The sequence below is a fragment of the Furipterus horrens genome, unplaced genomic scaffold (genome assembly GCF_987537825.1).
Source record: "Furipterus horrens unplaced genomic scaffold, mFurHor1.1.pri manual_scaffold_1, whole genome shotgun sequence".
NCBI classification, from domain to species: domain Eukaryota; kingdom Metazoa; phylum Chordata; class Mammalia; order Chiroptera; family Furipteridae; genus Furipterus; species Furipterus horrens.
Genome location: NW_028327171.1, coordinates 113,470,920 through 113,747,511, shown reverse-complemented (window position 1 = coordinate 113,747,511; position 276,592 = coordinate 113,470,920). Strand labels below are relative to the sequence as shown.

At 46.3% G+C, this 276,592-nt stretch overlaps 1 protein-coding gene and 1 non-coding gene across 4 annotated transcripts; both read left to right on the top strand.

Moving 5' to 3' along the window:
- The first annotated feature begins 33,290 nt into the window (after window positions 1-33,290).
- LOC150021760 (U6 spliceosomal RNA) lies at window positions 33,291-33,397 on the top strand. The gene has a single exon (XR_016513920.1). It is a non-coding gene; the product is annotated as a U6 spliceosomal RNA (small nuclear RNA).
- A 15,921-nt stretch (window positions 33,398-49,318) lies between these two features.
- On the top strand, window positions 49,319-154,047 carry FBLN2 (fibulin 2). 3 transcript variants are annotated; one of them, XM_090278718.1, is made up of 18 exons: window positions 49,319-49,383; window positions 80,319-81,667; window positions 123,260-123,371; window positions 124,496-124,625; window positions 127,432-127,612; window positions 130,995-131,204; window positions 131,785-131,898; window positions 132,500-132,601; window positions 134,639-134,779; window positions 138,900-139,034; window positions 141,075-141,212; window positions 143,011-143,154; window positions 143,266-143,394; window positions 143,845-143,970; window positions 146,022-146,138; window positions 146,634-146,762; window positions 151,341-151,464; window positions 153,179-154,047. In XM_090278718.1, the coding sequence occupies exons 2-18, from the start codon at window positions 80,377-80,379 to the stop codon at window positions 153,534-153,536; spliced, it is 3,681 nt and encodes a 1,226-aa protein (XP_090134844.1). In that variant the 5' UTR covers window positions 49,319-49,383; window positions 80,319-80,376; the 3' UTR covers window positions 153,537-154,047. The 3 variants fall into 3 exon arrangements, with proteins under 3 accessions (XP_090134844.1, XP_090134860.1, XP_090134853.1); XM_090278734.1 differs by lacking the exon at window positions 134,639-134,779; XM_090278727.1 differs by lacking the exon at window positions 143,845-143,970.
- Window positions 154,048-276,592: the final 122,545 nt, after the last annotated feature.

Sequence of the window (276,592 nt, the reverse complement as noted above, 5' to 3'; positions counted from 1 at the left end):
TCCCCAGTTGGGGGCATGTGAGAGGCAACCACACAATGATGTTTCTCTCCCTCTCTTCCTCCCTAACCCACTCCCTAAAGAAAAAAAAAAAAAAAGATCTGTGTGTGCTGCTGTTTGTAAATTACACTCCAAGTTATAAAAACCCAAGGGAAACACGCCAACTTTGTGAGGTGGCTGAGGGACCAGCCCTGACTGATTGATATGTTGGGTGCTGCAGCCCAGGCTGAGAGTGGGGACAGGCTAGGAGAGGTCTGGGGTCAGATATATGCTATGGTGAGAACTTGGGGGCAGACAAGCTTGGGAAAACACTGTCAAATAGGAGCCCACCGTGGACTAGCCCTGATGCCTGGTGGGTGTGGGGTTTCTGCAAGAGGCCCCTGCCAGAGCATAAACATTTGACCTGGGAGGTGGAGTCCTCCTGTGCGCTGGGAGTGGGCAGACCTTGGAGCCTGAGCCCACCACATGGGGAGCCCTGGGCAAATGACAGCCTGTCAGAGCCTGCCTCCTCAGCCACCCTAGGGGGTCATAGTCTGAGCTTTGGGGGCTGAGGCAGGTATGTAGTGTGTGACACTGGTAGCAGCTCAGAGTCTGGCACAAAGTAGGTGCTATATGAAGCCAGCCACCCTTCACCCTCCTCATAGACCCTAGCACACGCCTGGCTGATGGGCCGACTGAGGCCAGGGGAAAGGAGGTTCTTCTCCCAGTTACAGTTCTGCTCTCTACTTGCTACCAGTAGAGGGCTTCTCAGGCAATAGTGGGAAGCAGCAGCCATCCTCCCAGGCCCACGGAGACCATGCCTGAGGCCAGGCTGAGGGCTTGGTGGGCAACAGAGGCAAGAAAGGAGGTTCCCAGCCTGCTGCCTTTGTTATGAACAAAGGCAGCTTTTGGCATGGGCCCTCCCAGCCAAGAGGACTCCTTGAAAGATAGAAAGGAGACTTTTGTGACACTTCCCTGGCTTCTCAGAGAAATGCTTGGGATTTAGGGCCAGGAAGGGCAGTCTACCCTTGAGTTGGTTTCATTTAGCTCAGCCAACACTGGCTGGGGACATCACGCTCCAGGCCCAGGGCTGAAGTGCGGAGGCTCGATGCTGCCCTGTGAGCAATATTGGCCTGTGGTTTTTGTGAGGCTGTAGGATACAGTCCCTTGCCAGCCTGGCTTTGAGCACCACCTCCTTCCCTTGTTAGTGGGCTACTCTCTGCCTTAGTTTACTTATCTGTAAATGCGGATGACAGAACCTACCTCTTAGGGTTCTCATAAGAATGAAGTGAGGTAATGTGTAAAGTGCTTAAAGTAGTGCCCAGCACTCAATATGTGTTAACCATCGTCATCATCACCTTTCTACAGAAGGGGACACAGACTCAGAGAGATAAGTGACTTGCACAGGCAATGGAAAGGCTAGGGAATAGATCCAAATCCATCTAACTCCAAAACAGGCACACTCTCCCCACAGACAGACCCTCTCTGCAAAGGTTTGAAATAAGAGTGTCTTGGAGAGGATTATGTCTCACAACCCACCAGGACCTCTCAGCCCCTCCCAGGTGCACACCTTAACCAGCAATCCTGGGCGAGGCAGGTGTCAGCACCCAATGTCTAGATGAGATGGACCCAGAGGCAAAAGGTAGCTGTTCTCAGTCCCTCAGCGGTGGTGGCAGGGCCAGGTGGAGGTAAGTGTGGCAGTTTCAAATGGGTGAGTGACTATCTGCTTGAGCTGGGGCCTCCAGAGACAGGGAGCTTCCATGTCCTGCCCTTGAAACACTTCAGCTGGAAGACACACTGGGCTTTCTGAAGGGCCATCCAACTTGCAGCCTGAATTTTGTAAGTGCAAAGTGAATTTTTGACAATAAAACAGAGCAGGCAGCTGAGAAGCGCTTTAAGGATTGGCATATGAACAGTCAGAGCTGAGGGCCAATGTCACATAGAGGCCCGGCCTCCTGGCACTGCAGCTGGATGGGGCTGCTGAGGTGGAGAGAGAAGGCCATCTTTCTCACAGGGCCTGCTAAGACCCTGGCTCAGTGTGCTGGTGGTCACCAGTGTCGGTTTATAAAAAGTAGGACCCAGGGAGGGCTGTAAAGGAAACTTATACCTCTGGCAAGCCAGGCCTCCTGGCTTTGTCCCCTAGCAGCCTTCATATTGAGGTAGTGGTACGGGGAGGGGTCATGGTGGCATGTACTGCCATGGCATCAGCAAGAGGACCTCAGAAAGCCCTCCCCATCAGCAGTCACACTACCCTTCATGCTGCCTTTTCTTGACCCTTACGGCAGGCTCCCTGGGCAGGGACCTGAAGCCTCACTTTACAGACTGGAAAACAAGGCTCAGAGAAGCACACAGCACTCACCCAAGGCTATATCTGGCTCAGTGGCAGAGCATTGCCTCTGAGTTTCCTTGTTGCTGTTAGGTGAAGGCACGATTGACAGGGCCAGTAGGAGCCATCATTTCTGCTGGGGGACAGGGGCTCTTGGAATTGGCCAGCCTGAGTTTAAACCTGCCTTTGTCACTGGCCTGAGGAGTGATCCTAGGCAGATGGCATCCCTTCTCTGAGGCTTGCTGCTCTCTCTACAGAGGACTGTGTGAGTCAGTGGAAGTGGGGCTGCCATGTGGTCTCAGAGTCACTTGAGGACAGAATTAGGTCCAGAGAGTGAGTGACCACCATGGCTCACCATCCAATCTCTTATTGCACAGGCAGGGAAACAGAGGTCCGGACAGACAGGGGCCATTGCTCCATGCAGGAGCTAGACCCATAGGGAGGCAGTGTCTCACAGTGGTTAGAGCTTGGATTTTCTGGGAGGCCTTTAGTGATGCCGTGAACCTCAGTTTTCCCTCCATAAGATGCCCTGGCATAGGCAAGTATTCAATTAGTATGAGGTGGGATTGAGACAGGGCATTCTCATCATAATGGCAACTAACGCAGCACAGGGCTCCTGGGTTCAGGCCCAGTTCAAGCACCAGAAATATAAAATGGCTTCATTCTCATACAACTGTGTTTGCAGACAAGGACAGGGGGCACAAGGAAGGTGCCCATGGGTGTCACCTCCCCCTAAGGACGGTTTGTGCATCAAGCGGCAATCGGGCCAGGTAGCTTCTGGGACCTCCCATCCCTTCCTGAGTTTCTTGGTGTCTGCCTCGGCCTTGGAACTCTGGGAAAGGTGTCACAAGTGAGGGAGGTTCCTGCTTGGATAGGGAGTGTGGCCAGGGGCCTAGCTAGAGGCCCACTCCCTTCTGAGATCCCCGCAGCCAAGTCTTTATAGCCCACCGGTTGTCTCGGTAACTGATACCCAGGCGGCCAAAGTTATGGTGTGTGTGGCTGGGAGGTTATTTTGTCTAATACACTAAAAGGGCTTTGGAAATTCCTGAAGCCCATCTGGTCCTTGTTATACCACAATATTGCTGTCTCTTTAGCTCGCAGACAAGGGAACACTTTTATTTCTCCTTTCGAAGCTCAGGAATGTGCCTGAAACGCAGTCCTCCAGACACCCATGTGGTTCCCCGGGTTCCTGGGTTACATGCTGGAACCATCATACTTTTAAATGCCCACTGCTCCTTCCCCTTGGCTCCCCTACCCCAGACCACCCCCAGGACTCCTGAGGGTGCCAGAGGGGAGGCTGAGGCTTTGGAGCTGGGCCTGCCTGGCTTTGCAATGTGCCCCGACCTCTGTGCTTCCTTACTCCTGCAACAGAGACAGGAACTCCTGAGAAGTGAAAACAGGCTTGGCATGTAATAAGTCCTTAGTAAATGCAGGTTTCCCAATTAGCTCCATGAATTTGAGAAAATTCCTCAACCAATCCAAGTACCGATAGCCCCTGTAAAATGGGGTCTAAAACTGTTAAGGGATGCTGATAATCATTCCTTATTCATTTGGCACCTCTGCCCACCCACAGCCACACAAGAACCAGAAAGTGAAACAAATACAGAGGCTCCATGTCTAAAACATCTCTGTGGAGTCCAGGCTGGGTCCCTCATGCCTTATTCCCTGAGCTCGAATATGTGTGTGTTTCTTCCCTGAAGTTCTGGTCCCTGTGGGTCCCTCGGGGCCCCTTCTGACTGCAGTGTTCAGAGGCTGGGTGTCGCTGCTCTGTGCTGTCTTGCTCACATGTGGCCCTCCCATCCTGGGCTGGCTGACTCTTGGCTACTTATCTGGACAGTTATTTGGGGCAGCTGGTACCCTCCTCTCTTCCTTGAGGAACTCTTATCCCTCAATCCCAAACTGTAATAGTCATGATCCCCTGCCCACCCGCAGCTCATTCCCCAATGCCCCAAGAGTAGAATGTGATTCAAGTTCAGATCAGTATAGTCCAGAGCCTCTTTCCAGGCCAGGCCAGGGCCGCACCTAACTGCCCTCTGAAGTTAGATGTGGCCGCAGACTTGCTTTATGAACTATGAGCTCAGCGGCTTGTGTACCTCCCAAGTGGGTGCTTTTGAAGCCAGTGCCCCCACCCCCACCCCCACTTTGCCACAGTAATGGCAGGAGCTCATTTTGACCCATAGCATTTGTTAGTCTAAATCTCTGTTAAGTCCAAGGTGGGCAGAGTCCCCGGACACACTGGAGTGGACATTCAGTGTAAATAAGAAATATACCTTTGCTTTTTAAGCTACTGAGGTTTTAAATGGCTTGTTGCACACATCAACCCTGAGAAAGAAAATACCTACCAAGGAGGGCTCCTGATGGCTAACTGGACTAGAAAATTAAAAAATAATAATAATAAAAATAAACAGAGCCTAGAAGCCATTGCTAAATAGGTATGTACCTCTCATGCAAGCTGTGGTCCAGGGAAAAGCCTGCACAAAATTTCCTGCTATCTGCACTGAACTGCCTGCCTGTACTTTGTTCTTTCCATCTGAGACAGCCTTAATAAAAGAGTTCCTTGAATCCCTTTTCAATGACTAGGACTGAGACTTTCCCCATCCAATTGCAGCTACACAGCTAGATCCTTGTTAGGATCTCCACTGACCAATCAGAGCAGCTCCATTCCAACCAATCAAGGCAGTGCTTTTGGACTGATCAAACAGTGAGGATTTGGAGTCCTCATCTGTAAGAGAATGGACCAATCAAGGACCAGGGGCAAGGATTTCTCTATAATAAGTCACCTGACCTTTGACTTGGAAAGTGCACTTACCCTTTCCATGGAAAACTGTCTTTCCCAGGCTGGAGCTGTAACATGGAGGAGCTGAGCAGTGGAACTTAGCAGAGCTGTCTTGGTGGACCAGAACAGAGAAGTGTTAGCTGCTAACATTGGGGCCAGGGCCACCTCGTGTCTATAGCGACCTCACAGCCTTGCTGCTCCACGGTGGTGCTGTTTCATAACTGAGTTGTAACACTATTGAGCTGTTCCACAACTGTGCTGTTCTGCAGTCCTACTATATCACAACTGAGCTCTTTGCACTGAATAGTCTCCTACACTGCACCCAAACTTGGAGATTCTGATGGGCATTGAATTGGCACCAATCACCATCAGTTGACACGCAGCATAATCTTGCCTATTCTGACTAATACACATCGTTTTTCCCTGATCACAGATGGTTTAGTGATGCAACATGACTCAAGTTTGGCCAAAGTTCTTATTTTGGGGTGGGTGGGGAAGTGACCTTATCTCATGAGCTATAGAGCCATATTTCGATCACAAAGATAAAGCCTGAATAAGATATGAAATAGTAAAATGGAGGGGAAAAAGAAAGCATGATGGAGAAAGATGGAGTTCTGGTGACATCAAGAACTGATGTGTGAGGCTCCACCCCTTACATCATAACAGGAGTGACAGCTCTACCTAAGACACAGAGGCAAACACACACAGGAGACTTCCGTCCAAGATGGAGGCCTAGACTGACACACTCCACCTCCCTCCACTACGAAGAAGGAATATAACTACTGCAAAACCAGAAATAGCCAGAAGTTCCAGAAAATAAATGGAAGTCCAACGTATGAAGTTATAAAAAAGTGGTGCTCATGTGGATGAGCAGGCGGGGTGAAGCCAGGACGGTCAAGCTGTGCTGGCGGCGGCAGCAGCGGGGGAGGGACGGCAGTAAGCACAGACACCCGTATTTAAGGGGAGGCAAGAAGCACCTGGGAAGGACCCCTGGCTGCAGACCAGACCCATCAGCTTGTGTTTCCAATGCCGGGGAAGGCAGACCCCCATTGCCTTGGACTGTGAGGCCCAGAGGAGGTGGGGACGGAGGAGGAGGCTCCTGGTCTCAGCAGAGAGTGAATGGCAGGAATCCGTCTTGGATCCCCACAGCCACAGAAAATGCCACAGCGTGGTGAGAAAGGTCACCTGGTTGTGACAAGTGCATGGGGCTCCACCCCCTATAACATAGGAGGTGTGACAGCCCCACCCAGGAAGCAAAGGTAAACACAAAATTGTCAGGATGGCACAGATCATGATAGAGATCACGGTGATGCAGCTGACCAGACAGCAAATATCTAATCTAACACCTCAGCAGATAGAAAATCTTTCTGAGGCACAGTTCAGAACTTTGGTTATAAGAATGCTTACAGACCTAACAGCAGATCTTAAACAAGACGGGGAAGGAATGAAGGCTAGTCCTGCTGAAATGAACAAAAACACACATACGAAACTAGTGGTGAGGGAAAGGAAACTAGGGATCAAATCAACAAATCAGAACATCGGGAGGGAGCAAACAGTCAACCAGTGCAGAAAGAGGAAACAAAAAGTGAACCTATGGGTCAGCTATAAGCGGGTCAACACTCAAATCATAGGGTTGACAAAAGGTGAAGAAAAAGAACTAGAAATTGAAAAATTATATGAAACAATAATGAAGCAGCAGAACTTCCCTAACTTGGGAAAGGAAATAGACTTACAGGTCCAGGAAGCACAGAGAATTAAAAAAACAAAAAACAAAACTGGACCCAGGGAGAACCACACCAAGGCACATGATAATCAAAATGTCAAAAATTAAGGATAAAGAGAGAATCTTAAAAGCAGCAAGAGAGAAGAGAATTACATACAAAGGGGCCCCAATAAGACTATCAGCTGATTTCTCAAAAGAAACTCTGCAGACAAGAAGAGGCAGGCAAGAAATATTCAAAGTAATGAAAAGCAAAAACCTACAATCATGATTACTCTATCCAGTGAAGATGTCATTCAGAATAGAAGGGCAGAGAAAGTGCTTCCAGGACAAAGTAATACTGAAGGAGTTCATCAGATCCAAACCACTGTTATATGAAATGTTAAAGGGACTTATTTAGGAGAAAGAGGGTCAAAACTATGAACATTAAAATGAAAACTGTATCACAACAACCAACAACATAAGCTAGGGAACCAAAACAAAGGCAAACTAAGTAGACAACGAGACTGGGAAAAGAATTATAGGTATGAGGATCATTATGGGGGGAGGTCCATGAGAGGGGGAAGTGGGGAAAGGGAGGGAGATGGTACAGGAATTAAGAAGCATAGTAGGAGGGAGTGAGGTAGGCAGGAAGATGTTGAGAAGAACTATATACACAACCAATGGGCATGGACTAAGGGGAGGGGCAACTGGAGGGAGGGGGGTCACTAGGTGGAGAGGAGCAAAGGAATAAGAAATTGGGACAACTGTAACAGCATAATCAATAAAACATATTTAAAAAAAACAGACTGATGTGAACAGCTGTATAAGTTGTGCACACACAATTCTAAAGAGTGCTACTCACACAGTAAACACTGTAGATTTTTGTGTTTATCGGGATGGTTTTCCAGCAGACATTAGTCAAGTGTATTTTTTAAAAAGAGATTTTATTTATTTACTTTTAGAGAGAGGGGAAGGAAGGGAGAGAAACATCAATGTGTGGTTCTCTCGCACACCCCCAGCTGGGGACCTGGCCACAACCTAGGCATGTGCCCTGACTGGGAAATGAACCAGCGGCCCTTTGGATTGCAGGCTTGTGCTCAATCCACTGAGTCACACCAGCCAGGGCAGTCAAGTGTCTTGAGGAAAGGGAGCCTTTCTCTACTTGGCAAAAAATTGCTGTACAGGCTAACAACCATGCTGTGTAGTCCCTGAGTTCAGTTCTGGAGTTCCCAGAGCTCCCTGAACTCCAGTAGTACTTGGTGGAATTTATTCTTGTGGTAAAATCTCTTTGTTGTTAAGTGTCCTCAATCTTGGTTGCCACTTTCCAAAGCAAACCCTAGGTGTTTTTAGAATAATAGTCTGACTGTAAGAGAAGAGGTAGAACAACAATTAATAACTGACACAAGAACAACAAAATATCATTTTGGGACCATTTGTTCAGGTGCAATTAACTTTTCTTATCTCAATAAGCACCTATATTCTTACTTTACTGTGCTGTGCCCTGAAAATGGTTGGTGGTTATAGTTTTTCTTTAGGAACACAAAGAAGACATTGTGTGGACTTCATTTCCTCTTACATGGTTAAATTATAACTGTGTTGTTGCTTAAAAGAATAGACCAAAATTATCAAGGGAGTTCACATAGGTGGGGCTGAAGCTAGATAAATAATGTGTCGTTGTGAAAGAAAGGATGGTGTCAGCTGAGGTTCATCCCCACAGCTGTCTCCAGGGCAGGAGTCTGCCTGCTGACTTGGGTCCTGACTCTACTTTGCTTTGCTCAGGATAGCTCCCTCCCTTGACTCCAAACATCAGTAGTTCCCAAGAGAGGATTAAGGGAGGCTGTGAGCTCTGGTGTCAATGATCTAGGGTGGGCACTTGGTGCTACCTTTTCCAACTAGATGACCCTGGACAAGTGCTCCCCATTCAGAGCCTCAATTGCCACTTCTGGAAAATGGGAATGCTGACATCCACCTGAGGGGGTTATTGAGAGGGTCACATGGGCATGGGAATAACCCATCACAGAGTAGGTACTCAATGTACTGAGGCTGGCTGGGTCCGGAGCACTGTCACAAAGGCTCAGGCCCCCTCAATTGTGAATCTCATCACAGTCTTTGACAGGTCACTCCATCTCTTCCTAGAGTGCTGGGAAACAGGTACTTTCCTTGTTACTGCTCATTTTATTGTATGTTCTCCCTGCCAGACAGTAAGAGGCAGGGATTGGGTCTACTCCCCCTACATTATCCCCAAGGCAGGGGCTTTTGGCACTCAGTAGGTGCTCCATAAATATTCCATTGTTGTTCCACTTGCAAGGGAAATTGGCCAGTGCCTGTTGGGGCTGTCCTGCCTTCCAGGGTCTGGGGGACCAGGCCAGAAACAGTCTTCATCAGGCCAGGGTGGAGACCACTTCCTCCATCCTACTTCTGGGAGGGGTGGGCCCCCGCTTGCCCTCTGCATCTATGGAGGCCCAATCCCACTCCTGAGCATGTGCCCTCCCATTCCCCATCTCCACCAGGCCCTTCCCAGTTCTCTCCGTCAGAGCTGCAGGACAGAAGTGAGGCCCTGGCCCCTCCAGCAGCCCTGGGCTGACACTACAATTGTTTTTCCACCTAGAGCTTCCAAGGAGCTGCTGGCAGCCAACTTGGGGGCATGGGTGAGACTCTAGTGATGTGAGAGGAATCAAGTTTCACCCTTTCCATCCACTAAATGAGCTTCGGAGTAAACTGGGTGGTGTTAGCTGCTGTTCACTTTCCTTTGATGTTAGGTGAGTGACTTAACCTCCTTGGTCTCAATTTCTTCATCTGTAAAATGGGCATGTAATAATAGTACCTACCTCTATGCTGTACCCCTGAAACTAATATAGAATGGTATTGAATGTAAATCTGTAATTGAAAACAATAAAATATATAAAAACAATTTTTTATTGAGGCATGAATAAGTCAGCCCATGCAAAGCATTTAGAATAATGCCTGGCACATAGTGGATGCTCCAGAAATGAGTTGCCAGGTTAGGATTCTAATCTTCACTTTCACAGTTGCAGCTGTAATGAAGCAGGTCTGTCACTTCCTGTCTCCCAGTCTCAGTGCACCTACGTGTATGGGAAGCTGAGATGGACTGCCAGAAGGAGACTCTGCATAGGGAGACATTTCCTCCTTCTTCCAGTGCTGCTCTTTCTCCCCTCTTTCTTTCTCCAGCCTGGCAATTGGCCCCAGAGGCAGGGGCCATCACTGGATTTCTGGGAGGAGCTGCCAGCTCCATGAGACACAGAAACAGTGGACCGATAGGTCCCATGATATTGCCATGTCCCATCTGCTTTGCACAGAAATAAAATTAAGGACTGAGCAGGGACAAGGCCAGCTGCTGAGCAGATGTCAGGTCCATCATAGCTGAGTCATGGTCAGCCAGGTTCCCTTGGGTCCAGATGTGGTAACAAGTTGTCCTGACCCATCTGGCTGCCATCACTTGCTATTCTTTGGAAGATAAGTAGTCATTAGCCTAAGCCCAATAACCCCACCCACCGATCAGCTCCACTGGCTCCTTGGCCTGCGACAGCCCATGGGGTAGGCCCTGATGCGCTATGGCCTCCATCCATTGTCTCCACCTGAAAACCAGAGGATGCAGCTGTTTTCTTTGAGTGCCATTCTGATTCTAGGCCTCCAAGAAGGAGGATAGGAGACACAACAGTGGTGGACACGGGCAGGGGACTAACACTTAATGAGCACCCACTGGGTACCAGGAGTCACTCAGGACTTTGCATTCCTTTCTATTTCAGGGAAGAAGATGCCCAGGAGAGTGTATGCATGCAGTGGAGGGAGGGCCTCCCCCAAGTCCCTGCCTTCCTACCTTTTTACCACTACCCCCTACCACCCACCCAGGAGGGGTCTGTGCTGACAGGAGCAGCTTCTGAGTTATGGATGGACCATGTTCTCCCGAGTGGGACAGGAGCCTTAGGAAAGGGAGGGTTACACTGGCTTGGGGAGCTTGTCCCGGGCTAGGCAGATCTTGGAGAGGATGAGGCCCAAGTGAGGAGCCGCAGGGCCCAGCCTTCTAGGCAGCAAGGGCAACTGATCCAGGGTCCCAGTTATAGGGACTGATAAACATGACCCAGGTGGGACGTGGCAACTGTGTGGACACTTGGGCCCCAGAGTCATTGCCAGCCATCGACCTCTAGCCCTACCTGCTGATGGGAAGGAAGCTGCTGCTGCTCCTTCCACTCTCAAGTCAGGCCCAGGCTCCAAGAAGAGGCCAGTTTTGGGGGTAATGGAGACTGAATCCTGGGTTCAAATCCTGACTGTGCCATTCCCTGTCTGTGTGACCTTGGGCAAGGCAATTCTCCTATCTGAGTCCCCACTTCCTCTTCTACAAAGCAGGAGAGTAATGCCCCCAACATGTGAAATTTAGCCTTAGGTACGTCAATGGCATGATGTGCAGTCACTGCTCCGTGCCTCTGTAATCTGCCACCATTCTTTCTTTGACCAGGGGCCCCACGGAAGCAGGCATGGGCAGTGTTTACTCTGGCACTGGTTTCCAAGCCCCTAGCAACCTCCAGACCAGAACTCTGCTGCCTCTCTCAGATGATGCCAGCCCAGGGACAGATTCTCTGCTCATGGGAACATCAGTTTATCCCAGCTATGTAAGGAGAAGAGAGGGCAGGGTGGAGACCTGGCCAGACCTCTGCCAAATTCTCCTGGATCTGAGACGGAGAGTGGGCACTGCCTGCAGAGCCCAGTGCCAGGGGCTGGCTGCCACGGTCCAGTGCAAACAGTGGTGCTCCCCACTAAGGACTGGAAACAGAAGCTCAGGGAGGCCTGCAAACAGTGAGCAAATATTTCCCCAAAGGGTGCCTGGAGCAAAGCTAGCATAGGGGGCGCTCTGTGGCAGCAGACACGTGGTCTGCTGGGTTGGGACAGGGAGGCAGCACCTGCTGAGCCAGAGGTCTGAAACGGGGTATCAGGGCCAGGGCCAAGGTTTCAGGGGCCAGAGCTCTGACCTGGGGACAGCTGGCCAAACTCAGCAAGCCCCCACCCATGGCCTCACAGACCAAGGCTAGAGCTCAGCATGCCTTTAAGCCTGTTAGACACAGCTGGCACACTCAGCCTTGCTGAGGGGCATCAGCTCCCCACACCCAGGTGTACTCCCGTCACTAGACATGACAGCTCTAAGTCATCCTCAGGAGTGGTGCTTACCTTTCTCACACTGGTCCTGGACGGATAGCCTTCTTGGTGGGGAAGCTGGATCACAGTGCCTCCAATGACCTTGACCCCAAGTCCCGTCATCCCTTCACTAGTAACTTTAGGGTTTGGGGTGGGGTTTTAGGGGGCCCGGTGACCTTTCTCTCTCTGACACCCTGGCCCCAGCATGCAGGGGGTCCTGACCTAGGGTCCTATAGTACCAGGGTTGGCCTGTTTAGAAAATCTTCTGAAGCCCTGACTGGTGTAGCTCAGTTGATTGGAGCGTCATCCCATAACCAAAAGTTTGTAGGTTAGATTTCAGGTCAGTGCACCTGCCTAGGTTATGTGTTTGATCCCTGCTCTGGGCACGTACGATCCTCCATCCAGGAGCATACAGGAGGCAACCAATTGATGCTTCTCTCTTGCATCAATATTTCTCTCTCTCTCTTCCCCTCTCCCTTCCTCTCTCTCTAAAAGCAATAAAAAAAAAAAGTCCTTGGTGAGGAAAGAAATAGATAAAAAAAGAAAGAAAACAAAAGGAAAGGAAAAGAAAGGGAAGGAAGGGAAAGGAAAGAAAAAAGAAAATCTTGTGAAGACTTAGGGGCAAGTGGGAAGTACACATGAAGAGTCAGAGTCATGGGAGTGAGGTTATGGGAGCTCCCTGGGATGAACTTCAGGCTCCCCACTCCCGCTGCAACCCCAATACCTTCAGGCTAGGGCTCAGGCTGCATTCCTCCTGCAGTCTGATTATTTGCCCACCTCTCTCCAGTACGCTCATCTTAGGCAGTGGCTCTGAGATGGTCAGTCTGCCCTCTTTGGCCTCTCTCAGGAGCCAGCAGAGTCTCTGAGAGGCATCTGCCCCCTGTGCAGCCTGAGCTTTGTGGAGGTGTAGATGACATCCCCCGTCCTCTGGTCCTCCTTTCCCCCAGATCTAGTTCTTTCCAGGCTGGTCTTGGAACTTCTTATGAATGGAGGGGCTCACGGGACAAGGGCAGGGAAGGCTGAGTGCAAGGAAGTGTGGCCAGCTGCCTCTGTGGGGACAGTTTTACCTCAGGGAGGCCCTGCCTGCAGAGCATTCCTTCCCGCAGAGACAGCTCCACAGGGAAGGTATCTGGAGACAATGCTGACTGATCTCAGCCAAAATCCTTAAGGAATTGGGGCAGGGGGTAGAGCTGACAGTCGGCCAGGGGCATCTGGGTGGTAGGCCAGCTGGCTGGGTCCCTCAGCTGGGCCTAGTGCCAGCACCCCATCCTGACAGCCCCACAAGACACTGAGCAGTGGGCTCTAAGGGTGGGAGAGTTGTGGTGTACACTTGGTGGGAGCATTATACTTGTTCTCTTGTGCTGAGAATTTTCTGTAATAAAAGGTCACCAAACATATATTAAAGAATATGCCCTGACCAGTGTGGTCCAGTGGGTTGGGTGTCATCCCACACACTGAAAGGTTGCCAATTCAAGTCCCAGTCAGAGTACATGTCTGGGCTGTAGGCCAGGTTCCCCATTAGGGGTGTGCAAGAGGCAGCCGATTTATGTTTCTCTTACACATTGATGGTTCTCCCCCGCCTCTTTCTCCTTCCCTTTCCCTCTTTCTAGAAATACATAAATAAAATCTTTTAAAAATCTTAATAAAGAATAATAAAATTATTTGTTGACTGTGGCATGAAATCTCTCACTTTAAGGCCTCAGGTCAGCCCTGGCTGGTGTGGCTTATGGATTGAGTACTGGCCTGTGACCCAAAAGATTTCGGGTTTGATTCCCGGTCAGGGCATGTGCCTGGGTTGCCAGCCAGGTCCCCAGTTGGGGGTGTGCAAGAGGCAACCAATTAATGTATCTCTCACACATCTATGTTTCTCTCCTTCTCTTTCTTCCTCCTTTCTCCTCATTCTAAAAAATAAATAAATAAAACTTAAAAAAAAAAAAAAAACCCAGTTCAGGCCTATTTTATTTATGACTATAATAAGGAATTTATCTGCTTTCACATGGGCGAGAATGTGGCATGGTTTGCAGTTTTGTGCAAATAAATGTGTGCCCAAAAGTGGAAACAGCTCAAATGACCATCGAATAAATGGATAAACAAAATGTGGTCTATCCATACAATGGAACTTTATTCAGCCATAAAAAGAATGAAGTATTACTTCCAGCCAAGATAAAGGCATAGACAGATACACTGCATCTCCCTCCACAACTAAGGACGATTACAACTACCTCTAAACTAGAAACAACCAAAGTTCCAGAAAATCAAACTGCATGGAAGTCCAGCAAACAAAGATATAAAAAAGAAATATTCATCCAGACAGGCAGGAGGGGCGGAGAGGACACAGTGTGGTGGTGGCAGGAGCAGCAGCAGCGGCAGGCCAGTGGAAAGTGCAGTCACATGTTTTAAAAATCAGGAGGGACATCTGGGGAGTGTTCCCAGCTCCTGACTAGACCTCGCAGCTTACGGTCCCAGCACTGGGGAAAATCAAGCCTCATTGCTCCTGACTGTGCAGACCAGTAGGGGTTGGGGAAGAGGCAGAAACTGCTGGTCTCCAGGCAGAGTCCGCTTGTTTAAAGGGCCCCCATGGTCCTAGAATGTCCGCAGACCCACCCACTCTGAGAACGACAGCCAGGGCGGCAGCTAGAGGGATGCTAGTCCAGTGTGGAAGTGGGAGAAGTGCCTGGAAAGGGGGCGAGTGCTGGGCAGGTGGCATTGTTTCCTCTCAGACCCTCCCCCACATACAGTGCCACACGTGGTGAAACAGGTCACCCTGTACTGATGAATCCCTAAGGCTCCTCCCCTTACAATGTAACAGGAGCGACAACCCTACCTGGGATGTGGAGGCAAACAAACACAGGAGCCTGTCAAAATGAGGAGACAGAGAAATATGGCCCAAAAGGAAGAATGGATCAAGGTTCCAGTAGGAGAACTAAGCGACGAGGACATAGCCAACCTGACAGATGAGGAGACAGACAACCTTACAGATGCAGAGTTCAACACACTGGTGATAAAAATGCTCACAGGCTTGACAGGTATGCTTGAGCATGGCAAACGCATAAGGGAAGAACTGAAGGCTATACTAAGTGAAACAAAGGGAAGTCCACACAAAACCAATGGTGAAGAGAAAGAAACCGGAGTTCAAATCAATGATTTGGAACATAAGGAAGAAAAAACAGTCAACAAGTGCAGAATGAGGAAGCAAGAATTGAAAAAAATGAGGAAAACTTCCCAAATTTTGCGAAGGAGATGGACATACAGGTCCGGGAAGCACGGAGGGTCCCGGGCGAGCTGGACCCAGAGGGGACCACACCAGGATGTGTTGTTATTGAGATGCCAAAGGTGAAAGATAAAGAGAGAGTCCTGGGGACAGCAAGAGAGAGGGAGAGAGTTGCCTACAGGGGGGTGCCTATAGGACTATCAGCTGATTTCTCAGAGGGCACTTTGCAGGCAGGAAGGGACTGGCAAGCAGTATTCAATGTGATAAAAGGCAACCTGCAACCAGGATTACTCTATCCAGCAAGCTATCATTTAGAACGGAAGGGCAGAAGAAGTGCTTCCCAGACAAGGTGAAGCTAAAGGAGTTCATCTTCACCAAGCCATTATTATATGAAATGTCAAAGGGACTTACTTAAGAAAACGAAGATCAAAACTATGAACACTAAAATGACAGCCAACTCACAACTATCAACAACTGAATCTATAAAATAAAAACAAAATCCAACTAAGCAAACCAGAATAGGAACAGAATCATAGATATGGGGATCATTTGGAGGGTTATCAGCTCGGAGCGTGGAGGGGGAGAAATGGGGAAATGGTACCGGGACTAAGAAGCATAATTGGTTGGTACAAAATACACAGGGGGATGTTAAGAATAATATAGGAAAGGGTGAAGCCCAAGAACTTATATGCATGACCCATGGACATGAACTAAGGGGGGTGGGATTGCTGGAGGGAAAGGGGATACTGGGCAGAGGGGAGCAAAGGGGAAAAAACTGAGACTACTGTAACATCATAATCAATAAAGTGTACTTAAAAAAAAACAAAATAAAAAAGAATGAAGCACTGACACATGCTACTACATGGATAAAATCGAAAACATGATGCTCATTGAAAGAAGCCACAGAAAGGACCACATATTGTATGATTTCATGTACACAAAATGTCCAGAATAGGAAAATCTGCAGCGACAGAAAGTAGATTAGTGGTTGTCATGGACTGGAGAGGAGGAAATGGGTATTGACTACTAGTGGGCATGGGACTTTGTTTCTTGCAAGCTGATAAAAATGTTTTAAAATTACGGTAATTGTCATGGTTGTATAACTTTGTAAATATATTAACAAATGAATTGTATACTTTAAGTGGATAAATTATATGGTATATGAGTTAAATTTCAATAAAGATATTAAAATTACCTGTATTGACCTTGACCCTTGAGCACACATCATTTTAATGTTGTATGTGATGAAATGGAAGTGCACATAACACATCCCCACACACACTGGTTGTTGCAGGGAAAAGCATATGTATGAGTTGTTAGCTCAACTAGCTCCTTTATATGGAACTCCACTTTTTACTTGAAGGACAACTGGCAGTAGTATTTTAACAATTTTTCCATTTTGGTTTCTAATACAATAAATATCATCATTTACAATCCACATAAGCTAAAGTTCTTTGAGGTTCTCAATAATTTTTAAGAGTGTAAAAGATAAGGTTGTCAGATAAAATATATGTATGTCCCATGCATTATTTGGAACATACTTAGACTAAAATAATTATTTCTTATTTATATGAAATTCAAATTGAACTAGTTGTTCTCTACTTTACTTATGTATAAAACCTGACATTCCTAGTAAAGAATCCTGAGAACAAAATATTTGAGGACCGCTGGTGTAGTACACCAGTAAGTGTCACACTGGGGAAGAATTCAGAGAGTAAGGGAGATTGCTGCTTGTTCAGAGTAATCAGGGACATGGTGACGCTGGGGCAAGCCTTGTGGAGAAGGACGTCTCAGACAGAGGGCTCTGTGAGCACCAGGGCCTGGTGTCCAGAGTTGGCTTAGGGTTTGGAGACCTAGGAAGGAGAGAGGGGCACATGATCTTCATTGCCTTCAGATCCACTCTGTAAGGTAGAACATCTCTATGACCAATGAGTGCAGCTCAGAGAGACCCAAGATCAAGCCCAGATTGTATAGCTGGTGTATGGCCATTAGGAGCAAACCCCCTTGGGCATGACAATTAAGCCCACACTTGACCTTTCTAGTATCTTCCCCAGCTGCAGGTCATGGACAGGCAGCACAAGGCCTGGAAGTGGTAGATGCTGGACAGAAAGCCTCCTTCCTCCCTGGCTAGGAGAAGGCCTTCCTGCTGATGGAGGGCCAGGGGTGAGCAGCAGCAGAACAAAAACATTTCGGGAGAGGGAGGCTTGCCTTGTCTGTATATGAGATTAGGGACAGCAGTCTGGCAGAGCAAGGCTGGGATTGGAAGGGGTGTGCTGAGGCACAGTTGAAGTGGAGGAAGGTCAGAGGTCCCAAACTAAGACTGTAGATGGCCCAGCTCCAGGTGGTACCCAGACAGGGCAGCGGCAGGTGTGGCTGGGAGGAAAAGTTTGCCAAAAACCACCTAATACTCCTACTCCCAGTACATTGTATCTTTGTTAACATAATCGTTTGCTGCTTCTGCTTGGTGGACAGCCATGCTACTCTGGTGCTGCAGATGGTGACTATTCTACCCAGACCCCATCTTCTTCTTCTTTGTCTGCAAGCATTTGTCTGACTCAAAAGACCAGACAGCATGAAGGAGGAACCTAAGGACAGGGAACAAACCCTAGCTGAATACCCACCATGCTCCCTCTTTGCTGCCCGCTGTGCACTGGGCTTCTCTGGGGCTTCCCTCCAACCTCTTACCTCTGGTTCATTCCTGTTTAGCTTCACTCTCCTGTTCCCAAGGCTCTGCTTCCATCCTCTCACTTTTTCCACCAAGATTTTCTGAAAAGTTCTCTCCGTCCCATATGCTCCTTTAACCTGTCTCTGTTAGAAACCCCAAACCGAGTTCTGGTCAAAAGGACTCTCTTGATCTCCATACCTGCCCCTAGACAGATTCTTAATGTATTATCCTTACTTTCAGCACATTCAACCCTGGTCAGCACCGCTTCCCACTACAGGGGTATAAACCTCTCTTCCCCTCCTTAATGTCCCTGGTCACCAAGCCCAGCTAATTCTGCCTCCATCACACCTGTGCAGTATCTCACTTCTCTCAGCCCCCACCCCTGCCTTGGGCCTGACACCATTTTCACTCAGGACTGCCCCATCCGCTGCACCCACCAGCCCCATTTCTCACCCTAAACACCACTTCCATGCATTCCATATTTGGCTCCTTGTTAGTTGACTGAGCTCCTGCTGCACACTCACCCTTTTGCTGGGCTCTGTGGAGGACCAACAGGGCAAATAAAGATCCCCCTCACCTCCCTGAGGGCCCCCCTCCAACCCTTCCTTCTCTCCACCAGTACCCACACCCTTCCCTTGTTCCACCCATCTCTCCATCCCTCTTTGTATCCATTCCTTTGTCCCTCTGCCTTTTCCCCTCCCTCCATCTATCTTCCCCCTATCCACCCATCCCTCTCTCTTTCCCTCCATCCAACCCTTCATCTTTCCACCCATTCCTCACTCCATCTTTCCCTCCATTTATGTATGTACATATGTATGTATGTAGGTATGTATTGCTTCACTTTGTGCCAGGCCCTAGGCTGGGTGTGGGGGCTCAACCATGACTCAGATGTGGTCTCAGTCTAATTGGGAGAGGGACAGTGGAAATATATGGTGACCAGAGCTATAATGGCGGAAGCACAGGGGCAGGGGTCGGTGCCTGATCCAGGTTCTGGACGGTGCATAGGGGTGAACTAGGAGAAAAAGCGAGGAAAAGGCATTGAGGCAGAGGAGCCAGTATCTGCAAAGGCACAGAGACATGAGTGGTGTGGTGTGCCCATCAGCTCAGTCTGGCTGGAGGGGCAGGTGTATGGGAGGTCAGGCAGGGGGTGTGGGACAGCTGAGCTGGCTCACAGTGGTCTTGACACATTCAGATCCCATCCTGAAGGCACTGGGGCTGAGGAGGGCTTCTAGGTAGGGGAGTACCACCGGCAGGTGCATGTTTCCAGAACAGCCTTCCTGCAGCTAGTGTTCTAGGCAGATTACAGGGGCACCTGGTAGTGGCAAGATAAAATGAGGGCAGGCACAGGTAGGAAAGAGGTGGCAGGATAGAAGAGTGGAGAGACAGACAGAAGAGCTGCAGTCTTTCCATTGGGAAAGGATATGTGGAGCTGGACAGACAGTGATGGGGTCCTGAGAGCACAGGGATGGGAGTGGGGTGTTTGAGTGAGCCACCACGTTGCTCTTGAAGCATCCAGTCCCCACCTACACAGTCAAGTTTCCATTCAGTGTCTCTTTTGTAGCTCAGGAGTCCTGGGTTTAAGTTAGAGCTCAGCCACTTCATCTTTCTGCCTTACTTTCCTCAGCTGCAAAATGGGAAGATTTATTCCCAGCTAAGGGCTCACAGACTCAAGTACCTATGAGGGCTGTAGAAAGCTGTGGAGACCTGGAGAGTCCAGGCTCTGTCTGAGGGTGCCAAGCATACCAAGGGTGCCACTTGGGGATCCAGCTATGGGAATGCAGACCAAACTAGACTCTTTGACTTTGCAAGAGAAACCAGAAATAGAGATCTTGAAATATCCTGAATTTTAAAACTATCCTAGGAAAGCAAAAGGTATTTGTGGCCCACATCTGGATTACTGTGAGGATTAGTTGAGATGGCATAGGTGGGTAATGTCAACAAATGAATCCCCTGTGCCTCTTTTGCCCACCCCAAGTCCTCCCCCTTCTGGAATAAATGTGTCAGTTCTTCAGCAAGTCTTCTCCCCCATCCCAGCATCTGAGTTGGGAGGTGAAGTCTTCAAATTCCAAGGTTTGAGGCAGTGTTTCTTTGTGCACAAAGTAGGAAAGATATTAATACCCAAAAGAATTGAAAGCAGGGCTTCAAGCAAATGTTTTCACACCCATGTTCAGACTAGTACCATTCACAACAACCAAGGGGTGGAAATAACTTAAATGTCCATCCATGCACAAATGGATAAGCAAAATGTACTTTATTCATACAATGGAATACTGTTCAACCTTAAAAAGAAGGAAATTCTGACACATGTGGATGAAACTTGAGGACTTGCTCAGTGAAACAAGCCTGTGACAATAGAACAAGTATTGTAAGATACCACTCATATGAGGTCCCTGGAGTAGTCAAAGTGCCAGGCACTGGAAGGGGAACAAAATGAGTGGGTGTTTAATGGTGACAGAGTTTCAGTTTAGAAAGACGAAAAAGTTGTGGAAATATATATTGGTGATGGGTGCACAACGATGTGAGTATACTTAATGGCACTGAACTGTACAGTTAAAAATGGTTAACACAGTAAATTCTGTGATGTGAATTTTACTACATTTTTTTTCAAAAGTTGAGAAAAGATGCTTATGATGAAGCTACCTAGAATGGATCTCCTCATGTCATGATCCTTAATCACATCTTTCTTTTTTTTTTTTAAGTATATTTTATTGATTATGATGTTACACTAGTTCCAATTTTTTCCCCTTTGCTCCCCTCTGCCCAGTATCCCCTTTCCCTCCAGCAATCCCACCCCCCTTAGTTCATGTCCATGGGTCATGCATATAAGTTCTTGGGCTTCACCCTTTCCTATATTATTCTTAACATCCCCCTGTGTATTTTGTACCAACCAATTATGCTTCTTAGTCCCGGTACCATTTCCCCATTTCTCCCCCTCCACGCTCCGAGCTGATAACCCTCCAAATGATCCCCATATCTATGATTCTGTTCCTATTCTGGTTTGCTTAGTTGGATTTTGTTTTTATTTTATAGATTCAGTTGTTGATAGTTGTGAGTTGGCTGTCATTTTAGTGTTCATAGTTTTGATCTTCGTTTTCTTAAGTAAGTCCCTTTGACATTTCATATAATAATGGCTTGGTGAAGATGAACTCCTTTAGCTTCACCTTGTCTGGGAAGCACTTCTTCTGCCCTTCCGTTCTAAATGATAGCTTGCTGGATAGAGTAATCCTGGTTGCAGGTTGCCTTTTATCACATTGAATACTGCTTGCCAGTCCCTTCCTGCCTGCAAAGTGCCCTCTGAGAAATCAGCTGATAGTCCTATAGGCACCCCCCTGTAGGCAACTCTCTCCCTCTCTCTTGCTGTCCCCAGGACTCTCTCTTTATCTTTCACCTTTGGCATCTCAATAACAACACATCCTGGTGTGGTCCCCTCTGGGTCCAGCTCGCCCGGGACCCTCCGTGCTTCCCGGACCTGTATGTCCATCTCCTTCGCAAAATTTGGGAAGTTTTCCTCATTTTTTTCAATTCTTGCTTCCTCATTCTGCACTTGTTGACTGTTTTTTCTTCTTTATGTTCCAAATCATTGATTTGAACCCCGGTTTCTTTCCCTTCACCATTGGTTTTGTGTGGATTTCCCTTTGTTTCACTTAGTATAGCCTTCAGTTCTTCCCTTATGCGTTTGCCATGCTCAAGCATATCTGTCAAGCCTGTGATCATCTTTATCACCAGTGTATTGAACTCTGCATCTGTTAGGTTGTCTATCTCCTCTTCTGTTAGGCTGGCTATCTCCTTGTCGCTTAGTTCTCCCACTGCAACCTTGATCTGTTCCCCTTTTTGGGCATATTTCTCTGTCTCCTCATTCTGACAGGCTCCTGTGTTTGTTTGCCTCCACATCCCAGGTAGGGTTGTCGCTCCTGTTACATTGTAAGGGGAGGAGCCTTAGGGATTCATCAGTACAGGGTGACCTGTTTCACCACGTGTGGTACTGTATGTGGGGGAGGGTCTGGGAGGGAACAATGCCACCTGTCCAGCACTCACCCCTTTTCCAGGCACCTCTCCCACTTCCACAGTGGACTGGTGCCTCTCTAGCTGTTGCCGTAGCTGTCGTTCCCAGAGTGGGTGGGTCTGCGGACATTCTAGGACCATGAGGGCCCTTTAAACAAGCGGACTCTGCTGAGACTTGCAGCTTACTCCTTCCCAACCCCCACTATTCTGCACAGTCTGAAGCAATGAGGCTTGATTTTCCCCAGTGTTGGGACCGTGAGCTGCGTGGTCTAATCAGGAGCTGGGAACACTTCCCAGGTGTCCCTCCTGCCTTTTTAAAAACATATGACTGCACTTTCCACTGCCTGCTACTGCTGCTGCTGCTGCTGCTGCCACTACCACCACACCGTACCCCCTCAGCCCTGGCTCCACCCCTCCTGCCTGTCTGGTTGAGTATTTCTTCTTTATATCTTTGTTTGCTGGACTTCCATGCAGTTTGATTTTCTGGAACTTCTGGTTGTTTCTAGTTTTGAGGTAGTTGTAATCCTTCTTAGTTGTGGAGGGAGATGCAGCGTGTCTGTCTACACTTCCATCTTGGCCGAAAGTTCTAGGGCTTTCTTTCCTTATAAGCTTAATTGTTACTTTTTTTCTGAGAAATCTCTGATCCATTAAACCAAGAGTTTTAGTCAAGATGGTGGAGTAGGTGAATGCTATGCTCACCTCCCTTCTGACCACATCAAAATTACAACAAAATTATAGAACAGTTGACCTGGAGAACCATCTGAAGACTAGTTGACCAGAACACCTATAACCAAGGATATACAGAAGATGCTACATCAAGACTGGTAGGAAGAGGTGGTGATGCAAAATGGGCTGGTCCCAGAATCACATGTGACCATTGAGAAATGGGAGGGATATCTAAGCTGCAAAGTTCTCCCCTGAGGATAGAGGGGTCCCTGCCCCACAATGGACTCTACAGCCCAGAGTTTCAGTGCTGGGAAGAGGAGCTCACATGACATCAGTGGGAATTTTGTCCATCCAGGAGGAGAGAGAGGACTACTAGAAAACCAAGTGTTCTTTTAAAGGGCCCAGACTCTTACTTGCAGGCTGTCTCTCTCTCTGAACTCTGGCTCTGAAGGCCCCAGAGACATACAGAAAGTAACTGAGTGGATGGCTTCAGGGCAAGGGCTGGAGAAAGATGCCATTGTCCCTGGGTTGAGCCCTGGTGCCTCAATGTAACTGGCAGGTGAGCGCCATCGTTCTGTGTTAAGCTCTCCCCCAACATGACCAAATCTGAAGCTGCGTTAACCTGGTGACACTACCTGCCCCACCATGATGATTGTCTGAGGCCCTTCCCCACCCAACTTGAGCACCCCCAGAGGCTCTTTCAGTGGCAGGCAGCTAGCTGTGGCCCACAATGCAGTTTTTCTCTAAAATTCTCAAAGGCTTAAAGGCCCCAGGAAGATGGACTTTGGCCTCAGTGTGCCCTGTGCCATCTGCTGAGTCTCCCTAGGCTTTGAACTGACAATAAATATGAATTTGCAATAACCCAGTGAACACCATTCACCCCACCCTCGTGATTCCCTGAGACCCCGCCCAAACCAACTCACATAGCACCCAAGGCTCTTTCAGTGACTGAGCCTTATGGGTAGCCCACAGGCAGCAGCAGACTTTGGTGTGCCCTGTGTCTTCTGCTGAGCAGCCCCAGGCCCATTACTGGTGGCAGTCAGCCTCAACTTGCAGTACAGCATCTTCCACATCCCTCCAGGCCCAGAGCAGGCAGCTAACACCCACAGCTCATTTACAGCTCTTACCAGTTAGCCCCAGGCCTGTCATAGGCAGCAGCTCACCTTGGCCAGCACAGAAGACCCCCTCCCCAAGAGTCCCCAGAACCAACACATCTTCTGGCCAGCTTCACACCACAACAGAGCACCATTCAATTAGCTCCATAAGTGGTACACCTAAAGGGGTATCTCAGCAGGCACCAGAGCCCACTGGGGTGAATCCTGTTCCATGGGGTCATCCCCTGCAGAATAGCTTTTATGCTGTGGTCCTGGCCAAATCTCACAGTCAGCCTGAGTGTCAACATCACCCAGTAAAATACCAACAGCAATCAATGCCCAATTACAAGAGGAAGGCACATACAACACACACAAGGAAACTCCTGGAGTGCTCAGCTCAGGTGACAAGGGAGGCTGTGGCACAGGGACCCACAAGTCACCTACTACATAAGGTCACTCTACCAAGACTGGGAGACAAAGCAGTTCTATCTAATATATAGAAACAAACACAGTGAGGCTGCCAAAATGAGGAGACAAAGAAACATGGCCCAAATGAAAGAAGAGAACAAAACTCTAGAAAAGGAACTAAATGAAATGGAGGCAAACAGTCTTTCAGATACAGAGTTCAAAACATTGGTTTTAAGGATGTTCAAGGAACTTAGTAAGAACTTAAAGATATTAAGCATAGAAAAAGGACATAGAAACCATAAAAAGTAACAGATCAGAAATGAAGAACACAATAACTTAAATGAAGACTATAGTAGAAGGAATAACCAAGAGATTAGGTGAAGCAGAAGATCAAATCACTGGTTTGGAAGACAAGTAGAAAAAAATACTCAGTTGGAGCAGCAAAAAGAACATAGCATTTTAAAAGTGAGGATAGTTTAGGAGACCGCTGAAACAACATCAAGTATAACAACATTTTCATTAGTGGTATCAGAAGGAAAAGAGAGAGCACAAGGGGTTGAGAACATATTTGAAGACATAATAAATGAAAACTTTCCTAAACTGGCCAAGGAAATAGATATACAAGTCCAAGAAGTGCAGAGAGTTCCAAACAAGATAAACCCAAAGAGATCTACACCAAGACACATCATAATCAAAATACTAAAGGTTAAAGACAGGATAGAATCTTAAAAGCAGCAAGAGAAAAGCAGTTAGTTACATAAAAGTGAGCTCCCATAAGACTTTCAACTAATTTCTCAACAGAAACTTTTCAGAACAAAAGGGATTGGCACTAAATATCCAGAGTGATGAAAAGCAAGAAACTACAACCAAGACTACTCTACCAAGTAGGTCATCATTTAGAATCAAAGGACAGGTGAAAATCTAAAGGAGTTCATGACCAACAAACCAGTATGTCAAGAAATGTTAAGGGACTTTTTTAAGAAGGAGGGGAAAAAAAGAACATAAATGTAAGTAATAAAATGGCAATAACTATGTATCTATTAAGAATCACTTTAAATGTAAATGGATTAAATGCTCCAAGCAAAAGACATAGGGTAGCTGAATGGATAAGAAAACAAGACCCGCCCTGGCTGGTGTGACTTTGAGCGCCGGCCTGTGAACCAAAAAGTTTTCAGTTTGATGCCTGGGTTGTGGGCCAGACCCCCTGTTGGGGGGCATGTAAGAGGCAATTGATCAATGTATCTCTCACATATCAATGTCTCTCTCCCTCTCTTGCTTCCTCCCTTCTCCTCTCTCTAAAAATAAATAAATAAAATCTTTAAACAAAAAACAAACAAGACCCATACATCTACTATAGATTGAAAGACACACACACGCACTGAGAGTAAAGGGACAAAAAAAGATAGTTTATGCAAATGGAAACAAAAAAAGCTGGGTAGCCATACTTATATCAGACAAAATAGACTTCAAAACAAGGGCTATAATAAGAGATAAAGAGGAACTTTCATAATGATAAAGGGATCAATCCAGCAAGAGGCCATGACTCTTATAAATATTTATCCACGTAAATACATACACCAAGTAGCAATGGACATAAAGATAGAGAATGACAGGAATATAGTTATAGTAGAGGACTTACACTCCATTGACATCAGTGGATAGATGATCCAGACAGAAAAATCAATAAGGAAACAGTGGTCTTAAGTGATATATTAGACCAGGTTGATTTAATTAATTTTTAGAGCATTTTGCCCAAAAGCAGCAAAATAGACATTCTTTTCAAGTACACATGAAGCATTTTTCAAGATAGGCCACAAAACAAGTCTCAACAAATTTAAGAAGATCAAAATCATATCAAGCATCTTCTCCAACCACAGTGGAATGAAGCTAAAAATAAATTACAAGAAGTAAACAGAAAACACAAACACATGGAGGCTAAATAACATGCTACTAAATGGATTATCAATGAGATGGAGGAGGAAATCAAAAGATTCCTAGACACAAATGAAAATGAAAACACAGTGACCCAAAAACTATAGCATACAGCAAAAGCAGCCTTAAGAGGGAAATTAATAGCAATACAAGCCTACCTAAAAATTAAAACTAAAATTAAAAAAAAACAAGAAAAATTTCAAATAAATGATCTAACTTTACACCTGAAGGATTTAGGAAAAAATAGAACAAGCAAAGCCCAAAGTGAGTAGAAAGAAGGATATAATGAAGATCAGAGTGGAAATAAATGAAATAGAGTCTTTAAAAACTATGCAAAAGATCAATGATACTAAGAGCTGGTTCTTTGAAAAGATAAACAAAATCAATAAACTTGTAACCAGACTCATTGAGAAAAAGAAAAAGAGAGAGAGAGAGGGAGAATCCAAATAAATAAAACCAGAAATGAAAGAGAATTGACAACTGATACCACAGAAATACAAAGGACTATAAGAAAATACTGTGAATAGTTATATGCCAACAAATTGGGCAATCCAGAAGAAATGAATAAATGCCTAGAAAAATACAAACTTTCAAGATTGAATCAAGAAGAAACATAAAATCTGAAGAGACCTATTACTACTAGCAGAATCAAATCAGTAATCAAAATCTCCTAACAAACAAAAGTCCTAGATAAGATGGCTTCTCAAGTAAATTTTACTCAACATTCAAAGAAAAATTAACACCTGTTCTTCTCAAGCTATTCCAAAAAGTTGAAGAGGAGAGAAGGCTCCAAAGCTCATTTTACAAAGCTAGCATTACCCTCATTCCAAAACCAAAGATACTAAAAAACAGTATAAGTTGCTATGCCTAATGAACATAGATGCAAAAATTCTTAACAAAACACTAACAACCTGCCCTGGCTACCGTGGCTCAGTGGATTGAGTGTTTGGCTTATGAGCCAAAGGGTCACTGGTTCAGTTCCCAGTCACAGCACCTGCCTGGGTTGTGGGCTAGGTACGCAGTTGGGGGCATGCAAGAGGCAACCTGATGTTTCTCTTCCTCTCTTTTTCCATTCCTTCCCCTCTCTAAATATAAATAAATAAAATCTCTTAGAAAACTACTAGCAAACTGAATTCAGCAATACATTAAAAAGATCATATACCATGATCAAGTGGTATTTGTTTCTCAGATGCAAGGTTATAGTGTCTGCAAATCAATTAAAGTGATACACCACATGAACAAAATGAAGGACAAAAAACATATGATCATATCAACAGATATAGAAAAAGCAGTTGAGAAAATCCAGCCTCCATTTATGACAAAAAAATAAAAAACAACTCTGAGCAAAGTAGAAGAGAGGGAACATGCGTCAACATAATAAAAGTGATATATGACAAATCCACAGCTAACATTATACTTTACCAGTGAAAATATAAAAGTGTTTTCCCCTAGGACAAGCATGTCCACTTTTACCACACTTATTCAACATAGTACTGAAAGTCCTAGTTACAGTAGGCAGAAAAGGCAAAGAAATAAATGGCATCCAAAATAGAAAGGAGTAAAAGTGCCATTATTTGCAGATGACATGATAGTAAATATAGATAACCCTAAAGATCCACACACACAAAAAAATTAGAACTGTTAAATTAATTCAGTTAAACAACAGGATACAAAATTAATATTCAGAAATCAGTTACATTTTTATATACTTAATGAACCATCAGAGAGAAAAATTAAGAAAACAATTCTATTTACAATTCGTCGTCGGCAGCCGTCCGTCTCGAGAGACGATGGTGTAGCTTCTTAAGAGTCTATCTGCACCGCCGAGAATGGCTGTGCAGTCCGACTCGGGAGTGACATGGTAGTATCTGTCTCCTCCCGTGTTGAATCGACATCTTGCAATGACGCTGAAGCTACAGAGCCTGGGCAGGGTAATATGGAGGGTCTGCTGTTGCCCATGCAGCAGACCCCCCCTCTCTTCACAGCTGAAGGATCCAAGGGAAAGACGGAGTCAATACAGCTTGGGTTCAGGTGCGCCGCAGGAGTTGCCGGTGTTGACTATAACGTCAAACCGCCTTAGGGACTCCGGCTCCGGATTTTCTGTCGGGGTTTACTCCCTTAGCCTTTCCCCTGAAGAGGTATGCCGCAAGGCAGCGGAGGTTTTTTGGAGTCAGAGTTTTCCTTCTCTGATGTACCCTGACTGGAAGATCGAACCAGCGACACTTAGCTCGCAGGCCGACGCTCAATCCACTGAGCTAAACCAGCCAGGGCATTATTTACAATTACATCAAAAATAAAATACCTAAAATAAATTTAACCAAGGAGGAAAAAGATTTGTACTTGCAAAATTAAAGACGTTGAAGAGAGAAATTGAAAAAGATACAAATAAATGCAAGCGTAAACTGTGCTCATGAATAAGAAGAATTAACATTGTTAAAATGTCCATACTACCCAAAGCAATCTATAAATTTAATGCAATCCCTATCAGAATACCAAAGACATTTTTCACAGAACTGTATCATATAATTCTAAAGTTTCTATAGAACCACAAAAGACCCAAATAGACACTGCGGTCTTGAGAAAGAAGAACAAAGTTGGCTATATCATGGTACCTGATATCAAACTATATTACAAGGCCACAGAAATCCAACCAACACAGTACTGGCATAAAAACAGACACTTAAGTCAATAGAAGAGGATAGACAGCTCAGAAATAAATGCAGATATATATGGTTAATTAATCTATGACAAAGGAGGGAACAATGTATGGTGGGGTAAAGACAGTCTATTCAGTAAATGGTGTTGAAAAAACTGCACAGTTACATGAAAAAAACAAACAAACAACAAATGAAACTAGACCACCTTCTTATTTCATAAGCAAGAGTAAACTCAAATGGATTAAAGACTTAAATGTAAGACCTGAAACCACAAAACTCCTAGAAGAAAACATAAGCAGTAAACTCTCTGACATTGCTCTTAGTGCTATGTTTTCTGGTATTTCTCCTCAGGCAAGGGAAACAAAACAAAAAATAAATAAATGGGACCACTGTACATCAAACTAAAATGTTTTGTTTTTTTTTTCAAAGCAAAAGAAACTGTCAACAAAACCAACAGACAACCTACTGATTGGAAGAAGATATTCACCAATGATAGATCCTATAAGGGGTTAATACCCAAAATTTATAAAGAACTCATGCCTGAACATTATGTAGCTGAACTCCATAAAAACAAACAATCCAATTAAAAAATGGGTAGAGGATGTGAATAGACATTTCTTCAAAGAGGACATACTGATGACCAATTGACACGTGAAAAGATGCTCAGTGTCACTAATCATTAGAGAAATGCAAATTAAAACCACAATGAGATACCACCACAACCAAGTGTTGGCATGGATGTGAAGAAAAGGGAACTTTTGTACATTGTTGGTGGGAATATAAATTGATACAGCCATTATGAAAAACAGTATGGCGTTTCCTCAATAAATTAAAAATACGACTACCATATGTCCCAGCAATTCCTCTTCTGGGTATTTATCCGAAGAAGTCCAAACCATTAATTTGAAAAGATATATACACCCTTATATTTATTGCAGCATTATTTACAATAGCCAAGCTGTGAAAGCAGTCTGTGTCCATTGACAGACAATTGGATAAGAAGAGGTGATACATGTATACAATAAAATATTACTCAGTCATAAAAATAGGATAAAATCTTACTATTTATGCAACATGGATGGACCTAGAGGGTATTTTTCCAAGTGACATGTCACACATAGAAAGACAAATATCATGTTGTATGATTTCACTTATATGTGGAATCTAAAAAATAAAATAAACCAACAAATAAAAAAGAAACTGACGCATAGATACAGAGAACAAAGTGATGGTTGCCAGATGGGTGCATTATGGGGGGTTGGGTGCAAAAGCACTAATTGGCAGTTACAGAATAGTCACGAGATGTAAAGTTCAGCATAGGGAATATAGTCAGTGATATTGTAATTACTAAGAATGGTGCCAGGTGGGTACTAGACTCATCAAGGGAATCACTTTGTAAATTATGTAAAAACCTAACCAGTATGTTGTACACCTGAAACTATTATAAAATAATATTGAATGTCAACTGTAACTGAAAAAATTTTTTTAGTTGCAAAGCTATTCACATAGGGAGGGGAAAGGCAGGCTGTGGAGGTTGGTGTGATGGCACTGGGGCCAATCCTGCCTGTTCTATAACCTCTGGGAAAGCTATCTCTGCAATAAGATGATGATTTGCACATTTGGTTCCATGAGGGCAAGGACCCTGTACTATTCTGTGAGCTCAGTGCTCAGTGGGTCTGGTGTGGGAGGTGCTGAGGAACGATTGTTTAGAAGAGAAAACTGGTATTGAAATGAGATGTTGGCTTTATCAAACATTTTTTTTTTGATACCTATTGAGATGATTGAATGGTTTTTCTCCCTTCATTTGCTAATGTGGTGAACCAAATGACTTGCTCTTCCAGGGTTAAGCCAAAGGCACATTTCTGGATAAATTGTGTTTAAATTGTATTTACATGAGATGCATTGTCTTTTACAGATGGCTGGGTTTGGTTTGTTCATATTTGTTTAGGATGTTTGCATCTGTGCCTCTGGATGAGATTGGCTTGTGCTTTTCCTTTCTCATAGGGAAAACATTGAGAGAAATGTTCTGTTTCTCAGCCTCACCCCCATCCCCACCCAGTACCCTGGCCTGTGCTCACCAGCTCAGCCATCTAAGCTATCCAGGGCTGGGGGAAGACCTCCTTGGGCCCTGATTGGACATGGGCTGACCTATGTAGACTGAGAGGACCTGGAGGTTGATGTCTGCTGGCAAAGTCATGGAATAGGTAGTCTGCATGGTGGGTGGGGCCCTGGTGTGATGGATGGGGCTGGGAGCCCTTGAACCTGAATTCTTCCTTCATGCAGCACAGTTTCCCAATTCCAGGGCTATCTGAGCAGCCTGGTCTTGCTGGGAGGACAAAGGGTAAAGGGTTTTCTTCTTCTATCAGTGCTATCCCTCGGGCTCTATGGACCCCACTATTCCCTGATGGCCATCTCTGGCAAATTCTAAAGTGTTGGGACCACTGAGGACTATGAATTCTCTCTCCTTTGCCTCCAGGCTTGGATGTGGCCCATGGCCCAGGGACTGGGCAGAGAGGGTGTAGCTTGTTTTATCCTGCTGTCTGTGCCTCTTTTGCATCCAGTATGTGGAAGGAGGAGGTTACAGGGAAGAGGCCAGCATCCGATTCTACTGCCTTCTCTCTATCAGTCTCTATAGCCTCCTGGGCTGGACTGACATGCCATCAATAGCAGCAGTGTCCTTGGTGTGACCTCCATCCCTACCTGCCCCATTTGTGGGCAGGTGTGATTCTTCAGGAAACGCTACTAGGAGAGGCCACTTTGCAGTGGGCCCTGCAGGACCTGGGACACTTGGCCCCAGCTGGACGGACCCCTTTGCATCTTTTCAGTTCCTGCTACTATGATCTTGGGCAAGGAGTGTCCTGATAAGATCAGGAATTGGTTTCATGGCCTGATGATTCCCAGATAAGAAAAATCCCCCTCACCCCAGCATTTCCTCTTATTCAGATATTTAGGGACACAAAAGTCAACCTAGGGCAAGTATTTGGGTGCAAAGACTATTTGGGAGGTGATGCAAGATAGCACAGAGTGGGTGAGGCAGAAGAAATGTGTGTTCACTGAGTCACCAGTGGGGACATATAGGTAGTTCACATGCATCGTGTTCTTCTGTCCTACCCATAGGCCTCTTGCACAGTTCACAGACAGCTCTAAGAGGAGAGTTGATTGCCCTACGGCAAGCAGCTTGCAGGCGGCAGGATGGGGACCGAAGCCAGATTCTCTGCAGGACATCTTCTGCTGCTGGCACACAGTGAGTGGACAGCAGATTTCCTGATGAAAAGTGGAGAGGAAGTTGAGGCTGGCTCTCCTCTTGAAGCTGTCCAGCAGGCCAGGTGATGACATCTGTCCCTGTCCAGTTTCTGATTTGCTGAGGACAGGCTGCACTGAGCCCTGTCTTCTTATGGGAAAGCCAGGGTGAAGTTTCGTGAAGAGGGACTCCTAGCCCCAGCTATTGAGAATTCTGGAGGCACTGTGGTATGGTCCCGGGCAAAGAGGCTCAGGGCTGCGCAGTAGTGGAGTTAGGTTGCCCATGTGTGGTCCAGGCTCTGACCCTCCTGGCTGAGCCTGAGGGCTCATGACCATTACCTCTAAATCTCTCAAGTTTCTCATCTGTTAAATGGGCCTGGTGGCAATGCTTGCCTAGAGGGTGACATGAGCCTTGCATGAGGCAAGAGGGGAACATGTTTCGATTGGCTCCCCCAGCCCCATGAGAAACTCAGATGTGAGCCTGGTGCAGTTGGGGGAGGGAGAGCAGAGAGCAGGGACAGTAGCAGAACATTCCTCAGAGTGAGTCCCTGGCATCTGGCATTTGGGTGCAGCCTGGATGTTGAGAGGGGTACTGGGATGCTGCCTGCCCACCCACCCCCTCTTTCTATGTGTTGGCATATTGTTTTGTTCAGCTGGAGCCAAGCTGTTGCAGGAGACGTTTCCATGAAAGAATCCTGGGAACAAAGCACCTTTGTTTGATTAAGGGTCTGCCTGCTCCCTGGGCCTGAATTGTGGTCAGACATCAGGCCAGCCTTATAGGGCACTATCTGTAATGGGAAGAAGGCCAGGGCTCCCTTCTGTTAGATGGGGGAAACTGACGCAGAGCAGACAAGAGACTTGTCCAGAGATCTTAGTCTGTCAGCAGTGAAGGAAGGACTAGAACCTAGCTCCCTGACACCCAGTGCAATCCTCCTCCACACTAATGTCAGTTCCTAGTGATCCTAGGGTCCCTCCCAGGGTCTGTGTTAGTCAAAGAGTTAATTTGGGAGTTGATCCCAGAAAGCATATTGTGTGCTTTAACAGCCCCACATGGCCTCTGTCCATCTGCCTGTCCTTCCCACCCTTCTATAGAGTTTTGGAGAGCTGGTTGTATAGCCACATTCCCAGTTACAAGGAATATACAATAAGTATGAACAAAACATTCATGGTCTTGTCCCTCATGGACTTTACTGTCCAGTGGCAAAGACTTGATGAGCCTGCTGACAATTATGGCACAGAAGCAATGCCCTGAGACAGAGTGCACAGGCACTATGGCCCTACAGTCTGGGTGGGGAGAAGCCAGGAGGTCTCCCTGGAGGAAGTGACATTTTAGCTGCGATCTGAAGGATGAGAAAGAAGCAGCCCAGATGATGTATTATAGAATTGCACCCCTGAAACTTACATAATTTTAATAACCAATGTCACCCCAATAAATTTAATAAAATAAAATAAAGAGAAAGAAAGAAAGAAAAAGAAAGAAAGAAAGAGTGCTTGCTTCAGCAGCACATATACTAAAATTGGAACGATACAGAGAAGATTAGTATGGCCCCTGCACAAGGATGACATGCAAATTCGTGAAGCGTTCCACATTTTTACTACTCGATATAATAAGTGAATTTGGCAAAATAGCAGGGTACAAAATAAATATACAGAAATCTAAGGCATTTCTGTACACCAACAATAAAATATCAGAGACAGAGGCAAAAAAGAAAATACCATTTACTATAGCAACAAGAAAAATAAAGTACCTAGGAATAAACTTAACCAAAGAGATAAAAGACCTGTACACTGAAAATTATGCAACATTGAAGAAAGAAATTAAGGAAGATACAAATAAATGGAAGCAAATACCATGTTCTTGGATGGGAAGAATCAGCATCATCAAAATGGCCATACTACCCAAAGCAATTTACAGATTCAATGCAATCCCTATTAAAATACCAATGACATATTTCACTGACCTAGAACAAATCCTCCAAAACTTCATATGGAACCAAAAAAGACCCCGAATAGCAAAAGCAATCTTGAAACAGAAGAACACAGCAGGAGGAATCACGATACCAGACATCAAACAATACTACAAAGCCACTGTGATCAAAACAGTCTGGTACCGGCATAAGAACAGACATATAGATCAGTGGAACAGAACAGAGAGTCCAGAAATAAACCCAGGCCTCTATGGTCAACTAATATTTGATAAAGGAGGAAGGAACATAAAATGGAGTGAGAAGAGCCTCTTTAACAAATGGTGCTGGGAGAATTGGACAGGGACATGCAAAAAAATGAAACTAGATCACCAACTTACACCACACACAAGAATAAACTCAAGATGGATTAAAGACTTAAATGTAAGCTGTGACACCATAAAAGTCCTAGAGGAAAACATAGGCAGGAAAATTTCAGATGTCTCACGTAACAATATCTTCACGGATACATCTCCTAAGGCAAGAGAAATAAAGGAAAAAATAAACAAATGGGACTACATCAAACTAAAGAGTTTCTGCTCAGCAAAAGAAAACATCAGCAAGATGAAAAGGAAACCAACCATACGGGAAAACATATTTGCCAATGATATCACAGACAGAGGACTGATCTCCAAAATATATGAAGAGCTTATACGACTCAACATCAAGAAAACAAACAACCCAATTAAAAAAGGGGCAAAGGACCTGAACAAACACTTCTCCGAAGAGGACCTACAGAAGGTCCATAGGCACATGAAAAAATGCTCAACATCATTGGCCATCAGAGAGATGCAAGTAAAAACCACAATGAGATACCACTTTACACCTGTCAGAATGGCCATCATCAACAAATCAACAAAAAACAAATGCTGGCGAGGATGTGGAGAAAGGGGAACCCTACTATTGGTGGGAGTGCAGACTAGTGCAGCCACCATGGAAAACAGTATGGAATTACCTCAAAAAACTAAAAATGGAACTGCCTTTTGAACCAGCAATTCCACTGCTAGGATTATACCCGAAAAATCCTAAAACCCTAATTCAAAAAAACCTATGCACCCCTATGTTCATAGCAGCTCTGTTTACAATAGCTAAGTGCTGGAAACAGCCTAAGTGCCCATCTGTAGATGAGTGGATCAAAAAACTGTGGTACACCTACACAATGGAATACTATGTAGCAGAAAGAAAGAAGGAACTCCTGCCATTTGCAACAACATGGATGGAACTAGACAGAATTATGCTTAGTGAAATAAGCCAGGCAAAGAAAGCAGAATACCATATGATATCACCTAATACAGGCAACTAAAGAGCAACACAAACAAACGAACTAAATAGGCAAAGACTAGAATAGTAGTCAGTAGGGAAAAGGGGGGAGGGAGAGAAGGGGAATAAGTAAGGGAAGGGTCTAGTCAAGGAATGTGTATGAATGACTCATGGACATGGACAATGGGGAGGGATATAATTGTGGGAGAAGGGATGGGCTGGGAGGGGGGAGCAATGGGGGAAAAATAGGACAACTGTAATTGAAAAACCAAAAAATAAAAAAAATAAAATAAAAAAAAAGAAAGAAAGAAAGAAAGAGAAAGAAAGAGAAAAGAAAGAAGGAAGAAGCCAGACAAGGATGTAGGGTCAATGGGGAGAAAGAGGGTTTTGCTAGTAGAGGCCACAGCACAGGCAGGAGTTGGAAGGCTTCCCAGAGCACGATGTAAGCAAGCAAGTGGAGGAAAGCCCTATAGGAGCTGAGGGGAGGGGAGAATTGATATAGACCAGAGCACAACCTCTGTAGAGCCTTGCTGGCCAGGCCAATGGGTGTGGGCTTTGCTCTGAGGCCCCCAGAGAGCCATGAAGTGGCTTAAAGGCAGAGAGACACATGGCCAGACTGTGCTTTAGAGATCAGTGATTGTGCCCTGACTGGTGTGGCTCAGTGGGTTGGATGTCATGCTGCAAATTGGAAGGTTGCTAGTTAGATCTGATCCATGTTTGTCTCACACATTGATGTTTCTCTCCCTCTCTTTGTCCCTCCCTTCCCCTATCTCTAAAGATAAATAAATAAAATCTTAAAAAAAAAAAAAAAGAAGAAATCAGTGATTGCGAATTAAAAAACAAGGGGCAAAAAGCCATGAGCAGAAATTTCACAAAAGAGAAATGTAGATGACTGATAAACATATGTCCAGCTTATCCTCATTAGTGACAAAGGACATGTAAATTGAAACCACACAAACACACTGGTTCACATCTACGAAGTGCCTTAACAAGGTTAGTGAGAGGTGCAGCCTTCACCAGCAGCTGGAGAGAATGCACACTGCTACAAAAACTGAAATAACAATTTGGCATGAGCTGGTCAACTTGAATGTGTGCACACCCCATGACTCAGCATTCCCACTCCTGGATGCTCATCTTAGAGGACTAGTACAAATGGTGTTTATTCTGAGGGCTAGGGGAGCTATTGTAGGATTCTTATAAAGGAGGCTGGTATAAGGATAGTTATAGCAGCATCATTTGTAATAGAAAAAAAGAACAGCAACCTAAATATCTATAGACAGGAGAATCGATCAGTGTGTTCAAGTTAGTGCTAGAGATATAAGAGCAGCTTCAGGGACTGACATATGTGCACTCACCAATGCAGTAGGAATGTTTAGAGGATGTCTGTTTATATCAAGGTCAAAAACAGCCCAAATTAAATAACAGTTTCGGGATGTATGCAGAGGTGGTCATGCTTTTAAGGAAACTGTGGACTTCTAGATCTGTCTTTCACAGACTCACTTTCTGGTATTTTCACATAACTGGAATCAACCACTGGGCTCCTGTCACATTCTCTCCTCTGGCTTAACATTTTTGCAATGGGTGTAACCTACTTGTTTTATTAGTCACTAACCCCAGGCAACAACTTTCCCATCAGACCCACATTTGTTTGCCTGGCCTCTGTGAGGTCTGGGGATTTTGGGGTTCTCACTGGCTGCACTGGCTGGGGCTTCTTCAGCTGAGAGTCAATCACTGACAAGGTTGATGAAGTCCCCTTGTGCCTGTTGGGGACTTCACAGAGAACATGTTTTTTAAAGGTGTGCTATGATCTGGCAGTGTCTGAATCTAGTGTGGAAGAAATTTGACTTCAAACCCAGGGCTGCTAACTTACTTCTTCAGGGACATGCACAGATTCCTCTCCAGCATCTGGCAACAGTCCCCAGTTGGCATTTAGAGGTTTACCCCACCCCCTCAGGCTTTCAGAAGAGTATATGACCTGGGCTAAGCCTATCAGCCAGTCCATTCCCCTAGCTGCAATAACTTAAGCCCTTCCAATGGGAGAGAACCTTAAGATTAGTGGACTAGTGCTTCATTTTGTTTCGACCTGAAGGGTTGTGGGCTGGAGCTGCTGAGAATTTTGGTCACAAAAAGAGGTGCTTTTGATGGAAAATGGAGAAGCGGGAAAGAGCGCTGAGGAACAAGGGGAGAGAAACTTGTTCCTGGAGACATTTGAGCACCTAGATGCAACTATACTTGTAGTCCACCTCTCTTCTCTATTCACATTATGGAATTCAAATTTCTCTTTTTTTTTGACGTAAGCCTCTTTGAGTCAAGTTTACTGTGGCTTGCAGCAGAAAGTCCAGACCAGCTCTCATTCTCAACTCATCAGAAACGCCTCCTGAACCAGACACCAGGGAGTCATCCTTGCCCCTCTCTCTCCCTGGCTACCAACATTACACCAGTCTACATAGCCTCCCTACTCAGTATCTCTCCAATTCTATCACTTCCCCATGCAGCTACCCTTGTCAGAACTCCATTAGCTCCACCTGAACTCTAGTACCAGCTTCGCCTGTTAAAATCCTACAATAGCTCCTCTAGCTCTCAGAATAAACACCAAATTCTTCCTGCAGCCCACCAGGGCCCCCAAGTCCTCTTCTCTCTTAAATTCCCCTTCAAAGGACTTCTTAGCTTCCATATCACTAATTTAACTTTCCTTGAGAACTTACTGTGTGTCTGGCACTACACAATTTTTTGCCATCTGTTACTCATTTACCCCTCATGAAACCCAATTAGATAAGCACTATCATCCCTATTTATAGAGGGGAAATGAGACCCAGAGAGGTTAGGAGTCTTCCTGAGTCATGATGCAGCTAGAACTTGGGCATTCCGGCCCTAGCCCCCACAGGCTAACCACTGCACCATATTGCATCCCTGCGCCTTCTCCTTAGTGCAGGTCTTACTGTTTGCTTTCCATTTCTATCTGCCTCCTGTTAGAGTGTGGGCTCCCTGTGGGCAGGAGTGACTCTGCCCTCCTTCTGGATCCCCACTGGGATGCTCAGTGCTTGGCGTAGTTTGGGTGCGAAGAAAATATTTGTTGAGTGAGTAATATTAGCTAAAATTTGTTGAGAACTTAGCCTGTACAAGCAGCTCCCTAAGCACTTTCTATACAGTAGCTCACTTAGCCCTCAGAATTGCATGTTGAGGTTGGCAGTTATTTTATAGCTGGGAACCTGAAACACAAAGAGGGGACACTTTCCTCAAGTCACATGGCTAGTAGGTGGCAGAGCTACCATACAGACCCAGGCAGCTTGGCTCCAGAGTCTATACTTGTCACTGCATCATCCCTGCATGAATGAGTGGATCATGGATGGGCACGGAAGTCATGTTCCAACAAAGGTCAGGGTGAGTGGAGATCAAGGGGATGGAGCTCAGACTGAACCCATATTCTGAGCATGTCAGGAGACTGAGGCTGAACAGACGGTGATGTAGGGTAAGGACACACTTCATTGGAGAATGTCTCTGCTTTCTGGGGCTGACGCCTGCTGACTGGTGTGCTGCAGAGGGTGTGGGTTTCCCATCAGCTGCCTTTGGCAGGGCTCTGGTGAAGAGACTAGAAGGAAGAAGAGGCTGAAGCAAGCTCCAGGGAGAGCTGGATGAGCTAGAAAGAGACCAGAGTGTAACTCAGTGCAAATGCCCAAGACAGATGGGCCAGCCTACCTATGGGTTCCCAAGCCCAGGTGTGTTAACACAGAGAAGCAGCTCTGCATGTTCAGTGGACAGCTGAGGGACCCTCGAGTCAGTATGTGTTGGCACTTTAATATAGTCACCCCAAAGAACTACCTCCGGCTTGGGTCGTATTACCCGAAGTTAAGGTTGAAATGTGGAAAGTGAAACTTTTCTCTGGACTATGCACGCTGCCCCAAGGTCATGTGCTCAGTCCTGGGTAAGCCCTAAGAGAGTGACAGGTTGAGTTGATTATAGGGCAGTGGAGGAGCTGGGGTGAAACAGCCTGGAAAATAGCAACTTTGGGGCCCCTGATTGAGAAGGAACATGATGGTCTGGAGGACCAGCAGGCAGGGCCGGAACCAAAGAAGAATCACCTTTCTGTGTGAAGAGGACTTTTCTCTCAACGTATAAAGTTGCCCAAGAATGGAAGGTTCTGTCTGCCCACCCCAAAGCTGAGTACCTGGCTCCTTGCTCTGAGTTCAGGTGTGGGAGAAGGACCTGTGCTCCCTCCATGAAGGAAAAGGGGTTCTGGGCTCCCTCCCCTGTTATTGGTATAGCCCAGTGGGGCTCAAGGGTCTCAGAGTTTGATGACAAAACACACCCTACTGAGCTGTGGCCCAGGGTCAAATGCTTTGGATTGGAGGCCTATGCTGAAGAGTTGGGGGTAGGGAAGGGTAGGGGACAAGGAACTCACACAAGCTGCCTAGTGAAGCAAAGAGAGCCTGGATTTGGACCTAAGCTCAGCTCAGTTTTCTCATCTGTAAAGTGGGACACACAGTATTGAACCTCCATTATGGTGGATAGGGATGCAAGAGAGATGGTTGTATCATAGCTTTACAAACAGTATACCATAGTGACTATTTTAGTTACGTTCTTTTAATTTCTTTTTATTGATTGATTTTTTTTTTTAAGAGAGATGGGAGAGCAAGACTTCTTGTTCCACTTATTTATGCATTCATTGGTTGATTCTTATATGTGCCCTGACCAGGGATTGAACCTGCAACCTTTGGCATATTAAGATGACTTTACCAACTGAGCTACCCACCAGAGCTTTAGTTAATATCTTTATCATTGCATTAGTTTGGGTCTTGCCCCTGGCTGGTTTGGCTCAGTGGATTGAGCGTCGGCCTGCGAGCTAAGTGTCGCTGGTTCGATCTTCCAGTCAGGGCACATCAGAGAAGGAAAACTCTGACTTCAAAAAACCTCCACTGCCTTGCGGCATACCTCTTCAGGGGAAAGGCTAAGGGAGTAAACCCCGACAGAAAATCCGGAGCCAGAGTCCCTAAGGCGGTTTGACGTTGTAGTCAACACCGGCAACTCCTGCGGCGCACCTGAAGCCAAGCTGGATTGACTCCGTCTTTCCCTTGGACCCTTCAGCTGCGAAGAGAGGGGGGGTCTGCTGCATGGGCAACAGCAGACCCTCCATATCACCCTGCCCAGGCTCTGTAGCTTCAGCTTCACTGGAGAGGACACTCCAGCGTCATCACAAGATGTCGATTCAACACGGGAGGAGACAGATACCGTGTCCCTCCCGAGTCGGACTGCACAGCCATTCTCGGCGGTGCAGATAGACTCTTAAGAAGCTACACCATCGTCTCTCGAGATGGACGGCTGCCGACGGAGTTTGGGTCTGTCAAGAAACCCAAACTAATTTTGCTAAGATGGGATTAGATATGCAAGGAAATCCTTGGGGAAGGGCATGGGAGAAGTCAAGGATAAACTCAGAGCAGTGCAGCTCAGACACTTGTGATAGGAGAGGATGAAGGAAGGAGCATTGTGGAGGAAGAGTCTTAGAATGTGGCACAATCCAAAAACCTTCAGCCAAGACTACAGGGAGCTCTCAGCCACATTTCTGCTGAAGAATCCTGGGGCTCTCTGTAATGGCGTTAACAGTGTGGATGGAAGAAAAGAAAAGAATGTCCTATGGAAAGTAACCTCATAGGGTGATCTGATCATAAATTCCTAACTTGGCAGGTCATGGTGGGTAGTCACACCCCAGGCATATAACTTCTTTACTAAAAAGCTTATCTTTGCTTTAAGCTAAGCCCTGTCCATTGTTTCTGTGCATCTAGGTTAACACATGTTTGAAATGTTCTCTTTCAGATCCCTCCTTCTAATAACACCCTTAAAGTGTGTAAGACAAGTATTTAATACATAATCTTAAGTATCCTGTAATCTGATCTTGGCTTCTCCCACCCTCATGCAATCTTTCTTAGGGTCCCTCCTTAATTCCAAATGCATAAAATAAGCTGCAAATTTTATTCTCCAGAGCATTTGAGATCTTGCTCCTCAGCATATGTCTTCAGTTTGGCTCAAATAAACTCAAAAATTCTCTGCAGGTTTGGATGTTTCTTATGACGACAGCAGCCATTGTGGTCTGTTCTTGGATGGTGGGGGGTGGATGGGAGGAGACTGAGTTTAAGGTGGCAGATCTAGAGGGGAGGACAGTCACACATGCTGCTTGGAGCAGATCTGAGTGATGCATTATTCTCATGCCACCATAATCATCATTATCCTAAAATCCTCAATACTCAAGGACTGGTTGGGTGTAGCCGTGCCAGGTAACCAAAGGTTTTGGAGCCTCAGAGGCCAAAGTTTGTTATTTAAACAAGGATGTGTTTTCCCTTCCCACATTCCTAGAAGAGGAACCTTCCAGAAATTAGTGTAGATTCCTGCCCCATAACAAGGTAATGTGCTGAAGACCCAGCCACCAAATGTGTGGGATGGGGTAGCCAGAGGATTTGGGGTTGAATTCAAGAGCAACAATGAATGAAGGATGGATAAATGAATGAAAGAATGAACTAATGAAAAAAAAGCTGGAAGAAAATATACATGTTGCTTACTATGTCTATTGTAGAATGGGGAAAGTCTAAGCTGAAAGAAAAAAAAAACATAAGTTTTTCTACATCAGATTTTATAAGTTTTATGTAAAAAATACATAATCAAAATTAAAACAGAGGCATCTGCAGCAAGTACTTTGTAGACAAAGGCCAACAGTCCTACTATACAAAAATTATTTAAAATTATTAAAAGAAAGATGAATACCTCAATAGTAAAAATGAATGAAGACTATGTACACCGAGTTCTTAGGAGAAACACAGATGGCCAACACTTAAAAAGACAATCAACTTCAAATAATGGACAACATCTTTACCTAACAGATTGACTACAACTAAGAAGGCTGATGGCACCTGGGTGTGTGGTCACCATGTGAGAAACACGCCCTCTCATTCATTCTTGATGGGATGCGATTTGTACAACTTTCGGGAGACCCTGCTAAAAAGTATTTAAAAATGTACAAGGGCCCTTTGCCCTTGCAATTTCTTGGAAGTAGACAGGTACCTAAAAATATAGATTCAAAGATATTCTTTTATACTATAGAAAATAGAAAATGATCAATGGAAGATCAGAGAAATATACTGCTGTTATAGCAGACAGTGAGATAGATACTGGCCAATATATATCTCATAAAAATGTAGCAGAAAAATGTTCATTAGAATTTTATTGTGAGCATACATAAATGCATTCATACATCTATAAATACATATAGGACAAAAGTGGTTGTAAGAGACTCTTGTGAAGGTACATTTGAGCATGTTGAATGTTTTATTATTGTATTTCCTAACTTATTTATTAAAATCAGCGATACCCTCTCCCATTTCACAGATAAGGAGTTGAGGCTCAGAGTAGGCTAGAGGCTTACTGGTACCAGGCCTCCTGTCTCTGGGCTGCCTTTGCTGTCCTGGGGACACCTTTAAGCCCCTTAGGGCTTTAATGTGTGGCCATAAACAAATCCTTTCCCACTCTGGAATGTTCAGTAAGGGAAGGAGCTCTGAGACGCTTCAGCCTAGTTTTCAAGCCCACTAGGGAGGTTCCAGCCCATCAGCTTAGCACCCCTGGCCCCCTTGCTTTCCCCCTGCCAGGAAAGCTGGACTGAGCAGTAAGGCTGGGCCAAATCTTATCCAGGGTGACCAGAACTTTTCTGAACTGCCAGAAATTTCATCACACCAGGCAAGGGATAGGCCAGGAGTGAGTCATGAATGTGCTAGGCCATGGGAGGTAGGAGGAGCTAATCACTCCCAGATGGGAGGCAGTGGGCTGGGCAGCTCTCCCAGAATAAGTAGATAGCTTGGGAAAGTGCAGAGAAAGCCCAGTGTGAAAAACATTGTATGGTTCTCTCCTACCTCCTCTCTCCACAGATCCCATTCAATGTACTTCAGCCCCTCCAACCATCTGCCAAGGGATTTCCCAGTCCCTGTTCCCAAACCCTGGGGATGGGAACGCACTGTCTACTACAGTGTGCTCCACTCCTTCCTCTGCAAGGGCAGGGAAAAGCATGCAGACTCTGCAGTCACACTGCTCTGGGCTGGGACCCTCTATCCCACAGAACCTCAGTTTCTTTGGGTGTAAAATGGGGTAATAATATCTAGCACCTTCCAGGATTATTTTTAGAATTAAATGGATTAATCAATGCAGGGTGCCTACTAAAATGCTTGGCACACAGTGTATGGCTAACAAACAGGAGTTTATTTTTCATTTCCATCACTGCCCCATTTAGTTAAGCCAAAGCACTCTTGGGGAGAGCCTGAGCATCATAAAATATTGATCCCTCATAGCTAACCTCAGTGTCCAAAGAGGGCCTGGGAAGTACAGGCCAGACTTGGTAGGTGATGTTGCATCAATGAAACAAATTAGCAAAGGCTCTTGAGTGTGAATTAAAAAACGAGCTCAAATTGGCTGAAGCCCCAAAGGGAATTTAGTGACCTTTGTAACTGAAAAATACGGCGATGGGGTGGCTTCCAGCCAAGCTATAATCAGGTGCTTAAATGTTGTGTCCTCAAAAAGCTCTCTCTCGATCTCTCTGCCTCCTCATTCTCCTCTTCCTCCTCTCCTCTCAGCCCTGCTTTCCTTTGAGTTGGTTTCATTCTCAGCAAGTTTCCCTAAGTGTGGCCTACATGCCACAGCCTCATACCCACAGCTGGGCAATGCAGTAAGAAGAGTGGTCCTTAAATAAAGAGGTCCCCTCCCTTGAGTCACAAGCCCTTCCCTGTACGGAATACTCTAGCAGGCCACACCTGGCCCAGTGCCCACAGGAGGAAGAGAGAATAAGCTCCAATGAAGGAACCACATGGAACCAGAATGGAGAGAAGAGGGTTCTACAGAGGAGTCACAGGGGCTGGTAGCCGCAGCAGGGCACAGGGGTTAGTAGAAGTCACAGGTGTAGACTGCACCAGTCTTCTTGAGGGCTCCAAACCACGAGTTCCTGCGCAGAGGGGTGCACACAGTGTGCTACGGCTTCTTAGAACATTTGAGCTAGCTACTGAAGTGGGATAGTAGTCAGCAGTTAGGTATAGTTTAAGCTGCTATAACGAAGAGACTCTAAAAGGAGATGGCTTAGCATATTTGAAAGCTTCTTTCTCTTTTGTGTGTAGGTCCAGGTGAGGTATGATGGTTCCAGGATGATCAGGGACTCCTTCCACCCAAGTATATACAAGGTGGCTACTCCAGCTCCATGTCCACTACCAGGTCCTTGCTTTAGTCAGTTGGAAGGGGAAAGGGAAGAGCAGAGTACATCACTTCTGTTCCCATTCAATGGCCTTAAACCTTCATGGCCTTACCTGGCTGCCAGGGAGACTGGGAATGTAGTCTTTAGCTAGGGAGTCATGGGTCTGTGTAGTTTCTTTAGTTGTGTTTCAGACATGAAGAGTGGAAGTGACTAGTAATTTCTGCCCCAGGTGGAACAGCATTCAGGGTGGGTGGAAAGGCAGGGAGGTGGGGAAGTTCCTGGTATATAATCAGCTTCTCATTGGGTTGGAGAGTAGGATGGTGGGAGGTAAGAACAGGAGTGTGTGTGGATAAAGAGGCTGGAGAGGCAGGTGGGGTTCAGACCAGAAAGGGCCAGAACTGGGTTCCAAGGACTGTGTGCCCACACGTCTGAGCTCCATTCATGCCACTTGTCAGCAGCTGTCCTTAGCCACCCCTCAGGCCTGGGGTTTGTCCACTGGTGGTGCAGCCCATTCCTAAGGGGAGAGGTGAAAGAAAGAAAGAGGATCAGATAGACCCTGGGGCTCAGGGCAGTTTGAGCAGTGTCAATGTAAGAAACATAAGAAATGTTCAAACCTGTAGAAAATTTTTGTGAGTTTATTTGAGCTAAACTGATGACATATGCAGGGTAGCAAGGTCTCAAATGTTTCTCACAATGACAGTTTGAAGTTTCTTTCATGCATTCGAAATTTAGGAGGTAACTAAGTAAGACTACATGGAGGCAGGAGAAAGCAAAAATGGGCTTACAGGATAGTTAACAAGACTATGCTCTTTTGGGGGTGATTATGCTTGTGAGGGATCTGAAAAAGAGGCATTTCAAGTGTGTGTTAACCTAGACCCACAGGAACAATGGACAAGGCTCGCTTAAGGCAAAGATAAGCTTTTTACTAAAGAAGTTATATGCCTGGGGGGTGACTCCCCACCATGACTCTCCCAATTGGGAATTTATGATCAGACTACCTTGTGAGGTTGCTTTCAGGCATTCAACTTGCCATGTTTATTATAGACCCCTTCTTTCTTCCATAGTAGGGAATTTCAGGGACTGGCATGGGCATCATGAGCTCAAGGTAGGCACATGGTCTTGGTCTCACAGACTCCTCACTCCTTGGGAGGGACACAGTTGGAAGGACAAAGGGAGGACCTTGAAAAAGTGTTTTCCAAAATTGGCAGCACCTTACAGTCAACCGGGGTTTTAAAAAAATATTAACGCCTACCTGCACCCTTTGGAGACTCAGCTTTAATTGTTCTGAAGTAAAGTGTGGATGTTGGTGTTTCAAAACAAAAACAAAACCAAAGTACCAGATGATTCTAAAGGACTGCCACATTCTAGAGCTTGTGCCTGGGCTTTTGTTGAGCAGCAGAATGGCAGGTAGTGCCATGCCTCTGCCTGAAAATCACTGCCCATCATCTTGGAGTATCTTTTCCATATTTGTGGAATATTCTGTAGTCTTGCTGGGTCCAGACGCTCACTTTCCTAGATTCTTTTGCAGCTGGGGACAGACAGCTTCCCCATGCTGCCTAGTCATTGTGCCAGCAACAGATGCTCAATGGGAAGCAAGAGCTATGAGGAAGCAGGCCCCAGTGCAGAGCCCACTCTTGGAGGAAGGGTTGTCATGTCAGCACTCAGAGGAAGCAGCAGGAGAAGTTCTGGTGGGGAGTTCAGGACCACCATTCAAGGAGTGGGCAGCCCCCATGCTGTCTGCACCCAGGTGTGCAGGGAGATTTGGGGTGCTTTTGCTGGCTCAGCTTGGTTTAGTATATGTGCAGTTAACAACAACAACATACATACATACATTTAATCAAGGGCTTATCATGTGCCAGACTCTGCTCTAAACATCTTCAAAAGAATCCTATGAGTCAGAAACTATTTTATTAGAGAAAGCCATTGAGGCCAGAGAACTGAAGCCACCTGCTGAATGTCACCAAGGGGGGATGTGGCTTTAAACCAAGGCCATCTGGCTACAGAGTCCCTGCTTCAGAAACCCATGTCATTGTTGTGTCAGGTTATTACTATTGTTACTGTCATTTCTCAGATGCCAGGGGTGGTACAGTGACCTCCCCAAGGCTACCCAGCAGTGATGAAGACCCGAGAAGCTCCGTGAGCCTTCTCTTCCCCATCTGGGCTTCCAGGTGGTGCAGGTGAGCCTCATGCCTGCCAGCCCTGGCGCCACAATGCCCAGGAGGCTGGTGAGATTGTCACTGATGTGAATAACTTTGCTGCACACTCTGAGCTTTCTGACTGAAACTTATCAGCCTGGAACTTCCTCCAACTGTGTTTCAGCCATATCTGGGTCCCAAATTCCTGGGGGAGATGCGTGCTCTGTCTGCGATAACAGCCTTGGTGGGGCTGACTTTGCTGCATCTCTGCTCAGATAACAGAAGTCTGGCAAAGTGTCTCCACTTTATCTCCTGGAAAGCTGGCTTGGCTTTACTCAGCAGGCTGCAAGGTGGGGCCAAATTTCCACCTATTGCCTCTTCTCCTGGCTCAAGGAACCTGCTGCAGGGAAGAGAGCCACATCAGAGTGCAGTAAGTTGCCCAGGTGAGTGAGGCAGGTGTCTTGTATTATGCCAGCCTGCCTGCTGTTGACAGAAGAAGGAGTCACTCTGTCACCCACTCATCAGATATTTACTGAGCACTCCCCTTGGGTCAAGCCATGTTCAAATTACTTATATATTTGAATTCATTTAATCTTCCCAACAAGCCCATTAGATAGGCCCTGACGTCCTTATATTCATTTTACAGCTGAGAAAATCAAGATCCAGAAGTAACTTGCCCCACACAGCTGGTGTGTGGCAGAGTTCTTAACACAGGCTATCCTACCTATAGTTATTTACAAATGAATAAAAAAGTCAGCCAGTGACAAATACACTGAAGAGCAGAGAGGATAGAGCAGTTGCTACCTCTGCTGGAGTCTCAGGGTTCTCTGGGGTTTCAACTATATCTCAATACAAGGATGAGTTATCCATGAGGGTCTAGGGGAAGGGCATTCCAGGCAGAGGGCACAATAAGTAGATAGGTCTTGAGGGAACATAAGCTCCAGTGGGGAAAAGGACCCATGGAGCAAAGGGCCAGGGTTAGACAGAAAGCCAGAGCAGGCTGAACCCAAGTTCCCTGTCCAGGCTTTGGCTCCTCAACCCCTACTGGCTCTCCTGTGACCAGCCCTGTCTGAGCTCCTGGGCATTTCCCGGCTTCAACCCCTCCCAGCTGTGTGATCCTGGGCAAGTGGCTTCCTTTCTCTCTGCCTTTGTTGGGTGCCTCACACTTGTCTGCGGCAACATGCTGGGCCTATTGCTGCTGTCCAGATATGAGATGGTAACCACTGGGCCATGTGTCCTCTTGCCGGGATGGCAAGTGGTCCTGGAGGTGGTTCTGGAGGTCCCGATTTCCTTGAGGACTTGGTCTGGGTCTTAGGTCTTAGAGAATGTAGACCTAGAACTGAGAGACCAAGAAACAGAGTCAGAAGGAGATGCAGAGACCAAGAAGGACAGAGTAAGATGGAGAGACAGGTCAACATAAAAACTGAAAGAGAGACACACAGAGAGACAGGATGAGGGAAGAGTAAGAAACACTGGGGGTGGGAGGGAGAGAAAGAGACATTATGAATGTTTTATACACCACTGAATTGTATACTTTCAGATGATGGAAATGCTGAATTTTATGCTATGTGAATTTCACTACAATAAAAAGAGACAGCTCTGGATGGTGTAGCTTGGTGGATTGAGCGCCAGTCTATGAACCAAAGGGTCGCCTGTTTGATAGGGCACATGCCTGTGTTGTGGGCCAGTTGGGGGTGTGCAAGAGGCAACCACACATTGATGTTTCTCTACCTCTTTTTCTCTTTCCCTTCCCCTCTCTCTAAAAAAATAAATAAAATGAAATTCTTAAAAAAAAAAAATAAAAGAATAAGAAAAGACAAAGACAGAAGATGGCAAACGGAGTAGGGCTCTTCTAAGTTGATGGTGGGGGAGGGACTTGGGGTTCCTGTGCCAGAGTCCAGTCCTGCAGGGCCCAGTGGGTTTGGACCAGACACCTTTTGCCTGGACTGCTGTGGTGACAGCATGTTTGCTTATGTGGGTTTGGGGGTGGGGTTTTGGGTCCCTAGTCAGGGGAAAGGGCCTGGGACGTAGTCCCTTGCCCATGTCCTGCTCCCCAGAGGGTCTCTTACCAGGCACAGGCTCCTAGTCTGCCAAAGGGGGTGAGTGGGTACCAGACCATGGGATGTCCATCCTGCCTGGATTGTGGGGGTCAGAGTTACAATAATTAACGTTTTGAGCTTGCAACTTGCAAGGTGTTCACTACCTGTTGAGTGGGCCCTGTGCTGAGAGCATGATATGGGTTCTCTATGTCTACCCATTAACAGCCAAGCGTTAAGCCTTTCAAGAGATGAGGAAGCTGGATTCAGAGAGGTCAAGGCCTTGGTTGAGGTCACACAGTGGTCACAAGAAGCTGCGTGGGCTGAGAACAAACCTAAACGTTCTCAAAGCTGGGGGCTGAGAACCCTGTGCCCAAAGACCTGTAGCAGCAGTGTCGAGTACCAGCAGGTCCGGAATGTGGGAACCCCCAGGGATCTGAAGGCTGAGGCCAAACATGGCATGTCCTGGACCGTTTCACGCTGGCCTGCCTCTTTGAAGAGTTGTACCCAAGCCCCCGAGGCCCTCCCAAGGTGCCCAGAATTTCTGAGCCCATCTTCCGTGTGAGGACCTGAGGGTCATACTAGCTGAGGTAGCCAGAACAAAGCTCCCTCGCTGAGCGCACCAGTGCTAAACCTGGAACTCAGAGTTTAGAATGGTTGGGGTAAAGGGGGGGGGGGATGTAGGGAAGGGGCCGAGGTGCTTGGCGAAGCGCGGCGTATGCATCTCTAGGCCTGGCTTTGCACATCTCCGCTTGAAGGGAGACGCACCGGGTTGCCCACCCACTACCCACGCCGGGCCTAGACCCCGCCCCGGAGGCGGAGGCAGAGGAGGGGGCTGAGATCCGACTCCGGCCCGCCCCTCTGTGCCTCCGCCCCGCCTCACGCCGTGCACAACCCGGGGCGCACGAGCTCTGGAGGCGCCGACGGCCCAGCGGACGGACGCACCGACGGACGGACTTGCGTAGCACCCCGCGGTGAGTGCTCACGGACCCCTGCCCGGGCCTCCCTCTCACCACTGCCCCGCACCCCCGTCAGCCTTCGATCAATGCTCCGATGCCCCGACGGCTCGGCGGCCCCACGGCCGCGCGCCCCGCGTCCGGGTCCTAGCCACAGGGACGGCCCCTCAGCGAGCCGGGCCCATTGGATAGGTGGCGGGCGCCGAGACTGTCCCCTTGTAGCGGGCTAAGGTTCCGCAGGCCGGTCCCCTACCCACCAGGTCCCGTTGGTCACCGCCCCCCTAACCCCCCCACCCCCGCCACCCCCGCTATCCCGCTGCTTTCCAACCCCTTCTCAAGTCGAGAGGCCCAGTGCTCATCATTCCTTCCTACCCAGGGGAAGACCCGAATCCTGGGTCGGGCACCACCCCTTCCTTCACACATCCTCAGTCACCCCTCCCCCAGTCACGCTCACTGCCACACATGCATTCACACCAGTAGGCAGCAGAGGCTCTTGCACGCTGTTCCTGGGTGCGCCCACCCCCATCTCTGTCACTCTGTTCCCCTGGTCTCTTAGTTTAACGTCAGAGCACCCCCCTCGCCCCAGATTTCTCTCAGACATGTTTGGGCTCCTCACAGTCACATCTCACACTGCTCTTTTGTGCACACGTGCTTCATACACACATGCCTCTTGCACAAGAGCGTCTCTCAGACATATGTGCTTCTGTATAAAACAGTTGTGTGTCTGTTAAACGTGTGTGCGTCTCACAGACTCATGTTTGCCACACGTGACTCACTCATCTCACATGTTACACATGTGTCTCACATAGCTGGAGTCACAAACAGTTCCACACACATCATGAATCTTGCTCACAGAGTCACATGCCCCCACAACTTCATAACCCAGATACCCCCACATTCCACCTCCGTGGGCACAGTGCTCTGGCTGTCCTGAGTGGGTGGGAGTTGAGATGGGGGAGGCTTTTGTCTGATGCTCCCTCACAGTGGGGCCTGGATGGCTTTGGGAAGTACAGGCAGGGGCCTCAGCCTGCAGGGTGCCCCTGACTCTGTCACCTTCCCCACTTCTCATCACCCCCTGCATCCTTTCCCCTTCCCCGCTCTCCCAAGAAAGGGTGCTCCCCTTCTTTGCTCTCACAAGGTCTTGCCCTCACTTGGACTGGGCCGGCAGGTGTCACATGACAGGCCAAAAAAAGAAAAAAAACTTGAGTGTTGGTCATCGTCTTGAGCACCTGGACTAAGGAAGCTTTGATGTGTGGGCCTGCACTGGCACATGTTTGTGGCTGAATGATTGGGACTCTGGGCCTCATCTTCCCTACATGCAGTTGGGGGTGAAGATCCCCACCAGGAGGAGCAGAGGGATCTGAAGCTCTTGCTTTCGGTGCTTCCTCAACTTCCCACCCTCCCTTTTGTGTTCAGAGTGGTGTGATGGGGCAGGGGGCAGGGTATGGATTAAGTCAAAGAATCTTAATGCTGTGGCATGAAAATCAGCCAGCTCTCATTGTGGCTCTCCCTGCCTGTTTTACTTGGCTCTTACCACGTTGTTATTATTTTTTAAAATTTAATTAGCTGGCAGCATTTACAAATTGTCAGGTTTCATATAGAAGTCTGGATTTCTATCTTCTGAAAAATCACAGGGTCTGGCAGCTCAAGGTCTACATCTCTACATGATGCTTATTGACTGGTGCTGCCTGTCTGCTGCCACTGAGGTGGGGCAGGAGTATCATTTGGTCACAGTCCCCACCAGGCCTGCCTGTATATTCTTGGCTCCTGCATGGCCTGCCTAGGCCTCCATATTGGCTGAGCCTGCTGTATAAGTGGCACTATTTTTATTGCATTGCCCGCCCCAAAGTAGTTGTAGGCTAGTCCTCTCCCCGATGGCTAGGGAAGCCTTCAGTGAGCCTCTGATCTTTCAAGGCTTTAGTCATCAGAGCACCGAGGGGCATGCCAGGGGCCTGAACCACAGGACATCTTGTAATGGTGGCAGGCACTTTCTGCTAGACTATGGGAAACAGTGACCTAGATGCCGCATCAGAGAAAGGTGGTGATTTCAGAACCAGGCCTCAGATGTTGGTTTTCTTTCCAGATCTTATCAGTGACTCTGCAGGTCACATTCTTACCCCTACATGCCAGATGGGGGAACTGAGACTCAGAAAGGGTCTTCCAGCAAGCAGAGGGTCAAGCTGAGATTTCACCCCAGGTTTTTTTTACCCTAAAGCCAAGCTCTTTGCCCCCATCTCAGTGCATCCATGAGATGAAGGACTTGGTATCATTGACCCTGGGCAAAGTTCCTGAGCCCGATCCATGTCTGACATACAGTAGGTACTTAATAAGCTTGTGGAACAACCGAGAGAAGTGAAGCTGTGTTCTCTGCAGAGGTCAAGGTAGAACTAAATTCAGGGCCTAAGATGAAGATCTCACATAGCCTAAGTGACCACTAAGTTTCTTTTTAATTGTCCTGAAAGCCCAGCGCAGTTTTCTGCTCCGGTCTTGACGGCCATGTTCATTGTGATCCATGACTACCAGGGTGAAGACCTCCAAGTCTCTCGAGTCTGCATGGCCTCAACGGCATTGTGGTGTGTCCTGCTGGACATTAGATTCGATGTTTGCCTTGCATCTGGGGACTGTGGGTGTGAGCATTTTCCCTTTAAACTACTTTTAGGCCATGGTGGACAACATGCCTTACAAGGAGGAACCAGGCAGAGGAGGGAGGGCTGGCTCCAACTTCAATAGGTGGCATTGGGTGGGGCAGCCACTGAGTTATCTTAAGTCCTAATTCCCATGACCCTTTGGTCTTTTTTGTTTGCCACCTGCATGTGTCTGAATTCACTTAAGCTTAGGGCCCCCATGATGTGTGGCATCCTGGAAGTTTGTTGACTGACTGAAGACCAGCTCTCTCAGTGGCACCCAGGACTTGGGGATAATGAGCAGCATCTGGCCTCTTCCTTGTACCTTGTGGAGGTTTTCTTTCCTGCTGGGGAGGAAGGTGCTGGGCCTGGCTGCAGAAGGTGGTACAGAGGGCCTATTCTACCCTTTTCTGGGCCTCAGTCTTCCCTTCTTTAAAGTTTTGGGTTGGCCAAGAAGTCCATTTAGTTTATTCTGTAAAATAGAAGACAGTTTTCATTTTCACCAAACATTATTGATTTGGATATATCAAGTATGTCGGCTCTCTCCTGCTATTGGCTTCTAGTAGGTAGAGGCCAGGGGTGCTGCTAAACATCCCTGCGAAAGGGAGCCCCACAGCAAAGAACTATGTGGTCATAATGTCAGTAGTACCAAGAAACTTCACAAACCACTTTTGACACGTTCGATCAGTCACAGCACCTTCTCCATACACTGCACAAACCTTTTGTTGCATTTTTATCTTTCTTGAAATAATAGAGCATGATATGCCGAGAATGTTGTGTATTTTGCCATCTTTAATATTAAAATGGCTGCACAAAAATTCACCAATTTTGATAAGTTTTTTAAAAATAATGCACACTGATATGAGAGCTGTCATAATACAGTCTACAAAATTTGTTTCAAATGAGGTTAAAGACAACTAAGCACTACTAGAGCCATCATATGGAAAAACTAAATGAACTTTTTGGCCACCCCAGCAGATGCTGTCCAATGGTTTTCCAGTGCTCATGGTCTTGAAGCAGGGTTGTGAGCATAGAATCCTGGGGTCTGCTGTCCAGGGGGCAGCTGGGTGTAGCCCTCCTCTCTGGCTTTCTGAACTCTCTCTGCCCACACTCACTCTGCAGCTGAAGACCTTGCCCGGGGATGCTGTTCCAGCCTGTGACAGGACCCAGCGCTGTGCTCTGCCAGCTCATGGGCTTCCTGAGGGCCGTCATTTCTAATTCTGTCGGGCAGGGGCTGCTGCAGGAGCCTGGCTCTTCTGTGCTGAGGGTGGTCAGGCAGGAATGGCCCAGGTAGGGAGCTCATGGTGAGCAGTGCAGAGACTGCTTTGCTCCCATGCTGTTTATATTCCAGTTGCAGGGGCGTAGTGGGGTAAGTTGGTTAACAGAGAAATGAATTCGGTTGATTTCCTAGAGGTATAGATGCTGTAAAGTAGCTATAAGGAAGGCAGCAGGACAACCAAATCCAGGTGGGCAGGGAAGGTCCCTTTGAGGAGAGGATTTCTGAACTGGGACTGGAGTGGTGAGGCCCTAAGGTGGGACCCTGCTTGGTATGTGTGAGGGACACAAAGGGAGGAAGCTGGAATGAGCAAGGGACAGCAGAGGGTCAGGGCAGGGAGACTGAAAGCTGCTGGAGAATTCTGAGCCAGGGAGTGATGAGAATTGATTCCTATTTTAAGACGCCCTCCCTAGCTGCAAGAACAAGAAGAGGTTTTGCTCCTCAGCAGAGAGGAGGTAGCTGGGAGTGCTGAGCTGCCTGATGATCACTCATTTGAGCGAGCTTTGAGCTGGGGGGAGTTTTTACTCTTAAGAAGCTATAGACAGGTTAGGGAGACAGCCCTGGGAACAGACATTTGAGATCCAGAGTAGCACATCCTGGTTAAATAGATGCTGCCATGGCCTTACAAGGAAATAATACGCAGCTGTAAAAATGGGATGCTTTCTATGGTAAGAATTTTTGGATCTACTAAGAGAAGAAAACAGCGTGCTGAGTGGTGTGTAAAGCATGCTAGCTACCTGTTGTATAAAGAAGGAAATACAAATACACGTTTGCTTGGCTGTACATAAACAAACTTGGAGGAGACACCAGGAGCAAGTTGTGGTGGTTCCTGTGGTTACCTGGGGAGGTGGGGCCAGATGGGGGACAAAGGTGCAAGGGTGAGGTGACACTTCCCACTGTGTGTCTTTTATATTTTCAGGTTTTTGAGCCATGTGACTGTATTGCCTGTTAAAAACATTACATGAAATTCAAAAGCAGCTAGGCAGTTGGTGGGTGACTGTTCATTTGTGAGTTGTAAGTGGAAGTGTTTAAAGATGGTTTTTAAATTCCCTTCTTTACTGGCCTTGTGGTGGAACAGACTGACTTCTTCCTGGCTTGGTATACAAAAGTTTCCAGTGTGATTAAAATTAGGTGGTAACAAAGTCACTTTTTGCAAGGGTTGGCAAATGGACAAAAAGAAAAACCCACCCTTTCCCTCTCCCCCTTTTCCTGTGGTTGTATTTCCTCCGGTGATTTGACTGTTGGCTCTTCCTGGGGTGGGCACTCCAACACTTACCATTGTGTGCTGAGCCTCTGTCCACAGCTAGAGACAGACCCAGACTCCAGCGGGGCTGGAGCAGGGGGCAGTGGTGCAGGGACGTCCCTGCTTTGGCACCCTCAAGGTTCAGATCCCAGCTCTGCTATTCACAGAATGTGCTCCCTTCGCACTAGTTTCTAACCCTCTGCGCCTCAGTTCCCTCATCTGTAAAATGCTTGCCATATCTGTGTCTCTCAGGGTTGTTGGAAGGAGGAAATGAGACCACTGATTTCTTTATTCAGCAGGTATTTATTGAGCATCTACTGGGTGTTGAGTGTTGGGGATAAAGCAGTGACCAAGGCAACACTTCTGCCCCCACAGAGCTTCTTTTCTGATTGGGCGAAGCATATGGGAGACGAGTGGATGCTCTTTGTGGCGTCCAGTGCTGTGCATGCCTGCGAGGAAGAGTAGACAAGCTGGTCTGGGGGCTTGGAGTGGAGAGTGGGGCTCATTTGGGGAAAGTGTCAGAGAAGGCCAGCAGAGAAGGTCCTGGGTGCAGTGGGATGTTCAGGCAGAGGGCATAGCAGGTGCAATGACTGGGAGCAGCTGGAGGTCAGAACCTCCATGAGCAATGAGGGCGGTCAGGGAACGGGCCCGGTCTGGTGTTTTGATTTTATTCTGGGTGTGATAGGATTCAGTTCCCATAGAAGTGAGGTCTGAATGAAATTTTAAAGCTCCCCCTCCCCAGCCCCTGCTGGGGAGGGGGAGCAAGGTGGGACCTACAACCAGGCCTTATGGGGTAGTGTGTAGTTGTGGAGTTGTGGTCTTTCTCCCAAGGGGTTAGCAACCCGGACCAGGCCTTATTGGGAGCAGCCAGGGAAGGCTTGTGGAATTGGGGTTCCTGGTTAGTGGCTTCCTGGACACCTATGCCAGGGACATGTGACCAAGGCCTTGGGTTCTCTCACACACACACAGCTCTAGCAGTAGCCTGTGGTGTGGGTAAGCCCATGGTCCCTCCCACTGCCATTCCGAGAGCCCCAGGGACTTACACAGGTAGTTCTGAAATGCTCTTTGGTCAGGGCTGTCATGGAGGAGAGCACAGAGGCCCTGGATAGGGGAAACATTCAGCCAAACCTGGGATTGGTCAACAGGGAGTGCTTCCTGGAAGAGGTGTTATTGGCACTGTAATGTGAAAAGTAGAGGGGTGAGGGAAACACAGGGGCAGGAGAAAACCTGGCTTCTTTTGGAGACATGGGGTGGAGGGGAGGTGGGAGGAGGAAGAACTGGAGTGGGAGCCAGGTCTGTCCACCTCCAGATTCTGCCTTAGGCAGGCCACCCCTTGATTACAAGGTTCCACTATCATGCACACACCACTAAGTCACCTACTCCAGGCTGGCCCCTTCCCAGGGTCACTCTTGGGTCAGGCCATATGTCATTTTACTTCATTGTCCTCACAGTTATTGCAATTTGGAAACATTGCAAAAATGCCTCTGCCTTCTCATGTATGGAGATTTTTGTAATGAAAGTACTAGTTTGAGGAAAGGTTATTTCCTTCCTTGAGGGTGGGGAGCCTGGCTTTATGTGGAGTATTGTAGGCCAGAGCGGCCTCACCCAAGTCACAGTGCTGGTGAGGAAGTGGTGCTGCCTGCCTGCCTGCCTGCCTGCCGGGGCCTGGGGACTGGGGCTGGATGCTGAGGATCTCTACCTGGCCCAGAGGGTGGCGGGGTGGGGTGGGGCCTGTCCCTGGGGAGTGCGACTACTGCTTCTGAGCACAGGAGACCTTTGTCTTCAGGTAGACCCTGCTGGCTTAAGGCTACCTCACCTCCTAAGTTTTCAATTTTCTCTTCTGTGAATTGGGGGTAGCCTTGCTGGCTTTGCTATCATTTGGCCCCTGGGAATGGCCTAAAGTGTGGGAAGAGGGCTGTGAAGTTGTGGAACGACTGTGGGATGAGGGCCCAGCCAGGTATGTTGGAAGTGCTGGGGACTCTGTTTCATTTACTTGGCCTGAGTCACATGATCCTGGATAATGAGCGTTTTCTCTCCCAACCTCAGCCTCTCGATCTGTTAAAAGGACCTCTGGTGGTAGCGCTCAGGTTGTAGGGTTGGTGTGAAGACTGAAGGCTGTATGGAAAACCCCAAGTGTGGGCTTTGGCAAGTAAATGGTGCGTAATTAATACATGTTAGCTAGGTTCTTTTGAGTGTCAAGGCCATCCTCTTCTCTCATTGCTCTGTTCTCATCTCTGAGATGCCTCTGTCTGCATCGGAGGCAGTCCTGGGCTCTGTGGTTAGGACACACTAGGTTCTTTTGTTTTTTTAAATAATTAAAAAAATTTTAAATTATAGTTGATGTACAACATTATATTAGTTGCAAGTGTACAACACAGTGATTAGGCATTTATGTAACTTACCCTGATAACCCTAGTACTCACCTGGCACCATATATATTATTACATTATTAACTATTGTCAATATTATTGTACATCCTGTGTCTGTTCTTTAACTACCAATCTTTAATCCCTTCACCTGTTTCACCCCCAGCCCCCACATCTAACAACTGTCAAAATGTTCTCTGTATCTGTGAGTTTGTTTCTGTTCTTATTTCATTTTTCAGACTCCACATATAAGTGTCATCATATGGCACTTGTCTTTCCCTGTTCGACTTATTTCACTCACTAGGTCTATCCATGTTGTTGCACAAGGCAAGATTTCATTATTTTTCTATGGCTGCTTCCACATCTTGGCTATTGTAAATAAAGCTGCAATGAAAGGGACCACCGGTTCTTTATAAGGCTCCTAGAGTTCTTTCTTCCTCAGTCTTGTCTCCCCATCTTGGCCCTACATTTTCAGCTATGTATTTGGTCCCTAAATGAGCTTCTGGTGATCAGAAAAATTCTATTCTTCTTAGAATTTCCTCATAATGAAAGCACAGTATTTAAAAAATTCTGATAGAGAACTCTTGGGATCCTTGAGAACACCTCTGCAACATCCCTTGAGTCTGTGGCCTGTAGTCAGAGTGACAGAAAGACAGAGAAGAGCTTTGAGTAGGAGAGTGTAGCACTGGGGAATGCACTGGATAGGCCGGGTGGGGACTGTGTGGAGGCAGGATGGGGACCGTGGATCAGGGCCAGCTCAGGAAACAGGTGGTCTTTACACATGCCAACCCCTCAAAGGCACACCACACCGTACCCTCTTTCACTCCTGCTGCGCTCGCTCTCTCCTCCCCCTTGCCCCCCCCAATTTTGGCACTGCTCATCACTTCATCTGCTTGCCTAGTTCTCACAGTAGTTGATACTGGCCTAGAATCTCAGTGTTTCCTATCTCTCCCTTGTGTATCTTCATAGCAGATGAATTATGCCACCTTGTCTGACCGTGGGCACCCCAGAATCGTCTGCTGTTGTCTGGTTACATGGGGACCTTCTGTTCTTTCTTGGGGAAGAATCCAGTGGGTGTTGGCTTCTTCTTCTGATAAAGTGATAATTAGCATAATCCCATCTAGTGTCCTGCCTCCCACGATTTTACAATATACTGAGTATATTTTAAAAAATGCCACCCTGGCTAGTATGACTTAGTGGATTGAGCACTGGCCTGCGAACCAAAGGGTTGCTGATTCGATTCCCAGTCAGGACACATGCCTGTGTGTGGGCCAGGTCCCCAGTTGGGGTGTTCAAGAGGCAACCAATCAATGTATCTCTCACATATCAATGTTTCCATCCCTTTCTTTCTCCCTCTAAAAATAAATAAATAAAATCTTAAAAAATAAATAAATAAAAATGCTTCCCCTGTTTTATTTATACTTAATTTACAAGGAGGCTTTCTGTCACAACTATAGATAGAAATCAGGATCACTCGCCTGGAATCAACAATACCCATGAAAAATAAAGGTAACTACAAAGCAGCACCAAATTCTCACTGCCTTTTGTTCTCTCCCTCAGCCTGAGCCAGTGAGTCCTGTCCTCTCTTCGTTAAAAAGGAAAGTTGGCAAGTGGCTGGGAGATGTTCATGGCACTGAGAGTTTTCTGTGATTGTGATTGGTTATAAGAGAATACTGAGGGGTCCTTACTCACCATGGGGTCTTGCCCTGACATCTGCTCTAACCATACATGGTTATCTCTAGCCCTACTTGGAAAGGATCCTCTGACTGGTCATCACACACCTCACATCTTCTCGGGACCCTCCTGCTCTCTGGGCCCCCCCGTGTCCTATGGGGCAGGGCTGTGAGAGGAGGCTGCAGCCCCTCTAGCCAGGATGTTTTCTTCAAAGTAAAGACTCTGATTCTTAGGTAGTGGCTGGTGCTTATTCTCATGTTGGGGCTGAGGCTGCCCCCTGTGCTCCCCAGTTCTGCACCCTTTGTGCAGCTGTGCAGAGCTCTGGAGGGTGAAGGCAGAGTAGCCTGAGGTGTCCTTCAACCTGGAGTCTGTGCCGGGGGAAAGGCTTAGTGCCTTAGGGCCAAGGTTCCAGCAATGGGGGCTGGCAAGGTGAGGCTGGGTCTAGGGCTTGGAAAAGCTGGGGATATAAGGCTGGTTAGATGGGAAAATCCCTTATAAACTGTAAATTGCTAAGTCCAGGTGAGCAGAGGTCATTAATGTTGCTTTCCATAGGTAATACTAACAACACTCACAGTAATGGTAGGTTGGCTAAAGGCCCTTGATTAGCTACAGGACCTGGTGTGAGGGAAGTTTACTCCAGTCCTCGTACCGCACCCTCTCCCTCCCGATTTGTTTTCTTGAACTGAGTGCCCAGTCTTACACTTTCAGGAGAGCTGGACACTCATTTAATGTACTACTGGGGATGGAAAAGTGGTGACATTAGCTGCCTGTCTGTGAAATGCCCACCATGATCCCAAGGTCAGATGAGCCTGACACACGTACACCGCTTGGAATGGCCGTGGCTCCCCGTGCGTGGGGTGGGCGGAGAGGGCCTTCCTCAGCATACAGCGTGGCCACCCATCGGTCGCCTGGGCTCCATGCCTCACGGTGACTCCCCGGCATCATCACTGCACCCTCTGGAGAATGCTGCAGCTAGGGACTCCTCAAACCCATTTTTCTTTGTCTGCACTTTCTTCTGGTTGATTCTCTCAAAGTGATTTAAATGTGCCCTCCCTCAACTTGGAGGTGGCCTGGTTCAGAGTTTCTTCTAGAAATGGTCTGTGTTTTCTTTGATTCCCAGTTCAAAGTCCTGGGGAAGAGCTCTGATTGGCCCAACTTACCACCCACCTTGACAGGGGCAGGGTCACCAGGTCATCGTATATATGTGTAGCCTTAGGGGTGTGTCTCTAGCCATTCTCTGAGAATGGGCATTCAGTGAAGCAGACTGTTGGGACAAAGTTTAGTAATTTAAGAAACTCAAACTTTTTGGAGTCTAGTCACAGTCAACAACAGATACAACACAGTTGCTGTTCTTGTTTTCTTGTCATGGTTGTAAGGATTATTTTGTTTACAGGTGATAGAAAGTACAATGTAAGCAAACAAGTTATGGAATTAAGATATACAGGGTACTAGCTTCAGGCTCAGCTGTATCCAGGGGCTCTGAAGAGGCCATTAGCGCTGTGTTTCCATGATCTATGTTGTGTTATTCTCAGGCAGCCTCTGCCATATGACAGTCAGGAGCTTCAACCCTGGCTGGTGTAACTGGGTTGTATGACTGTCCCTGACTAGTCATTGTGGATGGGAAAGAGGCTTCTCATTGGCCATGCAGCAGTCCACGTAGCCTGAGAGTGGGAGAGGGTGTCTCACAGAAGAAAATTGGTTTCTCTTACCAGGAGAAGTGGACAGAAATCCCTACAGCATCTGTGGCATGGCCAGATGAATGGCCTCTGCGTTTCTTACCCTGTTCCTATCTCACATGGTAGACTCATTATAGAAGAACATGAGGATGTTCTAGTATAAGTATCAGCAGGTCTTTAGCATCTGCGTGGCTCATGTTAAAATAGGCAGTTGGAGAGAGGGATAAGGGCTATGGGGGCCTGATTTCCAGCCCGACCACTTCTACCCACGAGTGGTGTGCGTGTGGGCAGAATCAGTTTTTCTCTGAGGATTTGCTCTAAACCGCTTGTTTTTGTCTTTCTCTCTCTCTTTCTTTCCTTCTTGACTTTATTTATTTATTTTTAGAGGGGAAAAGAGGAGAAAGAGAGGAAGAGACTCATCCATTTACAAGAGATACCTCCATGGGTTGCCTCTAGCACACCCCCAACTGGGGACCTAGCCTGCAATCCAGGTATGTGCCCTGGCCAGCGCTCAATCCACCAAGCCACACCAGCCAGTGAAACTGTGTCCTGGACGGTGGATGTCTCACCCTGAAGTACAGTGGCTCAGATACCATCTTGAATTGCTTGCAGTCTTCCTTAGGCTCAAAGGTGGAACTGCTTATAGTCTCCTAGAGTCAAGGTGGGTCATACCTTCAGTTCCTGGAACAATAGCTTTTTACATAGTTTGATTACTAAGCTTATTAGCTGTTACCCCCATCACCAGGGCTGTTTTTGTTGTTGTTGTTGTTTTTTGTTTTTCTTTTCTGTGAACTCTGAAGGTTCAGGAACTCTCTAAAGCAGGCAAAAATGTCAAAAGAGGGAGCCATGAACACTGAGAAAGTTTTCCCAAAAGAGGGGATATTGAGCTGGGTCGTTAGGGATGAATAGGAGTTTGCTAAGGGGCAGAAGAGTGTGTCTGATGGAGGGACCAAAGGAATGGGCAGACTTGAAGAGTGTGAAAGATTTAGAGTAGCTGGGGGCAGTATTTATTTATACTGACCATGTGTTGCCTGTTGTTTGCCATGTGTGATCCTAGGGTCTGTACATCATCTCCTTGGGTCCTTCCAGTGTTGCTGAATGCTACTGTGATGGGGCCCATGTGCAGACAAAAGCATGGCTGCTCAGGGGCTCACATGCTCTGAGCCACCCATCAGCCTAAGGGGAGAGCTAGGTTAAAATTGGAACCTTGACCTCAGGGAGTCCAGAGCTTGATCCTGCTTGCTGTCCATTTCTGCTCTGTCAGTGGCTGCTGATGGTCTTGGGAGGCCTGATGGTTATGCCACAGCCTGGGCCAGCCCTGCCATTTGCTGCACACTGGCTGCCTTGTTGGCAGCCCTGAGAAATTCCTTTATTTCAGGGCCATGCAAATAAATGGGGGCACTGGTACTGCAAAGGCCCGAGGGAGTTGTAGAGTTTCCCTGGCTGGCGCCTCCTTTCAGATGCCTCAGCGGCGGAGGGAGCGGGACTCTGCTGGTTCCAGCCCTGCCTGCCTGTTTCTGTCATCTCTGTTTCCTTTCTGTCCCTGTCTGCTTGGCTTCAGGTCCACTTCTCTCTGTCTCTGCTTCTCTGTGTGTCTTCAGTGTCTTTCTGCCCGTTCTGTTCCACCCCATCCTCCTCCATCTAGAATCCTGGGTCCCATGAGGCTAAAAGGAGAACACATGAGATGAGGAAAAAGGGGGTTATGAAACCAGAAAAGTTGGCATGCGTGCTACCTGTCACTACCAGAACCAAAAGTAGAGACAAAGATTGACATTTTATGGGCGCTTTATGCAGATGACTTGAGATCTGAGAAGACAGCAGGTTATTTACCCTCAAAACCATCTTAACGTCTTCTTTCAAGCTGATCTTTTTATAAGAAGAAAAGGTGGATAAGGGGTTTGGAAAAAGGTTAATTGGATAGAAGGGTAGGTTTGGATAACAGCTACAGTCCTCATTTTCCTAGTACTCCTTTATCTGTTGACCAACAATTATTTATCTTTGTCCTCCCCTGGTACACAGTGGCTCAGATGCTGTCTCCATCATCTTGCCTGTGGACCCCTGGGACACAAAGGTTGAATTGCTTGTCCTCCTGGAGTCATGTGGTCATGCATTCCAGTTCCTGGAATAACAGCTTTATACAAGCATTAGCCACTTAAGCTTATCAACTATGACCAAAGCTAAAATCTTTACCTCTTGCTTCCCCTATCAGATATACACCATAGCGGTGACCACGGGAAGCTTCCAGCTTAGCCAATGACTTGCCAGGTGAGCTCAGGCAAGTTTTCTCCATCTGTGAAGGCTCTTTTGGGATGAGTGATGGTGGCACTCACATTTATAACTCATTCTATGTTTTGTGTCAGTACTATGCTAGGGTCACACAGATTAATTAATTAATCCACCCACCTACCAAAAGCATTCTTGAGTGTGCGCATGAACCAGCCCCTGCGTCCGGACTGAGCAGGGGAGCAGGATCCTTGCCTTAGAGTCGCGATCTAGTCAGGGAGGCCAGGAGGCAGACACGGCAGTGCAAGCTGTCAGCTCCTAGGATGGAGCCCTCCAGCCCCCAATGACCATCCTGTGGCTAGAGAGGAGGAGTGGGCACTCTAGCATGCCACTGACAGAATGTGCCTGTTCAGGGCACTGCAGGGACACCTAATGGAGTGACGCTGGCAGGGCTCTCTGCACTGCGGTCTGATGGTACAAGTGGTGTCGGAGTCTGGATGGGCTCTGATGGATCTGTGAACGAGGTGGGAACAGGGACATGTCTGGAGAGCAGGAAGCAAGACATGGAAGGACAGAGGAGGCAGTGTGGCCCAGGCAGAGAGAGGAGAACAGTCAAGGGCACTGAGGAGCAGTGGTCTATCGGCCGGGGTTGGAGAAGGAGCAGGGATGCACCAGGCCCAGCATGTGGGTGTGCATGCACATGCGTGCTCACAGTTGCACACACTCATACTGCCTCTACAAACTCACACACACTTGCACATGCTTAAGTACACCTCATATTCACACACCCGCTCACACACACACCTGCACTCACACACCTGTAGTTCACAGATGCACACATGCTCACAGTTGCACACATAGTTACACCCACACGCACCTCACACACACACTCATGTCGTCGGCAGCCGTCCGTCTTGAGAGACGATGGTGTAGCTTCTTAAGAGTCTATCTGCACCGCCGAGAATGGTTGTGCAGTCCGACTCGGGAGTGACACGGTATCTGTCTCCTCCCGTGTTGAATCGACATCTTGCGATGACGCTGGAGTGTCCTCTCCAGTGAAGCTGAAGCTACAGAGCCTGGGCAGGGTGATATGGAGGGTCTGCTGTTGCCCATGCAGCAGACCCCCCCCTCTCTTCGCAGCTGAAGGGCCCAAGGGAAAGACAGAGTCAATACAGCTTGGCTTCAGGTGCGCTGCAGGAGTTGCCGGTGTTGACTACAACGTCAAACCGCCTTAGGGACTCCGGCTCCGGATTTTCTGTCGGGGTTTACTCCCTTAGCCTTTCCCCCGAAGAGGTATGCCGCAAGGCAGCGGAGGTTTTTTGGAGTCAGAGTTTTCCTTCTCTGATGTGCCCTGACTGGAAGATCGAACCAGCGACACTTAGCTCGCAGGCCGATGCTCAATCCACTGAGCCAAACCAGCCAGGGGACACACTCATGTACACTTAAACATACCTTGTACGCACACACCTGCTGTATGTCCACTCACATACAATTATGTTTCACATGCACACAGATACATTCACGCTCTCAAACCTCTACACACACACACACACTCACAAATATTCATGTCTCATAGAAAGGACTCTTGGTCTTTTGGCTTCTCTTGCAAAAAATCGCTTGTATCAAAAAGAGGAGAATAGAAAGCAAGAGAATATCTGCTTGAGCCCAGAGACAGGTTATGACCTGGTCCAGACCCTTCTTGGGGACTCTGCTCACTTCCTGGAGCAGTTCAGTCTTTGCTGGGGTTCTCAGCATACATGAACTTCTTACCGAACTCCTGAACTCAACTTCAGGGACTAGAAAAGGGGTGGAAATGACCTAACTAACATTTGGAAGGCTCTGGATGAGAGGTGAAACCCAAAGTTTATCTCGCACCGGCTAGTGTAGCACCTAAAATCCCACCTTTGTGTTCTCAGATGGAGTCATTTAAACCCCCAAAGTCCAGTTTATCCTCTGGGAGGGGAGCTGGGTGGGTCCATTCTTGGTGTCTTCTAGGGAGGGGTCACTCCCATAGAACGGTCTTCTTTGCTAAGAGAAGCTTACTTTTCTCAATTTTCAGTCACAAAATGTTGAATATTATTGAATACTTTTTTCCCAGCATCTAATGGGATGATCATGTTGAATTTTTCTTTTAGTGGATTGAATCTACGTTTGAACTAACCTTGCATTCTTGAGGTAGCCCTGCTTTGGCACAATATATTATTATCCCTGTAATATGCTGCTGGCTTTAGTTTTCTGATAATTGTTTTAGGAAATTACCATCTCACGTAGTCCATGTCTGCTCTTGATATCAGGGTTTTCTTTTTTAGAGATTTTATTTATGTATTTTTGGAGAGAGGGGAAGGGAGGGAGAAAGAGAGGGAGAGAGACATAAATGTGTGGTTGCCTCTCGCACCCCGAACTGGGAACCTGGCCTGCAACCCAGGCATGTGCCCTGACTAGGAATCAAACCAGTGACCCTTTGGTTCGCAGGCTGGCACTCAATCCACTGAGCCTCACCAGCCAGGGCTCTATATCAGGATTTTCTTAGTCTCTTAAAATGAGAGGAGCAGGCACCTTTTTTCTTGTAGGCCATGGAACAATTATTTTTAACAGGGTAGGAATTGTTGTGAGCTTTGACTGTACCATGTTTTGGACTAGCCTCTGTGATTGTTTTTGATTTAGATCCCACAACACCCTATGAGGAGAGCATGATGCTTCTTATATAACAGATGGGAGAATGAGTCTCAGAGAGCCAGAGTCTCTGGTCTGCAGTCAGACAGCGGGAGGTGGTTCCGCTGGCCTGTAAACAGAGGCCAGTCTGACTCCAGCGCCTGTGTTTTATGCTGCTCACCATGCTGCAAGAATTGTCTGATGCTAGTCTGTGGGAGAACCATTGGCCTTGCTCCGGGTTTTTCCAGGGAGGGAGTAGTAGGGTTGGGAAGAGCACTGACTGAGCGTCAATACAACTTTCCTACCACTACTCACCTACCTGCTGGCCTGCTTATGTACCTACCCACCATTCATGCATCCCCTTGTCTACTGACCCATTACCTGCCCAGTTCCCAGCCATTCCTCAGCCATTCACCCCCATGCTGATGCACCCACCAGTTAGCCTACCTTGCCATCCGTGCATTTTTCATCTCCTCAGCCACCTTTCCACCTACCTGTGCGTCTATCCACACACTGGTTTCTTGTCCATGTATTGATCCATCTTCCCAGCCACCTGTCTTCCATCTGCCATCCATTGACCCACTTTTCCGTGATCCACCACTATCCATCTGCTCACTCATTAATCTCTTTATCTGTCAACTAGCCATCCACATACCAGTTCACTTGCCCTTCTGTTGATCTACCTTCTCATCTGTCTGTTCTCCACCTGCTTATTGATCATCCACCCACCCACCCACACATCTAACCCACCCACCCATTGCATCCACCCACCCACCTGTCACATCTGCCATCCAGCCCCCATCCGTCCACCATTCATCTGTTTGTGCATCACATCCACCCACCTACCACCCACCCCTCACATCTACCCATCGCATCCATCACATCCACTCACCACTTCATATATTTACCCAACCTTGGGGCTTGGCCTTAAAGCAGGGGTTGGGATTTGGGGATGCAGAGACTCAGAATGGAGGGCACCCTGATCTGGGGTAATGAGATGGGCAAAGATGGAGGGTTGGGCACTTGTCCTCCAGATTAGGTGGAATTGGGTACATGAGGGCAACAGAGGGAAATGGGTTAGGAAAGATAGATGGGGGCTAGATGGTAAAGGAATTTGAAGACATTTGGTTGCAAGTGACAGAAAACCTGGTCCAAGTTAGCTTAAGCAAAATGGGTTTATGTCATTACGAAATTTAGCTTCTCTATTAGCTTCAGGCATGGCTAGATCCAGTTGCTCAGCAGATATTACGCTGACTTTGATTCTCTTTTATCTACGTATTGACTTTTCCTGTTTTTATAAATATTTTTTTGAGTGTGCTCCTTCCTCAGAAGTCTCTACCTGACAACAAGAAGACTTCTGGGATTTTTAAGATAAATCATCTTATGTCTAATACAGTAGGAAGGAGAGAGGCTATTTGCCCAATATCTCACCCAAATTGGTTCTCGTGAGCCCAGATTGGTTCAGTGTTCATCCCTGAGTTAGGCATTGTTGTGAAAGGAATGAGAGGCACTGAATGGAGTGACAGTGGAGCGGTGTAAACCCAAGAATGAAGTCTAGGTGCTGTTCTTGGAAGGAGGGTAAATATATGGTGGGTTGTTAGAAAACCCCCATGTTCACTCTACCATGCTCTTTTTGTATTTCCCCTTTTTTGGTGGAGGGGATGCATTATCTATAGATTTTCTCAGGTTCTCAAAGGGATCAGAGATAATAGGGATCCATTTAGGGTTTTGAGTAGAGGTGGGAGATCAGATGAGAAGTCCCCAGAGGCAGGATCACAGGAAAACTGGATGGAGGATGCCTTGGGATCTCACAGAGAGAGGAAGAGGTCACGGGTGTGACACCCATCCATCTGGTGGGTGGAGGTCATGGGGACGGCAGGTGGGGAAAGCAGTGAGCTCAGCCTTGGCTGCCGACAGGGCTGTTTCTCATCACTCCTCCCTAGGAGTGTTTCTTCTTTCCAGAGTTGTGACTTGTGGGGAAGGAAAATATCAGATCCCTCCTGGTGCCAGAAGCAACATTTTCTTTTCTCAAAGGTTGGTTATAAGTCATGGGTATTCATCTTTGTAATTTCTCACTTGCTTATGTTGGTAATGAGATTAGTGTTATATATGCAGGATCAGCTCTCACCCAGGGTTTAGGGAGTTTTTTATTCAGTGGAAAAAACCTGGCTTTTCTACTTGAAGGGTGATTTTTCCCAGTGCTTTTTATGAGCTCACTCATTGAGGGTCCACAGGGGCCAGTGAGCATGTGAGGACTCAGGGCTCCTGCCTGGCACCCTCTCTGCCTTCCGCTTGTGGTCCCACTGCTCCTCAGCACTTTTTACCCAGTGTTCGCTCTGAGGCCCAGGGTCTCCCTGTGCTCTGGACCTAGTTCCTCCCTCCTCCTTGGAGATCTCAGGCACACCCACCTGTGCCTTCCCCCTGGGCTGACCTGCTTTGGCTCTCCTACCTGAAAGGACCCAGGCCCCTTAAACCCCCTGCCCTGTACCCTGCCTTTTTTTATTTTCAAGCTCCATCATCCTATAAATCCAATTTGAAAAATGCTTTTTATCAGAAATGTTTCTTTTTTTTTATTGTAATTCTATTACAGTTGTCCCAATTTTCCCCCTTTGCCCTCCTCCGCCCATCCCATCCCCAGCTCCCACAGTCAATTCCCACCCTGTTGTCCATGTCCATGGGTCATTCATGCATGTTCTTTGACTAGTCCCTTCCCCTTCTTGCCACCATTATCCCCCTCCCCGCTCCCCTCTGGTCACTGTCAGTCTGTTCCGTGTCTCCTTGCCTGTGGTTCTGTTTTGTTCATTAGTTTATTTTGTTCATTAGTTTCCTCTTATAGGTGAGATCAGCTTTTCTTTTGAAAATTTGTGACTGTTTTTCACTTTCCTCCCGTCCTCTCCATTTCTTGTGTTGAAACCTTCTCTGGCCTTTGTTTTCCTTTCCCTAGACTACTATAATTGGCTTTTTTCTTTAAAGAGTTGCTTTTATTGTGAGAAAGCGCACATACGAAAAGTACATGAGAGCATACAACTGAACAGACCATTGAGTAGTCAGCTCCTGGGTGAATCAGGAGGCCCGCGCCACCCACAAGCTGCCTCACTCTGCCTGGTGCCATCCACCAGAACTGTGACTGCTCGGCTTGGCTTTCTGCTCTGCCTTCTGCATTGGCATTCCCTAAAGAATTATGTTTAGGTTTAACTTGGTTTTATATTTTGTATGACTGGGATCTTCCTCACACTTCTTGAAAGGGTCCCTTATTGAGTTACCAATGTTCTGGGACCTAGTGTGGTAGCCCCTGCCACCCTGCAGGAACATTGCCCACTAAATGTACTGGATGTTCCGTGGAGTCCCTGCCGCACTGGATATGGGTGACTGACCTTTTTCCTCTTTCAAACTTCTCTCCCTTCTTGGTTTTCACGTTCCTCACCCACTTTTTCTCCTCCTGCTACTTACCTTACGTTCTCAGTTCTGTGCCGGGGGTTGGCCGTGCCGCCCTGCTGGTCTCGGTCTGGGTCCTCTCTTGACTTACGCAAGGAAGACTTCAAGAACAAGTCTAGGTGAGAGTCTGATGGAGAGCGAAAGCAAATTTTATTCAGGTAGAGACAGAGAGGGCAGGTCACTGGGACCCTGTGAAGGAAGCCAAAGTGCATGTTTGAATGGACGCAGGTCAACTCACCAATGAGTTGCTGCTGTCAGTTAGTTCTTGAGATTTTATATGTTTCCAGTTTCTGAATTTTGTGGTGCCAGATTCTGTCTCTGCCTCCTGGTTGGGAGGGTTCTTGTTTCTAACATGGTCTTTTCCAGAGGTATCATGGTGTTCATCCCTCTGGGCCTCCCTTCTCCCTGTGGTGTCAGTTTTCATTATAACAATGGTGTATAATGACCTGTGGGGTCTTTCTCTGATTAGTTTTTCCTCCATCTTGGACAGATCTGGTTTTAGCCAGTTCTTGTTGTTGACTTCTGTGACAATCACAGGGGTTTCCTGCCATTAACTGTTACCCTTTGATCATGCTCAGCAGTGTGGGCTCTGGTGAGAGACCTGCTCCTACTTTCTCATTCCACTTGTAGGGATTTTTCCCTTACTTCCTTTTATCCTACCTCACTCCCACTGTCTCCTTTGGTCCTTGCATGTCTTGCCTCAGGGCCTTTGCAATGCTGTTCCCACTGCCTGGGATTCTAGTCCCCAGATCTTTGCATGGTACCACATCTTTGCCAGGCAGATCTCAGCCAAAGTGTTGCCTCCAAGTGAGGCCTGCACTGACCACTCTTGCCGAAGGAGTGCCCCCATCCGTCTCCTTCGTAGTGCTGACGTTATCTTATTCGTTCCCTGTCTCTTCCTGCCACCAGAATATTGGACACATGAAGGTAGGACATCTGTTGACCTTGTTTACTGCCACATCCCAGTACCTATAATAAGGCTGTCAGGTAGCAGGTGCCTGATTAATATCTACAAACTGAAGATCTCTGGCCACACAGACAGACCTGGATTCAAATCCCTGCACCACCTTTTACTGGTGATGTGATCTTGGGCAGACCATTTACCCTGTCTGGTCCTGAGTTTCCGTATCTGTAGAGCATGGTTAAATAAATTCAACGTCCTGGAAACTCAGTCCAGTGTCTGGCATTGTGTCAGCACTGAGGAAGTGATGATTATAAATATGAACCTAGCAACAGTTAAAACTCCTCCTAATATTTTGTGCTAAAAACGAGTTTATTTTTCCCAGTGAACTAGATGACTTCCTCTTATCAGACAAGGAGCACTGGGTTATCATCTAATTTCCCTCTTGGTCCTGGCTGCCAGGAAGCTTACTACTAAGGGGAGGTCTCAGGAGCAGCCCTTACTTCCTGTTAGGTCTTCAGTGTAGCTTTTTCTTTCCTGTCTCTGCTCTGATTATTTGCTTTTGGCTCCACAGTACACATGTGTTATTATTGTTGTTTATTATGATAAAATATATATAACACAAAATTGACCAATTTAACCATTTTTAACTGTCCGGTTCAGTGACATTAAGTACATTCACATTTTGTGAACCTATCACCTCCCACCATCTCCAGAACTTTTTCATTTTGAAAACTAAAACTCCATAGCCATTAAATCCCCAGCCCCTGGCATCTACCCTTCTATTTTCTGTGCCTCTGAATTTGACTACTCTAGGGACCTCATATGAGTGAAATCACAGTATTTGTCCTGTTCTGTCTGGCTTATTTCAGTGAGCATAATGTCCTCCTGGTTCATTCATGGTTAGCATGTGTCAGAATTTCTTTCCTTATTAAGGCTGAATAATATTCCATTGTATGGGTAGAACACATTTTGTTTATCTGCTCATCTGTTGATGGACACTGGATTACTCCCACCTCTTGGCTATTGTGAATACTGTAATGCTATGAGCATGGGTGTGCAAACACTATTTTAGTAAATTACTTTATTAACTTTCTGAGGCTGGGGTGAGCACAGGTAGTTTCTAGAACCAAACTGTCTTACCAGCTTGTGTGTGTGTGTGTGTGTATCTCTGTGTGTCTGTGTGGCAGACACTGTGGCTGCTGCCCATGCCCTGTGTGGTCCCCCCTCCTCTGAAGGGGCACTCCTCCCCCAGCTGCCCCAAGTTTGGGCTGCTAATGGCTCTTTTCCAGATGCTTGCCCTGGGTCCACAGGAGTGCCCGCCCTCCCCCAAACCCCCATGCCTGGGAGATAATTTCCCCCTCTTCTCCCTACCTCAGTCCATGGCCAGTGACTAATGTCTCTGTGAGTGGGATGAGCCCTGGGATGCTGGTCACACTGCAGGGCTCCCCATGGGATCAGACTTGTGTCAGGCTCCAGCTGAGGCCTCATCTTTGCCCACCTTTGTTCCTTCCCTCTAGCCTACGTCCCTTCTTCCTTCTTCTGAGAGTTCTTCTCCAGTAAACCACAAGCTCAAGAACCCTCCACAGACTCTGCTTCTGAGGGCCCCGGGCCAAGACAGTATATAACTCCTGTATTCCCTCCTACAGTTGTGTGTCTTTTATGGCTGGGGACACGCCACTGAATTCCTCTGTGACTGACGTATTGAGGCCTACCTACTAGGCCACCTGGGTAGAAGTGGGATCCTAGGAAAGGGGTAAACTTCCCAGTGTCCATCACTTAGAGAAGAGGCAGGTCCTAACCCTGGAAACCTGGCCATTCAGGTGGCCCTGGGCAGGATGGAGCTGGAACTCCCACCTCCTCTGGCCCTCTCTCCTTTGGGGGTAGACAAGAGGAGTCAGGGTCCAGAAGGGTCTGGGAAGATAAAAGAGGTAGCAAAGAGCCCAGTGTCTCCGTGGAAAGTGGGTGTGGATCATGGTGGACCAGTCACACTCTACTGTCAGGCCCTGCCTTCTGATTTTCCTAGAGAAATGGGAATCCAGCTTAAGTGTAAAATATTCTGATTTTAAATATTAAAACATTAAATTAATGACATTGTAATGTTATAATGTCAGCAACTAGTTTCAAAAGTTCTGGATGGGCCTCCCAAACATGGTCTGTGGATAGATGGTCTAGCTTTCTGGTTGGAGTTGGGGCAGGGCAGCTGTATAGGGCAGGCTGCTGGGAGGAGCTGAGGTGCTGCCTTCAGAGGTGCCCGTGGGCAGGCCAGCTGGTCCTGATCATTCCTGTGCTTGTAACTGGTATGTCAACAAGTGTCTTGTATGTTTATTTCCCTCTGTCATCCCTAGCTGTTTGAAAGTCCAAGTGTTTTGATATCCCCGTGTCTTGTTTAAAAGAAAGCTCCCCTGCAAATATTTAAAAAGTTTTCAAGCCATACCATCACCAACCTGATACTGTTCTTATCTAGAGTTGCCTGGTAAAAATATAGGATGCCAGTTAAACTGGAATTTCAGATAAATGATGAATAAGTGAGTCCCAAGCATTGCACAGAACATACTTATACTACAGAATTATGCAGTATTTACCTGATGTTCCGGTGATTTTTACGTGCTAGCTCTGGCAAGCATATTCTGTGTCCGAAGGATTTGAGAACTGGAAAAAGGAAGACTTTTCTTACCTTGTGGTTCAGAGTCATTTAAGGCCAGACCCCAGTTTGGGTAATTGTACTGGTGATGAATTTGTGTCCACTGCAGTCATCTGGGGGCATCAGGGTGGCCCTGCCAGCCCAGAGAGTTTTCATCTGGGGCCTTCTGTGGATAGGCACGAGGGATGCGCGTTTGGGTTTTATTTTCAAAGGGGGACAGCAGTGAGGGTGGCAGAGAAAGGAGCTGGCAGCCAGGGTGAGCAAAGGCAGTTGGTGTTAGAGCACATGCTGAAGCACCTGACACTGATGTGCCACAGACTTCCCTCCCAGCGCTTCCCATTCAGATGCCCTGTGGTGGGAGACTGTGGGAGAGCAGTCATGTCTCCACAGTCAGCCACCTCTCTGCAGATGCGCCCTGAAAAGAGATCCTTACTGAGTGTGTCGGTCACCCCTCCACTGTCCTGTCTTGTCCATGTTCAAGTTATGGTCTTAAGAACCTAACCCCAAGCCACATTAAAAACCCCGCTGCCCCCACCCACAGCAGGGATCTGATCAACAAAGACCAAAGCTGTGACAGCCCAGACTATGACCTCAACTTGCTCTTGCTTTGAGCCCAGGCTGGATCTTCAGCTTGGGAGTCAAAGACTTTCTGTACAGGGCTTGGATGCACCTCCAGACTCTATGTTGGTGGTTCCTCACCTTTCATTCCCACCTAAACACTGACTGCCCTTGTGACTTTTTATTATGGAGAGTGGCAAACAAAAATAGAGAAGACCAGAAAGGACACCCAGACACCCACCACCTGGATTTGACAGTTATTAACATTTTCGTGTATATTCAATACTGATATATGTTAGAGCATATTATAGAAGTGTTATTTAAAATATTAGTCTTTTAGCCCTGGCTGGTGTGGCTCATTGGATTGAGCATCTGCCTGTGAACCAGGGGGTGTCTGGTTTTATTTCCGGTCAGGGCACAGGCCTGGGTTGTGGGCCAGGTCCCCAGTTGGGGGCACATGAAAGGCAGCCACACATTGATGCTTCTCTCCCTCTCTTTCTCCTTTCCCCTCTCTCTAAGAATAAATAGATAAAATCTTTTTAAAAAATTAATCTTTTAAAAATGCCAGTGTTTGCCAGCCATCACACCTCACAGAATGATTGGCTGTTCCTTGGTGTCCTTTGGTCCTTAGCCCATCCTTGAAACCTCTCATTTAGCCCTGGCATCTCTCTCAGCTGGTTCCTCATTAGGAACCCCACATGCATTGGTGGTTATATCCCAGGCCTGTTCTCATCTAGAGCAGCTTCTCTCCCTGTTTTCCTCTGTGCTGAGGAGATGGGCATTTGTCCTATAGAAATGTCCTGCCTCTGGATTATCTGCTTTTTATTGCTGATTTAGATCCCAGTGGTTCAGGTTGACATTGGGAGGCTGAAACAGCAATAGTCATGTCATTTACTCAGGAATTTAGGCAAGGGTAGGCCAGGCTCTTTCTTTTTATCTCTGCATGGCTTCAGTTGGGGACATTGGTGGTATACCTGCTGCCTTGAAGAGGAGCTCCCAAACGGGCTCATGCACACCCCCAGTGCAATGACCAAAAGGAGCGGACCAGCATGTGGTCTCTCTGGCGGTGTGGTCCCACATCTTCCCAGCTGGCTCAGTGTTTTTAGAGACTCAGGTAGAGTCTCCCAGGCCTTGTGGAGGGGCTTGGCATGCCTTCTGCAGGTCCTTAGTGGGAGCAGTCACAGCTCTGAGTCTCATTGGTTAGGTGTGGTTCCAGTCCCATCCCTTAGCCAATCGTAGCAAAGGAACAGATAAGGTCTGTGGGTTGGCTGGATGTGGCACATCCCCTTCCCCACCTCAACTGGATGCAGGAACAACCTCCCCTACCCCCTGCCCACCCAGGCTATTGGGGTTCCTGACAGGGGTCCAGTATGGGATTTCTTTTGATTTTCTCAGCTGGACCCCAGGAGCTAAGGGTTGAGTCAACGATAGTCCTTAAATAATAACACACGATTATCTTCATCTTTGCAGGGTACTGCTCTTATGCCGCTTCTATTTTATTGGTCAGTTTATTCCACTATCCCTGCTTCTAAGCCATTCCTTTCCCCACTGTAAGCCTGATCTGTTTAATTGGCTGTGTTTTGCAAGTGGTGTATATATATTTTTTTTTTACCTTGGGTGTGAACGTTTTTAATTGACACGAGTAGCATTGTAACCGGACAAAACGGAGGTTTGGCTGCCTGCCGCCACAAAAGCCAAAATTGTGATGCAGGTGCTGGTGCAAAAGGAAAGAGGTTTTACTCAGGTGTTGCACAACTGGGACAATGGTAAACTCCTGTTTCAAAAACCATCCCTGTTTCCTGCTCAAGCCCAAGTTCTTACAGGGATAGGGAGGGAAAGGCTTTTTCCTAATCCAATTATCTTTCTAGGTTTTGGTGCTCTTGGGGCTCTATCCATTCATCTTTCTAGCTTTCGGCATGCTCTGGCCCTACCTATTCATCTTTCTAGGTAAGAACCTCCCCCTGACGCCATCTTGGCCAATGGGCGGAGACTACCCGATGCTCTGACTGTTTCACAGTAACAGTGTTGGGCTCACTATCTTGTTCTGTTTCTTACCTTTTCCACTTAGTGTTCTATTTTTAAGATCCATCTTTGTTGCTCTGTGTACACAAAATCAATCATGGGCTTTGAGTTCTGTGGGGTCCTCACAGGAGTGTGCCTGTCAGGGTCCCAGCAGGAAATGGGAGCCCCTCGTAGGTGTCAGTTGATGGCTATTAGTGCCAATTCAATGCCAACAGGAGTCCCCAATTTGGGGTGCAGTGAAGAAGGAGACTTTATTCAGTGCAAACAGTTCAATTGTGATACAGCGTGGCTGCAGCTGTGAAAACAGCTCAGTAGTGTTACAGCTTGGTTAGGAAATAGCATGGCTGTGGAACAGCACGCTGTGAAGAAGCCTTGGGGTGAGGCCCCTATTTGGCTAGGCAGCCCAGAAAATGCAATCTGCAGTCTTTGGTGGAAAGGGAAAGTGCTCTCCCAAGGCAGAGCCAGAGGGGAGCTGACTTATATAGACAGAAGTACCTGCCCTGGTCCCTGAATGGTGCCCCCTCATTCAAATGAAGACTCCAAATCCTCACAGTTTGAATGGTATTGTCTGGTGAAAATGCTGATGGGGATATAGCTATGCAGCTCCAATTGGATGGGGAGAGCCTCAGTCCTCTTGGTTGAAATAGAATTCCAGGAACTCCTTTATAAGGGTTGGCTCAGGTGGCAGAAACACAGTTCAGGCAGGCAGTTCAGCGCAGGCTTCTCTCTAATATGTGGTTTGTATGAGAGGCCCCTGTGTAGAAATGGCTGCTAGGCTGTTTTTTAAAAATATTGAGCCCAACCCTGGCTGGTGTGGCTCAGTGGATTGAGTTTGGCCTGCGAACCAAAGGGTCGCCTTTTCCATTCCCAGTCAGGGCACATGCCTGGGTTGTGGGCCAGGTCCCCAGTTGGGGGCATACGAGAGGCAACCACACATTGATGTTGATGTTTCTCTCCCTGTCTTCTTTCCCTTCTCCTCTCTAAAAAATAAATAAAATCTTTAAAAAATTAAAATAAAAATGTGAGCCCAGTTAAGCCACCTGGAATCCTTCTTGGTAGATATCTTCTTTCTCAGGGTCCACACTGGGTTTAGGGGAGCAGCAGTTAATGAAGAGGCCTAGAACAGGTGTGAGCAGGGCTAGGGGCATATACAGGGGGTTGGCCAGCTCTTGGAGTAGCAACGGTGGACGGGTGGGGAGCCCTTAGCACCTTGGGCCTGCAGGGATGGGGGAGAGGGGACACATTCTGAGGAGATCAATCTCCTCAGTGTAGGGCAGGGTGAAGGGCAGGGAGTGCATCTGGGGACAGGTACCAGCAGGGAAATACCCAGTGACCACCATGGGTGTATGGACCTGGCATAGGTGTCTTTAGGTAGCTCACAGGGCATGAGAACTGGCATCATACACTGTTCATATGGGCTAATTGAATATGTGTTGCTGTCCAGAGTATTCTCTCCAGTGATCATTTAGGTCAGCTGGCATAATAATTATTTAAATTATAATCACATTATTAATGTAAAGGTGTTATCCAGCTTTTCAGTCAATGGGTACAGGGCAGAGCCTGTGGGAGATTTTCTTTTTCTCTCCACGGTCCTGGTGAGCTCTTGCTTTGGAAGTGTGCCTTCTCCCCCTGCCCCCAGTCCACATACACACCCATGGGTGCATGAACCACCCAGAGTAGCTGTAGAGATGTACCAGGGCCTCCTGAAGTTAACTCTTCTCCCGGTGAGCCACATCCAGGGGCCTAGCCCTTCCCCACTGGGCCACCTCACCCAGATACACCCCATCTGGTCTCACCTCCCTCGTGGATGGGCACACGAACTTCATATAGCACCAGGGGGCTCTGAGCAGCATGCAGGGGTTCCAGACCTCTACTCTGCCAGCTGGAGGCCACAGTGGGAATGACCATGGGGTTTTCAGTTCCGAGGTGAGCCTGGCTTCAAATATACCCAGCCACATGTGAGTGAGTGGAGAGGTTGTATAGGCTTCATGGGGAACTAAGCTCCCCATACCCTGTGTGACATCTTAGGGTGGCCAGGCTCAGTGGTGGTCAAGAGGAGTTGGAAACCTGAATTTTCATGTGAACACTTCCAGTTTGTAAATACTGATAACTAATTTAAAACGGAAAACACACCACGTGGGATGAATAAATGCAGTCATTGGCTAGATAGTGCCTGTGAACTCCTGGGCATGACCGAAGGTGTGGTAGAACCTCTTCACTGTATACAGAAGCGGAGCTGACTCTCAGAGAGGGCAAGGGCCTTACTTAGGTTTGCACAGCAAATGAGGAAATCACAAAGTCACAACCTAATATTCTTTATCATTCCTCTGGGGTGGAGGTGATAGGTGAACCCAAGATAATGGAATCACTTGTGTATGGGCAGAATGTAATGCTTGGGTGGATGGCTGGGGTCCAAGGGTCAGGCCACTGTGGGGGTTGAGAGGGTGAGCAGAACTAGGAGACTGACTTGCAGTGGCCTGGCTAAAAACAAAGGTCCTCTGGGAGGAGACTGCCAGCCTCTTAGGATGTGTTGTTCATGTGAGTGTGTGATGAATGGAAAGGCGGATGAATTTTGGGAGAAGGGTTTTAATTCTTAGTCTGCAAGTGTTTTTTTTCTTAAATGACACTCTTGAGCATTGACTTAAGGGCCTTTTTGCCCCCCACCCCATCTCCATGTAGAGGGTGATTGATTTTGTCACTGGAGGTTGCAGGCCCCAGCTCTCCTCGTGACTGATTCCTAATCAGACTGGCTTTATGGAGCCCTCCACTCCCTGGAAGTGGCTTCTCAGCTTGGGGGGATGTGCATGTCTCTTCTTGGAGTCCAGTGATTGCCCCAGCCCCCTGGCCCTGGTACAGACTTCTGTCCTCAGTGGCATTCTTACCATCTTCACTTGGATGACCCCTGGGTTTCTCAAACTCAGTACTGCCCACACTATGCTGCAGCCTGTCATGTAGGTCATGGCCCTCCTTCCACAGCCTTCCCTGCCTCAGGAAGCAGCATCTCCATCCTTCCAGGCACTCCAGTCAAAACCTGGGCTCATCCTGGACACCTCTCCTTTCACACCCGTGCAGCCTAGCAGCAAATCCCTTAGACTCCACCTTCAAAATATTCCCTTGTGCACTGTCCTCTCCAGCCTCCTATCACTTGCCTCCCCAGCCTCTCTGTTTTTGCCTGGCTCCCCTGCTTTCAACACAGCAGCCCTTAATGGAGTCTCATCAAGTCATCCCAGAGCTTCCAGAAGCCCTCACTGTAGCCAGAAGCCCTGCTTGATCTGGTTGTTGCCATACTCATCCTTGCTCATTTTGCTCAGCAGTGGTGGCTTTCTGCTATTTCTTACCTCCCTTCTGCTGGTCCTGCCCTAGGCCCTTTGCACTTGCTGTTCCTGCCGCCTGACATACTTTGCCTCCAGATATTCACACGGCTGTCTCCACTGATTCACTCAGGTCTCGGCTCAGTTGCCACTTCCTTAGAGAAGACTTGCTTGACTGCCCTGGCTAAAATTGGCTTTTCCACACCTCCCAGCCACTTCCTGTTCCATTTCCCTGCTTTCATTCATTTATTTCCTTGTAGTACTTATTACACTCATAAACCCACTGAATTACTGTGGGTTTATGACCTGCCTCTTTGCATCAGAGAATCAGTGCTAGAAGAATGGCCAGGAGGCCTGTCTTATTTGCTACTAAACCACCTGTTCTAGAAGGGTCTCTGGCACAGAGGACCTGCTCAGTCAGTGCTGGCTAAGTGGCTGGCAGAGGCAGATCTCCTTTCTCTGTTGTGCCTGGGCACCAAATGGCTGTGGTCCTGTCACTGCCCCACCAGACACAGGTCCTGTGCTCTCAGGTCAGGCTTGCTTGCCCATGCTCTAGGCTCAGCCAGGAGGTGGGCCTAGAGGTCCACTTGAGGTCATAGCCTCTAGAAATAGCAGTGGCTCTGCCCTCTGCTGTCTTTCTCTTCTTTGTCAGAAACTTTTAAGAAGTTTTTGGTCTCTTTTTTAAAATTTTATTTATTTTTAGGTAGGGAGAGAAACATGATGTGTGAGGGAAACAGCGCTCAGTTGCCTCTCTCACACCCCTAACTGGGGACCTGGCCCACATCCCAGGCATGTGCCCGGACTGGGAATTGGACCGGCAACCTTTCAGTCTGCAGGTCGGCACTTAATCTACTGAGTCACACCGGCCAGGGCAAGAAATTTTTGTTGGTATTATTTTTAGGTTTGAAATTACAAACACTTAAAGTATTAGAGATGTCACTTCATTGTATTTTTATCCCTCTTAAAAAAAATTGGATAAATTTAGCAAAGTGACTGTAACAGTAACCCAGGGGTGGGGACTGGGAGTTGGTGGAGAAGGAACCCTTTGTCTGTGACCTAGGAGCATGCGGCCTCGGTGGGGACAGCTTGGTCCCGGAGCCATGATTGGCTATGGGGACTGGTGACTTCTGCAAGGGTAGCAGTAGAGGAGGATGAGGACTAGTGACAAGGTGGCATTTGAGTGGCCTATAGAGGATAGCGAGGGGGACCTGTGGAAAGAGAGGGCCTGTGAGAGTGTTATGTGAGGGCCTTCTAGAGGGGAGGGTCAGCTCCCACAGGATATCCGGACCTTCGCTTGCTGGCAGCCTGACACAGGGGCATGGTTTGGGGCCTTAGCTGTTCTAAGATTACATTGGCTTTGCAGAGAAGGGGCAGCAGTGGAGTTGGGAAAGGCAGAGCAGTGGAGGTGTCCCAATGCTGGAGAGAGGAGGGTAGAGGGTGCAGAGCTGTTCATGGAGTTCCATGGGTGGGGGGCGGAAGGTGTAGGGGCAGTGGTTATTCAGGATAATTCCGTAAATGATGGTAACCTTTGCCGGGGCAGCTGAGGAGGTTGGCAAGAGTGTCCCCTGTAGCTTAACTTGCAGTGCAAAGGAGTCTCTTTGAGGGTGTTCCTGATCTCTGAGGTCCGCTGAGGGCTGTGGCAGGGGGCTGTCCATCTGTGCCAAGGCCTGGAAGGGCACCTGTTGCTGCCAGCATTCACCTGACCATACATAGCCTCTGGTAGTCCGCCACAGGCCTCAGGGCAGACGGCTGGGGATTGAGCAAGATTTGGGGAGAGTGAAGTTGTTTGGGTGGCTATGTGTGTGTGCATACATGTGGCAGACTATGTGTGGAAGACCACCCTGGTGTCTTGAGGCTGTAGGTGGGACGGTGTGTATAAGTGTTTGTGTAACTGAAGATTGGGGCTGGCCTATGAGCAAGCACGGTTGCCTGTCACAGAGGGTGTGAGAGACCAGAGTGCCTTGGGCTGCTGAATGGGTGTCCCCGTGAGTGTGGAAGGCGTGAGTCTGTGACTGTGTAACTGGGCAGGGGCTCCCACTCAGAGGCCGTGTGTCAGTCGCCCTGAGTGGGGCCGTGTAGTACCCTGGACAGCAGTGCCTGCGGTGCCTCGGTGACGGTGGAAGCCACTGCCTGTGACTCACATGTGTGGCCAAGCCTGTGTGCATTCAAACACAGTGACCAGGAGTGTGTGTTCGGGGACGTGGGAGCAAGTGCGCACGCGTGAGTGCCGGAGGCTGAGGCTGTGTCCGGCTGTGTGCACATGCTGGTGTGTGTGCCTGGTGGGGTGCGTGTGTTTTCGTGTGTGGGCGCTTCATGGTCCTGACGGGTGTCCTTTCTGATCCCCGCAGGGCCGCGCAGGAGAGGGCCCCTTCGGCCTGCGGCGGCGCCCGGGCCGGCCGTGGGACCATGGCGCTGCTCCGGGAGCCCGCGGGGGCCTGGCTGGCCGTGAGCCTGGCGCTGGCCCTGGGCGCGGGCGCGGCAGCCGCGCCGCAGGACTGCACGGGCGCCGAGTGCCCTCCGCTGGAGAACTGCATCGAGGAGGCGCTGGCGCCCGGCGCGTGCTGCGCCACGTGCGTGCAGCGGGGCTGCGCCTGCGAGGGCTACCAGTACTACGACTGCCTGCAGGGCGGCTTCGTGCGCGGCCGCGTGCCCGCCGGCCGCTCCTACCTCGTGGACTTCGGCAGCACCGAGTGCTCCTGCCCGCCGGGCGGCGGCAAGATCAGCTGCCAGTTCATGCTGTGCCCCGAGCTCCCGCCCAACTGCATCGAGGCCGTGGTGGCGGCGGACAGCTGCCCGCAGTGCGGACAGCTGGGCTGCGTCCACGCCGGCCGCAAGTACGCTGCCGGCCACACAGTGCACCTGCCGCCGTGCCAGGCCTGCCACTGCCCGGACGCCGGCGGCGAGCTCATCTGCTACCGGGTCCCCAGCTGTCACGGAGGGGCCGAGGCCGTGCCCACGGCCGCCACCGGGAACTTCTCAGCTGCCGAGGAGAGCGACTCTGAGCGGCACTATGAGGACCCCTACAGCTACGACCAGGAAGGGACTGACGCAGAAGCGGCAGCAGCGTTGGAGGGCGAGCTTCAGCCAGGCACAGGGGGCCCAGCCACCCTGGGAGGCGGGAGTCAGCCTTCGTCTGCCGCTCAGGCCACCCCCTGGCTGGCCGCCCTTCTTAGGCCGACAGCGGCTGCTGCCCTGGGTCCGCCAGCTCCTGCGCAGGCCAAAGCCAGGAGAGTGACAGAGGACAGCCATGGGGAAGGGGAAGAGGAGAGGGAAAAAGTAGCTGTCAGGGAGCAGCTAGCAGCAGATGGCCTCAGGGGGCTCGATGGGCCTCCCAGTACAGGCCCAGCCAGATCCAGTCTCTCTGTCCAAGAGGAGAGGACAGATGCTGGAGCAGGGTCCAAAGAGAACCTCATCCCAGATGCCCAGGCCACCCCTCAAACTGCTGGACAGGAGGGAGCCGGTCCCATGCTGGGGTCAAGTACAGCCAGTGTCCTCCAGTCTCAGGCCACGTCGAGTTCTCCTGGAGACCTAATGGAGCCCAGCAGCTACACCATCCTGACCACACCTCCCCACGAGGCCACACAGGTCCTACCCAACCAGGAGGTGCCCAAGCAGTCACCGGCTCTGCCCCGTCTTCAGCCAGAGGAGGACACTGACCCCAATTCTGTTCATTCTGTCCCCAGAGGTGACCCTGAAGGTAAGCCCCTTTCTTAATTACTTCAGGGACACTCAGTCCAGAGAAGGGCAGCCTCGGGCCCCATCATTGCCCTAGGTCTCTACATAGCTGCCTGGGGCATGCGAAGCTATGTCTGTGGTGCCCCACACTTTAGAGCAGGAGCCTCTTAGATACAGTTTTCTCCCAGGCTTACCTCTTGGGGATGGAGGGGTGGGTGGGGGTGAGGTCCCTGTCGCAGTCAGTGCTGGGCTACATGGACGGTATGGCTGTGGTCGAGGGCCCAGGTGGGCAACCCTCATCAGTGCTTGGGAGTCCTTGAGGAGGGTTCTTGCTTAGGTGCAGGTGGGGCCTGACAGGGTCCAAAGTGCCCCAGCAGGAAGTGGGGAGTTTCACAGACTTAGGGCAGCTGCCTTCTTACATTCTTCTTGATAGTGGCCTCCAGGCACAGCTTCGATCTTGGTCTCTGAGGTGACAGCCAAAGGGATGCAGTCTCTCACAGAGGCTGTTTTTGAGAGTCCAGGACTAGGTTTTCCACCTCTTCCAGTCAGTCCTGTTAACACACAAGTCATTTTCATCCATGTGCTCTATACCCTGCCATGGCTCTCACCTACTCAGTGTAGAAGCCAAAGTCCTCTCGGGGCCACCAGCTCTGCACAGTCTGCCTCTGTGACTTCTGGGCCTCGTCTTCATTGCCCTTGTCTAGTCTGTTTGGGCTGCTGTAACAAAAAATACCATAAACTGGGTGGCGTAAATGACAAACACTATTTCTCACAGTTCTGGGGACTGGGAACGCAAGATGAAGGTTGGGTATCTGCTGCGGGTCCAATTCCTGGTTTTCAGGTGGCCAGCTTCTTATGTCCTCACATGGCAGAGCAGGTGAGGGTACATCTCATCTGAGATAACATTATAGAGAAGGGGCAAAGTCTTCGGTATTTCTTCTAAGAAGGACACTAATTCCATCATGAGGGGTCCACCCTCTTCACTGAATCACTTCCCAAAAGCTTCATTTACAATTACCATCCCATTGGAGATTAAGGTTTTAACACATGAGTTTGGGGTGAGGGAGAAATATCCACTCTGCTCAGCCCCACTTGTCTCCTGTCTAGGCACCTTGGCAGTCCCAGGGCCTTTGCACTTGCCACTTACTCTTCCTAAAATGCTCTTCCAGCTGTCGATGTGGCTCACTCCTTTCCTCCGTTCAGTTCTCTGTACAAGGTCACCTCCCCAGAGAGGCTTTCCCTGAGTACGCAGGTAAAAGAATACCCCTCCTTTCTCTTACCATGCTATATTTCCCCTAATAGAATGTGTGTCATAAGCAGAGAGACCATGTCTGTCATCTTTTCTGCTGTTAACAGAGCCTTTAGCAGGACATGCCACATAGTTGGTACTCTATAGATACTGGGTGAATGAATGAGTGAACCAGTAGAGGCTCTGTGGCCATTCCTCTACCAGTTATCCCCTCCTAATCCTGGTTGCCCTGTCATCCCATGAACCCTGTAGCATCATCTCCCCTCTACCACACGTGTTCACACTGTTTCCAACTAGCACAGGTAGCACCTCCTTTAGGAAGCCCTCCTTGAATCTTTGGTCTTGTATGACCCCCCTCCCCAAGCTCTATTTTCTTTCTGTCTCCCCTCTGAGGGTATTCTGAGGACTTGTCTTATTGTCTAGAGATCTCTTCCCACAGCTGGGAGTCTGCATCTTGTTCAATCTCATATCATTCACTCTACAAACCTTCATTAGGTATAAATAATGAGCAGATTTTGGTGGGCCCTGAGTAGACAGGAATGGACCACTGTGGCTCTGGTTCATAGCCTGGGGGCTGTGAGGAAGTGATGCCTGGGAGGTAGCTGGGAAGGCTTTTCTGGGGAAAGGGAATGAGGGAACTATGGGATTTCTGTGGCATTCACATTGACCCACCACGCTGCCCATAGCTGTGTGGCCTTGGGCAAGTCTCTTAACTGGCCTGGGCCCCATTTTCCCATCTGTTAAGTGCTACAGGCCTTGCTGGGCATTAACTATGTGCAAAGCCTGTGCACTTGAAGTGAGGGGTGAAACTGTAGGCTCCTCCTGACCTGCAGGCCAGATGGTCTGCAAGCCCAGGTGCCTCTGCATCATCCAGCCTGCTTACCATGCGTGGGGCACAGAAATGACAGAGCACCTATTGGGTGCCAGGCCCTGTTTCTGTGACTTCATCCTTTCCATAAGCCAGGGAGGTACGTTTCTTCTCATTTTAAGGTCAGAGAGGTATATCTAGTGGCTCCAGGTCACAGAATGGGAGGTGGTGGGCTGGGACCAGGACATTGTACTTCTTGAGGCTCCTTCCCATTGAGCCCAGAGCCTGTGGGAAGTGAAGAGTATGCGTGGGCTGAGGTGGGGGCTGTAATGAAGTGCACATGTGCCTGGAGAGGGCTGTAGGCCTGGCTCCAGAGCATGGCACATGCAGTGTGTTTGGGCTGCAGCCCCCCGGGTTTCCAAAACAGATGCAGCCTCCACCCCCCACTCCACCTCTTGCTGCCAGAGGCTTCTCTGTATTTCTGGGCTTTTTGAATCCTGAAGAATTGCTTTGTTCTCAAGACCCCTGTGTTTGTTGTTGTTGTTTTTAAAGATTTTATTTATTTATTTTTAGAGAGAGGGGAAGGGAGGGAGAAAGAAAGGGAAAAAAACATCGATGTGTAGCTGCCTCTCACACACCCCCAACGGGGGACCTGGCCTGCAACCTAAGCATGTGCCCTGACTGGGAATTGCACCAGCGACCCTCTGGTTCGCAAGCTTGCCTTCAATCCACCGAGCCACACCAGCCTGGTCAGGATCCCTGGTTTTTGTTTTTCTTTTCTGTCCTGGGCTTTCTCAAAGGATTTTGGAGTGTGGCCTTTAACGAGGGCTGCTTGGGGGTAGGGGTCTCTGACTGAGTGCCCCTTATTGTGTCTGAAGGCTATTCTGGTGGAAGGCCCTACATATGCAAGGCCCAGAGATGAGGATTCTCAGGGCATGCAACTTTTGGTGTGCTGGGGAAAGGAAGGTATGGGAGGTTGGTGTGGGGATGGGGGAAGGGGAAAGTAGGTGGCTTTAAATGGGAACCAGGAGCTTGGTCCTGGCCAGATACGCAAGGGCTTGCCTGCCATCACCACTCCCATATATCTTTTGTCCTCCTCCTCACCCAGTGTCCACCCATGAGCTGTGTAACTTAGGCAGTTAGCGTATCTTTTTGTGCCTCAGTTTCTTCACCTGTAAGCAGAGAAGTTTCTGCTTCATGGGGCTGTTTTGAGAATTGAATGAACTAATTCATGTCCAGTGTTTGGCAGAGAACTTAGTACTTGCTGAGTAGTTACAATATTAGCCATTATAACTCACTATCCATTCTTCAGTCCCCTCACTTCTTCAACAAATATTTAGGGAGTACCTGTCTGTGCCAGGGGTTGTGCCAGTGAAAAAGGCAGGCACAGCCTCTTTCCTTTTAGGGTCTCATGGGGGAGGAGGGCATTAAATGGATGAGCACACAGGTTTATTTGTGGTAACAACTGAGTGCATACTACAAGAGGGGTGTCGGGGGAATCCTGATGAGGGGCTGGGTCAGGTGCTCAGTTGACCATCGTGGTTCTGAAAAGTGGGGTGGTCTAAGAGGCCCCTGGCTGCTATTGTAGGGGAGCGCTGGGGAGTCCCCAGTGATGGAAGGGTCCTATGTGAGGAAAAGCTGGGGAGGTGGCTTTGCCTTGCTTGCCTGTGGGCCTTCTGAGAGGTAGGCCATGGGGCTGGAAATGACCCCCAGCTGTGTTGCAGTGGTAGCCCTGGGGCCTGGAGGTTTCTAGCCATTGCCCCATGCCTGGCTGGGGCAGAGGTGGGGAGAAGGAGGGGTTCCTGTCTTTTAGCCGAAACCCTGTCAGGGATCCAGACTGGTTCTGAGCATGTCCAGATGTAGCCTAATGGAAGCCACATGCCTGGCTCTGTGGTCCAGGCAGAGGGGTATGAGGCCTGTTTCATTCAGGGGACTTTGTGAGGAGGGTTTCTACTGTTGGGCTGGCAAAATGGAGGGGTTGGCAAGCACCCCATCCCCAAACCCTGCCGCTCTCCTAGGCCACAGGGAGGGAAACTTGGGACAGGGTGGCCCTCAGAAAGTCAGAGGTTCCCAGGGCAGCTGGAGGTAGTCCCTCTCCTGGAAAAAGCTCCAACACAACCTCTGTAGGCCCCAGGAATGTGGCAGGAAAGAAACCCCTTCTTCAGGGCCTCACTCAGTCAGATTCTGCAGGGCAGGGGTCTCTGAGTGCTTAGACGATCAGGTTAAGAGAAGCTATTTGAAGTCAAATAACTATGTATTAATTGCAGGCAGCATATAGTGCTTATGCCTATGCCAGGCACCGTTGTAAGTGGGGTTATTAATCCCACTGCCATAGCATACAAGGGGAGTCAGACCACTTACCCGCAGACACTTGTGTAGAAAGTGGTGGATCCAGGTTTCCCTCATATGTCTTTATCTCTGACAGCCATTCCTGAGTGCCAGTGTCTACACAGGCTGTGACAGATGAAGAACATGTAGTGTTGAGTCAAATCCACATTGTCTTTGCCCTCTGGAAGCTTATGTTTATGGGGGACATAAAGAACCCAGTAGTCATGGGGTGTGAAGTTTCTGAGCCCGGTGAGCTTGTGTGTGTGTGTGTAGGAGCAGGGGGGTCTGACTCCTCCTGGAGATCAAGGAAGGCTTCTTAGGGGAAGTGATGTTTGAGCAGGGAGGGGTTGTTGACTGGGTGATGGAATGGAAGCAGAGGGAAGAGAGTGCCCCAGTTAGAGGACACAGCATGTGCAAAGGCCCTGCAGCCTGAGGGACTGAACTGGAGTGAAAGGAAGCTGTGTGGCTGGTGTGCAAGGCAGCTGAGAGGGGCAGGGGCCAGGTGCAACATGAGATGCTTATCATGGGATGAAGATTTGGGCCTCTGTAGGGAGCTGCTAGGTGTCAAGCAGGAGGTGGTGTTACCTTAAAGGTGCTGCGCAGCACCTCCTGGGTGCAGGGAGGAGAATGCAAGAGCAGGACTTGTCCCTGCCTTACCTGCAGTCCCAGGAGCCAGCACTAGGCCTCCCAATGGCGGTGCATCTCCAAGGCCCCCCACAAACACTAGGCTGTGGCTTCAGGGAGCAGTAAAGGGGGACTCACCTAGGCTGTTCCCCAGAGGACCCCATCCAAACCCTGCTTTCTCCTCTCTAGTAGTGGCCTGTGGAAGATTAAACTTGTGTGGGATCTGAGGGAGCAAGGCTGGGGTTCTAGATAACCGAGCCTGTGTCCTATACAACAGAATCACTACCTGCAAGAACTCAAGGCTCTTGGGGCCGACTGGGGAAGGGGTTATCCTGTGGGGAACATGGCCCTGCTCAGCAGCGGGGTGCTGTGAGGAGAGCTTACAGGTGGGCCAGTTGGCCCTCCTTCTCAGCATCCCCAGCTTGTTGGGTCTGAAAATGGGATGTCTCAGTCTGTCAGGCCCTGCTGGGAGCAACCAGGACTAGGACAGGCAGAAAAGAGACCTGGGTTTCCCACTAGCCCCTGCAGGTTCACAGTGAGCCCCAGTCATTGTGTGACCTGGGGCCTGGGACATCACCCCTCCAAGCTCTAGTTTTCTTACCAGTGAAATGGTATGCTTATCACTCGATGTTGTAGTGAGAACTAACACCTCTGGAGCAGGAGCAGGGTCTGTGGATGAAGGGTGAGACCATGGCCCCACCTTTGCCTGCTGCTCTGCTAAAATGGTGCATATCCCTCTCACCTGTTCACCTGTTAGCTTCTTTCTGCAAAGCATGTTTGTAAGCATTAGAATTATGTTACAACATTTAGAAATTGGAACACATCACGTAAGTTTCGGCTTTGTAGCTTTGGTTGGAAATTGGCAATTGGGGACACACTAGGCCCATGTGCCATTGGCTGGCCATCAGGGGACCTGAAAAGAGGCTGCTGTTCAGACTGGATGGGTGCTGGGCACTTTGCTGGGCCAGCTTGCCTTGATTTTATTGCCTGCCCAGCCTTGGTTGTTAGCTGGGTTGGGTCCTCTGCTGGGGCACCTGTCAGAGAATAACATTTCACCCTGTGGTAGCCGGTGTGGTCATACTATTTTATGGAAGAGAAACTGGCATGCTGAGAGGGGAAGAGGCTCTTCTGGAGGTCTCAGTATGGCTAGGCAGGGGCCCCCATTGTCCCAGTAGTTGGGGGTTTGGTTTATGGTCCCATAGGGCACCTGGGAGCAGCAGTGGGTTTGTGTTGCCTGTAACCAAGCCTGCTTGCTGTGCATTTGCCTCCCAGAGCACAGGAGTTGTGCCAGCCATCTGGAGCAAACACTGCTTCCCATCATGAGGGTCTGAAGCCAAGGCTAGGCCTTTGGTGGTTTTCTTTATTTTAACTTCTAAAACTGTGTTTTCTTTATTTCTTTCAAAATAGCTTTATTGAGATATTATACATAGACCATAAAGTCCTCCTATTTAATTGTACAACTCAGTTTTCAGCAAAGTTGTGTAAATATCACCAGAGTCTAATTTTAGAACATTTTCATCACACAAAAAAGAAACCCCACACTCTGTAACAGCAACTTCCCATTTCTTCCTTCTCCGAGCTCCCAGCGAACATCAACCTGCTGTATCTATGGATTTGCATATACTGGACATTCCTGGACTTTTGGGACTATCTTCTGTCACTTAGCATAATGCTTTAAAGGCCCATCCATGTAGTAGTAGATGTCAGTACTTCATCCCTTTTTGTGGCTGAGTAACACTCCACTGTGTGGGTGGACCACATTCTGTTTATCTACTTATTCATTGATGGCCACTGTGTTCCACCTTTTAGCTATTGTGAATACTGCTGCTATTAATATTCACATACATATTTTTGTGAAGATATATGTTTTCATTTCTCTTGGGAGTATACCTAGGAGTAGAATTACTGGATTATATGAACTGCCAAACTTTTCTGCAGTGGCTGCACCATTTTGCTTTCACACTAATAATGCATGAGGGTTCTCCACATCCTTGTCAACACTTGTTATTGTCCGCCTTATTGAGTATAGCCAGCCAAGTGGATGTGAGGTGGTGTCTCACTGTGGTTTTGATTTGTATTTCCCTGATGACTAGTGAGGTTGACCATCTTTTCATGAGCTTACTTTAGAAAATTCCAGAAAACAGAGTAGACAAGCACACATTCTGTTAGTCATCAAAGTGTGACATTATCACATTGTTTTGTAGTCCCTGAGGAACTCTTAAATACTTGTGGGAGAAACAGCATGAAAAAGATAACTAAATAGTGTTGTTGTGAAAATGACTCCTTGAAAAGGTCTCAGGGCCTCTCAAGGGCCCAGGTTCACCTTGGCACCACTGGTCAGTACGACTTTAGTAATGTAGGGTGTGCACATATTTTTCACAAATACTAGCATATTATGCTGTGTTCTCTCCTGTGCTTGTTTCAGTTACCATATCTTGGAGCTTTTCCTTGTCAGTATGTGGAGAGTCCCCTGCTGGCTAGTGCACCACTGTGTGCATGGTTTACCTTTTGTTTACCAGTCCCTAGGATGCACCCTCAGGTTGTTTTCAGGCATTTGTCATTAAAAAGCAATGCTTCAGTGAATAGCTTTATGCCACACCCAAAGGTCAACGTGCATAGGCCTTTCTTTATTTTTATTTTATAAAACGTAATCATACATTTTCATAAATGAACGCACCTATGTAACCATCATTCAGATCATGAAACATCATGAGACAGCCCAGGTCACCTCTCAGTGACCATCCCAAGGGACCACTGTCCTGTCTTCTAACAGTCCAGCCATCAGACTTTCATAAATGGAGCCATGCAAGAGGTCGGGTATCTTCAGTGTCTCAGGCTTCTTTCACTCACACAGCATTTCTAAGGTTCATCGAGTTGCATGTCTCGTAGTCCTTTCTATTGCTCAGAGGCACTGCGCTTTGTGAATGGGCCAGGTTTGGCTGCTCATTCTCCCGTCAAGGGACCTTAGGGTTGATTCCAGTCTGGGGTCATTAGGAACAGTGTTGCCATGCACCTGCTCAGATGATCCACCACACACATTTCTTCTGGGAGGTGTTGGCTGGTGTGTGCTCAGTTTTAGATGATGCAGAATGCACATTTATAATCCTGGCAGATGTTGTCAGCTTGTCATCCTTTGATGGTGTGCTATTTTTATTTACACCTGCAATGTATGAGAATGCCTGTTCCCCAATTTATTTATTCAACAAATATTTGAATGCCTGCCATACTGTTCCATCAGCAGTGATGAAAACAGGTGAACTTCCCATCTCTCATGGAACTTCCACTCTGTGTATAGGGGACACACAATCAATCATGTGAATATGTAAAATGTATGGTTAGATGGTGAAAAGCACTAAGGAGAGAATTAAGCAGGGTGCTATAAAATGGTCCCAACTTGGCCAATCAGGGAGGTGGAAATTGGTGTCTTGCAGTGATTTTAGTTTGCACATGTGTGCTTTCCTCTCCCACTGCCTAGATCAAGGGCTTCCCAGCAAGTCTGGCCTCACTCCCACTAATACTGTGTGAGGCTGTGGTGGGGTCTTTCTGCTGCTCTCACCAAACTGGTGCCAGTCCTTCCTGCTAGGGACACACCTTGGTTATGATATGGACAGTCTATTTATTGCCATAGTAATGTGAGTAGCAGGCCACCACAGAACCTCTGTAGCACACACAGTAAACATTTAGTGTTGTTCCCAAGTCCACAGGCCAGGTGCAGCTGATGTCAGCACAGCCGGATGGTCTGGGATGGCCTCCCTGGGACAGCTCATCTCTGCCCTTGGTGCTCTCTCATCTTCTAGTGGGCTAGCTCCAGCTTGTTTTCCTTTTGGAAACAGGGCTCCAGGTAAAACATTAGAAGCACATAAGGATTCATGGGCCTCAGGTTGGAACTAGCAAAACTGTTGCTTTTGTCATATCCTATTGTCAGCCAGAATTGGGGCAGTCAGTGCAGTGAATGTACCCCAGGCCCTAGGCTGGGTGCTCCATGTACATCATTTCACTTGGTCCCCAAATGATGTTACTGTGAGTCTTTTCCTACCAGCGGGAAACATGTGACTGGCTTATGGCCCAGCAGCAAGATAAGTGGTGGACCCAGCTCTGAACCCAGGTCCACCTGTGCTTAAGATATCTGGATTTACTGCTTAGGCAGACCTGGTACAAGACTCCCCAGGTTTAAAGCTAGCTCTGTCCCTTACTGGTTACGTAACATTAGGCAAATTGCTTCGCTGCCCTGGACCTCAGTGTTCTCATTGTAAGCTGGGTGTACTGAGAGCTTTCTCCCAGAGCTGTGTCCTCAGGTGGAAGAAGGCTGGCGTTGGGCACCAGGTGCTGGGTGTAGTTGGGCTCCGCTCATAGCTGGTGTCCTGGGTCCTATGATTTCAGTCCTGGGAGTGCTGCTTGGAGGACAGTGGCTTCTGAGCTTTGGGCTGCTTCCTGCTCACATGCCAAGCCTGAGGCAGCAGATGCAGCTCTCCTAGGGTGCCCCAAGCTCCTTTGGCCTCCTGCACCCTTAGCCTTCCAGAATCCTGGGTGCCTCAGTGACTTGAGCTCAGGTCTGTGCTGTGGGCTCCCTTATGGAGAGTGGCAGCAGTGGCAATATCATCTACCTGCTGGCACGTCCTTCACGCTAGGCCAGGGTTACTTAGCCATGGGGTCCTTTGTCCTGCAATGCCTGAGGCTTCGAGGAGGAGGCTTTCATCTGACCAAGGTCAGCATTTTGTGGGCTGGGGACTTGCTGGGACCTCCTTGTCTACTCCAGGGTCTCCACACTGGGATAGTGGGCTAGGGGCTGAATCACGCTGGGAAACGAGCCAAGTTGGCCTTCAGAGGGTGTATCCTTGGGTGTGAATCCTGCCTCTGCTGGCTGTGTGACCTTAGGCAATTGAGTCACCTTCTCTGAACCTCAGTTTCTGCACCTGTAAAATGAGAGAGTAATCTCTACTCCCCGCCACCCCACCAGGATTACTAAGAGGTGTAGGAGAGAGAAAGTTCACACAGAGTGGCCGCTGGGTACTATTTGTTCCCTTTTCCCCCTGCCAGAGCGCCACCGTACTCTGGGAGGTGGGAGGATAGATTTGTGTTTTTATTTAAGTGAACAGATGTATGTCTTTTCTGGTGGCCAGGGGTTGTCCCTCAAGTGAAAAAGCAAAGGAACCAGACCTTGTGGGGTTGGGTGGGGGATGTCCACCTGTTCATCTGCTGCTCCAACTTGTACCTGTATTGCTCTGCTGCCCACATTTGTGTAGTTCAGTGGTTCTTCCTGGCTGTTCCCTCCCTGCCCTAGACTTTTGCTTCAGCCACCTGTCACCAGATGCCCAAGTCCTGAGATATTGTGTTCAGCGACACAGCCTGTCTGTGAGGCTGACTTCCCAGAAATGAGACGAGGGGATATGCTCCATGAGGGAGCATTTATTACATTGTGGACTCTGTGCTTATCACATGTATTGGTTCATCAAGCCTTGTGACAAACTTGTGAGAAGGGGACTGTCATTATGCTCATTTTAGAGATCAGGTAACAGGCACAGGGAGGTTAAGTGAATTGCCCAAGGTTACTGAGGTCAGCGGAGCAGATGTTTGCTAAGCACTGACTCTCTCTGTGCTGGGGTCAGAGAGCTTCCAGAACTTGAAGGGTGTGTGGGAGAGAATGACAGGTCCCAGGTGTGAGAAGGAAGAGTCTTATGTAGTTTCCAGTTCCCACTGTCTCACCTGCCCCACTCACTCATTCATCGCACATGTGTAGGCCACGTTATGTCAGGAGCCAGTAGGCTCGGTGTGCTGCCACAATTTACACTCAGAGTGCCAACTTCTCCCACCCCTCCCCACCCTTAATTATACAGCTAGGACACAGAGGCCATAAGGGGGTAAGAAGACGTCCAAAGACTCATAATTGAGCTCAGAGGTTGGGGCTCTGATGTCCTGACTCCTGGTCCACTGCTCTTTCCTCCCAGACCTTCCTGCCCAGTGAAGTCAATGTGTAGGAAAGAGGCAGCACATGCAAAGGACAACTGAAGAGTGTGTCACAAAGGAGTTACATGCAGAGATGAGGGTGGGGTTAAGGGACCAGCAGAGCACAGTGCAGCACCTGGGCTGGCAGTACTGGGAGCTTTCATTCCTCAGCCCTAAAGGGAAACCTGGTGAGAACTGAGGCCTTGGGAAGAGCTCTGGCCTTAGTTTGAGGTGGCCATGGGGACCCATGCTGCAGCCCCTTCAGGTCAGCCTCTGGCAGCAAAGAGCATGGTGGAAGGCGGATAAAGGACAGCAGGGGACAAGCCACAGGTTTAGTGGAGGATGACTGTGCAGGTGTGCTTGGTTAGGGATCAGGATCTCTCCAAGATGGCATCTCTCAGGCTCAGGTGTGCTGTGCACTTCCTGAGATGGGCAACCCCAGGTCAGTGGGCCAGGGCTACTCATGGTTGCATCCTGGAGGTGTTGAAGCCAGCTGCTGATGCCAGCATGGAGACAGTGCTTCAGCGTTTGGGGTTTCAAGTCGAGCACAGAGCAGAAGTTTGGGCTGGAGGTGGAAACCCAAACAGAAAACGGCTGGGCCCCACTTGGCAGGTGAGCAGCAGGTGGGCGGTGAATGAGCACCTGAGGAAGGTTTCATGATTCCTAATCTATCACCACAGGACCCTCGAAGCCTGGGTTCAGGAACAGAGAGTTTAGGATTTTGCCTGGGGTCACTCAACTCATGGGAGGCAGAGCAGGGCTCTGAGCAGGGTTCTCTGACTTCCTAGCTCTGTGCTGCAGCCTGAGTCCGGCTCGTGGCCTTCTGTGTACAGTGCTGTTAACCCTCCTCCTGGACATCTCTGATGGTGTTCATTGCTCCACTTTCAATATTGAGTCATCAGTCACTTTGCAGGCTGCAGGGGAAACAAGACAACACGTGGAGATGTTTGGGGAATGTGAGGAAAAGATCTGGTCAAGGACTAAGTGGTGTGGTGACCTGCTGGGGCCAAGATCCCAAGTATGTAGATGAAGAGAAATGGAAAATGGCTGGGCAGAGTCACTGGGAATTGGTTCTGGAAGAGCCCCAGCCTGGCCCTGTGGCTTCCTATTTGAGAACGCTGGAAGCCTGAGTTCACATAGACTTGCACACCCAGACCCCTCATTAGTGTAGTCCCTCTGCACTCCTTTGCTCCAGCAGAGCCTCATCTAGCGCCGCTCCCAGGGTGCTTGCTGCTTCTTTGCCAGGTGGGATTTCCATACCACCAGGGCCAGCATGGCCAGCCGGGGCTGTGCAGGAAACCATGCCAGAGCCCTACTTCCTGTTTGCCTCTGTGAGGAGAAAAAAAAAAAAGGCTAGTTTTTTATGTGATGTTTTAATTTTTGTGTTTTTTTACTAATCACTATTAAGGTAAAAATAAAATTACATTTACGTTTTTCTTATAGTAAATACTGGCCTGGGAAAAACCAAAATTGCCATATAGTTAACTATCTTTTCTTACTAAACTGTCTGTGTGTATGACCGATTGGTAATTAAATTAAACTGTCTGAAAAGAATGACAAAGAAGTCATTCATTTATTGGGTGCACCTATAAAACAAAAAACCATTGCAAGAACTAAATTCCATCAAACTCTGGTTTAAGAGTAAGTATAGTCTCTGAGCAGCAATTCCTTGAACTAATAATGAAACAGAGATAAATCGCAGTTCTTTTGAGGAGGAACAGAACACTTCTGTGTCTTGGTGAAGTTCTGGAAGTCCACACATTTGGTTTGTTTGAATGAGTTACTGGGGGTGGTTTGGGAGGGGTTTTGGAGGCCTCCTCAAGGAGCATGGAAGCCACCATGAGCCTCGGTGGTGGTGAACATTGGCTAGTAGTCTGGAGTGAACCTGTGTGGAGGAGAAAAAGCTCCATTTAGATGAAGGCCACCAGCTGGTGAGGGATCATAATGGGCTTGCAGTGTTCTGATTCTAGATCCATTGTCCAGTGAACAGTTCATTCCTAGCATGTGAGCGGTCTACTCTTATGTCCAAGTGTTTACATCTCTGTTCTGTCTTTGGTCTGGGAAAGTTTTTTCCTCCTCAAGGACTGGGCTCATGCTGTTCAGCTTTTTAGAGTTTGCCTGGAAAACTGGCAAGGTTCCATATATTTTTAGGGTCGCACCCTCTAAAAATGATGCCAGTTGCACACATTCCTTTTGAACTTGTCAAGAGTTTTTGCACTCTTCCTGATCAAGGCAGCCTGTTTTTGTGCAAGCTGTTTTTCTCTTATTGCATAGAGTCGGCTTCTCATCAGTTGTAAAAGTCTGAACAGAAATGGCCATCAAAACACTGATGACAGGTGCACGTACACCACACGCTACCTGGGAGGCCATGGAGCGTAGGGCCTATTCATGGGTCATCGGGCCACTTAGTCACCATCTCTCAAAGCTTCCCAAGAACCAGTCTGAAACCAACCAAGGTGGGACCTCAGAGCCCCAACCTGTGGCCAAAGCCCACCATAACACACCCTCATAGCTATGGCTCCATCAGGCACAATACCAACATCCAGTTGGAACCCCACCCACACCAGGAAGCCAGGACAGACCCTCAGTGAGGTCACTCTAGGGAGAGGGGCCTCAGGGAAGATGTCTCAGTCCCATAATTGTCCAGTGTTCACTCTCATTTGACATACAGTGTGTGCGCACCTATGGAAACATTTCAGTCTTGATACTGGGTTGGAACTCTCAAAAGTAAAGACATTCTCCTATATTACCACTTACCACAGTCCTACACTTAACACAATTACCAATTCCCTGATGCCATCTAATATTCAGACCCTATTTGTATTTCTCTATTTGTCTCCAAAGTGTATTGTACATAGCTTATTTCATAAAGTAATATATAATCAATTTTTGGTGGTTATGTCTCCTGAGTTTCCCTTTTTCTAAAAGTTTGTATTGATCACTTCTCAGCCTTTTGGCTAAGATCAAGTGAAGTTTGTAGTGAAATATACTGTAGATACTCTTGAGTACTGTTTAATTTGGAGTAATATAACTACTACCTAAAAATCTTTTAATTTTTATATTTTATTTTATTTTTTAAAAGATTTTTTAAATTTATTTTTAGAGGGGGAAGGGAAGGAGAAGGAGAAGGAGCGAAACATCAACGTGTGGTTGTTCCTCATGCGCCCCCAACTGGGGACCTGGTCTACAACTCAGTCATGTGTCTTGACTGGGAATCAAACTAGTGACCCTTTGGTTCTCAGACCAGTGGTCAATCTATTGAGTCACATTAGCCAGGGCTATTTTATTTTTTATAAAGTATAATGTACAGACAGTAGAGCATACAAGTCTTCATAAAACAGCCCAGTGGATTTTCATGTATGTGTAACTCAGGCAGCTTCATCCCAGTCAAGATATAAACATTTCAAGTGTTCCCGAATTTTCCTGGTACCTTTTCTCAGTCAGTTCTATCCTCCCTACCCCTGATTTTCATCACCATCAGTTATTCTTAGCTATTCATGAATTTATTTATTTATTTTTATGGAACAAGTTTTATTAATTATTTCAAAGGTCAATGAAATTTGAAAACTAGCAGGACTGATCAAGGGAGAAAAAGTGAGAATTTAAATTGCTAACATGAGGAATAAAAATTAGGACATCATTACATAACATACGGATATATGAAGGATAATAAATAAACACAATAAATAACTTGAACAATTTGATATCTTACATAAAATGAGCAAGTTCCCTGAAAATGAAATTACTGAGATTCACATCAGAAGAAATAGAAACTCTTAATTACACCATAACTATTAAAGACATTGTATTCAACAACATTCACCCACAAAAAATCTTCAGGCCCACATGGCTTTAACAGTGAATACAGACTGACATTTAAAGAAAAATTAATATCACTCCTACATGATAATTTTCAGAAAAGAGAGGATGAGGAATATTTCTCACCTCATTTTAGGATGTCAGCTTCCTGTGACCAAAAGTTGATTAGCTATATTTTCTCATGTTCATTTGGAGAGTTGTGTTTTTGTTATTATATTTTATTGATTATGCTATTACAGTTGTCCCAATTATCCCCCCTTTGCCCCCTCCACCAGCACCGCCAACTCTCAGGCAATCCCTACATCATTGTTCATGTCCATGAGTCATGAATTCTTTAGCTTCTCCATTTCTTACACTGTACATTACATTCCCATGGCTATTCTATAATACGTATTAGTACTTCTTTTTATTTTAAGTATATTTTATTGATTATATTGTTACAATAGTTCCAGTTTTTCCCCTTTGCTCCCCTCTGCCCAGTACCCCCATCCCCAGAAATCACCCCCCCAAGGCCATGCCCACGGGTCGTACATACAAGCTCTCCTGCTGTACCCTTTCATATATTCTTCTCCTTCTTTTTTAAATAAATAAATAAATAATTATTTTAATAATAAAAAATAACAATCCCTCCCTCTCAGACTTAAGACCCTTTATAAGCTTATAAAGGACAATAGGTGAAGGTCTCGAGCTGCTCTAGCTGCTTCAAGCTGGACATAGTCATTGTCCTACCTACCCTTGGGTCCAGAAATCCCTAATAAGATTGGGGGTGCAGAGGGGAGGGTGGCCTTCCCACATGGGGAAGGATCGTGCAGACTCCAGGTCAGTTGGCTGTCCCCGGACAACGGCATGCTTGGTTTAACAGGCTGGCATCCTTGTTGTATTCTGGGGGCAACAGATTTGGCAATAGGGTTAAAAGGCATCATTAAATCCATAACCACTAGATGACAAAAGGCAGGGATTAATTTTTCAATGTCCCACATTAGGGAAAAAAAGGGCTTCTTTGGAGGAAGGTGTGCCAGGCACATCTCACCTGTCCAAAACCCTTTTGCCCATTATACTGAGTTTGGGCTGAGGGAAATATTTTAGGTTTCCCCCCTCTCAGACCTCTGGACTCTTTCTGTCCAAGCCTTTAGGATAGAAAAGAGAAACCAGTTTTAAAGTGAAGCCCACAGACCACCCCATTCTTCACCAACCCAGCCACTTAGTTCAGCCAAATCATTGAGTCTCAGGAGGCAGTGATGCAGACAGGATTAAGTGAGGCCTATATGTAGAGACAATCACTCAGGTAATGAGATCATAGGCTTATGCCCTTTGAAAACAGAAAACACATGTTAATTTATGTGACATAACCCACAAACAAGACTAAATCTGTAAGACTGTCTTATTGGAAAGACATCCAGTTGCAAGGCATTTGACATTCTTCTTGCCTGTAAATTAAACATCTTTGATGATACCACAGACATAGTTTAACTTTCAAATGAAAACACATTTTAAATGAAAAGAAACTTTATAGACGGTTAGCTGCACTACTTTATAGTCTGCCACGGAGCATTGTGATTTTCCTTGAACCGTGATTTTTCTCTTTAAGATTACCCTCCTTGTCATTAAAGGGACTGCATTAAGTCCATTTTTAATTTATCCTGTTCATTTGCATAGACACAACAAGAGCAGCAAATGATCACATATGATCTTTAGTTCTGCTTTGCTGGAACTTACAGAAGGAACCTTTAGGGTGACCTTCAGTCTGCCCTTCAGGGCACAGAAGCCGAGCCACATACCTGCCATTCAGCCTTGCCTGTACAGACCTGTCTTTTCCAAGTCGTTCTGTTTTTCCATTGTGCCTTAAGGTCCCTTCTAGCCATCTTTCAGGAAAACAACCTTCATTCATTCCCTGGAATAATTGTTGTGGACTGCACAACCAACCAAGGTACCAGACCTTTTATCTCATGGGCTTTTATTACCTTCAAAACTCAATCTCAGTTCCTCAGGGCTTTTTGGTAACAGCCAGAGCCCAAGCATGTCTCCTTTAGGCATGACATTCCAGTCAAAGTCTTGGTCAAAAAAAATCTCTATTAACAACTGGTCTTATTAGTTTTATGCAAAGAATCTTATGTCATTACTTACTTCTTTAGAGTGCCAAACTTTGTATGGATCAGATAGGGAGAAAAATATGTAGTGTGAAGGAAAATTCTTGTCCTTTTAATATTCACTGAACTTGCATTTCCATTCTTTATATTTTCATTTTTCCCCCCACTAAAAATTTTTTTGTTTGTTTTTCCATGACAGTCATCCCACTTTTTTCCCCCCTCTTGCTTCCCCGCACACTGCCTCCCCCCTTTTTCCCACAGTCAGTCCCTACCCAGTTGTCCATGTCCGTGAGTCATTTATACATGTTCTTTGACTAGACCCTTCCCCTTCTTACCCCCTTCTCTTCCTCCTGCCTCCCCTCTTGTTACTGTTAGTTTATTCCTTGTTTACATACCTCTGGTTCACTTTTGCTCATTTGTTTGTGTTGTTCATTAGTTTCCTGTAATAGGTGATAGCATAAGGTGTTTTTCTTTAGTTGCCTGGCTTATTTCGCTAAGCATAATTCTCTCTAGTTCCATCTATGTTGTTGCAAATGGTAGAAGTTCCTTCTTTCTTTCTGCTACATAGTACTCCATTGTGTAAATGTACCACAGTTTTTTGATCCACTCATCTACAGATGGGAACTTAGGTTGTTTCCAGCACTTGGCTATTATAAATAACGCTGCTATGAACATAGGGATGCATAGGTTCTTTTGAATTGGTTTTTCAGGATTTTTCGGATATAATCCTAGCAATGGAATTGCTGGTTCAAAAGGCAGTTCCATTTTTAGTTTTTTGAGGAAATTCCAAACTGTTTTCTATAGTGGCTGCACCAGTCTCTATTTCTCCGCATCCTCACCAGCACAAGCTGTTTGTTGATTTGTTGATGATGACCATTCTGACCGGTGTGAAGTGGTATCTCATTGTGGTTTTTATTTGCATCTCTGTAATGGCTAGTGATGTTGAACATTCTTTCATATATCTATGGGTCCCTCTGTATATCCTCTTTGGAGAAGTGTTTGTTCAGGTCCTTTGCCCATTTTTTAATTGGGTTGTCTGTCTTGGTGTTGAGTCATATAAGTTCTTTATATATTTTGGAGATCATTCCCTTCTCTGAGGTATCATTGGCAAATATGTTTTCCCATATGGTTGGTTCCCTTTTCATCTTGCTGATGTTTTCTTTTGCAGAGCAGAAACTCTTTAGTTTGATGTAGTCCCATTTGTTTATTCTTTCCCTATTTCCCTTGCCTTAGGAGATATATCAGTGAAAATGTTGCTACGTGGGATATCTGAAATTTTCCTGCCTATGTTTTCCTCTGGGACTTTTATGGTATCATGGCTTACATTTAAGTCTTTGATCGATCTTGAATTTATTCTGGTGTATGGTGTAAGTTGGTGGTCTAGGTTCAACTTTTTGCATGTCCATGTCCAGTTCTCCCAACACCATTTGTTGAAGAGGCTCTTTTAACTCCATTTTATGTTCCTTCCTCCTTTGTCAAATATTAGTTGACCATATAGACTGGGATTTATTTCTGGGCTCTCTGTTCTGTTCCATTGATCTATATGTCTGTTCTTATGCCAGTACCAGACTGTTTTGATTACCGTGGCCTTGTAGTATAGTTTGATATCAGGTATTGTGATTCCTCCTACTGTGTTCTTCTTCCTCAAAATTGCTGTGGCTATTCGGGGTCTCTTTTGGTTCCATATAAATTTTTAAAGTATTTGTTCTAGGTCTGTGAAAAATGTCATTTAATAGGGATTGCATTGAATCTATAAATTGCTTTGGGTAGTATGGACATTTTAATTATGTTGATTCTTCCCATCCATGAGCATGGTATATGCTTCCATTTATTTGTATCTTCCTTAATTGCTTTCTTCAGTATTATGTAGTTTTCTGAGTACAGGTCTTTTACCTCCTTGGTTAAGTTTATACCAAGGTACTTTATTTTTCTTGTTGCTATGGTAAATGGGATTTTTCTTTTAGTTTCTATCTCTGATATCTTATTGTTGGTGTACAGAAATGCCTTCAATTTCTGAATATTGACTTTGTATGCTGCTATTTTGCCAAATTCACTTATTAGATTGAGTAGTTTTTAGTGGAGTCTATAGGGTTTTCTATGTAAACTATCATGTCATCTGCGAATAATGACAGTTTTACTTCATCATTTCCAACTTGGATGCCTTTTATTTCTCTTTCTTGTCTGATTGTTGTGGCTAGGACTTCCAACACTATGTTGAATAGGAGTGGAGAGAGTGGACAGCCTTGTCTTGTTCCTGACCTCAGGGGGAATGCTCTCAGTTTTTGCCCATTGACTATGATGTTGACTACAGGTTTCTCAAATATGGTCTTTATTATGTTGACATATGCTCCCTCTATTCCCATTTTGCTGAGAGTTTTCATCATAAATGGGTGTTGTACTTTATCAAATGCTTTTTCTGCATCTATTGATATGATCATGTGGTTTTTGTCTTTCATTTTGTTTATGTGGTGTATTACGTTTATTGATTTGCAAATATTAAACCATCCTTGCATCCCTGGGATGAATCACACTTGATCGTGGTGTATGATCTTTCTAATGTGTTGCTGGATCCGGTTTGCCAATATTTTGTTAAGTATTTTAGCATCTATGTTTATCAGCGATATTGGCCGGTAGTTTTCTTTCTTTGTTGTGTCTTGACCTGGTTTTGGAATTAGGGTAATATTGGCTTCATAGAACGAATTTCAGAGTCTTCCCTCTTCTTGGATTTTTTGGAATAGTCTGGGGAGGAAAGGAGTTAGTTCTTTCCTAAATGTTTTGTAGAACTCACCTGTGAAGACATCCGGGCCAGGGCTTTTGTGTGCCGGGAGGTTTTTGATTACTGCTTCAATTTCACTAGTTGTTATTGGTCTATTCAGGCTTTCTGCTTCTTCTTGATTCAGTTTTGGAAGATTATATGTTTCCAGGAATGTCCATTTCCTCTAGGTTGTCAAATTTCTTGCCATACAGTTGTTCGTAATAATTTCTTACAATCCTTTGTATTTCTGTGGTATCAGTTGTGATTTCTCCTCTTTTGTTTCTGATTTTATTTATTTGGGTCCTCTCTCTTTTTTTCTTGATGAGCCTGGTTAAAGGCTTGTCAATTTTGTTCATCTTTTCAAAGAACCAGCTCCTACTTTTGTTGATTTTTTGAATCGTTAGTTTAGTCTCTATGCCATTTAATTCTGCTCTGATCTTGACGATTTCCTTCCTTCTACTCGCTCTCAGCTTTGCTTGTTGTTCTTCCTCTAGTTCTTGTAGCTGTAGGGTTAAATGTTTTGTTAGAGATTCTTCTAGCTTTTTTAGGTAGGCCTGTATTGCTATGAACTTTCAGGACTGCTTTCACTGTATCCCATAGGTTTTGGGTTGTTGTGTGTTCATTATCATTAGTTTCCAGAAACTTTTTGATTTCTTCCTTGATGTCATTGTTAACCCATTCATTATTTAATAGCATGTTATTCATTCTCCATGAGTTTGAAGGTTTTTGAGTTTTTTCCTAGAGGTTGATTTCCAGTTTTAAGACATTGTGATCTGAGAAGATGCTTAATATAATTTCAATTTTCTTGAATTTGTTGAGACTTGTTTTGTGTCCTACCATGTGTTATGTCTTTGAAAATGTTTGTGCACTTGAGAAGAATGTATATTTTGCTTCTTTGGAGTGAAAAGTTCTAAATATATCGACTAGGTCCATTTGATCTAGAGTGTTGTTCAATGCCTCAATAACTTTGGTGTTTCTTTCCTTCGAAGATCTGTCCATTGTTGACAATGGGGTGTTAAAGTCCCCTATTATGAGTGGGTTGCTGCCTATATCTTTCCTGGAGTCTTTCAAAATTTTCCTTACATATTTGGGTGCTCCTAAGTTGGGCGCATCTATGTTTACAAGGGTGATATCTTCTTGATGGATTTTTCCCTTAAGTATTATGAAATGCCCTTATTTGTCTCTTTTTATGCCCTTTGCTGTGAGATCTGTTTTGTCTGATATAAGTATCGCTACCCCAGCTTTTTTTCAATGTCCGTTTGCTTGAAATACTTTTTTCCATCCCTTTACTTTCAGGTGGGTCTCTTGTAGACAGCATATATGTGGGTCCTGTTTTCTTATCCATTCCGTTACCCTGTGTCTTTTAATTGGAGCATTTAATCCATTATTTAAGGTTATTATTGACATGTATTTATTCATTTCCCTTTTGTATCTCTGTTCCTCTACTCTTTTTTTGTTTTTTCTCTTCCTTTTTCTTAGAATATTCCCTTTAGCATCTCTTGCAATGCTGGTTTTGTGGAGATGTATTCTTTTAGTCTTCCTTTGTCTGAGAGACTCCTTATTTCACCTTCTATTTTGAATGAGAGCCTTGCTGGCTAGAGTATTCTTGGTTGTAGGCCTTTGTTTTTCATTGCTTGGAATATTTTTTGCCATTCCGTTCTGGCTTGTAGTGTTTCTACTGAGAAATCTGATGATAGCCTTATTGGAGCCCCCTTGTATGTTATTAGTTGTTTCTCTTTTGCTGCTTTTAGGGTTCTCTCTTTGTCTTTGAATGTTGGCATTTTAATTATGATGTGTCTTGAAGTGGGCCTGTTGGGGTTCATCTTTATTGGGACCCTCTGTACTTCCTGGACTTGCATGAGTCTTTCTCTCCTCATGTTAGGGAAGTTTTCTGTCATTAGTTTTTCAAAGAGGTTTTCTATCCCTTGTTCTTCTTCTTCTCCTTCTGGAATTCCTATGATATGCATATTATTACGTTTCATGTTGTCCTGCAGCTGTCTTAGAACCTCTTCATTCTTGTTCAGTCTTTTTATTTTGTTGCACTGTCTGGGAGTTTTTGTCTACGTTGTCCTCCAGCTCGCTGATTTGATCTTCTGCTTCCTCTAGCCTGCTTTTAATTCCTTCTACTGTGTTCTTCAATTCAGAGATTGTATTCTTCATTTCCTCCTGGCTCTTATTGATAGCTTCTATGTCCTTTTTCATGCTGTTGTAATTCTCAGTAAGTTCCTTGTAGCTTTTCTAGAGTTCCTTGTAGTTTTCCTGGAGTTCTTTGTAGTTTCCGCTGAGCTCATTGAGCTTCTCCATAATCTGTGTTTTGAATTCCATATCTGATATTTTGCTCCCCTCTATTTCATTTAGCACTCTTTCTAGGGATTCTACTTTTCCTTTTGATGGGGGCTTGTTTGTCTGTCTCCCCATTTTTGTGATTCTTATTGTTTGTTGCTGCTTCTTAGGTTGATCTGCACTTCCTGGATCTGTCCCTGGTGGCGTCAGATCATGTACCAGTCTGGGCCTAGGCAGCCTGTTGGAGACTCCCAGGGATCTACTGCCTTTGTCTGTCTTCTTTAGTTGTTAATCTATTCAATCTGTGATTAGCTATCAGGTTTAAGGACCATGGGTGTGGCAGTTTAATTCCTGTAGGCTGGGCTTTTGCTTCCCCTCAGGCTGATGCCACTTGGAGGGGAATGGTCTGCCTGCCGTACTGGGGATGATTCAGCACTGGGACCCAGTCATCTGCTCCCCCAGTTCTCCCCTCAAAGCCACCACGCCAAACTCTCCCCAAGTGTCTCTAGTCCTCTTTGCCTTCCCTCTGCTTGAGCCCAGGGTAAGTGGGGGCCAAAATATTTTCGTATGTGATCCGCTTAAGAGCTCTTTTTCTCCAGCTGTTTCTCTCTGGCTAGCAAGAAACCCTGTGGCTTTTCGCTTTTCTCAGCTGGATACTATTTTACTTTCCACTCTGTTGCTGTAGGCTGGGAAGCTCAGCTGTGGGTTTAGACCCTGCCTTTCTCAGGGGGAACCCCTGGCTGCTGAGCTGTTTCTCAGTCCCTTCAGCTGCCACCTGTGGGAGCCCAGCCAGCCCTTCTGTGTCTCCACACTCCCTACCGGTCACATTCTGATGCAGCGGCCTTTTCTGTCTCTTTGTGGTTATAAGACTTCTCTCCAGCTAGTGTTCAGTTCATTATTCCAGATGATTTCTCCAAAATTAAATTGTAAATCCAGGCTGGTCCTGGAGGGAGGTTAGTGTAGCTTCCACTTACTCCTCCGCCATCTTGGATCTCTCCTGTATTAGTAGTTCTTAATCCCTTCATCTCTTCATCCCATAACTCCTTCCCATCTGGCAACCACTAAAACGCTGTCTGTATCCATGATTCTGTCTCTATTCTTCTTCTTTAAAATTTTAATCATTTTTAGAGATAGGGGAAGGGAGGGAGAAAGAGTGGGAGATAAACATCAGTGTGTGGGAGAAAGAGTGGGAGATAAACATCAGTGTGTGGCTGCCTCTCGCACACCCCCAGCAGGGGACCTGGCCCACAACCCAGGCATGTGCCCTGACTGGGAATTGAACTGACAGTCCTTTGGTTCACAGGCCGGCGCTCAATCCGCTGAGTCACACCAGTGAGTGTCTCTGTTCTTCTTGTTTGCTGAGTTTGTTTTTAAGATTCAGTTGTTGACAAGCATGTATTTATTGCCATTTTATTGTTCATAGTCTTAATCTTTTTTTCTTAAATAAGTTACTTTAACATTTCATATAATGGTTCGGTGATAATGAACTTTTTTAGTTTTTTCTTGTCTGAGAAGCTTTTTATCTGACCTTTAATTCTAAATGATATTTTTTCTGGGTAGAGCAGTCTTGGCTGTAGGTCCCTGCTTTGCATGACTTTGAATATTTCTTGCAAGTCCCTTCTAGCCTGCAAAGTTTCTTTTGAGAAATCAGCAGTCTTGTGGTGACTTCCCTATAGGTAACTGCTTTTCTCTTGCTCATTTTAAAATTCTCTCTTTATCTTTAACCTTTGGCATTTTAATTTTGATGTGTCTTGGTGTGGGCCTCTTTGCATCCATTTTGTTTGGGACTCTCTATACTTCCTGAACTTGCATATCTATTTCCATCACCGAATTAGGGACATTTTCTTTCATTATTTTTTCAAATAGATTTCCCATTTCTTACTCTTTCTCTTCTGGAACCGCTGTGATGTGAATGTTGGAATGCTTGAAGTTGTCCCAAAGGCTGCTAGTAGTATCCTCATTTGGGGGGATTCTGTTTTCTTCTTCTTCTTGTTCTGATCATTTGTTTTTTCCTTCCTTATGTTTCAAATCATTGATTTGATTCCTGGCTTTGCCCACTACTGTTGTCGCCCTGTAAATTGTTCTTTATTTCAATTAGTGTATCTGTGAGAAATGCTCACAATAAAAACCAGGACACAGGACTTGAGCAACAAAGCAAGGCATTTATTCACGAGTTTGCAGAGTCGGGCACACCACCAGCTAGGAGAATGTGCACACAAAGTAGACAAAGAAAACTGGTTTTGTATTAATGCAGTTAGCTCCCCATCCTCTCCTCCTCCCCAATTTCTCCATTACTGGTTAATCCAGGTTCACAATCTAACGCAATTAATTACTTAGGGTGTGATTAAGTAAGGATAATCTAGTTATAGATGTCTCCCCAACTTATTTGCAAAGTTATCTAGCTACATCTTCCCATTTTTCTGTGTTTGGTGACAACAGTCTTCCTCCTTTTGATCCCAGAGATATGTGTGAGGAGCTGCGGAATGTCATTTCCTTTTCCATGATTCATCTGTTAATTATCTCCTCCTGGTTTGAGAGTCACTGGCTTGCTTCTTTATCCCTAACAATTTCCCCTGTCTCTTTTGGAGAATTGACTACTCAAACCTCTAATTTGTATTTTCAAAACTCATGAGGATTTCTTGATTCTCTGCCTCATGACAAAGATTTTCTTCAGCCTTCAAGAGGAGGAGATTATTCTGTTGGTAAACTACTGGCATCTGTTTAGTTAGTGCAGTCTCAATTAATCTCTGAACTAAACCTCTGATGCAGGGAATAATACAGCAGCATAAAGCAGTAAGGATGCCTGCTACTTCTATGAGGGAGGGGAGACAAGAGCTGATGTGATCATTCCTTTCCAATAGCCAAGTCAGTTTTCTAACCATCCTATTATAGGATTGTTGACGCCTGAGTTTTCTGCTAGTTCATTTGCTAGGGTGGTCAGTCCCTGTAGAGCCTTAGTGATAGTCCCATCAAGGGTTGTATTATTGGGGATAAAAGTGCAACACTGTCCCCTGAGCATTACACATACACCTTTTTCTGCTAGCACCATATCCAGTACCATCCTACTCTCCCAGGTCATTCGACTGGTGGCATCTAACTGTTGAGCTATTTCTTCTATAACATCCCTGGTATAATTAATAAATCTCTACTGATTATAGTAAATATAGTTTACCCAATCAACGCTATTATTAATTGTTGACCACCAGAAGAGGACTGACTCAAAACCTGCCTTTATTTGATTCCTAGCCTTAAACTCATCTGGAACTCCTTTAGGGACCCCAGTGGCATCGATATAGATATGAGGATCGAATGATCCACCAGGGGTTGTTGACCTCTTTTTCATCACCATCTTATAGTCAAAATCCCTCCCATCTCCTTGGAGCCTTGGAAGAACCATTTGTATACCTAAGAGTCTAGCTACCAGCCATAGCTATACAAAGGCATCTTGAAGGCTGTCTTCTACCCCCACCCTCCAATTATAGGCTCTGGGGAATTTTCTGGGATCTTACTCTGTAACAATTCCTCCTCTCAGACTTAAGACCCTTTATAATCTTATAGAGGACAATGGGCAAAGGTTCTGTGCTCCTCTAGCTGCTTCAAGCTGGACATGGCCATGGTCCTACATACCCTTGGATCTAGAAATCCCTAATAGAGTGGGAGTGAAGAGGGGAGGGTGGCCTTCCCACGTGGGGAAGGATTTTGTAAAGTGCAGGTCAGTTGGCTGTCCCCAGGCAGAGGCATGCTCAGTTTCCAAGGGCTGGCACTGCTGAACAAACCGGCATCCTTGTCATATTCCAACCACTTAGTTCAGCCAAACCATTGAGTCTTAGGAGGTGGCAAAGCAGATGGGCTTCTTAAGTGAGGCCTTTATGTACAATTACTCAGGTAATGAGATTATAGGCTTATGCCCTATGCAAACAGAAGGAAGAATATACATGTTAATTCACACAACATAACCCACAAAGCAGTCTCTGAATCTGTAAGACTGTAGAGACATCCAGTCACAGGGCCTTTGCTGGAATGATACTTAACAGTGGCAATTTGACAGATTCTCCTTGCTGGTAGATTGAACATTTTTGATGATTTTACTAACGTAGTTTTAACTTCTAAATGAAAACAAACTTTTAAAGACAATTAGCTGCACTAGCTTATAGTCTACCAGTGAGCATTGTGATTTTCCTTGAATCACGATTTTTCTCCTTAAGATTACCCTTCTTGTTATTAAAGGGACTGTATTAAGTCCAGTTTTAATTTAGCCTATTCATTCACATAAATACAACAAGAGTAGCAATTGATCACATATAATCTTTTAAGTCTGCTTTGCTGGAACTCACACAAAGAACCTTCAGGTTGACCTTCAGTCTGCCCTCTGGGCACAGAAGCTGAGCTACACACCTGCCATCTTGCCTTGCCTGTAAATCCCATGCTTTTTAAAAGTCCTTCAGGTTTTCCATTGTGCTTTAAGGTTCCTCCTAGCCATATATCAGGAAAGCAGCCTTCATTCCTTTCCTAGAAAGACTGCCACGAACCGCACAACCAACCAGGGTATGAAGCTTTTTCCTCCTTGGTTTTCATTAGCCTTGAAAGTCAACTCCCATTCCTCAGGGCTTTCTGGTAACAAACAGAGCCTAGGCATGCCTCCTTCAGTCTTGACATCCCAGTCAAAGCCTCAGCTGACAAAACCACCATTAGCAACTGGCCTTATTAGTTTTATGCAAAGGAACCTTATGTCATTTCTTACTTCTTTAGAATGCCAAATTCTGGAGGGTTCAGGTAGGCAGAAAAGTATAAAGGCATGAAGAAAAATCCTTGTCCTTCAAAACTGCATTTCCATGCATTATACCTTCCATTACTAAAACCATACAATTTGTTTTCAAAACCTTTATAAACTTCTAACAAACCCTTCCATGTTCATGCCTTACGCTTTCCCTGGTTCCCTTTCTTTCATGTGAAGTTTTAACTTTCCCTGGGAAACCTCAATTTTTTCTTTCAGAGCATAAACAGAGCAATAATTCAAAAGACAGACAGCTAGGCCCTCTCTCTCCATTATGTCCACTGGCTTCCTAGAGAGATGTGCCCTTGGCAGAGACATGTTCACTTGCCCAGGCTGGAGCACTCGGCAGCCCTGAATGACCCTTCCTGGGTCCTGGGTGGCAAAACGAATTTTTGCCAACCGGTTTACAGACAACCTTTCCTAGGTCTCATTGGTCAAAAACAGATACAGAGAATTCCATAGCAGAACAGACCAAAGTACGCTTTTATAAAATCGGAACACAAGCAGCTGAGGTTTTCTTTTCCCAGGTTTGAAATTTCCGTAACTTTCCTTTTTATCATTATGACTTTCCACAGACCTTGTGCAACATTCACAAACTTTCTAAATTCCCTTTACTTCTTTAGATTTAACCATAACATGCTTCCAATCCTTGTTCTTTTCCACACTGTGAAGGACTATTCTCAAACTCAGTATCTGGCAGCTAAAAGTTCCTAGATTTATAGAGGTAACCTGCAGCTTTTTGAAGTTCCTGCTTCTCCTCTCTTCTAACATACACTTCTGAGCTTCCCTGCAGAGTTTTTCAACTCTTCTATCTGGCCCATTCATCTGCTTCCTGCAATTTCTTACAAATATCTGGCCAGCTTATATTACAATAGTGACTTTTAAAGAGTCACTGCCCTACAGCATCCTCTGGATTTACACCAGAATAATTTCTCATCTGGTCCCTGAGCTTCTGTAGGAATGCTGATGGAGCTGTATCTCGAGTGCCTTGGAGACATTCTGTGTTTGGGGAACGGATTCCTTGATTCCCCTGATGATGAGGCTCCTAAAGTCTCTCATCTGAGACCTATCCTCTGGCCTGTTATTATCCCATTAAGGGTCTATATTGGGAAACTTCTGTTCGGCTGGGACAATTCCCTGACCAGGAGGATGTTCCCTTTCCCATATCCTCATAGCAGCCCCTGTGATCATTCCCCTCTCTTCCCTACTGAAGAGGATGTCTACTATAGACATTAATTCTGTCCACATGTATATGCTGGGTCCAAGGAACTGATCTAATTGTTCTGCCACCAAAGGGGTCCTCTGCCAAGTCCTTGATATCGCGCTTGAAGTTTCTAACTTCAGTGCTTGTTGAAGGAGCATTTGACATATCCAATTTGTCCTGGTCCTATGGGGACCTCCCTAAGGGGAAACATCGGCTACTCTCAGGGAATGGGAAAGTTCTTCAGGTCTTGCTTACATTATTCCAATTCTTTTCTTAATGTAGAGTAAGTTACCGCCAGTGCCGTGGGTGTCGTAGGCACAGCTATCAGTTGGGCAGCTGTTAGGTGTCCCTGGCCTGATTCGTCTGTACTGTCTGTCCGCTGTGCTTGTGCCCAATTGGCCACCGGCTGGCCAGGGCCGTAAGGCGGTGGGAGACAGGACAGAGGGTCCCAGGTGCTATCTTCTTTTTCTTTTACAGGGAAGAGACCTGCAGACCTGCTGGTAAGTTGTAACCAGCAGAGAGCCTATTCCTTCTCTTCCTTAGAAGCTGATGCCTGATCACTCACATATAAGATCAGGGCTTGACAAACCCAAATTTCATCAGACCCAAATTGGGGCCAGAAAGCAGATTGCCCCTTATTGGGTTCCTTTGGCGAAAGGAGACAAAAATATTTTACCATTTTCTGTTGTTTTTTTCTTATTCTGAGTCTGGGGATCTTCTCCCCAATGCTCTAACATTTTCCCTAATTTTTTAGTTTCCCTATGCTTAGAATTTTTGTTTCCCATCCTCAGTCGATTCTTGTGGCTGTGGCTGAATCTGGATGTGTCTTCAACCCCCTTTACTGGAGATTTCTTGAACACGAACCCATGAGCTCAACCCCCCGTATTGGAAGTTTCTTGCTCACACCTGTATACTCAACCCTGAATACTGGAAGTTTCTTGTATACAGACCCCAAATACTCAACCCCCTTACTGGAGACTTCTTGTATATGGAAATGCCATTAGCTCAATGCCCCATATTGGAGGTTTCTTGCCTACAGCCCGTGAACTCAACCCCCCTTGTTGGAGGTTTCCTGTCCACGCCTTGTGTGCTCAACTCCCCATATTGGAGATTTCCTGCATACAAGCCTGTGAGCTCAGCCCCCCATATTGGAAGTTTCTTGCTCACAGCCCTCAGCCACGCACACATTCAATCTATGAGGATGCCCAACCACCAAGGCAGTAATTAAGTCCAATTTTCTTACCTTGGCCTGTGCATGAGGTTGCCTGGTTACCATGGTGTTTACTTTTGTTTCCCCCCTGCGTCAGTTTTACTGCTGTCCCAACAAGAAGTCTTGGGTCTGTTTCCAGACACTGTGAGGTGGGTGGGCCCTGGGTTGAGCGGGACACCCAAAGGCAGGTAGGACGCGTCTCCCCGTCTCAGCCTCAGACCCCCTTCCCGCACACAGGCGGAGGATTCCGGACGAGCCTGCAAATTGTGAGAAATGCTCACAATAAAAACCAGGACATAGGACTTGAGCACCGAAGCGAGGCATATAATCACGAGTCTGTAGAGTCGGGTGCACCACCAGCCAGGGGCATGTGCACGCAAAGTAGACAAAGAAAACTGGTTTTATACTAATGCAATTAGCTCCCCTCCCTAAGGTGATTAGCTCCCCCTCCCCTCTCATTCCCCCCCATTTCTCCATTACTGGTTAATCTGGGTTCACAATCTAACATGATTACTTAACTCAGGGTGATTAAGTAAGGATAATCTAGTTATAGGTGTATCTCCAACTTATTTGCAGAGTTATCTAGTTACATCTTCCCATTTCTCTGTGTTTGATGACAACAATCTTCCTCCTTTTGGTCCCAGAGATGTGTGTGAGGAGACACGGAATGTCATTTCCTCACCTCTTTTCCATGATTCATCTGTTAATTATCTCCTCCTGGTTTGAGAGTCAGTGGCTTGCTTCTTTATCCCTAACGTATCTGACTGGATCTTTGTTATGCTCTTGAGGTCCTCACTAAGTTCCTTGAGCATTTTATAACCAGTGTTTTGAATTCTGCATCTGAGATGGCTTATCTCCATTTTGTTTAGTTCTTTTTCTGAAGTTTTGATTTGTTCTTTCATTTGGTCCATGTTTCTTTGCCTCCTCATTTTGGCAGCCTCCCTATGTTTGTTTCTGTTTTAGGTATAGCTGCTTTTGGTAGTGTGTTCTAATGTAGTAGTAGATGTCCTGTAGGATCCAGGGACACAGCCTCTCCTTTCATCAAGCTGGGTACTAGAGTTGTGCCCTTCATGTGGTCTGAGTACACCATCCTATTGTTGTTGAGCTTTGGTCACTGTTGGCAGATCAATGAGAGAGATTTACCCAGGCCAGTCAGTTGCAAGGATTGGCTGTGACCACTGACAACCACCTTCTGCCCTCTGTGGAGAACAAGCAGGGTTGAGATACTCTGACTTGGTCTGTAGCTGTCCACTGGGTATGTAGGCCCTGTGGTTTCCCAGGTAGTTTAGGCCAAGGTCAGCCCCTCCACCCACTGTGTTTTTCCTGGGGCCACCTTGCCTCAGCTATAGAGCAATGTGAGATGGATGATACTTGTGCTGAGCTTGGGTATTCCCAGGTGAAGCCAACCTGTGAATCTCGGCTGACTGCTGCTAGTGTCAGGCTAGGGCTACTTAGTAAGAGGTACGGGCCTGGGGGGACTCACTGAGGCCAGGTATTGCTTTTTTGCAAGGATTTAGGAAGTTTTGAGGCTTGAGCCAAGACCAGCCATTCATATGAAATGGAGCCTCAAGGCATCTCCAGGGTGGGGCAAACAGTGTCAGCCAGGTTGATGGAGTCTTAGATGTGGCACCCACCTGCCAGTTCTGTGGCTCTGTCCTTCTTTCTGTCTGGAAGAAAGCTGTCCCCCAGCTCTCACCTTGATGCTGGCCACTTATGTTCCTCCCTTTTGCCCCTGGTGCCTTTTAAGCTGCTACCCTGTTGCTGGAGCTCAGAGGGAGGGAGTCTGAAAAAGTTCAAGAGAAACTGCTTGCGACACTAGAAGTTTCTTTCACAGACTCAATCCCTGCTGGTTTTTGCAGCCAGAAGTTTCTGGCACTGGTAGCCTGGGCTGGAGGGCCTGGTGTGGGGCTGGGACTCCTTGCTCCCAAGAGGTCCCTCCTACATTTTTATCCACCACGCATGTACCTGGGACCAGCCTGCTCTGCATCTCCTCCCTTCCTACGCATTTAGATGAATGTGGTTTCTTTAATTTCATAGCTGTAAGACTTCCATTCAACTCAACTTCTGATAGTTCTGAGTGATGGTTCTATAATTTAGTTTTAATTTTTTAAGTTTATTTGTTTTTAGAGAGAGGGAAAGCGATGGAGAAAGAGAGGGAAAGAAACATCAATGTGTGGTTGCCTCTTGCACATTTCCAATTGGGAACCCAGCCTGCAACCCAGGCATGTGCCCTGACTGGAAACGGAAGAGGTGACCCTTTAGTTCACAGGCCAGTTCTCAATCCACTGAGCTACACCAGCCAGGGCTAGTTGTAATTTTGATGTGGTTGTGCGAGGATGCAGACCGTGTTTATCTATGCTGCCATCCTGACCGGAAGTCTGGAGAGTTGTCTCATGAATGTATAGTATGATTTTACGTGTTTAGCCTCTTTAGTTCAGGATAATGTGTTTGAGATTCATTCATGTTGCATGTAGCAGTAGTTCATTTTTTTAAATTGCTGTTTATTATTCCATTGTAGGAGTAAATCATGGTTTGTTCTAGTTTGAATGGACATTTGAGCTGTTTTCCATCTCTGGCCTTGATGAATACAGTTTCTGTGAACATTCAAAACTATGCGTCTTGGAAGGTTTGAAACCATAAAAGCCAGTGTCCATGCTGCCTGTCACCTACCAGACCCAATAAGCAGAGACAGGGATTGAATCTTTTTGGGCGCTTTATTCAGAGGGTTGGTGATCTGAGAAGACATTGGGTTTGTACCCTCACAGACCATCTTAAATACCATTTTTAAACCAACCCTTTTTATAAGGAGAGGAAAAGTGTAGGTAAGGGGCTTGGAATTCAAGGAGAAAGTTAATCAGATAAAGGCTGCAGCATTCTTTCATCTGTGTCCTGGGTGGTGGTTTTTGTGCCCTGAAGTACAATGGCTCAGATACCGTCTTGATTGCTTGCAGTCCTCCTGAGGCACAAAGGTGGAACTGCTTCTGGTGTCCTGGAGTCAAGGTGGGTCATACCCTCAGTTCCTGAAACAATAGCTTTTTACATACATTGGTTACTAAGCTTATTAGCTGTTACCTGAAACTAAACTTTTTCTAACATTTGAGTCTCCCATCAGGTTTAGACATGTATTTATGTTGGATATACACCTATAAGTGGAAATGCTGCATCAAAGGATTTGATTAGGTTTAGCAGATACTACCAATTTTCCAAGTATATTATCAGTTTACATACCCACTATTGGTTAGTGAGAGTTTCAGTTGCTCCACATTTTTGCCAACTATAGGATGTTGTCATATTTTTTTCATTTTAGCCAATCAAGTGTATAGGTAATGGTATCTCATTATGGTTTTAATATACAATCCCTCATAACTTATGCTGAGCACATTTTCAAATTATTGTTGGCCATTTTGTGATCATTTGCCCATTTGAAAATTGGGTTTCTTTGTCTTGCTGATTCATAGGAGTTCTTTATGTATTATTATTATTTTTGGATCACAAATATTTTATCTTATTCTTTGACTTTTTCCACTATCTTAATGATGTTTTCTGTTAAGTATATTGCAAACACTGTCTTCTGAGAAGCACAAATTTCTAATTTTAATGAAATACAATTTATTGATCTTTCATGTGAGTACATTTTGTTTTTTTCCTAAAGAAATCTTTGTCTACCTGAGTTGTGAAGATATTTTTCTATGTTCTAGACATTTTAACTTGTTTCACTTTTCACATCAGATCACATATAGATTTATTTCTTTGGGTGGTGTAAGTAAGAGTCAAAATTCATTCATTTTTCAAATGCTTATTCAGATGACTTTTAAGAACATTGCTAGGGATACAGAAGCAAGCCAGTGACTCTCAAACCAGGAGGAGATAATTAACAGATGAATCACGGAAAAGGGGGAGGAAATGACATTCCGAAGCTCTTCACACACATCTCTGGGATCAAAAGGAGGAAGATTGTCATCACCAAACACAGAGAAATGGGAAGGTGTAGCTAGATAACTTTGCAAATAAGTTGGAGATACATCTATAACTAGATTATCCTTACTTAATCACACCCTGAGTTAAATAGTTAATCGCATTAGATTGTGAACCCGGATTAACCAGTAATGGAGAAACTGGGGAGGAGGAGAGGGGAGGGGGAGCTAATTGTGTTAGGGAGGGGGAGCTAATCGCATTAGTATAAAACCAGTTTTCTTTGTGTACTTTTCATGCACATGCCCCTGGCTGGCAGTGCACCTGCCTCTGCAGACTCATGAATAAACGCCTCGCTTTGCTACTCAAGTCCTGTGTCCCGGTTTTTATTGTGAGCATTTCTCACGTCATTCCCCAACTGCATTGTTACCTTTGTCAGGAATATATGAGTAGATCTATTTCTGGCTTCTCTTTTCTGTTTCATTTGTCAAGCTGACTATGTTTGCATACTGTTTTGATACGTGGTAGTGGGATTTTTCTAGTGCTGTTCTTCTAAAAGATCATTTTGGCTATTCTAGGCATCTGCAGTTCCAATTTATACATTTAAGAAGCCTGCTAGGATTTTTTACTGGTACTATGTTGACTCTGTATATCCATTTTGGGAGAATTTCCATATTAATATTAAGTTTCTAATTCATGAACATGGTATATCCCTCCATTTATTCAGACTTTAACTTTTTCAGCAGTGTTTCTTTTTTCTTTTTTTTTAGTATATTTTATTGATTATTCTGTTACAGTTGTCCCAATTGCTTTTCCCTTTGTTCCCCTCTACCCAGTGACACCCTTCCCTCCAGTTGTCCACTCCCCCTTAGTCCATGCCCATTGGTTGTGCATATAGTTCTTCTCAACATCTTCCTGTCTATTCCACTCCCTCCTACTATGCTTCTTAATTCCTGTACCATCTCCCTCCCTTTTCCCCACCCCTTCCCTGCTGACCTCCCCCCAATATGTTCCCCACACCTGTAATTCTTTTCCCACTCTCATTGCCTACTTAGTTTGCCTAGGTTTCAGTTCCCTAACTTCTGTTGTTGGTTGTTGTGATACGGTTTCATTTTAATGTTCATAGTTTTGATCCCCTTTCTCCTAAACAAGTCCCTTTAACATTTCATATAACAGTGGTTTGGATCTAATGAACTCCTTCAGTTTTACTTTGTCCTGGAAGCACTTTCTCTGCCCTTCTATTCTGAATGACAGCTTCGCTGGATAGAGTAATCATGGTTGTAGGTTTTTGCTTTTCATTCCTTTGAATATTTCTTGCCAGTCCATTCTTGCCTGTGGAGTTTCTTCTGAGAAATCAGCTGATAGTCTTATTGGGACCCCTTTATATGTAATTCTCTTCTTCTCTCGTGCTGCTTTTAAGATTCTCTCTTTGTCCTTAATTTTTGACATTTTGATTATCATGTGTCTTGGTGTGGTTCTCCCTGGGTCCAGTTTTTTTTTGGAACTCTCTGTGCTTCCTGGTCCTGTACGTCTATTTCCTTCCCCCAGTTAGGGAAGTTCTACTTCATTATTTTTTCACATAATTTTTCAATTTCTAGTTCTTCTTCTTCACCTTCTGGCAACCCTATGATTCTGATGTTGGCCCGCTTATAGCTGTCCCAGAGGTTTCTGAGCCTCTCCTCATTTCTTCCTCCTTCCTTCCCCTGCCCCTTCCTTGCTTCCTTAGAAGCTCTGCTCAGGAGTTGGCATTGTGAAATGCACAGCCTGTTATAGATCCTGCGCTGTGCCTGGTTAAGGTGTGTGGTCTGGGGCAAGTGGTGCCTTCTCTCAGGGCTGCTGCCTACTCATCTGTAAAATGTGGGTGGGGATAGAAGCCTTCTAGAGCAGGAGGGAAGATACAGTGGGTACAAGCTGGGGCCTGGTGGGCGGCTCAGCCAGAGAAGAGATCCAGCCAGTCATCAAGACTAGCAGCACCTCCTCAGTCAGGCTGGGGTGGTGAGCAAGTGGGCCAGGTGCTGACATGGGCAGGGGTAAGCAGACAGTAAACACCCACACACTAGGAAGCAAGGTGATGAAGAGTTGCTGGATGGGGCAATGAAGGCTGGGACTGCCCTACTCGGGGGGGCTGAAGACAGCATCTCTAAGGAGCTGAATTGTGTGGAGCTGAATTCGGTGGGCCCTAGTGGGTGGGCTCAGCCAGCAGCTCCTGCTGTTTCTCAGCTGGCCATCTGTATCTGATCCTGGGCAGAAGGACAAAGCCCAGGAACCTTTCTTGTTAGTTCTACCTACTGTCTTTGTAAAGGACTCCAGGTGTTCCTCCCTTTCTCCTGGGGAATACCAGGCTGCTGAGAACATCAGAGCAGCAGCATTCTCTGGGCTGTTTGCTCAGGCCCACAGACATCCTGTCCACATGGGGCACCTGTCAGAGATGGCCTGCTCATCACCCTTCTGCCAGGGCTAGACATTTTTCTGCAGCATTTCCAAATCCACAGTTCCTGAAAAATTTTATTATTCATTTATAATTGACATACAATATTATGTTAATTTCAGGTATATAACAGAAATTAGATATTTATATACCTTACAAAATGGTCACCCCAATAATTATAGTACCCATCTGGCACCATATACAGTTATTACAATATTATTGACTATTGACTTTACATCCCCATGACCATTTTTACAACTGACAATTTGTACTTCTTAATCCCATAGTTCTTAAGGGCTTTAATGTCTCAGGGAGAGGATTCTCTAGAAGGGTTGCAACCCCTGAGCTGATTGTTCAGGATACCTATTGTTCTGTGATCAAAGGAAGTTAGTTAGCACCTCCTGAATCTCAGAATCTTTTTATAACAGAGCACTTCTTGAATGAACAATACCTACATACAATAAGCACACACAAAAATAAAAAAGGGGGGGAAAGTGAAATGTCAGTTTGCTTCCTTCCTCCCCAGAGCCAACCACTTTGACCAGTTTCTTTGGTCTTCTTCCAGAAACACTCCATGTATGTCCATGCATTCCTTTAAAAAGATAAATGATGGCTTATTATATGTTATTCAGCATTGAGCCTTTCTTTCTTCATAGTACATTCAGAACGTGTCCTGTATAAGTGTATGAAGATCTTTTTTTTTTTTTGACACCTGCATAAGATTGGATGGATATAACATCAATTATTTAATCACTGCCCTATTAATGGGATTTTGGTTGTTTTTGAACCTTTGCTCTCACAAATTCATATATGGCAAGCATCTATGACATGCATGTTTGTGCCCATGGGGTATCTGTCAGCAGATAAAATGTCTAGAAAGAGAAATGCTAGGTCACAGTTTTTTTTAACACTGCAATGCATTATTTTCTTTTTGTTGTTTTTAAAAATGTAACTATTTTTTCTCTTTTTTTCTTTTTGACTATGTTGTTACAATAGTTCCAATTTTCTCCACCTTTGCTCCCCTCTGCCCAGTACACCCCTTCCCCCAACAATCCCACCCTGCTTAGTTCATGTCAATGGGTCATGCATACAGGTGCTTTGGCTTCACCCTTTCCTATATTATTCTTTTTTAAAATTAATTAATTAATTTTTATAACAATAAAAAATAACAATTCTCCCCTCTCAGACTTAAGACCCTTTATAATCTTATAAAGGACAATGGTCGAAGGTCTCGTACTCCTCGAGCTGCTTCAAACTGGACATGGTCATCGTCCTGCCTACCCTTGGGTCCAGAAATCCCTAATAAGAGTGGGGGTGTGAAGGGGAGGGTGGCCTTCCCACATAGGGAAGGATCTTGCAGACTCCAAGTCAGTTGGCTGTCCCTGGACAACGGCATGCTTGGTTTAACAGGCTGGCATCCTTGTTGTATTCTGGGGGCAATAGATTTGGCAACAGGGTTAAAAGGCATCATTTAATTCATAACCACTAGATGAAAAAAGGCAGGGATTAATTTTTCAATGTTCCATATTAGGTGGGAAAAAAAGTCTCTTTGGAGGAAGGTGTGCAGGGCACATCTCACCTGTCCAAAACACTTTTGCCCACTAAGTCTGGGCTGGGGGGAATATTTTAGTTTTCCCCCTCTCAGACCTCTGGGCTCTTTCTGTTCAAGCCTTTAGGATAGAAAAGAGAAACCAGTTTTAAAGTGAACCCCACAGACCACCCCATGCTTCACCAACCCAGCCACTTAGTTCAGCCAAACTGTTGAGTTTCAGGAGGCAGCAATGCAGACAGGATTAAGTGAGCCCTATCACTCAGATAATGAGATCATAAGCTTATGCCCTATGAAAACAGAACACACATGTTAATTTATGCAACATAACCCACAAACAAGTCTATATCTGCAAGACTGTCTTATTGGAAAGACATCCAGTTGCAAAGCATTTGAAATTCTTCTTGCCTGTAAATTAAACATCTTTGTTGATGTCACAGACCTAGTTTAACTTTCAAATGAAAAGAAACTTTAAATGAAAATAAACTTTAAAGACAGTTAGCTGCACTACTTTATAGTCTACCACTGAGCATTGTGGTTTTCCTTGAATCGCAATTTTTCTCCTTAAGATTACCCTCCTTGTCATTAAAGGGACTGCATTAAGGCCAGTTTTAATTTATCCTGTTTGTTTGCATAAACACAACAAGAGCAGCAAATGATCACATATGATCTTTATGTCTGCTTTGCTGGAACTTACGCAAGGAACATTTAGGGTGACCTTTAGTCTGCCCTTCAGGGCACAGGAGCTGAGCCACTCACCTGCCATTCAGCCTTGCCTGTAAACACCTGTCTTTTCCAAGTCATTCTGGTTTTCCATTGTGCCTTAAGGTTCCTTCTAGCCATCTTTCAGGAAAACAACCTTCATTCCTTCCCTGGAAAGATTGCCATGGACTCTACAACCAACTAAGGTACCAGGCCTTTTTTCTCGTGGTTTTTTATTACCTTCGAAAGTCATTCCCAGTTCCTCAGGGCTTTTTGGTAACAACCAGAGCCCAAGCATGTCTCCTTTAGGCATGACATTCCAGTCAAAGTCTTCGTCAACAAAACCTCTATAACAACTGGTCTTATTAGCAAAGAACCTTATGTCAGTGCTTACTTCTTCAGAATGCGAAATTCTGGAGGGATCAGATAGGGCGAAAAAATACACAATGTGAAGGAAAATCCTTGTCCTTCTAATATTCACTAAAATTGCATTTCCATTCTTTATATTTTCTTTTGTTCACTTTACTACATGTGAAGGTTTTTTTTGAGTGGAGGGGAGCGGTTATCTGGCTCATTTATTTAATTTGCTTTCATTTTTTTCCTCCACTAAAAGCTTTTGTTTGTTTGCTTGGTTTTCTATTACAGTTGTCCCAGTTTTTCCCTTATTGCTTCCCTGCACCCTGCCCACCCCTTCCCCCACAGTCAGTCCCCACCCAGTTGTCCATGTCCGTGGGTCATTTATACATATTCTTTGACTAGACCCTTCCCCTTCTTACCCCGCTTCTCTCCTTCCCCCCTGCCCCCTTGTCACTGTTAGTCTACTCCTTGTTTACATACCTCTGGTTCAATTTTTTAAATGTAAACATTTTTAAGTGTCTAGTTCAGTGGCGGTAAGTGCATTCACACTGTTGTACAGCCATCACCACCATCCATCCACAGAACATTTTTATCTTCCCAAACTGAAACTCTGTACCCATTGAACGCTAACACCCCATTCCCCTACCGCAGCCCTGGGAACCTATATTCTACTCTCTGTGTCTATAAACTTGCCTTTTTTAAGTACCCCGTGTAAGTAGAATCATATAATATTTGTCCTTTGGTATCTGGCCAATGTGGGTCACATTTTTAAAGACTCAGTCTTTAGTCTTAGAATTTTCTAATCATACTCTCTTTTTTAAAAAAGTGTATTTTATTGATTATATTGTTACAGTTGTCCCAGTTTCTTTTCCCTTTTCTCCCCACTTCCCAGTACCCTGCTTCCCTCAGCAATCCCACACCCCTTAGTTCATGTCCATGGGTTGTGCATTTAAATTCTTTTGGCTTCACCCTTTCCTATATTATTAACATCCCCCCTGCCTATTTTGTACCAACCAATTATCCTTCTTAGTCCCTGCACCACTTCCCCATTTCTCCCCCTTCCTATGCCAGATGATAACCCTCCAAGTGATCCCCACACCTATGATTCTGTTCCTGTTCTTGTTGTTTGCTTAGTTTGTTTTCGTTTTTATTTTTTAGATTCGGTTGTTGATAGTTGTGAGTTTGTTGTCATTTTAATGTTCCTATTGTTGACCTTCTTTTTCTGAAATAAGTCCCTTTAACATTTCATATAATAATGGCTTGGTGATGAATTCCTTTACCTTGTCTGGGAAGCACTTTATCTGCCCTTCCATTCTAAATGATAGCCTTGCTGGATACAGTAATCTTGGTTATAGAACCTTGCTTTTCAGCACTTTGAATACTTCTTGCCAATCCCTTCTTGCCTGCAAAGTTTCTTTTGAGAAATCAGCTGATAGTCTTACAGGAACTCCTTTGTAGGTAATTCTCTGCTTCTCTCTTGCTGCTTTAAAATTCTCTCTTTATCTTGAACCTTTAGCATTTTAATTATGATGTGTCTTGCTGTGGTCCTCTTTGGGTCTAGCTTGTTTGGAACTCTCTGTGCTTCCTGGACTTGTATGTCTATTTCCTTCACCAAATTTGGGAAGTCTTCCTTCTTAATTTTTAACACATAAGCTTTTGATTTCTTGCTCTTTCTCTTCTCCTTCTGGCACCCCTATGATTCGGATGTTGGCACATTTAAAGTTGTCCCAGAGGTTCCTAAGCCTCTCCTCATTTTTTTCAATCCTTGTTTCCTCATTTTGTACTGGCCGACTTCTTTTCTTCTTTATATTCCAAGTCATTGATTTGAACCCCGGTTTCCTCCTCTTCATCATTGGTTTTATGTGGATTTTCCTTCATTTCATTTAGCATAGCCTTCACTTCTTCCCTTATGCATCTGCCATTCTTAAGGATATCTGTCAAGTCTGTGAGCATCTTTATTGCCAATGTTTTGAACTTTACATCTGTTAGGTTGGCTGTCTCCTCATTTGTTAGGTGGGCTATCTCCTCATCGCTTAGTTCTCCCACTGGAACCCTGATCCGTTTCCTCTTTTACTTCTCTATCTCCTCATCTTGACAGGCTCCTGTGTTTGTTTGCCTCTGTGTCTTAGGTAGAGCTGTCGCACCTGTTGTATTGTAAGGGGCGGAGCCTTAGGTATTCGTCAGTACAGGGCGCTGTATATGGGGGAGGGGTCTCAGAGGGTACAATGCCGCTTGCTCAGCACTTGCCCCTTTTCCAGGAACTTCTCCCTCTTCTTATGGGACGGACGCTTCTCCAGCAGTTCCCCTGGCCATTGTTCCCAGAGTGGATGGGTCTGCAGACATTCTAGGACTGTGGGGGCCTTTTAAACAAGCGGACTCTACTGAGAGACCGGCAGTTTCTGCCTCCGCCCCAACCCCAACTGGTTTGCACAGTCAGAAGCAATGAGGCTTTATTGTCCCCAGCGCTGTAACTATGAGCTCTGTGGTCTGGTCTGGTGCTGGGAGGGCTCCCCGGGTGTCCCTCTCGACTTTTTTAAATGTTTGACTGCACTTTCTGATGACCTGCTGCTGCTGCCGCCACCATATTGCTTCTTCTCTGCCTCGGCTTCGCCCTCCTGCCTGTCTGGATGAGTATTTCTTCTTTATATCTTTGTTTGCTGGACTTCCATGTAGTTCGATTTTCTAGAACTTCTGGTTGTCTCTAGTTTTGAGGTAGTTGTATTCCTTCTTATTTGTACAGGGAGACGCAGCATGTCTGTCTAGGCCTCCATCTTGGCCGGAAGCCTTGTTTGTATTTTAGTTGTAATTTTGATGTGATTGTGTGAAGATGTGAGCCATGTCTACCTATACCGCCATCCTGACTGGAAGTCCTCTGGGATTGTTTTTTTCTTAATTTTCAGGAGGTTATTATATTTTTTCAATAGCAATTCTTTGTCAATTGTAGACATTCCACAATTGTCTTCTAACATGTCAGCAGTGTACTGTATTTATCTATGGAGGTCTTTGTTATACAGAGAAGTTAATTTTGAGGTGGTCAGATTCATTTATTTGAGTTTGAGTTGGAAGATGTTCTCCCTGCCCCTGACTCCTCCCACCTCTCTCCATGCACTTTCTTCCATGAACTCACTTGAGTGCTTCTGCAGTTGCTTTCTTATGTATTGTCCTATGTTGGGGTCTTAGGTTGGGCTTCTTAGGAGCAGTGCCTGAACTGGGGTCCTTGTACATATGGTTGTTTGGGGAGGTACAGGGAAGGAGCTGGACAGTGCTCCTGATCCCACAGGCAACTCAAGTGTGAGAGGCCACACAAGGCTCTCTTATCTTTGTACTCCCATCCCGCTCACCAACTGGCTGTGCTCTTCCCAGTCCGCACCTTCATGGGGCCAACTTATCCTCCCAGGTAGTTCCACAAAGGTGTTTGCAGTGTGAGCTGGTAGCCACCATGCAGAGCAGTGGGAGGAATGCATTACCTACCCAGTAATGGGGGTGTGGATGGGCACCAGCAGCATCTACTCATTGACTTAGACACCTTGGAACTGCACACCTCCTATAGGGTCGTGACTCTGCCCATATTGCCACCCACAGTTTCCACGAAGGACCTGATCGAGACCTGCTGTGCAGCCGGACAGCAGTGGGCCATTGACAATGACGAGTGCCTCGAAATCCCTGAGAGCGGTGCTGAGGGTGACGTCTGCAGGTAAGGTGGGCACCGTGGAGCAAGCAGAGCTGCCCATTCACCCTCTCCAGATTTCTGCTTGCTTTGGACCCCAGGCCCTGACAGTGAGCACATGGTTCACCTGCTTTCAGGTACACAAGGGGGATTGGATGTGGCAGCTGAGGCCCAGCTGGTGAGGCTTTCTGCAGGTGAGGAGAGCCCAAGACTGGTCCCCAAAGTATATAACCACATAAATTCATAGCTGGCCTAATGCGCAAAATCAGAGGAGTATACAGTTTGGAGCAAGTGTTACAGGATCATTGTCAATGATCCTATAACACTCATTTTTCCAAACAACCTACTCATTTTTCCAAACAAGGAAGACAAAGTTCAGAGAGATGATGTGTTTCATCCCAAGGCATACAGCTCACTGGGAGCATGGCCAGGATTAGATACCATGTTTGCTAATGTCTAGCCCATCATGCCTCCTTTAGAAACATTTAAATTCTAGCCTTGTCCCTTTCCTCTCTCTCTATTGTCCCACCAGTTTGGGGCTGTTTAGTACTTAGAGCATATGCACCATTCACATTCCTAGAGTTTTGAGCTGAGTCCTCTAGTGTGTGCTTATATCCCTCTTGTGATGGGAGACTCACTGGGTAGCTCTCGCCAGGACATGCTTTCCTCAGGTGGGGCCGAACCCTACTTCCCATGACCCTGCCTCTGTCCTGGCTCTGCTTGCATGCTGCTGGCTTGTCAGCTGCCTCCGCCCCAGGACAGCCCTCCAGTGATTAGGAGGCTTTACCAGGGACCCTGGAGGCAGCTCTCCTCCCGGCCAGCCCAGGATTGGGTGTTCCTGTCTTTCTCTGCCCTGCGGGGAGTTTGGAGTACCAGTTCCCCTTTCTCACTGGTCAGGGACACACAGCAGTGAGTCCAGTGGGGCCCAGGCCTAAGTCTTCTTGGTTGAGAAGGAACAAGTCCATGTGACCCGGTGGGGGATTTTCTGGCCTTCTCAATGTACCTGCCACCAGCCCTCTCCTGCTCATATGGCCTTCTCTTCTTGAGCCTCAGTTTCTTTCTCTGTGAAATGTGGGCTTTGATCCCTCCTGCAGGGGTCAGTGGGAGGACGGGGCAGCACGCAGGTGGGGCTGAGGGAGCCTCTATTGCAGGACAGCCCAGAAGCACTGCTGCGTGTCATACTTGAAGGAGAAGAGCTGCATGGCTGGCATCATGGGGGCCAAGGAGGGCGAGGCCTGTGGGCTGGAGGACAGTGACACCTGTGGCGTCTCTTTGTACAAGGCAAGCCTGACCTACAGCTTTGCTGCCTGGACCCCTGAGGGTCCTTGAGGGCTGGGGTTTGGGCTCCCCTGCGGGGCTCCATGTGGGGGGGGAACCCTAACACCTGGGTCAGGGGTCTCTTCAACTGCATAGAAAATATCATCAGTTATTATATAGACCTATTAATTCACAAAATATTTAATGAACACCAGTGTATGCCAGGTCCTGTTTTACGCATGAGGGATGCATAAATGAGTAACAGAAAAATCGCTGGGGCTTCTTTCGAGTCAGAGAGACAGATGGAGATTGAGGTGAATATGATAATATAAAGTGTAGAAGAAGGTGATTGTGCCAGGGAGGAAAAACTCAAGAGAGGATGGGGATGAGCTGTGTCAGGCGTGGGAAGGGACTGGAGTTTCAGCTCACAGGGGCTGGAGATAGCTTCACTGAGAAGGGGACATTTGTGTAAAACCCTAGAGGAAGAGCCATGTGGATGTCTGTGGCATGTGTCTTCTAGGCAGAGGAAATAGCAAGTGCAAAGGTCGTGAGGCAGGCGTATGCTTGGCTTGTGTGAGGAGCAACAAGGAGGCTTGTGTGGCTAGACTGCAGTGAGTCAGGAGGGAGTGGCAGGAGCTGAGACCAGAAAGGTGATGGGGCAGACCCTGCCCATCATTATAAGGGTGGTGGTTTACTCTGAGTGAGGTGGGAGATGTGGAGAGTTTGGAAGGACATTACCTGGGTCCTTTTTGGCAGTTGTGGGGACCATTCATTGAGGGGGCTCTTCTACATGGACCGTGTGATCAGGATGGAGTGAAACCTCACCAGGCAGCCATGGGATAGAGAGAAGAGGAGGGCACTTCTAACAGAGGGAACAATGTGAGCAAAGGCACAGGGTCAAGAGTGTGTGAGAAAGGGATTCATCAGGCTTGAGGAGCAATGGGGACAGACTGCTAGGAGACCTCTGGCTCTTACATGAAGGACAGTAACTACTGCCCTGAGATCTTTTGGGCTTCAAGCCAAGGGTATGCAGGGCCCTGGGACGGATTTGCATAAGATCAGTTACTGTGCTTTAGCTCACACTGGTGGCAGAGCTAGGGACAAAGCCTAAGTTTAGCTACAACAATGGAAAACTCCCTAAACAGTGGTTATTCTGTCATATGCTGGAGGTTGGAGGCAGCCAGGCCAGAACTGAAGGATCGAGGGGCTCTGTGGTCTTCAGGGACACAGGCCATGCAGCAAGGATTGGTGCAGAGTAGGGCTGTGGGCAGTTTCAGGAAGCATCACTGAAAGAGATATTTAGGGGAAAGTAGTGTAAGGAGTTGAGGAAGTGTCACAAGCTTGGATGACTGTGACAGGGACCTCTGGAGGAGAGTAGTCTCTTGGAAGGTGATTTTGATTTTGACTTTAATTTTTATCATGTTGGGGTTGATAGTTCTTAAATATAATTGATATTAGGGAAAGGTCTTTGGTGACAGGAATGTTTCAAATCCCACTTTTGTCTCTATGTTTGACCCTAGACCAGCCTTCTTTTCTGAGCCTCAGCTTGTTCATCTACAAAATGGGTATAATACTGTATGCCTTATGGGGTGGTTATGAGGATCAGAAATAAGGCTATTTATTAAGTACATGGTGGGTCTTCACTAAGTGGAAGTGGTCACCATCGGGTGATGCAAATCTGGAGTATCAGTTAGCTATTTCTGTGTAACAAACAATCCCAAATCATAGTGATTTATGACTGGCTTATGTCCTGAGTCAGGGTAGTTTTGCTGAGCTGGGCCATGCTCAGCTGATCTTGGCTGAACTCAGCTTATGTCTGTGCTGCCCACTGATTGCTTTCCTGGCACTTTATAACTCAGGATGACTGCAGCTGGGATGACTTTACTCTCTGTGGTCTCTCAACCTCTAGCGGGCTAGCTTGGACTTGTTCAGTTAGTGGTGGCCAGAGTTCCAACACAGGGAGTAGAAGTATACAAGGCCTTTTGAGGCCTAGGCTCAGAACTGGTATAATGTCACTTCTGTCTTATCCTGTTGGCTAGAGCAAGTCATGAGGTGCAACCAAGAGGTTGGCAAATAGTCTCCTTTCATTGCAGGAACTACTCTATCACATTGCAAAGACTGGACATAGGAAACAATTGGGACTATTATTATAATCAGTCTACCACAGTAAATTAAACAATTGAAGATTTTTGTTAGAGGTGAGCAGTGTGGGACAGGGGTGTATCTACACAGTATCTTTAGGTACTCTAGTTTCTATTTTTCCATTCAGTTATCTTTTACTTGTAGCTTACATCTTGAAGGTCACCTCATTTCCCAAGATGGTTGCTAGAACTCCAGCCACCATATCTGTTCCAAAAAGGAGGAAGAGGGCTGCAAAGTGGATGTACTTCCAAGTTGAGTCAGCCCCAGTTACAGGCTCTCCTGAACGCTTTGCCCAGTGACTTCTGTCTCCAACTGCAAAGGACCCTTGAAAATTCTGTCTGTCAGCTACTAGTCTGCTAGTGAGAACGGGGATAGTGGATGTGGCTGGGGCTTATTCGTAGTTCTTTTCATAGAAGCCATTTATTAATTATTTAAAAAAACTTGCATTAGCCCTACTTTGAGCTAGACTTGAGAATTAGAGACAGGCGACTCCTCTACCCTCGGAGAGCACATCCTGGAAAGAAGAAACAAGACAAGATGAATTCACTCTCACTCCAGCTCCTCTGCTGAGCCAGACCCAGGCTGCTTCCTGGAGGCCCTCATGAGTCCCATGAGCTCACAGACCCAGGGGAAAGCATGTGGGCTCTGCGGGGCCAGGGTGTAGCAGTGATTGCATGTCTCTCTCCAGCAATGCTGTGACTGCTGTGACCTGGGGCTCCGTGTGCAGGCAGAGGGCCAGTCATGTGAATCCAACCCCAACCTGGGCTACCCCTGCAACCATGTCATGCTCTCCTGCTGTGAGGGCGAAGACCCCCTCATTGTGCCTGAAGTCCGCCAGCCTCCAGAGCCTGATGCTGCACCACAGAGAGGTGGGTGTTGTCTCAATCTGGGCCAGGGTACATGGGATAATTGGGTGAGGAGAGAGAACTGTTGGCCCTCTGGCCTTCTGTGGGGACCCTGAGTCCACGGCCATCTGTGACTTAAGGCATAAGCTGTGCTCTAGACCAGTTCTTCTGTGGCTTCTGACAGTGGACTCTGGACTATTTTTTCCAAATTGGTGATCTCATTCAATTTGCAAAGTACCATCCACTTCACCCACCAAATTACCAACTCCCTACTACCTGCCACCCTTCCATCCACTCTTTTATCCATCCATCATCTCACCCATCCCCCACCCATTCTCTGTTCTATTTAGCCACCCATTCATCCATCCAGTGCACCATTCATCCACCATCCCCTCATCTGTCCATTCGCATATCCATTAGTCCATCTTTTCATCTATCCTACCCATCCACTTACTCATTCACCCAGCCACACACCCACACATCCGCTTATTCATCCACGCATTCACTTACCCATTCATCCATTTGTCCATTTGTCCATTTGTCCATCGGTCCATCCATCTGCTTATGTGTTCGCCCATTTGCCTGGTCAGCAAACCTTTCACTTGTCCATTGATTCACTTAACCTTTCCTTGTCTTTATCCTTCATCCCTCTCACCTATGCCATTCTTGTGTCCTCAGAGAACAGGGTATAACTAGTATGGATAATGTATTCATAAATGTTGCCCCACCTGCCTGATCAGCCCCGTTAGGCTATCACTGTCTTTTATGTCTATATTCTCAGTGCCTGGCCCCCTGCATGTTCCAGAAGAGTCACTAACAAATGACTGAATGGTGGGTTTGTTTGGCAGCCCCCTTCACCACTAGACCATGAGTTCTTGAGGGATGACCAGTCCTGTGCCCACACCCTCTCTATCCCTGCCTGACACTGGCCCCCAGAAGCCATAGGCAGTGTGTGTGCCATTATGGAGCCCGGAGCTTGTGTCTGCCTACTGCCTGAGGGTCAGGAGCCAGATCCTGGAACTTCTAGTCCTCCGCGTCTCTGGGGTCTCCTCCTTCCTGTGCCTTCCATGTGCTCTGGTCATTATTCCAGCTGCCATGTGCAGCCTCTGTCACCCGTTCTAGGGCTATCTCCTGGACTCTTGGCCATTAGCCTTCTTTGTGCCTGTGTCAAGGTGTCCCAGTGAATCAGCAGGCATTCTTAGTACAGCTGGGCCTAGGGCTGGTGCCGTGAAAGCCCTGGCAGGCCACTTCTGCAGGTGTTCACACACTTAGCCTTGACCAGCCAGGGACCAGGTGCCCAGGAAGGTTCCAGAAACACTAGCCTGGTCCCAAGCACTTCAAGGATTGGGAATGAAAGCCTCAGAGGTAGTGCTAGCATCAAGGTTAATTCTTGGCCTTTGAATTCCAGCAGACTTGGTTGGAATCCCAGCTCCACCATTCTCCTCAGCAAGTCATGGCCCTTCTTGGAGAATTTGTCAGACAGGGATTCTGCTCTTCACCTCTCTCCCTGTGAGGGTGGATGACAGGATGCTCATCAGGAGCTTATGATGGTGCCCGACAAGACACTCAGATGCCACCCTATTACTGTTGCCATGTTTTAGTAGTCCAGATGAGGAAGCTGAGGGCCAGAGAGGGGCAGGGCCTTGCCCTACATGTACAGTGTATCTTTGGCATAATTGGGACCAGACTCTTGGCCCTGATGACTGCTATTTGTGACTTGGGCTTTCTGGTGTCCTGGATTTGACCAGACTCAGTCACCCCTGGGTCTCTTGTCATGATACTGGAAGATAGTAAAATCTGTACATAGGAATTAGAATGCCGCTGTCCACAGTCTTTATAAGGCCAGGGGCTCCTAGGAGAAGAATTCGTATTCTGTGGATACAGAGTTTACTAGATATGATAGTGGGCCCAATAGATACCTGGATCTCCCCGCAGGGTAGGCAGTGGCAAGCATGTGGAGCCTGGACCAGACCTGGGGAAGTGTCAAGACAGAGGGACTGGCCAGCCTCACCAGCCCAGCATGGGCACAGAGGGTGTCCAGTCCAAGGAGATTCCACTAGATGAGGTTGGCTTTAGGGGACTGGGTGAGCATTGATGTGAAAGCCAGGTTAGGATCCATAAGCCTGATGCAAGGTAAAATTTTGGAGAAAGTCTGGCTTCAGGGGTCAGAGGGTAGGTGCAGGGCCGAGAGTGGTCCAGAGCCAGAGTTACGTGTTCCTCTCCTTCAGTGATGAACTGGTGGGTAACCTGGGCCTCAGGGAACACAAGTATCAGTCAGACCAACTTGGGTTCCAGTTCTGCTTAGATGACCTTGGGCTAATTACTATGCTCCTCTGAGCCTCAGTATCCCCTCTGCTGAGGAGATCTTTGTGAGAAATGTCCTGATGAGGGTGGGCTGAGCATGAACCCTAGAGATGCTCCCCATCCTGTAGTATGACCAGCAGAGCCCAGGCACAGGTCCATAGGGCTGGACTGTCATCCATCACGGCCCTGCTGGGCAAGTACCAGGCCTGGGCTGATTGGGCTGATTGGGCTGGAACTTAATGTAAATGCCCTCAGTATAAAACATGTTCCTCAGATGTGACCTTATTTAGCTGCTCCCTTCAGGGGCTTAGCTGCCTGGTGCTGTTGGACAGAGTTGAGGTCCCAGGCTACCGTGAGTGTGGAGGGATTGTGGGCATCTCTCTTTTCCATGACTGTATATCAAGAGCCTTCCAAGACAGCTAGGCCCTAGGACCCTTCTCTCCCACTCTCATCTGCTCCCCAGTGCATCTTTGAAGGCATGGAGACCTTGTGCCACAACTAGGGGAGTCCCAAGTGAGGGTTCAGCTCTCAACCTGATGGAATCCAGGTTTGGACCCTTTCTGTTGCTAGAAGTGGTCCTCCCTGATGTCACTGAGGTCTGGGGTCTGAATCCTATTTATTGCTTTATTATTTTTTTCTTTTATTGATTCCAGAGAGAGGGGAAGGGAGGAAGAAAGAGAGGGAGAGAAACACTGATGTGTGTGAGAAACATCAATTGGTTGTTTCTCGCACGCCCCCAACCAGGGAGCGAACCTGCAACCCAGGCATGTGCCCTGGACCAGGAATCGAACCCTTGACCTTTTGGTTTGCGGGATGATGCCCAACCAACAAAATCACGCTGGCCAGGGCCTATTTATCACTTTAGCCAAAGCTCCCTGAGGGCAGTTGTGGACCTGACTCTGATGGGTTCACTCTTATTTCTGGGGAAGTGTCCATCCACCCATCCTTCATCATCCGTTCATCTATCATCCATTTATGCTGTCTCAGCTGGGCATGCAGAAGTTTCTGATGAGGACCTGCACTGATTTTCTGGGGGCCTGAGGTCTCAGCCACTTGCTGGGACCAACCGAGATCCTATCATGAGCGCTGACCCCTGCCCCAGTTTCAGACAGGCAGGTGGGGAGCCGGGAGGCCCTGTCACTGGGCATGGAGACCGAGCTGCCCAACAGCCTGCCCGGCGATGACCAGGATGAATGCCTGCTTCTCCCAGGGGAGCTTTGCCAGCACCTCTGCATCAACACTGTGGGCTCTTACCACTGTGCCTGCTTTCCCGGCTTTTTACTACAGGATGATGGTCGTACCTGCCACCCAGGTAAGGACTTGGTCAGTTGAGGTAGGGGTTGGGGCTAATCTTGCCAGGGGAGTGTGGCATTCCTGCAGTGGGGAATGTGGGGTACTTCTCCTCCTGCCACCCCATACATTGGAACCTGTAGGAGCCAGAGGCCTCTGACAATGGGCTTTGAGAGCCCCGGTATATAGGCTTCTTCCTGGAACTCTTATCTGTGCGGTAAGCCCCAGTGCTCTTCTCTGGGTTCAAGTGCAGGGCCAGGACTCAAGCTATAGAGGCTTCCACCAACCCAGTCTGTGTCCCCAGTCCTGGGTCCATGGTGCAGCCCAGGAAGCTGCCAACTTCCAGGGATAGATTTGTTGTCAGCCTGGAAACTCACTCCTCTTCCTTCTTGTCTCCTCTGCCCTGAAGAGCAGTGAGATGAAGCTTACCTTAAGTGCATTGCATTGCACCCTGGGCCTCAGTGTCCTTTCCTGGGAGATGGGTGGTGGTGGATTAAAAAAGGCAGTTTCTTTCAAGTGCTGGCCTGGGGCCTGTTAGGGCCTAAGGCCTGGCTGCAGATGTGATACAGACCTCCCCCTCCTGTCTACTCTGCCTGGGACAGACAATGGCCCCCCACAGCCAGAAGCTGCAGAGGAGTCTGCAATGAGGCCAGAATCATCCCAAGTGCCCCTCAACACCATCCTGCTACCACGGCCACAACCCAATACCTGCAAAGGTAACCTGGGTCTTGGGATGGGTCTGGGTTGCTTGCAGGTGGCAAGCTCTTCAGTGCTGGGCATGTGCAAGGTGATCCTGTCAAAGGGGTGCTTCTGCTTTGGGGGTTGGCTGGTCATGCCTGCCTGAACTGAATATAGCCAAGGAGGTGAGATTTGGGGGAGGATCAGCCACCTGGGGTGAGAAAAGAGATAAGAACAAGGAGATAAGAACAGAGGACAGCCTGGGGCTGCTTTTTTGGTTTCAGTTTCTGTGAAATTCAGAGAATACATCCTTGCTTGTGGAACTACCATGTAGACAGTAATGTGTAAAAAGTTCTTTGTTGTTCTGCTCTTCTCTTCTTCCTTGTTTCTTCTCTCTCTGCATCTTTTCTGTCTTCTCCGTCTCCTCCTCACTCCCATCACTGTTACTTGAGGGAGAGCTTTGGTATCCAAGTGGCAATGGTGGCGGGAGATCTAGCACATCATCCCAGACACCAGCTAATGTACAAGCCAGTTTAACAGGTGAACTTGTAAAAGAGCCAGGAGTGGGGCTCCTTGGCTCCTAGTCCCTCCACCTGTAGGTTAGAGCTGGTCTCTGACTTCTCTGTGGTTTTCTCCCAGACAATGGGCCTTGCAAGCAGGTGTGCCGCATTGTTGGGGATACAGCCATGTGCTCCTGCTATCCCGGCTATGCCATCATGGCAGACGGTGTGTCCTGTGAAGGTGAGTACCGTGGGGGTTACCCTTGTACCTGTACAAACCTGGGTTCACCTGTGGTGAGGGCCCCCGAGTAGGGATCAGACAAACTTGAGTGAGGCGATCTGGATCTAAAACTCGGAAGGTTCACGAGGGAGCAGGTTTGGCTGTTTGTGATGAAGAGTCCCAAATAGCTTAAGCAGTGATTCCTCTCATGTCACCATGCACAGGTGTACATGCAGTCCAAGGTGGGCACACAGGTTGGCAGGACCCTAGGGCTCGTCTATCATGTTGTTTGCTATTCTCTAGAGCAGTGCTTCCCAAACTTAACAGGTTGCATACCAGGGGAATTTAAATGCCTTTTAGAAATGACAAGAATTCTTGCCACCCGTACGCAATGTGTTAAGTGTGCACCAGAGTCATCCGGAAGCCTGGTGAGAATGCAGATCCATAGAATTCCACAGAATCCCCAGCGATCCTGACTCAGTAGGTCTGGGATGGGGCCTGAGAATTTGGACTTCTCGCCAGGTCCCTAGACCACATTCCAACTATCCTGTCCTTGAGGGTTTTCTCTGTCTGCGTGACCAAAGTTGATTCTGGCCATGGGTGGAGAAAGAAAAAGAGGAAAGTGCTTGCCAGATTATTGTAGGGCAGGACCAGGGAGTGGCATTCATCCCTCCCATTTGCCTTTGATAGGGAGCAAGACTGGGGAGTACAAGTCCCAACTGGATAGCATGAGTCAGTTCTGTTACTGAAACCAAGGAGGAGACAGTGGACGTTGGTGACAATTAACTACCTCTGCCATGCACAAGGAGGCTGAAGAGATTCCAAAAGCATGTTCCTTTCATGCCAGTGACCTTGCTAGGTCTGGATCTTGTGTCTGCAGGGCCTCTGTCAGCCAAGACCTCCTCCTGTGAGAAGGAGGCATTGGATCCAGCACCTGGTAGGGTGGTTTCCACAGTGAGTGATGCCTTAAGAACAACCTGAGGTAGGACAGACATGGAATATGCAGATGGTCTAACACACTTCAGTTCAGGTTCAAGTTCAGGTTCAGGGAAGGTGACCCTGGTCAGTTTCTGGGGGTCCTAAGCTTAAGTCTGTTTGGGAAAATGCCTATATCCTTGCCAGAAGCTGAAACCCTTATCTAGCCTCTCAGCTGAAACTGTTTTCTGATGTGGATGACAACTGTATAGTGCCCAGAGAGGACAGGAAACTCACTCAGGACACAACGTGATGGTGACTGGCAGGCATTTGTCTCAGGTGATAGGGACAGATCTCAGGTGCCTCTGGGCTTCACTCCCCATCTCTCTGGGCTCTGAAGACATGAAGATGTATCTCTTCTGGGTCAGGATTCCTTCAGGCCCAGCCTGGCTATGGGCTGGTGTCTGTGTCTCTTCAGGTCTCCCTTCCTCCTGCAGAACCCATGGTGGTAAAGGCTGCTGGTTCCAGGCAAGAGGTTGCAGACAGCCATTCTGAGAGTGTAGCTAGGCCTACAGGGAGTCCTGCTAAGCCTCATCCTGTTTAAAACCGTCAAATGAGTTACCAGCCATGAAAAACTCAATAATTTTTTAAAAATATCCAGATTTCAGTTTTCTCTTGAAACTTTGTAAACTCCACCAACAAGGGCCTACAGCTCTGGTCCCCCTCTGGACAGAGCACAGGCCCCACACTGTCCAAAGAACCCCCTTTGACTCCTTCTTCCACTTATGTTGCCAGCCTGGCCCCCTGCCTTGTGTGGCTCCCTTGGCTGCCTGTGGAGGTGGAGCAGCTCCAGAATGTGGGTGGGAGACAGCCTGTGGTTCTGCCCCACTTTCACAATGGGCAGGATGCTTACTACCCTCTCGGAGCCTGACCTTGCCATCTGTCCTTCCTGGGATTCCTGCTTTGACTATACAAACTCAGACTTGGGCCCAAAGTCCAGAGGTGTACCACTGGTGGGCTGGGAGGCCCTGAGCAGGTGCCTGCCCCTCTCTGGGTCTCAGTTTTCCATCTGTCACTAGTGTTCCATGATAGGCTATGCCCCTCTAATGGCCCTTCTGTTTTTCCTTCTGCGGCTGTCACTAGACCAAGACGAGTGCCTGCTGGGTGCTCACGATTGTAGCCGGCGACAGTTCTGTGTGAACACCCTGGGATCCTTCTACTGTGTCAACCACACAGTGCTCTGTGCCCAGGGCTTTATCCTCAACGTGCACAGGAAGTGCGTGGGTAAGCGAGAGCCCCTGCTGCTGCCAGCGTCATGGTGCCCTGCTCTGTTCCACACCAAGCTCGCCACACGCTACAGGTCCTGCCCTTTGCATATGAGCTCTCAGCACAGCTGGCACCCCATGTCATGTCCTACGTGTCCTGGTGTCCTGTCCCGCTTCTCCACCGATGCTCCTTGGAGGCTGCTTTCCCCAGGGTCATGCCTGAGAGTCAGAAAACTCCGATTGATTAGTGATCTGGCTGGGTCATAGAAATGAGGTCAGACTCGTGAGCAGCAGGATAGCGTGTGTGAGGCCTGGAGGCCGTGGGTCCTGGGGGTGAGGCATGACCCTCTAGGAGCTCTGTGGCCTTGGGTAAATGACTGCTCTTCTCCAACCCTTAGTTTTGTCACCTGTAAAAAGAAGGAGCTGAGGGCACTGGTCCTCCTTTGGAGGTTATGTTACTTGTGTGTATGGTGCATCAGAGGCTGGGGCACAGTGAACATGTGATGACAGCTGCCAAGATCGTCCTTAGATGCATCCAGAGTCCCCTTCGGGGATGAGTGGGTGGAGCCAGGGTTGGACAGACCCAGCCCTGCAACCCCAGCTTGGTGTTAGTTGCTGTGTTACCATGAGCAGTGGAGCCCTCCTCTCTGAGCCTGTTTGCTCACTGCTAACCTTAGGGCTTGGAGGACTGGATAAGGGATGGTACCCAGCTCCTGGCCTGCCATGGGTGGGGCTGGTGCCTGGTAGCAGCTTGCCCACCTGCCTCTCAGTACCTATGTTGGCTGGGTGCTGGGGCTCCAGGTGGTCTCTGTGGATGGCGAGGAGGGGGGGCTTGATGCTGACCCATGTCTGGAGGAAACATCATAGACCCAAAGTAGCAGGAACTCAGAGGAGAGTAGGGAGTGCTCCAGCAGTTACACAGGCCATGGGACAGACCATTCTAGTTGTAGCATCTGCCCACATTTTCTGAAGAAGAAGGTGTTTGTACCTGTTTCCCAGGATGGCTGAGACTTGCAAGGTGAAAGGAATAGCTTGAACAAAGATGTGACAATAGGAACAGTGCAGTTACATTCAGGGCATGTGCCCAGCGCTCATACCATTGTCTTTGTGTTTGGGGATCATGGCCATCCTCACCTCCGCTGCTGGACTGACAGGCTTGTGTACTGGGCTGTGCAGCCACCGCAGACATGTTTGCCCCTGGCCTGCAGCTGTGGGCACAACATGTGCCCTCCTAAACCTGCTTGTCAGCAGCTGGGCAGCTCTTCCTGTTTGGAGAGAGAGAGAGAGAGAGAGAGAGAGAGAGAGAGAGAGAGAGAGAGAGAGAGAGAGAGAGAGAGAGAGAGAGTGCGTGTGTGTTTGGGCAGGCAGATCCCAAGCCTGTGAGTACCCCTCCTGACATGCCCTGCCTGCTTGCTGTGGTTGGGTACTCAGGCTCCCCTGGGGGCCTGGAGAGAAGACCTTGTGCTACAAGGATTGCTGGTCAGCCAAAAACAGGTTCCAGGATTAAAAGAGCAAAGGTACATTCCAGTTACCAGATTTATGAGTGCACATTCTCATTCGTTTTTTCCCCTCCCTATTCATCCTGCACAGGTTTGTCAAGGCTGTCTTTGTCCTCCTATTCCACTCACATATTCATTTTATTATCTCTTAGTACTCATTCTTTCCAGCACTTATTCATCCACAAATGTATACTCATGTCTTTTGCAGTTCACTTGTTAGCTTCAGGCATGGCTATTAATCCCAGCTGGTGAGATGGGAGACTGGTGCTCAGATAGAGTGTGGCTTCCAAAGCTAGACTGTCTGAGTTCAAATCCCAGCTCTGCCACTTCCTACTTGTAAGACCTTAAACAAGTCATTTAACTTCCCTGAGCCTCAGTTTCCTCACATTTGAAATGAGATAGTAATAGCATCCACCTCAGAGGGTCACTATGGAGATTAAATATATAGAATTTTCAAATGTTTAAAGTCATTGCTGTGATTCAATAAATGTGTTATATTGAGGCAGCCTGCATAGTTGTTGTAAAGTGAAGTGGAACAGTGTTGGGTGGTGCGAAGGTTAGAGTACTTCTCATGGACATGCGACCTCTGTGGGGACTCCCCTGTGGTGTGCTGTTTGCCTTTTGTACCCTGCCCTTTGAGGGCTGTCTTGGTTCCTGGGAAAAGTGATCCAGGTGGACTGGGCTTTGAGAAAATGGGAGGGGAGCAGCCACCAGGTCTGGGGTCCAGCTCACCGCAGGGGAATGCGGGGGGAGGTCTGTTGCTGCCACGTGAAGGCTGTGTGGCTTTGGTCTAGCCACGTGTCCTTTGCGGGACCTGTTTCTGTCTGAGACAGTGTTGCAGGGTGGCAGTCCCTGTGGACCATCCGGTTCCTAGCAAGCCTCAGTCAGTGGTGTCTGCTGTTGCTTATCACCGTGGTCCTCTCGGGGTGGGGTGTCCCGGGCTCTGGTGTTCTTGGGGTCCTGGGAATGTGTCTCCCTCTGTTAATCCAGCTTGTAAGTCAGACATTCTTATTTTTCCCAGCCAAGACTTCCTTGGAAACCACTGACCCAAAACTCTCTTTTCCTGCCTCTACTCCCCACCCCCAAACCAGGGTTGGCATGACCTTAACCATTTGGTTCACCTGTGAGTTTGGGAGAGTCTCTTTCCCCACAGCCCTGCACCCCTCCTTTCCACCGCCATCTTTATAGACTTGGATCAAATGTCGCTGCCCCCTGAGGAGAGACTCTCACAGTCCAGGGCCCTGAGACTGCACAGCTTTTCTCCCTAGAATCACTGCCCTGCCTATGCTATCTGCCCCACCAGGTTGGCAGCTCCTTGAGGGCAGGGGCTGTGGCTGACATTCCCTCTGGCCACCTGGACCAACACCATAGAATAAGAGCTAGTTAATGAGTGTCCAGGAATGACTGAATCAGGAAATGATTGCTGCCCCACCACCAGCAGATGCAGCGTGGAGGCAGGAGGCAGTTATGCGTCAGTGTGTCTTGAGCACCAACCTGCAGTGATGTCTGAGTAGTGAACTCTCCGGGGCTCTCCTCCAACCTCTCTGCTGCTTCTCTCTCACCTTCCCGAGTGTTCATTCTAGGAGTCAGTTCTTGGCCCCTTCTTTCTGCGCCCATCCCCTTGATGACCTCAGCAGCTGACTGCTCTCAAATTAGTTCCTCCACTCAGACCCCTTCAGTGAACTCAGCGGTGTGTCTCTGGCTGCCTCTTGACTCAAATTCAGTGTGGCCACAGGGGCTCCTGACCTTCCCCCTGCAAACCTGCTCCTCCCAGTCACCCCTGTCCGAGGTGCCAGTGCTCTCCTGTCCAGCTGCTTGGCCAGAAGGCTTTGCTGACCTTTCGGCTCCTCTTTTCCTCTCACCTTCTTCTCATGCACTGGTGGATCCTGCCAGTTGCATCTTCACTGTATTTTTCAGAACCTGACAGCTCCTTACCTCCATAGACCGCAGTCTGTCATTTCCTGTTCTAACAGCGTCCACCTCCATCCCTGCATTATTCACACCCAGCCAGGGAACCGTGTTATAAAGAAGTCCAGCCAGTTCCTTCCCCAACTGGAACTCTCTCTGGCTTTCCCCTCCCTCCACATCTCCTGACACCCTTCTCTCCCCCTCCTAGCTGACCCTTGAACCCACGTCACAGGCCCCTCTTCAGGGCCCTTTCATTGGTTGTCCCCTCTACCTATAATATCTGCTGGGTTTCTTCTGTCACTTATTCAAATGCCTGTTCAAATGCCCCCTTCTCTTATGACCCTCCCCCGACCCCCTACTTAAAATGGTGTGTGCTTTCCCTGCCCCTGCTCAGTGCCCTCAGCTTTCATCCTTTTCTTCACCCACAGCACTCGTGACCACCCTTCCTGTTACACATGCTTGTTCATCTGTTGAGCCTCCTTTTCTTGAGTGTCCCCATTATTAGAGGCATTTCTGTCTTGTTCACCATGCAACCCTGGTGCCAAGAACAGTGCTTGTTGGCACATGGAAGGTACTCCATAAATCTCTGTTGAATGAATGGATGCACAGACAGGTGGACATCAACTGTGTACTACTTTCTGGGTAGTGAGCTTCTTGAGGGCAGTGCTGGCTGCACTCAGCCGCCATCCAGGAAGCACCCTGTGGCCTCTGATGGCATCACTTTCCCTGCAGACATCAACGAGTGTGTGACAGACTTGCACACGTGCAGCCGGGGTGAGCACTGCGTGAACACAGTAGGCTCCTTTCGCTGCTACAAGGCTCTCACCTGCCAGCCAGGCTATGCCCTCGAGGATGGCGAGTGCACAGGTGAGGACAGCGGCCTGCAGACCCACCCTGACCTGCCCCATCTGCCCCTAACCTGCCCAGAGCCAGGAGCTTCCAGCACTTAGGTTTTGTGCCTGTGGGAAGACCCCACAAATGTTAGCGTTTGAGGCAGGGGGCATCTAAGGCCATGCTCCTGGCTTTGCTGCCATTGTTGGTGTCTAGGTGCTACTTGTTCCCCTCACCAAGCCTCAGTTCCTGTTTGTATGTTGTGGTGGAGCCCACAGATCACTTCTGTCCCTTTCACTGGCGAATTCAAGCCTCCTAGGACAGGGGAGAAGTTTCACTGAACCATTTCAGTAAATACTTCCCAGCCTCTTTATGTGCCTGCAGGGCTCTGGGTGGCAGGGATATGTGGTAGAGTTGGGTATCCTTGTTTCTGATCTCCTGATGAGGGACATGGGGCCACACAGACAAACAGGATGGCAGAGCAGCCACGGGCTGGTGCTTCATTAGTTGGGGGTTCAAAGGTCCCCTGTGGAGGTGAAATCTGAGTGGAGAAGCTCCTGGGAAGGGTGTTCTAGGCAGAGGAAACAGCAAGTGTGAGACCTTTTGAGAGGAGAAAGATCTTGGCGTGTTCAAAGAATGGAAAGAGTCTGAGAGTTAGAGAGGCGTGCCGGCAGCTTCGGGGAGGGGAAAGGGTGACAGGCCCAACTACGGAAGGGGTTAGTCTGTTTCACATGTGATAGGAAGCATTTTATTTTTAACTAAAAATGTCCAGGAGAGTGTCATCAAGGAGGGAAGATATACTGAAATGCTCTTTTGTTACAAGCCCTGGAGAATGCTGATGAGAAGTAGCCCTGAGGTTGGTGTGAGCTCAGGAAGGTGTATTAACATAATCATGTCTGGCTCTAAGCTGGTCATAGGTGGGGATAGATGAGCTAGGAGAAATGAGCCCAGCTCCCTCTGCACATGTGTGCACACACCTGGATGTACCAGTAGGGCAGATGCAGATCCAAGGCCATCCCCCTCCAAGATCCAGACTGGGGAGGGGTGCCACCTCCCTGGGCATGCTCCAGCATACCCTAACCCTTTCTCATCTCAGGGTGCCAGGCTCCTTAGAGTGGGTGTGGACAGGCTGCCTCTCGGGCATCAGGCTGTAATCAGACAGGGGCCATGCCCATTCGTGTTTGGCTGCCTGGAACCTATCACATGGCCTCCTGATGACTCAATTGCTGTGCGAAGGTGATGAAAGCTTTGGAAACCAGAGAGGGGATGGGTGGAGGGAAGCACAGATGAACAGAAGACACACAGACAGATGCACAGGCATTGGTCTGGCAATGAGCAAAGCTGAGGGTGATGTGGCCCGTTACTGATTCTGTGTGTCGCCCTTCTGTGCTTCCTGTTTTCCTGTCTGTAGAAGTGGCCTGCTGTGCTGCAGTGCAGGAAGCATGAGGGGAAGCACAGGGCACTGCTGTGTGCACGGCGGAGCCCTGGGCAGAGGCAAGGCCCTTGTTAACTGCTCAGTGCTGCAGTAGGTGGGGCGGGGTGCGAGGGTGGGTGGGGGTGGCGAGCAGCAGTTCCATTCTGGCCTGGCAGCTCCATCCTCAAGAGCTCCAAGCCTTGTTGCTGTCAACACCACTTTCAGAGAAGCCTAGACACATGACCTTAGGGATATGAGCACGTGTCCCCGTTTTTGTCTGCCCAAGGAAGCAGGGAGCAGTAGTGAAGAATGCAAACTCCACCCCCACCACCACCACCTCTGGGTTCTGGCCCCAGGTGTACAACTGTGTCTGTGCTCTGGTTCCCTCTGTGTAAGATGGGGTTTGTCATAGCCCCGATTTCCTAGGGCTATTGTAAGCAGTAAATAGATAAATACATCTCAGAGTGCTGGGGATAGTGTGCGCTATTATGGAGTTCAGTCCTGATGTCATTACTTTACTGTTACTAGGCATGAGCAGAGAGTGACAATGCTCCTCCTATTCCTATGATGCACAGACCTTTGTAACCATCAAGTTCATGGTAGGGTTGCCCAGGCAAGGCCCTGCAGCCTGCCAGCCCCTGACTTCTGCCTCTCTGTGCCAGATGTGGACGAGTGTGAGCTGGGCACGCACAACTGCCAGGGAGGCTCCACATGCCACAACACCAAGGGCTCCTTCTACTGCCAGGCGCGGCAGCGCTGTATGGAGGGCTTTCTGCAGGACCCTGAGGGCAACTGCGTGGGTGAGTGGGTACAGGGCTCCCCGCTGGGGTTTCTTTGGAAGGGGTTGTGGGTGGGGGACTCTGAGGGTTTAGAGATCCAGAAGACCTGGCTTGCTGTTTTTACCCTCTCGCAGCTGCAGTGTATCCCAGCCTGTGAGTGGGCCTGTCAGTGCCTGGCCCCAGGAGGCGCTGGCAGAACAGAAGCTCTTATCTTGAGCTGTCTGACCTTGGCTGAGTTACTTCTCTGTGGCCTCAGTTTATACATCATTGGCGTTGGACTGGATGAATGTGTACCAAATTTCTTTTAACCCATTTAATAGGAAGGAGTATATTTTATATCTTGATGAGGCACACATATGCGCACACACACGCACACGCCTGGAACACAACTTTCACAAAACATTACTACATGTGATACTGAAATTTTTATTTGCAAAAATGCTAGCAAGACCTTCCTGATTGATCTCATGCTGTACTCATGGGTGGAGACCCACAGTTTGACATATACTGGCCTTGCTGTCCCCATGCGGGTCTCATGAGATCTCATGCTCTTCCCCCCTCTCTTCAATGGCTTCCAAAGAGCCAGGGCCTACAGCTAGAAGGCTCCACCTCCCCCAAGGCTGCTGACCATGAGACCGGAGGCAGAGCACCAGGGCCCCAGATTACTGATGGCACCCGGAGTATAGGCATGGTCAAGATCACACTCAACTTGGGGAGGGGTGAAACACAGGGAGAGATGAAAAGGTGTACGCTGTGCAAGGCCAATCCTGGGTACAGACAGAAACAAGGGATTTGTTAGAATACAGCTTCTGCAACATACCCTTTCCTAATAAGAACAACTTGTGGGATGGGCGTCCCTATCTGGTAGGGAGGACACTGAGGGACAGAGGGGCCTTAGCTTTAAAGTCTTTCTCAAGACTCTTTGGGGGTTCTTCTAGCCAGTCTGGGATCTGGAGCTCTCCCCAAGGCCCCCCTTAACAGCTGTGCCCCAGCATTATCACAGGACATGGGCAATCCCTCAGGGCACTACAGGGCTGTGGCCATGAAAAGGTCCCTGTGGTCTGCTCTGGAACACTCAGCTAGGGTCAGGGCAAGGTAGGGAGGGGTCTACCTGATTGCAAAGAATTCCTCAGCGATTAATTCACTGACATTTCCTGAGCACCTGCTATATGTCAGGAGTTGCAGCAGTTTAAGGAGACATCTTGGAGGGGAGAGATTAAAATAAAGAAACACATTTATACGAGTGGTAGTTATTCAAGGGTGCTTTCCTTAATAATAAAACAAATAGGGGTGCTTTTCTATCTAGAATGGTCAGGCAGGGCCTCTCTGAGGAGGTGACATTGGGGCAGGAACCTGAGAAAATAAGGAAGCCAACCATGAAAATCTTGAGGGACTATGTACCAGATAAGGGGAAACAGCATGTGCAAAGGCCGGCCTGTGTGGAGCTGTGCACAAGCGTGGTGTGATGATGAAGAGGCCAGCAGTATGTGAGGCATCAACAGAAGAGGAAGTTGGTAGGCTGGTAGGTTTGGGAAAGCCAGATTAAGGGAACAATGCAGCATAGTTATTCTACAAGTCAGCCTAGATTTCCCCTCTGGTTCTAGTTGCTCCATTAGAAAGCAGCTGTCAGGTGCTTGGGTTCTGGGAACTGAAGCCCCTTGTGCCGTGGGACATGGGTAGGACAGTGTGCCCCCATAACTTTGACCTAGGCTGATCTGGAGCCTAGGACTGGCCACCTCCCAGTGCAGCCCTGGACCCAGGTGCTGGGGCCTGAGGAGGGGTGTGCCAGGCTCCCTGTTCCCCATACCCACCTCTGTAGATATCAACGAGTGTACGTCGCTGTCTGAGCCATGTCGGCCCGGCTTCAGCTGCATTAACACGGTGGGCTCCTACACGTGCCAAAGGAACCCACTGCTCTGCGGGCGTGGCTACCATGCCAGCCAGGATGGGACCAAGTGTGTGGGTAAGGCCAGACACCTCCCTCCCCCTGGCCTTTCTGGGTTTCTAGCCTGTGGGAGACCCCTGTAGGGGGCGAGCTTGGGCCTCGGAGTGCCTTTTTACCTTCCCCTGGCAGATGTGAACGAGTGTGAGACAGGCGCACACCACTGCAGGGAGGGCCAGGTGTGCCACAACCTCCCTGGCTCCTACCGCTGTGACTGCAAAGCTGGCTTTCAGCAGGACGCCTTCAGTCGGGCCTGTGTAGGTAGGTGGGGACTGGTTGTCAAGACCCCTATCCAGTTCAGAGCCCACCTGCCCCAGGCCAGCCTTCTGGCCGCCTCCTCCTCTCTGCAGGCTCTGTCCTCTCTCTCGCTCTGACCTTGCTCAGCCCTCGCTGGGCTTCACTACCCTCCTGCCTTCCCGTCCTGCTGTGGCTCTGCTCCCTCTGCTCTGGCCTCCTCTTCCCCTCTTAGCCTCTGTCCCTGTTGCCCCTCACTGTGACTGTCTTGTCTCTCTCTCTGCCTCCAGCCTCCCTCCAACACTGTCACTGCCTTTCTGCCCTGTCCCCAGTATTTTTGCTACTCTCCTTCTCTGGGTCTCTCCCTGCCTCTCCTGGGTTTCTGGATCCCGCTTCCTACCCAGCCCCCTCTTCTGCCTGGGAGGGAGGGAGTTTGGCGGCCAGGAGCTGCCCGCCCGCCCGTGCCCCTCCCCACAGATGTGAACGAGTGCTGGGCCTCCCCTGGCCGCGTGTGCCAGCACACGTGTGAGAACACACCCGGCTCCTACCGCTGCTCCTGTGCCTCTGGCTTCCGGCTGGCTGCCGACGGCAAGCACTGCGAAGGTACCACTGGCCCCGACCTCTGACCGTGGCTCCTGACCCCACAGAGATGCCCCCACCACGGAAAGCCCAGAGCCACGCCTAGCCCCCAGCCACATCTTCGCTGCCATCAGCCCTACCTCAGTCCTTCCCTGGCCTCAGCTGGTTCAGCTGTTCCCTGCCATGAGTCCTCCCAAGGGCCCAGGGCCCCACTCATTGGTCTCTGTGTCAGGTACGTCCTTACGTGGGAGCTCTGGGCAGGCAGGAATGGCAGCCCAGTCTCGGCCCCTTGGTAGGCTCTGATCCTGGTCACGGTTGCAGTGCCCTGGGGACCAGGCAGGGAACAGAAGTGAGTAAAACGAGCGAGGGCCTGTGGCTCCCTAAAGGATCCGGGATCTGCTGGCAAAAGTGGGTGGCAGCCACAGAGCACTCATAGATGGATGCCACCCAGCAGTGCCAGTCCTGAGTAACCCAATCTTCCTGGTTTTTCAGATGCCAGAAAAATGGATAGATATTTATATAAAATCTTCTGGTTTTTACATGGTGCTGATGGATTTTAAAGTTTTGGAAAGCACACTATCAGTTAAACCATGCATGTGAACAGGCTGGACCTGGCCCACAGTTGGCATCTGAGGCCAGGTGCTCACCTGTGTGGGATGCACCCCAAGCTGATGGGGAGGGGGCAGTGCGTGGGAGCTGGCCTTGCCACGGGTCAGGACCAGTCCAGGGGCAGAGAAGACAGACCAGGCCTGGCTAAATCTGCCTTTGGACGGGCTCCCAACCAGATCTTCTCATTCTCATCACTGATTCATTTGAATTATAATAACCTGTGAGCACCTCCTCTGTACCTGGCTGGGTGCACAGAGTTGTTGGGATGAGGCCTCTGCCACCCAGGCATTACTGTGGTCATTCATTCACTTTTTGGCCCTTAGGGCTTCACCCACCCCATCCCTACCCAATGCCACTTCCCCATCTGTGGCGGAAGTTAGAGACTCAGCGATGATACCAGTATGGTCCCTGGCTCCCAGAAGCTCAGAGCCTAGATGAGATCATTCATTTCTTCTTTTATTCATTCACTTTGTGTGAATGCTGTGTATCATGTGAGGTCCCAAGGAGGTGGGTGTGGATCAGACTTGCCTTTCAAGGCCCTGCAGGATCACACCTACCCTCCCCCCACTCTTCCTTCACTTCCTCTGCTCTGACCACACCCACCTCCTTGCTGCTCCTTCACTGCTCTAGGCCCGCAGCCATCTCAGGGTCTTGCTTTTGTACCTTCTTCTGCCTTGAATGCTTCCCTATATGCCCACATGGCTCAGAAATAGTAACCCTCCCAGACATAATCCTTGTCCCCTTTCTCTGCTTTCTCCATTCACTTGTTCACCTTCTGACATGCTAGTTATTTGACTCATTTAATTAGCTTCCTCTCTTCCCCATTCTTCCCCTGTACACATGAGCATCAGCTCCACAGGTGGAAATTTTTGTCCCTTCTTGTTCATGGTGACATGTCCAGTTCCTGGGACAGGCCTGGCATGTCATAAAAAAAGGTCAGCAGTTCTTGGCTGGGTGAATGAAAGACCCATCCTTGCTCGCAGGAGTTCAGAGTCCAGGTGATGTTCCATCTAAGCCATGAGGTGACCCTTTACTCAATCCCTCCCACTGTATTCAGCCCACACTCTCATGCACATCAGCATTTGCTTCCCCTCCACCCACATGCAGTGCCTCAGGAGGTTCTCGTTAGCACCTAGGTGATATTTCTCAGAGCTCTGTGCCAGGTGCTGAGGACTCTCGGTAGGGAGTGTTTATTCTGACCAGGGGATCTGAGTCTGACTTGTGGCTGCCTCCTCCAGGCAGCAGGCCATGCCAGGACTCCAGAGCAAGCCCAGCCCTGCCCCTGCCTCAGTTGCCTGTCCCAGATGGGCCACTTGTCCTCATCTGGGCCTCTGATTCCTCATCAGCCCCAAAGGAAGGCTGAAACTAATGTTCTCCCAAGAGATGGATCCAGGAGAGCCTGGGCCCTGGCCCTCACCTCTGAGTTGGGAGGCTTCCCCCATGACCACGAGCTGGTCTTCCCGCAGATGTGAACGAGTGTGAGGCCCAGCGCTGCAGTCAGGAGTGCGCCAACATCTATGGCTCCTACCAGTGCTACTGCCGCCAAGGCTACCAGCTGGCTGAGGATGGGCATACCTGCACAGGTACCTTTTCTATGCCCAGGGCCCATTCCTGAGAGGCATCCCTTCCCTGTGTACCCAGCTCCCAGGGAGTCCCTGCTGGGCTGGAGACACAGGGCACACAGAGTTGGAGTCCCATCTCTGACCTCCTAGCTGTGTGACTTTGGGCACATTGCTTCCTGAGTCTGACCTTAGGTTCCTCTTCTGCCAAGTGGAGATGATGGTCCTGGCCTCATGGGGTGAAGGGTTCTTTAGTTGAATGTTATGTCCAGGCCTGTGTTGGTACCTGATTGTCCTTTAGCTGATAGCATTTGTGGAGCAGCCCCCGGGAGCAAGCCCTAGAATGGGAGCCCTGTTTTGTTGTGTGGCCTTGGGCAACTCTCTTCCTCTCTCTGAGCCTTATTGTCCTCATCTGTAAAATGGGTCCGTAAGCTCCATGGCTGTGGCAGGGGCAGCATGTCTGTCAGTGGCTAGTCCCTGTGGGTGGGCAGAGTCACAGGGTGACCCTCTCTCTGACAGACATTGATGAGTGTGCTCAGGGTGCTGGCATCCTTTGCACCTTCCGCTGTGTCAACATGCCAGGGAGCTACCAGTGTGCATGCCCAGAGCAGGGCTACACCATGACGGCCAACGGGAGATCCTGCAAGGGTAAGCAAGGGGTCCCTGCCCAGCAGGGCCGCCGCTGGGACCCTGGCAGACATAGGCTCACACAGGCTGCTGTGTACTGGGAACTTGGACACCGAGTGCATAAGCACAGAATGGCCAGTGCTTCTGGTGGTTTATGCCTGGGATGAGAAAGTATCGGTCTTTCTACTGCTTGACCCAGCTTACAATTTTCCAGACTTGGAATTAGCTTTGGGCCCTGCCCTGGGAGCAAGGCAGGGATCCTGTGTGGTGGTTCTGAAAGCCATGAGAGACCTGTCCAGTGAGAAGCCTGTAGAAGAGCAGCTTCAGGGATCCCGCTATCTGTCCCCAAGTGTCAATGATCCTATCCAGGGACTGGACCAGCCAAATCTCTGCACTCAGAGGGTCAGATGCGTCCCCAAGTATAGAAAAAGGTGTCACAGAGAGGCTTATCCCAGATCCACATCAAAAAAGATACTCCCCCAGAGCTGGGAAGGGATGGAAAGGAGGAAGGGGACTTCCTCCTCTCACTGGAGACATGCAAAGAGGGATTGGGCAGTCACCTGTTAAATTTGCAATTGAGGGGACAGGACATCTAATCTAAGCGGGAGAGTCATGATCTTTAGTCCAGTACCATCAGAATATACCAAACCCACCAAATTCTGGGCCTGAGAAGCCACCAGGGCAAAGTGAAGAGGTCTAGAATCCACCTGGGACAGGGTATAGTAGCAGCATCAGCAGCCCCCTGGGAAAGCCAACAACTCAGCTCCTCAGAACACAGCCCACCTGCCCTGCTCCTGGCTTTCATGACTGAGTCTTCCCCAATGGTGGGATTGAGAGCCCTCAGGGCCCTCTGTTACAGCTTTGGTCCACTGAGGCAGACCCTGGTATTTCTGGGAATCTAGCGGTCAGGGTTGGCACCTGAAAGGGTACAGAGTTAGACTAACAGTTGCTACCTATAAATGGATGCTGAGATCAAAGCCATAGGTCTTAGCCAACTGTTCTTTTTTTTTTTAATGTAAAATAGAATATAGGGATGGGTAGGGTAGAATGGCCATGATGTAGGTCAGAGTGCAGTGTGCCCAAAAGGATTCAGTTCCATGTGTATCCTTAGTCCCAATGCAAAAGGATTCCTTACTGTAGGTTGATGTAAAATAATAATAATAGTAATAATAATAATAATAAATTAACAGGCTCTGAGTAAAAACAGGTAAATCGGGGACTTGGGGGCCTGCTGGGTGCACTCTGCTTTTTAATTTAAAAAATAATTGGTATGGACTTCATAAAAGGTGGGGATTTTACCCACCATAAACTGAGCTGTATGGGGAATACTTTATGTTCCTAGAATATGATTTCATTTTTGAGACTGAGGCCCTGTACACCTGATGGAAGAACACAGTTGTGGTCACTTCTAGGAAGGTTCGGTCAGAAGGCAGTGACTTTTCCTCTTGACGTCACTGCAGGTTGAAAACCTGGTCACATTGAAGACTGTCTCTCTGTACCTCCTCCCTGGCCCATGTTGGCCATGGTCAGAGGGACGCCCAGACGTCAAATGTGCCTGTGCTGTACCAGAGGTCCCTGGGACCAAGCACACGCCCCATCTGGGCTGGCCACAGACGCATCTGACCACCAGTGCTGATCTTGGGCCCTGGTACCCACAGCTCCCCTTGCTGGGCTCCCTACCTTGCTCTCTGCATCTCCTTCCTGGGGGGCTGCCATGTTGCCCCCTCACAGCCTACGCAAGTGACCTGCTTCCCCGGATACAACAGGACCGAGGCACAGGTTCCCTCCCTGCTGCATCACCGGCCCCCACCTGGGAGGCGCCCCACACGTGTCACGCTTGTATTTTCTCTCCAAACTGTTTTGCTGGAAGAGTCTTCGCAATCATGGGTGGACGAGGGCAGAGTTTGAGATCCTGGTTCTGCCTGGTCATGCCCAGGTCCTGAGTCGTGCTGTGGTGCCCTGTGTCTGCGGCCACTGGCCTTCAGAGCTAAGCAGTTGTTCCCTTGAGCTCCCTGGTCCTGTTCTGAGTCGGACCAAACACTGAATCTCATGGCTCCAATAGTGGGATGGCCTTGGGGACAGTGTGCGATGGTTAGTATCTCATGTGAGCATCTGCCCCTCCTTTATAGTAAGAAACAGGACAGAAAGATGTTAAGGCATTGAGGCTCGGCATGCCTCCTAGAACATATGCTCTGTGAAGGAAGGGCTGTGACTCCTGTTCACTAGCACATACAGCAGTGCCCAGCACATGACATGCGCTCATTGAATATTTAACATGCGACTGAACTGAGAGGCAACTATTGCCAATATTTGGATGTTTTTCCTTCCAGTCTCTCTTTATGCCAGTATATACACACATATATAGAGGGTGGGGCAAAAATAGGTTTACAGTTGTTTGGAAAATAATACAATAAATAATAATAAACTGTTTTCCTTACTCGCAGCTGTAAACCTAGTTTTGCCCAACCCTCTACATATGCAATATAATATTATCTAAGATCATGATGAAAATAACTTTGAATCCTGCTTTTTTTTTTCTTTTTTAGCGTATGTAAAGCCTAAATAAGGGCTAGCTTTTAGCCACACTGTTAGTCTTCGCACTGACTTTGTCCCTTATCTCTGCATCTCTGAGCTCGGGCATCACCACCCGGAAGAGATGCAGTGACACTCCCTAGTGCACAGCCTTGAGCTCTCCCTTTGGCTGGAGCTCTCCCGGGGAGGCTTCGGGCTCAAAGCCCCACAGATACCAGAGGCCTGGCAGCACCAAGGGGCAAGGAGCCTGTGGCCCCAGGGAAGTCCTGCATCAGGTTCCCCAGACACTGAGCACTGGGCTCCTGCTGCCAATTCGGGACACATCTGTCAACACTGGCCCAGGGCAGACAGTGAACCTGCTGCCATCTCACTCCTGCTCCACCGCCACCGAGGCTTCAAGGTCAGGACTTCCTGCTCACATTGTGGGCAGCTGGCTTAGGGTAAGGAAGAGCAGGAGGTCCTCCTTGTGTGTGGATTCAATTAATGAAACATCAGGACAACAACCATGCCCATCCTGGCCCCAGTAGCCCTGGCTCCTGCTGTGTTTTCTCCCACTGTCCTTTCTGCCTCCCTGGGAAATTGGGGTCGTGACACATTTTGCACAGGAGAAAAACGAGGCTTGAAGAGGTGAATGAATGTGAGCTGATTTGCATTGTAGAGCATGGTCGACAGCAGCCCTGAGTCCGAAGCAGGCCCGGGTTTGAGCGGTGACCCTGTCCTGCTGCAGCTGCATGAGCCTGGGCATGTGTGGATGATGGGAGGTGACACCCACACCTGCCTTGTGTGAAGGAGTGCGGAGCGCCTGGAGCATGGACTGAGTGTCAGGTGGTGAGCTGCTGCTGTCATTGCGGTCACGATTACATCCCACATTTGGACATTAGGTGGACCTGGCTTCCAGCCCCAGCTGCCCTGCTGAGCAAGGTTATGTCCCTCTTAGATCCCCAGTTCCCTCTGGGGAGGCCAGCGCCCCTCACCCCAATGGACTGGAATGAAGATTGGGTGAGGAGAAATCCCTAACTGGGTCAGTGTGGGGGTCTGGAGACTAAAATCTGAAGCCCTCTAGGAAGCGCTTGACAGACTGCTGCTCCCCCCACTCCAGGCCCAGCCCCACCCCAGCACAGGAAGGTCTCTGGAACCCATTTATTTGATCCACTGGTTGCCTGTGAAAACAGACACACACACTTGCACCACATGCTTGCTTCTCTAAACTTGTCAGAGACATTTACTTATATGTTTGTGTGTTTTTTCAGTGTCTTGAATGGGCCCTCCTTGCGTGTGTGGGTATATTTGTGTGGGTGTGCTCGAGCTTATGTGTATGCCCAGGCATATGCACAGGAAGCCTGAGCGTGTCTGCAGGGTATGGGGGCGTTCGTAGATGTGCATCTTGGAGTATGTATTTGCAAGCGGTGAGTCTTGAAACTACCCAAAAATCCGTGTAGAGAACCCCCCATGTTCCTGGCACTCCGCTGGGTGTTGGGGACCCCACAGGACTGAGGAAGACATATCCCCCTGGAGCTTACACTGAGGAGGGGGAAGGTGGGAAACAGCAGACAGACAAAATAGCTCAGGTGTGTTTGAGAGCAGGACAAGCAGTATGAGGGAAATAAAATGGGATGCAATGGAGGGCGATGGGGAGGAGGACCACTGTAGGATAGTCAGGGAGGGCACCCTGTAGGGTGTGACCCTGAGCTGAGACCAGGGCACTGGGGCAGCTCAGAAGTGTCTAGCAGGACTGCAGCCTGAGTGGAGAGGGGGCTCAGCGAAGGGCCAAAGAGGCCCTGCAGTGCAGGGCTCAGTGTCTGTAGGAGGGACTGGGGCTTTTATTCCAGGACCATGGGAAGCCCTCTGAGAATTTGACAGAAGATAATTTACATTTTAAAGCAAGGCCCCCTGGCTGCTGGGTGTGGAGGGAACTAGATGGGATGTGTGCAGAGCAGGCTGGAATTGCGAGCTATGTTCCTGCGGTCAGGGTGAGCTGCTCCCAGACCCGGGCTGGAGGCCTGGGGATTCAGACTCAGGTCCCCAGAGTGGGGCATCCCTGCCATTCCCCTTCTCTCCTCCCCGCAGACCTGGATGAGTGTGCCCTGGGCACCCACAACTGCTCTGAAGCAGAGACTTGCCATAACATCCAGGGCAGCTTCCGCTGCCTGCTCTTCGAGTGCCCGCCAAACTACAATCGCGTCTCCAAAACGTGAGTGTCTCCACCCCAGCCTTGGGCCTGGGACCCTGCACAGACCCTGTGCTGCCCAGGGAGAGGCCATGTGACCCGTGGCCCCTGCCTTCACCACGCCCTGCTCTTCACCTGCCCCCACTGCAGAGACTGTGGTCACACTGACCACAAATGGCACAAATGAAAACATCTTGCAGAAAGTTCAGAGTCTAGAGTGAAAGGAAGATGCACAGAAAATCTCTTTCTCACTCATTCATGCACAAACACACACAAACATTGGTTATCGATCGCTGTCTAACACGTTATTTAATATTTAGCACCTTAACCTGACAAGCATATTATCTCACACCGCTTTGGAGGGTCAGGAACCAGGAGCCGCTTAGCTGGGGGGCTCTGGCTCAGGGCCTCATGGGGCTGCAGAACCCTGCCATCCAGTCACACAACCCTGGGCACGAGGCCTCAGCTCCCCACCAGGTGGGTCTCCCCATGGCTTGACATGCTTTCCCTCAGCACAGGTTATGGAAAGAGAGTGAGTGTCAGTCCTTGCAAAAGTGACACACGGTTATAAAAATACGTAAACAATAAAGGCATGCAAACCAAAGTTCTTGCCCCTCCCGTCCAACAACTCACACAGCTGCTGACCGGTTAGAATGCATCCATGTTCTCTTTCTCTGAGCACAAGGCCCGCGTGGCGGCGCTGGCCCACAGACGCACTCAGGAGTTTCCAGCTTGCTCTCTCAACCTCTCAGCTCTTTCACATCTGCCCACACCTACCTCAGGCACTGTTTGCTAGCAGGAATGTTTCCTTTCCTGCTGCCCTGCTGGCAGTTACATGTTTTTCATATTACACATGAGGAATGTCCATGACTTAGGGGGTATGTCTGAGTGACCCGAGGCAAGTGACTTCCCTTCTCTGGGTCCCAGCTGCCTCATCTGTAACATGGGAGTGATAGTAGTGCCACCCATGGGGTAGTGTGTGCATCAGAGGAGTAAAAACACATGTTGGGCATAGTGCATGGCATGGTGTTGGTGCTGTGCGCTTGCTACTTGTGGGCAGTGTCCCTGTCCTGGCGCAGTATGGCCTTATGCTGCAGCATGCCGGTTAGGGAAGTCTGCTGAGCCCTTGTGCCTAAATGGCTTCCCATTGGGGAAGCAGTAAGCTTTTATACCGATTTAATGATGGAAATGCCAGTGGCTTAGAGGTTCAGGAAGAGACCAGATTGCCGCTGTGCTTAAAAATTGGGGCCTTGGACCACCTGTGGGGTTTGGCAGAGGTTTTCTTATCATCCTCATCTAGCATAGAGGAAATGGCCTAGAAGCAGTCAATTGATGGAAGAAAAGGAACTTGAAAAATGATTGAAACAATAAAAACACCCTGGCCTGGGAATCTATGCAAATGGGCAGTGTGCAAGTAAAACAAATGAAGGAGCATAGGGTTGCGTCAGAGCTGCCAGCAGACTGGCACGCACGGTGCTGAGTGCTGTGTGTTTATAAACTCACACATCCTCCCAATGAAACCACAAGGTTATAAACCCATCTTGTAGATGGGGAAACTGAGACCTACATGAGTAAGGTGACTTAGCATATGTTACAAGGCTACTAAGGGTAGAGCTGGGGCCAGCTGGCCCTCAAGCCTGCCTGGGCCCTGTCCAGGGCGCTGGACAGCAGGGTGGGAGTGCCTGGGGTGGACGTATGTGAGCCCCCAGCCCACTGACCAAGTCTCGTGCATCCGCAGGAAGTGTGAGCGCACTACGTGCCATGACTTTTTGGAGTGCCAGAACTCACCAGCTCACATCACATACTACCATCTCAACTTCCAGACTGGCCTCCTGGTGCCAGCTCATATTTTCCGCATCAGTCCAGTGCCCGTCTTTCCAGGGGACACCATTACCCTGACCATCACCAGGGGCAACGAGGAAGGCTACTTTGGCACACGTCGGCTCAATACCTACACAGGACTTGTCTACCTGCAGCGGTTAGTGCGCAAGCCGCAGGACTTTGCTCTGGACGTGGAGATGAAGCTCTGGCGGCAGGGCTCCGTCACCACCTTCTTGGCCAAGATGCACATCTTCTTTACGACCTTTGTCCTGTGAGGCACCTGCTCAAGCACCCCGCAGGGGCCGTAGCACCTGGGGTCCCCCTGCTGGTACCTGTGCCACCCTCTGCACCACCCTCCAGCGTGCCTCTGTGGACACTCAGCACCAAGTGGGTGAGGCCAGGTTATTGGGCCAGTGTTTGCTATGACTGTAAATTAACTTAATTTTGCTGACTTGACTCCTCTTAGGTTCCTAGTAAGGATCCTGGAAGTGGGAGGTATAGGGAAGCTTAGAAAGCAGTTCAGGGTCACTTCATGTACTTTGTAGGTGGAGTGAGAGGATCCAAGGCTAGAAGATGACCAAAGACTGGAAAGAGAGACCATGTTGGGGCTTTTGGACTCAACTGGAAGACCTGTCCCAAAGTTGATATTCCATTTCATGTTTCACTGTGATTACTTCCTTACGTTAAAATCATTTTAAGTGTTTTTGTTTAATTGTAAAAGTAGTACATACACATTGCAAAAAAAAATTCAAATAGTACAAAAGGGTTATAAACTTTAAAAAGTGAGAAAAGAAAAAATGTGTACTTCTGTAGTTTTTGAATTTGATGATGGTATCTGAATGTCCCCAGGCTGGATACTGTAGCAATCTGCTGATTAGACTGTCCTTGATTGTCTTTCTCAAGGAGATTGCCCCAAACTAGGAATCTCCTTGGGGGTGAAAGGCTGCAGTGTAAACATGCTGCCTTAGTGATCGTTTGTCACTTTGAAATTGTCCATGAACTCCAGTACTAGTCCCTGTCACTGAGGCCCAAATACATTTGGTCAGACAGTGGACTTGGTCAGGAGCCTGAAGGATAGGAGAATTCATTTTTCTTCTCCACTATAGACTTCTGGGGCTTTTAGTACCCCCCATAGGAGCTCAGTTGACTGAGGTCCCCTCCCCGGGTTTCACCTGCCTCCGCAGTGCAGGGACCCCCACACTTCTCTACAGGGCTGCTGTGCCAACACATAAAGCCTCCAGCCTAGCGCCAGCTTACCTGAGGCTCTCAGAAAACAATTTTCCTTCTGATTTTGAAGTTTCCAAGTTTCAGTGGTTCTAGAATTCCAGGCCTGCAAGGAGTTTGGCAAGCTACAGTTTGGGAGAACAGTGTCTACAAGTGTGTCCTCACTTCCAACACCAGATAGAAGCTCGAGGGTCCCCACAAACACCCTTACTGCTAAATGTCAGGCTTTTGTGTCCTCAGGACATGTCAGTATCCTGGCATGAAGGGCGGCAGTTCTTACAGAGTGTTGCCAACCCAGGAGCCTTTGGTGTCCAGCATTTATATTGAAGCTTGGTCACATACTGTCTGCGTGGCTGACCTTTAGTGTCCAGTTCCTTCTGGAGGTGAGACTGATATGGCATGACCCAAAATCCCTATCATAAGTTACATTATTAGATTACCCAGTGCCCAATGCCCTCAGGTAAACAGACACTCCCATCAGGACTTCCCCAGGTGCCTAGTGGTAACCTCACAGGAGCCAAGGGCAAACGCCAGACTTTTTCAGGTAAGAGAAGGCCAACCCCTCCAGCCTCTGGCCATCGCTTTCTTACAGAATGATCATATTTACCTGGGCATCTACATTTAGTATTACTTGTTACCTCTCTTGATGTGCTATTTGTGCCTTATGATACACTCATGCAGAATCACTTAGCATAGAAGTGAGTTCATGGTTTCTCAGGCCAGACATCTTCCATTGGCATTACATCCTGAGGAGGCTGTAACTTCATGTTCAGCATGTTTGGCCATCGATGTAAGCATAATCTTGCCAACAATGTCAGTGCTATGCCGTATCACAGTAGGTAAGCGTGACCTGGAAAGTAAGACTGGGCCCATCAAAGTGTGTCTCAGGATGAGGCTACTCAGGTTTGTAACTTCCATTTGACCTAGTCAGGTTTCAAAAGCAAGAGTGGGCTTTGCTTCAGCTTTCAGGCATCCGGTGCAATTGAGATAAGAGACAGTATCCTATTTCTCCAGGCCTTCTGAGATAATGTAATGCTGGACCAGTGTTCTGCTGGGTTTCCCTCATTCATAACCCATGTGCTCCCTTTCCCTCCGCCTTCTTCATTTGCACTCCAGTTCTTTCATCCCTGGAAGGCACATTAGATTTAGCCCCTGTGCTGGTCTAGATTATAGGCAGCAACACTAGTCTAGCAATTGCCTCCCCTCAGTCCACTCCCATCCCACTAGGGAGGGTGGTACAGCACCAGTGGGCCACCTCAACCAGCAGGCACACAGCCACATTCACTGTCAACCAGATACTCCCAGATGGGGTGCATGCAGGAGTCACCCTGCCGGGCCCTTAGGAATTGTGACATCAAGGTTTAAAGATTTATAATAGTTACGGTTTCTTGCTTAGGAACCTTCCCTGCACCTGGCACCCACAGTTGCAGCCTTGGCCCTGGGACAAGAGCATTAGATAGGAAAACAAGTTGAGATGATATTGGAGGCGGGGGTTGAGGGGAGGTAGTCATGCGAGCACCCTTTCCCTGTGGGAAGAGTATGTCGTCATAACAGCATCTGTCCATCCCTCCCCCCCCCCCCCCGGATGACCTAGAAAACCAGAGGCATCCATCCAGGGGAACACACTCTTGGCGCCTTTCATAGTGAGTGTGACCACACACTGCTGATGACATGGAAGCCAGCCCTACATCTCCCCGATTCTGTCTTAGATGACCAGTGTTTCGGCTGCTGCTTCTAGTTCTCTATCCAGCCATTACGCTCAGGAAGATCTCTCTGCCTGTTGTGGGACATGACACTGTGGACTGTCACAAGTCTTTCCTTGAGGAAATGTGAATTGGTGCTATAAATCGGCACACTATCTCCTGTGCCAATAATTTACAGTATCTTGAGCATTTCCATCTGCCACCGGGCTGACTTCTCTTCAGTTGACAGAACAGTTCTTGTCGACATTTTGTGTCTCAGAGGGGACAAGAAGAGTATGTCTAGATTTCACCAGCTTCTGCATTGCTGCAGCCCCCAAATGTCCACTTGTCTCATGGGCCCAGGTAGCCACTTCAGAGGAGTACATCAGTATACCTGTTTGCCAATTCCAGTCTCTTTCTGATCCTGGAATGGAGTTCGGATGGGCATCAATCAGCATGTCCTACTTTAATGCACCCTCAAGTCCCCATAGTAATTTCCATAGAGCCGCGTCCACATGGGGACCCTTTAATAGACCAGTTTCTATTGCTTTTCCTTAATATGCCATTGGCTGCCACCTGTGAGTCAATAAAAAGCCAAACGGGGCAGATAGCATGCAATCAGCCGATTCTGCTGACTTGCTTCACTTCCTTCAGAGGGCAGCCCTCCAACAGGATGCTATCCATACACCAAGCAGCTCTCTTTTGGTCAATCAAGAGCCTTCACAGGACACCACACAAGTGACCGTGGAATATGGCTGGAACCTCAGGTGATTCCAAAGTCAGCTGGAGGGGGGAAATCTTGCTTGTGGGTCATGTCAAGTACCTCCTAGCCCTCATCCCTGGGTAAACTGCAGTGACGGGGCTGTGGCTCGCTCCACTCACGTTCTCTGGCTGAATTTTCCTCTCATGTAGACTGGCCTTCTGGACCCTGCGTGGAGAAATAGGGCACCCTGAGAATGCACCTGGAAGACTCCAACCATGAGAGTGTAACTGACCATGGGTCCCCACTGCTGAGCTTCGCAAGACTTTGCCGTGTTGTGTGAGCTCATGCTTCCCATGGATGCTCCCAGCTCGGGACTGAGCAAAGCAGGAATACTGCAGCAGGCCCTTCCTGGCAGACACGGGACTCATCCTGGAGGACTGCCAACAGTCCTGCTGAACCTTTTTTAGATGGGGTGTGGCCAGCCACTCAGTGCTCCTTCCCTCAGGAGCAGACTACCTGCTCCCAGCCTTACCCAGACTTCTCCCCATTTCTCCCATAGTCATTTTCACTAACAAAGTCCTGGTGTCTGTTTTTTGAAAGAGCTAAATTAACACACACACACACAAAAATGAATAATGCTGAAGAGAGATTTACTCTATGACCTCATCTCCATTAAACACTGAACAAAAGGGTTCCAATGACCAGGAGAGAGGCTGATTTTCCTTTGGGTGTTGGAGTCCTTGAGTCTATGAACCACCTTCTGTGTAAACCAGCTAAGGTTATGTTTTCTCTTACTGAAAACGGTACCAGAAGCAGGGTGTTAGAAGTGGCAGACAGTGACTGTGGACTGACAGAGTTGTAGAAAGATGTGAGAGCTCCCCCAGCACTGGCTAAGAAATTGGTACTTCCTGTTGTCTGGTGGGAAAGAGCCAATCAGTCTGCCACCATGTCTTGGGAGGAAAAACTAAGGAGGCTGGATGGTGTCAGCTCCCTCTTTCTGCTGTCCTCTCAATCCTGTGAGAAAAGAAACAAGTAAACTTGAAACTTGTCTCTCCTGACAGCATCCAAGGATGAAAACATGAGGTATTTGTTGTGGCTCTCCTCTCTGGCAGGGTCATCGGGGGTGCGGGTGCTTCACTGTCAGGAGTCACATCCACATTTCACATCCACCAGAGGTGGAGTGTGTGACACTGTGCTTTTCATATGTGAGTTTGTTGAGTTCACAGTGGGAGGAAGGGGCATCTGGATGCTAGGGGGTTATAGGGGTGGGCTTTAGAGGACCTCTGCATTTTGCCGGCACAGCATCGAAAACCCTTCTCTGAGCTCAGTGCTTCCCTTTTTGGGGGAATTTCCCCTCCTGCACAATGGAGTCCATTTGTATTGGGCCTAAGCTGACTAGCAGCGTGTTCCCTGACTGTTGTGACTGGTTACAGGACATGCCTTGTTGCCATCTGAGGAAATGAGGCGCTATGTGACCCTTGCTGGAAATACGAGGACAGAGGTGGTACTCTTGTCCTCTGACCTTGAACCTGAGAGGCTATCAGGCCTGGGACTGCTGTCTCCACATTGCTGCAGGTGAAGGGGAAGCCAGCATTGTTAGGAGCAGAGCGGAAAGCTGGAGATACACAGTGCTGGCTGTTAGCAGTGCCTGAGCCAAGCCGCACCAGGCCACTGATACTTAAATCTTCTGTCATACAGTATTCCCTCACTTATCACGGGTATTACGTTCTAGACTCTGCTCCTCCCCTCCCACAATAGGTGAAAATCCATCAAGTAGTAACCTTACATTTACTTTAGTATTTATATATATTTTAAGGCCTTATAAACCTTTCCCACACACTTATAAACCATTCCCAGTCCCTTATTAACCTTTACCACTCCCTTATTAACCTTTTCCACACTTTTATGAACACTACTTATGTTCTTAAACATATTCTACACAAACCTACGTAACTTTAACACATGTATACAGTACCACAAAATCCCATGATATAGCAAAAAATCCGTGATAAATAATTTAATATTTTTAAAAATCCCCCAATACAGTGAGGCTGCAATAACTGAACCACAATATAGAGAGGGACTACTGTACTTCCTTTTCTGTGTAAGCTAATTTTGTTGAGTTCTCTGTCAAATGCAACAGGAAAAGTCCAACAGCACAGTGACAAGAGGGAAGGGTTTGCCAGGCAAGGGGACATCATGTATAAAGCTGCTGAGATGGGGAAGAGGCTGATATACTAGGAGACTCGAAGAAAGGTGAGTGGCATGGTTGGAGGGTAGAAGCAGAGCTGAGGCAAGGTCAGAGTGGATGTGGTAGGCCTTGGATAGGACTTTAATCTAATCCTCAAGCATTGGTGGATGGTAACAGGGTAAGTTGTGCAGTTTACAAGTGTCCCCCTGGCTGCCATCTGGAGAATGGAGTGTAGCGCTGAGGGCAGGTCCCTATAGAGCAGCGGTTCTCAGCCTGTGGGTCACGGCCCCTTTGGGGGTCGAACGACCCTTTCACAGGGATCGCCTGAGACCATCAGAAAACACATGTATAATTACATATTGTTTTTGTGATTAATCACTATGCTTTAATTATGTTCAGTTTGAAACAATCAAAATACATCCTGCATATCAGACATTCACATTACGATTCATTACAGTAGCAAAATTACAGTTATGAAGTAGCGACGAAAATAATTTCATGGTTGGGGTCACCACAACATGAGGAACTGTATTAAAGGGTCGCGGCATTAGGAAGGTTGAGAACCACTGTGTAGAGGTTTGTCCCTCTGAGGATATCAGCGCCTTGTCATTAGGACCATTGGGGAGATGGTCTTACCACTTCAGCCCTATCTCCCATTTCGGCACTCTCTCCCTTATCTCAGGGACAAACCAAGGGCTTGCTCATCTGACTGGACAAGTCTGCTGGACGCATCTGCAATGTTCCCACTAATGCTCATGATGCACCCTGCTCTTCAGGCCTGTGTCAGGTGGAGCATAGCACCCCTGCACCACATGCACACACACCCACACGCACACACGCACAGAGGCACAGTCCTGTAGCTTCCAGGTGGGCTGCAGCTATCTGCTGGTTCCCTCTGCTGAGGCCTTCCTGGTGCTGGTGGGTCTGCCTTGGGTAGCCTGCTCAGAGCCATCTTGGAACCAGCTGGAGCTAAGCACACCATCATGGCACAAGGGCTCCCCTGCAAGGGATGGCTGGCGTGTCCATGCACAGAGGGTCATGTGGGGAACCTGGGGCTGCTGGCTTTTCTCATCTGTAGCTTTTCAGACCTTGGAATAGAGGACTGGCACTCATCCTCACAACTGTCCCTGGGGTCTGTATCAGTAATCCCCGGCCTGCTCCTCCAGGCCTCCATTCTAACATCTTTGTTGTATATCTGTGTTAGAAGGAGCTTTAGAAAATGAGTACTGTGGCTTGGTGTGTATGGAATTTTTAAACATACTTTATATTTTAGAATAGTCTTAGATTTATCCAAAAAGTGCAAAGATAGAATTCTTGCACACTGCCACACACCCAACTTTACTGTTAGTATCTTACATTATTATACATACTTGTCACAAGTAGTGAATCAATACAGATAATTATCAACTAAAGACCATTGTTTATTCATATTTCCTTAGTTTGTAACTAATGTCCTTTTTTCTTGTCCTGGCTGTGATGGTCTTTCAGACTGTCCTTGTTCCTGTCCTTGTTCTTGATAGCGTGAAGAGTGTTGTTCAAGAGTACTATAAGGTTCCCTATCCTGGGATGCGATTGATGTATTCCTCAGGATTAGATTGGGATAGTAGGTTTGGGGGAAAGAGGCTATATGCACCATGTCAAGGGTAATACTCTTAACATGACATGTCACTGTTGATGTTGACCTTGAACAACTGGCTGAAGTCATGTTTTCAGGTTTCTTGGATGTGAAGTGACTTTTTCTTCTCCCTCTTCCCATAATGCATTCTTTTGTGCATGTAATTTTTAATTCTTTAATGGTCTTGTGGTGTGGACATCCATTCCATTCCTTAAGTATTTGCACTCAGCACAGTTTTAAACTTTTATTATTGTTGCTGTGTGCATCTGGTCTGACACTGCAGAGCCCTCCATGGGGCCTCCACAGTGGACCCCAGTGATGAGGCCCAGGCTGCCCTGTGTACCAACTCCTCAGACTGTGCCACAGTGAACATCTTTGTGTCCTTGGAGCCTATTTCAGGACTCCTCTGGAGGCAAAACCAGGAGTGAACTGCTGGTCACCCTGTGTCTGCCCCCCAGAAAGGCAGCACCAGTCAGCCTCCTGCAACCTCTGTCCCCATTGATTACCTCACTTCCTGACACATGCCAAGCTGAGGGCCATGCAGCGCCACTGGCCCATGCACAGGTGGGTTGTCTGACCACCACACATGGACACTCCTATGTGGCTTGCTTCATCCAAGTCATTGAGCCACACCACATACCAGGCCCCATCTGGCAAGCTGAGGACCCATGTGTTCCATTGCTTGACTGGCACAATATTTAGAAATTTTTTGAGCCAGTAGGTAAACATTGAGAAATTTCACATGAATTTTTGAGTTTTGAGCTTTTTTGGAAATCCCGGGCTTCTTCCTTTTCATGGTTTTTCAAATCAAGGCTTTTCTCTTAAAATATTGGGTTGGCCAAAAAGTCTTTTTAGTTTTTTCTGTAAAGTAAAATATACATTTTTCATTTTCACCAATAAATGTATTGATTTGGCTATTTCAAGTATGTGGGCTATCTCCTTGGTGGTATTAACATTGATTGTTCTCAATTAACGTTTGACTTGATCACGGTCAACTTCAACCGCTCTACCCGACCAACCATGGGGCATCATCCAGCGAGAAATCTCCAGCACAAAACTTAACAAACCACTTTTGACACATTCGATCAGTCATAGCACCTTCTCCATACACTGAACAGTATTGTTTTGCATTTCAGTTGCATTTTTACCTTTCTTGAAATAATAAAGCATAATATGCCAAAAATGTTGCTTATTTTCATCCATCTTCAATATTAGAATGACTACATAAAAATTCACCAATTTTGAAAAGTTTTTTAGAAAATGCACGCCGATATGACAGCTGTCACCATACAATCTAACAAAATTTGTTTCAAATGAAATTAAAGACACCTAAGCACTACTAGAGCCATCATATGGAAAAAATACCGAACGAACTTTTTGGCCAACTCAATATTTGGCTTTGGTAGTCTCCACGGCCCCTTCAACCTCATGGCTTCTGCAAATCAGGCTCAGATCACTGCAAAACCCTTTTCTTACAGGAAGAGCTGTCCTGCCATGGGTGGGGCAGCCTAGCTGGAGGTGAACAGGACCCCATCACTAGAGGTGTGGGAGCGGGGCCTGGAATGTCTGGGCACAGGGAAGTTCCACTTCGTCCAGATTCCCTGATGATGAGAGACAGGCATTCTCCCCTCATGCTGCTCTGCAAACCAGTAGATTGGAGGTGGAACCTTGCAATATTCTGGTGAGTTGTGGTACATCTGCTGGGCAATAGTGCCCCCTTGTGGCTGAATCTCCAACGTAGCGGGCTCTGCTCATTACCAATGGAGGACGGATTTGGACACGTGGGCACGGAGGAAAGGTATTTCTGGTGGCAAGGAGAGCTATGATACTTCATAGGGTGCACAAGAGGCCCTGCCTCTGGCCCAGTGGGTGGAATGAAGGGTGCTTCGGGAGCAGGGGCTATGGAGGTGTGAGGGAGGCCAGATGGGGAGAGCACTGTATGCTGAGTGAGGAGTGAGCCTTGAGGGGATGTGGCCTAGGTAGAGCCCTGATTTGGGCAGAGTGGACAACGCTCCCTTCAACAAGTGTGTCCCATGCCCCAAGGTTGTATTTTCCCTGGGTCAGTTCTTCTGTGTCACCCATGAGACCAAGAATTCCCACCCATAAGACTTCCTGACAAACGACTCACTGACCTCCCCCACTGTGGATGGGACCATGATTAATGGCCAAATGCTTTAATGGTGGAACTGTGGGCAAAGGGCACCACCCAGAGAACTGAGATGACTTCTCCACTAACCCCTACTCCGCAGCCTCTGTGAGTGGGGACTCTGCATCTCTAAGCTTTCATTCCATCCTCCTACAATCTGGGACAGAGGTGAAAACAAGCTCAGAGCAAGCAGGTGACTTGCATAAGTTCACCAGGAGATTTGAACCCAAGTGTGCTTGACTGCAGAAGTTCATTTCTCAAGAGAATGAGAAGACAAGCAACAAACTGGAAGAAAATATTTGCAAAAGACAGTTATAAAGGACAATTATCCCCAAAATACAAAGAACTCTTTAAAGTCAACAGTAAGAAAAGGAATAACCTGATCTGAAAATGGGCAAATTACCTTAATATGTACCGCATGAGAGAAGATCTACAGATGACTAAAAAGCATATGAAAAGATTCTCCTTATCATATATCATTAGGAAAATGTAAGCTAAAACAAGGAGACACCACTATACGCCTATTAGAATGGCCAAACTCAAACACTGAAAACAGCACATGCTAGCAAGGATGTGAAACATCAGGCACTCTCATACCTGGCTGGTGGGGATGCAAAATGGTGCAGCCACTTTGGAAGACAGTTTGCAGGTTTCTTACAAAACTAAACATATGTTCACCTTACAATCCAGCAATCGTGCTCCTTGGTATTTACACATATGAATGGAAACCTTGCCTCTACATTAAAAGCTGCACGCAGATACTTATAGCAGCAGCTTTATTCATAGCTGCCAAAACTTTGAAGCAACAAAGCTGTCCTTCAGCATGTGAATGGATAAGTAAAACTGTTCCATCCAGACAATGGAATATTACTCAGCACTAACAAGAAAAGAGCTATCAAGCCTGAAAAAATACAGAGGAACTTTAAATTCATATTACTAAGTCAAAGAGGTCAATCTGAAGAGTCTAGATACCATCTGATCCCAACAATAGACATCCTGGAAAAGGCAAAACTATGGAAACAATAAAAAGATTAGTGATTGCCAGGAGTTAGGGGGCAGGGAGGGATGAATAGGCATAGTATAGAGGGTTTTTAGATCAGGGAAACTGCTCCATATACTATAATGATGAACACATGTTATTATGCATTTTTTCAAAACCCACAGAATGTACAACACCAAGAGTGAGCCCTCCTGTAAACTACAGACTTTGGGCGATGATGGTGTGTTAATGTAGGTTCACAGATGGTAACAAATGTACCACTAACTGATGGGATGTTGATGGGAGGGGAAACTGTGCATATGTGAATAGTAAGGGTATTTTTCATGCAATATGGCTATGAATCTAAGACTGCTCTGAAAAATAGTCTATTAAAAAAGTAGCTAATTGCGTTGCCTTACCCTGCCTTTGGAAGCACACAATCTGGTTGGAGTTGGATACAGAAACAGGTATGACCATTTGGACAGTCACTACAATGATGAGGAAACTTCAGGGGCTGTGGATACTTAAAGGGGCTCTTACACTGGTATTAGGAAAGGCTTCCTGGAGAGGTGTTGCCTCCAGTGGGCAGAGGAACCAGCAAGCAAAGTATGAAGACACCAATTTGTGAGGTGTTGGGGGAGCAGCGATGTTCAGAGGTACAGCGTGGGGGTGCTTGTGCAGAATTGAGTTGCAGGCAGTGGGCAAGAGGACTGTGGGTGCTTCCCCTAGAACCCAGAGTCAGAGTGAGGTCTGGGTCTGCAGAGGCTCCTCCTGGCCACCAGGTGCAGGGTTCTGCAAGACCCTAGCTTGCAGGACTGCAGGCAGCCGTGCAGACACAGATGAGGAGCGTCATGTGCAGGGCATAGCTAGGGCCAGGTCCTAGAGCCAGTTCCAGGACCTGGAAAGAAATTGGGATTGTGAATATAGATGCACAAAAATGACATCTTTCTTTGTCTCTGACCCCTAAAGGAAATGTAGCTTTTCCTTTCATTATGAACACTGGCAACGAACGGCAGTAGCATTAGCTGTGTTCACATCATTATTTCAGACATCTCAAAACATCACTTATGCTCATCAGTACTTTAAAATTGCCATGAGTGTTAGACCTGCTGCTAGACCATGTTATTTATTGTGTTAAGAAACCCACATAGTGCTATGTTACAGACTTTTTTTTAGTACTCTTGGTAACTATAATTTCAATCTAATTAGCATTTAAAAACCTACAATTTCCTTCACACTGCCAAAGACATCTCTGGCACATGCACGCACACACAAACATGCACATAGACACACATGCATGCATGCGCACATAAACAAACATGCATACAAGCATGTGTGTGCACAATGCATGAAAAGGCACATGCATGCAGGCACACAAACATGCACACAACACACGCAGGCAAACACGTTCACATGTGCACACACAAATGTGCACGTGCATACACACAAATGTGCATGCACACATACATGCTAAGTACACATGCAGGCGCACACAAACATGCATGTGTGTGCACACAAAAGCACAAACATGCGCGTGAGTGCACACATAAGCATGCACATGCACACACAAATGAACATGCAAGTGCACGCATTCAGGTACACAAAAACATATGCACACAAACGTGTGCACATACACACAACACACATGCATTCACACGCAATGGTTGATAACCCCTCTCAAGAGGAAAGGCAACACCAGCGAGTGTCCCTGATCATATAATGTATTGTCTAAATCTGCACACTTGAGTGAGAAAGGGGCACTAATTCGGCTGGGACAGTGGGTATAAACACGAGGACAAGGGCTTCCCTACATCTGGGGCCTACAGGTGGTTATGTCTGTATTGTACTTGCATTTCTGTGGGCAAGTGAACCTGAGTGGGCATGCATCTGAGGTGGAAGGGTGTCACTGTCTGGTTGTGGGAGTGTGTGTGTATGTGTAGGGGGTTTGATCTCTGGTGCCTGGGTTCTGGCAGCCACTTGACCTATTGTCCCATGGTCATTCTGGCCTTTGGAGGAGACCTTGCCTAGGCATTCACAGGGATGGCAAGTGGTCTGAGAGTGGCGTCTGCCTTGTTTCCTCTGAGGGAGACAGGTGGGCTACATGTTTAGTCTTCTTGCTTCACCAAACTCATCCTCCCTTCCATGATCATCCCCATTTTACAGATAGATGCAAAAACTAAGGCTCTAACAGGCTGAATATTTTGCCCAGGCCATATCGAGAGTCCAGACATGGATGATGAGGGGCGGGACACCTGGTTTTACTAAACGTCCTTGCTTGCCATGTCAGGAGGTGAGAGGAGGACGTCTGGGGCTGAGCTAGCAGAGGAAGGACTCAGCTCTGGTCCCTCTCCTGTGTGAATCCCACCGTGACTCCCACCTCCACAGCATCAAGTCCAAGTTCCACAGACCTGCGTCTCTCCCTATCCACTCTCTGTGCTCCAGCCACCCCCAGCCAGTAGCCCTTTCCAGCTCCCTTCCAAGTGTTTTCACACCTTCAGGTTTCTGCCCATTCTGTTTCCTATGCTTGGAGTGCCTGGAAAACTGGTACTCACCCTGCAATGTCCCACTCTGATCACCTCACACAGGGTTGGCATGTCCCTACTTATGTGTCCCCTCTGCCTTCACATATCACTGTGGGGTAGCCCTTCTCACCAGGTACAGCATAAAGTAGGCACTAATAAATGTTTGTTGAATGAATACAAACATGTCTGTGCACTCTGAGCTGCTTGAGAGAAAGCCTGGGTCCTCTCCAGCTATTCAAATGATAGAGTTTGTCCAACTGTCCAGGCTGGGGTCAGAGTTGAAGGAAGGAACTGGGTGGTTGTGATAGCACCAGTTGGGTCGGGCCTGTGTGTGACCTGCACTACCCCCCTAATACCCGAAGCACCTGTTCCAGGTTCCTCTCTGCATGCTCCTTGGGGTGGGGGTGGGACTTTGCTGTTGCTGCTACACAGGCCACTGAAGGTCCCCAGTGGGGCTCAGCTCTCTGTGGTTCTCTCACACTCAGCCCTATAAGGTCAGTGCTGGGCCAGGCCTCATCCTCTTCTCAGTCCACTTATCAGATTGGAAGCTCAAGGCTGATCCAGCCTGGAGGAGCCAAGGTTTATGTGCTTGCTCTCTCCACCCTAGCCACTCTGACCCTGTGAACCACTCCAGGAAGGGTGGGGACAGGAAGGGGACAGCGGACCTCTGTGACTGCTCCAGGGCGCTGTCAGCTATGTCAGGATTTATGCTTCAGTGCTTCCACCCTGAGAACTTGTCACCAGGCTCATGCCCTTGGGCTGATGCTGAGCCCTTCCTGCAGAGGGCCTGGCAGGGCTGGAGGACCAGGGGGAGCTGCCAGGAGGTGGGCAAGAGGAGCAGAGGTATTCTGAGACACCCTCAGATTGGGCCCAGAGCAAATACAAGTAATGCTGTCACTGCTGTGGGACTGGAGCTCCCTGGGGAAGCCCACCCACCACTTGGGGTGAAGGAATAGATAGCATTGACTGATGAGGCCAGATGCAAGCCTAGTCTGGTCCAGCTGAGAGACATTGGCTAGGACATCTGCTTCCTCGGGCCTCAGTTTCCTAACCACTCCTTGGGCCCTGGGACAGGGTGTGTCCACTGGACATCAGTTACTGTGCACACGCACAGGAGGCATGGGTTGTTTGTGTCTGCCCTCCCCCCTTGCTGTGGCAGCCTCCTCACCCTATTTTCTTTTGGAGATTGTCCTCCCATGCAATCTTAGCTGGTCTGTCTCCTGTATACCTTCCTGCCCACCCTCCAGGCATGGGGGTTTAAGAGAGAGCATTCTCAACACAGGTTCTCTGGAGCATGAGGCAGCTTAGATGGGCAAGAAGTAAGGGGAGAGGTGGTTTTAGGGGTTCCAGGAGTCACAGTGGAAGGGTAGGACCAAACTTGAATTAGACCAAGGGGTGCACAAGATGGTGCCACGTTAGCCAGACTCCTCTCTCTCACCCCCGCATCCACGCCACCAGTGATTCTTGCCAGCTGGACCCTCAGAACATTCCAGAACCCAACTTCTTCCCTGGCTTCTGTTCTTCCCTAGCCCCCACAACTGACTGTAGGCAAGTCCTGCATAATCAGTTCTCAGAACATATCAGAACCAACCACCTCCCCTATCTCAGCAGCTGGCATCACCACTGCCTCTGCTTCCTGTCTTACCCACATCCCTCTTGCCCTCTTGACTCTTTTCCCTCCCAGCCACCTGAACAATTGTTTTAAATAACTTGCCTGCTCTCAGTCGCCCATCCCACATCAGGATAAATGTAATTTCCTTACTGTTATCCGTAAGACCGCCAGTTCTGGCCCCTGCCCACATCCCTGACCTCATCTCCTTTATTCCCTTTCCACATCCACTTTGGTGCTCCCCACTGTTCCTGAGCTTACCTAGCATGTTCCCACCTCAGGGCCTTTACACTGGCTGTTTCCTCTGCCTGGGACATTTGATTCAGGTATTCATAAGATTCCTTCCCTCCCTGCATTCAGGTCTTTTCTCAGATGTCACGTCCTCATAAAGTTCTTCCCTGACCCCACATCTGCAATAAGCCCTGCTCCCCCACTGCCTAGCATCCCCTGTTTTTTTACCCTTTGTATTTTTCTTCAAAACACATTCACTGATATTATTCTACATATTTAGTTGTGTGATTATTGTCTGGGGTCCCTGGGAGCCAGATTCTGTGGTGTGATGAGTGCTATGATGAGGGAAATGCGGGGGTCTGTGGGGGAATCGGAGCAAGTTGCTGCCCCTCTCTAGGCCTGTTTCCCCATCTGTACTCTAAGGCCTGGCTTTCCCACTCAAGCAGCCTGCTGGGCTTGCTAACATGATGTTGGTAATGCATCTTCCCTTTGTCCTGGAAGAGGGGTTGTTGTGGAAGTAGAAGCACTAGGTTCTGGCAGAGAGACCATCCTTCTCCTGTCTGGGGCCATCGCTGCCTGATTTGGGGGAAACCATGCCACCTAAGGTCTGTGCATTGTTGAAAGCCCAAGTCTGGGCACCCTCCTTACCCTTCAGCCTACACTTTGTCTCCAGTTAGTGAAGCAGATGATACATGGCAAAGTTCACTGAGTAGCGGTGCAGGATCAAGTACATCAGGACCCAGGGCATCAGGATCAGGGGTCTGTCCCCAACCCACTCTTTTCAGACAGGTTTTGTTCTCTTGCCCTTCTCTGTACCCCTAACCCTGGTATTTCCATCTGCACACGGTCCTGCTTTAAGAAAAGCAATGCTGAGCCCATCCATTTTCCTTGTCCCATGACCAATGGGGCAGAATGTGTGCTCCCCCTTAAGTGTGCATCACTGGCTGAATTCATAGCCTGCTGGGCACAGTGGATTGGTGGGCAGGTCCTACCCCTGCTCATGCCTCCCCAGGACAAAGCTGCAGCTGGAAGGTCTGTGGCCTCGGGTCTCGGGTTGTAGTCACTCTCTTAGGTCCTCCTGGCTGCTGCTCTGGCCTGCGGAGGGGGACAGGAAGCCCAGGCTTCTCTGGAAGGGCCAGTCCCCTCCAAAAGGTGGTGAGGGTCAGCCGGCGGAGAGCCACTGCCTCCAGCTGGTTGGCAATCGTCCGTCGCCTTTCACTTGCTCATCTGCACCAGTCCTGAGCCGCTCCGCGCCGGGCCGGACCTTGGGTGCCTCTTTCTTTCCCAGGAGCGTCCCTGCCCTGCAGCCCTGGGCATCGGACTCGGGCTCCGCCTGAGAGAGCCCGCCCGCGCCCAAGGTCGGAGCCAGGCATCGAAGGCTGTCGCCAGGGGGCGCTGCGACGCCGTGGCACGCGCAGAGCCCTTGTCTGCTCCGTTTGGTGGAGGGCAGAGGGGTTGCTCTGAGGGTCCCCAGGCCGCTCTCGAAGTCCTGGGTCACGTGCGCTACTCCCGCGCCCTCCATCGTTTGGCCGCTTACCTAGGAGCGGAAGGGCCCGCCAGGCAGGTACAAACAACTGGGGCCCCTCGACGCAGCCTCAGTTTCCCCATTTGTGCCCTTGAGAGCAGGATGGGTCTGGGGGAGCCAGAGCAGGATCACCAAACCCACTGGGGACAGGAAGCTTCCCCAAGGAATCCATCTTCCCAGGGCACAAATCAGGAGAAGCAGCTGCCCTTGGACTACTCTGAAGGGCATGGGTGTCCAGAGATCTCTGGGTGTGGATGTTTTTTCCCAGCCCGGAGGTGGGGGTCATGAGAACATTGCATTAAGGAGATGACACTCCTAGGTGTGTTTTAATATTTGTGTTCAAATCTCAGCACCTAAACTATGGACTGGGTGCTCTCTGAAGTTCAGTACAATGTAGGGTGATCAGCATAGAGTCTGGAGCCAGACTTCCAGGGTTGCAATCCTGGCTCTGCCTCTTTCCCAGACAAGTCCCTTCACTTCTCTGTGCCCCAGTTTCCTCACCTATGAGATAGGGTTAAGAACAGAACCAGCTTTACAGAGTTGTGGCATGGACCTGAGAGAATCAGCACATGATGGCTCTGTGAGGCGGTAATTATTATCACTCGTGAAAGCATGTTTGGTTCATTGGGCTCAGAAATACAGACTTATAATGGGAAGTGCAGAGAATCAGGAAGTTGAGAAATGAGATTATGTGAATCCTAATGTCTGGGAGCAGCCAGGAGACATTTGGCCCAAACTTTTCTCTTTCTGGGAAGAAGAGGAAAATGAGAAGCCCCAGCAGGCTGGGTTGTAGAAGGTGAAATCTGTGCGAGGTCAAGATCATGGTCTTGAAGACACTGACCAGCTGGGCAGTGTGGGCAAGCTGCTGAATCCTCTGAGTCCCAGTCTCCCCACCTGAAAAATGGGATGCAGATGCCTCTCTTTTAGCACTGATGGGGCACATCCAGGGCAGGGTGTGGTGCAGAGCAGGTGTTCAATAAACATGGGTGACTGCCTCCCCTAATTCTATCACACCATAAGAGAGAGGCTTGTATGGGGAGGTCTGGGCCAGGCCATCCGCTTCCACCCAGAAGAGGCCAATGACAGGTGCTCTCAGGCCATCTGAGAAGGGTGCTGAGCAGGTAGTTGACAGCCCTTTATACCACTGCTGTCCCCCTGAGCCTGGGCAAAGCCCCTTTCTCAATGATACATTTCTCTTAGCTGCTGAGTCTGCCATCCTTGAGCTATAAGGGGAGGATGGTCAGTAAGCAGCTGGAGGAGCAGGAAGGCACATCACGAGGGGGTGCTTGTGAAAGGCACAGGTTCAGAGTAGAGACAGGCTCAATGCAGTGAGATGGAGGTTCCCAGGGTCCCAGGGAACTTTGTAAACATCCTTACTAGACCCATGCTATACCTGAGAAGAACTGAAGCCAAAGGTGTTAAAAGGCTTTCCCAAAGTCTCACACAGCCAGGTAGAAGTGGGTGGGATGAAGGGGAAGGAGCTTTTATATCTTTCCCATGAACAGTATACCCAGGTCAGATTAATTTCTGCAGATCTCTCTGTACCAGCATGAAACAGCGTGAAGATATGTCCCTTGAGCTGATGGCTGTGCCTGCCGGACCACATTACTGAAGGTCTATGCCTACAACAAGGGAGGGGATATACAGTTGCGCTTTGCTCTTCTCTGAGCTCCCTGGTTCCTGCGTTCAGTTCCAGACCCTTTGGTGGACACTGAGATGGACAGTGGTCTCTGGAGACTCTATCCTGTGAGGAGATGGAGTGGCTCAGCCAGGAGATGCGCAGCCCCCGGGGCTCTGGCTACTGTCCCTCATTCTCTGCAGGGCTGTCTGTGGCAGGAGGGGCAGAGGGCAGGGCTGAGACCCTTGGGAAAATAGGACTCAAACTCATCAGGAGGTGCCCCCTTTTAGTCATAGCTGCCCCATAATGGGGCTGAACAAGTTAGGATGCCCCTTGATGGGAATGTTCATGCAGTCATTTGTGTGTCAGGCACTGGAGCTGATATTATATCACTGGAGAAATAACCAACAAATAAATTTAAAATGTGATGTCAGGTGGTGACAAGTATAAAGATGGACAGTGGAGCAGAGCTGAGAGCAGAGAGCACCAGGAAGCTGGTGGATGAGAAGGTAGCTGCCACATGAAAAGGCTGGGAAGGGTGTCCCAGGCAGAGGGACATACAAAGGGAAAGACTGAGAAGTAAGAATGTGCTGGAATGGAATGGATGGAGTGGTGTGAGTGAGACTACAGCAGTGGTTCTCAACCTTCCTAATGCGACCCTTTAAAACAGTTCCTCATGTTGTGGTGACCCCTAACCATAAAATTATTTTCGTTGCTACTTCATAACTGTAATTTTGCTACTGTTATGAATCGTAATGTGAATATCTGATATGCAGCATGTATTTTGATTGTTACAAATTGAACATAATTAAAGCATAGTGATTAATCACAAAAGCAATATGTAATTATATATGTGTTTTCCGATGGTCTTAGGCGACCCCTGTGAAAGGGTTGTTCGACCCCCAAAGGGGTCACAACCCACAGGTTAAGAACCGCTGGACTAGAGAGAAGGGCCATTCCCGGTGCTCCAGGGCCCCTTGCTTTTTGCCCAGTCCAGCTACCTCTTTCTCAGACAAGTGGACTCCAGAGGCCCCCAAAACTACACAGCTTAGAAAGGCTGCGTTTACTCCTTTAACCACACGAGAGCAGCAGAGAAACAACTGGGAAGGAGTTCGGAGGTTGAAGCTTGAACCTGCGCTCTGAGGGGGCTCTCAGACAGCCAGGGCTGGATATGAAACACTCCTGCTCCGTTTCTCTGTACCCATCTTTGCTACTGTCTTCTCAAGCTCCTCCCTCCTAACCATCAGGGACACCTGGTAAAATCCCAATGCCACTATTTCTGGTAAAGCAAGTCTCCCTTGAGCCTCAATGCCCACATCTCTAGGAGCACATTGTAGGTGCCGGTAATATTGTCCATTTGCAGTCATGAGTACCTTGGCCAATTAGCTGTGTGGCTCTGGGCAACTCTTTTACACTCTCTGAGTTTCACTTCGCCATCTGTAAAATGGAGATGATGGTAGGACTATGGTGTGGAAACCCTATGTAAGAAAACCAACACAATGCATGCATAGTGCATGCCGACACTCAGCATGGTGCCTGATATTTAGTAAATGCTCAGTAATAATTGATAATGACAATAACATTAATGATTTGGGTGTGTAGAATCAGGAGAGACCTCCTGTTCAGATGAGAACACTAAAGATTTTGAGGAGGAGGGATTTGCCCAACCTCTACAACCTAAGAATGAACCCAAGAGGCCTCTCCAAGGCTGCCTGCACATTTGACAGATGGGATGCTGAGGCCCAGAGAGGACTGGCAGCCTGACCAAGACCACCTCATGGCAGACACAGGACTAGAATCCGGGATGCCTGCTTCCCGGCCATGGCTTATCCTCCCCTATCATAGGGCCTCCCTCTGACCAGGGCTGGGTACTACTTTCCAAAGTGACCATCCAGGCCCTGCTTGAACATCCCCAAGGGAGGCCACTACCCCACCCCTACCCCAGCTGGTTCTGACTGAGAGGGAGGGAGTGCTCTGCCTTGTTATAGCTCCTTGAGGAAGGAGCTTGCAAGGGTGGACCATTTTCAGGCTGTAGCCCCTGATGTTCCTTACCCCCACCACCGCCACCCCCTGCATATCTTAGAATTCAGCATTCTTGGAAGCCTGGTTTCTTCCAATTTTTGAATTCTTAGAGCTTACTATTGAAGCTGAGGCCCCTTGTTTCTGATGGAGCCTGGGGGAGCCCCTTGATTTTGGTGTTTTGGGGGGTGAACAAAGTGTTGCTGGAAGGTGTGTAGTGCAGGAGGGGAGGTAGAGTTGACAGTGAGGGTGGGAGCCGGGGCAGAGAGGAGGAAGAGGTTTGTGGGAGCACCTTGTTGCCCCCCCACCAGTATAACATCTTTCTCTCAGCTGGTGCACTCCCCCTGGGCATGGAGAGGAGGTATTCTTCCATGTCCCTTTTTGCCCATGTGCTTGTGAACTGCTCCCGGTCCTTGTGGAATACTGCCTCTGAAACCTTGAATACTTCCAGTGTCTCCCAAGGTTGTGTTTTTTTTTTTTTTTTTTTTTTTTTGTGGTTAAGGTGGTATTTACAGTGAAAACAGCTATTGAAGCGAATTGCAAAAATAATGTCAGTGTTTCCACTTTTGACAGAAATGGGAAGGCAGGTGGTTTCTTGTCTGCGATAAGCGCATCTGCTCCTGCAATAATTACTATTTGAGATAATTGTGAAAAAGAATTTAAATACTTAAGGCATGCATAAGGGCCAGGACAACCATCTTTCGCCCTATTCATAACGTATCTTGCAGGCTGGAGTTCTGTCCTGCCGTGGGCTGTGGGAGGACTAAGGGGTGGGGGGACTGGGAGGCGGTGGGACCTGTTTCAGGGGCCCGGGCAGGCCTGGTTCCCAGGAAGAGTGAGGGTCTTGGAGAAGGACACACCTCGGCTGAATCTCAACTTGTTGGGGCAGCAAATGGTGGACAACTTTCTCAGCACCTCAGTTTTATTGTCTGTGAAACGGAGTTAATAATTGGTCCCTTCCTGGGCCAGCCAGGCCTGGACCAACTTCAGAGATAAAAAGCAAGACCTTGGGTTTCCATTCCGTTTCCTCCACTCTCACCCAAACTTCCCAGGGTGCAGAATTCAGGAAGTGGCAAATGTACATAAGCATGGAGAGGAGCAGCCTCGGGGAGTCCTGGTCCCTGTCCCCAGTGGGCCCAGAAGACAGGGCCAGGACTCAGCAGGGACTGAGTTCAGCTCCATGTGCAGCCCAGGTGTCCCGGTTGGAGTGCAGAGGGACTGGGCTGGACTGTCCAGAGAAAGTGTTTTGTCTGTCACCTTAAGGGCCCCAGCAGCACCTGGGTGGCCAGGACTTGAGCTGAGGGACCCCTGAGGGCCTCTGGTCTTAAGATGAGGGTGAATGAGAGCCCGGGAATCCTGGGTGTTGGGGAGGCTAGGGAAGGGAGACGCAGAGGCCGGCACCTGGGTTTGATGAAACTCACGCAGCCACAGAGGAGACCAGCTGCCCAGGGTTACACACTGGCATCCGGTGGGGCCCAGGACACACCTCCTGCTGCCTCCACCCAGGCCTGCCTCTGGGGCACCCTCCATGCGTGGGAATGAGGCAGATGGCTAGCCTGGATGACCTTGGAGGAAGAAGGTCCTGTCACCCATTCCAGTAATCAGAAGAGCCAGCCCAGGGGCTCCCAAGGAAACAAGGCAGGTGCCTCAGTTCTGTCCTGGCCCTGCTGTGACTCATCATCTAACACTGTACAAGTCCGTACCTGACTCTAGCCTCACTTGTTCCAGGTTTGCAAGAAGTGGGTTGGACTATAAATGAAACCCCAAAGAATAATGACTTAAACAAGAGAGAAATTTTTATCTCTTTCATATTTAAACCTAGAGGTAGGTGGTACAGGGCTGAAGTGGGGACCAGGCTTCTTCTAGCTCCTGGCTTCACCAAACCAAGGAAGAAATCTGGTCTTTGTGGTCCAAAATGGCTGCCAGAGCTCAAGCCATCACATCTGAGTTCTAAGCAGAGGCAAAGAGGAAGGAAGGAAGAAAAGAAGTGTGGGGGTGGGGGCGCTATCAGCTCTCTTTTAAGAAAGGCTTCAGAAGTTGGTGCTGGGCATTACTTCTTACATCCCACTGGTGAGAGCTTAGTCACATGACCACTTCCAGATGCAAGAGAGGCTAGGAATAGATTTTATTCTGGGAACCCAGCGCAAAATCAGAGAAAGAATAGAAAGGATGTGCTGGGGGTTATCAGCCGAGTCTGCCATAGAATGATCTCATGAGACCTTTTTGCTTTGACTCTTGAGGGGTCTGAGGGTCTGGAAGTATACAATTTGCCCTGGCTCAGAAGTTCAATAAAGTGAGCTAAATTGAAATAAACAAGTTTTCAAAATTTTAAAATTCTGAGACTCTGAAATTTCTAAAGTGTGCATGTGTGTTTGTGTGTCTGTGTGCCTAGGAACAAGGCCTTCTCAGGTAGCAGATTCGGTGCTCTCCTAGGGAGAGGGGGGCACAGACTGGTGGTGGCCCACTGCGGGTGGCCTTTTGGGGCTTGACAGTCTGCTCCCTTGGCTCTTAGAATCCACTTGTGCTGAGCATGCTGGTTGTTGGCACACATGCCTGTGTGCACCAAAGGCTGGGGGTGAAGTTGGTGGCAGGGTGGCAGGAGGAGTCACCCAGGAATGCCTGCTCTTTTTTTTTTTTATAATTTTATTTATTTGTTTGTTTGTTTTTAGAGAGAGGGGAAAGGAGAAAGAGAGGGAGAGAAACATCACTGTGTGGTTGTCTCTCACTCGCGCCCCCTACTGGGGACCTGACGTGCAACCTAGTCATGTGCCCTGACTGGGAATTGAACCAGCAACACTTGGCTCACAGGCTGATGCTCAATCCATTGAGCCACAGCAGCCAGGGCTGCCTGCTCTTTTTTAAGGCAAAGTTGTCTGTGCGAGCTCCAGAAGTCTGGTGCCACAAGCTAGCTTGGGAGGTGGGGGCACCTGAGAGGAAGCTCCAGGACAGTGGGGGAGTGGGGCGGTGCACAGCGGGTGTCAGAGTGGGATCTTCTAACTGAAGGTCTCCTACTTCTGATTCTGGTATGTATTTTGCAAGGACTCTGTGTAGGACACTGCTCTAGGCACTGGGAATACAGCAGAGAGGGTCCCTGCCCTTGGGGAACTACTCAATTAACAAAAGATATAAGTGAATAAATGGTATGTAATAAGCACTAGGAAGAAAACCAAGCAGGAAATGGGGTGGAGAGGTGGCAGAGTTTGCAGTGTTAGATCGGTGGTCAAGGAAGTACTTGCTGAAAGGGTGGCTTTTGGGTGAAGACTTGAAATAGAGGGAGGACTGAGCCAAGTGAGCATCTGAGAGAGGGCATGCTAGGCACAGGGCACAGCCTGGGCAAAAGCTCTGAGGCAGGCGTGTGTCTGGTGTGTTTGAATTATAGAGCAGGGTCAAGATGGAACAGAATGCGTGAAGGGAAAGGTGATAGGAGGTGAGGTCACAGAGGTCATTGGGCCCGATCATCCAGGGCCTTGTAGCCATAGAAAGGACTTTGGCTCTTCCTCAGGGTGCAGGTGGCCACTGGAAGTCTGAGCAGGGGAGGGTCATGTTCTGGCCTCAGTTTTCATGGGGCTGCTGTGGGGAGAATGTAGGCGAGATGCCGGTGGCTGTTTTCCCCTACAGGCTCTCCTCCCTCCCCTACAACATGGAGCTGCGGATCACCTTCTCTCTCTGTGGCTTCCGCATTCTGGCACTGTCTGCCTTCTCCACAGCCTTTGTGCAGGCTCAGGCCTCAGCTTCTCTCAGCTGCCTTCTCTAGTTTTTAACCCCCTCAAGATGGAAAAGTGGCTGATGAGAGCGAGATGCATGGGGTGGGGTGTGCCCTGAATAAAATGCACAAGACTCAAGGTGGGAGGGTTGACTTTCAGCGCCCACCTCTAGAGCACAGCATATTCCCTCCGGGGAGCTCTGCTGTCACTTCCCACCCCGACTTCCTTCTCTGCTCTCTGGGTTGGTGGAGAAAGGGAGGCATCATCAAAGACACCAGGAATTGCCCCAAACCTGTAGCCACTGCTGCAAATCCAGGGCTGTTCATGGGGATCTCATTAATCTCAGGGTGCCAGGATGAGGGTCCTGCCTCACAGTGCTGCCTCTTGACCCAAACACCATCCGATAGAGAGCAGGGATGGGCTACAGGGGGACCCCTGCCCACCCACACGAGGCTGGGACTGAGGTTCGAGGTGTAGACCCAAAGGGCATGCTGCCACCTCCACCCCGCCCTGGTCACAGATGGCTTCCAGGTGCCAGCCCTCTGTCTTCATCATGCCCAGCTTTGTGCTGCTCCACTCCTTTTTGGACAGGGCTGCCTTCAGCCTGTACTTGGGGTCTGCCTGAGAGCCAGTGTTTTCAGCAATTCAGTGAGATTTTATATAAAAATCTGGACTTATTGCTTTTCTTAAAAATAATATAGCAACACCACCACCCAAGAAGCCCCTAAAACCTATATTTCCAATTGGCAGAACATGACTGGAGCCGAGCTACCCACCCCTTTCGATGCGGCATATCTCTGCTGCTCACCTCAGCCCTACCGCTCTCTACAGTCTGTCCAGTGGAGCAGCTTCTCTCATTTCTCGTCTGTTGCTTGCCTGCTGCCTGTACCTTGATTTTACAGCCCCAGTCTAGTCAGGTCGTCACCTCTCTTAGGGCCCCCCATGGCACTCAGTATTAATGCCCTGAAGCTGGTGGTGTGTGGGCAACAGGGACCTGCCCTGGAGAAGCCATGGGCATGACACAGGGCAATCAATCCCCTCGGGGTATTGTGAGGGTAAGGACGCTCCCGAAAGATAAGTGTGACTGCAGTGGCAAGGCCCATCCTGTCATAGCATCCTCCAGTCTCAGGCCTTGAAGACTACCCATCCCTAGAGGCCTCCAGTCAGCCCCTGCCTTTGACTTGCTCTGTGAACTTCAGCACTGCTTTGACATTTCTGAGCCCTGGCCTTCCCACCTGTGAATGGGGAGTGAACTTGGTAGCATGTACTCTAAAAGGCTTTCCAGCCCAGGCACTGATATGCAGCTGTGAACTGCATTTGGATGTCATAAGTGCTGAGGTACAACCTTATCCCCAAACCTCTGCTGTCCCATCTATAATAGGAGTCATTTGTCCCCACTAAGCCTGCTTCCCATGGTTGTATTAAGTATGATAATGGCCCCAAACCTGCTTTATAAGCATCCAGACTCAAAGGAGGAGGAACTTAGCATCTGTTAAGCTCCTACTGTTTTCGAGGCACTGTGTTTGACAGTGGAGCCCCACAGCCACTCTGTAAGCTAGATTCATCACCCACCTTGAAGCAGAAAGAAACTGGCCCAAGGATGCCATGTGAGCTGCCCACAATGGGACAGAGAATGTGGGGAGGTTTCTGAATTGGAAAGGAGGCTACCTGTTCCTAGCTGCTGGGGATGAGAATCAGTTTGAACTCCTTGAAGATTTCAGGGCTTCACTTCCAGACTGCACTGGTGGCAGTTCGGATTTGACAGGCAGGTAGCCAGTCTATGTGCTGCTGGGCAGGGCCACCTGGGGCCGGGGCAGGTTGGTGGTGGTGAGGAAGACAAGAGGTATTGATTCCAGGCACCATGTACTGCTCTGGGGCTCAGCCAAGAGATGAGGTCATGGAGGACTGAGATGGTGACTCTGGAGGCTACAGCGTCCTAGCTTGGTGACGCTGATGGATAGTCATGAGGAATCTCTCTTTGCTTAGGAGAAGTGGGCTTTCTCCTTTCTTCTCCTTGACAACCACCTTACTCTAGTCTGTGGTGCCTGAGGAGGAGGCCCATGGGCTCTGCCTTGCTATTGTGCTGTGTGACCTCGGGCAAGTCACTGTCCCTCTCTGAGCTTCTTCGTGAGACTCCATGGCCCTGGGGTCACCTCCAGTGGATACTTTGATCAGTCCACACCCAAGATCCTCAATCTCTGAGGAGGATCAGGCAGAAAGACAGAGGTGCCTGGGAAGGGGGTCATGAGCAGTTCCCAGCAATCACCCAAAACTGCCTGAGTTTCCCCACCAAGTCCTCAGGGAAAGGAGGTAGCTCTCTGTCCTGCTCTCTCTGGATATCCCCCATTGTGGAAGCTGGAGTGTGAGGTGGAGAGTTGGAGTTCTAGGCTATGACACTTACAGGCTGTGTGGCCTCGGGTAAGTTGTATAACCTCTTTGTGCCTAATTTCCCATCATGAGGCTGTGGTAGGAGCTGAGAGATGTTGAGTGAGCAGGTGGAATCCTGGCTGTAAGTTGGCACTCTCACCCAATTGCATGTCCTCTGGAGTCCTTCTGGCCTGAATATGGGTCCTAGCTCTGATGCTGCTTAGCTATGGGACCTCAAGGGAGTTGGTGCCATTCTCTGAGGCTCAGTTTCCCTATCTTTAAAGTGGGGACAACAATATCTTCCAGACTGGGTTGCTGGAGTCATGAAGGAAGGCTGTGGGGGCACACTTTGATACAGGGTGTGCCACTGGGGGCACCACTGTATGGATGCTGTTGATGTCCAGTCTGGCTGGCAGGTCCAGCACACCCCCCACACTTTCCTTCCCTTCAGGTCAGCCCCCAGCCCACAAGAGTGTCCTGTTAGAGAACTCAGCTGTGGTCAGCATGTCACCAGAAAGATGCAGATGGTGGACTGAGTCATGACAGTGGCCACCATACCTGTCACATCTCCCAGAGCTGTGGCCCACCACCTACCATCTTGGCTATACAGGCACAAAGCGATGTATCTCTTTAAAGTTCCCGTTTTAACCTAACTCAGGGGGATTGAAGTAACTTCAGAGGGGAAAAACCTCAGATAAACAAAAGGAAGACAAAAAGATGCCTGTAATTTCCTCAAACAGATGATCTTTAGTGTTTGCAATGCTTATACATATAGATTTATATTTAGAAAGAAGGGATCATACCATTTTTCATTTAACTGTATGTAATGCATATCTTTTTAGTTAGTAAACATTTCTCTATAGCATCATCTCACATGGACACATCATATCCTATGACTTTGGCATGGTGTAATAATACACACAAAACCCACTGTTGACACCTGGGTGTTTTCTAGATTTTCTCTGCTGTAATTAAATGCTCCTGACCACCATTGCAGTTAAATTTTCCTAGTAGAAGAATGTGCATTTTTAATGTTTGATTCTTAGCACCAGTTCATATTCCCAGCAACTGTGTGTTAGTTTTTATGCAGAATGTTCTGGGATCAAAAGTGATCGATGCTATATTTCCTTCTTCAAACACAATTTTCCGTGCTTTGGAGGAGCTGATACTATGTGAAGAAGCAGACTTCTTTCTTTCTTAGGAATCTTTAATATCAGCCTCATCTCCTCCCACCCTCTGCGTCTTCTGGTTGATTCAAGCCATGCTGGTCACCTCACTGTTCCTAGAGCTCGTCACCCATGTTCCTGACTCAGGGCCTTTTCACCTGCCGTTTCCTCTTTCTAGATTCTCTTCCCTCAGATAGTCATGATGTCTTTTTTTTCTCAACAACTCAAACTTCTTAGGGGTGTTCCTTGCCAATCCTAGTTAATCTATATCTGCCCACCCCCATCTCTGTATTATCCTTTTCCCCTTCATTACAGACTATCACTTTTGGAACTTGTTTATTTTTTTTTTAACGTGTTTGTTTACTTGAGTGGGCTAGCTCTTTCAGAGGTGTAGCGGGGCGCCAAGTGAAGGGAACCGCTGGCACTGGCTGCAGGTCACGTGTCTCCTGGTTTCTCCACGGTAGAAAAAGCGGGGGCCTTCCCTGTACCCTTTCCTGCGGTTTCCTGAGAGCCCATGCCAGTACCTGGACGCGAGAACTGAAATAACCGCGAACTCGGGAGCAGGTGGGCCCCAGAGCGAATGCTCTTGTCCTCTTATTCAACACAACACTCAGCAGACAGTGTGAGGGACAGCAGTACAGCAGACCTGCTTTCTCTCTCTGAGTCTCAGTTTCCTCAGCTGGAAAACGGGAATAATGCTTCCTGATGACCACGTGTGCCCTGAGCAAGGAAGGTGATAATGTAGGGAAAGTGCCCAGCCTTGTGCCTGGCACGTGGCAATGCAAACAGTCAGAGTTCGCGCCCATTTCTCTACCTTGGGTGAGACCAGAAAGGGCACTGGGCAAGGTCGCCTGGCTCATGGGGGCTGGAGCTGCCTGTGATGTGAGGGGGTTGCATTCACAGAAGGGAAATCCCGCCTGGCTGCTGCTGCTCAGGGAGGCATTGGCAAGGTGTGCCTTCTCCGCCAGCCTCAGCTTTCCCATTTGCAAAGCCCAAAATACACTTGTGTCCCACACATTTGCCAACAAGTCTCTGGGAAGGCTCCATGGCCCAAGTTAAGACAAGGGGAAGCAAGGATGGAAAGAAAGAAAACACTTAGAGGAAGATTGCCGGTCAGAGTCCGACTCGGGCACTTCCCACAAGGACACTGTGCTGCCCCTCCATCTCCTTCAAAGGTGAGGCGAGAGTGCGTCTGCCCCTCTGTCACAGCCTCTCCAGGGCAAACGCCACCACGTCCTGCCCATGGCTGTGCCAAGGTAGAGATAGCCCAAAGCCACAGACAGGCCACAAAGTAACTCAGGAATCTGAATGATCTTGTCACACTGGCAGCAATAAAGGGCAATTCCAGCACTTGGGCCCCAAAAGCAAGCTGCCTTGTGACCAGTATCAGAAGAAATAGCTTAGCACTACCCATGGCGGTCAGAGCTTAGTAGTACCCATGTGGCACAGCCGAGCAAATGTAACTTAAGGCTCGGAGCCTAGGAAGAGGAAGGGAATTGCTGTCTCCACCCCTATAATCTGTAGAATCCTCTAAATGCTGCAGCTGAGATCTTGGAGAAAAGGACAGTTATAGGCTGCAGTATGTCCAGAGGGACAGCCAGACAGTAGAGACTTCACTTCATAGAGCTTAATTGGAAGAGCTGGGCCCTCAGCTTAGAGAGGCAACCCCGGGGGTTTTGGTCACTACTTCCCCAGCGTCGTTGCAGGGCTGTCTGGAAATGGGGTGGGTGGGGCAGAGGCAAATCTGTGTGGGTCAAAGGGCAGGGCCAGGACTCTGTATGTATGTTTCTGTGTCAGTCTAAGTAAGTGTTTTTTCTTAGTCTCAGTTTCTAGGAAAGAGATAAGCTTTCTTGGAAGATGTATTTTTTAATTCACCCATCTGTTCCTCCACTCATCTACCCAATATTTCCTGAGCCTTCCGGCACTGGCCTGGGTACATGGCAAGACAACACGCCCCATTTTTGCCCTGGCAAAGCTCACAGTCACAATCAGGTTGGAGTAGAGTGTCAGGAGAATGAGTGCCCTCATCCTGGCAGCATGTAAGAGGATGGAGAGACTTCTTGCTGAGGAGGGACTGAGCTGTCAGATGGGTGGTTGGACAAGATGAGCTCAGGGGTCCATCATCAGGAAGGGACAGGTTGGCACAGAATCACTGATCTCAGGCTGCCATTCATGGTACAACCCCTAAATCTGAGCCCCCAGAGGTCATTGGAACATTGCTTCTAGGGAGCTGGATGGGCCCTTAAATATCTCAGCTGGGATCTGCAGAGAAAGAAAAAGCTGTGTGTGAGTGGAGGTCCTGGACTGCTTCATTCTCTCAGCCAAAGCAACTTAAACTTTCTTCTGCATCAGGTATTGGGTGTCTGGGTGAGCTGTAGTTTAAGGATGGGGTTCTGTGCTTAAACTGGAGACCCTAGTTTTCTCTAGTGATCTGTGGATTTGGCCTTCCCAGAACCTGCTTTGCCTTCTCAGGGAAGATTTATTTTCTTTTGGGGATAATAAGGGTTAGGGGAGGATTGTCACTCCAGGCTTCAGATGGGAGCATATGACTCAGGCCTGGCCAGTCAGAGAAGAGCAAACTTGACTAAGGTGATTGGGGAGCAATCAGGTGTGGTCACATAACACAGGACAGGCCAATTACCCTCGGGATTCTGGTTGGTGTCATCAAGGAGTTGCTTTTGGGTTTCTAGGGGTGTGGAGCCACTTGGCTGCAGTTGGGAACTGCTCGTAGAGATCTTGCTACCACAAGGGAGACCCTACCTAAGAACACAGTCACACAGATTAAGCAGTGCTGAGGGCGCAGTCCTGGCGACAGCAGGTCTCCAGCCACCTGACCTGGAGCCCATCACCGAGCTCTTCACCTACATGTGCCAGTATTGTGCATGTCTTCATTTTTAATTTATCTTCCCAAGCCGTTTGAGATATAATTGTAAAATAATTAAACTGTACATTGTGGTGATATGATGCATGTATGCATTGTGAAAGGATTCCCTCCATCTAGTTAATTAACACATCCATTACCTCACATATTCTTCTCTGTGTACATGTAAGAAAATTTAAGTTCTACTACTCTCTTAGTAAATTTTAATTATACATCACAGTGCTATCAGCTATACATACCAGTTACACATTAGATCCTCAGACCTTATTCATCTTATAGCTGAAAGTTTGTATCTTTTTATCAACCTCTCCCTAATTCCCTCATCCCCTAGCAACTGCAACCACTTTTCCATTGTCTGAGTTTGACTTTTTTTTCTGGATTCCACATCTAAGAGACACCATGAGATATCTGTCTTTCTCTGTCTGACTTATCTCACTTAGCATAATGCCCTCAAGGTCCATCCATGCTCTACCAAAGGGCAAGATTTTCTTCTTTATCATGATTGAAGGACACTCCATTGTGTGTGTGTGTGTGTGTGTGTGTGTCTCACATCTTCTTTGTCCATTCATTCATTGATGGACACTGGGTTGTTTCTAGGTTTTGGCTGTTGTAAATAGTGCTACTTTGAACATGGAAGTGTAGCTATCTTTTCAATATCCTCTTTTCATTTCCTTTGGATATATCCCCAGAAGTAGGATTGCTGGGTTGTATGGTAGCTCTATTCTTAATTTTTTGAGTAACTTTTATACTGTTTTCCATAGTGGCTGCACCAATTTATGTTTCTACCAAGAGTGCACAACTGTTCCCGTTTCTCCATATTTTTTTAATCCTCACCCAAAGACTTTTTTTCATTGCTTTTAGAGAGAGAAAGAGGGGGAGAGGGAGACAGAGAAATGTCGATGTGGGAGAGATGCATTGATTGGCTGCCTCCAGTACGTACCTAAACCAGGGGTTGTACATGTTCGGAATGGTGGTTACATGGGTCCGGACCGGGGTTGCCCTGGCCAGGAATTGAGCCCACAATATTTTGGTTATGGGAAGATGCCCCTACAAACTGAGCCACACCGACCAGGGCCACTTTCTCCACTTTTGAAGTCAGTTTGAGTTGGCTGTCCTTTGCACCTAAAATAATCCTGATCAATATACCCTCTGGCATTGTGCCTATAGAGGAAACTGAGACCCAGAGAGGCAAGTCACCCAGCAAGCTGGATATAGACATAGGACCTAACCCCAAGCCTCTTGCCCTCCAGCAGGTTTTTATCCTGGTTAGAATGTCCTCTGGGAGGGGTAAGCTAATAGGAGGCCAGGAGACCCACCATCAGGCAAGGCAGGGGACCCTCCAAGCAGCAGGGGTTCATCTCTGCACTAGGGGCTCTGTGGCCAGTGGATGGAGCTGGAGCGAGCAGAGCAGTGTCCTGCTATTGCTGAGGGCCAACATAATCAGATTTCAGCTTTGGGGGTGAAGGAATAACTTCTCACAATTGTAGTGTCTCAATGCTCAGCTCATGCCTGAAATTCAAACTATCTTTTGTGGAGCCCAAAGTTCCTGAGGGCCCTTGGTGTCCACGGGAGATGGGCCAAGAGGAAAACAACTGCATTTTAATCTTTTTATGTTTTGGGATTTCTTGAATGGTTTTGCTTGAAAAATAAAAATGGGAATTCAACCACTAAAAATAGTTTGAAATACACTGGACTCATGTCTGCAGCCATTTTACAGAAAGGAAAACTGAGGTTCTAAGCAGAGGAAGGCATCTGCCAAGGACGTTCAGGATGTAGTACTTAGTCCTGGGACTCTGGTTTCCTGACACTTCCCAGTGCACAGGCTCCCTTGTGCCCCTCTGAGCCTCCCTCTGTGGGATCAGGCGGTCTCTGGGAGCATTTCAGCTTCATGCTCTGTGTCCCAGCTACCTCCCAGGTTCCCCATCCTCAGAGCCACCTTCATTGAAACAAGAAATTATTTCTGTCTTTACAGAAAGGACAGATGAATCAGAGGGTTGATCAGTGAAGAGACTAATGCAATTTCCCAGCCAGCATTGTCATTCCTTTGTGCCATGAATGAAATTCTTCTTCTGTATGTGCCTTTCAAGGAGAAAAAAAAAAAAAAGGCTGGGTAAAGAATCCAGAGAGATGGATTGACTCTGATAACATCAAAGAGTTAATTTCTGAGCTCATTCCTGAGCTGTCAGGGCTCTGAGAGACTTTCTGTAAGCCATAAATAACGCATTTTAATAAAAGAGACTTTGATTCCTCTCTGGGGGCTGAAACTGTATCATGATTCTGGTGGCAACTTGTCAGGGCACCAATATAGGGTTTGCCTGGCACTTAGTAAAGGATTACATATTTTGGGCATGTTCAGGTCTTCATGGTCTACTGGAAAACCATCTTGCTGAAAATGTTTTTGACCCAAGGAAATGGACTTTCAGTGGAAAACAATTTTTCCACTTCTCAAGTTCATTGTTTACCAGTTTCACTCTGAGTTTGGTCGAAAGTAATTATTAGTCATTTTCTCCATTTCACTGATTTTACAGAAGCCTACATGACTCAAGCATGATTCTAGTCCTCCACTTCATCGGGAACCATGTTTAAGACTACTCGGGATAATGGAATTTCAGTATCTTGGGGAATAAAAAACCCTGCATTACACAACCTTCAGGGTGGACTTTGGTCCAAGACTAGGTTTAATCTGAAATATATCTCTAAAGACCCACAGTCTAGTCTTTGCCATGAATTTGCTGTGTGATCTTGGGCAAGTTGCTTAACATCTCTGAGCCATGTCTCCTCCTTTGTGGAATAATAAACCCTAAGCTCAATGACTCTGTGGTTTGATGTTCTTTGAAGTTTGGAGAAAAACTGCTTTCTCTTCTATAAAATGAGGATAATGACACTCCCCTGTAAAGAGCACCTGGTTGTCAAAGGTAAAGACAAAGTCACAGACAAGACAAGAGAGAGAGACAGTTTATAGGTACCCTGAAAACTAGGGCTTCATCCCAACAGTTGTAGGTTTCTTTACAAAGGACAAGAGAGAAAAATATAAATAATCCTGGTAGGTGCTGTCATTCACCTAACTAATATCCATCTGTCCTTTTGTAGGTAGCAGGACTCCAGTGTTGTCCCGAGCAGCACAGCCCCCAGGCTCCCTTGCAGCCAGGAGTGACCATGGGATGCGGTCATATGGAGTCAGATGAGTGCCCAGCATAGGTTGCTCTGAGGGGTTTTGGAGAAACTCATTTTTCTGCTTGTGCTCTAGCAATTATTTTCTTCTTACCTGGTATGTGATGTGATGCTAGAACTCTGAAGCTGTCTTGTGAGCACGAGGACAAGGGGCACACCTGAAGGAAGGCAGGGAAAGGTGAGGTGGAACCCACGTCCCGAATGTAGTGTCACTACCTAGGCCTGCCTAGTTTATACACTTTTGGGCTTGTAGTTATAAGAGATAAAAACAAACCAACTGTCATGTTTTAAGTCACTGTTATTTCAATTTTCTCTGAAGTACAACCGCACAAACAAATATAATGGCAAAAAAAAATAAATAAATAAAATCCTTCAGGATAAGCCAAAATAAAAATCCAACTAGCGATCACATCTGGGAAGGAAGTAGGAATGCAGTTCCATGGGCTATAAAATTCTACACAGTTTTCAAAGCTGACCTTCAGATTTGACTTTGAGCTTCCTAATAGCCAAGTAAAGGAGGAAACACCACCCTTGGCATGGTTTTCATTATCACTAAAGAGGGGCTCAGTTTTTCCTGGTATTTAGTTGTGGCTACATCACAGACTTCTTTTCCCCCACAGTGCCTGGGCCGAGGGCCGGGCACAGAGTAGGCACCTGATAGGTGTTTGTCAGATTGTAATTATTAACTCTCCTGCTTATGTGGAATATAAGTAGCCCCTCAAACCCTCTGTGGATGAATCAAATTAATTTGAAGTCAGTTTTGTCATTGTGCACGTTTTATATGTTTTTCCCATTACAGGGACCACTTTCAGAGGCAAGTTAACAAAATGGACCTCCTTCTACACCCCTCCCTAGTCCCCCTTCCAAAGGCCCTGCAGGCAGAGCGGTGTCCAAAGCTCTGTGTCCTTGTCCCTCCTGCCTCCTCTGGCACCTCTGTTAGTTCCCTCTTCTCCTGTGTCCTGAATGCCTCTCTCTCTCTCTCTCTCTCTCTCTCTCTCTCTCTCCTTGCTCCTTACATCAGCATCCAAACTTGCTTAAACTGCATTCATTAGAAATTAAAGCACTTCCTCACTTTCTTTCCCCTGTCTTCTGTTCCCGTTCTCCCTTCACAGCCAAATTTCCTAAATCAGTTGTCTACACCTGCCTCTCTACTTCCTCACCTTCTACTTTCTGGATTTATTGCCAAACTCTTTATCACACTTTATCTTTATTCATTTATTAACTCCATAAATTTTTATCGACTACTTACTATAAGCCAGGCACTCATCTAAGCATTGGGGATATAACAATAAACAGAACAGACAAAAATTCTGTCCATGTAGAGCTGATTCAAGCTGACAAACAGCAGTATTTCACATATACAGGCTGTGAAGAATGGTAAGTCAGTATTATATAAGGTGGCTTGGGAAGACCTTGCCAAACAAGGTGAGGGAATAAGACTTGCACAGATCTTGAAGAAGTGTGATCCAGGCCGGGGCACAGCAAGTGCAAAAAGTGGAAATGTGATAGACTTGTTCAAGTACTAGCAAGGAGGCCAGAGTGGCTGAAACACAGTAGGAAGACAGTAGGAAGACGAGGTTGGAAAGGTGGGGTGGGGGGTGGGAGTCTTTAGGCAACAAATGTGACTACGAGAATGTTGGCTCTTTTTTCCTCCCACATGGGAAGCTGTGAGAGGTTGTAGAGCAAAGAAGGGGCACAACCTGGACTAGTTTTTTTCATGGGCTCTCTGGGAGCTGTGGGGAGAAAGACTGCCGGGAGCTCAGGAGGACACTGGTAGGAGGCTGCTGCCATAAAGCAGCTGATGGGCCTTAGGTGGGAGGTGGTGGTGAGGTGCGATGGGGGTGGATCTGGATGTATTGTGAAGGCAAGATCTTCGGTTTGGCTGTCTGAGAAACATTTAATGCATTTTCCCATCCCTCCTCCTGGAAATTCTCCCTTCATTTATCTCCTGCTTCTTCTCTGACCTCACTCTGTTCCCTCTTGCTTTCTTTCATTCCTATCTCAGGTGCTGGGGTCCCAAAGGCCCTGCCTCAGTTATCTCCTGCTCACTGCACTCTCACCTCAGTCCGTAGGTCGCAGGGCCACTGGAACACTGAGCACGTGCTCCTTTCCTGCCTCTGCTTCCCAACCGCTCGCCTCCTTGCCATGCGGTCACTCTTCCGCTCCTCACGGCTCACATGCTGAGTTCCCGCTTGGTCTCCTCCCTGGCCTCTCTGCCTGCAGTCTGTCCCCATCCACCTGTCCACAACCCACAGTTCATCCTGTAACTTGAAAATCTTCCTTAAAATGCTCCAATGTTCCCCTGCACCCCTAAGCCACATGCAGACGGAAGGCCACGCTCCACCACGTGGCGCCGTGTGCCGACCCCCGCCCTGCTCCAGGTGTAGCCACAGCCTGCATGCCGTTCTGTTCCCAGGAGGCAGCATCCTCCCTCACACACCTGTGCCCCTGTGTGCACTGTTCTTTCTGTTTGGAATGTACATGTGTATCCTGCCCACCTGGAAAACTGTGACTCACCCTTAAATGGTCACTCAGGATGCTTTGCTCTGAGAAATCCAGCCATCAAGGACATTCATTGTACTTCACAAAAGTCTGGAGGTGAGGGGCAGTGTGTGTCAGGGGCTCAGCACAGACATCTGGGACCCAGTCCTCCCCACCTCCCCAAGGGCCCCCTGAGAGCGCTCACTCTCCCTTCACGTTTGTGCTCACGGCCCCACAGTGAATGCCACAGTGCCAGGCGCTGCAGAGGTGAAGCAGCAAGTGGGAGAGTGGGGTGCAAAGGGGTTTCTCCTCACAGGCTTGTCTCTTATCAAAGAGGAAACATTTTCCCAGAGACCTTCAGCAGACTTCTCCTGATGTCTGCTGGTGACTGGTCACGGCCACTCCTGGACCAATCACAGGCAGATAGTTATGAAAATGTCATGATTAACATGGGACCATAATCATTCAGTCTCTAGGATTATGCATTTTAGCCCCAGTTAAATATGAGGGTCTTGTTAATAATCAGAATGAAGAAATGACTGTAATGTAGATACCCAACTATATCTGCACATGGTGTGCTCTAATGCTCCCTCCTCTGGAACATCCCCCCCTGGCCCCATATCTGGAATAGACAGAGCGTAAACCCTGCACCATGTTCCAGTCACTACTGGCTCTGGGTTCAGCATTTCCCAGCCCTTATCTCATGTATTTATCTTTCTAAGGTCAACCCTATCATCCCCATTTCACAGAGGAGGAAATAGGCTCAGAGCTGGAAAGGACAGGTAGACATTGAAGGTCAGAGAGGAGAAGGGACTGGCTTGAGAGCTTCCATTGAATTTCTACCTGAAATAGGCTGGCCAGTAGAACTTCCTACAGTGATGGAGAGGTTGGTTATATGTATGCACTGTCCAATATGGGAACCAATAGCCCTGTGGTCACTGAATACTTAGAATGTGGCTAGTGGAACTGAGGACTGAATTTTTAATTTCAATAATCACATGTGGTTAACAACTGCTGTATGGGATGATGCAGTAATAGAACTAGGATGTGAATGGGCAGCGAGCAGATAGGTGGCCTCCAATGTGTGAACTGAAGTTGCCACATCCTGACCATTGCTGAGATGGGGGGGGGGTGCTACAGATGAGAATTTGTCACTAAAAATACAATTATAAAAATGGCACTAGAAAGGAGTTGGCAGGGTGAAGAAATCATTCATCCACCCCAGTAAGTTCCTGGAAATTATTCACCCAAAAAAGAGTGAGAAACAATGCCCTAGCAATTTGTTCTGCTCAGAAGCAGTTACCCGTGGAGGCCACTTCACCCACAAGTGGCAGGTGGTGGTCCTTCACCTAAGACAAACTGATCCATCAAGGCCTGGGTCCTGGGAGTTGGAGTAGATAGAGGTCTAGGGACACATTCAGGCAGTCTTTTACATTAGTGTAAGGGAAACTGAAGCCCAGACAGGCACATGCTACTGATAGAGGAGGTGAAACCTTACCAATATGTCTGTCATAGGGCTGCTCACTTGCCAGGGTCCTCAATGTGGCCTCATTGTGGCCTCCTCAGCATCCCTTTCTCCCACTAAGCAGTGGTCGTGAGGTGCTGAAGGTGACTGTCTCCACCTTAGCTGAAGACCGTAGGCACAGTCCCATCCCTTTATCATAGTGTCGGATCCATAGTGACTGCCTAAGCCAACTAGAACTTGGAGACAAATCACCCTGAGGCAAAGTCAACAACCAAAGAACTGTAGAGAAGAGTCATAAAGAAAGAAGGCTGGAGCCTCAGTTAAACTGCCTGAAGTCATCATGCATTTTTTTGAAATTCTTGAAAATTTTGGAATTTTCTGTTATGTGATCTAATCCCACTTATAGTTTAGATGAGTTAAAAATGTAATATTCTGTTACTTGCCACCAAAACTATCCTTCCCGATGCAAAACCTGATGTCCGTTCTATCATCTACTGCACAAAGTCTCCTGCAGTAGTGCCAATTACTCCCACACCACAGACAAAGAGATCCAGAAAGTGACAGGCTTCTCCTGGGTCCTCAATTTGTCAGATACAACTGTGCCAAATCTCATTGTTCCACTGAATTCTCACAGTGAATCTGTCAGCTAGAGGTGGTGACCTGTTTTACAGAACTGGGACTCGAAGGTGGAAAGGACTCCACCCACATTCTCATGATAGTGCTGCGGGAGAGCTGGGGTCAGAGATCAGTTACTCTGAGCCCCAGTCTGGAGATGCGACTTGAAGAGCTCTGACAGTCATTTTTTCCTTAGCATGAGAAGTCTCTTTTAACCTGTCTGAGTGTGGTTGTTTTGTCATTCTGTGTTCTTTCTCTGTCTTAAAGGACTTGCATCTAAAGAGCTGATTGGTGCCTTTCAGCTGGTGGCTGCATTGGCATCACCTTCTGTAGCAGTGCTTGCCATGTAACAAACCACCCTCAAGTTTTGTGACTTAAAACAGTCATTTATTATGGCTTACAAGTCTGTGGTCAGCTGGGTGGTTCTCATGTACGCCAGGCCTCAAGTCTCAGTGACCTGAGCAAACAGGAATTTATTGAAGAGATAGTGGGAGCTCATGGAAACATTGGAGTCAGGAGGACCCAGTCTGAAAAGTGGACCAGAATATCCAGGGAAGCTGATGGTGCACAGCCTGTCCTACAGTGACCACCTCTGAGGGAGCTTCTCAGAAGCGCTCATATTCATGGGCACCAAGAGACAGGGAAGACTGGCTTCTGCTGTACCATCTGTAGTAGTGAAAGTAGTTACACCTGTTTCAGTTAGCTATTGGTGCATAGCATAGCAGCCCAACACTCAGCAGCATAAAGCACCAGCTGTGTTATTGGTCTTGAATCTATGTCTGACCTGGGCAGTTTTGAGGTGTTCACATTTTGGAATAATCACATAGCTGTTAAAATGAATGAACTTGAGCTACAAATGTCAACATGTTGAGACAGAAAAGCAAGGTACAAAAATAATACTTACATCTGATACATTTATGTAAAACATTTTTTTTTATTAAAAGGGGGGGTGATCTGAAGAACTCTGCAAACTGGCAGGGACCATGTGGTCACCTCCTGACACCTTGCCTCCCAGCTTCTCTTTGCTCAGATCTTTTCAAATTGTGGGAGGCTCTCTCAAGGGGAGGGAGGGAGGAAGAGGAGAAGGGTGGGGAAGAGGGAGGGTGGAGAGAAAGTAACCGGCTGGGCGAGTGGAAGGAGCTGTGGCTCCCACGGTGCGTGTGTGCCCCCGCAGGGTCCCCATACCCATGCAGCAGGCCCTTGATAAGTTGACTGGCTGGCTATGGAATTTCATAGGGGAGATAGTGATGGTGACTGTCCCTGACTTTTCTCCAGGTCGACATTGAATGTCCTTTGACTTGGTGTCTTGTGACACCACAGAGAGTGAAAGATGTCACTCCATTGGGCAGGTGTCTCCCAGCAGCTTCCTTCTCTGCATACCCCTGTCCTGCCTCCTTTCGTTTGCCTTCAGATATGCTCATACCTCTACCACGCGTGGCCAAAGGGTCCTTTTGTCTTTGTCTCTACCCAGCTTCCCCACTGCCACCCCCACTGTCTAGGCTGCTGCCTAGAAGCAGAGCCCGAGGCAGGGATCGGGTGCCTGTGGTTTATTGAAGGAGCTCTTGGGAGAAACCTGGAAGAGAGGGAGGGCAGCAGGAGGAGGCAAGGGAAAAAAGCAGGGAAGGATGTGGTTTCAGGAGAGATGTGGCTTTAGCTAGACCCCATGGGAGCTCTGGAGACTGTCCCCACTGTGGCAAGGGCACTGGGCCCGTACCGCCGCAGAGCCCTCCGCCAGCCGGCACTGGGCGGCATGCCCTGCACCCGGGCACAGCTCTGCAGCTCCCCACAGCCCTGCATGCAGCCTGTCATCGATGGCAGCTGCTGGGCCACTTGGGCTTTAGCAGTCATAGCCTAAGGGATCCCACCAGCCCGGCTTTTGACATTTGTCTCTGTATTTTGAGTGACATTCTTCTTGTCGAGTACCTATGTGTACAGCTCTGCAGCCAGTTACTTTATGTTCAGAGGTTACAGGTATTTCTCAGCCTCTCACCAGAAAAAAGACAAACAACACTCACTTTGCCAGAAACAGGAACGGCGGAGGGACACACAGATTTGGGTGGTCACATCAAGGAGCTATTTCTAGGATCTCCCACAGCCTAGAGACCCTCGGAGCTCTGCCTGCTGTCCAGACCTCTCTCCTAAACTCTGGAGCCCCATGTGCCAAGACTCTCTCATGCTCATGGGGATTTATCATGAACGCCCCAGATTCAATATGTCCAGGCTGAACCCACATGTCCCTGTGGGAGGGAGGGAGGACACAGCTGTGGGGCCTTCAGCACTCACAGTTGCTTCTGGTGACCTGTCGTCGGCAGCCGTCCATCTCGAGAGACGATGGTGTAGCTTCTTAAGAGTCTATCTGCACCGCCGAGAATGGCTGTGCAGTCCGACTCGGGAGTGACATGGTATCTGTCTCCTCCCGTGTTGAATCGACATCTTGTGATGACGCTGAAGCTACAGAGCCTGGGCAGGGTAATATGGAGGGTCTGCTGTTGCCCATGCAGCAGACCCCCCCTCTCTTCGCAGCTGAAGGGTCCAAGGGAAAGACGGAGTCGATACAGCTTGGGTTCAGGTGCACCGCAGGAGTTGCCGGTGTTGACTACAACGTCAAACCGCCTTAGGGACTCCGGCTCCGGATTTTCTGTCGGGGTTTACTCCCTTAGCCTTTCCCCTGAAGAGGTATGCTGCAAGGCAGCGGAGGTTTTTTGGAGTCAGAGTTTTCCTTCTCTGATGTACCCTGACTGGAAGATCGAACCAGCGACACTTAGCTCGCAGGCCGACGCTCAATCCACTGAGCTAAACCAGCCGGTGACCTGTATGCTTCTGAGAATACTCTCTCCTCCTGTACTCTAGGGGCTGGGCCTCATGCAGGCTGAGGCCACATAGCATAGTCTTCCACGGCCACCCCTGCCTGGAGTGGGTCGAGGATAGACACAGAACCTGGCCTGAGCAAGGCCAGAGCAGGGCATGCGTGTGAGTTGCAGAAGCAACTTCTGGGCACACATGTGAGTGTGTTTATGGGAGTATGTCAGTGGGGCAAGACAGGGGGAGGGGCAGTAGATTAGGGAGGAAGCTACTGTGTGGTCCAGGCAAAGGGTGCTAGTGGCTTGAAGCTCGGTGGTTACCATGACAACTGAGAGGAAGGGATGGTTTTAGAGAGGTGGAAGAGAAAGAATCCAGGAAGCTTGGCTGTGGATGGATATAAGCTTGAGGTAGGGCGGTGGGTGGGGACAGGTTGGGATGGCTTCCAGGAATAGGTTGGTGTTCCTGGTTGACTCACAGTTGAGCAGACAAGGGTCCTAGAGGGAGCAGGGCTTCACCCAGATCTCTTAGCTGGCCAGCAGTGTCCAACTCTGAAGGCAGGAGCACTCTGACCCAGACCAGAGCAGCAAGGCAGCAAGCTCTTACCACAGCTTTGCAGAAGGCTGTGAAAGCTCCGCTACAGCGCTGGGCACAGGCGCAAGGGCCTAACCTGGCCATGGAGCTGGGCTAGGAGTAGGAGTTGTAAGTGCTATCCTCTCTGCTGCCACCCCTCATCGAGGGGCCCTGAGACCCCTGAGGCCCTTCTCTCTGCCCTCAAGGTCCTGGTGGGCCCTGGGCTGAGATAAGTGCGCTAAGGAGACAGCCTCTCCTGATGGACCTTCTCTGGGGTCCACATCCAGGAGATGAGCTCAAGCTCTATATTTTCCCAGTGATGTCATCCAGCCCACGGCTGTCCCCCAGAGCTGTCTCCCAGGGCTGGGTGACATAGCCTACCTGCCATCTCAGAGGCACCCAACTTCTCTCTATCCCACTCACACACACACTCTCTCACATACATAAACTCATATATACTCAGACACACACACACACACACACACACAGACACATCCTCACAACTCACATTCTTACACATATGCCAGAAACTCAAAACCTCCCACACCTTTGCTTTCTCCCCTTAACACACCCTGAACTTGTCCTCTTGCCTGGTGGCCGCTGTACACACCACCCCACCTCACACACACTCCCGCCCACTGCCCCACACTCCCCATGTGCCTGGGCTCTGCTGTACAGACACAGTCTCACGTCTGTTCCAGACGAATGGCACACTCCTGTCCCCGACCCCTGAGTGTAAATCATGTGCGTCCTCATCTCAGAGTTCATACCTACCTGCAAACCCGTAGGTCCCCTGTAACGGCCTCAGGTAGCTCTAAAACAATGGGGGTCACCTAAGGAGGCTGTGTTGTCCCCCATCTCTTAAGAGCTGTCTAGGGATCAAGAAGAAGGAGGCCTGTGACCCAGAGCCCCTCAGAGTGAAGATGGGAGAGTCACTGACTGGGAAGCCACCCCAAACCTGTTAAAAGGAGAGCTTTCTCCAGGTCAAAGCTGGGCGGGTGTCGGAGTGCGCTCACCATCACTGGAGGTGGGCAAGCGTGGGCTAACCTACTCCTTGGTGGAGAAGGTGGAGAGGGGCCTCTGCCCAGAGACTCTGGAAGCTGAATGGGTTGGGGTGGGGAGAGATAAGATGGAGGAGCTGGGCCAGGTGACGAGCTCAGGAATGATGCAGGGGCCAGCTGAGGCAGGAAAAGGGCTGGAGGGACAGGTAAGGGTGGGTCCAGCAGTCCCAGAGGGTGAGGGCTGTCTCGCCATGGCCACCATAACTCAGCCGGGCAGGACAGTTTCCTTTCTCTTGCATGATTTACTGCCTGCTTCGGAGGGGTGGGGCCCATTCTTTGAACTTCAAAGGGATCAGTGAGTGAAGCCCTAAAGCCCAGGGCAGTGGTGTGCCAGCTCCTGAGCCCAGAGACCTGTCCCCATCAGCCCTCCTAGCATCCTGGTCTGTAAACACAGTGGCAGCGCCAGGCCCTTATAAATGCCCAGGGCTGGGCCACCGGGGGTCTGCTCCAGCCTCTCAGTCCTGTGAGCTCTATTCAGGGTGGAGGGTTCTTGTCCTTTCTTATACACTTTTAGGAGTTAAAGAACAGCAACAACAACAATAACAAACTCTTATCAGTTCTTTGTTATCTTCACAAAGACAGAGATGTGTTTTCTTAGTTGTTTCCTGTGTGCTATAAAACATTGAGGGCAGGTGTTGATCAATGTTAAAAAATAGGAGGTTTCCTAGAAAAATCTAGGTTTCCACCTTGTCTTCAAGAGTCAGAAACTTTGCTCATACTGGTGTTCCTAGCTGCTAACTGCTCAGAGCAGTTCCCCATTAGGGAGATCGCACGTTCTCCAGCCTCCAAACCCCTTCAGCCAGTGCCCTCACTGATGTGCTTTGTCTGGCTCCCAGAAACTCTTGAGTTTGAGACCCCTAACTTGTCTGAACAGATCTGCTTTGGAATCCCTATTCTGTTTCTTACCTGCTGTGTGACCTTGGGCAAGTCACTTAGCCTCTCTCAGCCTCCCAGTAGACTAAGGCATGTGGCACCTGGAGAGGGCAGCACAGACTTTCTTGGCATTTTGTCTATGCTTAGGAGATAGCATGGTCGACTGCAGCTGAGCTTGGTGGGACAGTAGGAGAGTGCAGTGCCTGGCCCTCAAAGTGCTCACAGTAGATGAGCTGGAACACAGGAAAAACCTAATGCCAGGGAAGGCAATGGTATGGGGAGCAGCTATGGACTTGAAACCAGAGGGACTTGAGGCTGAGCCCTGGTCCTGACACTTTCCAGCTGTCTGACCCTGGAAAAGTTATTTAACTTCTCCAGCCCCAATCTCTGTGGATTCTTCTTCCCTTGAAACCTCATGACAGGGTGGTTGTGGGATGCAAGTGAGTTAATGCGTAGCAGTGCCTGGCATGTAGCTGGTGCTCGCTAAGTACCAGGGCACTTGGGGGCCAAAAGGAGGCACCAGTGAGGGAGGACTGGGCACTGAGATGGCCTTCATGAAGACCAGGAAGTCAAGGGGAGTGTGGACAGGAGGGTCTAAAGTTGAAGCGGGAGGAGAGTATGGAAATGAGGGAGAAGAGCTTGGTCAGACTACAGCTAGTCTGGGAGGAGCTGCGGGGAGCTGACCAAGGGCTGGCAGAGGGCTGAGGAAGTGGCTGAGGGGCTCAGACCCAATCTGGCAATGGGGAGTCAGTTATCTCCCTGAAGTCAGCTGTGCTGTAAAAAGGTGCACTTCATGCCCCTCCTTCTGGGGTTGATAAAAATATTACTCAAAGATATTGCCCCAGGGCCACGAGGAGAGCAGTGCCACTGCAGGTTGGGTCTGGATCTTTTCATTCAAATCCACACCTGCCCACCTGGTCCATCCTGGAAGTCAAGTGCTTCCTGAAGACCTGCCAGGGTGAAATGAGCCAGGGCTTTGGGCTTGAAGTGACTAGGGGCAGGTCCCAACTGTACCTTTTTATGCCCTTGGCAGAATTCCTTGCACCTCTTGAGTCTTGGTTTCCTTATCCATTAAACTCAGGGGTGAACCATTTAGAAGCTTGGAAGTTTCCTTAGTCATGTCTGGTCTCTCACCTTCAAGGATGAAAGTGTTTTTATAGAAGAGAGAAATGGGGGCAGTTGCCTCCACCCATGTCTGGTGAGCTTGGACTGAGACTTATTTGTGTGGCCGGTTGGGAGACAGGGGAAGGGAACCCTCCCAAGCTGCCTTTTGATGCTGCCAGGATGCAGAAATACACAAAGACAGAATGTCTGTTGAGCATTTACTGCATGCTGGACCTCATCAGGGCCCCCCAGAATGGACACCGCAGGCAGAAATGCATGGCCTGTAGCCGTAACGCAGCCACATGGCGGCAGCAGGCTCCTCAGCTTGCTTGGAGAGAGCAGCTGCTTGTATCAGAGGGAAAGCTGTGGTTGGGGATGCGCACTGTCTTTTAGAAATGATTTGGGGGCCATAAATTTTCAGTAGCAAGGCAATCTTCTGAGTTTTCATAACACTGAAGAGTTTAGACTTGTCTTGAGGGGTAACAATTTCACCAAAGTAATGCACCAGCTCCAACTATTTGTTATTATAGAGGTGGATTTTTTTTTCTCCTTAAGGTGGAATCCTCCTCAAATTTCATGCTCTGCTTTAACTTGTTTTATTTCACCTGGAACACGAATAAAAATAGCCCATGAGATGTAGGGGTGGTGGAGGAAGGCAGGAGGGCACCGCGCTTGCTGCCTGCACTGGCCCTGGATCTGGGCCCAAAGGACAGACCCCCGAGGCTGGGCACTGTGCAGTAGTGCTCTGGCAATCCTTACCACGGAGGAGGAGATTATGCCTCACAGGCACCTGTCATCCTGCCCAAAGTCTCACAGGAGCGCATTTGGGAGCCAAGATTCAAACTCAGCGTTGTGTGGCTTGAAAGTTCGTTTTGGGGGAGAAATCCATTTGGAGCAAATCTCTTGAATCTCTATTCAGAACTCGCAGTCTGAAGCTTATCTCCAGTAGCCAAGATAATGCTCTTTCCCACTGAAGTGCCAACTTCTAGTGTGAACAAGATTGCAGGGAGTGGATGTTTAACATAGTTGATTCAGGCCTTTTTTAGTCTCCTCAAGCCCCTTAGAAGCCCTGTTTCCATGCCAACCATTGCTGTGCCATTCACAGGCATTTTTATCAACTCCCTAAACCAGGCCCTGAAAGCATGCCAAAGGGAACTGTTTCTGCTTGGAAGCAGTTATTTGCATGTCATTTGCATATCCAGTAATTTTTCTGGGTTCTCCCAAAACAGGGGCCAGCTGACACAGTGAATGCATTCTCTCTTGGGCCTGATTTGGTCAAATAAAGGGCCTCAAAATTGTAAGTATGTGTTGATGGCGCGACCAAGGCTACTGACCCCAGTTCCTACAGGCTGTCCCCGGGCAGGGGCAGCAGGTGGGTGTGAGGGTCCAGACACAAAACCGGGTTAAACAGGGAGGTGGGAGCCCAGGAAGACAGAGTCCTGCTCAGAGTCAACCAGAACATTCTGTGAGCAGAGCTCTTGAGAATAAAGTCCTTTGTTTTTTAGAATGCTTCACCTTTATTAGCACCATCAGGTGCTTTATATGTTTCTCACAGTCTCCTGTAAGTGAGGTATGCTCATGCTATTCTACAAGCGAGAAGAGGGAAATCACTTGCTCTATGCCCAGTGAGAGGTCCAACTGGAGGTGGTGGTTGTGAATGCTGGGAGAGAAGCAGAATCTGGTAACCTCAAGCAGAATGCAGAGGGCAATTCAGGATGGGACAAAACTGTGGACGGAGGTGTATTAGTCAGCTAAGGTTGGATGACAATGTACCACAGGATGGGTGGCTTAAACAACAGATATTTTTCTCAGTTCCAGAGGCTGGATGTCTGAGACCTAAGTATCAGCAGGGTTGGTTCCTTTGAGGCCTCTCTCCATGGCATGTCTTCTACCTGTGTCCTCACAAGTGCTTCCCTTTGTGTGTGTCTGTGTCCAAATCCCTTCCTCCTATAAGGACACCTGCCAGATTGGATTAGGGTCCACTCCAATGGCCTCATTTTAACTTAATTGCCTCTTTAAAGACCCTGTCTCTAAGTACTGTCACACTTTGAGGTACTGGACATTAGACATCATTTGAATCTGGGGGGAACACAACCCGCTCTAAAACAGTGGATGTGTAGGTATCAAAGGTAACACTGAGGAGGAAATGAAGAAGCAAGGGGTGGATGGGAGAGGTCCTGTTTCTGGGAGCCTTGAATGCTAAGGTGAAGGACAGGTCCTCCACTACCATGTGATGAACTCATGCCACAGTCCCCAAAGCAGGGAGCTTAGAGAGCAAAGGACATTTGGAGCCAACTGAGCTGGTGACAGCTGGGTGGGACTGGGTCAGGGCTACCTGGAGGAGTGAAGATCTCTTTCAGCAGCAGCGCATGGCTCAGAGTAGTGCCTCTTTCTGCAGACCAGTTTCCAGGGCAGGTCACTTGGTCTCTTTGCCTAGTTTCCTCCCAAAAGCAGAGCCTGAGGCTTAGGAGCTGGTGTTATTTTGGGGTGTGATCCCAGGCACCAGAAGTGGAAGACTGGGGTGAGAAATGCAGGGGAAGGGAAAACCAGTCCAAAGGGCCATTATTGAGCTGATTGCTGGTGTGGGCAACTGGGACCCCGTCTTGCTGGGGACTCTCTGAAGAGCATATAGGGTACCTCAGGATTGTCCCCTGAGGGATGGAAGAGGGTCGCCCATTGTCCATTGGAAGGTCTCCATGGAATGGAGTCACACTCCCTATACTTCCTGGTTTGCTCGTGTGTCAGAGTGGCTCTGGGGTCAGCTGTGTCCCCTGTGGTAACATCTGTTTCATGGAGAGTTAGGGGCCCAAGGGATATTTTAAGCTTTAGTCAAAGACTCTTTTTAGTCCAGGATCACTGTTTCTTTAGAAATACTATTTCCTCCAAACTAAATTTCTGATCTATTTGCTTCTAGTTAATTCCATGTGCCAACAATTATACCCATAGTTCTCTCCTACACTTGATTGTCAGGCCCCATTTATTTTTCTCCAACTGCCTTGACTCCCTGCCTCTGCTCCACCTAATCATGACAACCTTGAGGCTATTAAATTGAGTGGGAATGTCAGCATGTGGCCCCAGTTATACCTACTATGCATAGTGGGTTGTCCCAGCCACAGCTGGAATAAAAACATAGCCCAGAGCATGTGAGGTGACGACAAGGGGTGTCTGATACACTTTGCAAGCTAGCAAGGGTAGAACCAATGGAACTACCTGCTTTCAGGAGCTGGAGAAGCTGCCGATATCCAGGTTTCTGACACCTTGCTGGTGTGTCTCCTGTGCCGGGCTCTCTGCTGTGTTAGGCTGACACATGGAGGGGACAATTGGGATGCGTAGTGAGGAATGTTGGGAAGAGGCCTATATAGACTACAGGGAAGGCGTAGAGTAGGGACTTGCCATTTCCGCTTAGCAGGAGGGAAGTATCGTGAAGATGTCAGGATGCACAGGTGTGTCCCAGGCAGCACCCAGGCATCCAGGCCTGGGGAACATAGACAGAGGCACCTGTGGGCACCACAAGACCCTATATTTGCAATCTGGCATGTTTCTAGTTTTCTTGGGGGTACTAACAGGTATATCTCTCAGGCAATGACTGAGTTTTGGCCACAAGGCCATGGGCAAAAGTGATTCATGGCATTCCTGGTTTGGCCTGGAAGAGGCGTCCTCCTCTACATGAGCTGTCTCCACCCACAGGCTGGACAGTGCCGGGACAGCTTGAAAGACACACAGTGAAGACTCTGGTGCACAAGATGAAGGAAACCTGGGTGCCCAAGTGACTTTAGGGAGCCAAGCTCCTTGGCCAACCTCCCATGAATAGTGACAAGAGCAAGAAATAAACCTTTGTAGTGATGAGCCACTGAGACTTTGGGCTGTTTGTCATAGCTGTCAATCTTCTCTTACTGATACAGACATTGGTTATTTGAAGTACAGTGTTACCGTGAAAACCTAAAATGTTTGGTATTGGCTTAGCTGTTGAGTGACAGACCACGTGAAAACTGATATTCAAATCTTTGAAATATGGCAGTCTGTGTAATGCAGTGGCAACATATTTGGGAGAACTCCTACTCATGCTACTTACTTGGAAGCCAGAGAACATGGGCTCGGAGCCTATAGCTCAGGGGGAAATGGTTGGAAAGAGCCAATGGGTTGGCACATCTTGGACACTATTAGCTGCATTTGACAGGTATTACAGGAAAGAGATGCACCTGGGAGAGTAACAGCTGGTTTGAAGCAGAAACAAAAGGGAAGAGAGAGAGGACAGTTTTCAGGGTTAGAAAAGCCAACCACTTCTGGATCTGAAACTGTAGGAAATAAGTGAGGAAAACCTCAGGCTGCCATAAAGATTAGACAGGGGATGTGACATTCCCATGCAATTTCATAGCCTCAAGATTGTCATGATTAAGTGGAGCAGAGGCAGGGAGTCAAGGCAGTTGGAGAAAAATAAATGGGGCCTGACAATCAAGTGTAGTAGAGAACTATGGGTATAATTGTTGGCACATGGAATTAACTAGAAGCAAATAGATCAGAAACTTAGTTTGGATGAAACTGTATTGCTAAAGAAACAATGATCCTGGACTAAAAGGAGTCTTTGAAGCTTAAAATATCCCTTGGGCCCCCAACTCTCCATGAACCGGAAGCAGGCTCAGGAAATTGTACAGTGGCCAATGGGGGCAGAGAGCCCAGCAAGGAGTGGAGAAGGTGCAGGTACCCTGGAGGAAGGGCCTGGGTGAGGAAATCTCCCAGGAGAAAGGAGTCCCAGGTGGGCACACCTTGAATGCCCAACTTGCTGCTTTTACTGCTGCCACATTGCTGAGACTGCCCCAGGGACTCCCTGCTCACACCCAGACCTCATCAGTCCCACAGAATTGTTCAGCCCCACACTGAGAGTGGCAGAGACGCTGGATTTGGAGAGGGCTTTGCTGAACCCTCCCATTTCTCAGATGATGAAGTGGTGGAGCTGGGAACCACAGTGAGAGTGGCAATAAGGTAAATGGTCAAGGCACTCACTGTGGCTTTAATTTTGGGTTTGAGCACTGGCTGGGTGTCATCTCATATGCCAAAACATGTGGGTTGGACCCTGGTTGGGGCACATACAGGAGGCAACACATCGATGCTTCTCTTTCTCTCTCTCTCCTCCTACCCCCTTCCTCTCTCTCTAAAAATCAATACACATATCCTCTGATGAGAATTTAAAAAAAAAAAATTCTGGATTTGAGTCCTGGCTCCCTTGTGTGTCCTCGATACAAGTCAGCCCCCATCATGAGAGCCTGCCTGATTGATCTGCCTTGTTCCAGAACAGAATTGTCATCCTTGTGTCCCCACCATGCTTGCATTAAGTGATCCAACCAAGGGTGCCCCGTCTTGCTATTCCTCAGACATTTGTTGAGGCCCTACTGTGTGCCAGGCTCTGAGCCATGTGTTGGAGAGGCCCTCCCGAAGCTGACAGCCTCTGAGGGGAGCAGATCACACACACACAAACTGAAATGCATGGGGACAACCTGTAGGGAGGTGGGGAGGGCTAAGGATATAGGTAGACTTTCCTCAGTGAAATGGGAGCAATAGGAAGTTTGAGAGCAGGGGGACACATTCTGATATTGGTGTTTAAAAATCACTCTTACTGCAAACTAGTGCTGCAAGGAAGGCTGGGAGATGCAGTCTCCAGGGGTGAGAGGGTGGCCATGTTCCCAGATAACCTTAGAAAGCTCTTCCTACCCGGAAGAGGAGATTGTGGAGAATTTTTTACAGTGGTCTCTGCCTTGCAGTCCCAACATTAACAGCCATGGGGTACCTCTGCGTGACATCTCCCACATGGTATCCCAAAATGATGTGTGGCAGAGTGTTTTGAGGAATGGAGGTCCCTGCACTCTGGTTGGCTTCTAACTCAGTCCGGCCAAGTGGACTATGAGGCCTTGTTGGAGATACTGCTGTGTGTCTCTGTGAGTCAGAGTCCCTGAATCCCCTCAGCAGCAGCCATACCAGGCATTCCTTCACCCTGACTGGCACACATTCCCTGATGGGACACACTCCCTACACATTCTCTCTGTTTCTCTGGACTCCCTGACTTAGAGAAAGTTCTTGTGATGAGGAACTCTGATTTCCCGCTGTGACCACTCACTGCATCTCCTCCCTCCCCAGCTGCTTGTCCGGCTCTGCCATATGCCATCCTTTTGCCTCAGGACAATCCTACAGAAATTTGGAGTGAACAATGGGGACCTCTGAAACTGTTTTTCCATTAGTAACAGAGAAAAGTGTGACTATCTGATATTCATGGAGCACTGAAGTCATCACGGCCAAGGTCTCCCCCAAATATCTATGTACTAAGTGTGGAGGGGGGTTGTGTCCCTTGGGCAACTTGCCTCAGTGTGCCTCACTTTCCCCGTCTGCAGGAGGGGACTTAGCAGTTCAAGGGCTGGGTTGGATTTCCAACTCTGGTATTTTTACTAACTCTGGACCTGGGCCTCAGTTTCTCCATCTTTAGAGTGGAAGTAATGATGGATAATACTGACCTCACAGAGCTGGCAGGAGGCTTGAGGAAGCTCAGGCTTATAGAGACCTAGGCATGGGTCTGGGCACAGGAGGAGTCTCTGGAGGATGCTGTTCCCAAACGGTAACCAGAGTTCCTTTTCCTACATGGCTTGTGTTACCCCTTAGCACTTCCCTGTCCTTTCCTCCCTGCCCTCAAGTCAATGAGTGCAGTGTCAATCTGATTTTTGAGCTTCCAACGCCTAGACACACTAGGAAGACCTCCCGGGAAGCCTTTAAAAAGGTAGTGAGAGTGCTATGTGCTAAGTACTGTCCTGAGTGCTCTGTACACATTATCTCCTGGAATCCTAATGTCAATCTGTTAGCAGGTGCTCTCATTCTTTCATAGCACAGATGAGAGAACCAAGACAGAGATGTCATTATGTGTGCTGCCCAGGGACACTCAGCTAGTGATGGCAGAGTCAGTGTGACTTTCGAGCTCCTGTATTCTTCCCACTACTTTTCTGCCGTGTACTGCCGTGGGAGCCCAGAATCCCCAGCAGCCTCTCCCAACACTGAGGGAGGTTTTCTAGGCTCCAGAGTACGGTGATACCCTCCAAGCTCTGATAGCAGATAGCTAGAACTGGCTGGTAGAGTTGTTACAGGGTGGGGGTCTCTCCAAAAATCCCCAGAGCCTGTGGGTTGGGGGATGGGAAAAGGAAACAACTTTTAAGATGCCTTCACATGCCTGTGGCTAGTGGCTACTGTCTTTGTTGTGCAAATGATTTGGTTCTTCCGAGGCCCCAGGAAGATGGGAGGGGTTTTGGACCATGGAATGGTACACAAAGAGCACACAGAGCCTGTACAAGATTCTGTGAATGGGCAGAACCGGTTACCATGCCCACTGTGTCACAGGACGCAGTCAGGGATTTAAAAATAGGTGGCAGACATTTTAGGAGGGGAACATCATGAGGCTTTGAGAGAGAAAAAGGAGAACACCATGCAGCTTTAAAAGAAATGGGAGAACTCTATGAGCTTTACAAGGAGGCTGGGAACTCCACGTGGTTCTTCATTAAGAGCTGGAGGGCACCACAACACAGGCAAAACCTCCCCAATCAGGATAGAATGATTGGCAGCTGCTGGTAAAACTGAACTGTGTCTGGGAAGTAGGAAGACTGTATCTCTGATTTTCTAAAACTAACCTGGTTTGGTAGGGGGAGGCAGAACTGTGTTTGTGGGTACTTTAAAGAAAATAAGACTTAACGGCAGAAATCCACAAATAATCTAAATCTATATAACCATTAAATAAACAATTCTATTTCTTTTCACCGAACTCTGGTGTTGAGAGTTATGCTTCTGGCGGCGGGCAATCGGGCCCCTGACAACTGAACAGCCTGTGGGTGCTGTTTCAGAGTGTCCCCTGTCAGGTGGCGTGCAGGAGTGGCAGGGGACTGGGAGAAGGCCCATAGGAGCATCAAGGGAGTGCAGGAGAGACGCTGGCCAAAGGGGACTGGAGAGGGCGCTGAAGAGGTCCTCCCAAATGCAGGACCAGATTGAAGGGTTTCTATGGAAAGGCAGGCATACCCAAATTGGCCGAGATTCAATTTCTCTCAGAGTAGGACTTAAAAAATGAATTTGAGATATAAAAACAATCTTTAAAAACTTTCTTGAACATTGGACGTTGTGGATTGAGTGTCATACAGCCTCCATGCTCAATGTATGTCCACGATTATTGTCTTATTGCTATTACTGTACAACTGTGGAGGCAAAATTGAATTGTTTGTGTGCATGTCTCATGCACATATGTGTTTAGATGTATGTATGTGTGTATGCCTCTCTGGGTATGCGCATGTGTTGTCTGCACCCAGCCTGGCTTGTGCACAGATGCCCCTCTCTCTGTCCCCAACCACCAGAACCTGTTTTGTTTCTCACCCTTTCATATTCAAATGTTAGCCTGGCTCCAGGCATGCCCTGGGGATTTCAGGGCTGATTGTGTATTGTTGGAGAGGGGTGAGTGGGTGAGCTCATCACTTGGCTAGTGATGATAATTCCTGCTTGAGCCTGGGACTGGGGGCCCCCATCTGCCTCAAAGAGGGGCTCACCCCACCCCATGCCTGTCCTTGCCTGAGTGCTGAAGTTTTTTATTCAATCCGGAAGTATAGAAGAATACTAACAACAACAGCTGACATTTATTTGTTAGGAGACTCTGTGGTAGTCACTAAGCCATCTTTATGTTTCATCTCTTTGTAACATTTTAATGGAGGAGGAAACTAAGGCAGGGGAAGGTGCCCAATGGCAGACAGTTACTAAGTGAAAGGATTCTAACACAGGTCTCTGGTCCTCAGAGACCTCACATCATCCCCACACTGGCTGTCACTGCCTAGCTACTAGTGGGTTGGTGGTGCTGTGGGCTGGTGGTAGGTGGAAAGGGAAGAGCCCCTCTGTGAGGCTGGGTACCCTCCTCCCTGCTCCCTGTCAACCCCCTTTTCCTTCCAGGCTCTCTTACCCTTATCTGTGCCATTCTTTCCCACAATACCACTTGTTTTAGCCCTGGCCACATCTCCTATGTCCTGGACTTTGCCTTAACCTCAGGCCTGGCCTCCCTGCCTTCTGGAGGCTTCCCCATCCTCAGCACAGATGCTGGGGGGAGGGGGTTAGTCCTAAAATTTCCACCATTCCTTGGTTTATGCCTTCCATGCCTCCCAATTGTGCTTTAGCCAAAGCTCAAGTTTCTCCTGGCATTTACCCATTGGAATCTGGTCTGGTTCCCCAGCCTCAGCACTGCTGTTCGGGGGCCAGTGGAGCAGGCAGAAGTCAGAAATGGGATCAGAACTGAGCTCCCCAATACGAGAGGCATGTAAGTGGGGCTGCTGGATACTTTGACTGGAATTGTACCTGAGCTAGGTATCCACAACGGGAGGTGACCTTTCAGGCAGAAACAGTTAGGAACAGCTGTTTCCACCCTTCACTGTTGAATGGCCCAGCTGAAAGCTGCTCAGGCAGTGACCCCCCACACCCTGGCCCTCTCAGATTTCAGATGTTCCTGCTCCACCCCTGCCTGCAGAGTGGAGGAGAGGGGCTCTCCATAGGTCTAGGCTATGGGCCACACAGAGGCAGCCAGAGATTCATGGGCCCAAAGGGCTGGGCAGCATCTTGCCTGTAGTAGCTGTGGGGTGGATGGAACAATGGGGTGGGGTGGAGCTCTGGAGCTTTTAGGTTCTTCTCCTTTCTTAACCAGCTGCTAAGTCAGTGAAACTCTTGGATTCTCAGTTTCCTCATCTGAGAAAAAAATCAGGAACATCACCACCACCACATCACAGAGTTGCTTGCTCATGTGAAGAGGTTCCATCAAAGAAGAGCCTGCATTGAGAAGGGCTCATTATTTTTCTTTTAAATAATAATCTCATTTCTATAAAAGGCAGTTTGATCTGTGCATTTGGGACTCTAGTTTCTCTCCATGGAGTCTTGGGATGCCATTTCCTTTTGCCTGTGTGGTGTCTCTGAGCCTCAGTGTCCCCATTCATAAAGAGGGCATAGCAATGGCCTCCACTTTGTTATGGGGTCTGAAGAATAAACAAGGCAAAGCCCTGGGCGCAGAGCAGGTGCTCCTCCTCCTTGAGTGTGCTTCTTCCTGCCAGCCAGCCTGCCTTTCGCTTGCCCCATCCTGGGGCTTGGATGTCAAAGAGGCATCTTCACTGCTCTCCTGGCCCCGAGGGAAGAGGGCTTAGGGATTGTGTGACTGCTGGGCAGTCCAACTCCCTGGCAGTGGGAAGCACAGTAACCTCAGCCATGGAGATCATCATGTCTAAACAATGTCCATGGTGGCCTGCTCCCTGGGCACGTGAAGTGCCACACAACATCACATGCTCCTTGCCAAATACTTACCAGCAGGCTCACCTTGCCAGGCCTGCCTTCTCTGGCCTCAGTCTTCCTATCTGTGCAAGGGGCTCAGCTTATTGGTTCTGGGTCAAAAGCCCCAAAACGGTTCCTCCCAAAGTGTGAGTTAAGGCATATTCCTCACTGCCTGTATAACAGCAGTTCCACCTTCTGGTGGTAACCAGTGTTTATTACCTCTGGCAGTCCTTTCTTTGCCTGCTGGTCTATTGGCACAGGGAGACCAAAGTGACCAGGTGGCAGGTATAGCTCAAAAGTCACTGGGACTCTAGCCATGTCCCCAGTGGAAATATCCACCCCCACTCTGGGAATTAGGATCTCTAAACCCACAGGGTCTAAACTTGGGGGATTGGAAGCACAGATTCCCTAAGGAGATCTCTGAGAGTGATGGTAAGCTCCTGCTTCTACTCCTTGACTCCCAGACCCATGTAACTATGTCTGGGGCATAACACTGTAAACTAACCATTGGTTTAAGGTATCCATCTTTCCCAGGTGGAACTGGGAAGACTGACTACATCCCAGCAGCTCTGCTCCCTATAGATGCAGGGGAACTGGGGCCTGGAGAAAAGATAAGTTACTCAAGGTGACTCAGCAAGCCAATGGGGCTGGGACTTTGAGCCAGGCCTTTGAGCTAAGCAAGAAGTCTGGGTGCTGGTGAGTGCTGTGAGGGGAGGGGAGGATCATAGTCACTGCGTACAAGGTCCCGGGAGCCAGGGAGCACCAGCCAGGTAAGGAGGAGCCTTATGAGGAAGACTGTTCAGCTGAAAGTGACCTTGATATGCCCTTGCTCAGGCACCATGCAGGCTCCCCTTGCTGGTGGGGCCAGCATCCGAGGCTGTTCACAGTCAGCTTTCCTCACCTTTCCACAGCTCTCTCTGGGTGTGTGTAAAGCTCCAGTCCCACCAAGCTAGTCACCCCTCCTGGAGCACACCCTGAATTTCCCCATCTTTAGGCCCCCATTCATGATATTCCCCTTCCATCTAACAACTTAATGCATCTTTTCCAATTTCATTGCTCTCTCTCTCACTCCACCCTGGCCTCCTCCTCACTACCTGAAACTGCCGGCACAGCTTGTCTCAGGGCCTTTGCACAGTCTCTTGCTATTCCCTCCCCTTGGAGAGCTCTTCCCCCTGTATCCTCAGGGGCTGCTTCCTCGGGCCAGTCAGACCTCCACTCAAATGTCCCTGTCGCAGGAAGGCCTTTCTTGACTACCCTGTCTATAGTGGCTTCCACAGTCACTCTCTGTCCTTCACCCTGCTTTCTTTTTCTCTAGGCATGTTTGTTCCTTGATATATAAGTATTACCTGTCTTCTGTGCTGGGGTATGAGATCCAGGAAGGGCAGGGACTGGTTCTTGTTCATAGCTGTGTCCCCAGTGCAGGTGCACAGTAGTCCTAGTCCTAACTGGAAAACAGCGGTTGAATGAATGAATACCCTTTTTTAAAAAAGCCCTGTTGCCATCTTTTTAAGTATTTCTCTCATCAAACAACCTGGGAACTCCTTCAGGGTAGGACAGTGCATTGTCCCTCTGTGTCCCCAGCACATGCTCAAGCCAGTCCTGAGGATGTGCCTCAGGAGGCCTTGCAGCCCCACCTCAGGCTCTGGCAGATCTGCCCTCAGACTGCTGGTCATGGAGGCCTACCTGTCCATTGGGGTGAGGGGAACAGATGCTGCAGACAGCAGCCAGCGCCACCTGCCTCTGGAAACTTCTAGCCCACTTGAATGAAGCTGCAGGAGTGAGCCCCGGCAGGACCAGCCTAAACTGGCCAACCCACACAACAGAAAGAAGTAATAAGTCATTGCTGTTTAAAGCCACTGTGTTTTGAGGTGGAGTGTGTTACACAGCAATAGATGACTTGATAACAACTAACCTTCCTGATTAGAAATCCAAGACATTCTGACATAGCTGTGGGACAAATCCGGCTTTGGAAGATGTCTGGACTCTCACACAGGCTGGCCTATCTGCTGATGCTCCCTCCAAAGGGAGGCCCAGGGATCTGAGTGTTCATTCATTTGGGCCTGTTTCCTGCCATTCCAGGGCTGTAAACTGAGGATCTAGAGATGGACCCCCAGCTTCTACCCTTAAAGTGCTTCCCATTGTATGAAGGAGCCAGGAAGAAAAGCCATCAGTGACAGTGTGAGGTGGTGAGAGCTCTGGTGACGATAGTGAGGGTGGTTATCATGATGACAACTGCAACAAGTTAAAGGCTCACTATGTCTCAGGCGCAGTCCTAACCATTCTACATGTACTATCTCATATAATTCTCACACAGGTCACAGCCCGAGGAAGAAAGTCTTGTGGCTTTCATTTCCAGTTTATAGATAAAGAAACTGAGGCACTGAGAGGTAAGAAAGCATTCTGGGGGTCGGAAGCCAGTAAGTGGAGGGTCTCAGTGCAGTGAGGGAACCCAGAGAAGGGAGCAGTTATATCCACCAGGAGTAAGGGAAGGTTTTCCTGAGGTGGGGCAATTTGATTTGGTCTTTGAAGAATGCATAGGAGTTCACAGGCAAAGAATCAGTGGCAGCAGCATGTGCAGGCTTGAGGCAAGAGGAAGAAGCCAGAGTGGCCAAGCCAGGGGCATCTCATTGGAAACCATGGGTCTGCCTTGTTCCCTAGCATAGGAGCCGGGCAAGGGAGGAAACCACAGCCAGAAAGACAGAAGCAGGACCTGGGAGGGCTGTGTGTGAGCTGAGGAACCAACTCTGCAAATGAACCTTGGTCTAGAGGGAAGTGACAGTTGGCCTGCACAGACACTCCACTGTCCAGCCAGCTCTGGATTCAGGCCCTCTGTGAGGAACAGGCTGAAGGCTGGGTTTTGTGCAGAAAAGCAGCACAAAGGGACACAGCTTTGGGGGGCATATATAGTTTTCCCTCCAAACTAGAACACTTTGAGAATACATGAGACGCTAGTAATAGTTGCCCCAGGAAAAGAGGTGTGTAAATCAGGGCATATGGTCACACAGCAGCACCTACCACAAAGTTTACAATTATTAACTCATTTAATTCTCCTGAAAAACCTCATAAAGGAGGTTGCTGTTACTTGCTATTACCCCCATTTTCCAGATGAGAAAACTGAGGCACAGAGAAAAGAAATTCCAAGACATTAGCACCTACTATGTGTTAAGCACTGGGTCATTTCACATACATTTGTCTAAACCCTGGCAACAGATCTACAAAGGACATTTTGGGAACCCCATTTATAAATGAGGAAACTGAGGCTCTGAGACCAAACTCCAGTCCAAGTGATCTCCAGTCTCAGCCTTTCTCAACTACCTGACTGGGTCTCCTTGCTACATACATCTCAACCTGAATCTTTTCTCTTTTTCCTTTTCTCCAGTGGATTGTTGTAGGGGGAGAGGTGTGTCTCCAGCAGAAAAATGCGTGTGTTCTCTTAGATGAGAGGAGAACAGGAAAAAGAATGGCCTGGCTACATGGGAGGGGCTTTGGGTGGGGTAGGGGGAGTGGACAGTTGGCAGTAGAACTGTGAGTTGAACCTCTTGGGTCAGACACACGCACACGCGCACATGCACTGAAGCAAACAGATACACAAAAGAATGCCCCCGTGGGCAGGGCAGTCTTTTAAGGGATTCCATCTTTCATGACTGAATTCTGGCCTCCTGTCTGCTCTGCCAGTCACTGACTTGCTGTTAACTTTGTGTAGGGCCCTTCCCTCTCTGGCATCTATGTCCCATGTGGAAGTCCAGGAACTGAGACCCAAAGCCTTGGGTTCTATAAGCTGGCTGTGCATGGGTAGGGACCCTCGATTCAAGGTCATGAGGCCTGGATTCAAATATAGGCTCTGCTTTTTTTCAAGAGTGTGACCTAGAGGCAAGTTATTCAGCCTGCCTCTATGTGCTCACCTGGAAAACGTAAATATATGAAAAGTGTTTAGAGCAGTGCTTGGCACAGAAGAGGAGCTGTTTTGTGCTTGTTATTATTATCTTCTAGAGTGAACATGAGAAAAGAGATGGGGATGAAGGCAGCTCTGGATGAAGGTCCTCAAATCCAATGCTGACTCCAGCCAGCTCCTTATCTTTAGGCCGAAGTCCCTGCCCAGGGACTGTGGTTGGCAGGGTGGTGGGGGCCAGGGGCCTGGGGGAAAAGACAGGTGGGATAGTCTAGCTGTGGGAAGGCCAGATCTGGCCAGGCACTGGGAACAGACAGGACATTGTGCTGAGGGAGCCAAGCCCAGGTACCCGCTGGGAACCAGGGCTGGAAGTGGAGGATGGGGAGTGGGCAGTGTGCCTGAGAATGTGGACCCACTGCCATGGTCCGAGCTGGAGGGGACCGCAGCTCCCAGCCAGCCAGGCACCACTCCAACCTCAGCCATTTGGGCGCCGCCTTTGAGATGTCTGCCTTACAAGTGAGCATTACTGTAATTTATTTCACGCTTGTCTTGACTTTAAATTTACTTTTTCATTTAATTGTTTTTTTATTTTAGTTATGCTCACATGGTTCAAAAATCAAAGTTTCTTAAGCACTTTCGGTACAGTCTGCCTCTGGCCCTGACTCCCATCACCTGGCCCCTCCCCATGAACTATGGCTATTATTCTAAATCAACAAATATAATGTATTTATTATAATTCTCCATTGTAAAGGCAATTCAAAGCATGTAATGCACACTATCCTGTAAGATACTTTTTCTTTTTTTAAAAAATACTATTTTTAAAATCAACGTTTTTACTTAAGTGAACTTAAATGAAAAAACAGCCCATCATTTCTATAAACACGAGGTAACCACAACAATAAGCACATGGCAATAGATAAAGACCAACGAATTTAGCTGGGTCCTACTTGGTGGGGGCCCCTGAGCTCAAGTTCTGCCTCCTCCCTCTTCCAGAGGGACTAGCAAAGGTTAGAGGGAAGTTGAGCCACTAAGCTGACACTGTTTCTGTGGAACAATCAAAAGGACTATAAAATTTGGACTGGAAACATCTTTCCCATCTTGGAATTTGATGTATTTAATGCAGCATTGCAATCTTGTCAGTGGTGTAAGTCCGCGCTTCGAGAAAATCTCATGTAGTCCAAAACCCTAGGTATTTTAAATAGGGGTAAACTGAAGCTCAGAAAAGTAGGAGGACTTAAAATGATCCCATTAGTTGGTGGCAGAGCCTGAAAGAAACCTCAGATCACCAAGGTCCTTTTTATACCCCAGGGACAGGATGAATGGGGTTTATTTTGGAACAAATGTGTCCACTCTCTCCCCAACCCCAAACCTTTATTTGGCCAACCTCTGCTGTTAATTTATCATCTAATCTGCTGGCTTGTACTTTTTCATAGCATTCCCTTTTATTTCTCTGAGGGCAGTAGTGAGGTCTCCTCTTTTAGTTCTGATTTTAATAATTTGAGTAACACACACACACACACACACACACCTTGGCCAATCAATCTAGAAGTTTTTCAATGTTGTTGATCTTTTTCAAAGAATCATCTTTTGGTTTCATTGAGTTTTCTCTACCTGTATTATTTTTCTATTCTCTATTTCATTAATTTCCTTTCTGATCTTTATTTCTTTCCTTCTGCTTACTTTAGATTTACTTTCCTCTCCAGTATCTTAAGGTGGAAAATTTGGTCGTTTATTTATGATCTTTCTCCTTTCTTGAATCTAGGGGTTTATAACTATAAATTTTATTCTGAGCATTGCTTTAGCTTCATTACATAAGTTTTGGGTCCCTTCCCTCTGGCCATCTCCACACCGTTGTCTGTGCCTGTGTGCTATATACTGTGTGTGTGTGTATAATTTTGCTTTTTCCCTTCATCTTCTTTGATCAAGCTCCCCCTCCCCTCCCCTCTGACACCTGTCAGTCTGTCCCATGTGTCCAGGCCTCTGTTTCTATTTCATTCGTCAGTTTACTTTGTTCATTAGATTCCCCAGAGGCAGAGGAAGATGGTGGAGGAGTGAGGGGAGGCTGCGCTCTCAGGCTCCCGAGGCCCATCTGTAGTTTGGACTAATAGCAGACAGAACGTCTCAGTGAGCAGCTGGACACTGGCAGGAGTCGAGCCTTGGCACTTCTGGATTAGAGAAAAACCATCTGGGAACAACCTGTTTAGTGAGGATAGCGGAGGAAAAAGGGATGAGACGGGATTCGTGACTGGGGCGGCTGCCCGAGCTGCGCCTGGAAGTACACAAAGGCTTTTTGGCGACCACAGGCTACCCCAGAGAGGAGTCAGGAGGAGAGCGGATCTCTGCCCGCTGGCAGAGACGGGACTCGACCAGGTGGCATTGGTGCTGAAGGACAGGAGACAGCGTACTGCCGGGCAAGTGAGAACATAATTTTCCTTTATTTTTTTCTCTTGTGGACCGCGGAGAGGGGTGGAAAGTTTGGGGGTGATAGGACATTCTTGAGGAGCGCAGGTGCAGAGGCGCACTCATCCACTCCCCAACCCTCCCCTTGGGTCGCAGGTGCGCATAGGGAAGTGCTCTCACTCACTGGCCCAGGTGCACGGGGCCCCGAGTCCAGGTGCCCCTCGAACACGCCCCAACAGACATAAGATCAGTGCCCCAACGGGCGCAGGGAGGGCCCACTGGACACGCAGAAGATCGTGCACAGACACCCCTGGCCAGCTCCCATGAGCATTAGGCCGGAGCGTAGACCACTTGCGCGGGCTATGCTCGTGCCCGCTCAGGCAGGTGCGGAAACAGCAGGCGGCTGGGGCGTGGAACCGTGGGCAGCAGTGACTCACAGACACTCACTCCACTGTGCACAAGTGTCTGGGGCCTGCCCTAAGAGGTGAGAGACCAACTGCCAGAATGTGGCTTGGCAGGCCTGAGGCAAGCGCTCGGGCCCCCTTGCACGCACAGGGGCGTGCTTGCAAAGGCACCTCAGCTAGCTCCAGCAGGCGCCAAAGGAATGCGCCGTGCCGGCCACCGCGGGCGCACACCGATGCTGCAAGGAGCAGGAACCTCTGACCCGCCTCATTAGGCCAGCTGTGGACGCAGAAAAAGAAGACGACACACAAAGGCTGAACTGAGTGAAAATATTCTTTTTTTTTTCTTTCTTTTCTTTCTTAAAGGGAGGAGAAGAAGGAGAAAAGAAAAAAAAATTATATCTCTAATCTGTTTCATACAATCTCTCCCTCTCATCCTTTCTCTTTAATTGTTGTTTATTTGTTAGTGTGTCTAGTTTAGCCTCCATTTCACCCTAAATAGAATATAACTACTATATAAATCCAATGCTATACAATCCCATTATATTCTGCATTCTTCCCTCCTTTTCTTCTATTGTTATTAACATACAATGTAAATATCACCTACTGTCTTCCATAGTCTCAACTATTATTAATCTATCATCCCCTCTCAAAAATCATATTTTCCCTCCCTAAAAACAACTCTTATCTATTCTTCCTATAGTATAAAAGCTCTAATCTCTCTACATTTATATTAATACTGGCTCATTGGCTGACGATAGCGGGATAGAGGTTGGGGGACATTTTTGAGGGTGTGGGTCTCCTGCTTGGGCTGTGTGTTTATGTTTTTAACAGCATCTCCACAAAAGAACTCAAGACAAAGTGGATAGAGTGATTCTCAATCAACTAGCCAGAAGGAAGATACTACCAAAGAGCATCTGAAATATAACCAGACAGCATAAACAAACGACATAAAGGATATCCCAAGAACATCAGGCTCAGGAGATCAAAGAGACTACACCACTGAAACCCCCAGATCTCCTATAAATAATCTCATACCACAAAGGTTGGAAGTCAAAGCAGACAAACCCAAAAAACAAAAACAAACAAGAAGAATCCAACATGGTAAGATGCAGAAACAACCTCTCAATGAAAAGAAAAGAGGAATCTCCAGAAAGAGAGGTAGATGGAATAGACATAGCCCAAATGTCAGACACAGAATTCAAAACAATGATGGTGAAGAAGCTCAATATACTCGACGACCTCAAAAACAACTATGACAACCTCCAAGGAAGTTACCAACAGCTCCAAGGAAATTACAGGGAACTTGCAGAGAACTACACCAGCATAAAAAAAGACATAGAAACTATTAACGAGAACCAGGAAGAAATGAAGAATTCAATCTCTGAACTGAAAAACACAGTAGAATCAGTCAAAAGCAGACTAAATGAAGCAGAGGATTGGATTAGTGAGTTAGAAGATAATGTAGAGGAAAATTCCCAGACAATACAGCAAAATGAAAAACGATTGAACAAGTACGAAGAAGAAGTAAGGGAGTTACAGGATAGCATAAGGAAAAAACAATATCAGAATCATTGGAATTAAAGAAGGATCAGAAGAACAAGGAATAGAAAAACTGATAGAAGAAATAGTGACAGAAAATTTTCCCAACCTGATGAGAGAAAAAGTTACACAAGTTCAGGAAGCACAGAGAGTTCCAATGAAGAGGAACCCCCCCAAACCCAATCCAAGGCACATCATAATTAAAATGGCAACATCTAAAGACAAAGAGAAAATCCTAAAAGCAGCAAGAGAAAAACAGCAAATAACATACAAGGGAGCTCTGATAAGGCTATCGACCGATTCCTCAACAGAAACACTACAAGTCAGAAGAAAATGGTCAAAAATATTTCAAGCAATGAAAAACAAAGGCCTACAACCAAGAATACTCTACCCAGCAAGGCTCTCATTCAAAATGGAAGGTGAAATAAGTAGTTTCTCAGACAAAGGAAGACTAAAAGAATACATCTCCATCAAACCAGCATTGCAAGAGATGCTAACAGGAATGTTCTAAGAAAAAAGAAGAAGAAGAAAAAAAAAACAAGGACAGGTACAAAGGGAAATGAATAAATACACGTCAATAATAACCTTAAATGTAAATGGATTAAATGCTCCAATTAAAAGGCATAGGGTAACGGAATGGTTAAGAAAACAGGATCCACATATTTGCTGTCTACAAGAAACACACCTCAAAACCAAAGATTTACATAGACTGAAAGTAAAGGGATATGAAAAAGTATTCCAAGCAAACGGACCTGAAAAAAAAACTGGGGTAGCAGTCCTCATATCAGACAAAACTGATTTCAAAGCAAGGGCAATAAAAAGAGATGAAGAAGGACATTTCATAATACTTAAAGGAACAATTTATCAAGAAGGTATAACACTGATAAACATATATGCACCCAACATAGGAGCCCAAATACATAAAGCAAATACTAGAAGACCACAAGAAGGATATCAACAACAACAGACTCATAGTAGGGGACTTCAACACTCCATTATCAACAAGAGACAGATCATCGAAGCAAAGAAACACCAAAGATATACAGGCATTGAACAACACACTAAACCACATGGACTTAACTGATATATACCAAACTTTCCAATCCTGGCTGGTTTGGCTCAGTGGATTGAGCGTCGGCCTGCGAGCTAAGTGTCGCTGGTTCGATCTTCCAGTCAGGGCACATCAGAGAAGGAAAACTCTGATTCCAAAAAACCTACACTGCCTTGTGGCATACCTCTTCAGGGGAAAGGCTAAGGGAGTAAACCCCGACAGAAAATCCGGAGCCAGAGTCCCTAAGGCGGTTTGACGTTGTAGTCAACACCGGCAACTCCTGCGGCGCACCTGAAGCCAAGCTGTATTGACTCCGTCTTTCCCTTGGACCCTTCAGCTGCGAAGAGAGGGGGGGTCTGCTGCATGGGCAACAGCAGACCCTCCATATCACCCTGCCCAGGCTCTGTAGCTTCAGCTCCACTGGAGAGGACACTCCAGCGTCATCACAAGATGTCGATTCAACACGGGAGGAGACAGATACCGTGTCACTCCCGAGTCGGACTGCACAACCATTCTCGGCGGTGCAGACAGACTCTTAAGAAGCTACACCATCGTCTCTCGAGATGGACGGCTGCCGACGACGACGACCAAACTTTCCACCCCAAAGAAGCAAAATATAAATTCTTTTCAAATGCACACGAGACATTTTCAAAGACAGACTACATGATAGGACACAAAAGAAGCCTCAACAAATTTAAGAAAACTGAAATTATATCAAGCATCTTTTCAGACCACAATGCCTTGAAACTAAAAATCAACTTCAGAAAATAAAAATCAAAGACACCCAAACTCATGGAGAATGAATAACATGCTATTAAATAATGAATGGGTTAACAATGACATCAAAGAAGAAATCAAGAAATTTCTGGAAACTAATGATAATGAACACAAAACAGCCCAAAACCTATGGGACACAGCAAAAGCAGTCCTAACAGGGAAGTTCATAGCAATACAGGCATATCTGAAAAGGATAGAAGAATCTCAAATAAAAAACCTAACCCCAAAGCTACAAGAACTAGAACAACAACAGCAAACAAAGGCTAGGGCAAGAAGAAGGATGGAAATCATCAAGATCAGAGCAGAATTAAGTGACATAGAGACTAAACAAACAATCCGAAAGATCAACAAAACTAGGAGCTGGTTCTTTGAAAAAATAAACAAAATCAACAAGCCTCTAGCCAGGCTCATCAAGAAAACAAGAGAAACATCAGCAAGATGAAAAGGAAACGAACCATATGGGAAAATATATTCGCCAATGACATCCCAGACAAGGGATTGATCTCCAAAATATATAAAGAACTCATACGACTCAACACCAAGAAGACAGACAACCCAATTAAAAAATGGGCAAAGGACCTGAACAAACACTTCTCCAAAGAAGACATACAGAGAGCCCATAGACATATGAAAGTATGCTCAACCTCACTAGCCATCAGAGAGATGCAAATAAAAACCACAATGAGATACCACCTCACACCAGTCAGAATGGCCATAATCAACAAATCAACAAACAACTTGTGCTGGAGAGGATGTGGAGAAATGGGAACCCTGGTGCATTGCTGGTGGGAATGCAGACTGGTGCAGCCACTATGGAAAACAGTTTGGAATTTCCTCAAAAAACTAAAAATGGAACTGCCTTTTGAACCAGCAATTCCATTGCTAGGATTATATCCGAAATATCCTGAAACACCAATTCAAAAGAACCTATGCACTCCAATGTTCATAGCAGCACTATTTACAATAGCCAGGTGCTGGAAACAACCTAAGTGCCCATCTGTAGATGAGTGGATCAAAAAACTGTAGTACATTTACACAATGGAGTACTATGTAGCAGAAAGAAAGAAGGAACTTCTACCATTTGCAACAACACGGATGGAACTAGAGAGAATAATGCTTAGTGAAATAAGCCAGGTAATGAAAGAAAAATACCTTATGCTGTCACCTATTACAGGAAACTAATGAACAACACAAACAAATGGGCAAAATTGAACCAGAGCTATGTAAACAAGAAGTAGACTAATGGTATCAAGGTGGGAGGTGGGAGGGAGAGAAGGGGGTAAGAAGGGGAAGTGTCAAGTCAAAGAACATGTATAAATGACCCACAGACATGGGCAACTGAGTAGGGACTGAATGTGGGGGAAGGGAGGGGCAGGGTACAGGGAAGCAAGAGGTGGAAAAAAGTGAGACAACTGTAATGGAAAAACAAACAAAAAAATTTTTTTAGTGGGGGAAAAATGAAAATATGAATAATGGAAATGCCAGTTCAGTGAATATTAGGTCAAAGATTTTCCTTCACGTTGTATATTTTTCTCCCTATTTGATCTCTGCAGAGTTTGGCATTCTAAACAAGTAAGTAATGACTTAAGTTTCTTTGCATAGACCTAATAAGACCAGTTGTTAATAGAGGTTCCTTTTTTTTGACCAAGTCTTTGACTGGAATGTCAAGCCTAAAGGAGACATACTTGGGCTCAAGTTGTTACCAAAAAGCCCTGAGGAACTGGGAATGAATTTCAAAGGTAATAAAAGCCCGCGAGATAAAAGGCCTGCTACCATGGTTGGTTGTGCGGTCCACAGCAATCTCTCCAGGGAAGGAACGAAGGTTGCTTTCCTGAAAGATGGCTAGAAGGGACCTTCAGGAACAATGGAAAACCAGAAAGACTTGGAAAGGACAGGTGTGTACAGGCAAGGATGAATGCCAGGTATGTGGCCCAGCTTCTGTGCCCTGAAAAACAGACTGAGGGTCACCCTAAATGTTCCTTGGGTAAGTTCCAGCAAAGCAGAACTAAAGTTCATAAGTGATCATTTGCTGCTCTTGTTATGTTTATGCAAATGAACAGGATAAATTAAAAATGGACTTAATGTAGTCCCTTTAAAGACAAGGAGGGTAATCTTAGGGAGAAAAATCATTATTCAAGGAAAATCACAATGATCAGTAGTAGAGTATAAAACAGGGCAACTAACCGTCTTAAAAGTTTCTTCTCACTTAAAATATGGTTTCACTTGAAAATTAAACCATGTCTGTGATATCACCAAAGAGATTCAAGTTGCAGGCAAGTAGAATGTCAAGTGCCTTGCAACTGGATGTCTTCCCAATAAGACAGTCTTACAGATTTAGAGACTTGTTTGTGGGTTATGTTACATAAATTAACACGTGTCTTCTGTTTTCAAAGGACATAAGCCTATGACTGCATTACCTGAGTGATTGTCTGTACGTATAAGCCTCACTTAATCCTCTCTGCAGCACTGCCTCCTGAGACTCAACGGTTTGGCTGAACTAAATGGCTGGGTTGGTGAAGAATGGGGTGGTCTGTGGGCTTCACTTTAAAACTGGTTTCTCTTTTCTATCCTAATGGCTTGGACAGAAAGGGCCCAGAGGTCTGAGAGGGGGGAAACATAAACTATTTCCTTCAGCCCAAACTAAATATAATGGGCAAAAGGGTTTTCGAAAGGCGAGATGTGCCTAGCACACCTTCCTCCAAAGAAGCCCTTCTTTTTTTTTTTTTCTTTTTTTCCCCCTAATGTGGAACATTGAAAAATTAATCCCTGCCTTTTGTCATCTAGTAGTTATGGATTGAATGATGTCTTTTAACCCTTTTCGCCAAATCTGTTGCCCCCAGAACACAACAAGAATGCCAGCCTGTTAAACCAAGCACGCCGTTGTCCGGAGACAGCCAACTGACCTGGAGTCTGCACAATCCTTCCCCATGTGGGAAGGCCACCCTCCCCTCCACACCCCCACTATTATTAGGGATTTCTGGACCCAAGGGTAGGTAGGTCAACGACCATGTCCAGCTTGAAGCAGCTAGAGGAGCTTGAGACCTTCGCCCATTGTCCTTTACAAGATTACAAAGGGTCCTAATATCTGAGAGGGAGGGATAGTTATTTTTTACGAAAAATGGGTATGGACTTGGGGGGGGGATTGCTGGGGGAGGGAGATGCTGGGTGGAGGGGAGTAAAGGGGAGAAAATTGGAACTATTGTAACAATATAATCAATAAAGAAAAGTTGGGGAAAAAAAGAAAACAAGAGAGAAGACACAAATAAACAAAATCAGAAGTGAAAGAGGAGAAATCACGACTGATACCACAGAAATACAAACAATTTTAAGAAATTACTATGAACAACTGTATGGCAAGAAATTTGACAACCTAGAAGAAATGGACAAATTTCAAGAAACATATAACCTTCCAAAACTGAATCAAGAAGAATTAGAAAGACTCAACAGACCCATAACAGAGAAGGAAATTGAAATAGTAATCAAAAATCTCCCTGCACACAAAAGCCCCGGACCGGATGGCTTCACAGGCGAATTTTACAAAACATTTAGGGAAGAACTAACTCCTACCCTCCTCAAACTATTCCAAAAAACCCAAGAAGAGGGAAAAATCCCAAACTCTTTCTAAGAAGCCAGTATTACCCTAATCCCAAAACCAGGTCAACACACACCAAAGAAAGAAAATTACAGGCCAATATCACTGATGAACATAGATGCTAAAATCCTCAATAAAATTTTGGCAAACAGGATCCAGCAATACATCAAAAACATCATACACCACGATCAAGTGGGATTCATCCAGGGATGCAAGGATGGTTTAATATTCGCAAATCAATAAATATAATACATCACCTAAACAAAATGAAAGACAAAATCACATGATCATAGCAATAGATGCAGATAAAGCATTTGATAAAGTAAAACACCCATTTATGATGAAAACACTCAGCAAAATGGGAATAGAGGGAGCATACCTTAACATAATTAAGGCTATATATGAGAAGCCTGAAGCCAACATCATACTCAATGGGCAAAAACTGAAAGCATTCCCCCTGAAATCAGGAACTAGACAAGGCTGACCATTCTCTCCACTCCTATTCAACATAGTGTTGGAAGTCCTAGCCACAGCAATCAGACAAGAAAAAGAAATAAAAGGCATCCAAATTGGGAAAGAAGAAGTAACACTATCATTGTATGCAGATGACATGATAGTATACCTAGAAAACCCTATAAGTTCCACTAAAAGACTACTCGATATAATAAGTGAACTTGGCAAAATAGCAGGGTACAAAATAAATATACAGAAATCTAAGGTATTTCTGTACACCAACAATAAAATATCTGAGACAGAGACAAACAAGAAAATCCCATTTCCTATAGCAACAAGAAAAATAAAGAACCTAGGAGTAAACTTAACCAAAGAGATAAAAGACCTGTACACTGAAAATTACATAACATTGAAGAAAGAAATTAAGGAAGATACAAATAAATGAAAGCAAATACCATGTTCTTGAATGGGAAGAATCAACATCATCAAAATCGCCGTACTACCCAAAGCAATTTACTGATTCAATGCAATCCCTATTAAAATACCAATGACATATTTCACAGACCTAGAACAAATACTCCAAAAATTCATATGGAACCAAAAAAAGAACCCGAATAGCAAAAGCAATCTTGAGACAGAAGAACACAGCAGGAGGAATCACAACACCAGATATCAAACAATACTACAAAGCCACTGTGATCAAAACAGTCTGGTACTGGCATAAGAACAGACATATAGATCAGTGGAACAGAATAGAGTCCAGGAATAAACCCAGACCTCTATGGTCGACTAATCTTTGATAAAGGAGGAAGGAACATAAAATGGAGTGAGAAGAGCCTCTTTAACAAATGGTGCTGGGAGAACTGGACAGGGACGTGCAAAAAAATGAAACTAGACCACCAAATTACACCACACACGAGAATAAACTCAAGATGGATCAAAGACTTAAATGTAAGCCGTGACACCATAAAAGTCTTAGAGGAAAACATAGGCAGGAAAATTTCAGATATCTCACAGAACAATATCTTCACGGATACATCTCCTAAGGCAAGAGAAATAAAGGAAAAAATAAACAAATGGGACTACATCAAACTAAGGCGTTTTTTGCTCAGTAAAAGAAAACATCAGCAAGATAAAAAGGAAACCAACTATATGGAAAAACATATTTGCCAATGACATCACAGACAGGGGACTGATTTCCAAAATATATAAAGAGCTTATACGACTCAACATCAAGAAAACAAACAACGCAATTAAAAAATGGTCAAAGGACCTGAACAAACACTTCTCCAAAGAGGACATACAGAAGGTCCATAGACACATGAAAAAATGCTCAACATCATTAGCCATCAGGGAGATGCAAATAAAAACCACAATGAGATACCACCTCACACCAGTCAGAATGACCATCATCAACAAATCAACAACAACAATTGCTGATGAGGATGTGGAGAAACGGGAACCCTACTGCACTGTTGGTGGGAATGCAGACTGGTGCAGCCACTATGGAAAACAGTATGGAATTACCTCAAAAAACAAAAATGGAACTGCCTTTTGAACCAGCGATTCCACTGCTAGGACTATACCCAAAAAATTCTAAAACACTAATTCAAAAGAACTTATGCAACCCTATGTTCATAGCAGCACTGTTTACAATAGCTAAGTGCTGGAAAAAGCCTAAGTGCCCATTTGTAGATGAGTGGATCAAAAAACTGTGGTACATTTACACAATGGAATACTATGCAGCAGAGAGAAAGAAGGAACTCCTGCCATTTGCGACAACATGGATGGAACTAGAGAGAATTACGCTTAGTGAAATAAGCCAGGCAATGAAAGGAAAATACCATATGATATCACCCAATACAGGAAACTAAAGAACAACACAAACAAGCAAACTAAATAGGACAAGGAGCAGAATAAAAGTCAAAAGGGGGGAGGGGGGAGGGAGAGAAGGGGGATAAGAAAGGGAAGGGTTTAGTCAAGGAACGTGTATAAATGACTCATGGACATGGAAGGATATGATTGTGGGAGAAGGGGTGGGCTGGGTGGGGGAGAGAAATGGGAGAAAAATGAGACAACTGTAATTGAAAAACCAAAAAAAAAACAAACAAACAAACAGAAAAACATAAGCTTTGGAATGTTGTACTTTCATTTTTATTTACTCAAAGTATCTTCATTTCATTCAAAGTATTTTTAAATTTTCCCTATAATTTCTTTGACACGTGGTTTTTAAGGAATGCATTAATTTTCCCATATTTGCGGGTTTTTCAATTTTCTGTTATTGATGTTTCATTTCATTTCATTGTGATTTGAGAACATACTTTGCATTATTTAAACCCTTTTAAACTTATGAGGTTTGCTTTGTGGCTAACATATAGTCTATCCTGAAGAATATTCCGTATGCACTTGAGCAGAATATATATTCTGCTGTTGTTGAGTGGCATGATCTATAAACGTTTCAGGTCTAGTTGGGTTATAGTGATATGCAAGTTATTTATTTCCTCTTTGATTTTCTACTTAGTTATCATAGCCATTACTGAAAATAAAATATTGTAATTTGCCAGTTTCATCGTTGCATTGTCTAGTTTTTCTTTCAATTCTGTCACTTTTTTCTTTATACTTTGGGGCTCTGTTGTTAAGTGCATATATATTTATATTTGTTATATCTTCCTGATGGATTGACTTTAAATTCCATCTTTATATCTACTAACATTTTTTTTGTTTGTTTTAAAGTCCATCTTGTCTTATATTAGTATAGCCAGTCCAGCTTTTTTTCTTTTTTTCATGAGAAACAAGATTTTTATATAGTCTCAAATATGTCCCTACAATACTTATTAAGGAAAAAGTAGTAGAGTAGTCTCACCTTATCCACAGCTTCACTTTCCTTGGTTTTAATTACCTGTGGTTAACCGCAGTCTAAAAATTTCATATGGGAAATTCCAGAAATAAACAATTCCTAACTTCAATTGCTCCACTGTTCTCAGTAACAATAAAATCTTCAACCATCCCATTCTGTTTCACCTAGGATGTGACTGATTCATCTGTCCAGTGTCTCCATGCTGTATACACTAAATGCCTGTTAGCCACTTGGTAGCCATCTTGGTGATCAGATCAACTGTTGCAGTATCACAGTGCTGTGTTAAAGTAACCTTTATTTTACTCAATAATGGCCTCAAAGTGCAAGAGTAGTGATGTTGGCAATTTTTTTCTTTTATTATTATTATTCTTATAGTTGTTCTATTACAGTTGTCCCAATTTTTCCCCTGTTGCTCTCCACTGCCCTGCCCCCTAGTCAATCCCCATCCTGTTGTCCATGTCCATGGGTCATTTATACCTGTTCCTTAACTTGACCCTTCCCCTTCTTTGCCCCCTTATCCACCTCCACCCTACCCTCTGGTCATTGTCAGTCCATTTCTTGTTTCCATGCATCTGGTCCCATTTTTCTCATTTGTTTGTTTTAAGCATTATGTTCCTGTTATAGGTGAAATCCTACGGTATTGGTCTTTTACTACCTGGCTCATTTCACTGAGCATAATATTCTCCAGTTCCATCCATGTATAGGTTCTTTTGAATTGATGTTTCAGGAGTGGAATCGTGGATCAAAAGGCAGTTCCATTTTTAGTTCTTTGAGGAAATTCCATACTGTTTTCCACAATGGCTGCACTAGTCTGCACTCCCACCAACAATGCACTAGGGTTCCCTTTTCTCCACATCCTCGCCAGCACTTGCTGTTTGTTCATTTGTTGATGATGGCCATTCTGACAGGTGTGGTTTTAATTTGCATCTCTAATGGCTAGTGATCTTGAGCATCGTTTCATATGCCTATGGGTCCTCTGTATGTCTTCCTCAGAGACATGTTTACTTAGGTCCTTTGCCCATTTTTAACTAGATTATTTGGCTTCCTGCAGTTGAGTCATAGAGTTCTTTATATATTTTGGAGATCAACGCCTTGTCCGAGGTATCATTGTCAAATATGTTTTCCCATATGGTTGGTTCTCTTTTCATTTGGATGATGTTTTCTTTAGCTGTGCAGAAGCTTTTTACTTTGACATAGTCCTATATGTTTATTCTTTCTTTATTTCCCTTGTGCTAGAGGATGTTTCAGCAAAAATATTGCTGGATGGGATATCTGAAATTTTACTGCCTGTGTTTTCCCCTAAGACTTCTATGGTGTCACAGCTTATATTTAAGGCTTTTATCCATCTTGACTTTATTCTAGTGTATGGGGTAAGTTGGTGGTCTAGTTTCATTTTTTTGCATGTACCAGCCAAGTTCTCCTAACACCATTATTAAAGAGGATATTTTTACTTCATTTTATGGTTCTCCCCCTTTGTCAAATATTAGTTGACCATAGAGACCTGGGTTTATTTCTGGGCTCTCTATTCTGTTCCATTTATCTATATGTCTGTTCTTATGCCAGTACCAGACTGTTTTTTTATTACAGTGGACTTGTAATATAGTCTGATATCAGGTATAGTGATCCCTCCTACTGTGTTCTTCTTTCTCAAGACTGCTGAGGCTATTTGGGGTCGTTTTTGATCTCATATAAATTTTTTAAAAATATGCTTTAATTATTATGCTGTTACAGTTGGCCCAATTTTGTTTCCCTTTGTTCCCCTACACCCAGTGACCCCTCTTCCAGCAGTCCCCCCCCCCTTAGTCCATGCTCATTGGTTGTGCATATAGTTTTTCTCAACATCTTCCTGTCTACTCCACTCCCTCCTACTATGCTTCTTAATTCCTGCAGCATTTCCTTCCCATTTCCCCCCTCCCCCTCCCTGCTGACCTTCCCCCAATATGTTCCCCATACCTATAATTCTTTTCCCACTCCCGTTGCGTACTTAGTTTGCCTTTGTTTCAGTTCCCTAGCTTCTGTTGTTGGTTGTTGTGATACAGTTTTCATTTTAGTTTTCATAGTTTTGATCCTCTTTCTCCTAAACAAGTCCCTCTAACATTTCATATAACAGTGGTTTGAACCTGATGAACTCCTTCAGTTTTACTTTGTCCTGGAAGCACTTTCTCTGCCCTTCTATTCTGAATGACAGCTTTCTGGATAGAGTAATCTTGGTTGTAAGTTTTTGCTTTTCATTACTTTGAATATTTCTTGCCAGTCCCTTCTTGCTTGCAGAGTTTCTTCTGAGAAATCAGCCGAGAGTCTTATTGGGACCCCTTTGTATATAATTCTCTTCTTCTCTCTTACTGCTTTTAAGATTCTCTCTTTATCCTGAATTTTTGACATTTTGATTATCATGTCTTTTGGTGTGGTTCTTCCTGCGTCCAGTTGTTTTGGAACTCTCTGTTCTTCCTGGACCTGTAAGTCTATTTCTTTCTCCAAGTTAGGGAAGTTTTGCTTCATTATTTTTTCACATAATTTTTCAATTTTTAGTTCTTCTTCTTCACCTTCTAGCAACCCTGTGATTCAGATGTTGGCCAGCTTATAGCTGTCCCATAGGTTTCTGAGCCTCTCCTCATTTTCTTCACTTTTTCCTCTTTCTGCACTGGTCAACTGTTTGTTCCTTCCCTATGTTCTGATTTGTTCATATGATCCCTGGTTTCCTTTCCCTCGCCACTAGTTTTGTATGTGTTTTTGTTCATTTCAGCAGGACTAGCCTCCATTCTGTCCCCATCTTGTTTAAGATCTGCTGTTATGTCTGTAAGCATTCATATAACCAAAGCTCTGAACTGTGTCTCAGAAAGATTTCCTATCTGCTGAGCTGTTAAATTAGGTATCTGTTGTCTGGTCAGCTGCGTCACTGGGATCTCTATCATGATCTGTGCCATCCTGACAGTTTTGTGTTTAACTTTGCTTCCTGGGCTGGGCTGTCATACCTCCTATGCTATAGGGGACAGAGCCCTGTGCACTCATCACTACTGTGCGACCCTTCTTACCGCACTGTGGCACTTTATGTGGAAGCAGGGGTCCAAGAGGGATTCCCGCCATTCACTCTCTGCTGAGAGACTGGGAGCCTCCTCTTCCAAACCGCCCCCTCTTGCCCTCACAGTCTGACACAATGGGGGTCTGCCTTCCCTGGCATTGGAATCGCTAGCTGATAGGTTTGGTCTGCAGCCGAGGTTGCTCCCCAGGCACTTCTCGCCTCCCCTTTAATATGGGTGTCTGTGCTTATCACTGTCCCACTGCAGTCACAGCCACCAGCACAGCTTGACCTCTCCACCTCAGCTTCGCCTCTCCTACCCATCTGGATAAGCACCACTTCTTTATAACTTCATACATTGAACTTCCTTGTAGCTTTATTTTCTGTTTGTTTTTTTTGTTGTTGTTGTTGTTGTTTGTTTTTTTATGGTTTTGTGGTAGTTGTATTCCTTCTTAATTGTGGAGGGAGATGGAGCATGTCAGTCTAGGCCTCCATCTTGGCCAGAAGTCCCCCCCATATAAATTTTTGTAGTATTTGTTCTAGCTCTATGAAATATGTCATTGGTATTTTAATAGGGATTACATTGAATCTATAAATTGCCTTGGGTAGTGCGGGCATTTTAATGATATTAATTCTTCCAATCCATGAACACAGTATATGCTTCCATTTATTTGTATCTTTCTTAATTTCTTTCCTCGGTGTTTTGTAGTTTTCTGAGTACAGGTCTTTTACCTCCTTGGTTAAGTTTATTCCTAGGTACTTTATTTTTAGTTGCTATAGTAAATGAGATTTGTTTTCCTAGTTTCTGTTTCTGATATTTCATTCTTGGTATACAAAAATGTCTTTGATTTCTGAATATTGACTTTGTATTCTGCTATTTTGCCAAATTCACTTATTAGGTAAGTAGTTTTTTGGTGGCGCCTATAGGTTTTCGTATACACTATCATGTGATCTGTAAATAATGACAGTTTTACTTCCTCCTTTCCAATTTGGATGCCCTTTATTTCTTTTTCTCATCTGAGTGCTGTGATAGAAGTTCCAATACTACGTTGAATAAAAGTGGTGAAAGTGGACAACCTTGTGTTCCTTCTGCTATTAGGGGGAAATCTTTTAGTTTTTTCCCATTGAGTATGTTCTTGGCTGTAGATTTCTTATATATGGCCTTTACTACATTGAGTATGCCCCCTCTATTCCCAGTTTGCTGAGCGTTGTTATCATAAATGGGTGCTACATTTTATCAAATGCTTTTTCGGTTGTATTGATATGATCATGTAATTTTTGTCTTTCATTTCTTTATGTGGTGTATTATGTTTATTGATTTGTGAATATTATACCATTTTTGCATCCCTGGGATGAATCCCACTTGATTGTTGTGTATGGTCTTTTTAATGTATTGCTGGATCTTGTTTGCCAATATTTTGTTGAGGGTTTTAACATCTATGTTCATCAGTGATGTTGGCCAGTAGTTTTCTTTCTTTGTTGCATCTTTACCTGGTTTTGGAATTAGGATAATACTGACATCATAGAAATAGTTCAGGATTCTTCCCTCTTCTTGAATTTTTTGTAATAGTTTGAAAAGGATAAGTGTTAGTTAGCTCTTTCCTTAATGTTTGGTAAAATTCACTTGTGAAGCCTTCTAGTTCAGGGCTTTTGTATAGTGGGAGATTTCAGACTATTGTTTCTATTTCACTAGTTGTTATCAGTCTATTCAGGCTCTCTGCTGCTTCTTTATTCACTTTTGGAAGATTATATGTTACTATAATTTGTTCATTTTGCCCAGGTTGTCAAATTTCTTGGCATACAGTTGTTTATAGTAATTTCTTACAATCCTTTGTATTTTTGTCACATTGGTTGCGAGTTCTCTTTTGTTTCTGATTTTATTTATTTGAGTTTTCTCTCTTTTTTTCTTGATGAGTCTGGTTAAAGACTTGTCAATTTTTTTATCTTTTCAAAGAACCAGCTCTTGGATTTATTGGTCCTTTGAATTGCTTTTTAGTTTCTATATCATTTAATTCTTCTCTACTGTTATTATTTCCTTCCTTCTACTTGCTCTGGGCTTTTTTTATTGTTGTTCCTCTAGTTCTTGTAGATGTAGGGTTAGGTTATTTATTTGAAACTTTTCTCTCTTTTTGAGGTAGGTCTGTATTGCTATGAACTTTCCTCTCGTTAATGCCTTTGCTATGTCCCATAGGTTTTAGGCTGCTGTGTGTTCATTTTCATTTGTCTCCAGAAACTTTTTGATTTTTTCCTTGATTTCATTGTTTAACTCCTTCATTATTTAATAGCATGTTATTCAGTCTTTATGAGATTTTTTTTTAGGTTGATTTCTAGTTTCAAGCAACTGTGATCCCAGAAAATGCTTGATATGACTTCAATTTTCTTGTATTTGCTGAGACTTGTTTAGTGTCCTACCATGTGGTCTGTCCTTGAAAATATTCCATGTACATTTGAAGAGAATGTATATTTGGCTTCATTGAGGTGAAAGGTTCTGTATGTATCAATTAAGTCTATTTGATCTAGAGTGTTGTTCAATGCCACAATATCCTTGTTGATTTTTTGCTTGGAAGATCTATTCATTGTTGACAGTGGGAGTTAAAATCCCCTACTATGAGTGTGTTGCTATCAATATCTTTCTTGAAGTCCTCCAAGATTTTCCTTATATATTTGGGTGCTCCTATATTGGGTGCATATATGTTTACATGATTATAGCTTCTTGATGAATTGTCCCCTGAAGTATTATGAAATACCCTTCTTTATCTCCTTTTATGGCCTTTGTTTTGAAGTCTATTTTGTCTTATAAAAGAATTGCTATCCCAGCTTTTTTTTTTTTTCAGAAAAATTGTTTTTAAGAATAGTAGGAAAATACAGATAAAATGTAAAAATATGCTGGACTTACAGAATACCTGTCCCTGTCTTTTTATTTTTAAGTTATTTTATTGATTATGTTGTTACAATAGTTCCAGTTTTTCTCCCTTTGCTCCCCCTGCACTGTAGCTCCCCTCCCCCAACAATCCCCCCACCCCTGCCCCTAGTTAATGTCCATGGTCATGCACATAAGTTCCCTGGCTTCACCTTTTCCTATATTCTTCTTTTTTTTAATAAATTATTTTTTATAACAATAAAAAATAACAATCACCCCCCCTCAGACTTAAGACCCTTTATAATCTTATAAAGGACAATGTTTGAAGGTCTCATGCTTCTCTAACTGCTTCAAGCTGGACATGGTCGTTGTCCTACCTACCTTTGGGTCCAGAAATCCCTAATAAGAGTGGGGGTGTGGAGGGGAGGGTGGCTTTCCCACATGGAGAAGGATCTTGCAGAATCCAAGTCAGTTGGCTGTCCCCATACCACAGTGTACTTGGTTTAACAGGTTGACATCCTTGTTGTATTCTCCCAGCTCCTTTTTTAATGTCTGTTTGCTTGAAACAGACATTCCCTTTCAGAGTGTGTAGATATTTTGTTCTGAGGTAGGCCTCCTATAGACAGCATATATGTGGGTCATATTTTCTTATCTATTCAGCTACCCTATGTCTTTTGATTGGAGCATTTAATCATTTTACATTTAAGGTTATTATTGATAGGTACTTATTGATTGCCATTTTTTTCCTTTTGTACCTGTGTTCCCCTCACCTCCCCACTTTTTCTTCATCCTCTTAAAGCAGTCCCTTTAGCATCTCTCTCAATGCTGGTTTGGTGGAGATGTATTCTTTTAGTCTTTTTTTTTTTCCCCACTTGTCTGGGAAACTCCTTATTTTGTCTAACATTTTGAATGGGAGCCTTGCTGGCTAGTGTAGTCTTGGTCCCAGACCTTGTCTTTTCATTACTTCACATACTACTTGCCATTCCTTTCTGGCTTGTAGTGTTTCTGTTAAGAAATCAGCTGAAAGCCTTAATGGAGGTCCCTTGTAAGTTACTAGCTATTTCTCCCTTGCTGTCTTTAAGATTCTCTCTTTGTCTTTAAATTTTGCCATTTTTATTATGATGTGTCTTGGGGTGGGCGTCTTTGGGTTCATCTTGACTGGAACACTCTGTTTTCTGGACTTGTGACTTTTTCTCTTATTAAATTAGGGAAGTTTTTTGTCATTACTTTTTCAAACAGGTTTTCTATAACTTGCTCCCTTTTTCTCCTTCTGGTATCCTTATGTTCCATGTTGTCTTGCAGCCCTTAAACCCTCTTCATTCTTTTTTAATCTTTTTTTGTTTTGTTGCTCTGGATGGGAATTGTCTTCTACTTGTCTTCCAGCTCACTGATCAGATAATCTGCTTTATCTAGCCTGCTTTTAATTTCTTCTACTGTGTTCTTTATTTCAGAAACTGTATTTTTCATTTCCTCTTGGCTCTTGTTGATGATTCATATGTCCTTTTTCATGCTGGTGTCATTTGCAGTAAGTTCCTTGTAGCTTCCCTGCAGTTCTTTGTAGCTCTCACTGAGCCCATTGAGCATCATTATAGCCGTTTTTTGAACTCAATATCTGATAGTTTGCTTGCCTCTATTTCATTTCTGGGGTCCCTCCTTTCCTTTTTGTTGGGGGTTGTTTCTTTATTTTCCCATTTTAATGGACTCTTCTTGTTTGTTTCTGCTCCTTATATTGATCTGCTTTGACTCTCTGTGTTAATGGTGTGACTTTCTGTGGTAGGAGACCTGTGGGATTCAGTGGTGAAGTCTCTTTGATCTCCTGAACTTGATGCTGTTGGTATGCCCTTTATGCCACTTATGTGGGCTCTCTGGTTGTAACTGGGCTTTGGCTGTTGTTGGGTTTTTCTTTGGTGGGTCCTCGCTCTGGCTTCCTGACTGAGAGTCACTCTGACCACCATGTCCTATATGCTCTTGTACATGTGCTGCCAAAATTAAACCAAACTGTCCATGAAAGAAAACCACCTTGTAAAAATAACCCCCACCCACAATCACACTATCAACAGCAAATGAGCCATTACTAATAAAGGTGTAAAGATATTAAGACTATTATAAGAAAGAAAAAATGAATATGAGATTACTAACTGAAAGAAAAGTCATTTTGAGAAGGTAGAGGAAGGAGCAATAATAAGAGTAGGAAATAGGGAGAAGGCAACAAAAGAAAGAAAATAAAATTTACATAGTAAATAAAAGAGGGAAGAAGGCAGAATGAAGTAAGAGAAAGGACGTGTATAGGTTTCAACAGAAATTATGTATATATGGTGAGAGAAAGAAAAAAATAGGAACCAAATTGGAGAAAAAGATCCACCACAGCACTAGCACTACCCACAATCAATAAGCAAAGATTAATATATAGGTAGGATATGAATAAGAGGGAAAAATAAAGAAAGAAAAGCTTAAGAGATGTCTAGCAGAAAGGGAAGTGATTTGGAGATGATAGAGGGAGAGGGCATACTGCATGAGGAATGAAAACCAGGATAAAATGGAAAATTTTCAAATTTTAAAAGAAAAGAGAAAGGGAAGGAGAAAGACAAAGTGGACTAGGAGAGGGGAACAGTAAAATTTGAGATTTGAAATACAAAATAGTAAAGATCGAGGAATAAAATTGATGGAATGAAACAATAACCACCATATGTACAGACAACGATCAACGATTGTTTAAAGTGGAGAGGGAATAGGGGTATTTTAAGAACAGGAAAAAGAATGTGAGATGAATGTTGACAAGAAAAATGATGTGAAGCTGGAGAGGGGAGAAATAAGAAGAGTGTGGAATGGAAACAAGTCATAGAAAGAGAGAAAATAGAATTTAAAATGAAAATAAGAAGAGAAAATAAGAAGGTAAAATGGAGTAGGAGAAGGGGGAAACAAAATATGACATTTGAAATAAACTATAATATAAAAACTAGTGACTTAATATGCATAAACTGGAAGAACAAGCAATGAATGTTTAAAAGTTATGCAAGAGAGAAAATAACGCAAATCATGAAGAAGACCATGATAGAATTTGTCTCAATAGTGTATAGTGTTTACCACTTTCTTCTCTTTCTGGATCCACACCTGGTACTGTCAGAGGGCAGAGAGTGTCCCAGTCTGGCCCTTGGCATCCTGTTCAAGACTACCAGTGATCCACAGTCTGTGGCTATCTCCTTCAGTTGTTAATCTAATCAATTAGATCATTAGTCAGGCTTAAGAACTGCAGAGTGGAGCAGAGTAATTTCTGTGGGTGGGGCTATTTCTTCCCCTCAGACTGATGTCACTTGGAAGGGAGTGGTCTGCCTTAGAAAGATGGCTCTTGCAGTATGGGGGTGTCTCAGCATAGGGATCCCATCAGCTGCTCCTTCAGTTCTCTCCTCAAGAGTCTCTAGTCCACCCTTCCTTCTCTTCTTTGCTGGAGCCCAGGGTAAGTGGCTGAAAATAATATTTTATGCCCTGGCCCTTTAAAAGGTTCTCTATGACTCCAGCCATTTCTCCCTGGCAGACAGATACCCCACCACTTTTCACATCTGGATGTTATCTAGATTCCTTTCCAGTTCTGATGCTTTAGGCTGAGGAGTCCAACTTGTGGTTTAGATTCCACACTTCTCAAGGGGAATCCCTTGGCCACTGAAATTTCTCTCTGGCATTTCAGCTGCCACCCATAGGAGCTCAGCCAGCACTCTGGCATCTCCTCCACACTCTGTACACTCTGTACCAGTCACATTATGGTGAAGCAGTTTCTTCTGTGCTTTTGTGGTTATAGGCTTCTCTCCAGCTATTGTTTAGTTGGTTATTCTGGGTGATTTCTCCACAATTTAGTTGTAATTCCAGATTGGTCCCGGAAGGAGGTTAATGTAGCTTCCATTTACTCCTCCACTATCTTGGATCTCTTGTTTGATTTTTTTTTAATGTGGAGTTTTGATCATTCTTTATACATTCTAGACACGTTTGTCAGCTATGTGGTTGTCAAATATATTCTCCTGGTCCATTGATTTTCCTTTTATCCTCTTATTAAGGTTTTCTGAGTGAAAGATTTAAATTTTGATGAGGTTCAGTATATTGATTTTTTTGTTTTATGGATTGTGATTTTGGTGTCAAAAATAAGAATTATTCACCAAGCCAAGTCTTTCTTCTAGGTTTTCTTCTATAAGTTTTATAGTTATACTTTTAAACCAATGATCCATTTGTTTTTGTAGAAGATGTGAGGTTTAGGTCTAGGTCCATTTTTTAAATCTATTTATATCTAATTGCTCTAGCACCATTTGTTGAGAAGACTAACCTTCCTTCACTGAATTGCTTTATGGATATTTGTCAAAAAACCAGTTGGCAATACTACTGTGGGTCTATTTCTGAGTATTGTATTTTGTTCCATTGATGTAGTGTCCATCTCTTCACCAAATACCACACAGTTTTGATTACTATAGCTATGTAGTAAGTACTTTATCTGATACTAAATAACCATTTCTGCTTTAGTGTCTGCATGATAAATTTTTTCCATCCTTTTATTTTAAGGCTATTTATGTCTTTAAAATGGCCATTTTCACAGCTCTCAAAAACATGGGTTCCCTCTGCCCATTGCCTTTTGCCTTGAGGTTTATACACTGCAGAAAGGATTTCATCTTATTTCTCCAGCCCGATTCTGGAAGGTGGGGCCTGTTGTGACAATGGGCTGGCATCACCTGCCTCTGTGAAACCCAGCCTTGCAAAGTTTGGTGCTGCAATGGCTTATGCTGAATGAGATGGCCCAGGAAAGGAGACACCTGGAACCCCACACGCTGGACGCTCTCAGGAATCCTTGCTGGTTTGAGGCTGACGTTGAGCCTGGTAGGACTGTCTTGCAGGTCATTCTTCTTAGATTTTCCCCCCATAGGGACTCCTGGAGGAGGCTCTCGGGGATCAAGCTGAGCATGATGCTGGGACCTGTGTGGACAGGGAGCATCAAAGTGAAAGGCAAGTTTCTGTGGCCAGGGACTTTGGGGAGTCCTGTTCAGAAGCATCCCTTCTGGCCTCTGGGCTTGAGCAGGGTGGCTTTTTTCTCTTGCTGAGGTGGTCACAAATCCTGCATCTTCTTCTCCTTGGTCCCCTGCCAATTGTGGTTTCCCTGAATGCTTTTCCTTTTTAGCCAGTATGTGAACTAGAGCTGAATATTTGCTTTTGCCAGGGCTTTGGGACTCAGGGCTCCAAAGCTCCTCCAGGCTGGGCTTGTTCACACTGGCCTTCAACTGAGCACAAAGCACCTGGCCCTCTGTCATTGCCCCAGAGGGTTGTGACATCTTGGAGGACCCATGGACAGAGCCATGGGGTGTTGCTTGGCGACTAGGTTGCTTCTGGTTCTGCCACACTGCCTTTAACTCAAGGGCCAGCTGTTCTTTAAGGTAGAGCCATTTTGGATCTGGGGCATGGGGAGTGTTTGGTGGGATGGACAGTTTCTGGAGCAATGTTTTTACTTTGTTGTTTAAACTCCCAAGAGACGCCTGTGGGGGTGTGGTTGCTGAGCATCCAGTTTGTTCCCTGGACTCCCTTGCCTTTGTGTGAATTCCGCATTGTATCTCTAGGGTTTTCTTTCTCAGATGGAAATTTAATTTGACCAAGAGGGATTCCTTGAGTAGATAGGGCCTAGCAGACTCTGTCTGTCTTTCTCGAGGCTCCATCTCAATCATTCCTTCCACTGGCACTTTAGGCTGAAAATCGTCTGCGGTGTCTGCACAGGTCTCATTGGCACCTTTAAAGCATGGTCCAGGCCTTATGCACTGCTCTTCAGGTAAGATCACCCGAGTCGGAGGTTCTGTTAAGGTTTTGACAGGTTCAGGTACCACCTCTGTGATTATAGCTTGAGGAGGTATTTCTGAGGTCATGGCCTTGGAGGGACCCACAGAATAAAGAGAAGGCAGCCCTGACAAGAAGGCCGGATACTTGTGGCATAAAATTGTCTCCAGTTTCTCAATGGCTTCCTTGGACAGGGCTTGGGTTGGCTTAGGATGTTCAATGACATCTTCTGGGAAGGTCTGTTGCTGCTTATCAAGGGACGCTGGCATCTGAGGTATAGCCTTCTGCTGTAGGTCAGGGTCGATTGCTGCCTGTAGCTCCAGTGGTTTGCTTTCTGGGATGCAGGTGAAGTTAGCCACTTCAAGGCCTCCAGGAGTAGTGCACTCATAAGACCTATAGACTTGGGCAGGGATCTTGCCCTCGTGAATCTGCCCACATTTGGAGTCAATGTGGCTCTGCATTATTGCCTTGACTCGGTCAAATAAGTGTGGTATGCGGACTGGGTCCTCAAATGGTGAGCAAGGGTCACCAGCATCAGTGGCCTTTAGGGCCAAGGGTTGGGGGACACTCACACTGGCTAGGGCTGTGCAGCTCTGGGATGGAGTCTGCTGGTGAGTGGGGGACAGGAGCAATTGGTAGGACTGCTGGACCCTTGGGGGCAAGCCCCAGCGATGGTGACTCAGCTGCCTCTGGAGGTGAAATTTTAGCAGCTCTTGGGAGTCCACAGTTGTGCAGAGGGAGTTGGGCTTTCCTGGAGTTTCAGGAGATTGGGCTGTGTCGCAAGACTTATATGGCACAGGGGTCTGGGTGTGCTGAGCTCTCTGGAAAACAGCTGGCAAACTCCACTGGTGCTGGAGCTGCCTCTGCAGCATGTGCCTCTCTAAGGCTTCACACTGGGCCAGAGTCAGAAATGGGAATGGACCTGAACTGGTGGATGGTCACGTGGCATGACAGAATTTGGTGATGATGTGGGACAGGGTGGGCCTGACTTGGGTGCAGTCTTTGGCAACAGATGTAAGAAGGAGTGTTCCTTGAGGAAAAGGGAATCCTTCGAGGGGAGCTTGGACAGACTCTCGCTTGTGGAATGAACTTGAGAGCCGAAGAATATGTCATCCAGGGACTCACTGTGCAGAGAAGGGAGGCCACAGAATAGCTGGCTGTATTTCTGCTGCAGATGGCGCACTGAGTCATTCGCCTTTTTCTCAGGAAGAGGATAGAGGCCACTTACATCTTTAAGGGCTGGAGAGGGCAAGGCCAGAGTCACGTGGTTTGGGTTTTGGTGGTAGTGGTGTCTTTGTATTGGGTCCATAAGGGACCATTCCGAAACCCAGAATGCCTGGGTTGCCTGGCCAGCCATACATGAACCCCACGTCTGGTAGGAAATGGTGGCAAATTTCTCCGCAGAGAATTCAGAAGTGTCGTTTTGGATGAAAGAAGCTGGTCGGTTATTCACAGGTTGGTAAAACAGTGGCAGGTTTGGCATAAGCTGTCTCAGGGACTTCTCTACACGTCTGGGCAGCCCCCACCTCTGGAAATGCATCCATTTTTTAACATGTGCCTCAAGGAACCTCAGGACTTCAGGACTTGGGAATGGCAGGTGGACAGGCAGGACAGTGACCATAGGCAAGTCTATAGGATGTGTCATGGTAGTGATATCTTGGTTTGGGGTCAGCAGAGAGACCTGGGGATGCAAAGGCTGCTGACCTTGGTTCTTGTACACAGGGTTGAGGTTTTCCTGTATTTTCTCCTGTTGGTTTACTGGAATCCTAAGCCCCTCAAAGCATGAAGAAGACATAGTGTCTTGGAGCTGGGGCATACCTGGCACTTGAAATTGTTGTCTTAGCTGGTCATTTTCAGCCCAGTAATGTTGCATACTAGCTGTACCAGGTGATTGGGCAGCTGACCAGGTGACTGAATGGGTTAAATATTTCTGATCCATTAATTGTGATGCTGAAGGGGTTGCAGGTGAAAGTGAAAGTTCTTGAGAGCATGTGGCAGGATGCTTCAGACTATGCTCAGAAGACACGTTAGACTTGGGCAAAATCTCTAGGGAAGAGGAGCCCTGTGATGGTGCTGGAGAAGTCGGGGAGATCAAAGTGTTCTCACCCACCAGCAACTGCTTAATCTCCAGCGCCATAGCATTGCAGATTTGGCAGAAGGTATCTGCACACAGTAGTCGCCGCGCACTTCCCTCCTGAGGAAGCCAGCTCTGGCTAGAAGAGAAAACATGGCTACTGTTACTGATGGTCTAAGGCAACCCATAGGCGTACAGGGCTATGAGTGACTGGGAGGTGGGTGAGTTATCTGCTGACCTACATTGTGAAGTTTAACCAAAAGATGGGAACAAATGATGAGGGAGCCAATGGTTAGCTGATAGGGAATCACCAGGTTCATGACCAGGTGGAACTTGGACTCCGTCTCATTTGGGACGGTGAAGGCCACTGCGAGGTATTTAGTATTCCCAAGCTGTGTAGAATGAAGTCCTTGTTGGAACTGTGCTTCCTGGGGACTGTGAGGTGTATACAACATCTCTTGGGAGCCAATCTCATTCTCTAGTGTTTTTAAGAAAAGGATGAGATGACAAGAAACTGGGCTTCCTCAAGACAGAAGGGGAAGTAATGTCAGCAGTTTTTAGGGGTCTCCCCTAGAAAGGGTGGAGATGTAAGGAGAATATGACAATGATGACTTATTTATGCACTTATATACCCATTCTCTTAGCCGGCTAACTTGTCTTGTGGCTGAGTACAAACCCATGTAGGGTCTTTTATGAATTAAGCACTAGTCAAATTCTGAGTTCTAGGACCAATGTGAGCCTAGCCCAGAGCAGAACTGGAGACTCCTCCCTCCTGAGACGTCTGATCCCCCTTTGCCCTGGGAACCCTCTCAACCAGGGCTGCAGCCTCCACTGTGTGTCACCCACTTTTCACCAATTCTCCCTCTTCTCCTCATTCCTGTCCCAGGCCAAGCAGAGAAATCATCACAGTTCAGGCTGGATCTGGGACACTACAAAGAGCGAGTGATCACCTTTTCATGAAAGACAGCAGCTCCCATGGCTCCTCAGCTTCTTTCCAGGAAGGTCTCCTAGCTAAGAAACCAGAAGACCGCATTATATGAAATGAGAGGGCATTCAGGGACATCCTATAGGCAGCGAAAGGTCTTTGAATGAGAAGAGACTGAAAACCCCAACAGTCCATGCTCTAAGGCCTGAGTACAGCTTAACCAGTCACGATGTGCTGTCCTGGACCTAACCTCATTAGGTCTTCACAGCTGTGCTGTGAGTGAGGCAGGGCCTTCAGAGGCCCATTTCATGGATAAAAGACTGAGATCTGAAGTGACTTTCACAGGGTTATCTAAATCCTAACTAGCATTGCTAAGGACATCTGTCCTACTTCCTTATTCTTCACTCCCTGGGCAGAGGTGTTGAATTTTGGAACAATCCCTGGCTCTGACTTCCCACCCAAGAAATTCTGCTGGGAGAATTTGTCAACTTGAGGGACCCAGTCTATGGAACCTTGCTGATAGTGGAGGGGAGTGAGAGAAGACACTGGGACTTTACCTCTTAATGCTGCATCTCTAGCCTTTCGTGGGATTTTTCGGTGATGCTTAGAGACAAAAAAGTTAGAGTGTGAAGCTGGGACACCATGTTCTTTTTCATGTTCATAATAAGACAAAACTAATATAAATTTACAAGTTCCTTTCTGTGTATGTCTCTGTTTAATACACTTACATACATTTCTTTCCTCTACTCCATGCTTTTCACCCCAACATTTCATTTTCTAGTTATTTCTCCTTTACTTCAAGGCTCTCCTTATTCCTTACTTCCTGTCCCCTTTCCCAGGACTAGTTCTCAAGGGGGCTAACCATGACACAGGAGGGATGGTGGAATAGATTAAATGGTGATGGTAATTAGTTCTTACAGCCCTAGGACTTTTGCTTACTAAGTCTACCAACCAGAAGAAGCCCCCATATTAGGATGTCTTTTGAGATCCAGTGAGGTAGATTCCATTTCATCCAGTTCTCTACCGAAGGTAGAGACCTGAGAAAGGTAGGCTCTGAGGAAAGTACGATATTAGAATAACTGGATATATGGTATAAAAGTTAGAGAGGAAGGTAAAAAGAGACTGAGATCTTAAAAAACTTCCTATCTGAGACTTAATTAGTTCAATTGTGGTGTTAATGTTTCCTTACCAGGCAGCAGCTTGTTTTAGGTTCCAACCTTAATCCATGGTAACTCCTTTTCACTTGCCAGATAATTAGGAAAATAATGAAGAATGTGCTGTATAAATATAAGAAATAATCAACATTCCGAAGAACAAAATTAAAGCTTAACATGATTTAAATCTTATTAGCACGAGGATGCTAGCCATCCTTATATATCAGTGGTCAGGATCCTAGTGCTTAATGACCTCATAGAGGATGGAACCAGGTTAGCAGACTGCATCACCAAGCAGTTTTGTTTCACAAGGCAGGTGTAGTGTCAAAGACTTTTATCTGTTTTAGGGAAGTTTGTGTGGTGACTCAGTTTGTAGATTACAGTGTCTGGTTGTCTGTAAAGGTTGTGGAGCCAGAGACTAAAAGTGCCCACTCACAGGCAGTGTCTATGCTCCCCTTTGCTTTCACTCTCCACACCCCGCAACAGTCTGAGGGCTTGGCTCTCTCCTTCATGACAAGTGTCTGGTCACCCATCCCCAGAAAACTGAGTGTTTAGGGACACAGGGTACCTTGAAACATAGCCCAGGCCTTAGACACTGCTCTTCAGGTAAGATCATCTGAGTCAGAAGTTCTGTTAAGATAACCATACCTTACTGAATTCCAAAAGGAAAAAACATGGAGGAAACTTAAATGCATATCACTAAGTGAAAGAAGTCAGTCTGAAAAGACTACATACTGTGTGATTCCAGCTACATTCTAGAAAAGATAAAAGCATGGAAACAATAAACAGATCAGTGGTTATCAGGGTTTTTTTGTTGTTGTTGTTTTTGTTTTTTTGGTAGCAATCAGTAGGCAGAGCAAAGAGGATTGGAGGTACAGAGGAAACTCCACCAACTCCCCTGCTGGTACTAGAAATGTAGCTGAGAAGCACAGAGAAGCTTAGGGAGGGCGGGGTCTGGTTATTGCTTGGCCATGGAGAGATTTGATGTTATAGGCAATGGTGAGTGGAAATCAGAGGCGTATAAAGGGGACCATAGCTGATGTGGCAGGAAAAGGCCACAGTGGTAGTATCTCTAAATTTATGTATGTGGGGGAAGGGAAGCCTTCATTGTGGTGGGAAGAAAATTTAAACACTGCTTTAAAAAAATATATTTATTTATTTGTTTTGTTTGTTTGTTTATTTATTTTTAGAGAGAGGGGAGGGGAGAAAGAGAGGGAGAGAAACATTACTGTGTGGTTGCCTCTCACTCACGCCCCCAACTGGGGACCTAATGTGCAACCTAGTCATGTGCCCTGACTGGCAATCGAACCAGCGACACTTGGTTCACGGGCTGATGCTCAATCCATTGAGCCCCAGCAGCCAGGGCTACACACTGCTTTTAATGAGGCAAGTGAATCTGCCTCCCTTCTGGAGCACTATCTAGTCGTTGTAGCTGTTGGTGGTGGTGGTGTTGTTATCATTATCACCCTCGATCTGCCTCTACTCATGTGACAGCATTCTGCTTGGGAGGAAATGGTTTTCTATAGAGATAAGTAACCAGTTCCAATTAAGGGTCACAACCTAACTGCTGCTTGTGGACCTACATATCTTCTCTGCATGTGTGCTGTTTACGTGAGGAGTTTTTTTGTTTTTTAACCTGATTTTGGTAACTTTTAGAGAGTCTTTATTTTTTCCCCCAACCAGCTCGAGGACCTATCACTTCTATACCTTGACTATTAATTAATTGATTAATTAATTTTAAAAATATTTATTTATATTTATTTTATTTATTTTTTATTTTAATTTATTTTTTATTGTTTTTCTATTACAGCTATTCCATTTTTACCCCCTTTGCTCTGCCCTGCTCCACCCACCTCCCCCTTCTCCCACAGTCCATCCCCATTAAGTTGTCCATGTCCATGGATCCTTTATACATGTTCCTTGACTAGACCCTTCCCATGCTTTGCCTCCTTCTCCTTCCTCCCTCCTCCCCTCTGGTCACTGTCAGTCTGTTCCTTGTTTCCATGCCTCTGGTTCTATTTTGCTCATTTGTTTTGTTCATTAGGTTCCTGTTATAGATGAGATCATATGGTATTTGTCTTTTGCCACCTGGCTTATTTCACTTAGCATAATACTCTCCAGTTCCATCCATGTTTTTGCTAAAGATAGGAGTTCCTTCTTTCTTTCTGCTGCGTAGTATTCCATTGTGTAAATGTACCATGGTTTTTTGATCCCCTCATTCACTGATGGGCACTAAGGTTGTTTCTAGCACTTGGCTATTATATATAATGCTGCTATGAACATAGGGGTGCCTAGGTTCTTTTGAATTGGTGTTTCAGGATTCTTAGGGCATATTCCTTAGGGTCCCCCTGGCTGGTTTGGCTCAGTGGATTGAGCGTCGGCCTGTGGGCTAAGTGTTGCTGGTTCGATCTTCCAGTCAGGGCACATCAGAGAAGGAAAACTCTGACTCCAAAAAACCTCCGTTGCCTTGCGGCATACCTCTTCAGGGGAAAGGCTAAGGGAGTAAACCCCGACAGAAAATCCGGAGCCGGAGTCCCTAAGGCGGTTTGACGTTGTAGTCAACACCGGCAACTCCTGCGGCGCACCTGAAGCCAAGCTGTATTGACTCCGTCTTTCCCTTGGACCCTTCAGCTGCGAAGAGAGGGGGGGGTCTGCTGCATGGGCAACAGCAGACCCTCCATATCACCCTGCCCAGGCTCTGTAGCTTCAGCTTCACTGGAGAGGACACTCCAGCGTCATCGCAAGATGTCGATTCAACACGGGAGGAGACAGATACCGTGTCACTCCCGAGTCGGACTGCACAACCATTCTCGGCGGTGCAGATAGACTCTTAAGAAGCTACACCATCGTCTCTCGAGACGGACGGCTGCCGACGACGACGACGACGACGACGATTTATGTCTTTAACAGGTAGAAAGCATTTAGTTGGGTCATGTTTCTATTCAATCTGGCCAATCTGTCTTTTAATTTTTATTTAATATGTTTTCATTTACTTTTAATTGAATTACTTATTGATATTTAGGGGCTTAAGTCTGCCATTTTATAATCTGTTTGTTTCCTCTGTTTTTAATTTCTCTATTTCTTTTTCCTGACATCTTGTGTTACTTGAATAACTGTTAGAATTCCATTTCAACTTATCTATAGTGTGCTTGTGTGTCTCCTTATACATATTTTTAGTGGTTGTTGTAGATATTATGTTAGACATACTTAACTTAGCCTTTTGGTTTAACATTTTACATTTTGGTTTCACATTTGTACATACTTTTATTCTATTTTGTTTATACCATAGTTATTCTTACATACAATGATAACTACCTCAGACAATGTTATATGTTTTCCTTCAATTATGGAACGTAATTTAGAAAGCCCAAGAGCAGAAAGAATGTGTATTGAATTTACCCATATACTTTCTCTTTCTGGTCTTCCTTCCTGATGTTACCAAATTCCTTTGTTTATTTGCTCTTTTATGAACTTCCTTGCCCATTCTTTTAGGTTTGCTGGTGACAATTTCTCTTAGTTTTTCTTTGTCTGAGAATGTCTTGATTTTCCTTTTATTTCTGAAGGATCATTTTGCTGGTGTAGGATTCTAGGTTAAGGAATATGCTGTCACTTGACTTGCATTGTTTTTCTTTTATAGGAAAGGTATTATATTTTTCTTGCTATTTTCAAGACTTTTTCTCTTTGTCTTTAGGTTTCAGAGATTTAATTATGATGTTTCTTGGTGTGGATATTTTTGAGTTTGTTCCCCTTTTTGACTCTGTTGGTATGTCCTTGCAAAATGTGGGGTTTTTTTTTTCAGCCATTACTTCCTTGAATGATTTTTCAGCCTCACTTTTTCTTGTCTCCTAGGACTTTGATGACATGAATATTAGATTTTTTAAAAATCCCATGGGTCTTTGAGGCTCTGCTCATTTTTTCCAGTTCATTTTTCCTTTGTTGGTCAGGTCTGGAAATGTCTTTCATTGTGCAAGTCCTCTTCACTTTTCTGTTAAGCACACCCACAAAATTTTTATCTCCGTTTATATTTTTCGATTTTAAAATTTTCATTTTGTGCTTCTATATATTCTATTTTTTTGTTCAAAACTTAATTTTTTTCATTTGCGTGTGTTTGTAATTGCTTGTTGAAATGTTTTTATTTTTTATTTTTAGAGACTATAATCTCATTTTGCCTTTTATGGTTTTAAAGGTTATATAAGTAAAACATACTAGTTGTTGAACATTTTTATAATAGTTGTTTTAATACCCTAACATCTCTGTCGTTTTCATAGACTCCAGAACATTTTGTGTATTATGTTATGAGTCTTTGGACCTACTTAAATATTTTGTGTTAGCAGGGATCCTCTGAATTTGTACTGGCAGGAGAAGTAAGAATCATCTCAATGTTATTAAGTGGGAATGGAAGGCCAACTTTTCTTTCTTCTTTAAAACATTTTTTATTGAATTTATTAGGGTGACGTTGGTTTTTCTAAATGGCCTCCATTGATGCCCTCAAGGCTTGTTTATTGGGTATGGAAGTTTTGCACTAGGAATCTATTGACATAATGTGGCTGTAAGAATGATAGACACTTTGTCACTGCTCTTCACATGGCCTCCACTGACATTGTAGAACAGGTGTCTCATTATGACTAGGCAATGGTGAAAGTTATGACTTCCACCTCATCTCCTCTGACACCACCCTAGCAGTATAAAGGGGGGTCAGTTTATTATGTACCACTGGGTGAGAATAAATGTCCAGGCTCCCCATACAAGTTTTGCTGATAAAAACAAGGGTGGGGCTATAGTTTTTTCCATGTAGGCATAGGGTGGTTTGTCTGGAGTAATGGAGTTATCTAAAAGTTCTAGTATTACTAGGTTGCTCCTTCCCTGGTACTTGTAAATTTCTGCACCCTCTGGTGTTTCTGCTAACTTTTCCAACACCCAGTCTGAGATCTATGAGGCAAAAAGAAATCTCAGGGAACTCACTGCCACATTGTTTCTTGAGTCTTGCATCCTTAGCTGATCTTTTTTCTTGAGTCTTTAGCTCATTTTTTTCTTCTCTCAAAATTTCAGGGCCTTATATTTGTTTTATATATCAAACACGGTTTTTAGTTGAACTTAGAAATAGAAATAGGCAGAATCGCATCTACTCCATCTTGTCCTGAGTGGAGATTTCATTTATTTACTTGTTAAACTTATATTCAGGTTTCTAATTTTTCTTTAATTAGTTTTTGTAAATTTTGTCTTTTGGTAGTTTGCCAATATCCTCTAAATTGCATAATGTTTTGGAATAAAATAATTCATAATGCTCCCTTATACTCTTGCTAATTATTACAGGATGAGCAGGAATATTCTCTCTTTCATTCCTGATTTTATTTATTTGTGCCTTTCATCTTTTTTCTTGGTACATTTAGCTTAAAGTTTATAAATTTTGTTGACCATTTCAAAGATCCAATTTTTAGTTTTATTGTTTTTTCCTCTATTGTTTGTCTATTTTCTATTTCATTAATCCTGCTCTAATAGTTTTATTTTCTTTTATCAATAATTTAAATTTTACTTTGTACTGGTTTGGGGTGTACAGCTTCTTGTTAGATAATAATATACTTTACATAGTGTTCCCTCAATATTTCCAGTACCCCAGCTGGCACCATATATAGTTATCACAATATTACTGACTATATTTCTTATGCTTTACTTACTTCCCCATGACTGTTTTGCAACTACCAATTTGTGCTTATTAGTCCCTTCACCTTTTTCATCCAGTGCCCCAATCCCCATCCCCTCTGACCACTACCAGTTCTCTCTCTATCTATGAGCCTGTTTCAATTTTCTTTGTTTATTTTATTCTTTAGATTCTACACATAAGTGAACTCATGTGGTATTCATCTTTCTCTGACTGACTTATTTCACTGAACCTAATACCCTCTGGGTCTATCCATGCTGTTGTAAATGATAATATTTTCTTCCCTTTTATGGCCCGGTGATATTTCACTGCATATATGTACCTCAGCTTTTATATCCATTTCTCTATTTCTGGGCACGTGGGTTGCTTCCATAGCTTGTCTAATGTAAATAACACTGCAATGAACATAAGAGTGCATATATTTTTTTGAATTAGTGTTTTCAATTTCTTCAGATAACTGCCAGAAGTGGAATCACTGTGTTTCAAGGCAGATCCATTTTTAATTGTTCAAGAAAATGCCATACTGTTTTCCATAGTGACTGTGCCAATTTGCATTTTTACCAACAGTACATGAGGGTTCCCTTTTATCTACATTCTTTTTTTTTAGTTTTTAATGTGTTGTTTATTTTTTTTTCCAGATTTAATGTGTTTTATTGATTAAAATATTACATTTGTGCCACTTTCCCTTCCCTCTGCTCCCCTCCACCCGGTGGCCCCCTCCCTCCAGTTGTCCCCCCCTTTTAGATTATGTCCATTAGTTGTGCTTACAGTTCCTCCCAACCTCTCTCCGTCTATTCCATTCCCTCCTACCATGATCCCCAATTCCTATATTATCTCCCTCCCTCTCCCCACTCCCCCTCCCTGTTGGCCTCCCCCCACTATGTTTCCCTTACCCACAGTTCCTTTTCCACTCTCGTTGCCTGTTTCGTTTGCCTTTGTTTCATCTCCCTAGCTTCTGTTTTTTAAACCAGTCCCTTTAACTTCTCATATAACAGTGGTTTGGATCTAATGAACTCTTTCAGTTTTATTTTGTCCTGGAAACACTTTCTCTGTCCTTCTATTCTGAATGACAATTTCGCTGGATAGAGTATTCGTGGTTGTAGGTTTTGGATTTTCATTACTTTGAATATTTCTTGCCAGTCCCTTCTTGTCTGTAGGGTTTCCCTTGAGAAGTCAGCTGATAGTCTAATTTTGACCCCTTTGTACATAATTCTTTTCTTCTCTCTTGCTGCTTTTAAGATTCTCTCTTTATCTTTAATTTTTGACATTTTGATTATAATGTGTCTTGGAGTGGTTCTCCCTGGGTCCAGTCTCTTGGGAACTCTCCTTGCTTCCTGGACCTGCAAGTCTATTCCCTTCCCCAAGTCTGGGAAGTTCTCCTTTATTATATTTTCACTCAATTTTTCAAGTTCTAGTTCATCTTCCTCATTCTCTGGCAAACCAATGATTCTTATGTTGGGCCTTTTATAGCTGTCCCAGAGGTTTCTGATCCTCTCTTTGTTGCTTGCCATTTCCTCTCGCTGCATTGGTTGACTGCTTGTTCCTTCTCCATATTCCAGTTTGTTGAAATGGACTCTGGATTCCTCACCATCTGTCTCGTATGTGGTTTTGTTCCTTTCGTTATGAAAGTTTTTCGCTTCTTTCATATCTTTTTCCTGCTCTTTTGTGAATTCTGTAAGCCACCTGATAACAATGGCCCAGAACTGAGCCTCTGACAGGTTTCTTATCTGTTCATCTGTCAGGTTCTCTATCTGCTGTCTGGTGAGTTGTGTCACCGGGATCTCTATATTTGTCTGCCACATTTTGACAGATGCGTTTTGTTTTCCTGGGCCGGCTGTCGGGGGCAGGGGGCAGTGCCTGCGTACGCGTCACAAATCAGCGACCGCCGGCGCCTGCCTGTCCGCGACCTATTTCGCAGCTCTGTGGTGCTTTCTGTGGGGGCGGGGGTCCAAGATGAATTCACACAGTTATTCAGCTAGGAGACCGGGATCCGTCCTCCCGCCCCCCTGGGCCTCACTGTTCAAGGCGATGCTGCGGCTGCTCCCCAGCGCCGGAGTCGGGCACGCCAGGGGCTTGATCGGAGTCGCCTGCCTGTCCGCGACCTATTTCGCAGCCCTGTGGTGCTTTCTGTGGGGGCGGGGGTCCAAGATGGATTCACACAGTTATTCAGCTAGGAGACCGGGATCCGTCCTCCCGCCCCCCTGGGCCTCACTGTTCAAGGCGATGCTGCGGCTGCTCCCCAGCGCCGGAGTCACGCACGCCAGGGGCTTGATTGCCTCCAGGATTTTTCGCCGCCCCGCCCGCCGCTCCGCAAACAGCTTTGCCTTCTTTAACTCTTACCTGCCCAAATGGCACCGCTGGTTTATGACTTCATATGTTGGGCTTCCGTGTAGCTTTATTTTCTGGAATTTCTAGTTATCCTTTGTTTTGAAGTAGTTGTATTCCACTGTAGTTGTAGAGGGAGACCTAGCGTGTCCGTCTAAGCCTCCATCTTGACCGGAAGTCCTTTATCTACATTCTTGCCAGCACTTCTCATTTGTGGATTTATTGATGATGGCCATTCTGAAAGGTGTGATGTGATATCTCATTGTGGTTTTAATGTGCATTTCTTTGATGACTAGTGACATTGAATATCTTTCCATATGTCTATTGGCCTTCTGTATGCCTATTCAAGTCCTCTGCCTATTTTTAAATTGGGTTCTTTGTTTTATTTTGTTTTTTTTTGGTGTTAAGTAGTATGAGTTCTCTACAAATTTTGGATATTAACCCCTTACCAGATGTATCATTGGCAAATAATCTTTTTTATTTTCTTTCTTGTGTTTGATTTGGACTTAGCATGCTTTTCATTTTCTAGTTTCTTAAGATGGAAACAGGTTATTACTCTGAGATCTTTATGTTTTTATGATATAAGCATTTAAAGCTGTAGATTTCCTTGTAATCATTGGTTTAATGTATCCCATAAATTTTGCTACTTTTTGTTCTTGTTTTAATTCAGGTCAAATATTTTCTAGCTCCTTTTTTCTTATATATTCTTTGGCTCATGGGTTATTTAGAAGTGAGTCATTAATATCCCAACAGTTGGGGATTCGCTAAATTTATTTCTGTGGTTTATTTCTAATTAAGTTTCTTAGCAGTTGGAAGACATACTTTGTGTAATTTCAATTTTTATAAAAGTATCAAGACATTTTCTGATGTATCATATCCATGTGCATTTGAGACGAAAACATAGTCTACTGATGTTGGGTGGAGTGTTCTAAAGAAATATGTTGACAGTGTTCTAATTTCTTTTTTTTTTTTAAGATTTTATTTATTTATTTTCAGAGAGAGGAGAAGGGAGGGAGAAAGGGAGAGAAACATCGATGTGTTAGAGAAACACTGATTGGTTGCCTCTTGCACATCTCCAACTGGGTACCGGGCCCGGAACTCAGGCATGTGCCCTGCCTGACTGGCAATTGAACTGGCGACCTTTTGGTCACAGGCCAGCACTCAAGCCACTGAGCCACACCAGCCAGGGCTAATTTCTTTCTGATCTTCCTAATTGTTCTAATCATTATTAAAAGTGGGGGTATTAAGGCCCAATTAGTATTGTTGAATGTCTATTTCTTTCAGTTTTTAGATTTGCTTTGTTTATTTTAGGGTTCTAATATAAGATGCAAATGCCTTTTTAATTGTTATGCCTTCCTGATGGATTGACCCTTCTGCCATTATTAAAAAGTTCTTTTCTTCCCCCTAGGAACAGGTTTTGTCTCCAACTATTATTGTTTAATTGTCTACCTTTTCTTTCAATTTTGTCAGTTTTTTCCTCAAATATTTTGAAGGAATATTGTAGTGAGGGTCTTATTAGGTATTTGTAATTGTTATAACTTTCTGACATATTTTACCACTTTGTTATTCTGACATGTTTCTCTTCATCTCTAGTAAGATTTCTTCCCTTAACTCTATTTTGTCTGATATTAATATAACTGACAGCCTTGGTTCCCATGCCACCTGCAGCTGTCTGGGAGTTTCCTGTGATCACAGAATGTGCCAAACCAAACCGCATTCGGCCTTGATCAGCCAGCTGCAAGATAAATGACTAAATTCAATAGTGCCCTTATCCTTCCTCCTATAAAATAACTCCCTCCTTCCCTAGGAGCCCGAAGTCAGAGCCATTCATGGCATGGCTTCCTCCCTGCTTGTTAATTCCCTCAATAAACTTCTTTTTTTCTGCTCGCTGCGTCTTGATGGTTCTCTGAGCGACTCCATCCTTACAATAACCACTTTTGTTTTCTATGGTTATTTGTATAGCATATATTTTTTAATCATTTTACTTTCAACTTATTTGTGCCTTTGTATCAAAGGTTTGTCTTCCATCAACAGTTTATAGTTTATAGTTGGATGTCTCCTTTTTATCCAGTCTGACAATCACTGTCTTTATTGTATTGATTAAATTTTTAAAAATTTTAGTTATAATTGATATTCAATATTATATTAATTGCAGGTGTACAGCATAGTGATTAGATATTTATATAACTTACAGAGTGATCCCTCTGATAAATCTAGTACACATCTGGCACCACACATAGCTATTCCAATATTATTGACTATATTCTCTATGCTGCACTTTACAACCTATGACTTTTTTGTGGCTGCCAATTTGTATTTTTTAATCACTTCAGCTTTTCCACTCTGCCCCCTCCACCTGGCACCATTGGTTTGTTTTGTTTTGTTTGCGTGTTTATTTTGTTTTTCAGATTCCATATATAAGTGAAATTATATGGTATTTGTCATTTTCTGTCTGACTTATTTCATTTAGCATAATACCTTATAGATCCACCCATGTTGCCACAAATTGTAAGATTTCATATTTTTACGGTGGAGAAGTTTTTTGTATATATGTACCACCCCTTATTTATTGAATTGTCTATCATGGATACTTAGGTTGCTTTCATAGCTTAGCTATTGTAAATATTGCTGCAATAAGCAATGAGATGCATATATCTTTTTGAATTAGTGTTTTGGATTTCTTTGAATAAATACCCAGGAGTGGAATTGCTGGGTCATATTCTGTTTTTGATTTTTTGAGAAACCTCCATGCTGTTATTGATAGTAGCTGTATCAATCTGCATTCCTACCAACAGTGCACGAGGGTCTTGTTTTCTCCACATCCTCACCATCACTTGCTGTTTGTTGATTTATCGATGATGGTGGCCATTCTGACAGGCATGAGGTAACATCTCATTGTAGTTTTCATTTGCCTTTCTCTGATGATTAGATATGTTGAACAATTTTTAATATGTCTATTGTTCATATATATGTCCTATTTGAAGAATCATCTATTCAGATCCTCTACTTATTCTTTAATTGGACTGTTTGTTTTTTTTGGTGTTGTGTGAGTTTCTTATATATTTTGGATATTAACCTCTTATTAGATGTATCATTGGCAAATATCTTCTCCTGTTGAGTAGGTTGTCTTTTAATTTTATGAATGATTACCTTCATTGTGTGAAAACAGTTTAATTTGATGTAGTTCCATTTGTATATTTTTTATTTTGTTTCTCTCTCTCTTTTTTTTTTTTTTGAGAAGACATATTCAAAAAGTATTACTAAGAGCAATGTCAGACGGTGTATTGCCTATGTTTTCTCCGAAGGAGTTTTATGATTTCAGGTTTTCCATTTAAGTCTTTAAAATCCATTTTCAGTTTATCCTTGTATATGATGTAAAAAAAAAAGTGGTCTAGTTTTATTTTTTTGCATATATCTGTCCAATTTTCCCAACACCATTAATTAAAGAGACTATTTTTATCCAAATGGTCATAAATTAATTGACCATTAATAGGCACAGGTTTATTTCTGTGCTCTTTATTCTGTTCCATTTGATTTATGTGTCTATTTTTATGCAAGTACCGTGCTATTTTGATTACTATAGCCTTGTAGGACATTTTGATATCAGGTAGTGTGACAGCTTCAACTTTGTCCTTCATTCTCAAGATTGTTTTGGCAATATGATGTCTTTTGTCAATCCATATAAATTTTAGAATTATTAGTTCTAGTTGTGTGAAAAATGCCATTGGTCTTTTGATAGATATTGCATTAAATCTATAAATTACTTTGGGTAGTATGGGCATTTTAAGAATTTTTTTTCTTTTTATCCATTAGCACAGTATATACTTCTATTAACTTGTATCTTCTTCAATTTTTTCTAAAATGTCTTATAATTTTCAGAGCACAGGTCTTTTACCTCCTGGGTTAAATTTGTTTCTAGGTATCTTTGTTGCAATCTTAATAATATTGTTTTCTTAATTTCTCTGTCTTGTAGTTCATTATTGGTGTATAAAAATGCAACTCAATTATGGATATTAATTTTTTATCCTGCTACATTACTGAATTCATTTATCAGTTCTAATATTTTTTGGTGGACTATATATTGTTCTCTATATATAGTATTATGTCATCTGCTACAATTACTATCTTTAGTTTGAGATGTTAAAGCATTTATATTTTCACAATTATTAATATAATTGTATTTATATTGTTTCACCTTGCTATTTGATTTATTTTTTGTAACTTGAAACAAAGTTTATTTTTCTTTGAGGTAATATTTGACACCGTGTTTACATTTTTTCTCATTATATTATATTTCTTTATTTTTATTGTTGACACTATTACAGCTGTCCTTATTACTCCCCCATTAGCTCCTCCTTCCAGCTTCTGCTCCCACTTTCCTCTGGCCATCATCACACTGTTGTCTGTGTCCATGAGTTATACTTATATGTTCTATGGCTATTCCCTTCACTTTTTTTCATCCAGTCCCCCATCCTGCCTGCCCTCTGACAGCTATCAGTCTGTTTCATGTATAGATGCTTCTATTTCTATTTTCTTCATTTTATTTGGTTCATAAGATTCCACATATTAGGGAGATCATATGGTTTTTATCTTTCCCTAACTGGCTTAATTCACTTAGCATAATAATCTCTAGGTCCACCCATGCTGATGCAAAAGGTAATATTTTCTTCTTTTTTACAGTGATGAAGTAGTATTCCATTGGGAATGTACCACAGCTTTTTAAATCCATTTGTTTACTGATGGACACTTGGGCTGTTTCCAGATCTTGGCTATTGTAAATAATTCTGCTATGAAAATATGGGTGCATATATTCTTTTGAATTGGTGATTGGGAGTTCTTAGGGTATATTCCCAGAAGTGGAATCACTGAGTCAAAAGGCAGTTCCATTTTAATTTTTTGAGGAAATTCCACACTGTTTTCCACAGTGGCTGCACCGTCTATATTCCCACTAACAGTGCACTGGCGTTCCCTTTCCTCCAAATCTTCACCAACATTTGTTTGTTGATTTATTGATGATAGGCATTCTGACAGGTATGAAGTGATATCTCATAGTAGTTTAATTTGCATCTGCCTGATGTTGAACATTTTTCATATGTTTACTGACCATTTGTATGTCTCCCTTGGAGAAGAGCCTATTCAGGCCCTTTGTCCATTTATTAATTGGATTGTTTGTCTTCCTAGTGTTGAGTCATATAAGTTCTTTATGTATTGTTCCAATTAACCCCTTACCAGATGCATCATTGGCAAATAAGTTCTCCCATAGAGTGGATTTCATTTTCTTTATATAGGTTTTTTATTTTGTGTCAGAAGCTTTTAAAATTTGATTCAGTTTCTTTTTTACTTATATTTTATTAACTATGCAATTACAGTTTTCACAATATTTCCCCTTTTGGAATAGAGGCAGCATACATGAAAAATAATAAAGGCCATATACAAGAAACCTACAGCCATTATCATACTCAACAGGCAAAAACTAAAAGCTTTCCCCCTAAGATCAGGAACCAGACAAGGATGCCCGCTTTCACCACTTTTATTCAACATAGAGTTGGAAGTTCGAGCCACAGAAATCAGACAAGAAAAATAAATGAAAGGCATTCAAATTGGAAAGGAGGAAGTAAAACTGTCATTATTTGCAGATCATATGATAGTGTTCATAGAAAACCCTAAAGTCTCCACCACAAAACTACTTGACCTAATAAGTGGATTTGGCAAAATAGTGAGATACAAAGTCAATATTCAGATATCAAAGGCGTTTTTGTACACCAACAATGAAATATTGGAAACAGAAACTAGGAAAACAAATCCCATTTACTATAGCAAAAAGAAAAATAAAGTACCTAGGAATAAACTTAACCAAGGAGGTAAGAGACCTGTACAGTAGTCCCTCTCTATATTGCGGTTCACTTATCATGGCTTCACTGTATCGCGGGGTTTTAAAAATATTATATTTAATTATTTATCGCGGATTTTTCACTATACTGTGGAATTTTGCAGTACTGTATGCATATGTTGTTAAAGTTACATAGGTTTAAGGGTGTAGAATATGTTTAAGAACATAAGTAGTGTCTATAGAAGTGTGGAAAAGATTAATAAGGGAGTGGGAAAGGTTAATAAGGGACTGGGAACAGTTTATAAGTGTGTGGGAAGGGTTTATAAAGCCTTTAAATATATATAAATGCTAAAATAAATGTAAGGTTGCTACTTCGCGGATTTTCACCTATCGCAGGGGGTGTCTAGAACATAATACTCATTATAAGTGAGGGAATACTGTACTTAGAAAACTACAGAACACTGAGAAAGAAATTAAGGAATATACAAATAAATGGAAGCATATACCGTGTTCATGGACTTGAAGAATTAACATTGTTAAAATGTTTATATTACCCAAAGCAATCCCTATTAAAATCCAATTACAGGTTTAGAACAAATACTTCAGAAATTTATGTGAAACCAAAAATGACGTTGAATACCTTCAGCATCCTTGAGAAAAAAGAGCAAAGTAGGAGGGATCACAATACCTGATATCAAACTATACTACAAGGCCACTGTAATCAAAACAATCTGGTACTGGCATAAGAACAGACACATAGATTAATGGGACAGAATGGAGAGCCAGAAATAAACCCATGTCTCAATGGTCAATTAATATTTGACAAAGGGGCACAGCATAAAATGGAGTGAAAATAGCCCTTCTTCAACAAATGGTTCTTGGAGAACTGGAATGGTAGACTCAAAAAAATGAAACTAGACCATCAGCTTACACCATACACCAGAATAAACTCAAAATGGATAAAACTTAAACATAAGCCACAACACCATAAAAGTCTTTGAGGAAAACAGAGGCAGTAAAATTTCAGGTATTCCATGCAGCAATACTTTCACTGAAACATCCTCTAGGGCAAGGGAAATAAAGAAAAGAATAAACAAATGGGACTATATCAAAGTAAAAAGCTTCTGTACAACTAAAGAAAACATCATCCAAATGAAGAGGGAACCAACCATATGGGAAAACATATTTGACAATGATACCTTGGACAAGGGTTTGAGCTCCAACATATATAAAGAACTCATATGACTCAACACCAGGACAGAAAACCTAATTAAAAAGTGGGCAAAGGGCCTGAATAGAACACTACTCCAAGGAAAACACACAGAGGACCCATAGACATATGAAAAGATGCTCAACATAACTAGCTATCATAGAGATGCAAATTAAAACCACAATGATATACCACTTCACACCAGTCAGAATGGCCATCATAAACAAATGTACAAACAGCAAAGGTGTGGAAAAAAGGGAACCCCAGTGCACTATTGGCGGGAATGCAGACTGGTGCAGCCACTGTGGAAAACAGTATGAAATTTCCTTAAAAAACTAAAAATCGAACTGCCTTTTGACCCAGCTATTCCACTGCTGGGATTATACCCAAAGAATCCTGAAACACCAACTCAAAAGAACCTATGCGCCCCTATGTTCATAGCAGCATTATTGCAATAGCCAAGATCTGGTTACAATCAAAGTACCTATCAGTAAATGTTTGGATCAAAAAACTGCGATACATTTACACAATGGAACCCTATACAGCAGAAAGAAAGAAGGAACTCTTACCTTTCTCAATTGGATGGATGGAACTGAAGAGTGTGTTATGCTAAGTGAAATAAGCCATGTGGTGAAAGACAAATAGCATATGATTTCATATAAGAGAAATGTAATGAACAAAACAAATGAGGAAAATAGAGCCAGAGGCATGGAAATTGGAACAGACTGACAGTGACCAGAGGGGAGGGGTGAGGAGGATAAGCGGGGAAAGAAGGGGAAAGGTCTAGTCAAGGAAGATGTAAAAATGACCCATGAATATGGACAACAGAGAGGGATTGACTCTGGGAGTTGGGGAGGAGGGTGCTGAGAGCAGCAATGGGGGAAAATGGGACAACTGTAAAAGAACAACAATACAAAAGGCAAAAAATTGGCAAATATTTTAAATATATAAGAAAATTAATTCCCCTTTTGCCCTTCTCCACGCAGCATCTCCTACTCCCTGAGGCAATCCCCACACCTTTGTTTATGTCCACTTGTCATACGTATAAATTCTTTTTTTGTAATATGCTTTACTGATTATGCTGTTACAGTTGTCCCAATTTCTTTCCGCTTTGTTGCCCTCCACCCAGTGACCCCCTTCCCTCCAGTTGTCCCGCACCTAGTCCATGCCCATTGGTTGTGCATATAGTTCTTCTCAACATCTTCCTGTCTACTCCACTCCCTCCTACTATGCTTCTTAATTCCTGTACCATCTCCTTCCCTTTCCCCTCTTCCCTCTCTCTGTTGACCCCCCATAATGTTCCCCATGCCTATAATTCTTTTCCCACTCCCGTTGCGTACTTAGTTTGTCTTTGTTTCGGTTCCCTAGCTTCTGTTGTTGGTTGTTGTGATACAGTTTTCATTTTAGTGTTCATAGTCTTGATCCTCTTTCTCCTAAACAAGTCCCTTTAACATTTCATATAACAGTGGTTTAGATCTGATGAACTCTTTCAGTTTTACTTTGTCCTGGAAGCACTTTCTCTGCCCTTCTATTCTGAATGACAGCTTTGCTGGATAGAGTAATCATGGTTGTAAGTTTTTGCTTTTCATTACTTTGAATATTTCTTGCCAGTCCTTTCTTGCCTGCAGAGTTTCTTCTGAAAAATCAGATGATAGTCTTATTGGGAGCCCTTTGTATATAATTCTCTTTTCTCTTGCTGCTTTTAAGATTCTCTCTTTATCCTGAATTTCTGACATTTTGATTATCATGTCTCTTGGTGTGGTTCTCCCTCGGTCCAGTTGTTTTGGAACTCTCTGTGCTTCCTGGACCTGTAAGTCTATTTCCTTCCCCAAGTTAGGAAAGTTCTGCTTCATTATTTTTTCACATAATTTTTCAATTTCTAGTTCTTCCTCTTCACCTTCTGGCAACCCTGTGATTCAGATGTTGGCCTGCTTATAGCTGTCCCATAGGTTTCTGAGCCTCTCCTCATTTTCCTCACTTTTTGTTTCCTCTTTCTGCACTGGTTGACTGTTTGTTCCTTTCCTATGTTCCGATTTGTTGATTTGATCCCTGGTTTTCTTTCCCTCACAACTCGTTTCATATATATTTTTGTTCATTTCAGCAGGACTAGCCTTCATTCCATCCCCGTCTTGTTTAAGATCTGCTGTTAGGTCTGTAAGCATTCATATAACCAAAGGTCTGAACTGTGCCTCAGAAAGATTTTCTATCTGCTGAGCTGTTATTTTAGATGTTTGTTGTCTGGTCAGCTGTGTCACCAGGATCTCTATCATGATCTGTGCCATTCTGACAGTTTTGTGTTTATCTTTGCGGGTTGTCACACCTCCTACGCTATAAGGGGTGGGGCCCCGTGCCCTCATCACAACTGGGCAACGATTCTGACCATGCTGTGGCATTTTATGTGGGGGTGGGGGTCCAAGATGAATTATTGTAATTCATTCTCCACTGAGAGACGGGAGCCTCCTCCTCCATCCACACCCCCTCCAGGCCTCACAGTCCAAGGCAATAGGGTTCTGCCTTCCCCGGCATTGGAATCACAAGCTGACAGGTCTGGTCTGCTGCCAGAGGTGCTCCCCAGGTGCTTCTAACCTCCCTTTAAATACAGGTGTCTGTGCTTACCACCGGCCCTCCACCACTGCTGCCACCACCAACACAGCTTGATTTGTCCGCCCTGGCTTCGCCACTCCTACCCTTCTGGATGAGTACCACTTCTTTATAACTTCATACATTGGACTTACATTTATTTTCTGGAACTTCGGGTCATTTCTGATTTTGTGGTAGTTGTATTCCTTCTTAGTTGTAGAGGGAGACAAAGTCTGTTAGTCTAGGCCTCCATCTTGACTGGAAGTCTCCAGTGTGTGTTTGCCTCTGTGTCTTAGGTAGAGCTGTCGCTCTTGTTACGTTGCAAGGGATGGAGCCTTAGGGATTTGTCAGTACAGTGCAACCTGTTCCACCACGTTGTGGTGCTGTATGTGGGGGAGGGGTCTGAGAAGCAACAATGCTGCTTGCCCAGCACTCGCCCCTTTTCCAGGCACTTCTCCTACCTCCATATGGGACTGGTGCCTCTCTAGCTGTTTCCCTGGCTGTCGTTCCCAGAGTGGATGGGTCTGCAGATGTTCTAGGACCATGGGGGCCCATTAAACAAGCAGACTCTGCTGAGAGACTGGCAGTTTCTGCCTCTGCCCCAACCCCCACTGGTTTATACAGTCAAAAGCAATGAGGCTTGATTTTCCCTGGTGCTGGGTCCGTGAGCTGTGCAGTCTGGTGAGGAGCTGGGAATGCTCCCCAGGTGTCCCTCCTGCCTTTTAAAAATGTGTAACTGTGCCTTCCCCCTGCCTGCCACTGCCGCCACTACTGCCACCACCACACGGCATCCTCTCTTCCCCGTCTCCATCCCTCCTACCTGTCTGGATGAGTATTTCTTCTTTACATCTTTGTTTGCTGGACTTCCATGCAGTTTTATATTCTGAAACTTCTGGTTGTTTCTAGTTTTGAGGTAGTTGTATTCCTTCTTAGTTGTGGAGGGACATGCAGCGTGTCTGTCTATGCCTCCATCTTGGCTGGAAGTTCAGTAATTACTCTTTGTCATATGTATAAATTCTTTATTTTCTCTATTTTCTATACTGTACTGTACATCCCGTGGCTATTGTGTAACTACCAGCTTCTATTTCTTAATCCTCTCACCTCTTCACCCATTCCTCCATGTCCCCCTCCCATCTGGCAACCTTCAGAATGCTCTCTGTATCCATGATTCTGTTTCTGTTCTCATGTTTGCTTAGTTTGTTTTGAGATTCAGTTGTTGATAGATATGTATTTATTGCCATTATTGTTCATAGTTTTGATCTTTTTCTTAAATAAGTCCCTTTAACATTTTCTATAATAATTGGTGGTGATGATGATCTCCTTTAGTTTTTCCTTGTCTAGGAAGCTTTTTATCTGCCCTGCGATTCTAAATGATAGCTTTGCTGGGTAAACCAATCTTGGGTGTAGGTCCCTGCTTTTCATGATTTTTAATACTTTTTGCCAATCCCTTCTAGCCTGAAAAGTTTCTTTTCAGAAATCAGATGACAGTCTTATGGGAACTCTCTTATAGGTAACTAACTTCTTTTTTCTAGATGCTTTTATATTCTCTCTTTATCATTAACCTTTGACATTTAAATTATGATGTGTCTTGGAATAGGCTGCTTTGCATCCATCTTGTGGGGACCCTGTGCTTCCTGGACTGGCATGTTTATTTCCTTCACCAAATTAGGAAAATTTTTGTCATTTTTTTTCAAATAGATTTTCAACATCTTGCTCTTTCTCTTCTCCTTCAGCCACCCTTATGGTGCAAATGTTGAAATGCTTGAAGAGGTCCCAGAGGCTGTTTACCCTGTCCTCCGCCCTCACTTTTTTTTTTTTTCCTTCTTGTTATTCTGATTATTTTTTGCTTTCTTATGTTCCAAATCATTGATTTAATTCTCAGTTTTATTCACTTGTAAATTGTTTTTTATTTCAATTAGTGTATGATTTGATTCTGACTGGATTTTTTTCATGTTATCGAGGATTTCACTAAGTTCCTTGCACATCCTTAAACCAATGTTTTGAACTCTGCATCTGATAGATTGCTTATCTCCATTTTGTTTAGTTCTTTTTCTGGGGGTTATATGCATGTGAGGAAGAAAGGAGGAGATATGTAAACCAGTTCAAAGTCTTTATTGGGAAGGTCCAAGCAGGTAGGCTGAGTCTGGAGTGACTGCAGCCCCCAGAAGAAACAGAGCAGGGTTTTTAAGGCATGGGGGAGTTGGCGGGACTTTCAAGAGTCCAGTAGGAGCTAATGATTGATAGGGAATTAGGCTCTGAGAACAAGGAAGTTACTAAAATCTTAACAGAAGAGGATATCTTTGTTAAACAGAATAACCGCAGGGCATAGGCGGTTACTGGTGTCAGCAGTTACTGGGGGTAACAGATTTATTGGGGGCTTGCTGAAATTAGACCTGAATTCCCAGAACCCAGGTCTTATGCCTAAGACTGGGGTTTTGATCTGTTCTTTCATCTGAGCCATGTTTCTTTGTCTCTTCATTTTGGCAGCCTCCCTGTGTTTGTTTCTGTGTATAAGGTAGAGCTGCTATGCCTCCCTGTTTTGCTATCATGGCCTAATGTTGTAAGTGTCCTGTAGAATCCAGTGGCACAGCCTTCCCTATCACCCAAGCTGGGTACTTCAGGTTCACCCTTCATGTGGGCTGAATACACTCTCTTGTAGTTGAGCCTACATGTCAGGTAAATGGGAGGAATTTACCCAGGCCAGTTAGCTGCAAGGGCTGGCTGTGACCATTGACTATTAATCTCTGCCTCCATGGAGGATCAGCTGTGCAAGGGCAGGGTGGTGTTGCTCTGATATGGTCTGTGGTTGTCTACTGGATGTGCAGGATCTGGGCTTTCCTGGGTGGTACATGCCAAGGTCAGCCTCCACCTGTGTTCTCTCTGGGGCCACCCTGCATGAGCTATAAAGCAATCGGAGGTGACTGCTACTTGTGCTCAGCTTGGAGGTTCACAGGTAAAGCCAAATTGTGAACCTAGACTGGCTTTTGGTTGTGCTGGACCTGGGGCTGCTTAGCAAGAGGTGCAGGGGCTGGGGGCTTACTGAGGTAGGCTGTTGCCTGTTTGATAGGATTTAGGAAGTTGTGAAGCATGAGCCAAGACCAGCCATTCATATGGAAAAGCCAGTTAACAGCTTGATTGGACCATAATTTGGGTGAGCCAAAGCCTCAGGTGGTCTTTAGGGTGGGACAAACACTATTAGCCTGGTTGATGGGGTCTCAGATATGATACCTGCTTACTGGCTCTATGCCTTTGTTGGGGGAGGGTTCAGAAAAGGAACACTGACCTCTGCCTGCTTTTATGTCTGGGAGAAAGTTGTCACCCAGCCCTTGCCTTGATGCCAGACACTTTAGTTCCTCCTTGTATGCCACTGGTACCTTTCAAGTGGCTACCCTGGTGCTGGAGTTCAGAGGGAGTGAGTCTAAGTTAAGTCTGTGTACAGGTTCTTTTATTTTTTATTTTTAGCATATCTTACTGACTATGTTGTTACAGTAGTACCTATTTTTTCCCCTTTGCTCCTCTCTGCCAAGGACCCCCCCTTCCCTCCATCAATCCCACCCCTCTTAGTCCATGTCCATGGGTCATGCATATAAGTTCTTTGGCTTCATCCTTTCCTATATTATTCTTAACTTCCCCCTGTCTATTTTGTACCAACCAATTGTGTTTCTTAATCCCTGCACCATTTCCCCATTTCTCCCCTTTCCCCCTCCCTGATGATAACCCTCCAAATGTCCCTATACCTATGATTCTGTTCCTATTCTGATTTGCTTTGTTGGCTTTTATTTTTATTTTTTAAACTCCGTTGTTGATAGTTGTGTTTGTTATCATTTTAATGTTAATTTTTATCTTTTTCTTAAGAAAGTCCCTTTGACATTTCATATAATAATGGCTTGGTGATGATGAACTCCTTTAGCTTCACTTTGTCTGGGAAGCACTTTATCTGCCCTTCCATTCTAAATGATAGCTTTGCTAGGTAGAGTAAACATGGTTATAGGTCATTGCTCTTCATCATTTTGAATACTTCTTGTCAGTCCCTTCTTGCCTACCAAGTGTGTTTTGAGAAATCAGCTGAAAGTCTTCTAGGCACCCCTTTGTAGGTAACTCCCTGCTTTTCTTTTGCTGCTTTAAAGATTCTCTCTGTATCTTGAACCTTTGGTATTTTAATTATGATGTGTCGTGGTGTGGTCCTTTTTGGGTCTAGTGTGTTTGGGACTCTCTGGGCTCCCTGGACTGCTATGTCTATTTCCTTCACCAAATTTGGGAAGTTTTCCTTCATTATTTTTTCACATAAGGTTTCAATTTCTTGCTCTTCCTCTTCTCCTTCTGGCACCCCTATGATTCGGGTGTTGGTATGTTTAAAGTTGTCCTAGAGGTTTCTAAGCCTCTCCTCATTTTTTCCAATTATTGTTTCCTCATTCTGTACTGGTCGACTGTTTTTTTCTTCCAAGTCATTGATCTGAACCCTGATTTTCTTCCCTTCACCACTGGTTTTGTGTGGATTTTCCTTCATTTCATTTAGCATAGCCTTCCCTTCTTCCCTTGTCTGTTTGCCATACTTAAGTATATCTGACAAGCCTGTCAGCATCTTTGTCACCAGTGTTTTGAACTATGCGTCTGTTAGGTTGGCTATCTCCTCACTTGTTAGGTTGGCTATCTTCTCATCACTTAGTTCTCCCACTGAAACCTTGATCCATTCCCTCTTTTGGGTCATACTCCTCTGTCTCCTCATCTTGACAGACTCCTGTGTTTGTTTGCTTCTGTGTCTTAGTTAGAGCTGTTGCACCTGTTACATTGTACGGGGCGGAGCCTTAGAGGGCATCTTGTTTCACCATGTTGTAGCACTGTATATGGGGGAGGGGTCTGAGAGGAAACAATGCCACTTGTTCAGCACTTGCCCCTTTTCCAGGCACTTCTCCCACTTCTGTATGGGACTGGCACCACTCTAGCTGTTGCCCTGGCTGTTGTTCCCAGAGTGGGTGGGTCTGCGAATGTTCTAGGACTGTGGGGGCCCTTTAAACTTGTGGACTCTACTGAAAGACCTGCAGTTTCTTCCTCTGCCCCAACCCTCACTGGTTTGCACAGTCAGAAGCAATGAGGCTTTATTTTCCCCAGTGCTGGAACTGTGAACTGCAGGTGCTGGGAGCTCTCCCCAGGTGTCCCTCCTGACTTTTAAAAATGTGTGACTGCGCTTTCTGCCAACCTGCCACTGCCATTGCCGCCACTGCACCATGTCCTCTCTGCCCCGGCTTTGCGCCTTCTATCTGTCTGGATGAGTATTTCTTCTTTACATCTTTGTTTGTTGGACTTCCATGCATCATGATTTTCTGGACTTTCATGTTTTCTCTAGTTTTGAGGTAGTTGTATTCCTTCTTAGTTGTGGAGGGAGATGCAGCACATCTGTCTGGCCTCCATCCTGGTTGGAAGTCTTGTGTATAAGTTCTTTAAGAGGAACTGCTTGGGAATCCAGATATTTCTTCCACCAACTCAATCCCCACTGGTTTTTGCAGTCAGAAGTTATGGGGACTCATCTTCTTGGCAGTGGAACTCTGGTCTGGGAGTCCTGTTGTGGGGCTGGGATTCCTCACTCCTGAGATACCCCTTCCAAATTTTTATCCATCACCCATGATTGTGGGACCAGCCAGTACCTACCCGTCTGGATGGAAGTGGTTTCTTTAATTCCGTAGCTGTCAGACTTCTATTCATCTAGATTTCTGGCAGTTCTGAGTGATGGTTTTCTATAGTTTAGTTGTAATTTTGATGTGGTTGTACGAGGAAGTGAGCTATGTTTACCTACACTTCATCTTGGCTGGCAGTCTAGCAGTGCTGTTGATGTAGTTTCATTTGTTTATTTTTTTCCTTTATTCCATTGCCTTAGGAGACATGTGTGAGATTCTACTGCCTATGTTTTCTTCTAGCTTTTTTATGCTTTCACAACTTACATTTAAGTCTTTTATCCATTTTGAGTTTATTTTTCTGTATGGTCAAGTTGGTGGTCTAGTTTTATTATTTTTTGTCTGTATCTTTCCAATTTTCCCAACACCATTTATTGAAGAGACTGTCTTTATCCTCATTGTATAATCTTTCCTCCTTTGTCATAGATTAACTGACCATATAGATGTGGGTTGATTTCTCAGCTCTCTTTTACATTCCAGTAATCTATATGCCTGTTCTTATGCTAGTATAAGGATGTTTTGTTTACAGTGGCCTTATAGTACCATTTGATAACAGATATTATGATACCTCCAACTTGGTTCATCTTTCTCAAGATTGCCGAGGCTATTTGGTGTCTTTTTTGGTTTCATATACATTTTTGAATTATTTTTTTTAGATCTATAAAATATGCCATTGGTATTTTAATAGGAATTGCATTGAATCTATATATTGCTTTGGGTAGTATGGAAATTTTAATGATGTTAATTCTTCCAACCCATGAACGCAGTATATGCTTCCACATATTTTTGTCTTCCTCAGTTTCTTTCTGCAATGTCCTATAGTTTTCCAAGTATAAGCCTTTTACTTCCTTCATTAAATTTATTCCTAAGTACCTTATCTTTTTGTTGTTGCAATAGTAAATGGAATTGTTTTCTTAGATTCTCTTTCTGATAGTTTCTTGTTGGTATATAGAAATGCCACCAATTTCTGGATATTAATTTTGTATCCTGCTACTTTGTCAAACTCATTGATCAGTTCTAGTAGTTTTTCGGTGAAATCTTTAAGGTTTTCTTTGTACAATAATAAATCATCTGTGAATAATGACAGTTTTACTTCCTCCTTTCCAATCTGGATGCCTTTTATTTCTTCTTCTTGTCTGATTGCTATGGCTAGGAGTTCCAGTACTAAGTTGAATAAGAGTGATGAAAACAGACATCTCTATCTTGTTCCCAATATTAAGGGAAACATTTTTGGTTTTTCCCATTGAGTATAAATTAGCTGTGGGTTTGTCATATATGGTCTTTACTGTTTGAAATATGAACTCTCTTTTCCAACTTTGCTGAGAGCTTTTATCACAAATGGATGCTGGATATTATCTAATGATTTTTCCTGCATCTATTGATATAATCATGTGGTTTTTACCTTCATTTTGTTTATGTGATGTATCACATTTATTGATTTGCAAATATTATACCAACCCTGCATCCCTGGAACAAATCCTACTTCATCGTGTTGTATGATCCTTTTAATATATTGCTGAATCTGGTTTACTAATATTTTGTTGAGGATTTCAACATATATTTGTCAGAACATGGAGGCAGCTATAGTGCACCTGGACTTTTGACATACACAAATCAACCTGATCTTAGCCGGTTTCCAGAGAAAATGTTAATGGACCTAGCCTGATATGTTAACTAACCTGGTGGGGGGAAACTAATAAGATGTAAATGACCTACTGAATATGTTGATAAGCAGACTCACCCTCACTGAAATGTGTGTTGGACAAGTAAAAAAAGGCACCTGCAGAATTCCAGGCAGGTGATTCCTATGGGCCCACGAGGTGGACCGGGAGTCTTCATTCCCTTGCTCCCCATTCCCCTTTGCTCATACAGGCCCTTGAGTCGGTCCAGGAGTTGCCTCTCCCCTTCCCCCTCTGCTCCCCCCTTTTCCCTCAATAGACCCGTTGTCTGATCCTATAGTGGTCTCTGGGTGATTTTGCAGAGCAAGGCTGCCCTGACACTATGTTCTTCAGGGAAATTGGCCTATAATTTTCTTTTTTGTAGTGTCTTTATATGGTTTTGGAATTAGGATAATGCTGGCCTTATAATAAAGCTTTGGGAGTGTCCCCTCCTCTTGACTTTTTAAAAAATAGTTTAAGAAAGATAGGTATTACTTCTTTGAATATTTGGTAAAATTCACTATTAATCCATCTGGTCCAGAATATTTATTTGTTGCGATTTTTTTAAATTACTTCTTCAGTTTTACTAGTTGTAACCTGTCTATTAAGAGTCTCTGATTTTTTCCAGTTGAGTTTTGGAATATTTATCATTCTAGGAATTTATCCATTTCTTACAGTTGTCCAATTTGTTGGCATATAGTTGTTCATAATATTCTCTTACAATCCTTTGTGTTTTTTTAAAATCCTCACCCAAGGATAGGCTTATTGGTTTTTGTATTGTTTGTTTTGTTTTGTTTGTTTGTTTTTAGAGAGAGAGGGAGGGGGGAAGGAAGGGAAAAAGAAAGGGAGCAAAACATTGATGTGAGAGAGAAATATCAATTGTTTGCCTTTTGGATGTGCCCAAATGGGGACTGAACCCACAACCCAGGCCTGTGTCCCAACCAGGACTTGAACTTGCATCTTTTTCATTTGCAGGATGACACCCAATCAACTGAGTTATACCAGTCATGGCTACAGTCCTTCGTATTTCTTTGGTGTAAGTTTTTACTTTCCCCTTTCATTTCTGTTTTTATTTATTTGGGTTCTCTTTTTTTCTTGATGAATCTGGTTAAAGATTTGTCAATCTTGTGCATCTTTACAAAGAATGAGCTCTGGGAGTCATTCATCTTTTGTATTTTTTAGACTCTATTTCATGTATTTCTGCTCTGATATTTTTAGTATTTCCTTCCTTCTACTCACTTCGGGCTTTGTTGTTTTTTTCCAGTTTATTTAAGTATAAAGTTAGATTTTTTTCTTTTTTTCTTTTTTAGTTTTTTCTTTTCTTGTTCCCTGAGGGAGGCTGGTAATGCTATAAATTTTCCTCTTAGCGCTGTTTTCACTGTGTGCCACAGATTTTCGGTTGTTTTGTTCTCATTTTCATTTTTTTCAAGGTAACTTTTGATTCTTCCTTGATCTCATTGTTAAAGAACTTATTGTTTGGTAACATGTTATTTAGCTTCCATATGTTTGTATGGTTTTCAGTTTCTTTGTTATGGTTGATTTCTAATTTTATACTATTTTGGTGAGGGAAGATGTTTGATATGCTCTCAATCTTCTCAAATCTATTGAGACTTCTTTTAGTGTCCTAACATGTGGTCTTCCTTAGAGAATGTTACACGTGTACTTGAAAAAAATGTATATTCTGCTGCTTTTGGATGAAATATTCTGAATAGTGATTAAATCCAACTGCTCTAGTGTGTCATTTAAAGCTATCACTTTCTTGATGATTTTTTGTCTGGAAGATTTATCCACTGATATCAATGGGGTGTTAAAATCCTATACTATAACTACATTAGTATCAATCTCTGCCTTTATGTCCATCAAGATTTGCTTGACACATTTAGATGCTCCTATGTTGGGTGCATAAATATTTACAAGGGTTATATTCTCTGTGTTGAATTGCTCCTTTTATCATTATGTATGTCTTTCTTTGTCTCTTACTATATCCTTTGCCCTGGCTGGTTTAGCTCAGTGGATTGAGCGTCGGCCTGCGAGTTAAGTGTCGCTGGTTCGATCTTCCAGTCAGGGCACATCAGAGAAGGAAAACTCTGACTCCAAAAAACCTCCGCTGCCTTGCGGCATACCTCTTCAGGGGAAAGGCTAAGGGAGTAAACCCCGACAGAAAATCCGGAGCCGGAGTCCCTAAGGCGGTTTGACGTTGTAGTCAACACCGGCAACTCCTGCGGCGCACCTGAAGCCAAGCTGTATTGACTCCGTCTTTCCCTTGGACCCTTCAGCTGCGAAGAGAGGGGGGGTCTGCTGCATGGGCAACAGCAGACCCTCCATATTACCCTGCCCAGGCTCTGTAGCTTCAGCGTCATCGCAAGATGTCGATTCAACACGGGAGGAGACAGATACCGTGTCACTCCCGAGTCGGACTGCACAGCCATTCTCGGCGGTGCAGATAGACTCTTGAGAGGCTACACCATCGTCTCTCGAGACGGACGGCTGCCAACAACAACAACAACAACTATATCCTTTGTTCCAAAGTCTCTTTTCTCTGATACAAGTATTGCTACCTCAACTTTTTTTTTTTCACTTCCATTTGCAGGAAATATCTTTTTTCTTCCCATTACTTTTAGTTTGTGTGTATCCTTTGTTCTGAGGTGAGCCTCTTGTAGACAGAGTATGTATGGGTCTTGTTGTCTTATTTATTCCGCTACCCTATGTCCTTTGATTTGATCATTTAATCCATTTACATTTAAAGTGATTGTTGCCATTTTATTCTTTTACCCTGTTCTTTTTCTTCGTTGTTGTTTCCTTTTTTAATATTTAACTTTTACATTTTAATAATCAGAGTATCAATAATAATGGTTGTCATTTAATAAAACCTTTTTTATATCAGGCATTACATAAAATGTTAACTCTTCCCATCATCAACTCTTTATTATAATCCCCAATTGGTAAATAAAGTATCTGCTGGAATTGGTATTTTACTCATTTCTATTGAAACTCAAAGTTTATATTATTTCCACTACATTATTTTTTAATTGTAATTTTCTGTTTTATTTTTTTACTTAAGTATATTTTATTGATTATGCTATTACAGTTGTCCCAATTTTTCCCCTTTGCTCCCCTCTGCCCAGCACCGCCCTCCCCTCCAGCAATCCCTCCCCCTTAGTTCCTGTCCATGGATCTTGCATGTAAGATATTTGGCTTCACCCTTTCCTATACTATTCATAACATCTTCCTGTCTATTTTGTTCCTACCAGTCATGCTTCTTGATCCCTGCAACATTTACCCCTTTCTCCCCTTCCCTCTCCCATCTGATAACCCTCTGTATGATCTCCATACCTATGATTCTGATCTCGTTTTGGTTGTTTGCTTAGTTTGTTTTTGTTTTTTTAGATTCAGTTGTTGAGAGTTCTGAGTTTGTTGTCATTTTACTGTTCATAGTTTTGATCTTCTTTTCTTAAATAATTCCGTTTAACATTTCATGTAATAAGGGCTTGGTGATGATAAACTCCTTTAGCTTCACCTTGTCTGGGAAGCACTTTATCTGCCCTTCCATTCTAACTTATAGCTCTGATGGACAGAGTAATCTTGGTTGTGGGCCCTTGCTTTTCACCACATTGAATACTTCTTACCAGGCCCTTCTTGCCTGCAAAGTTTCTTTTGAGAGATCAACTGATAGTCTTATGGAAACTCTTTTGTAGGTAACTCTCTTCTTTTCTTTTGCTGCTTTTAAGATTCTCTCTTTATCTTTAACCTTTGGCATTTTAATTATGATGTGTCTTGGTGTGGTCCTCTTTGGATCCAATTTGTTTTTGCTTCCTGGACTTGTATGTCTATTTCCTTCCCCAAATTAGGGAAGTTCTCTTTCATTATTTTTTGAAATAAATTTTCAATTTCTTGCTGTTCCTCTTCTCCTTCTGATACCCTTATGATTCAGATGTTGGTACACTTAAAGCTGTCCCAGAGGTTCCTAATCCTCTCCTCATTTTTTTTTCATTCTTGTTTCTTCCTCTGTTCCTTTGGTTCCAAATTGTTTATCTGAATCCTGGCTCCCTCCCCATCACTTTTTGGAACCCTGTATATGTTTTTTAAACACTTATATAACTTTCACTTCTTCCTTTATTTTGTGACCATACTCAATTATTTCTCTGAGCATCCTGATCACCAGTGTTTTGAACTCTGCATATGATAAATTGGCTATCTGCGTTTTGTTTAGTTATTTTTCTGGGGTTTTGCTTTGTTCTTTCACCTGGGCCATATTTCTTTGCCTCCTCAATTTGGCAGCCTCTCTGTGTTTGTTTCTGTGTGTTGATTGGATATAGCTACTTTGACTCTGTCTTGGTCGTGTGGCCTAATAGGTTTCCTGTAGGGTCCAGTGCACAGCCTCCCCTATCACCCAAGCTGGGTACTCAAGGTGTGTCCTTCATGTGGACTAAGTACACCCTCCTCTTGTAATTGAGCTTTGGTTGCTGTTGGCAGATCATTGTGAGGGATTGGGCCAGGCCTGTCAGTGCAAGAACTGGCTGTGACCACTGGCCACCAACCTCTGCCCTCCACAGAGGATCAATTGCGCAGGGGCAGGATGGTGGTGCTCCGATGTGGTCTGTAGCTGTCCACTGGGTGCACTGGTCCTGGGATTTCCTAGGTGGTACAGGCCAAAGTCAGCCTCCAGCTGTGTTTTGCCTGGGGCAACCCTGCCTGAGCTACACAGCAATCTGATATGGCTGCTGTTTATGCTGGGCTTGGGGATTCCCAGGAAAAGCCAAGCTGTGAATCTAAGCTGGCTGCTGATAGAACCAGGCCTATGGCTCACTGAGGCCAGCTGTTGCCTGTTTGATAGGACTTCAGAAGTTGTCAAGCATGAGCCAAGATCAGCCATTCACATGAAAAGCATCTCAGTGGGCTCATAATTTGGGTGGGCAGAGTCTCTGGGGATCTCCAAGGCAGTCAGTGTTAACCAGGTGGACGGAGCCTCAGATATGGCACCAGTTTGCTGGCTCTGTGGGGGTGGGGGTGGAAGGTAGAAAAGAGACAATGGCCTTCATTTGCCTTGATGCCAGACACTTCATTTCCTCCCTGTATACTACTGGTGCCTTTCAAGCTGCTATCCTGGTGCTGGAGCTCAGAGGTTTTGAGTCCACGTATGAGTTCTTTAAGAAGAACTGCTTGAAGTTTCAGCAGATTCTTCCATTGACTCAATCCCTGTTGGTTTTTGTTTCAAAAAGTTGTGGAGATTTATCTTCCTGGCACTGGAACCCTGGGCTTGGGGTCTGGTGCTGTGACTACTCACTCCTGAGATATCCGTCTCAAATTTTTATCACCCCACATGGGTGAGAGACCAGTCTATTCTGCATCTGCATCCCTCCTACCCATCTTGATGGGTGTGCTTTCTTTAATTTCATAGTTGTCAGACTTCTGTTCAATTCAATTTCCTACAGTTCTAGCTGATGATTGTTCTATATCTTAGTTGTAATTTTGATGTGGTTGTGTGAAGACGCAAGCCATGTCTGCCATCTTGACTGGATCTCTCTGTCTTCTTTTTTTCTCCTTCTTTTTCCTCTCCTTTTTTCTCTCCTCTTTCTCCTTCTCCTTCTCTCCCCACTCCTTCTCCTCCTTCATCTTCTTTCTTCTTCTTCCTCTTCTTTTCTTTAAGCAGGCCCTTTAACATTTCTTGCAATTCTGGTTTGGTGGCAACAAACTCCTATATCTTTTTCTTATCTGGGAAGCTCTTTATTTCTCCTCCAATTGGAAATGATAGCCTTGTAGGTCCTTGCTTTTCATCACTTTGAATATTTCTTGCCAATTCTTTATGGCCTGAAATGATTCTGTTGAGAAATCAACTGACAGTCATATGGGAGCTGCCTTGTAGGTAATGAACTGCTTTTCTCTTGCTGCTGTTAATATTCTCTCTTTGTCTTTAACTTTTTCCATTTTTATTATGTTGTGTCTTAGTGTGGGCCTCTTTGGGTTCACCTTGTTTGGGGCTCTATGCACTTCCTGGACTAGTGTGTCTTTTTTCTTCACCAGCTTAAGGATGTTTTTGGTCATTATTTTTTCAAATAGGTTCTCAATCCCTTGCTGTCTCTCTTCTCTTTCTGATACCTCTATCATGTGGATATTGTTACATTTTGCGTTTTCCCAAAGTTCTCTTAAACTATCCTCATTCTTTTTAATACTTTTTCTACTATGATTGGATGACTTATTTTCTACTTTGTCTTCCAAATTGCTGATTTGATCATTTGCTTCATCCAACCTACCTTTTACATCTTCTGGTGTATTCTTGATGTCAGATATGTTATTTTTCATTTCTGACATTTTTTAAATGGTTTATATGTCCTTTTTTATGCTGTTGAGCATCCTTATAACCATTACTTGGAACTCTATATCTAGCTTTCCTCTATTTCATTTAACTTTTTTGTTCTGGAGATTCCTTTTGTTCTTTCATTTGGAGCTTTTATTTTTTCTTGTTTCTTTTTGTCTCCCCATTTTGGCTCTTTGTGTTTGTTTTCATGTATTAAATAGATCTGACATGACTTCTTGTCTTCTTGGGGTGGCCTTAATAGTAGGTGTCTTGTGGTATCCAGTGGTACAGTCTCCTTGATTTCCTGATCTGGGTGTTCCAGGAATTATGTAGGTTATTTGGACCCTCCTGTTATAATGGGGTTCTGATTGCTGTTGGTACATTTGTGGGTGGAATTGACTCTCAGGCTGCTTGACTGTGGGGCTCAATCATGCCCCTGGCATGCAAGCTGCTATACAAGTATCTTTGCCATCTTCTGCCAGTTTTTCAAGGATCCAGTTTGTGGATTCTGGAGCAAGTCATGTGTCTCAGTAGCTCTCATCCTAGTTATCAGAACCCACCACCTTCTGAGAAAACAGCAAATTCCTTGCTATTTGTTTCCTTTGTCTTCGTTTTTTCTCTGTTCCTTCTTAACTGCTTTTATTTGTGATAAGCAAATATATTTTTAGTTTCCTATTTTAATTTTTGTGTAGATTTCCCCCTACATTTTTGAGTTATTTTCTTAATGCAGTTCAATATGCATCTTCACTTATAACAATGTATTTCAAATTAACACTAATGTAATACTAATAAAATATTCAAAGTTTGCTCCACTATCACTCTATTTCCTTCCTTATTCCTTGTGCTGATATTTCCATAATGCATTACATCTGTATATATTATACACTCAATAATGCAGTGTTACAATTATTACTTTATACAATATTATGTATTTTAAATGTTAAAAGAAGAAATGAGAAACATATAGTTACATAGAGTTTTATATCAAATCATATATTTACCATTTCTGGTGTTTTTTATTTCTTCCTGTGGATCTGACTTAATCCCCGGAATCATTTTTTTCTCAGCCTGGAAGACTTATTTTTGAATTCCTTTTAAGGCAGACCAGTCAGCCATAAATTTTGTTACTTTTTCTATGTGGGGATGTTTTAATTTTGCCTTAACTTTGAAGTAAGTTTTGCTGGATATAGTAATTTTGATTGGTTGTATTTTCTTTGTATCACCTGGAATATGGTATACCCCTGCCTTATGGTTTCCATTGTTTCTGATGAAAACTCATCATTAATCTTATTTTTGCTCCCTTCTGCATGAGTTATTTTTCTTTTGCTGCTTTAAAGATTTTTTGCTTTTTCTTTGGATTTACTATGATGCATCTATGTGTGTATCTCTGTATTTTTCCAATTTTGAATTTGTTGAGTTTCTTGGACATGTAGTTCAATTTTTTTCATCAAATTTGGGGAGTTTGGGCCATTTTTTAAAAAATTCTGCCTCTTCCTGTTTCTCTGCTCCCTTTACACATACATCGGTATGCTTTATATTGTATCCCAGGACTCTGAGGCCCCCTTCATTTTTTTCAATATATTTTTACTCACTTCTTCAGATTGGGTAATTCCTAAATATATTCTTCATGTTTACTGATTCTTTTTCTGCCATTTCAAATTTGATGTTGAATTCTTCCAGTTATATATTTTTTCATTTCATCTATAGTGTTCAACACCACAATTTAATTTTGGTTATCTTTTTATAATTTATATACCCTCTTGTTCATTTACTATTTTTATGCATTCTTTTTACTTTTTAAATTTGATTTCATTAGTTATTTGAACATTTTTGCAAAAGTTTCTTTGAAGTATTTTTCTTCTAAATTTAATATCCAGGGACACTCAGCAACAGTTTCTACTGAGTGTTCTTTCTCCTTGGCATGAGTCAAACTCTGTTTTTTTCATATCTCATAATTTTGCTGAAAATTGAATATTCTAGGAAACATTGTAGTAACTATTGATTCTGATATTTTTACCCTGAAAGTTGTTAATATTCTTTTTGTCTGTTTAGTAACTTGCCTGGCTAAAGCTGAAATCTCTGTCATTGTCCTCCCCTTCAGCTTTATTCGTTTTAACTCTTGTTTTTACTTTTAAGTCTAACTTCCTGTGGGTCATTTCTGTGTCTGAATAGCTTAATCATAATCCAATAATTGGACAAAGGTTGTGCTAAAACATTTTGAACCAGTAAGGCTTCTGTCTTCTCCTAGTGTATGTGTGTGTGTGTGAAGGAGAGAGCACATTCAAAGATCAGAATATTTTCAAGTCTGCCCTTGCATTTGCTTTCTTTTGGGAATGTTCATATCTCTTATTTAACTACACATAGTCTCAAGGTTGACCAGGAGTGTGTGAATAACTTGGACCTTCTCTATTTTTTTGCTGTACCCATGCAGTCAAAGCCAGGAATATGTTTGCCCAATAACAATAACTTAGGATAATAGCTCCATTGGCCTACTTTGTTTTTCCCAATTCTGAGATCATCACTTTCATTGCCAATGTCTGTTGGCATGAACATCACTCATTACTCCAACCTGAGTTTTCCACCTTTAATCATAGTGGCTTAGCTGCTGCTCCTCAAGGCCTGACCCACCCTGGAAGAATCTCTGTGCCAGCTGAACTGGGGAGACTGGAAACAACCTAAGCACTAAGGCCATAACCTTCCACTGTTCTTATCTGAATCTTAGCAGTTTTTCAAGCATAAAAGCTTCTTGGATTTGGGGCATTGAATGGGGATAGGAGAGGCAGGGAACTAGATTCCCTTAAAGGCCTATGTAATTCTGCTCTTCTAGAAGAAAAAAATATCATATGATTTGGCTAGAAGTTCCCTCAGGCTGCTCCCTAGGATCACAAGTGTCACGTGTGTAGTCTTGGGACAGAAGCCATACTGTAGAAACTGAGACCTACTTAGTACAAAGAAGAAAATTTATGTGTGGGAGGCATGGAACTAGAATCCTGGATGTTGCTCTCCCAGGCCAATAACGACCTCAGCATCAAGTTCGATGACCCTTAAAGTCTTTAATCCATGACAAGAGTAGATGCTTCTCCTACCCTGACATGCCACTGTGGCATGAGTGATGCCTGCAGCCCCTCCCCCATCTGCTGATGCCTCATAGCCCTCTCTTTGCTTCCTGCACATTAGGGCTTTTTTGCCTGCCCTTCTTGGGACTGTAATGTTCATGGCTCAGTTCACATTCACAGATCTCACCATGAAAGTCACCTGATTGAGGCAGTAACCAGTCTAAAGTGTGTCTCCCTCATTATCCATCAGAAATCTGTTTTTAATTCTTTTTTATTCCTCTAATTCCTATATGCAATTATATAAAGTATTTAAGTATTTGTTTCTCATTTGCTTTTCCCTTTATTAAAGAAAGGTCTCCAAGCTCAGGGACCTATAAGTCCTTCATATTTGAGTCCCCAGTACTGGAGATGATTTGGAGACAACAGACACACCAATGAATGCAGAATGAAAAACTAAATAGAGGAACAAGTACATGAGTGAATGAGTGAGTGAGTTAGCAAATAATCTCTGAGCACCTTTATATAAAACTCCTCTGTGAAGGGTCAATCTTGATGTGGCATGAGGACAGAATGGAACATTGTGCCTCTAGCCTGCAGAGAACTAGTGAGATCTATGTGTGTGTATAAGCACAGGCTTTGTTTAATTATCCAGCAAAGCTGGACTTCCGGCCAAGATGGAGGCATAGACAGACATGCTGCGTCTCCCTCCACAACTAAGAAGGAATATAACTACCTCAAAACTAGAAACAACCAGAAGTTCCAGAAAATCAAACTGCATGGATGTCCAGCAAACAAAGATATAAAGAAGAAATACTCATTTAGACAGGTAGAAGGGGTGGAGCAGGGGCAGAGAGGATGTGCTGTGGTGGTGGCAGCACCAGCAGCAGCAGCAGCGGCAAGCTGGCAGAAAGCACAGTCACACATTTAAAAAAGTCAGGAGGGACACCTGGGGGACGTTCCCAGCTCCTCATCGGACCTCACAGCCCACAATCCCAGGAGCAGCGAAAATCAAGCCTCATTGCCTCTGACTGTGCAGACCAGTGGGGGTTAGGGTGGAGGAAGAAACTGCCGGTCTCAGCAGAGTCCACTTGTTTAAAGAGCCCTGATGGTCCTAGAACATCCGCGGACCCACCCACTCTGGGAACGACGGCCAGGACAGCAGCTAGAGGGGTGCCAGTCCAGTGCAGAAGTGGGAGAGGTGCCCAGGAAAGGGGCGAGTGCTGGGCAGGCAGCATTGTTCCCTCTTGGACCCCTCCCCCACATACAGCGCCACAACGTGGTGAAACAGGTCGCCCTGTACTGACAGATACCTAAGGCTCTGCCCCTTACAACATAATAGGAATGACAGCCCTATCTGGGATGCGGAGGCAAACAAACACAGGAGCCTATCCGAATGAGGAGACAGAGAAATATGGCCCAACAGGGGAAACGGATCAAGGTTCCAGTGGGATATCTAAGTGACAAGGAGATAGTCAACCTAACAGATGCAGAATTCAAAACTCTGGTGGTAAAGATGCTCACAGGCTTGACAGATATGCTTGAGTATGGCAAACGCATAAGAAGTGAAGGCTATGCTAAGTGAAACGAAGGAAAACCCACACAAAACCAATGGTGAAGGCAAGGAAAACAG

Excerpts from the sequence above, each read along its gene's own strand:
- FBLN2 (XM_090278718.1), top strand. The coding sequence starts at position 80,377 with ATGGCGCTGCTCCGGGAGCCCGCGGGGGCCTGGCTGGCCGTGAGCCTG. Across the intron at positions 139,035-141,074 it reads CGAGGATGGCGAGTGCACAG|ATGTGGACGAGTGTGAGCTG; the intron begins GTGAGGACAGCG and ends TCTCTGTGCCAG. Across the intron at positions 141,213-143,010 it reads CCCTGAGGGCAACTGCGTGG|ATATCAACGAGTGTACGTCG; the intron begins GTGAGTGGGTAC and ends CCACCTCTGTAG.